This window comes from Rhinopithecus roxellana, chromosome 15 (genome assembly GCF_007565055.1).
Source record: "Rhinopithecus roxellana isolate Shanxi Qingling chromosome 15, ASM756505v1, whole genome shotgun sequence".
NCBI classification, from domain to species: domain Eukaryota; kingdom Metazoa; phylum Chordata; class Mammalia; order Primates; family Cercopithecidae; genus Rhinopithecus; species Rhinopithecus roxellana.
The window spans coordinates 12,704,078-12,978,555 of record NC_044563.1 but is presented as its reverse complement, the minus strand read 5'-3'; the positions used below and the strand labels follow the sequence as shown (position 1 = coordinate 12,978,555).

The window sequence follows — 274,478 nt, the reverse complement described above, 5'->3', positions numbered from 1 at the left end:
GCAGACAGTATCCCTGAGTTCATCATTTTCTTTCTTTTTTTTTTTAAACGGAGTCTCACTCTGTTGCCCAGGCTGGAGTGCAGTGGCGCAATCTTGGCTCACAGCAAACTCTGCCTTCTAGGTTCACGCCATTCTCCTGCCTCAGCCTCCCAAGTAGCTGGGACTACAGGCGCCTGCCATCACTCCTGGACAATTTTTTGTATTTTTAGTAGAGATGGGGTTTCACTGTGTTAGTCAGGATGGTCTTGATCTCCTGGCCTTGTGATCCACCCGCCTTAGCCTCCCAAAGTGCTGGGATTACAGATGTGAGTCAATGCGCCCTACCCATCCTTTTATTTAATCACTTTGTCCAGTGAACTTAGGAGCAACCAACCAGCATCATTATGTTCCTTGGTTCTCCACATATGGTCAAAGGTATTATGTATAGAGTCACTAAACTCCTTGCTTCTCATGAGCAGTGAATCTGGAGTCAAATGCATTTATTTTGCATAACTCTCTAAACAGTTCGCTCCAAGGACTAACAGTGTTCTCCATACTATTAGAAGTAGAATCTCAGCTGAGCACGGTGGCTCATACCTGTAATCCTAGCACTTTGGGAGGTCAAGGTGGGTGCATTACCTGAGATCAGGAGTTTGAGACCAGCCTGGCCAACATGGCAAAACTCCGTCTCTCTAAAAATGCAAAAATTAGCTGGGCGTGGTGGCAGACGCCTGTAATACCAACTACTTGGGAGGCTGAGGCAGGAAAATCTCTTGAACCTGGGAGGTGGAGGTTGCAGTGAGCCAAGATCCACTCCAGCCTGGGTGACAAAGCAAGACTCTGTGTCAAAAAAAAAAAAAAAAAAAAAAGTAGTGTCTCTCCATTTTTGGGTCTAATCATATTAAGCAGCCAACTCCAGAAACCCCAAAACCAACAAAATAACTACATCCTTAATATTCTGTTCCTCTAGAACCACTCCTGGTACCAAAATCTGTGTTAGGGTTCTCTAGGGGGACAGAACTAATAGGAGATTATATTATGAAGTATTAACTTACACAATCACAAGGTCCCACAATAGGCTGTCTGCAAGTTGAGGAGGGAGAGCCAGTCCGAGTCCCAAAACTGAAGAACTTGGAGTCCGATCCTCGAGGGCAGGAAGCGTCCAGCACGGGAGAAAGATGCAGGCTGAGAGGCTAGTTCAGTCTCTCCTTTTCATGTTTTTCTGCCTGCTTTATATTCATTGGCAGCTGATTAAATTGTTCCTACCAGATTAAGGGTGGATCTGCCTTTCCCAGCCCACTGACTCAAATGTTAATCTCTTTTGGCAACACCCTCACAGACACACCCAGGATCAGTAGTTTGTATCCTTCAATCCAATCAAGTTGACACTCAGTATTAACCATCACAATGGGGTAGAGTATATATTTGCATTTTAGAAAGATCACCCTATGGCAGCATGCTGGGGTTGGAGGAGATTGGACCACAACAGGAGACAATCAGCAGATGTTAAAATCAGCCATTCACTGATAACAGTTAATAAATATTTATCCAGGACCTGCTAAATATTGCAATAAGCACAGTTTTGGCTCCACCCCCTTGTGAAAGTCACAGTGGCATCCCACATTGCAAATCAATTGTCCACTTTCCAATCCTTAGTGGCAAATTGGTGGCATTTGACATGGTTGGCCACACCTTCCTTGAAACACTCTTTTCTTTGCTTCCCAGGACAGCAGACCCTCCTGGTTTCCTTCCCACTTCCCCGGCTGCTCCCTGTCTCCTTTGCGCGTTCCTTTCCCTGTTTCTGACCTCTAAACATTCACAAGACCCAGATTCAGTCCTGGACTTCATCTTTGTGTTCACACTCACTTCCTTAATGATCCCCTTGAAGATCTTGGCTTTAAATACCATTCATGTGCTGAGGTTTCTCAGATTTGTGTCTTCAACCCAGATTTCTTCCCTCAACAAAACTTCCACTGTCCACTCAGCACCACCATTTGGATGTCTAAAGCGCACATCCAAAACTAGACTCCTGATCTGCCTTCCCAACCTGCTTCTTCCACCATCTTTCTTGTTCCTGTCAATGAGCATTTCATCCTTCCAGTGTCTCAAACCAAAAATCTTTTTTTTTTAAATGAATAGGGAGAGGGCCTCACTATGTTGCACAGGCTGATCTCAAACTCCTGGCCTCAAGAGATCCTCCTGCCTTGGCCTCCAGCAGTGCTGGGATTACAGGCGTGAGCCACTGCACACAACAACAGACCAAATATCTTAAAGTCATCCCTGACTTCTGTACTTTTTTCACATTCAATCTGTCAACAAATGCTCTTGGCTCTGCCACTTCTGTCTGACTTTGCCATTGCTGCTCTGGTGCAAGCTACCACCATCTTTTCACAAAACTCTTGCAGTAGCCTATATGTAGGAACAGGAGATATCCTTTAAAAATACAAATCAAGGCCAGGCATGGTCACTCATTCCAGTAATCCCAGCACTTTGGGAGGCCAGGAGTTTGAGATCAGCCTGGGCAACACAGAAAAACCCGTCTCTACAAAAAAAACAAAAAAACAAACAAACTACACAGCCGCACAAACACAAACTCACACAAATCCAGCCTCCCTTCCTCCCACCGTGTCCACCGTTACTGCTCTGCCTCATCCCCTCCTGCTGTCCCCTCCCCCAATTCCCCCCCACCCCCTCCACCCCCCCCACCTCCTCCACCCCCCCCACCTCCTCGCATTCCAACCACATCCACCTCCCTGTTGTTTTAGCACAAAGCAGGCAGGTTCATCCGTAGACTCCTTACTGTTTCCTGCTTGCAACATTTTCTCTCCATTTATCCCCTGGGCTTAATCATACCCTTATCTCATTCAAGTCTTTGCTCAAATGTCACCTTCCTTGGGAGGTCTTTTCTGACCTCCCAGTTGAATCTGCCCACCCCCACCCGCTTCCTGCCCTCCTCGTCTCCCTCCTCCACCTCATTTTTCTACATAGCACTTATCCCCGACCATCAAGTCACGTATCTTCCCTATTCACTTATTTCCTGTCCTTCACTCACTAGAATGTAAGATCCATTAAGGCAGCATTTACATTATTGTGTCTACTGCTATTTTCCCAGCTGCTGGCATAGTGCCTAACTTACAGTAGCCATTCAGAGAAAGGCATCAAATAGATGAGGCACATGGCCTCATCAGAGGGTCAGAGATGTACGCTGACAGCTACTGCGGGGAGTCTAATGTGATGGGAAGGAAGCCCAGGTTGGGGCCCAGGAAGGGGTCTCAGAGCATAGAGGATGAGGTGAAGAAAGGGACTAGGGACATTCCAGGCAGTGAGGCCAAAGAGATAAAGAAAAAAGGAGGAAAAAAGAGACAGCCAGGTTAACAGGGCGTCGGCCATTGAACAACATTGAGCATCAACTGTGTGCAACACCTTGAAGGGGCAACGTGCGCAAAAACAGATGAGGCCCCTGCTTTAGGGGCAGCCATGAGCAATTAAACACAACAAAGCAAAAAACAATCTCTTTGGATAGTGGCAGGGGCTGTAACAATTATGGAACAGTGTGATCCTGCCAGGAGTGAGGGGCTGGTCAGGATGACCCCACCCTGGGGCCATCACAGCAATTCACGCAGCACCCGCTCAAACTGGCTTAACTGGGGAGGCCTTGACCCAGGCATGCAGGGCTTCAGAGATGGCTTTGTCTGAGGACTCAACCATGTCACCACCAACACAGTTTCTGTCTTTCCATTCCAGCCTCCTCGGGGTTGACTGCTCTTATGCTAGACAGACAGACGGCGGCCCACAGCTGCAAGGGCTCATGTATCCTCCTTCCACAGAGGAAACTCTCCTCCCAGCTGTGGAAGGAAAGTACTGGACTTCCCTTGGATCCTTTGGATTGAATCTTTTTTTTTCAAGACAGAGTTTCGCTGTTGTTGCCCAGGCTGGAGTGCAATGGTGCGATCTTGGTGCTCACTGTAATTTCCATCTGCCGGGTTCAAGTGGTTCTCCTGTCTCTGCCTCCTAAGTAGCTGGGATTACAGGTGCCCTCCACCACACCCAGCTAATTTCTGTATTTTTAGTAGAGATGGGGTTTCTCCATGTTGGCCAGGCTGGTCTCTTAACTCCTGACCTCAGGTGATCCGCCTGCCCTGGCCTCCCAAAGTGGTGGGATTACAAGCGTGAGCCGCCATGCCCTGGGCGGATTGAATCATTTTAGGGATGTGCTTCTGCCTCAGCCAGTCCCTGTGGCCAGGAGGATGGAAGGCCACTTCTTTAGGCAAACCGGGGCCCACCCCTGCAGCTGGGGCAGGCCAGTCGTATCCAAACAGTGTGGATATGACAGCTGGAGGAGGGTGGGACAACTGCCGGGAGGTAGTCGGGGTATCCACTGCAAAAGATGATAAGTGACCTGAGGCAGGATCTTCACGGGGACGGGGGAGGATGGAGGTAAGAGGAAGAGAGAAACAGAGAGTCCCATGGAGGCTGGAGACTGGCACAGGCAGATGCTACCCATGCCCTTGTGCAGGACTCATTCCCTTCCCCTCATGCCACTCTCTGGCCTCTCACTACCCTTCCTGCCTGGGCACTCTCCCCTGGCTGACACCTTCTTCCTCCAGGAAGCCTCCGGACCTCACAGCCCCAGCTGCTTGTGGGTTGTAAAGTGAATATCCAGCAACACGTCTGTTTCCCCTGTTCATGGGGCTGTGTCATCATCCAATTGCACCAGCACCGTCCAGTGCCTGCGCAGAGGAGACTCTTAGTGAACATCTGCTGGACGAATGGATCTGACCTCATGTCACCCTGCGAATGGCATAGGTGCTCTGCCAATTTGACAGGTGAACCATGAAGGCACAGCTCTCTGGTGACTTAACCAAACAATGGAGCTGAGACACCGTTCCAACACAGACACTACTTTCCTTCCAGCCCAGTGTTCAACCCACTGCCAGGCCTGCTCCAGGTGAGTGACCAGAGCCAGCAGAGACCCGGAAGGACAGACCTCACCTCAGCAAAGAAGCTGGGGGAGCTGTCTGAGTGGCCGCAACAGTGACTGGCAGGCAGGAAACAGTAGGTGCTGTGGGGTGTTTTGTTTTGTTTTGTTTTGTTTTGGAGACAAAGTCTCACTCTATTGCCCAAGCTGGAATGCAGTGGCGCAATCTCGGCTCACTCAAACCTCCACCTCCCGGATTCAAGCGATTCTCATGCCTCAGCCTCCTGAGTAGCTGGGACTACAGACCTTTTCCGCCACACCTGGCTAATTTTTTTGTATTTTTAATAGAGACGGAGTTTCACCATGTTGACCAGGCTGGTCTTGAACTCCTGGCCTCAAGTGATCCACCCGTCTTGGCCTCCCAAAGTGCTGGGATTACAGGCGTGAGCCACCGTGCCAGGCCATGTAAGTGCTGTGTTTCATCCTAAACATGAATGTGGGGTTTATCATTCTAGTTTACAAGAGCAGACTTTTGTTGTTGTGATCAAGTCCTCTTAACCACAAATAGAGTGCTTAAGTATTTTCAAATATCCTTCTTATGTCCATTGTTGCAAAAATGCAACATGTCTGATTGAGCATTATTGGTTCTTGCTCTGTCTGTCCTAATGAGCACACTTTCACACGTCAAGTGGTCTTCTGAGGCGTAAGGAAAATTTGACTTGTGCTCTGCCGAGGACCATCCTGAAGATAGAGGGCTCATGTAGACTTTTCAGAATTTTAATTTCACCCAAAATATACTTCATTGTTTAAAAATATTTTTTTCTCTGACTGTATACAACCATTATAAAGCCCTGTCCACCCTCAGCAATGTCACCATCCCTGCCGGGCCACATGCAAAGTGGATAGCAAAGAGGAAGACAGGACTCACCCTTATATGTTAGCTCAGAGTTTTGGCTGGAAGGGTGTTCCAAAAGTGTTCATGTGAGAAAACTAGCCCCTCCTCAGACTGAGTCATCTCCTTCAAGATAGCACTTGCTTTCCATTCTAAATGTCACCAGCACAGAGGACCCCAACTCCATTTTGCCACTTTCAGAAGAATTTATGTGCAGAATTAACGGAGACACACTGGTTGCTTTATCATGGGGACAATCATGGTAATACCTAGAGATGATGCACATGGGGGTCGGGCATGGTATTCAGCACTTGATGGGCATCCAAACATCAATAGGTCTTTTTTTTTTTTTTTTTTTTTGAGACGGAGTCTCTGTCGCCCAGGCTGGAGTGCAGTGGCATGATCTCGGCTCACTGCAACCTCCGCCCCTCCAGGTTTAAGCAATTCTCCACCTCAGTTTCTGGAGTAGCTGGGATTACAGGCACGTGCCACCACGCCTGGCTAGTTTTTTTGTATTTTTCAGTAGAGACAGGGTTTCACTGTGTTGGCCAGGCTGGCCTTGAACTCCTGACCTCGTGATCCACCCACCTTGGCCTCCCAAAGTGCTGGGATTACGGGCGTGAGCCACTGTACCCGGCCAATAGGTCTTCTTAACGAAAAATAGTGTGTTTAAAGATTTTCAAATATCCTTCTTATGCCCATTGTTGCAAAAACGCAACATGTCTGATAGTGTTCTGTCCCCCAACCCCTGCATCCTTGATCAAGGTGTCTCACACATATACCTGCAACTCTGGGGCTTCCCCGGCCACAGGAGTGTGTCCAGCCTGTGCATCCGGAAGGCCAGAAGTGTGAGGGGTTAACACTTCCTGAAGCAACTCTCAGCCAGTGCCTGATGGGAGTTGGAGGGTAAACTCCCTTGTCCATGGGGTGAGACCACTCTGAGGGAGGGCAGACTTTTAAATTTAAAATGTTTAGGCTGGGCGCAGTGGCTCACAGGCTGATCCCAGCACTTTGGGAGGCTGAGGTGGGCGGATCACCTGAGGTTGGAAGTTCGAGATCAGCCTGACCAACATGGAGAAACCCCATCTCTACTAAAACAAAAAATTAGCCGGGTGTGGTGGCGTATGCCTGTAATTCTAGCTACTCAGGAGGCTGAGGCAGGAGAATCACTTGAACCTGGGAAGCAGAGGTTGCAGCGAGCTGAGATCATGCCATTGCACTCCAGCCTGGGCAACAAAAGCAAAACTCTGTCGCAATAAATAAACAAATAAATAAATATAAATAAATAAATAAATTTAAAATGTTTTTAGATACATCTCATATATATTTTTCCATAAATGCGTATATAGTCTGTGATGGTTAATTTTAAGTATCAACTGGGTTATGGGGTGCCCAGATAATTGATTAAACATTATTCCTGGGTGTGTCTGTGGGGTGTTTTTAGATTCTATTAGCATTTGAATGGATAGATTGTGGAAAGCAGAGGACCCTCCCTAGTGCAGGTGAGCATCATAGTCAGAGCCTGAATAGCACAAAAAGGTGAAGGAAGAGAGCATTTGCTCTCTCTGTCTGACTGCTGGAGCTAGGACACCAGTCTCCTAACCTCAGACTGGAACTTACACCTGCAGTTTTCCTGGGTCTCCAGCTACAGACAACAGATTGTGGGATTTCCCAGCCTCAGCCGCCATGATTGTATGGGCCAGTTTCATATATGTCTCTGTGTCTCTCTCTCTCTCTCTCTCTCTCTCTCTCTCTCTCTCTCTCTCTCTCTCTCTCTCTCTCCATATATATCTATATAAAATCTCCCATTGGTTCTGTTTCTCTGAACTCTGATGAATATATGGTCATAATACATGTTTGTTTTTGAGACAGGGTCTCATTCTGTTGCCCAGGCTGGAGTGCAGTGATGCCATCTTGGCTCAGGGAAGCGTCCACCTCCCAGGCTCAAGTGATCCTCTCGCCTCAGCCTCTGGAGTAGCTGGGACTACTCCAGGCATGCACCACCATGCCTGGCTCATTTTTGTATTTTCTGTAGAGATGGGTTTCACCATGTTGGCCAGGCTGGTCTTGAACTCCTAGACTCAAGTGATTTGCCCACCTCAGCCTCCCAAAGTGCTGGGATTACAGGCATGAGCCACTGCGCCCAGATCATAATACATGTTTTTTAATGCAGTCTATTTTTATTTTGTCTTTCTTGCTTGACTTCTCCCTCTCTCCACCCATATTTCCCACTCTACCCCTACGTAACCCAGGTTAACACCGTGATATGTATCTTCTGTATTTTACCCATACTCTTATAAATAAGAATAAACGTATATCTAATTGGAGTCTCTGTAAATGTATATACATGGGATGTGTCTAGTGTTTTGTTTTTAATCACAATTGCTTTTACCAAATGCACTTTTCTTGTTCAACAGTAGCTTGTGGAACACTCTCTACTCTTTTTAATGGCTTTAATACTCCATAGTGTGGAATGTGGCTCTCTGTGGGCCTTTGCTTTATTCCCAGTTTTATGCCAACATGAACAATAAATTCCTCATAGGGTCTAAGGGATGGAGTCCCATGAATGAGATTGCTGGGCTGAAAATGTAAGAATGTTCTATTTTACTAGATATTAGCTAAGTTTTTAAAAATTAACATCTCTGGCCGGGCGCGATAGCTCATGCCTGTAATCCCAGCACTTTGGGAGGCTGAGGCAGGTGGATCACGAGGTCAAGGGATCGAGACCATCCTGGCTAACATGGTGAAACCCCGTCTCTACTAAAAAAATACAAAAAAAAATTAGGCGTGGTGGCGGGCGCCTGTAGTCCCAAGTACTCAGGAGGCTGAGGCAGGAGAATGGCGTGAACCCAGGAGGCAGAGCTTGCAGTGAGCCAAGATCACGCCACTGCACTCCAGCCTGGGAGACAGAACAAGACTCCATCTCAAAAAAAGAAAAAAAATTAACATCTCTTATCCACAAAAAAGCATGAAAATTTCCATCTCTTCATATCCCCATCATTAATAGATGTTAAAGCTTACATATATATGTATATTATATATAAAACTTACATATAATATATATATAGTATTAGTCAGTTTCCATACTGCTATAAAGAACTGCCTGAGACTGCGTAATTAAAGGAAAGAGGTTTAATTGACTCACAGTTCAGGATGGCTGAGGAGGCCTCAGGAAACTTACAATCAAGGCAGAAGGTGAAGGGGAAGCAGGCACCTTCCCAAGGCAGAAGGAAGGAGAAGTGCTGAGCAAAGGGGGAAGAGCCCCTTATAAAACCATCAGATCTCATGAGAACTCACTATCATGAGAACAGCATGGGGGAAGCTGCCCCGATGATTCAATTACCTCCACCTGGCAATTACAATTCAAGATAAGATTTGTGTGGGAATACAAAGCCTAACCATATTTTATATATATGATATGTAGGTAGATAGATACAGTATATATATCATATATAACCATATCTCATATATATATATGTAATTTTTTTTGTCCTGAGATGTGGTCTCTAGAGGTCCTAAGAATATGTGTACCCCAACTCCCGGCTTGAGCAACGCTCCTGCTTCGGCCTCCCAAAGTGCTGATATTGCAGGCATGAGCCACCATGCCTAGCCCCGAAGCCTTTTTAATTATTGCCAAACTGATGGGTGTAGTAGTATAACTTTACTTTGCATTTCCTGACCGTTTAGCCTGATTAAGCAGCACCTTTTCTTTTGTTTGTTGGCCACTGGAATTTTTCTTCTGTGAATTGCTCCTCTGTATGTTTAGCCCGCTTTTCTGTTGTGTTGTCCACTTCTTGATTTGCAAAAACCCCTTTTATGGGATGGTATTAAGCTGCTATTGTCTTCAGCTGTGCAAACATTTTTTCTGAGTTTCTCCTTTGTCCCTGTACTTTGTCTCCAGCCTCTTTTGGCATGCGTACATTTAAACAGTCACATTTCCTAACTTCTGGGTTTCCAGTCTTGATTGAGAAGGTCTTCTCATATTTAACATTTTCTTACAAGATTCATATTATGGCTTTTTTTTTTTTTTTTTTCATTTAATAAATCTCTTCTGGAATTTGTTTTGTGGCCTAGTGTAAGAGACAGGCCCAGGTGCATTTTCTTCCGGATGGGGAGTGAGCTGACTGCAGCGCCTCTCATTACATAATTCTACCCTTTCCTGCTGAATTAAAATGCCACATGTGGCTGGGCATGGTGGCTCACACCTATAATCCCAGCACTTTGGGAGGCTGAGGCAGGCGGATTACTTGAGGTCAGGAGTTCAAGACCAGCCTGGGCAACATGGTGAAACCCCATCTCTACTAAAAATACAAAAATAACTGAGCGTGATGGTGCACGCCTGTAGTCCCAGCTACTCAGGAGGCTGAGGCAGGACGATCACTTGAACCTGGGAGGCGGAGGTTGCAGTGAGCCAAGATCATGCCACTGTACTCCAGCTTGGGTGACAGAGTGAGACCCTGCCTCAAAAAAAAAAAAAAAAAAAAGAAAAGAAACAAAGGGACACCATGGGACAAGCTGGCATGCAGGGAGCATGGGAGGAAGAGTGGCACTTGTCTGTGACATTTAAGAGCACCCAGCCTCCAGCCAGTAGTCACAACAAAGAAGAGAACCTTTACTTTCTTTATCTTATTTCTTTATTTTCTCCATAACTCAACTTAATCTCTGATTTGATATCCGTCATGCCTAGGAGGGTAGGGAACATAATCTCAGGAACTTTTGAGATGTAGACTCCCATCCAAGGTAGAGCTGGAGGGCAAGGATGGGATGACCTGGAGATACATCAGTCATTTGACTTGGGTGAGTGCCATATGAGAAACAAGGAATACTACTGAGAATTAAAAGAGATATTTTATCATTATAAAGGAGTTATTTCATTAAGAAAACATCAAAGTCATAACAGTATGCATTCAATAATTCAAAATGCATGAAGCAAAAACTGACAGAAGTGAAAGGAGAAATTCCTTTCAGACAGGCAAGAGCCACTGCACCTGGCCTGTCTGACTGATTTTAAGTGTGCAATTCACCGCCATTCAGTACATCTACAAAGTCATGCAACTATTACCATTTTCCATCTCTGGAATTGTTTCATTTTCCCCAACATAAATTCTGTGTCCATTATGCAAAACTTCCCATTTCCCTCACCTCAGCCCCTGGTAATCTCTATTCTACTTTTTTTTTTTTTTTTTATGAATTTGCCTATTCTAGGTACTTCATATAAGTAAAATCACACAATATGTGTCCTTCTGTGTCTGGCTTATGTCACTTGGCATAATGTGACACAGGTTGATCCATGCTGTAGCATATGCCAAAATTCCATTCCTTCAGATTGCCACAGAATATTCCATCGTATGTGTATATTGCATCTTGTTTCTCCATTCATCTGTGGATAGACATTTGAATTGTTTCTATATTTTGACTATTGTAAATAATGTTGCTCTCAACGTTGGTGTACAAATATCTGTTGAAGTCCTTGACTTCAGATTTTGCTTTTTTGTTTTGTTTTTTGTTTGTTTGTTTGTTTTTTGAGATAGAGTCTTGCTCTGTGGCCCAGGCTGGAGTGTAATGGCAGAATCTCGGCTCACTGCAACCTCTGTCTCCCAGGTTCAAGCGATTCTCCTGCCTCAGCCTCCTGAGGAGCTGGGATTACAGGCGTGCGCCACCATGCTGGGCTAATTTTTGTATTTTTGTATTTTTTTTTTTTTTTTTTTTTTTTTTTTGAGACGGAGTCTTGCTCTGTCGCCCGGGCTGGAGTGCAGTGGCCGGATCTCAGCTCACTGCAAACTCCGCCTCCCGGGTTTATGCCATTCTCCTGCCTCAGCCTCCGGAGTAGCTGGGACTACAGGCGCCCGCCACCTCGCCCGGCTAGGTTTTTGTATTTTTAGTAGAGACGAGGTTTCACCGTGTTAGCCAGGATGGTCTCGATCTCCTGACCTCGTGATCCGCCCATCTCGGCCTCCCAAAGTGCTGGGATTACAGGCTTGAGCCACCGCGCCCGGCCATTTTTGTATTTTTTTTTTTTAATTGAGATAGAGTCTTGCTCTGTTGCCCGGGCTGGAGTGCAGTGGCCGGATCTCAGCTCACTGCAAGCTCCGCCTCCCGGGTTTACGCCATTCTCCTGCCTCAGCCTCCCGTGTAGCTGGGACTACAGGCGCCTGCCACCTCGCCCAGCTAGTTTTTTGTATTTTTTAGTAGAGACTGGGTTTCACCATGTTTGCCAGGATGGTCTTGATCTCCTGACCTCGTGACCCACCCGTCTCGGCCTCCCAAAGTGCTGGGATTACAGGCTTGAGCCACCGCGCCTGGCATTAATTTTTGTATTTTTACTAGAGATGGGGTTTCACCATGTTGGTCAGGCTGGTCTTGAACTCCTGACCTCGTGATCCACAACCTTGGCCTCCCAAAGTGCTGGGATTACAGGCGTGAGCAGCCGCTCACGGCCCAGTTCTTTTGGATATATACCTAGAATTGGAATTGCTTGATCACAGGATAGTTTTGTGTTTAAATTTTTGAAGAATTGCCAGGCTGTTTTCCACAGTGGCTGTACCTTTTTGCATGCCCACCAACAAGGCACTAGGGCTCCAATTTCTTCACATTTGCACCAAAGCTTATCTTTCATTTTTTGGAATTAAGGGTTTAATTTTAACAGTTGTTCAGATTTTATGACATTGCTCCATGGCAACAATTAACAATGACATATTCTAGACATTTGATTAAAATATGTACTGCTGGCCGGCTGCGGTGGCTCACGCCTATAATCCCAGCACTTTGGGAGGCCGAGGAAGGCGGATCACGAGGTCAGGAGATTGAGACCATCTTGGCTAACATGGTGAAACCCTGTCTCTACTAAAAAGACAAAAAATTAGCTGGGTGTGGTGGCGGGCGCCTGTAATCCCAGCCACTCGGGAGGCTGAGCAGGAGAATGATGTGAACCCAGGAGGCGGAGCTTGCAGTGAACCGAGATCGTACCACTGCCCTCCAGCCTGGGCGACAGAGCGAGACTCCATCTTAAAAAAAAAAAAAAAAAAAATGCACTGCTTCCAAGAAGCCTTTCTCATTTTGAGAATGAGATTCAATTTTATAGATTCAAACAAGAATACCAATCGAAATCTCAGCAGACTGGATTGATAGAAATTGACAAGCTGATTCTAAATGGTATACAGAAATTCCATGGCCCATACCTGTAATTCCAGCACTTTGGGAGGCTGAGACAGGAGGATAACTTGAGGCAGGAATTTGAGAATGGCCTGGACAATGTAGCAAGACCCCCATCTCTATGAAAATAAAATAAAATATTAGCCGTGTGTGGTGCCATATGCCTGTAGTTCTAGCTATTCAAGAGGCTGATGCAAGAGGATCACTTGAGCCCAGGAGACACAGACAAAAACCGTATGATTATCTCAATTGAAACAATTACTAAATTGCATTTAATAAAATTCCATATCCTTTCATGATAAAGCCTCCAAATAAACTAGGAATAGAAGGAACTTACTTCATAACAATTTATTGATATGACAAACCCTCAGCTGACATCACACTAAATGGGGAAAAGCTGAAAGTCTTTTCTCTAAGATCTGGAATAAGACAAGAATGCCCACTCTCATCACCCCTATTCAATACAGTGATGAAAATCCTAGCCAGAGCAATCAGGCAAGAAAAAGAAATGAGAGGCATCCAGATTGAAAAAGAAAAAGTCAAACTTCCTCCTTGCTGATGATATGATCATATATTTAGGAAAACCTACAAACTCCACCAAAAAACTCCTAGAATTAATAATGAATTCGGTAAAGTTGCAGGATACAAAATCAACATACAAAAATCATTAGCATTTCTACACACGAAAAATGAGCTAGCTCAGAAAGAAATGAAGAAGCCCATTTATCTTGCTGCAAAATAAATAAATAAATAAATCTAGGAATAAATCTAACCAAGAAGGTAAACTATCTCTACAATGAAAACTACAAAACACTGATGAAAGAGATTGAAGAGGACACAAACAAATGGAAAGACATCCCATACACAGGAAATCAGAGAATTAATAGTGTTAAAATCGAGAGAGGAGACCAGTAGGACTTGTTTGGAAAGAACCAGCAGATGGTGACAAAAGCAATCCCTAGCTGCCCTCATCGCTCCTTCGCATAAACACTCCCACCAGCGTCATGACAGTTTACAAATGCCATGGCAATGACCCAGAAGTTACCACACCTTTCCACACCAATGACCCAGAAGTCACCACACTTTCCTAAAAAGTTCTAAATAACCCCTCCATTAATTTGCATTAACTCACCCTTCTATTTGCATATAATTAAAAATGAGTATAAGCAAATATAAATACAGTTGCCAAGAGCCCATAGGTTGCCTGCTGTAGGTGCACTGCCGATGAGTTATCCCTGCTCCACAAAGAGCAGTGCCATTCAATTAAAAACTGCTCTCTAATACCACTATCTCGCTCTTGAATTCCTTCCTGTGTGAACCCTAGAACCCTCCCAGGCTAAGCCCCAATTTGGGGGCTCACCTGTTCTGCATCACCTGGTGACCATGAAGACCACAAAGACAGCAGAGATGGCAGTGATTGGCAATTAGCAGACAGGCAGCAAGACAGCAGAGAGGAGAAAATTGGCAATTGGTGGTCAGCAATTGGCGGGTTGGTGAGACAGGACAGAAAGACAGCAATAGATAGCAATTAGAGAGAAGTGGTGAGAGCAATTGGCAAGACAGACAACGGAGAGATGGCAGGAGGTAGCAGTTGGAGAGGTGGCAAGAGATGTCAAGATGGTGATCAGCAAGAGACAGCAGGTGATCAGTGCTACAAGCAATCGAAGCCTCAGAGCTTCTAATACTGCAGAGATGTAGCACTAGCCCAAAGGTTCATTTTAAGAGCCACTGTCTTGGCCAGGCGCAGTGGCTCACTCCTGTAATCCTAGCACTTTGGGAGGTCGAGGCCAGTGGATCACCTGAGGTCAGGAGTTTGACACCAACCTGGCCAACATAGTGAAACCCCATCTTTACTAAAAGCACAAAAATTATCCTGACATGGTGGTGCACACCTATAATCCCAGCTACTCAGGAGGTTGAGGCAGGAGAATCGCTTGAACCCAGGAGGTGGAGGTTGCAGCGAGCCGAGATTGCGCCACTGCACTCTAGCCTGGGCAACAGAATGAGACTCCATCTCAAAATAAATAAATAAGAGCCACTGTCTTTCCTGGCAGCCAGTGGAGCCAAGCAGATGGGCGAGCAGCCATAGCAGAACTGCCTTGTGTGGGACTCACTACTCCAGTATGCTGCTGGTACACCTGTTGATCCCCCTTTGGCAGCCAAGCTTGCCCAAGCTGGGGAAATCTGGGGAGAAGATTTTCATTGGGCCCCAGTTAGAGACTGGCCAGCACCATTTTGGCTCCTGTGGACAGGTGACTGTCCCCTTTGCCTCCTCCCTTCCATATCAGGTGAGCCAGGAAATAAGACTGTCGGCTAAATAGTCAATTCAAAGTCCCTCGAAGCATGCCTGACCAATTGCATCCTTGTTGCCCCTTCTCTTGGTCCCTTCTCCTCTCATGCCATTTAATTTTTCTATTGGCCATTTTATTTCATTTTATTTTCCACTCTGAAATATATATTTCTTTTGTAGTTTTTGCTTTAAATCCCTGCTAACTATATTTGGGCAATTGTCTAAGGCAGGACACTTGCTTGTGAGACGTCCCTGTCGTATTGACCCTGGAAAAAGTTGTTCTATGCCCCCGACTTGGTCTTTGGGGTTCACTGTTGGCCACCTCCGAGATGGTCCAGGGTTTTTGACATTTGGTGTGAGTACTCTCATTGGCCAGTTCTCAGATACGCTGGGGTTTTAGGCATTTGGTATTATTGGCCACCCTCCAGGTACTCGGAATGTCGGCATTAGCATTCTTTCTAGGACTGTGGCTTGGGTGCCCACCCCAGGGGAGTCTTGGCCTTGCATTTTCTTGTTTTCTGCCCTAAAGTTATCATTTCTATAACAACATCTTTTTTTGTGTGTGTGAGATGGAGTCTCGCTCTGTTGCCCAGGCTAGAGGGCAATGGTGCAATCTCAGCTCACTGCAACCTTCACCTCCCCAGTTCAAGTGATTCTCCTGCCTCAGTCTCCTGAGTAGCTAGGACTACAGGCTCACATCACCACACCCAGCTAATCTTTGTATTTTTAGTAAAGATGGATTTTCCATGTTGGCCAGGCTGGTCTCGAACTCCTGACTCGTGATTCGCCCACTTCGGCCTCCCACAGTTCTGGGATTACAGGCATGAGCCACCGCGCCTGGCCTGTAACAACATTTTCTTTTGGTTTATTTACACTTTTCCTTCTACATTTCGTTTAATAAAAATATGTCTTTAGTCATATTTCATTCACTGGTAAACGCTTATAATCCACTTTCACAATGCCTTGCTACCTATACTTACGTCTTCTCTGCAAGAGGTAAAAATCTAAAAGCGAAAAATAGCAAGAGCCCAGTTTTCGCTAGACTTAGAAAAACTTCTGCGTCCAGTGTCAATCCTTCTAGTCATGGGGACAATAACAAGTATTTCAGAGGACTCACCACTAGGGTGTCTTTGGGCTATCAGTGCAAATTCAAATTCTGCTTAAAGGAAAACAAAACAAAAACCCCTCACTTTCTATTGCAGCACCATTTGGGTCCAATACAAATTTTTAAAAAGAATAAGTTTGGCTTAAATATGATTCACTATAATGCTATTTTACAATTAGAGTTATTCTGTAAAAAAAAAATAAGAAAAATTGAAGAAGGCCCTTTATATACAGGGTTTATAGCCCTTTACTGGCTCATGTCACTTCCAGGCACCAGAAGCTGTGCTTAAGGGATCCCCTCCTAGCTGCTCCCCTTAGAGGGCCTACACCCTCCCTGGAGCCTTCTCAGCCCCCCAGTTATAAGGGGGATCCAGGTAGTTCTCTAATGCAGGATCCCACCCCAGGGTCATTAGACACCATTCCCTCTTATCCAACTAGCCCTACCCTCTACCTCCTGCTGTCTGAGAAGTTAAGCCCAACCAGTACCACCAGCAATGGGGCCCCATGCAACCCTAAAGTTAAACCTGTGTCCATTCCAGGAGCTACCTGACAGAAATGGGAGAAGACTAAAGAGTACATGTGCCATGGCCGGGCGCGGTGGCTCACGCCTGTAATCCCAGCACTTTGGGAGGCGGAGGTGTGTGGATTACGTGAGGTCAGGAGTTCGACACCAGCCTGACCAACATGGTGAAACCCCGTCTCTACTAAAAATACAAAAAATTAGCCAGGCGTGGTGGCGTGCACCTGTAATCCCAGCTATTTGGGAGTCTGAGGTAGGAGAATTGCTTGAACCTGGGAGGCGAATGTTTCGGTGAGCTGAGATTGTACTCCAGCCTGGGCAACAAGAGTGAAACTCGGCCGGGCGCGGTGGCTCAAGCCTGTAATCCCAGCACTTTGGGAGGCCGAGACGGGCGGATCACAAGGTCAGGAGATCAAGACCATCCTGGCTAACACGGTGAAACCCCGTCTCTACTAAAAAATACAAAAAAAAAAAAAAAAAAAAAAAAAAAAACTAGCCGGGCGAGGTGGCGGGCGCCTGTAGTCCCAGCTACTCAGGAGGCTGAGGCAGGAGAATGGCGTAAACCCGGGAGGCGGAGCTTGCAGTGAGCGGAGAACCGGCCACTGCACTCCAGCCTGGGCGACAGAGTGAGACTCCGTCTCAAAAAAAAAAAAAAAAAAAAGAGTGAAACTCAAAAAAAAAAAAAAAAAAAGATTACATGTTCCATTTTCTTTTCTTTTTTTTTTTTTTTTTTTTTTTTTCTTTTTTTGAGACAGAGTCTCGCTCTATCGCCCAGGCTGGAGTGCAGTGGTGCAATCTCGGCTCACTGCAAGCTCCGCCTCCCGGGTTCACGCCATTCTCCTGCCTCGGCCTCCCAAGTAGCTGGGACTACAGGCACCCACCACCATGCCCGGCTAGTTTTTTTGTATTTTCAGAAGAGACGGGGTTTCACTGTGTTAGCCAGGATGGTCTCGATCTCCTGACCTCGTGATCCACCCGCCTCGGCCTCCCAAAGTGCTGGGATTACAGACGTGAGCCACCGCGCCCGGCCACATGTTCCATTTTCTAAGTCAGATTTGGCTTTCTGCAAGAAAAGCATTGGCCAGTTTTTGAAGGATCCAAGAAAGTTTCTAGAAAATTGTATTAAATTGACCATATTCTTTAACTTGGCATGACTTGCAAATATTGTTATCCACTTACTGTGCTGTGAAAAAAAAAAAAAGCAGAAAAAACTATACCATTAAGCCTGTCAAGATTTTTTAAATAACTAAAAAAAAAAAAAGTCCCACTCTGTTTCAGGGTCATTTGGTTAAGACCCTACAAAAACCAAACAAACAAAAACTTAGCCGAGCATGGTGGCGGGCAGTGTAATCCCACTTGGGAGGCTGAGGTGGGAGGATCGCTTGAACCAAGTAGGCGAAGGTTGCAGTGAGCCGAGATCACACCACTGCACTCCAGGCTTAAAAAAAAGGGAAGAAAGAAGAAGAAAAACATTTACAAAATAAATAAAAATCTACTTACAGAAAGACATCATTAGTATAATGAAAAGGCAAGCCACAGACTGGAAGAAACTATTTGCAATACACATATTGCAAAGTCAAAGTCAAAAGACTTTTATCTAGAGTTATTACATAAAGAGCTCTAAAAACTCAATCACAAAACAAACCAAAAGAATTTTTGAACACAAACTTCTCAATAGATGATATACAAAGTCAGACACAAAATAATACATATTGTGTGATTTATTTATTTATTTGTTTATTTATTTATTTATTTATTTTTTTTTTTTTTTTTGAGACGGAGTCTGGCTCTGTCGTCCAGGCTGGAGTGCAGTGGCCGGATCTCAGCTCACTGCAAGCTCCACCTCCCGGGTTCCCGCCATTCTCCTGCCTCAGCCTCCGGAGTAGCTGGGACTACAGGCGCCCGCCACCTCGCCCGGCTAGTTTTTAGTATTTTTTAGTAGAGACGGGGTTTCACCATATTAGCCAGGATGGTCTCGATCTCCTGACCTCGTGATCCGCCCGTCTCGGCCTCCCAAAGTGCTGGGATTATAGGCTTGAGCCACCGCGCCCGGCCTGTGTGATTTATTTTTATGAAATTCTAGGAAAAACAAATTCATAGTATCAGAAAGCAGATCATAGGTCAATGTAGAGGCTGGTGAAGAGCAAAAAAGAAAGAAAGAAGGAAGGAGAGAGAGAGTGAAAGGAAGAAAGGAAGGGCCGGGCGCGGTGGCTCAAGCCTGTAATCCCAGCACTTTGGGAGGCCGAGACGGGCGGATCACGAGGTCAGGAGATCGAGACCATCCTGGCTAACACGGTGAAACCCCGTCTCTACTAAAAATACAAAAACTAGCCGGGCGAAGTGGCGGGCGCCTGTAGTCCCAGCTACTCGGGAGGCTGAGGCAGGAGAATGGCGTAAACTCGGGAGGCGGAGCTTGCAGTGAGCTGAGATCTGGCCACTGCACTCCAGTCCGGGCGACAGAGCGAGACTCCGCCTCAAAAAAAAAAAAAAAAAAAAAAAAAAGAAAAAAAAAAAAAAAAAAAAAAGAAAGGAAGGACAAGGAGGAAGGAGGGAGGGAAGGAGGAAGGAAGGAAGGAAAGGAGGGAGGGGAGAGAGAAAGAAGAAAGAAAGAAAGAGAGAAGGAGAGAAAGAAGAAAAGAAAGAAAAGAAAGAAAGGCAGGAAGACAGGAAGGAAAGAAGGAAGGAAAAATAAATCAGTGGTTGTCTGGATTATAGGGTGGGCATGGGGCTTGATTGGGAAGGAGCACAAGGGGTAGTTTTAGATGTGATTTAAATGTTCTAAATATTTTTCTTCTTCTTCTTTCTTCTTCTTTTTTGTTGGAGACAGGGTCTTCACTCCAAAGCCCAGGCTGAAGTGCAATGGCACTACCACAGCTCACTGCAGCCTCGACCTCCTAGGCTCAGGTGATCCTCCCACCTCGGCCTCCTGAGTAGCTGAGACTACAGGCATGTGCCACCACGCCCGACTAATATTTGTATTTTTAGTAGAGACAAGGTCTCACTGTGTTGACCAGGCTAGTCTCAAACTCCTGGGTTCAAGCAATCCTTCAGTCTCGGCCTCCCGAAGTGTTGGGATTACAGGCGTGAGCCACTATGCCCGACCAAAAATGTTCTGTATCTTTTTTCTTTTTCTTTTTCTTTCTTTTTTTTTTTGAGACGAAGTCTTGCTCTGTCACCCAGGCTGGAGTGCAGTGGCGCGATCTCGGCTCACTGAAAGCTCCGCCTCCTGGGTTCACATCATTCTCCTGCCTCAGCCTCCTGAGTAGCTGGGACTACAGGCGCCCGCCACCACGCCTGGCTAATTTTTTTGTATTTTTAGTAGAGACGGGGTTTCACCGTGTTAGCCAGGGTGGTCTTGATCTCCTGACCTCGTGATCCACCCGCCTTGGTCTCCCAAAGTGCTGGGATTACAGTTGTGAGCCACCGCACCCGGCCTCTGGGGGTCTCTTTTCATTTTCACTCCTCAGCCAAGGTGGGGAGTGGTGGGGGGTGGTGGCGGCTGGGACATGGGCTCTTCCTGGGGACATCCCAACTCCTCTGCTCCTTTCTACAACCTCTGCTGTTCCTCTCTTCCCCTTTCCTCATCCTTTCATAATTGCCTTGGTGGGCAGTGGTAAGGTGACCGGCTCAATATCAGAGCATTTATTCTTCCAAATCTTTTTGGGTTTGGGGGAGTTTTTGTTTTGTTCTGTTTTTTAGACAGCATCTCACTCTGTCTCCCAGGCTGGAGTGCAGTGGTGTGATCATGGCTCACTGTAGCCTCAACCTTCAGGGCTCAGGTGATCCTCCCCAGTTAGCCTCCCAAGTAGCTGGGACCACAGGTACAAGTCACCACACCTGGCTAATCTTTGTATTTTTTCTTTTTTTTTTTTTTTTTTTTTTTGAGATGGAGTCTTGCTCTGTCACCTAGGCTGGAGTGTAGTGGCACCATCTCGGCTCACTGCAAGCTCCGCCTCCCAGGTTCACACCATTCTCCTCCCTCAGCCTCCTGAGTAGCTGGGACTACAGGCGCCCGCCACAACACCCGGCTAATTTTTTCGTATTTTTAGTAGAGACAGGGTTTCACCGTGTTAGCCAGGATGGTCTCGATCTCCTGACCTTGTGATCCGCCCGCCTCGGCCTCCCAAAATGCTGGGATTACAGGTGAGAGCCACCGCACCCGGCCAATCTTTGTATTTTTTGTAGAGACAGAGTTTGACCACGCTACCTAGGTTGGTCTAGAACTCCTGGCCTCAAGCCATCCACCCGCCTCGGCCTCCCAAAGTGCGGAGATTACAGGCATGAGCCACTGTGCCGGCCCATATCTATCGTTTATGACACTGAAACTGGCATCGTGAGTTCTTTTGTTGTATGGTGTCCTGAGTCAGGGACTGGAGTGGGAGGGTCACAGGACAAGAGGAAATGTGTGTGTGTGTCTGTGTGTGTGTGTGTGTGTCTGTGTGTGTCTGTGACCTGTGATATGATCTCACACTGTGTTCTCCTGTTCAGGTGTTTGTTAGAATCGGGTTGAGGGGAGTGAGGGAGGGTGGAAGTCTGCGGGGAGCAGCGCTGATGCTTGATTCTGGACCCTGGCAGGGCTGGAGAGAGATCTTGGAGATAAAAGAGACCCGAGATAGGGGGAGAGTCTGAGAGTGGGGAGGAAGATGCCTTGAGAATAGGTAAGCCAAATTTCAGGCTGGAGAAGGCAGAATGTGAGTTTGGTCAGAAATGTCCATGGGCGCTGGCTGGAGGAGGCAGCAGACAGTTAGGGAGGGAGCTCTGGAGTTTCGGAGGGGGTGGGGAGGCCAGTGGATTGGGCCTGTCTTGCTGCCTGCTTATTGAGTGTTGGGTGATGGGGAAGCAGGATTTTATTTTTTCCTTTTTACCAGAATTTGGCCAGATTAAGCTCTAGGACTGCCCTGGACATATGGCCTCTCCAAACCCTGGGACCAGCCAAGGCTTCTTATGTGGGGTCACCCCAGCCAGCCCCATGGCCCTGTTCTTCATGCGGCTACCTTATCTGGGACCACATTTCCAAAGGGCCTCCGATCTAGAAAGCTGGAATTATCCACAGAGGCTCTGGATCAAGGGAGTAGGGCATGTCTCTGCCAACATGGGACTTACTTTCTGCCTCTTTAAGATGTCAGCTCCACCAGGCCTCACGACTTCTTCTTGTCCACTCCTCTATCCTGGACACATTGTGGACACACAGTAAATGTCTGCTGAGTGAACGAGCCAAGATCTGAGGGGATTCCCTGGGGTGGGAAGAGCCACACATCTTCTCCACAGCCCCAAGGGCAGAAGGCTGACCATCCCACGGAAGCTAAAGGGGGATGGATTTGACCCTACATCAGAAAGGGCCTTGACCAGCCAGAGCTCCTGAGAGCATCCTGTCACCTGAGCTGACCATGCTGGGGCCAGAGGTGGACCCAGAATGACCCTGTGGAAAAATGATTTGCTTCAAGGCAGAACTGAAGGGCCCCTGAGGGTCCTTGCAGCCACTGTGTCCAGAACCAGGCTTCTGGGTCCCATTGTGGTAGATAATGGCAGTAGAGATGGCAGCTCTCAGCCAAGAGCAGTGGCTCACACCTGTAATCCCAACACTTTGGGTGGCCAAGGCGGGAGGATCACTTGAGCCCAGAAGTTCAGGACCAGCCTGGGCAACATGGTAAAAAGCCCCATCTCTACAAAAATACAAAATTAGCCAGGGGTGGTGGTGCAGGCCTGTAGTCCCAGCTGGGAGGCTGAGGTGGGAGGATCGCTTGAGCCCAGGAGTTCAGGATCAGCCTGGGCAACATAGCCATCCCCCGTCTCCATTTTTTTTTTAATGTAAAAAAGAGAGAGAGAGTGAGATGGCAGTCAGACAAATCTAGGTTTAAATCCTGGGTCCTCCGTTAATCTGCGTGATTTGGGCATGTTACTCAATGTCTCTAAACCTGTTACCTCATTTACAATGTGAAGATACTAATGGTATCACCTCAAAGGCTGGTTGTAAGCATTAGATTCAAACAATACCCTTTTTTTTTTCCCTTGAGTCCGGGTCTTGCTCTGTAACCCAAGCTGGAGTGCAGTGGCTCACTGCAACCTCGACCTCCTGGGCTCAAGCAATCCTCCCGCCACAGTCTCCTGAGTAGCTGGGAGCACAGATGTGCACCACCACGCCCTGCTCATTTCTGGTTTTGTTTGTTTGTTTGTTTTTGTATAAACAGGGTCTCAGTTTGTTGCCCCAGCTGGTCTCAAACTCCTGAGCTGAAGCAATCCTACTGCTGCGACCTCCAAAGTGCTGCGATTATAGGCATCACCCACTGCACTCAGCCTCAAACAATAGCCTATTACATATTTAGCTCAACATCTGGCACACGGCCTAGACTCAATAAACATTGGCTATTGTTACTGTGCTGGAGATGGGCCAGAGGGGGCTGGTTCCCAGGGCCCAGTGAACCAGGACAGACCATATGTAAAGTAAACAAACTGGTTGGCAGACAGAAAGGTGCATGCAATGCTTCCTTTAGATACCCAAAGTGCACTTTTCTAGTATGATACAATTTTTTTTTTAAGAGACAGGGTCTTGCTATGTTGCCCAGGCTGGAGTACTGTGACTGTTCACAGGCACGATCCCACTACTGACGAGCCCAGAAGTTTGGATCCACTCCTTTCCGACTTGGACAGGCTCACCCCTCTCAGGCAAGGTGGTGGTCCTGCTCCCAGAAGGTCACCATACTGAAGCTGAACTTAGTGCAGACACCCGACGGGCATAGTGCACTGTGGCCTAGAACTCCAGGGCTGAAGCAATCCTCCCGCCTCAGGCTTCGCAGTAGCTAGAACTACAATTTCATATAATTTGGATTCATATAGTTCCAAATAATCATGGGTAGTGGGGAGCAATATCTAGAGATGCAAAAGGTGGTGTTTTTAAAAGAGCTACAGAAACAGATGTTAAATCCATAACTGGTACCGACGTTTCTCATTTGTGTTAAACACAAAATGACAGATATCTTGATTCTAAGTCGCTTATGCACACAGAAAGACTTCAGACCTAGTTTCTTCTCTCTTAGAACAAACAACTACAAGAAAAAAAGCTATCTAGGGCTGGGCGCAGTGGCTCACGCCTGTAGTCCCAGCACTTTGGGAGGCTGAGGCAGGCAGATCACTTGAGGTTAGGAGGTCCAGACCAGCCTGGCCAACATGTGAAACCCCATCTCTACTAAAAATACAAAAATTAGCCAGGCATGGTGGCGCACGCCTGTAATCCCAGCTACTAGGGTGGCTGAGGCAAGAGAATCGCTTGAACCCAGGAGGCGGAGGTTGCAGTGAGCCAAGATCATACCACGGCACTCCAGCCTGGGCAACAGAGCAGGACTCTGTCTCGAAAACAAACAAACAAAAAAGCTGTCTAGATTGTGCTACTGACAATATTTATATTGTTTTATTAACCTAAACTCTGTGTTAAACTGGATCATTTGTGGAAACAGTAAGCATATCAATAACGACAATAAACTTTCAGGGTTTTTTGTTATTTTATTTTTTGAGATAGGGTCTCACTCTGTCACCCAGGCTGGGGTGTAGTGGCACAATCACAGCTCATTGGAGCCCCAACTTCCCAAGCTCAAGTGATTCTCCCACCTCAGCCTCCTGAGTAGCTGGGATTACAGCTGCATGCCACCAAGCCTAGTTAATTTTTTTTTAGAGACAGGGTTTCACTATGTTACCCAGGCTGGTGTCAAACTCCTGGACTCAAACTATCTTCCTGCCTCAGTCTCCCAAAAAAGTGCTGTGATTTTAACCAAGTATTCTCATTTTCCTTAGAAAAAGAGACTAAGTTACTATTATTTTTTTTCTTCTTTTCTCTTATTTTCTTTTCTCCATTTCTCCTATTCCTCACTTCCTAATTAACCAATGCAATTATAACCTTTCAGCTCCCTTTCGCCAGACACTCCCTACTGGGAAAGTTCATCTAACCATGTGCCTAGAGGCTCCAGGGCAGAACTCTCTCCCACCAAGCGACTGTCTCAGAGATATCAGTCAATTTGCAACCCAATGTATGCCCACTACGAAACTCTCTTCCCACCAGGAAGTTGCCTCAAGAGACAACAGTCCATCTACGACCTCAGGTATGCCCACTACAAGACTCTCTCCCACCTGGAAAGTTTTTGGCCACTTTTGCAACCCATAAAGGTGCCAGCAGTCACCAACCTGACTGCCCAGTAGATAAGGCACCAAAGGGAGTAAGCAGATCCCCCACCTGCTTGCTTCCTCTCCCATGTGCCATGCATGCCAGTATGCCAGCCTCCCCCACATTAAAAGCACCCACTTTCTGCTCCAAAGCCAAAGCGGTACCCTTAAGGCAGGAAGCCTTTACTTCTTCCCCTAAGTTAGCTTTGGAATAAAAAGTCTCTTTCTTTATACCAGACATTACTCTCATTAACTGGACTCTGCAAGCGGCAAGCAACCGAACCTGCATTTCAGTTACAATTTTGGTGACCCATATGGGGACGTGCTGTCCGCTCTAAGTGAGTCTGAGCTGGACAGCCCAGTTATGCTCCTGGGTGAGGCATGGGGTCACCTGTGAGTGCCAGCTGCTCCTAGCTAGTGGATCCCCTGACAGGAACATTATGGAACTTTCCAGCAGCCATCAAAAGTGCTTTTGTTTTTGGAGGAGCCTTCCTTTCACCTCCCGGCATGACATCTGCCACCTTCAGTGTTTCACTGGTACAAAGCAAGTGACCTCCGAAGAAGACAGCAAACTTTGGAACTGGGTGAGTTATTTGGAGTGCACCTGACCGCTGACCACCCTCTACTTTTTTTTTTTTTTTTTTTTTTTTTTTCTGAAACAGGGTCTCACTCTGTCGCCCAGGCTGGAGTGCAGTGGCGCGATCTCGGCTCACTGCAAGCTCCGCCTCCCGGGTTCACGCCATTCTCCTGCCTCAGCCTCCTGAGTAGCTGGGACTGCAGACGCCCACCACCACGCCCGGCTAATTTTTTATATTTTTAGTAGAGACGGGGTTTCACCGTGTTAGCCAGGATGGTCTCGATCTTCTGACCTCGTGATCTGCCTGCCTCAGCTTCCCAAAGTGCTGGGATTACAGGCGTGAGCCACCGTGCCCGGCCCACCCTCTACCTCTTTTGGGGTGTCACTGGGGGCCCTGCTCTACTTAAGATTTGGCTGCTATTGACACCATTTGAGCATTTTATGCATTTATATTTGTTTGTACATGTGGAACCATAAGAGCTTTGCTCAGCTCAAACTGCCTATGGAGGCATTTGGATCTGAGGAGGGGGATTCAGGACCTCAATTGGAGACTCATTGGGAAGCACACTGTTTGCACATGTGAATGTATGACTGTGTGTGGGCCCTGGCCCTTTTCTTGACTCTCCACCTTCAATTTCACCCTCCTGACTATCCAGGAGAGCTGCCCACATGGGCTTCTGAGACTTTCCCTGATGGAAGACAAACAAGAATGGTTTTTGTTTTGTTTTGTTCTCCAAGAGGACTCATCTTTTTTTTTTTTTTTTGCTCACTGCAACCTCCACCTCCCAGATTCAAGCGATTCTCCCATCTCAGCCTCCTGAGTAGCTGGGATTACAGGCATGCACCACCATACCTGGCTAATTTTTGTATTTTTAGTAGAGACAGGGACTCACCATGTTGGCCAGCCTGGTCTTGAACTCCTGACCTCAGGTGATCCGCTCTCCTCGGCCTCCCAAAGCGCTGGAATTAGAGGTGTGAGCCACCTTGCCCGGCCTCATCTATTTATCAGTATTACTATTTAGCCACTTCCCAGCAGTGTGACTGCTGTAACAAAAATAGGACTTACTGGCCGGGCGCGGTGGCTCAAGCCTGTAATCCCAGCACTTTGGGAGGCCGAGACGGGTGGATCACGAGGTCACGAGATCGAGACCATCCTGGCTAACACGGTAAAACCCCATCTCTACTAAAAAAAATACAAAAAACTAGCCGGGCGAGGTGGCGGGCGCCTGTAGTCCCAGCTACTCCGGAGGCTGAGGCAGGAGAATGGTGTAAACCCGGGAGGCGGAGCTTGCAGTGAGCTGAGATCCGGCCACTGCACTCCAGCCCGGGCGACAGAGCAAGACTCCGTCTCAAAAAAAAAAAAAAAAAAAAAAAAAAAAAAAAAAAAAAAAAAAAAAAAAAATACAAAAAACTAGCCGGGCGACGAGGCGGGCGCCTGTAGTCCCAGCTACTCGGGAGGCTGAGACAGGAGAATGGCGTGAACCCGGGAAGCGGAGCTTGCAGTGAGCTGAGAGCCGGCCACTGCACTCCAGCCTGGGCAGCAGAGCAAGACTCCGTCTCAAAAAAAAAAAAAAAAAATAGGACTTACTTTCTAAAGGTAATAAAATAACAAGGCCATCATACTACGGAACACTGGGAACACTCCTTATAGGCAACTGGCTTTTCTTTTCCAGCCAGGTGCCAGGTAGCGTTCCTGAACACACGCCTCCTGGTCCCAAACAGAGGAACATCTTCGCTCATCTCAGCCCCAGGGTTGCCTGCTGTGCTTCCTGTCCAGGGAGTGTGAAGTGAGGTGCTCATGAAAGGCTGAGCCAAAGTCTAGTAACTGTGACTGGAAGGCTCGTGAATTTCCTTTTGGTCACTTTACCTTTTATTCTTCCTCCCCTTTCTTTCTCGCCCCCCACTTGTGAATCCCAGCTCCTATGCAGAGGCCTGCCAGCTTGGCCTTCTCTCTCTTCTTTTCTGCCTTCTTCACGTCTACTGTTACTAAGCTGCCTGTGCTGAGATAAGACTCATTGTTGGCAGACTAGCTAGAATGTGAACACTGGAAACGAATTTGAAACTGAAGGAAAAATGGGCAAAAGAGGTGTTTTTAAAAACCAAACCGCCATAGACACTGCTTTACCAAAAATTTTTCTTGATTATTATTATTTTTTTGAGACAGAGTCTCACTGTGTCACCAGGCTGGAGTGCAGTGGTGCGATCTCACTCACTGCAATCTCCACCTTCCAGGTTCAAGCGATTCTCCTGCCTCAGCCTCCCGAGTAGCTGGGACTACAGGTGCCCGCCACCACACCTGGCTAATTTTTTGTACTTTTAGTACAGATGGGGTTTCACCGTGTTGGTCAGGATGGTCTTGATCTCCTGACCTCGTGATCTGCCCGCCTTGGCCTCCCAATGTGCTGGGATTACAGGTGTGAGCCACCGCGCCCAGCCTGAGTCAAGTTCTTTAGGGCTGACTCGTGGTAGGCAAAGCTGCCCCGGGGTGCCACTAGTCTTATTGCCGCCTGATTCCTACCGGAATTCATCCTATTGCTCATTTATTTCCGGTGTTCCTAGGTCTCATGGGCCTATAGACTGTGACCCCTGGAGGGGCAGGGGTCACCAACATACATTCATCTCTCCTCCAAGTTTTTGATATGCAAGGGAAAGCTACTCCTAAAAGAACAGATGACTCCCTGGGAATCAGGAGTGGTTACAGGATTGACTTCTTCCCAGTCATTGACACACAAAATGAAACCAGTTGGGTCACAAACAGAAGCCCTATGGGGTGTGATGTTAATCCTTTGCTGCCCAGTGGGTCTATAGGGATATTCTTCTGCTGCGATAGGAGTGGCCAAAAAATTTCTGTTTTCCGGAAAGGGCAGTACTCCCTTCTTTCTTTTTTTCTTTCTTTTCTTTTCTTTTCTTTCTTTTCTTTTCTTTTTTCTTTTCTTTCTTTCTTTCTCTCTCTCTCTCTCTCTCTCTCTCTCTCTCTCTCTCTCTCTCTCTCCCTCCCTCCCTCCCTCCCTCCCTCTCTCTCTCTTTCTTTCTTTCTTTCTTTTTGAGACAGTCTTGCTCTGTTGCCAAGCTGGAGTGTAGTGGCACGATCTCGGCTCACTGCAACCTCCGCCTCCCAGGTTCAAGCGATTCCCCTGCCTCAGCCTCCTGAGTAGCTGGGATTACAGGCACACACTAGCATGCCTGGCTAATTTTTTTGTATTTTAGTAGAGATGGGGTTTCACCTGTTAGCCAGGATGGTCTCGAATTCCTGACCTCGTGATCCGCCCACCTCAGCCTCCCAAAGTGCTGGGATTACAGGCGTGAGCCACCGTGCCCGGCCAGTACTCCCCCTTCCTAGACTAGGCAGTTGCTTTTGCCCTGTGTGGTCTCATCTGGGAGAAGGCACCATATATGGTTTCCTCACTTACAAGTGGAATCCCATTTATCTCGCTGAGGCCTTGGGAACTTGGGAACTTGGCAACTACAGTTGGATCAGAGCATTGCAGGGAAACTTCTGCTTTTATGTCATTAACACAACAGTGAGTGCAAAAGGCAGAATCATGAGTGCACTGGAGATACAGACACCCAGCTTCCCAGGTCCAGGCAACAGTGGTAGGGGATTCAGGTGAAATCTGTCAAGTGGGGGAGAGGTCCACCTAACAAGTTGGGGTTCTGGGTACCTTCAGATTGCTGTGGTTAGTTAGGAAGCCCAGGAAGATGACAGTGAGATTTTCTGGATGGTACAGAAGGTACAACTCTCTCTCCTGGGGATGTTGATGACAAATCCATCAACTGTGAAGATGATTCCCTGATGCTGTAACTTTTGAAATATTTACTATGGAGTTTTGTTCCTAGCCACAGTCAATCAGGGTAACTAGGAGAGCAAAGCCTTAGAGTAGTGTCTAACACCCAATGAAGACAAAATAGGTGTTTCCTAGGAGGAGGCAGTTGGCAAAAGCAGTAGAAAAGAAGTATTACAGTCAGGAAGAAGAGAAAAATGAATGCTCCTATTCCCACCCACAGCATCACATTACCATTTCTGGCTGAGTGTTGATTCTTTTTTTTTCTTTTTTTTCCTTTTTTTGGGGGGAGGGGGATGGAGTCTCGCTCTGTCACCCAGGCTGGAGTGCAGTGGCATGATCTCGGCTCACTGCAACATCTGCGTCCCAGGTTCAAGCAATTCTCCTGCCAAAGCTTCCTGAGTAGCTGGGATTACAGGCACCTGCCACCACACCCAGCTAATTTTTGTATTTTTAGTAGAGATGGAGTTTCACCATGTTGGCCAGGCTGGTCTTGAACCCTTTACCTCAGATGATCTGCCCACCTCAGCCTCTCAAAGTGCTGGGATTATTTTAGTAGAGATGGGGTTTCTCCGTGTTGGTTAGGCTGGTCTTGAACACCCGACCTCAAGTGATCCACCCGCCTCAGCCTCCCAAAGTGCTGGGATTACAAGCGTGAGCCACCGCACCTGGCCTGTATGTCTGCTTTTATGCTAGTATCACACTGTTTTGATTACTGTAGCTTTGTAGTAAGTTTTGGAATCAGAAAGTATGAGTCCTCCACCTTTGTTTCTCTTTTTTAAGATTGTTTTGGTTATTTGGGTCCCTTGAGACTCCATATGGGCTTAAGAGTGGACTTTTCTATTTCCTCAAAAGAGAATCAAGATTTTTGACATGGGAGAAATATGTAAAGTGACTAAGGTTAAGTTAAAACTCTGGTAATTCTAGCCAGGCGCGGTGGCTCAAACCCATAATCCCAGCACTTTGGGAGGCCAAGGCAGGTGGATCACAAGGTCAGGAGTGCAAGACCAGCCTGGCAAGATGGTGAAACCCTGTCTCTACTAAAAATACAAAAATTAGCCAGGCATGGTGGCGGGCGCCTGTAACCCCAGCTACTCAGGAGGCTGAGGCAGAGAATTGCTTCAACCCAGGAGGCAGAGGTTACAGTGAGCCTGGGCAACAGAGACTCCATCTCGAAAATAATAATAATCATCATAATAATGAGTAAATAAATAAAAATTTTAAAACCCTGTAATTCTAAATTTGAATATGAAACATTAGTATGAACTCCTGATGCTTTTCGTTTTTTTTTTTTTTTTTTTTTTTGAGACGGAATCTCGCTCTGTCGCCCAGGCTGGAGTGTAGTGGCGCGATCTCGGCTCACTGCAAGCTCTGCCTCCCGGGTTTACGCCATTCTCCTGCCTCAGCCTCCCAAGTAGCTGGGACTACAGGCGCCCGCCATCTCGCCCGGCTAGTTTTTTGTATTTTTTAGTAGAGACGGGATTTCACCGTGTAGACCAGGATGGTCTCGATCTCCTGACCTCGTGATCCACCCGTCTCGGCCTCCCAAAGTGCTGGGATTGCAGGCTTGAGCCACCGTGCCCGGCCGCGTTTCGTATTTTTAAAAATTACAGTCAGGCGCGGTGGCTCACGCCTGTAATCCCAGCAATTTGGGAGGCCAAGGCAGGGAGATGACAAGGTCAGGAGATCAAGACCATCCTGGCCAACATGGTGAAACCCTATATCTACTAAAATACAAAAAATTAGCCAGGCATGGTGGCACGCGCCTGTAGTCCCAGCTACTCGGGAGGCTGAGGCAGGGGAGTCACTTGAACCTGGGAGGCAGAGGTTGCAGTGAGCCGAGATCACACCACTGCACTCCAGCCTGGTGAATGAGCAAGACTCCATCTCAAAAAAAAAAAAAAAAAAATTACTAACTATTCACCGAAAACATCTACAATGACTGACTCAGTAGCAATAAATATCTGAAGTACTCAAGCTGTAGTCTCTAAATAACATTTCCTACTAAGAAAAATCAGGACTCCTTGGAAAGCTGTCGGATTTCAGATCTGGGGTGGAAAATTTACTAGATGAGTCTAGAAACATCTTTTCAGGCTGGGCGCTGTGGCTCATGCCTGTAATCCCAGCACTGTGGGAGGCCAAGGCAGGTGGATCATCTGAGGTCAGGAGTTCGAGACACCAACCTGACCGACATGGAAACCCCATCTCTACTAAAAATACAAAAATTAGCTGGGCGTGGTGGCATACCCCTGTAATCCCAGCTACTTGGGAGGCTGAGGCAGGAGAATTGCTTGAACCCGGGAGGTGGAGGTTGCGGTGAGCCGAGATTGCACCATTGCACTCCAGTGTGAGCAACAACAGCAAAACTCCGTCTCAAAAAAAAAAAAAGAAAAAAGAAAAGAAACATCTTTTTATATCAGATAGCAAGGAAGCTATCACAGGCTACTGCAATTGCTTTTTATTATTATTTTTAATAGACATAGGGATCGTGCCATGTTGAACAGGCTGGTCTTAAACTCCTGGCCTCAATAAATCTTCCCCATTCAGCCTTCCAAAGTGCTAGGATTACACGTATGAGCCACCAAGACTCATATATTGGAATTGTGTCAAAAGGACTGAAGAACTAACTTGAAGAGGTTCTCCCTAACCAAAGATGAATAATTTGAATTTCAATAAGAATAACTGTAATTGATTAAAACACAGCTAATATATTTAAATCCATGCATTCATTAAGATTTTTAAAAATTCAGCCAGGTTTGGTAGTTCACGCCTGTAATCCTAACACTTTGGGAGGCTGGGACAGGAGGATCGCCTGAGTTCAGAAGTTCAAGACCAGCCTTGGCAACACAGCAAGACCTTGTGTCTACTAAAAATTTTTTAAAAAGAGGCCGGGCGCGGTGGCTCAAGCCTGTAATCCCAGCACTTTGGGAGGCCGAGACGGGCGGATCACGAGGTCAGGAGATCGAGACCATCCTGGCTAACATGGTGAAACCCCGTCTCTACTAAAAAATACAAAAAACTAGCCGGGCGAGGTGGCGGGCACCTGTAGTCCCAGCTACTCGGGAGGCTGAGGCAGGAGAATGGCATAAACCCAGGAGGCAGAGCTTGCAGTGAGCTGAGATCCGGCCACTGCACTCCAGCCTGGGTGACACAGCGAGACTCCATCTCAAAAAAATAAATAAATAAATAAATAAATAAATAAAAAATAAAATAAAATAAATAAAAAAAGAAATTAGCTGAGTGTGGTGGTGCACGCTGTTAGTCCTACCTACTTGGGAGGCTAAGGTGGGAGGACTGCTTGAGCCCAGGAGTTTGAGGCTGCAGTGTCATGCCACAGCATTCCAGCATGGCAACAGAGTGAGACTCTGCCTCAAAAAATTGTTTTCTTTTTAATTAGCTGGGTGTGGTGGTGAGTGCTTATAGTCCCAGCTATTTGGGAGGCCGAGGTAAGAGGATCCCAACTGATAGGGGGGGTCGATGGGAGAAAAAGTAGGTTTACTGGTTTATTCTGAAAGCCAGCAAGACCGAGAGGATGGTGTACTAGCGTTCTAAAGTACCATTTTAAGTCAGTACAATCTTAGGCTCTTTCTATGTTAAAGGCAGGGAAGAGGAGGAGGGTGTGACCAAGGGGTACCCCACGGCAGACATCTGGGCAGCAGTGAGGGGCCGAGGAGGTTGGGAACTTCTTTGTCCTTGGTCCAGTCACAATGCTCCTATAAATCTTTAAGAAAACATAGTTGTTGGCTGGGCTCGGTGGCTCAAGCCTGTAATCCCAGCACTTTGGGAGGCCGAGATGGGCGGATCACAAGGTCAGGAGATCGAGACCATCCTGGCTAACATGGTGAAACCCCGTCTCTACTAAAAAATACAAAAAACTAGCTGGGCGAGGTGGCGGGCGCCAGTAGTCCCAGCTACTTGGGAGGCTGAGGCAGGAGAATGGCGTGAACCTGAAAGGCGGAGCTTGCAGTGAGCTGAGATCCGGCCATTGCACTCCAGCCCCTGCGACAGAGCAAGACTCTGTCTCAAAAAAAAAAAAAAAAAAAAAGGCCGGGCGCGGTGGCTCAAGCCTGTAATCCCAGCACTTTGGGAGGCCGAGACGGGCGGATCACGAGGTCAGGAGATTGAGACCATCCTGGCTAACACGGTGAAACCCCGTCTCTACTAAACCCGGGAGGCAGAGCTTGCAGTGAGCTGAGATCCGGCCACTGCACTACAGCCTGGGCGACAGAGCGAGACTCTGTCTCAAAAAAAAAAAAAAACAAAAAAAAAACAATAAACCGAAAACATAGTTGTTTACATACTTCTTTAACCCCAGACTAAGTTTTAAAAACTACATGATTGCTGTTTTTGCATATTAGCTCAGTGCTCTAAAGCTTATGGTAGCAAAAAATTAGAAGTCCAAATGCCCATGGCCGGGCGCGGTGCTCACGCCTGTAATAGCACTTTGGGAGGCCGAGACAGGCAGATCATCTGAGGTCAGGAGTTTCAGACCACCCTGGCCAACATGGTGAAACCCTGTCTCTACTAAAAATACAAAATTAGCCAGGCGCAGTGGCTCATGCCTGTAATCCCAACATTTTCAGAGGCTGAGGCAGGTGGATCACCTAAGGTCAGGAGTTTGAGACCAGCCTGGCCAACATGGTAAAACCCCGTCTCTACTAAAAATACAAAAAATCAGCCAGGCGTGGTGGCAGGTATCTGTAATCCCAGTTACTCAGGAGGCTGAGGTAGGATAATCACTTGAACTTGGGAGGCAGAGGTTGCAGTGAGCCGAGATTGTGTCATTGCACTCCTGCCGGGGCAACAAGAGCAAAACTCTGTCTCAAAAAAATGAAAATAAAAATGTCTGTCTTCAGGATGACTAGATAAACAAACAGTGGTATATTTACACAACAAAATAGTATATAGCAGTGAAAAGTGAATTAACTGTGAAACAGATGAATCATAGTAATATGTTGAGTGAAAAAAGCAAGTAACAAAGGACAACAAATCATATGATGCCCTCTACAAAAAAGTTCAAAACTGGCCAGGCGCAGTGGCTCATGCTTGTAATCCCAGCACTTTGGGAGGCCGAGGCTGAGGTCAGGAGTTCGAGACCAGCCTGGCCAACATGGTAAAACCCCATCTCTACTAAAAAAATACAAAAAGTAGCCAGGAGTGGTGTTTGGCACCTTTAATCCCAGCTACTCGGGAGGCTGAGGGAGGATAATCGCTTGAAACCTGGAGGCGGAGGTTGCAGTGAGCCGAATGCCACTGCACTCTAGCCTGGGTGACAGAGCGAGACTTCGTCTCAAAAGAAAAAAAATAGTTCAAAACTAAGGAAAACCAAAAAATATATTGTGTAGGCATGCAGATATGAGTAATTTTTTTTCTTTAAAATACAGAATTCTGGCCCAGGCGTGGTGGCTCATGCCTGTAATTCCACTTTGGGAGGCTGAGGTGAGAGTATCGCTTGAGCCCAGGAGTTTGAGACCAGCCTGGGCAACATAGCAAGACCCATCTCTAGTTATAATTAATTAATTAATTTAAGAAAATACAGAATTCTGGCCCAGCGTGGTGGCTCATTCCTGTAATCCCAGCACTTTGTGAGGCCAAGGTGGAAGGAAAGTTGAGCTCAGGAGTTCAAGGACAGCCTAGACAAGGTTAAACCACTTCTCTACAAAAAAATACAAAAACTTAGCCTGGCATGGTGGTGTGCTCCCGTAGTCCCAGCTATGCAGGAGGCTGAAGTGGGAAGATTGCTTGATCCTAGGTGGTAGAGGCTGCAGTGAGCTGAGACTGTGCCACTACACTCCAGCCTGGGCGACAGAGCGCGAGCCTGTCTCAAAAAATAAATACAATACAACACAATACAATGCAGAATTCTGGACGGTGGTGGTCCCTTAAGTTTTGCAATGGGTACACGGGTGTTTATGGTATTAATTTAGAAGTTATAAATATACATGAATTTTAAGAAGAGGATCCATGCAAGGTTTAATGATAATTGTACGTCATCCATTCGGTCAACTGAAGTCGGCCTTCCCCGCCCCCTGCCAAAAGTAAACACTTTTCTAATCAGGGCCAGCCACTGGAGAAACTGAAATGAGTGGGCGGGGTGCTAACTCTATTTTCACTTTTCTCTTCCTGTTTCTTCAGAGCCTGGGAAACAAGTCAGAATTTCCAATCTTTTCCAATTCCCACATGATTTCCTAATTTAAGACGAATTCAGAGAAAATAAGTCTTTCTCCATCTGGAGAAGACTCCGCCCCCTGGAGCATCCTCCTTCGGGGATGAGGCCTGGGGTGGGGTTGCGCCAGCCCCAGCCCCCACAAGGACGCGCCTTGGGCTTGGTCTTGGGGGAGCTACCCGCACTGTGGGGTCACATGACAGAATTAGTGGTCAGCCCTAGCTGGAGGTCCAGGGCAAACACAGGCGGGGGCAGGGGGGTTGTGGCCCTGCTGATTCGAGTGTCCCCTGTGGGTCCCGGACCTTCTGAGACACAAGCGCCAGGCTTCAGAGACGAAGCTCCGGGGTTTACCCCTGGTGACCCCCTGCTCCCATAGGCGCTGAGGGCCGGCAGTTTGGCTGCATCGTAAGCTGGCGCTTTAGCTGCAGAGGGACGAGCTCTCGGCCAGCTCGCCAGCAGGAAGGCCTCAAGTCGTCCCATCCGGGCTGCAGGCTCCGCAAAGCTCCCTGATGCACTGTCAGGCGGGGAGGTCCGGCCGCTCCCCTTCCCCCACAGCCGCATCTAGATTGGGGTAGGTTGGACATTTTAACGTGCTTCTGAGACAGTCACCACCGAAAGGCACCTTTAGCGATTAGGAAACCCGCGTGGAGTTCAACCCCCCGGCCTCTGCGGAGCAGAAGGCCCGGCCGGGCCTTTCCCTACGCGGGGCAGGCGGCCGCAGCCCAGTAGCCCGGGCTTTGCTCCAGACCCGGCCCAGAGTGACATCACCAAACTCCGCCGATCGGTGGGAGGGGGCCCTGAAATCCCCTAAAAACAAAGTGAGTAATCGGTGGACCCGCCCTCCAGGCGGGGCCGGGACCCGGGAGCTAGCCGAGCCACCGGGCACACCAGCCTCTTCGTCCCCGGCGACGCGCGCACTTGGCCCCGGCCCCCGGCAGCGGCTGTGCGCGCGGCCTCTTCGTCCTCCGCGCGGCGCGCACTTGCTCCCGGCCCCTTCGCCGGGCGGCGGCGGGGCAGCGCGCAGGCGCAGCCGGATTCCGGGCAGTGACGCGACGGCGGGCGCGCGCGGCGCATTTCCGCCTCTGGCGAATGGCTCGGCTGTAGTGCACGCCGCGGGCCCAGCTGCGACCCCGGCCCCGCCCCCGGGACCCCGGCCATGGACGGTGAGGTCGCCCTCTGACCCCGCGGAGTGGCCGCGCCGGGGCCGCCGCGGCTGTGGCGGGAGCCCCCGCGCCGCTTTCCGCCCCTTCCTGCGCCGACGGGCGCTGCGCAGGGAGCGGTCGGCCTGCCAGATGGTGGCGCGGGGCGGGGCAGGCGGGGAGGGGTCTGACTCAGTTTCCCCTCTGGGTGGAGGGGGGCCCTTGACTCAGCATCCTCCCTGGGTAGGGGAGCAGAGGGAGCCTTGACTCAGTTTCCCTCCACACCGTCCATGGGGGCAGCTCTGGCTTCGTTTCCCTATTAGGGGAGAACGCATCTGATTCAGTTTCCTCTCTGGATGGAGGTGGGGCGTGCCCTCCCTCAGTTTTCCTTATGAAAGTACAACAGGCCCTGATTCGGCTTCCCTCGGGAGAAGAAGGATTCCTTACCTCGTTTTCCCTCAAGAAGCAGGTGTTTCTGGTTCCTTTCCTCCACGCCTTAGTTTCACCACAGGTTCTAGGAAACAGGGCCTTACTCAGTTCCCCTGGGAGGGAGCCTGGCTTCTCTTCTCTGTGGAGAGCAGATACCCCCTTGTGAGGATGGGCAGTGGGTGTGTGCTGACCCTGATCTCCCTCCCCTTTCAGAACTGTTCCCTCTCATCTTCCCGGCAGGTAAGTGGCCCCCGCAGCGGTCGGGGAGGTGCTCCCTGGGGTAGGGAAGCGGGGGCAGCTGTCTAATGGGGCTGCGGTGTCCCCTGGCAGAGCCAGCCCAGGCCTCTGGCCCCTATGTGGAGATCATTGAGCAGCCCAAGCAGCGGGGCATGCGCTTCCGCTACAAGTGCGAGGGGCGCTCCGCTGGCAGCATCCCAGGCGAGAGGAGCACGGATACCACCAAGACCCACCCCACCATCAAGGTCAGCACTGCACCAGGGTGTGCGGGGAAGGGGCTGTGGAACCCCAGCCCTCTGTGTTTGGGAGTCAGGTTTGGATGTCTGGGCCTCTGTACTTTGGACAGATCAATGGCTACACAGGACCAGGGACAGTACGCATCTCCCTAGTCACCAAGGACCCTCCTCACCGGCCTCACCCCCATGAGCTTGTAGGAAAGGACTGCCGGGATGGCTTCTATGAGGCTGAGCTCTGCCCGGACCGCTGCATCCACAGGTGAGCTCCCTGCAGGCTAGGAGGCCCAGCATGAGGGGACAGGAGGTGGGCTATGAAGTAGCCGCTACAGTGTTACTCCTTTCTGGACACAGGGCAGAGTTGCTTACTCCTTGCTCTGACTCAGCTCTGCAAGTAAACTCCCTTTGTCTTGAAATTATCTATTTGTACATCTACTCTAGCACAGATAAGAGCTCCAGGGAATATGGATGGGTCCCTAATCACTTCTGAATCCCTGACCCCTGTAGCTGGAAGGACAAGTCCCTCAGAGTCACGTCTCTTGGTTGAGAAAGAAAACCACTGAACCAACACTCTCCTGGAGTTGACATTGCAGTTGACAGAGACAGGCCTTAAAAAAATATGCAAGCCAGGCATAGTGGCTCATGCTTATAATCCTAGCACTTCCGGAGGCCAAGGCAGGAAGATCTCTTGAGCCTAGGAGTTCAAGACTAACCAAGGCAACATAGTGAGACCCCATCTCTACAAAAAATAAGAAATTAGCTGGGTATGGTGACTTGTGCCTATAGTCCCAGCTACTTGGGAGGCTGAGGTAGGAGGATCACCTGAGCCCAGGAGGTCACCGCCACGGCAAGCTATGATTGCACCACGACACTTGGGTAGCAGAGCAACACCTTGTCTTTTTTTTTTTTTTGAGACGGAGTCTTGCTCTGTCCCCAGGCTGGAGTGCAGTGGCGCGATCTCAGCTCACTGCAAGCTCCATCTGCTGGGTTTAGGCCATTCTCCTGCCTCAGCTTCCCTAGTAACTGGGACTACAGGTGCCCGCCACCACGCCCAGCTAATTTTTTTGCGTTTTTTTTAGTAGAGACGGGCTTTCACCATGTTAGCCAGGATGTTCTCAATCTCCTGACCTCATGATCTGCCTGTCTCAGCCTCCCAAAGTGCTGGAATTACAGGTGTGAGCCACCGCACCCGGCCCAACACCCTGTCTCTTAAAAATAAATAAATACACAGATAAATAAGGTGCTGTCAGAGTAACAATTTCAGTCCTGAAAATAAAACAAGGTCATAGGATAGAAGGATAACCTGGGGTGGGGGAGTTAGGGGAGCTGGTATGATGATTTTAGATTGGGAGGTCAGGGAAGGCCTCCCTCAGCTAAGACTTGAATGGTGAGAAGGAGGAGAGAAGTAGGAAGAGAACATTCCAAGCCGACCAAACAAGTGCAAAGGCCTTGAGGTGGGAATGAGTGTCCTGTGTTTAGAAAATGGAAAAGAAGCCCCTGTGGTTGTAAGCAGGGAGCCCACAGGGAGGCTGGCAGGGGTGGGCCACGGAGGTGCTTGTCAGCTGAGGGAAGGGACAGGGTCCATTGCGGCACAGTAGGAAGCCACTGGAGGGGGTTAAGCATGAAGCCACGGTCTGGGGGTCGGTAGGGGAGGAAGGAGCAGGCTGGGCAAGGCAGGAAGGTCCGGGCTGTGTGAGAGACAGTGGGACAGACAGCTGGGGGTGCTCAGTTTCCAGAACCTGGGAATCCAGTGTGTGAAGAAGCGGGACCTGGAGCAGGCTATCACTCAGCGCATCCAGACGAACAACAATCCCTTCCAAGGTGAGGGCTACCCTGCCTGCCGCCCCCACACCCTCTGCCACCCTCCCTGGCCCGCCTTTCCTGCATCTCCCTCATTGGCCAGTACACAGTAAAGATGGACTCTTGGTGCCCATTCAGTACTCTCCCACTTTGCCTTTGGGAAACTGAGGCCCAGGAGGGGACATGACATTCAGGTCACAGTGGAGTCACTGCTGGGTTCTGCCTCCTCTAGGACTTGTGGTTTTTTTTTTTTTTTTTTTTTTTTTTGAGACAGAGTCTCGCTCTGTCGCCCAGGCTGGAGTGCAGTGGCCGGATCTCAGCTCACTGCAAGCTCCGCCTCCTGGGTTTACGCCATTCTCCTGCCTCAGCCTCCCGAGTAGCTGGGACTACAGGTGCCCGCCACCTCGCCCGGCTAGTTTTTTGTATTTTTTTAGTAGAGACGGGATTTCACCATGTTTTTTTTTTTTTTTGAGACGGAGTCTCGCTCTGTCGCCCAGGCTGGAGTGCAGTGGCCGGATCTCAGCTCACTGCAAGCTCCGCCTCCCGGGTTCACGCCATTCTCCTGCCTCAGCCTCCCGAGTAGCTGGGACTACAGGCGCCCGCCAGGTCGCCCGGCTAGTTTTTTGTATTTTTAGTAGAGACGGGGTTTCACCTTGTTAGCCAGGATGGTCTTGATCTCCTGACCTCGTGATCCGCCCGTCTCGGCCTCCCAAAGTGCTGGGATTACAGGCTTGAGCCACCGCGCCCGGCTAGGACTTGTGTTTTACACACTCGCCAGCGGCCCTCCCAGAGCAGAGCTCCCTGCCCCGACTGGTCGCACCCATATCCCCACTTCCCCTGCTCTCCTGATCACCTGTTTTCTTGCCAGTTCCTATCGAAGAACAGCGTGGGGACTACGACCTGAATGCTGTGCGGCTCTGCTTCCAGGTGACAGTGCGGGATCCATCAGGCAGGCCCCTCTGCCTGCCACCTGTCCTTTCTCATCCCATCTTTGACAACCGTGAGTAGCGAGGGAGACACAGGAAGGGGAGAGGGTGGGCCTGGATAGGAGGAAGGGGGTTGGGGTGAGTGTGGCCTGCAAGAGGTGCTCTGGCTTCATCAATCCTCTTGTGTATTCGTCTTCACTTCTGTGCCCAGCTCTTTGTTGGCTGGGGAGAGAAGGCAAAGAAGACCCAGAGCTGTCCTTGAGGTGTGGCTCCGGCGGCAGGGAGTCTAGCAGGGAGTCTGATGGGAAATGGGCATTTTCAGTATCGTGTGATGAGAAGGTGTTGTGCCCACAACTGCGATAATGACTCTAGGAAATGAACTCCCAGGAACAAGATAGTGTTCGAGAATGATGCTTCAGTGATGGAAGCCCGCAGATGAATTGGGCTGACTGATCAGCTGCAGTCTTTAATTAAGTAACCAGCAGGATGAATGGAAATAAAACGACTCTGGAACCCCAAAGATGGGAAACCAGGATAAACTGGGGGTCAGGAGGGAAGGGCTCATTGCCACGGTGGGTACAGACTGACCTTAAAGATTGCTTTGGTCAGGTGGAGAAACAGTGTGATCATCAGATTGGCGCTCACTGGACTATAAGCTCCGTGAGAGCAGAGAGGTTTAGGTTTTGTATGTGGTTGTATTCTCCTTGCTTAGATCAGTGTTGAGCGCCCAGTAGGCAAATACTTGCTGAATCGGTTGGGGTGAGGAGCTAATAAGAAGGTCTGACTTTGGCTGCAAAGGTGTAGGTGGCAAGCTCTGGGCAACCTTGACTCGGGGCTGGGCAGGGAAGTTGCATCTCCTGCAGGCCACCCCAGGGACCTCTGGTGGCTCAGGTCCTCCTTCCTTGTTCTCACTGCTTCAGGTGCCCCCAACACTGCCGAACTCAAGATCTGCCGAGTGAACCGAAACTCTGGCAGCTGCCTCGGTGGGGATGAGATCTTCCTACTGTGTGACAAGGTGCAGAAAGGTATACATCAGGAGGCAGGGGTGGGCTCTTGGGAGCAAGGGGTGAAGCTGAGCAGAGACGGGGCGTGTCAGGTAACTGGCTTTGGATAATTCCTCCTATGCCTCAGGGGCCTCAGGTGGGCCGCAGGGTGATATTAGAAGACACGCATCAGAAGTTGAGGGGGAGACCGTGGAGGGTTAGACACACTGACCCACACTGCCACCCCATCTTCTGCAGAGGACATTGAGGTGTATTTCACGGGACCAGGCTGGGAGGCCCGAGGCTCCTTTTCGCAAGCTGATGTGCACCGACAAGTGGCCATTGTGTTCCGGACCCCTCCCTACGCAGACCCCAGCCTGCAGGCTCCTGTGCGTGTCTCCATGCAGCTGCGGCGGCCTTCCGACCGGGAGCTTAGTGAGCCCATGGAATTCCAGTACCTGCCAGATACAGGTACACAGCTGGGGCGGCGGCATCGGGGCAGCTGGGCTCTGCCGTGAGAGAGAGGCCGAGACTGCGTGTCGGGGGCTGTAGTTGAGGGCCAGAAGCTGGAGTCAGAGCTTGGGATTTATATGGTGATTGGAATCCATTTCTTGCCTCATTTAATAATAAGGATACCTCAGACGTTGAGCTAGTACTACACATCTGCCCCATTCCAAGCATTTCACTGGATTACCTGATTTTAATCTCTTGACGCTTTTGAAGCAGGAGATAGTGTCTGACTTGCCTGGGTTCACGTGGCTAGTAAGTAGCAGAGTCAGCATTGGAACCCAGGCCATCTGGCTTCAAGGTCCTTTTGCCACACTGGTTGTCTTGTCACTACCATAGAGCTCAGTCACATTTTGCTCAAGGTTTGAATGTCTACTTGGTACCAGGGCCTGTGCCAGGTATTGTGAATACAAAAAATGAGTAAGACATGCTCCCGGCCCTCAGAATCTCAGTCACTTGAGGAAGACAAATGTGCAAAACAGATCCTTAAGTCACAGAATGACATGTGAAACAGAGGTGTGTGTGGTGCAGCACGGGGGCACCGTGGCCTCCGAGGAGCTGGAGACAGCTGCATGGAGACGGTGGCATTGAAGCTGGAGAAAGACACGGAAGTGTGTTCTCTAGGCAGGTGGCCCAGCACCTGGAAGGGACGGGGTGTTGGCAACTGCACGGCCTGTTTGGGGGCATCTTCGTGGTTTGAGCTGATGTTGGGCAGTGAACAGGCTCAGAGAGAGGAGGGCCTGGTTAAGCTGAACGCCTCTAAGCAGAGAAGTGACAGGAGCAGATTTGGAAGTTGACTCAGGAGGCCACGTGTAGAAGATCAGAGACGGACAGACTCAAAGTGGGGAGGCCATTCTGGAAGATGTTGCTGTGGTCCAGGAAGAGAAGATGCGGCACAAACCTTGCAGAAAGAACAGCAAAGCAAGACCACGCCCCCGCCACCGTCCTCAGTTACCCTTCAGGCTGCAGCCGTTTTGCGTCTTACAGACCAAGCTCAGTCTCACCTCAGGACCTGTGTCTAGCTGTTGCCTCTGCTTGGAATGCCTCGCCCAAGGTTTTAATGCAGGTGGCTTAGGCCAGTCCTTCTCTGACCTCTAAATTAGTCCTTCCCTCTAAATTTAGACTGCCCTGACCTCACTTCCGGTATTGTTCCATCACCGTATCTTCCCTGGACCACTGTCACTTGAGATTTTCTGGTTTGTATATATGGTTGTGTCTGTCTCACTTTTTCACTAGGATGCCAACTTTTTGGGAGCAGACACCTTGTGTGCTTATGGCCACATCCCCAGTGTCTAGAAGGGAGGCTGGCACATAGTAGGTGCTTGATACATATGTGTCAAGTTAGTGGTGGGGAGTGAGAGAAAAGAAGGTAATCATTTTAAGGTTTCTAGCTTTGGTGACAGGGCAGATGGCAGATGGATGATCAGGAAATACAGGAGAAAGAATCCAGTTTTTGAGGGATGATGAGGTTGTCTTTGAATTAATGGAATTGAGGTGCTTTGGAGCTACTAAAGTACCATTGTAATTAGAAAGACAGTTCTGAAAGCTCCGACTAAAATATGAAACCATTACAGATGAGAATAAGAGTCTCTGCTGAAGTCTTAAGGCAGTTGTGCCCCAGCTGTCCCAGAGTGGCAAGAAATTCTCACTGCCCTGGGTGGATCCTGACAGTGAGCCAGGACGTGAGCAGTGCAGGAAGGCGTGAGCTGGAGGCTGGGGCCTCCCAGGGCTCCTCTTTCCCCAGAGCATGGCCCCTGTACTCGGCCTCACCATGTGGCCGTAGAGGGGCAGATTCAGCCAACAGAGGCCTCCAAAAGCTGTGGGATTCTCAGAACTGCTGGGTGTCACACATCCCTTCTCACTGGCAGCGGAGGTTGGGAGAACGGGTCTTGGGAAAGCCTGGCTCCTCGCTTTCCTCCTGAGGGTCCTTTGAGAGCATTGGGGGCCCACCTGAGGAGAGCAAGTCCCACTTCTCCCCTTACTTTCCCAGACGATCGTCACCGGATTGAGGAGAAACGCAAAAGGACATATGAGACCTTCAAGAGCATCATGAAGAAGAGTCCTTTCAGCGGTGAGATGGGGACCGGGAAGGACAGAGAGAAAGGCAGCAGGTAGGGAGGGGACACCCTGGGGCTGAGAACTGACCCAGCCCTTGCCCTACAGGACCCACTGACCCCCGGCCTCCACCTCGGCGCATTGCTGTGCCTTCCCGCAGCTCAGCTTCTGTTCCCAAGCCAGGTAAGGATTTCCTTTTGTCCTACTGGAACGACAGGTTCAGCTCTGTTCAGCTGAGGAGCAGTGGAGATGCAGACTCTTGGGCCCCATTACACACCTACTGAATCAGAGCCTTTGAAAGGATGGCACAGGAACCAGCAACTTCTAGGATGCTAATGCACGCTGAAGCCTGGGAACCACTGTGCCAGTTAAATCCTGTATTGGGTATCTTGGGATTCAGAAGTTAAAAATGCAGAATCGGCCGGGCACGGTGGCTTATGCCTGTAATCCCAGCAATTTGGGAGGCCGAGACGGGCAGATCACGAGGTCAGGAGATCGAGACCATCCTGGCTAACACGGTGAAACCCCGTCTCTACTAAAAATACAAAAAATTCGCTGGGCGTGGTGGCGGGCGCCAGTAGTCCCAGCTACTCGGGATGCTGAGGCAGGAGAATGGCGTGAACCTGGGAGGCGGAGCTTGCAGTGAGCCAAGATCGCACCACTGCACTCCAGCCTGGGCGACAGAGCGAGACTCCGTCTTAAAAAAAAAAAAAAAAAATGCAGAATCTCTGCTTTCATCTCTCGCTTGAATTAGGGGGAACAAAAATCACTTCTGAATTAGCAAGATGTATGTGCCGGTGCGAGGCCCAAAAACTGACAAGCTGTCCACTTGAGGCCGCTACTCACTTGGTGCTCCATGGGCTCATTGCCTCTCAGGACTTAGTTTTTCAGCTGTAAACCAAAGAGTCCAGCTTGTCTCTCAAAGTGTCCCTTCCTCTAAAAGGCTGGGAGAGTTTTGTGGGCTTGAGTAGTTAGGGAGGACTCCAACATGGAGTCCACCTGGAACTGGACTCTACAGGCTGGGTCAGATGGGGTAAGAGGAAGGAGATAGGGTGTTGGCAGTGACTTCCTAGAGAGGGACTGAGCCCAGGCGCCATCAAGAGGGGCTGGGGTAAGAGGACGGGGTGGATCTCTAGGGCTTTCTCTGACCCCTGCCTGTCTGTCTCTCTCCTCCAGCACCCCAGCCCTATCCCTTTACGTCACCCCTGAGCACCATCAACTATGATGAGTTTCCCACCATGGTGTTTCCTTCTGGGCAGATAAGGCAGGCCTCAGCCTTGGCCTCGGCCCCTCCCCAAGTACTGCCCCAGGCTCCAGCCCCTGCCCCTGCTCCAGCCATGGTATCAGCTCTGGCCCAGGCCCCAGCCCCTGTCCCAGTCCTAGCCCCAGGCCCTCCTCAGGCTATGGTCCCACCTGCCCCCAAGCCCACCCAGGCTGGGGAAGGAACGCTGTCAGAGGCCCTGCTGCAGCTGCAGTTTGATGATGAAGACCTGGGGGCCTTGCTTGGCAACAGCACAGACCCAACCGTGTTCACAGACCTGGCATCAGTCGACAACTCCGAGTTTCAGCAGCTGCTGAACCAGGGCATACCTGTAGCCCCCCACACAACTGAGCCCATGTTGATGGAGTACCCTGAGGCTATAACTCGCCTAGTGACAGGGGCCCAGAGGCCCCCTGACCCAGCTCCTGCTCCACTGGGAGCCCCGGGGCTCCCCAACGGCCTCCTTTCAGGAGATGAAGACTTCTCCTCCATTGTGGACATGGACTTCTCAGCCCTGCTGAGTCAGATCAGCTCCTAAGGGGTGATGCCTGCCCTCCCCAGAGCACAGGGTTGCAGGGGATTGAAACCCTCCCAAAGCACTTACGGATTCTGGTGGGGTGTGTTCCAGCTGCCCCCAACTTTGGTGATGTCTTCCTTGGAGGGGGAAGGCATATTTTATTCTTTTATTGGCAATATCTGTATCTCTCTCTCTCTCTTTGGAGGTGCTTAAGCAGAAGCATTAACTTCTCTGGAAAGGGGGAAGCTGGGGAAACTCAAACTCTTCCCCTATCCTGATGGTCAGCTCCCTTCTCTGTAGGGAACTCTGGGGTCCCCCCTCCCCATCCTGCAGCTTCTAGTACTCTCCTAGAGAGAGGAGCAGGCTAGAGGTAAGGCCTTTGAGTCCACACAGCCTTATTATCAAGTGTCTTCCATCATGGATTCATTACACCTTAACGCCCCAGGTACCAGCCCCTCTATGGCACTGGCATGGTCCCTGTGCCTAACACCAGCGTTTGAGGGGCTGGCCTTCGTGCCCTACAGAGGTCTCTGCCAGCTCTTTCCTTGCTCAACTGTGGCCGAAGGAAACCAGTGGAACAGCGCCGGCGCTCTCAAGGATCCTGAGGGGGTTTGGTCTGGGACTTCCCTGCTCTCCCTCTTCTCAAGTGCCTTAATTGAGGGCAAGTTGTTAAGAGTCGGGGAGAGCAGGCTGGCAGCTCTCCAGTCAGGAGGCATAGTTTTCACCGAAGAATCAAAGCACTTGGACTCTCGCTCTTTCTACTCTGAATTAATAAATCTGTTGCCAAGCTGGCTAGAGATTCGCTTTTTTCAGCAGACACTGAGCACACACTTTGCTAGTCACATCAGGCCGGACATTGGTGGTAGAGAGCTGGGTGAATGCGTGCACTGTCCTCTGAGAACCTGCAGTCTGAGAATGCCCTTGGAAACCCCGAGTTACTGTCCAGTGGATGAAAACGGGCAACTAAGGCAGGAGTCCTAACACACCAAGAGCCTAGTAGGGCCCACTGACTGGGGATTGAGCAGTTTCAGGAGTCTTCCAAGAGGCCCTATTTGCTCCAGGTCTTAGATCAGCTGAGAGTGGATCTCGCAGAGGGACTAGCCAGCGTCAGAGGTAAGAGAAACGGTGTTCGAAAGATTTGATGGGGCCAGGAAATTTGGACTTAATTCCTTGGGTGGCCCAGGGAGTGTGTGCTTTTCTTGGGGAATGTGCAGGGCCAGGTAAAGATCTACCCTGCCCCACCGATGCTTTGATACAATGTTCTGGGAGGAACGGTGAAATCTTCAATCCACAGCCTCAGGAAGCCAAAACAAAGGCCCAGCCACAGCCCACAGGGCTACAGCTGGACGTACTTCCGCTTTGCCCCAGCGCAAGCTGAGCAAATAGCGCTGGCCGGCTTGGTCCCCGTTCTCGAGTGCGCAGGCGCACAAGGAGCCCTCAGCGACCGGAGGCCGAGTCCTGCATCTGGGGGAAATCCCCGCCGAAACCGATGGCGTTTCCTCTGGGCTTCGCACTGTTGCGGGAGTACAATAGCAGGGGAAAAGGAGTTATCGTCAGCGGGACGCGTCCCAAAAGTCAGCGAGTCTCCTAGGAACACAAAAGGTCCTGGGTGCAGGCTCCGATGGCCAGCGTCTGCGAAACTGCTGGCCGAATGCATGGAGGAAGTGGAGCTTGCCCCGGGGCTCTGGCTCGCTGGGGACGGCCAGGGGCGGGGCCTGGAGCGAGGGCGGGCCTCGGCGGAACGCCTACGCGAGGGGCGGAGCCCGGGCTCACGGTGGCCCGGTCAGGACCCGGGCGAAGCTGCGGGGTAGTCTCTGGGAGGCGGGGCCGGGAAGGAAACGGGCGGGGTGAGAAGGCTCCTAAGCTGAGGAAGCCGACTGCTGAGCTGCGCAGGGACCCCGACCGGAGGTCCCCGAGCCGAGGCCCAGAGGGAAACCAGGGAGCCCAGGCCATGCAGCCCAGGCTGCGCCTCCCTCGCCTTGGCTTTCTCGGTCCCGCTTCCTCCCGTTACCCACGGAAGACCTCTCCTGGTCCTTCTCTCATTCCTGAATGATCCCATCATGCTCATGGCTCACCAGCTCCAAGTCCTCGTGTCCAGCCCAGACCTCTCTCCTCTGCGCGCCAGCCCCTGGACATCTCCACTCTGACGTCCTCGGGCCTCTCAAACACCCTGTTCCAAATGACCTCAGCCATCCCCAGTCTGCCTCTCCTTTTCCCTGTGTCAGCCCTGGCCCTGCCACCTTCCAGGGGCTCCAGCCGGAAACCTGGCCACTACTGTAGATGCCACAACTCTTCCCTTAGTAACTTGCATCCAGTCTTTCCACGAGGTCCTGGAAAATCTGCCCACTTCTCCCCACTGTCACTGCTATCACTGAGTTTAAGTCACCACTATACCTCCCACTGGACTGTGGCTACAGCTGCCTCCTTGCAGCCAAAGAGCTCTGACATCCAGATCTCACCCCATCAATCTCCCTTCGAACATCAACCACATGACCAGATCCTAGTTTTCTGCAGACACACCCTCAGTGACCAGAGCCTTCCACACTAGTCCACAACCAGGAAAAACTGGCAGTCTTGGGAACTGCTAATCCACGATCCCTAGTGCACCTTCACAACCCTTTCTGATACGGCTTCTTTGACCGTGGATTCCTGTGTGTGCCTTGGCTCTAGTCCAACAGGCCCCAGCCAGACTGGTCCTACCAGGATACCTCTGACGTCTCTGCCTGGTGAACTCCTACCCAACCTTCAAAACTCAGCCCTCATTACCTCCTCCATGAAGCCTTCCTGATCCTCAGATGCTGTGTTTCTCAGAGCCTAGCTCATCCTGCCAGCACCTAAGTTAACAGACCCAGGGCCTAGGTCTCACCATGGAGCTTCAGCCAGCCTAGGAAGGGACTGGAATAGGCATCAGATGCTGGGCAAGTCTGCCCTGTCTAGGTCTCAGGTCCAGAAAACAAAGGATTTAGACAAAGTACAAGTCTGGACTTGATGATGCCACTTAGAGGACCATAGGCTGGTGAGGAGAGAAGCGGGTCAAGGGCCCATTTCCTCCAGGACATGGAAACAGTCCCAGTCAACTGAGGCGGAGATGCCACCGCCTCTGGAATTGGGCCCTGCAAGAAGTGGCCAGGTGGGTGGAGAGAGGACGAGGCCTGGGGGCTCAGTGGCTTCAGAGAGAAGAATGAGGCCTGCACCGAGGTGCAGGGCCTTGTGATGCATGGCCAGGGTAGGTGTGGGCTGTGACCACCTGCTTCCCCGCAGAACCAAATAAACGTTATGGGAGAGAAGCCAAGCAGTGGCCTGACCTCAGGGACCCCTCAGTGAGTGCCAGCCCATCTCTGAGCCAGTGTTCCCAGGGCCTGTCCTGACTGCCCCAAGGAGTTTGGCTGGGGCCTCTGGAGGCAAAACCCCTTGCCCTGCCCTATCTTGGACACATATTCAGACGCAGACAGCAGTGGCTTCTTTACTCCCTGAAGTCCTCTTTTCTCCACAGAATATTTACAAACAGGGAAGGGGTGGAGGCCACCCAATAAGGGGCTGCGGAGGGGGCAGTGCTAAGACGCGCCTCTGCGCAGGGAGAGTTCCTGAGAAGGGCCCAGTGTGACCACGGTGCTCTCAGGGGCCCAGGTGGTCCCAGGTGGCTCAGGCCAGGTCAGCGGTGGGAGAGCCCAGCTGCTTGGAGGCCAGGAGCAGGCGTGTGGCTGCGCTCTCAGACTCTGCCTGCAGCCGTCGGTTGTTATGTCTCAGGCTCCGCACCTCCTCCTCCAGGGCTGCCCTGTCCGCCTTCTCCTGGGGTGGCGGGGGAAGACAAGAGTCAGAGCCGCCAGCCCCTTTCCTGGGGCAACCCTGTGACTCCCCCCAAGCCCAGCCCACCCCTCACCTTCTGCAGGTCCTCCTGCAGCTTCCTGAGCATGGACTCCAAGTGAGAGACCTTCTCTGAGAGGTTCCCAGGCTCTGGCCTGAGGACATGGGGGTCAAGACTCAGCAGGACCAAGGCAGGGCGCAGCGCACCAGCTGACTCTCAGCCCCACCTAAAGAGAGGGGCCCCGCCGGTCTTCTAGGCATATGTGGCAGCAGAGCCGGGACAGAGCTCCACCCCAGCGGACAGGCATGAAGTGGGGGGTCACGTGGGCAGGTAAAGTGGCTGTGGGGAGTTGGGGAGCTTACTCAGCATCAGACTTTGGAGTTCCCTTAGGGTCTCCGCTCTCTGGGATAGGCTGTCCTGTGGGGACAGAGGGATCAGGTGGGCACGTCAGAAAGGGGGCAAGAGCACTGCCCAGGCTTACTGCAGCACCCTGGTGGCCTCACCCTCTCGGGACAGCGACTCCAGAATGGTGTTGCAAGTGGAGGCGATCTCCGAGATGGCCTGCCACTCATCCTCCAGGGTCCCACTGCCTGCCTCCGACATGACTGTGGGCACAAGGAGCAGGCTGAGCTGGGGAAGCCCAGAAGCACCCCCCGACCCCTCCCCTGCTCTCCTGGGTCCAGACTCACTCCTGCTGATGGAGTTCCGCAGAGACAAGGTACGTGGCAGAAAGGAGGCCCTCAGCTCTGGAGCCGAGTTGCCCTTGTCCTCAGAGCCACTGGGACTGCCTGTCCCGTCCTGTGCGACAGAAGTGGATACAGATTCAGTGATGCCCACTGTCACCACTGTGCCACTGGGCTCCAGAGCCTGGTTTCTGCTCACCTGGGTCAGGGGTGCCTCACTGTCAGCACTGGGTACTGATGGCTTGGCCGTGGTGGCCAGGAGGAGGTCCGGGGTGGTGTTGGGCAGGACTGGGGCCTCATCTGACAGGGAACTGGGGAGAGCAGGGATGGCTCAGAAAGGGAAGCCGCTTTCCCAGAGGCCTGGAGGAGAGGGAAGGCCAAGAATGTGCACCTGCGTGGTGACAACGAGTTCTGGCTGTGCAGGAACTCGGTCCTCTCCTCAGCCAGATCCCCGGGCGCTGGAGGACTGCCACCATCTTGCAGGCACAGGTGCAGCAGCTGTTTTGTGGTGGGCAACAGGGTCACCCCCTGGACCTCATCCTGCACAGGCTCTGGGGCCCCCCGCCGGCTGGGCTCCTGCAGGGACAGCATGTACAGCTCCGAAAAACTCCTGTGGAGGGAGACAGGGTCAGGCAGGACTTCCCCAGTCCCCAGCGTCCTGCATCACCAGCCCCACCCCCAGCCTGGCTCACTACCAGGAGCAGGAGAGCTCCCCAGCTTCCAGACAACAGTGAAAAATGACTGCCTGGTTACTGGCCATTTTTCCAGACTATGGTTCAAATTCCAGTGCTGCCCCTGTATATCCCAAGCAAATCACTCTGAACATCAATTTCTCCATCTGTGAAATGGGGATAACAGTACCAACCTCCCTAGTGTGCTGTGAGGGTTTAAATAAGATGTTTAAATTGCTTAAATCCCAAAAGTACTGTCTGTAGCCAAATCCAACCTGTGCCTTTTCCTTTTCTTTTCTAAAGCAGATGTGCCAGCTGCTGTACTGCAAGCTAAGCATGGATAGCATGGATTTTACCTTTTTTTTTTTTTTTTGAGACGGAGTTTTGCTTTTGTTGCCCAGGCTGGAGTGCAGTGGCGTGATCACAGCTCACTGCAACCTCCTCCGCCTCCTGGGTTCAAGTGATTCTCCTGCCTCAGCCTCCCAAGTAGCTGGGATTACAGGCGTCTGCCATCATGCCTGGCTAATTTTTGTATTTTTAGTAGAGACGGGTTTCACCATGTTGGCCAGGCTGGTCTCAAACTCCTGACCTCAGGTGATCCACTTGCCTCAGCCTCCCAAAGTGCTGGGATTACAGGTGTGAGCCACCACGCCCAGTCCAGATTTTACATTTTTAACTAGTGGAAAAATCAAAATAATATTTCATGATAAGTGAAAATCATATAAAATCCGAATTTCAGTGTCTGTAAAGTTTTAGCGAGATACAGGCACATTTATTTATTCATTTACCTACAACGACAGAGTAGCTGCGGCAGAGACCAGATGGTCCAGAAAGCCTAAAATATTTATTATTTGGCCATTTACAGAAAATGTTTGCCTACCCCGGCTTAGCACAGGAAGTTATCAATAGTGTGTAATGTGTGTGGTGGTGGCAGGCGGGCAGGTGTCAACACTTTAAAAAAAAAAAGAAAAAAAAACAGATAGTTGGGGCTATTTGATCTTTTAAGCAGTGGGAGCAACGCGCTTAACGGGTCCCATTCCACATATGAAGAAAGAGGTTCAGGGCGCGGTGGCTCACGCCTTTAATCCCAGAACTTTGGGAGGGCGAGGCGGGTGGAGCACCTGACTGAGGTCAGGAGTTCGAGACCAGCCTGGCCAACATGGTGAAACCCCGTCTCTACTACAAGTACAAAAAATTAGCCGGCCGTGGTGGTGCGTGCCTGTAATCCCAGCTACAAGACAGGCTGAGGCAGGGGAACTGCTTGAATCCGGGAGGCGGAGATTGCAATAAGCCAAGATCACGCCATTGCACTCCAGCTTGGGCAACAAGAGTGAAACTTCGTCTCAAAAAAAAAAAGAAAATTAAGAGAGAGGAGCGAGACAGAGGAGAGAGAAGAGAGGGGAGAGAGAGAGAGAGAAGAAGGAAGGAGAGAGAGAGAGAGAGAAAGGTTCAGACGGGCTAAGAGACCGGAGACTCTTTCTAAAAGGAAAGGTATCCACACGGGGTTCCTGAAACTGCTGATGGCGACCCGGGAGGCACAGACTGCGCGGTGGCCAAGTGCCGGCCCTCCCACCTCCCCGCGTCCCCGGCACCCTGACCTGCGGGGCCGGCCGCTCTCGTCGGGGGGCAGGACGGTGACGCAGACCTTGGGCGCCGAGCGCAGCAGCTGGGCAGCGGCCTCGGGCCGGAGACTCGGCAGCGTCTGGCCGCACACGCGCAGCAGGCGCGCCCCGGGCCGCAGCCCCGCCGTCTCGGCGAACGTGAAGCGCTCCACGTGCGTGACGAAGCCCTCGGCGTCCACCTCGAAGCCCAGGCGGCCTTGACCGTCGCGGGGCAGCGCCAGCTCGCGGGTCTCGCAGCCGCGGCTCACCAGCTGAGGGCGGGGCAGGGCGAGTGGGCGGGGCTGCCGGGAGGTGGGGCCTCCCCAGCGCCCGTCCCCTGGACTTCGTCCCAGGCCACACGGAACGTTCCACAGCCCCCGAGGGTCGCGTGTGCCACCGCCCGAGGGATGAGGACCAGAAGTCGCTTACTCGAGGGCACCAGTTCCGGCCTTGCCAAGCCCCAGGGCTGGCTCTGCCCTCCCCAACTTTCCCTTCCGCAGGAGTGGGGGACAAAGGCGGAGGGAGGGATCCAAAGCAGGCTCCGCCCCGCCGAGCGCAGGTGCCCCAGTTTTCCGCTCAGGCTCACCTGCAGGCGCGCCACCACCTCGCCCACGGCTTGGCCGGGGGACCCGTCGAAGCGCAGCGTGATCGCCTCCCCGCGGCCGTGGTACAAGTCCAGTTGCTGCTCGGAGAAGGTCCAGGCCAGCACGTCGCGACAGGCGCAATTGAACACTACGCGGCCGTCGCGCGGCGCCACCAGCACCAGAGCCTCGGCCGAGATGCCCAGCAGGCAGGGCACCTCGGCGCCTTCGGGGCCGCTCGCCTGAGCCCCGGCGGCGACCCGCGCCCCGGACGCAGCTCGCACACCCCACACCAGTGAGCCTGCTGCCTGCAGCTCGGCGCCCGGGCCCCGAGGGGCTGCCCGGCGCCTCCCACCTAGGGAAGGCAGGCCGAAGCGTGAAGCCGAGTCCAGCGACGTAGTGGTCACTTCGTTGGTGGCCAGGTCTTGCAGGTACTGCTGGCGGGTGCGTGTGGCCATGGCGTGGAACTGGCGTGCGTGGCCGGCCGCCTGCTCGCCATTCAGCGCCTTGGCCAGCAGGAAGGCGCGGAAGTCGGCGTTGGCGGCGAAGGGGCCTCCGCCAGCAGGCAGAGCTGGCCCGAAGGCTGGGGTGTCCTGGGTGCGACTCACGGCCACCCTGCGGGGAGAGAGGTGGAAGTGAGGGGTAGCAGGACGCCATGCCCACGGGAGACCTGGGACCACACTGGTGCCCACCTGTAGGAGGTGTGCGGTGTGCAGGGTGCATGTGCCCGCACCACTAGGAACACGTGTTGGAAGTGTGAGCGGATGGTGGCGGGGCAGAAGGGCTTGCTGCCAGGCTCCTGGAACACGATGGTCACAATGTCGTTGCCAATGTGACGCTTCCGCAGGAGCTGGGGGTTGGATAGTTGGGGCTCGTGATGAGGCCTTCCGTGCCCCAAACCCCTCCTTATTCAAGCAGGAGAAAGCCAAGACACCAATGGTTCCCCCACTGCCTCTGGTGAAGACCTAGGGTGTTTGTCTTTGTGAAGGGGCCACCAGAGGAGCGGGTTGTTGGGGCCAACAGAGCTCCAGCCAAAGCTCAAATGTCCTGGACCATGCAGGGCCCTCCATGGTTCCCGGAAGCCCCACCCCCACGCTGGTCCCCCTCACACCTGCTGCTGGTTGTTGGGGGTGTAAGGCAGCATCGTGGACACATGGAACATGATCTCGTGGTCCTGGTACGTGGTGTAGAGGGAGTGTGTGCCTGTGGAATCCGCTGTGGCCAGGGAGTTAGGGATACAGAAGGAGAAAACAAGGGGAATCTGAGTGACTTGAACTTGCCATTCCTGTCTGCACACAGGAGCCTCTGTGCCCCAAACAGCAAGTGGACAACCAGTCATGCCACCAGCCAATGCCCAGCCAGTGAGATCCAAGGGCCTCATCCCTGGGTGCCCCTCCTCCCGTCCCTCGACAGGCTCCAGCCCCATGCCAGAGTGAAGGGGGGTCAGGATGGGAGCGTTGAAATAGAATGAAGACAGAAATGAGAAGGGGTCTCAGAGAGAGGCCAGGGTCAGGTGTCCTAGGAGAACAGGTGTCACTCCAGGCCCAAGCATGTGTGGCATGCTGGGAAAGTGAAAGGCAGGCACGGGGTGCTCAGTACAACACCTCCCAGGGGTCCTGGGGCCCCTTCCACCAGGGAGGCAGGGGCACCTCTCTTCCATGAGGCTGAGCTGCTGGAATGTGTTTGGTGGAGGGGTAGTGCCTCCAAACCACTTTAGCCCTAGCTCAGGCAGTAGGGTACTTGGGCCTTGAGGGACAGTCCCAGCCCCTCCTCTCAGCCCATAGCTTGACCCTTATAGCCCTGACTCAGATCCTCAGCTCACACAAAGAACTCTCCAGCCCCCAGCCCCAGGATTGTATGGACAAAGGAGTGACAAGGCAATTCGTGCTCACCCCCTCAGCACAGATCTGCTCCCACCCCTCCTGCCCCTGGGCCTCACTTTTGGTGTCTAGTTGGGCCCGGTAACTCTCAAAGCCTTTGAGCCGCACGACATTGCCCAGCAAGGTGAGAAACTGCATGAAGGCTGGTCCCGCCTCCTGGTTGTTGTACATCTCCTCCTCCGAGCCCTGGCCCGCCCGGCAGTATAGGATGCCCACCTTGCGCTGGAAACTCAGCTGTGGGTAGGAGACAGAAGGCATAGGCTTCAGTCCCCCACAGCCCCACCCCACCAGCTCTTAGGGAATGGATGTGACGCTGGCCTGGGGGCTGAGCACCAGCCCTCTCTGAGCCACTTGTGTCCTTGCCTGTCAGGTGAGTACAGTCTGTTGTGCTCCTCGTGCTTGGGAGGGCACAGGTAGGAAGGGATGGGAGGAGGCTGGTTCCCATGTGGCAGTAGAGAAGGTGACTCACAGAAAGAACCCTTCCAATAAACATACACATTATCATCCTCCTTATCTCAAGGCTGGACTGTCCTCTCCACCCCTGAATCCAAAGCACCCCCACCCCAGCCCCTTCAGGCCTTGAGCCAGGCACCACCTCTGCCCCCCATGCTCTCGTTTCTGTGCCCTCTGTTCCTGGCTCTTCCCTCTGCGGATAACTGGATAACTGTGCCCAGCTCAAGGTGCTCTGAGCTCCTCCAAACAGCACAGGCTCCCCTCCAGCAGTCACCTCCCTTTTCTACAACTAAACTTGTCTGCACTCACAGTCCCCACTTCCATTTCATTCCTCCAACCCCCTGCACCTCCCACTCCCCATATGGACCGCAGATGTGGCCTCATCCTGGCACCCTCCCGGCCACAGTTGGCACTGAGGATAGCTGGAAACTCACCTTGCCTAGGGCCCCAGGGACCCCGTCCTCTTCTGCCTGGGCCTCTTCTCCACCCATGCTCCTCCCACTCCCTGGCTGCAGCAGGCATGACACCCCCATCTCTGCCTCCCACTCAGACCAGCCTACCAAACCCCAGGCCCTTTTCTCCAGCTGCCTAATGTCTTACCTTGCTGTGACTCCTCCACCCTGCTCCTCCTCCTTAAAGCACCACTCCTGGGGGCCAAGAAGCTGGGGAATCCTAGCACTTCACCTCTTCCAGTCAGCCACATGACTACCCAGTCCCTCTTGGGTCGCCTCCTCTTCACCTCCATTATCGATGCCACTGTGTCCAGCCTGGGCAACTGCAACAGCCTTCAGCCTGGCCTCCCCGCCCCATACAGTCTAGTCCCCATGCTGCAGCCAGAGAGTTGCCCCTCTCAGATCTGCACTGGATCCCTCCATGGCTCCCCAGTGCCCATGGTAACAAATGCAAGCTTCTCCCCAGCCCCTCCCCACAATCCCGACCCCAGCCACGCGGAACTGACTGCCTACTGTGCCATGCTCTCATTCTCCAAGCCTTTGCACAAGTTACTCCTTCGGACTGGAAAACACCTGCTTATCCAGGCTGGAGCAAAGTTCTCCCTCCTGGAAAACCCTGGCCAAAGAAGGGCTCTCAGCACTACCCTTGTGGCCCATGGAGCCCTCAACATTCCCCTTTCGGTGTTATCCTGCTCCTGTATTTCAGCAGTTCTCTCTGGGTCTCCTTCTCCCACCCAGCTGTGAGCTACTCAAGCAAAGCACCTGGTCTAGACCTGTCCCCAGCATCCAGTCTGAGGCCTGGCACCAAGAAGGTCTAAGAAATGTTTGTTGAATGACTGATGGGTTGAATGACACAGAGGAGACTCAGCCAATAGGCAGCTTTCAGCATGGAGTGGGGGATGGAAGGAGCCGCTCCAGGAAGCTGGAGCACCACATGTGAGAGGAAACCCAGCAGGAGCTGTGGGGGAAATTGGCCAGGAATGATGCGGGAACTGCAGGACCGGTGGGGTGAGTCAGACCAGGGCATCTAGGGCTGTAAAGATCTTTTTAAAATGCAGACTCTGGGCTGAGTGCAGTGGCTCACGCCTGTAATCCCAGCACTTTGGGAGGCGGAGGGGGGCAGATCACAAGGTCAGGAGTTCGAAACCAGTGTGGCCAACATGGTAAAACCCTGTCTCTACTGCAAATACAAAACTTAGCTGGGCATGGTGGTGCGCACCTGTAATCCCAGCTACTCGGGAGGCTGAGGCAGGAGAATCGCTTGAACCCGGGAGGTGGAGGTTGCAGTGAGCTGAGATTGCGCCATTGCACTCCAGCCTGGGTGACAGAGCGAGACTCCATCTCTAAATAAATACATACATAAATAAAGAGCAGACTCTGATTCAGATGGTCTGGGCTGGGGCCCCAGAATCTGCATTTCTAGATGATGTGGATACTGCTGGTCTACAGAGCTCACTTTGAGAAGCAAGGTTCCAGATGGCCTCTGATACTTTCTCTCTGAAAAGCTAGCTCTCCTGGGGTCACCACCCAGCCCAGGATCAGGGTCAAGGCTAGGGGTTTGGGAGCTGGGCAGGCTGGGTTCAGACTGGGGCCAGTTAAACGGCTGTGGGCTCCGCGGCCGGTCACTCACCACTTGCTCATCCAGTGTGAGCAGCGTCCGTGGTACCTTGGGTGAAGCTGAGCCCAGGCGCAGGCAGCTGGGGCTCAGCTGCGGCGCCACATGCTCCAGAAGTTTCCTTGGGGACAGACCCCGTGGGGGCCCCGGCGGCAACGCGTCCTCCGAGATGGTGCCACGGAGGGTCCGGAGCTGAGGAAGGGGTGTAGGGGAACTCAGGATGCATACAGGGTGTCGGGGAGGCAACCCACGTCCTGATCCCGCGATCCCGGCCCACCTGCGTGGTCCGCACGATGACGCGGTAGCTGTGCAGGGTGCCCCCTCCGCTGCCCTCCTTCTCCTCCCGCCGCAGGCTCACTGCCACCGGGCCCAGCGACTCGTCCATCCCGAAGAAGTTCTGATGTTCTGGGGGACCGCGCCGAAGAAAATGATTGGTTCCGCCCGCTGGCAGCCCCGCCCCCGCTCGACCACGCGCATCACTAAGCTCCGCCCTACGCTTCATCTCACCACCAAATGCTGACCCTAGACTAAGTCCCGCCCCTCTGTAGCCCCGAGCTCAACATCTTGATCTCAATCCTGATCCAGAGGTGGACCCAGACCCAGACCCAGACCTAGATCCACGCGGCCAGCTCCCAGGCCTAAATCCTGCCTTGGCCCCGCCCACCACGCCCCCATTCTGTCTTCTGTGTCCTGGAGCCCTCTCTGCAGTGCAGGTGAGAACAAGGTTCACGGATGCAGGGCTTTGGGGCCTGAGTTTTCACCCCACAGAAATGCCCATAGGGAATCTCTCCCCAGGCTGAACCAGATGGAGGCAGAAGGACCAGCCCTGGCTGGGGGTGAGGGGCCAGGGATTAGCCTTAAGAAGGTCGTTGAAAGTGGGTCCAGAAGGACCCCAGCTCAGCTCTTGAGCCCTCCCAGGGCCAGGGACTTTACAGAAAATGGACAGTTCATGAGCCCTACTGTGTGCACTGCAGGTGACAGGGACCTCTTCTTCAGCACCCCTTCTCCCCTCCCTGGAACTGCCTTTCCTCACCTTTGCCATAGAAGTACTTGCGGTAGTAGCCAGCACCCAGGTCTGCGTGCTCCAGGCTGTAGGCCGAGGTTCGGTTCTGTGGCTCCTCCAGGATGGACACGGCCGCGTTGGGCAGTGCAGGGGGCACAGGTGGGGATGCTGGTCCACCCAGGCCTAGCTCACCCTCACCCCCGAGCTCACACACAAAGCCAGGTGCCCCATGCAGCAGGTCCGAGCTGGCAGCCTGGTCCTCCGCTGAAGCCAGGGTCCCAGAGCTGGCCTCTGAGTGGCTCCCCGTCCCCTGAGACCTTGGAGCCCAATCAAAGAGCAGGCTTTGCACGTCATAGTGGGCAAACCATCGAGGCTCAAGCACTGGCGGGAAGGCAGGCTCTGGTTCCTCGGCTGGCAGCCCCAGCAGTGCCAGCGGGTCAGTGAAGAGCCGGGTGGAAGTGGCTGCAGGGCGGCTGGCCTCTTCGTGGCTGTGGGCACGGGCACGGGGGCTGGCTGGCGTGGGGGGTCTGGCCTCACCTGCATCACTGCCGCTGCGCAGGAGCGGGCCCCGGACTGGCCTCGGATCGAAGGTGTGCGGTGTCAGCGGGGGCCGTGCTGGCTGGCGCAGCTTGCGGGCAAAGAGGTCATCTGTGGACGCAGGGGCCATGCCCCGCCGAGGGCTCCCCACACCGCCAGCCCACATGGGCATGTTCTGTGGGCCTGACTCTCCGGGGGCTGGGCCGCATTGGCGGGCACGGGTGTTTGGTGCCCAGCCGGAGGTTGCGGCAGCAGTTCCTGCCCTGAAGGAGGAGGGGGCTGTTCAGAGGGGCCTGGGCAAAAAACAGGAACCCAGGCCCCCAGCCTGGTCCTCCACCACCCGCGTTGGCTTCCGGCCCCCTCCGAGACCATCAAAGCTGCTTCCGCTTTCCAGGCCACTTCCTTGTCTGCCTAGGGCTGAGGTTTTCAGCCCCCTCCCCGGCTTAGCTGGGCATGGCTAGAGGCTGGGCTGTTGGGTCTTGGCCCTGAGGGTCCTGGAGCCTGGGCAGTCCTGGGGCTTCCAGGGTCCCCCAATTGCCACCCACACACCTTAGCTTTGGCCTGGGCCCAGAGTAAGGGTCCCACCAGGACCTAGCCCAACTGGACAGATGACTTGTATTGGCTGGGACGGGAAACCCAGGGGCCACTGGTGTCTGGGTCCTGCCCACTTAACAAAGGGAGGACGTCCTGTCCCCAGAGACCTTCCTCCCTGCCCCTCCCACTTCCTTCAGGGTCCCTGGAGAGCTGATCACCCAGAGAGGTCTGATCTCAGTGCCCTGGACCTCAAGGCCTCAATACCACAAGGACACATGGGTTCCCAGGGGGGCAACGGCAGGGCAGCAGGAATGGCAAGAGGACTTCCTTCAGCACAGGAAGTAGCCCCAGCTGTGGGCCTAGCCCTCTGCCAGGCCCCCACATCCTGAGGAAGGTGCTGGGGTCACAGCAGCTGTCATGGGACCCCAGTCACCCTGGCCTGAAGGACAGGCCAGCTCACCTTCTTGCAGGCTACTGTGCCCAGGCTTGGGCGCAAGAGGAGTCACAATGACAGGGACCCATAGGGACCTCTGCCTACCTGGTCTCACTGATGCAGACAGGGAGGTCTGAACCCCATGTGACAGATGGTCAAATGAGGTCCAGAGGAGATGCTCTTGCCTGAAGCAATTCCATGTCAGAGCTAGGATTTGAACCTGGGTCTGTTCATCTTCAGGGCCTAAGCAGGGCTGCACCTGCCCACTGCTGTCTGTGTGCGTAGGTGTTGGGAGGTGGGTGTTGGGCTGAGGTTCAAGGTCTCACAGGATGCAAGATTGAGACACCCAAAGCCCCAGGGACCTGCTAAGTGCGGAAATGTGACGCCAGAGGCAGGTGCAAATGTTGGTGGGAGAACTTGAGGGAAGCCACGTCCAGGCAAGACCTGGATGGAGTAGGCAGTGAGGACAGGGAGCTGGGGACCTTCCACTGGGGGTACAGGCATCTAATGGTGGGTCTTCATGCAGCATCCAGCGACATCATGCAGGGCTGGGCCAGTGGAGGAGGGGCTCCACACACCCCTTGCCTGGGGCCTCCAGAACCAAGCAAGGGTCGGCTCCCCAGCCCAGGTGCCTTCTACCTTAATTCTCCTGAATAAACTCCCATGCTGACTTTGAGCTTCTGTTTTCTCATCTCTAAAATGGGGTTAACTGGCTGGGCGCAGTGGCTCAGGCCTGTAAGCCCAGCACTTTTGGAGGCCAAGGTGGGGGGGATCACCGGAGGTCAGGAGTTCGAGACCAGCCTGGCCAACACAGTGAAACCCTGTCTCTACTAAAAATACAATTAGCTGGCTGTGGTGGTGCGTGCCTGTAGTCCCAGCTACTCGGGAGGCTGAGGCAGGAGAATCGCTTAAACCTGGGAGGCGCAGGTTGCAGTGAGTCGAGACCACACCACTGAACTCCAGCCTGGGCGACAGAGCGATACTCTGTCTCAAAAACAAAACAAAACAAAACAAAACAAAACAAAACAAAACAAAAACCTGGGGTTAACTATTTCTGTCCCCTCCCAAGGCTGTTGAGAGACTGAGAAGAGTGAGGTGAGTGTCGCTAGCTATCTGTGTGTGTGACGGGTGCAGCCCCTGGCTCCATGAGCCAAGCTCTGGGCACATCCAGCGCTCCGGCCTGGGCTATAGTGTGTGAAGGAGTAGGAGGGCATGAGGGTGGGGGTCTGTGCAAGCCCTGCTCTGTGCGGGCTGAGCTCTGCACGCTTGGAAGTGAGCTCTGTGCATGTGTGTACCCAGCCTGTGGGCTGCCTCTTGCTGTGGCTCAATGCCAGGCTCTGGCGCTGCCTTGAGGGGTGTTCTTGGGCTCTGCCCCCAACCCTGAAGCTTCACACAGGGTCCATTGAGGCCAGGACATTCCTCCGGGTCTGTGTCACTAGGGGTGGGGGGAAAGGGCCGGCCCCGCCCCCACAGATCCGGAAGGCCTGGCTGCCCCAGGAGGAGGAGCTGGCCACTTCCCAGCACATCTGGAGGTCATGACCCCATTTCGGCTGCCGGGGGTGCGACAGATGTTTCCTCCCAGGCCAGGCCAGAGACTGGGGTGGAGGCCGCCTAAGGAGAAAAGGAGCCTCAGAATAAGGGGGAGCCCCGCACACACTTGCAGTGTTGAGGGGGAGGGGGGTCACAGCGCCGCCATCAGGAGTCAGGAGCCGCCGCCTCCACTCACCGGTTTGCTGGCCAGGCTAAGCCGTCACACAGAGGAAGTAGGAACGGCTGGTCAGAGACAGGGGGCTGGACATATTGACTCGGGACTGAACTGGAGCCCGGAGGGAAGTTGGGAGGGTGCTGGTGGCGAATGTGGCGAGGACCCCACTCCCATACACATCACCCGGGCCCACGGCTAGGCCCTCTCCCCTGACGGGCCCGACAGCAGTGCCTCCCGTCCCTCGCTCCCGCCAGTACCTCTGGGGCTCCCGCCCAGCCGCCGCCGCCCGCGCTGGGGTCCCGCTGACGCTCTCCCGCTACAGCTCCCGGCGCCGGCTCCGCCTGGGGGCGGGGCCATGCCGGGGGCGGGGCCATGCCGGGGGCGGGGCCGTCCAGGAGCTATCTGCGGCGGGAAGCGCAGCAGCGGGGATTTCAGGCCTGGCGGCGGTCAGCCCCGAGCAGTGCTGATTCTAAGGCTATTTCCTCGGCTAAGAAACCTGTGCCTGCCTTCCAGACCAACCGGGAGGGCTAGCGTCCACTTCTCTGCCAGTATACAGCAGATGCTCAAGAGTCTGCCACTACTTTATGGAGCACTTGCTAAGCCCTAGGCCCTGGGCAACTGTTCCACTAGGGCGCTCTCATTTATTCATAAAACACCTTAGACAGGTGTCATCTCTATACGCCTTGGAGCAACTGAGGTCCAGAGAAACGCTTTTGCCAAGGACAAGCCTGATAAATGTAGGAGCCACCAGACCTGGAAGTCTCTGGCCATATGGTGGGAAATGGCAGACAATACCCTTCAGATAAAGGCTTGAAAAGGGAGCAGTCCTGCGGGGAAGAGGACCTGGTTCTACCGGAACCCCACCTTGGTCTGCCCTTGATATCTACCAGACTTCAGCCCCACATCCTTCACCCCTCTGTGTGCTTGTCCATCCCAACTTGGCCACCCATACTATCATGTACCCATTCCCAGGTAGAAAAAGAAACTGCCAACCAAAATCAAAAATAGTGTTATTAATTCTGATGTCTCCGAAGCACAAAAAAAAAAAAAAAAAAGAACCAAAAAAAAAAAAAAAAGGAAATAAAGAAACCACCCTTCCCACACTTCAGACCCCAGGTCCAGGCCAAGGGGGCCACCCCTGCAGTCAGTGCAGGCCCAGGGGCTGAGGTGGTCCTGACCACGGGCTCCAAGAGGGACCAGCCCATGGTTTGGCTCTTAGGGTCTGGCTGGGAGGCTGACTGCCTCCATCTGGGTAGCCCAGGCCCTGGACTGGGGATGAGAGAGATCGGGGTCAAGGTCAGAGGTCTGGGTCATTCAGTTTTGGTACTCTGGCCAAGGCAGCCAGAGGTCAGGGTTCAGACATGGAGGCCAAAGCCACTCAGTTCTGTGGTCCAGCAGAGAGGCAGCAGAGCAGGTCCGTTACTGAGTCCTAGGAGGAAGTCCAGTGGGCGCCACGTAGCTCAGTACTGGTGTTCCAGCAGGGGCTGGGCAGCCGGGCTCTCACGCTCCTCGACAGGGGCAGGCCAGTCGCCCGGCACACCCATAGGTGTGCCACTCTCAGGGGCACTGCTGTCCAAGCAAGGAATGTCCTGGGCAGCTCTGGGGGGTGAGGCCTCAGTGCTGACATCCGGGCTGAGGCTGAGGCTGAGGCTGAGGTCTAGAGGCGCCTGGGGGAGGGGAGAGAGGTTGGCAGATGAGCAGGCCTTAGCCTTCTGCGACCCAACCCTCCCACAAGTGCCTTACCTGAGATTTGGGGGTACCTCCTTTGGGGCTACCTGAGGCTGGCTCCCCATCAGATCCTCCCAGCCCCTTCCGGCCCCCCAGGCTCCACTTCCCACTGGGGCCCTCAGAACTGAGGAGACCAGGGCCAGGGGGCCGTGAGGTCCGGGGACCCTCTGTGGGGGTAGGCGATGCAGGGGGTGGTCCAGGGAGCCGAGGGGGAGGCCACTGCAGCAGAGGTGGGGGCCGCCCATCACCAGAGCCACTCAGGGAGGGCCGCGGCCCCCAGCCAGGGCCTGGTGGGAGGGGTTGGTCACCATTGCCTGTAGGAGACAGATAAGACAGCAGAGACCTCAGCTGGGCTGCACTTCTCACCCACAGGTTCAGCCCAGCCTCGCCTGCTCACCTGCCGTGTTCTCAGGCGTGGGGTGTGCCATGGGGGGGTTATTGCTGAGGGAGGTCAGGCCACCGCCCCCGCTACAGTCTGAATCATCCACGTTCCCGCCACTATTGCAGCCGGCACCACAGCCCTTGTGAAGCCTGGGGGTGGGGAGGTAGAAAAGGGATCAGGAGAGACATGGCTGAGGCCAGAGTCCTCACAAGCATGAATCCTCAGCCCTAGGACAAGTCACCTAATACCTCTGAGCCCCAGGATCCTCCCCTCTAAGAAGCTGCCACCTACTTTGCAGAGTCTTTTGAGGGTGCGTTGTCAACAGTGCTTGACGGCTAAAGGCCACTGTTAGCTCTGGGGGGAAGGTGACATCTAGGAGGGGCAGGTCAGCTCTGGGAGGGGGTCATCTCTTGGGATTCAAGCCCTGGCTCCAGCACGTCCTCCCTCTGAGACCCAGGAGGGAGGCACTGCACCTCAGCTTCCTCCCGTGCCACACGTCACCCCTTCCCGAGGCCTCACCTCTCCCAGCTGCGCAGGAGCCAGCGGGCAATGGCACCCAGGCTGATGGGGCCACCCCACAGCGCCCGTAGCTGGGGGTGGCTGCCAGCCAGCGAGGTGGTGAGAGGCGACACGTAGATGGGGTAGCCCAGCGGCTGGTCACAGGAGGAGTTGATCATGTTGCGAAGCGCCTGCTTGGCATTCTGGATGCTGCCGCGCTCAGGATTGCGGTTGCGCAGGAACACCAGCTCCTGCTGCTGGCCGGCCCACAGGCCACGCACGCACTCCCGGTTCACCTGAGAGCCACATGCCAGGGTCAGGGAACTGGCCCAAGGGGTTTTGGGGGCAGGGCTTAGGGCAGGTGGGGCCGGCCCAACCTTGATGACTCGGAAGCTGAGGTGGCGCCGGTTGAGCATGATGATCTTGTACTCATCAGAGGCGTCATCCAGGACGTGGCGCAGCGCCAGCAGGGAGGGCGTGTTGCTGAGGATGGCGCTGCGCCATGCCGGGTCACCCTCATGTGAGATGACCAGCCGCTCCTCGTTGGCCGCAATGGCATCGTAGAGGGCTGCTGGCTCCTCATATTCATCTGGGGACGTGAAGTGGTCCTGGTAGGGAGGGCAGGGGGACTGGGGTCAGTGGCCCCTGCCCTGGAGAGAGGCTTCATTCCCCACCTGGCCATGCTGCTGGGTACACCCCTCCCCCACCTGGTGAAGCTTGAGGGCCATGCGAACCCCAGGCGCCACAACGCGGTGAAGCAGGTCCATGTCGGCAAAGACCCACTCGTCGCGTGGGGAGGTGATGCGAAAATCCCCCTTGAACAGGGCGTGCAGGCCGTAGAGGAAGGGCTCCAGGCTAAGTGGGAGGAAGAACAGGGAGGGGAAAGAGAGGGGTGTCGAAGACCCAGGGGTAAGGCTTCAGAGTGATCCAAGCAGAGGCCTTTCCTCACGCTGGGCCTCAGTTTCCCCATCTTGACAAAGAGGCCAATCTCTGCCCATGTCTCTCACAGAGCGCTGAAGAGCAGGCAAGGTCATGACCCGGAAGCGCCCTGCCCATGGGAGAAGAGGTACCCCAATAGGAAGGGCCACTGCAGTTTCTGTGGCCACTGCGGCCAGAGACCACAGGGCTCTTCGTGGAGGAGGTGGGGTGGGGACGGCAGTAGGCCCAGTAGGACACCCAAGCACTCACCTTGCAGACATGCTGTGAGAGGCTGTCCCCAGGGCCCGGCGGCCCAGCACACACAGGCCAAAACACAGCGTGACCAGCGGGGAGTTCCAATCCTGGTCCACGGGCTGTGGCATAAGGACCCCCATCCCAGAGCCCAGCTCAGACCTGGGACAGGGAACTTGGAGTGGGGGCTGGGGCCCAGGCCAAGGGAGGCTCAGAGTGAGAGGAAACCAAATAGGGAGAAGGGAGGCAGGGAAGCCCAGGTCCCACAGCCCCAGGTAGCAGCCTCAGGTAGTGGAGCCTGACCTGGCTGCGCCGGGAGGCACAGTACTGGATCCACTCGAGGTGCACTGCGCAGAAGGAGGGCAGCGAGAGGCCAGACAGGCGGAGGTCATAGTCCTCATCCACACTCAGAGAGAAGGTGGGATCCGAGTCAGCATAGCCGGGCGCCCGCACAGGCCTCAGGGCTGCCGCGATGCCCTCGTGGCTGAGCCACGCCTCCAGCTTTGGTGAGCGGCTCACGTAGTAGATGATGCTCTGGGAGAGGAGGGGCAGGTGTCAGGCCAGGGCCCCAGCCCTGGCCACTGGAGGAGAAAGCATGGAGGTTCAGAGGCTCCTCCCCAAGACTGAGCTGAAGTCTGCTTTCTGGGATGCCTCGCTCCTAAAGCCGTCTCAGCTCTCAAGAGCAACTAGGCAAGTTGGCTCCTTCCCCTAAGCCAGGGAGGAGGAGCAACAAAGTCACCAGGAAGCACCCACTTACAGAGTGGTAAGTCCTGTGCTGGAGCCAGCACTCACAGGAAGCATCTGCCTGCCTCTGACCCAGAATATGCCGTTTATATGAGAAATATGAGGCTCAGACAGATGGCAGCCCCTGAGAACAAGATCATCATGCTCAACCTTTACCACCTCAGCTTCCAAGTCATCAAGGTGGGAATGGCCCCAGCTGCCCTGAACCCTGTCCCCCACCCGCCTCAGGCCGGCCTCGACCCTGGGGTGAGGCCCTCAGGTGAACCTTCAGTGCCTGTGCAGCCTGTGGGCGGGGCAACAGCAGGGGCTGGTGTCGCTGCACAAACAGAACCCCGTGCAAGGGAACATCCAAATGTCACATGAGCGGGGGCCGGGGAGCGAGGCGGGCAGGACAGACTGAACTGCAATCTGAACACCAGACCTTCCCCATCATGACATTGTGGGATCCAGATCTGGGGCCGGAAGGGCAGGCTGTAGTAGCGGGCCTGCCTCAGAGTGCCTGGGTCACAGGTCCCTTTAGGCAGCTGAAGCATGACACACATTCAGGCCACGCCTCAGAAAGAAGCCACGAGCACACCTGGTACCCAAAGCTGGGGGCTCCTGGATCTCTTGTTAAAAGGCCCTGTTGGTTATAAGCAGGGGTTGGGGCAAATGTATAGGAGCAAATGTACAGGGCAGATGTACCAGAGCTGCTAAAAAGACCCAGAAAAGAAAAGCTTTGGCCAGGCAGGGTGGCTCACACTTGTAATCCCAGCACTTCGGGAGGCAGAGGTGGGAGGATCGCTTGAACCCAGGCGTTCAAGACCAGCCTGGACAACATAGTGAAACCCCATCTCTACAAAAAATACAAACATTAGCCAGACGTGGTGGTGCACGTCTACCTGGGAGGTTGAGGTGGGAGGATTGCTTGAACCTGTGAGGTGGACATTGCAGTGAGCCCAGATGGCGCCACTGCACTCCAGCCTGGACAACAGAATGAGACCTTGTTTCAAACAAAAAAAAAGAAAGAAAGAAAGAAGAAAAGTTTCAGGGACGGGGGAGGAGCTGGCCTGGCACATATCAGGTGCTCAGGTGCTTGGTTAACCTTCACCAGCGCCATCCTTTTCTCCGACACAACGCTCACAGACATCTCGGGAGGAAACTGAAGACGGGGGCAATACCAGCAGCGGCTCCACCTGTGAGCGCTCACTGCAAGCTGGGCTCTGCCCAAGGTGCTTCCCGGGAAGCACTGCCCGGACTCCGTGCAGCCTCAAGCCATGGTGCCTTTTCCTACTCTTGTGGTCTTTCCCAGCTGCAGGAGCAGGTCTGAGAGCCCAGTGACTCCCACGAGAAGGGCAAAGCTACAGGAGGGGCTCTGCCCTGACTGGCCAACCTCGAAGGCTGGAAAGGACCTATTCTTGCAGCTGAGACACTTCCCCAAATGCACTAAGCTCTCCAGCACACCCGCCTCCCCCCGCCCCACCCCAGCAGCCCTGACTTGTCCTTCCAAGTTTCACCCTCAGTCCACATCCTCAGCGGAGCCACCCCAGGTCCTCCAAGCATTTCCTCCAGACTCAAATTCTGCCCAGCCTTTGAGGCAGCCTTAGATGTGGCAAGTCAGCTTCTCCATGGGACAAGAGACCTGGCCGGGCACATCTCAATCTGCTGGCCCTGGCCTGGCAGGCACAGCGGGGCAACCTGGGCAAGGGCACCTCTCTCAAGATGGGACCAGAAGGTAGACTGGGCCATCACCTCTGGGTGACCTGGGACTGGGAATGTCCCTCTCTAGACACAGCCTCCTTCTTTTTTTTTTTTTTTTTTTTTTTTTTTTTTTTTGTTGAGACGGAGTCTTGCTCTGCCGCCCAGGCTGGAGTGCAGTGGCCAGCTCTCAGCTCACTGCAAGCTCCGCCTCCCGGGTTCACGCCATTCTCCTGCCTCAGCCTCCCGAGTAGCTGGGACTACAGGCGCCCGCCACCACGCCCGGCTAGTTTTTTGTATTTTTTTAGTAGAGACGGGGGTTTCACCGTATTAGCCAGGATGGTCTCGATCTCCTGACCTCGTGATCCGCCCGTCTCGGCCTCCCAAAGTGCTGGGATTACAGGCTTGAGCCACCGCGCCCGGCCTAGACACAGCCTCCTTCTTGATGAAAGGGGGGTGGTCTCACAAATCCTTGCCTAGGAGTGGCTGGGAGGGCAGAAGGAATGACAAAGAAATGACAGCTCCTCTAATACGTGGTGTGGACAGGATGTCCTTTAGAGAAGGACAGCCATCGGCGCGTGAAACTGCTGAAGAGAGAACCTAGGTGGCAGGTGGCAGGCTCACCTGGGCCCCAATAGGCCACCCCCCGAGCCCAACATAGGGAGTGCCAAGGCAGATCCTAAGAAGGCATGTGGGAGCCTGGACTGTGACCAGCAGGCCACCCCACTCCCAGTACCCTTACTCTGGGCACCACAAGCCTCAAATTTTTTTTTTCTTTCCTTTTGTTTTTTGAGACAGTCTTGCTCTGTTGCCCAGGCTGGAGTACAGTAGCACGATCTTGGCTCACTGCAACCTCTGCCTCCCAGGTTCAAGCGATTCTTCTGTCTCAGCCTCCTGAGTAGCTGGGATTACAGGCACCCACCATCACACCCACCTAATTTTTTTGTATTTTTAGTAGAGATGGGGTTTCGCCACACTGAACAGGCTAGTCTCAAACTCTTGACCTCAAGAGATCTACCTGCCTTGGCCTCCCAAAGTGCTGGGATTACAGGCATGAGCCACCACGCCTGGCCAAGTCTCAACATTTCTGCCATCTCAGAGAACTGCAATAACCCCCACTTCTCAAGGGGTAAGCTGAGGCACACAGGGAAGAAACATTCCAGGCTGATCAGAACCCCCATTCCAGGACTCCTTATGCACCCCACATTGCCTCAGCAACCCCCACCATCCCCAAGAGGTCTCAAGATCCTCAGGCCTGGCTCAGAGCCCCCAGGCTGAGGCAGGAAAGCTCCGTGGCTCAGAGGGCTGGCCCGGGTTCAAAGCCTGGCTTGGCCACTTTCTTCAGATTCTGGAACCTCTGCAAGCCAACTTCCACATCTGTGAGACAGCAGGGCCCCTCTCAAAGAGTAGGGGGACTCTACCCAGCTCAGGAGAGATGTCCAGCATAGCGCCCACCCAAGGCAAATGCTACTGCTCAGGCAGCCGCTCCCATGACGATCATTAACGCAACAACTGCTAGCTCTACCACTGCTCTGTGCTGGGTGAGCTGGGGGCAGGGGGCAGATGGTTTCAAAGGCCAGCCTCTGCAACTGCCCACCTGCCCCATACTCACTGCCCAAAGCAAGCCTTCCTTGCCTGGGAACCTATCAGAGCCATATGGGCACAGAGACCCTTGTAATCTGAGGTCTGGCAGTGGCACCTCGGGGGACACTTAAACTCTGAGGCCTTGGCTTCCCTTGGACAAAACAGGTTCCCAACAACCCAGAAAGGGGTCCTGGGGTCTCTGGCCAGCGAGCGCTCACCAGCAGGGGCCCTGCTGCCTGGCCAGTACCTTGACGTAGTAGGTGATGAGGATCTTGCGGAGGTCGAAGACCTGCAGCATGGAGGCAGCGTTATTGTCACTGATGCTATAGCCCTCCAGCACGTACTTGCTGGCTGTCACCTCCCAGGCCAGCCAGCGCTGCCCGAAGGCGGCATTGAAGGACAGGACCCGTGGCAGGTGGCCGGGTTCGCAGCAGCAACAGCCCTCGTCCTCCTCCACACCCTCGGTGATGGCCTCCACCTCGCGCTGCTGGCAGTAAGTGCCTGTGGGGGAGGAGTGTGCAGTCAGGGGCCGCAAGAACAATCCCTACCTGCCCCGTCCTGGGAGAGTGACCAACATGGCATCAGAGGCCTGTTGCCATTCACCCCCCTGGACGCCAGGGGAGTCAACCTTATTGGATGCGAACATTCACAAAGGAGCGCCTGCCTGTCCCCTTCCAACTCCCAGCATCCAAGGGCAGGGCAGGAGGGAGCAGGGACACAGGGTCTGCCCCTCTGCACTCTTCAGGCATTCAACACATGTCTTCCTGAGAGGAAGGAGCTGGCTCGCTCATGGCGCCCAATCCGTGGGCCAAGCCTGAGACCACAGAGCAGGCTGGGAATGAGAACTCAGGCCTCCAGGCCCAGGCCCTTACTGCAATGACCTGTAGAGTCACTGGGACCTAAAGCTGGGGCAGGCACAGGGCTTGGCCAAGAGACCCTGCCACCTCATTGCTCAGACTGGGAAATGCGGCCCAGGGAGGAGTGCCTTGCCCAAGGCCACCTGCCAGCCTGGGCAGAGCTAGACTGGACCTCACTCGCATGTGCTATTGAACGCAGCTCCCACGTCAGGCCCGAGCCGTGTCTGCCCACCCGAGCCTGGTCCTGCGGCTCACCCCGGAACTCAAGGCCACGCAGCTGGAAGGTGACGAGGCCATTGCCAACCTCGATGAGGTGCACCAGAGCGTTGAGGTAGTCGGAGGCCAGGACGAAGCAGTCGCCAGGGCCGTAGTTGCCCCAGCGGCCCAGCGCCAGGTCCCCACACAGGGTATGCTGCAGCGAACGCGCCAGGTGCTCATAGAAGATGGAGTTGAGGTTGTTGTCATCAGCGCCTAGGACCCAGAACAGACAGGCAAACGGACAAAGTGACAAGTTAGCGAGGCTCCCTCCCCAGGGAGGCCCTGCCCTAAAGCCCCTTGGATGGCTGGGTACACACCAGGGTTCCGGTCCAGCTGTGTGACCAGGCGGGTGTTGGAATGATCCACACGTTTAGTGCTGTTCAGACAGAGAGCAACAAGGCGGTTGGCCGAGAAGGTGAAGAGAGCGTGCACCCTGCTCATTGCTCTCCCTGTGCCACAAGGCCAACGCCATCCAGGACAGCCCCGTTATGCAGGCAGATGAGGAGACTGAGGCTCAGGGACATGAAGGGACTCACACAGGACACACAGCCAGGAAGCAGGGAGGCTGGGCTCATCCCCAGACCCCACCATCCCCAAGCTGTGAGCCCGAGGCCTTGGCCTGGTGCAGGCTCTGCCCGCATCAGATCCACCACCTCAAGTGTCCCCACTGTGCCCAAGCCCTCCCATACCTGCTGTGGGCCCCTCTGTGGGTGGCCTCCAGCCTGGGCTCCACACCCCTCCCTTCCTGTCCTGCTGGGCGTGCTCCCGCCTCCTGTGAGACTCACTTGTAGTCACGCTCCCAGAACTTGAGGGGCCGAGCATAGGACATGATGAAGACCGCGCTGCCCAGCAGCGGGTTGAGAGGTGTGGAGAAGAGCCCCGAGAGCAGGGCCTGGACGAACAGCATGGCCGAGTCTGAGCCACAGTCAAGGAGGCAGTGGGTAACAGGACCTCCCAGCCCCCCACTACCCCCCTCTGCCCCAGGCCACAGCCCTCCCTGCACAACCCCACCCAAACACAGGCCGGATACGTGGCACGGCAAAGGGCTGGGCAAAGGCGTGGAAAGCCGAGCCCCAGGTGATCTGCCAGGGCGCGATGTAGGTCAGCACGAAACGCAGCTTGTACAGCAGGTCCCACAGCTGGCAGGGCCAACAGGGAGAAGAAAAAAGACATGCAGGGTCACTCATGGAAGCCCCTAGATGCCAGGCCCCATTCAGAGGCTTGGGTCATCCCACTGGGGCCAAGCTCAAGATCACTGCCAGCCCTTGTGCTCTGGACATGGCTCCAGGCACCTGACACCATTAGCAACCCCTGCCTGAGCTCTAAGGGGCAGTGGCCATTTAGTTCACACAAGTACCCTGTGAGCTTCTTATTCCTATTGCTGGCCCCATTTCACAGATGGAAAAGTTGAAGTTCAGAGAAGACACATAATGTAAATGACCTCCTCAGGTCATGCCACTAAGTCACTGGTGAGGCTGAAGCTGGACTATAGTACTGAAAGTCGAGGAGAGCCATAGCCCTGCCCTTAGAGAGTACGCAGTGTGGATGCCCACCATCCTGGGCCAGGTCAGAAAACAAGAAGAGAATGTTCACATGAGGGAGAAAAAGGCTCAGGCCTGCCTGGGTTCCAGGTACCACTGCTGGCCTCCAGTAGGGTGCAGGAGAATGGTCCTTAGTTCAAAGAGCCCCCCAAGCCCTGGGAATGTCACAGCCAGCAGAGCACCTATACACGCCAAGGCACTAGGAGCTTCCAAAACTCAGCTCTGACTGCTCTGGATCCAGGGTGGCAAAGGGGTGCAGAACTCAGAGGTTTGCATTCAGAGGGTAAGGCCAGGTCCTGATTACCCTAACCATTTCTGAGGAGGTGGTCGTGGAGTCAGACAGGCCTGGGTTCAAATCCTGGCTGACCACCAATTCTCTGAAAACCTGAGGCAAGTCCCTCAACCTCCTTCAGCCTCAGCTTCCTCTCTGTAGAGGGCAGAAGTAACCCCTTCCTTGAGAAGCTGCTGCAAAGGCCCATGGGGCTGATACAGAGCGGTGGCTACAGGCCCTCAGGAAATTCTCTTCCCACTCAGACAGAAGTTGGCTCTGCTCCCACTGGGCAGCCTGGCATCTGGGCCACAGCCACCAGCTCACCTTGCTGCAAAGCAGGGACATGAGGAAGTAGTCAAGCAGAAAGCCCTGGGAGAGGCGCGGGTAGTCGAAGTGGAAGAGCAGGACAGTGAAGGCCAACGTCAGGTACTGCTGCGGAGGGCAGCAGAAGGCTGAGCGCAGCAGCTTCAGCCCAGCCACGGTCATCAGCAGCGCCCGGCAGCTGTGGGCAAGGGGCAGGCATCAGGTGCTTGGTAGGGGACCAGGGGCAGTGGGTATAGGTGTCCCATCCCTTGCCTACTCTGGCCGGAGAGCAACCCCTGGCCTCTGCTCTGCCGGGTTGACCCCTGCTCTTTTGGGCCCGACCCGTGACTCTTAGTCCCTGCTCTTCCAAAGGCAGTGGTGGGAACACATTTGCTTTTGAAGAGGCAACACTTCTCCTGCTTTAGCTTGCTGAGCAACCTTAGACGTGACTCATTCCCTCTCTAGGCCTCAGTTTCCCCATGGATCAAAAGGGAAAGTAGGTGATGGGATCGTTGAGGGTGGGGTGGTCCTCACTAGAGGCAGTACTTGTCCGGGTGGCTGACGACTGTGTGGGCATCCACCGTGAGGGCGTTGAGCACCACGGCTGGGTAGATGAGGTACTTCTCTACGCACTGCAGGCCAGCATACAGCTTCTCAAACCACATCACCTGGGCAGCACCTGTGTGCAGAGGCCAGGACTCAGTACCTGGCTTCCACACACCCACCTTCCCTGTGGAAGTCCTTCCCTAGGAGGGCAGGCTGTGCTGTCCTGAGTCCCCAGAGACTCTCGGGGGAGGGCTGATGTGTGGCAGCTCAAATGAGAGCAACGAGCCCTGCGGGAAAGGGCTCCACATGCCACTTAGCACATCGAGGCTTGCCTTATGGTGGGTGCTCTGCCCTGCTTTGCTGTCTGCAAAAACAAGGCCAATGATGAAATCGCAAACACCCACGTACAGCAGGCTGGCTAGGGCCTGACTGCAGAGTGAGCCCGTGAGCTGGGCCCTTCTAAAGGGCAGATCCCTCGGTTCAGGCTGGTTGTAGCCACACAGGGATGCTAGTCCGGGAGGCAGAATCTTCTGTCGTTTAAGAAAAACTCAAGAAACATGGATTTTCATATCTCAGATCAAGATGCCAAAATACAGGCTCCATGATTTTTTAAAAACTGTTACGCAGCCCAGTAAAAATGTGCTCCAGGCAGCTCTGGTCCATTGATGACCAGTGTTTAATTCTGGACAAGAGATCCCTTCAGGGCCCTGGGGTTCTCATTCTTCCATCTCCTCACAGACAGCAAGGAGGGCAGGACCAGGGCAACGTAGGCAAGGGAAGGGCACAGCAGGGCACGGGGAGAAGAGTAGGTGGAGAGCGCAGCAGGGCAACACGGACACAGAGGGCAGGGAGGGTGCAGAAAGGATAGTGTGGGCAGTGAGTGCCCCCTGCTGGCACTCCTGAGCTGAGAGGACCACAGCTCTCACCAGTCAGGCTGCAGCCTGAACCACTGCCCAGGCCTGGCCATCAGGGGCGGGAACTCACCACGCACTTCATACTGGCTGTACTCCAGCGGCTTCAGCACAGGCTGTGACAGGCAGAACCAGGGCAGCTGTTTGCGGAGTTGTGGCAGCAAGTAATGTGTGAAGAAGCCCACGGCCCCAGCCAGTGCGTACAACACGAAACCCAGCACCGACTGCAGGAAGGAGAGGCCAGAGGCTCAGCCGACGGGAGCAGACCAAGGGGCCACAGAGGGCCACCTGGCACAGGCCGGGGAGGGGCTGCCCAGGGTGCTCAGATCGAGCAGGCTCCCACCAAGACAGTGAGAGGCAGCGGCGGCCCATGCCACACAAACCTTCAGGGCAATAAAGACGGTGCTGGCACTGATGGCGAAGGTGAGCACGACGATAACCACACACATCACCAGGTCGGAGTGCAAGACCTCACGCTGCAGGGCCAGGAGAGACATTCAGCTGCCCGGCCAGGAGAGACACTCAGCTGCCCAGCAGCCCAGGTTGGACATGCCCCTCCCAGTACCCCCAGAACCTGTCACCACCTCCCCACACAATCCCACCCCCCGCCCCCTCACCACTGACTGGCGCATCTTGTCCGGCAAGGGGTCCGGGGGCTCGGCCCGGGCTGTCTCCAAGCTGCGCTCCTCCAGCTCAGGGAAGAGCTTGCTCCGGATCAGAGACCTGGGGGTGAGGAAGAGTCAGGAGGAGGACGCCTCTTCTTCCCCCCGGCCCCAGTCACTGGCACATGCACAGACACAAACCCCTACTGTGCAGACACAAACACACGACCCAGAGTACACACACCAGCTCAGCGCGAGCACAGGCGCGTGCGGGGACCCACCAGAGCACGGTGGGGTCGCTGCTCTGCCGGCTCAGGTGGTAGGACAGCGCCACCAGGAGGCCACAGAAGACTGAGAAGAGGACAGGGACGTGCTGCTCTGGCCACGGAGTCTGGGGAGAGAATCCATGCTGGTCAGGGGAGGTGAGGTAAACATGGGGTCCGGGCTGCCCCCATGTGAGAAGCCACTGCTGAGCCCAGTTCACAGCCCCGCCCCAACCACCCCTCCGCACTGCAGCATGCCCCTACCTCGAAAGCCACCCCTACCTTGATGGCCCCAAGGCAGAAGCCGTAGAGCAGGGCAGCGGCCAGCAGGCTGCGGGAGAGGCTGAAGACTGCCGTGAGCGGGCTGGTGGCGGCTGTGTGGAAGGGAGAAGTACAGCCCAGCTCTCACCTGCAGATACCCACCTCAACCCTAGCCCCACTTCCCCTCAACTCCCAGAGGCTGGCCTCCCTGGAATGGCACCCCCAGTCCATTGCTCTCTGTTGCTCCAAGCCCCAAGGGGCCTTCAGAGCTTCCAAGATTCTCAGATTTAAACCACTTGCCTGGGGAGGGAAGGAGAGAGGAGAGGGCGGAAACCTTGAGTCTGCAGTACAGATGTGGGAGAAGGTTCCGCAAGGGTGGAGCCAAGGACCCAATCCGAGGGCCCTCCTGGGCCTCCGCACGGACCCCTCCCCTGAACCACCTGTGGGCATCATACCTGTGCCCCCGAAGCCATGCATATCTATTTGCTCCAGCAGGTACATGAGGCAGGTGTTGACCTGGGGCAGGAGGCCCAGGAGGAAGACGAAGGGGAAGCACAGGGTGAACACTGGCAGGGAAGGGACACGAAGGCCCAGTCAGCCTGCTGGCTTCCCGTGGCCCACCCTTGGGGACTCACTCTCCTGGGCCACCTCATCCCTGCCCCAGCCTCACCAGTGGCCACGTCTCGGGCACAGAAGAAGAAGGAGGCGGAGAAAAGCGTGAGGCCATAGAGGGAGACAGGTGGGAAGGGCTGAGCTGAGCCCAGGGCGTCCAGCAGCCAGATGAGCAGACAGCAGATGCAGAAGTAGACAGGCCGGCTGTACGCGATCACCCAGTTGTGGCCCTGAGGGGTCAGCGCATGAGGAGCTGGGTCTCCCCCACTGGCCACGCCTCTGGCACATGCACACACTCAAGGGCCCCAGGCCTGGCCCTGGGTCCAAGCTGGAGAGCCTGGCCAGGTGGGGGCGATGGAGGTGAGGGATGAGGGAGCCCCAGCCCTCCATGCCCTACCCTCCTCCCCACCTGGTCTCAGCCCCTCCTGGGGCCTCCTGGCCAGAGGCGCTGCTCCATGGGTACTCACGTGCATGGGGGACGCCGCATCAGGCTGGACGCTCTGGAAGAGACAGGGCTACGTTGGCAACTAGAGCCGATGCCCACGGGATGGTCAGAGGCCCCGGACCTGTTCAGCTCCACCACTAGGCAGTTATGAGTGACCAGGTCAGGCCCCCGAACTGTCCTGAGCCTCAGTTTTCTTGCTTGTAAAAGAGCTGGGCGGCTCTAGGGAATCTTAGGCAAATTATCTACCTTTTAGCTTATACTCCTTAAAACTGAAATGGTGGGAAGGGCAATCTGGGGGAAAAGCTGGGTGCGGAAGGAAACACAGGGAGCCCAGCCTGACCTTCAGTAGGGAGTACTGGCAGGAGGCGATGACCAGGCAGAACTGGAAGACCCAGATGTCGGTGAAGAAGCCCTTGAGCAGCAGCAGGTAGCCCAGGAAGGCCACAAGGCTGCTCAGGCCCACGCCGAAGATGTTCTCCAGCACTCCTCGCGTCCTGCAGGGACAGCCGAGTCAGGGCATGCCCGTCTGGTCTCACCTTCCAGTGGGGCAGTGGGGGAGATGGACCTTACCCTAAAGGCCCAGCTCTGGGACCCTGCCCATGCCAGACCCTTGTATTCTGACGATGCAAACACCTATAATTTTGAGGATGCGGCCCGGCAGCACCTGTTCCAAAGACCATTGTATTGCTCTCTCCTTCCCAATCGTTGCCCACTCTGGACATTGAGGGCTGAGAGTTCAGGGTGCCATCACTCCCGGGATTCACCCATCCCCAGCTGAGGCTGAGTTAACTGCACGTGGCTACATCGTGCATGCTATCTCGGGCGTGCAACGCTATGCACATGGGACCAGCACCCAGTCGTTGTATCTAGAGAAACCCAAATGGATGGGAAGCCACATGGGCTCTAGGCCCAAGTTCTCTACAACGGGCAAGTCATCTGACTTCTCTACCAGATTTTCTGGGACTCGGTGTCCCCTCTGAGAAATGGGAAAGGTGAGATAACTGGTCTGTAAGCTTTTCTAGGTTACAGCACTCAATTTTCAAATCAACAGAAGCTAATACAAAAAAGTGAATAGGACGGCTGGGAGTAGGGTCTCATGCCTGTAATCCCAGCACTTTGGGAGGCCAAGGCAGGTGGATCACAAGGTCAGGAGATTGAGACCATCCTGGCTAACACTGTGAAACCCCATCTCTACTTTAAAAAAAAAAAAAAATTTAGCCAGGCGTGGTGGCGGGCGCCTGTAGTCCCAGCTACTTGGGAGGCTGAGGCAGGAGAATGGCGTGAACTCGGGAGGCGGAGCTTGCAGTGAGCCGAGGTCACGCCACTGCACTCCAGCCTGGGCGACAGAGAGAGACTCTGTCTCAAAAAAAGAGTTTTTTTCAGCAGGACTTTGGAATAGAAAGATTTAATACAGCACCACCCACTTGGCTATCCCTTTACACCACAAATGAACCATAGGAACCACCACTACAGACTCCAGTCAACAACACGCCCTCAGCTTCCCCCGAGTCAGGCTCTCTGCTGCCTGCCTGCCTCCACAGGTAGAGAGTCTGGGGAGCCAAGGTCCAGGGGTTTTCCAAGAATTGGGGGCCAAGGCTGCAGGACACTCACCGGTCCAGCAGAGCCAGCAAGGCAAGCCGCTCGTAGCGCACAGAGGTCCAGCGGCCAGGGAGAAGCCAGTACTTATAGCTATGCTGGGCCCGGGGTGGCGCTTCCTCCATCAGCGTCTGCTCCTGGGATTCGTGCAGGGAGTCCTGGTCCAGCAGGTCAAACTGCAGTCCCCACAGCCGCGGCCGTCAGCCCCGCCACCCCACACACGGTCTACTGTTACCCCCCTTCAGCACACCAGCCTGGCTGACCATTTCCATCAGCATATAAAGGCCCCCGTCTAGCGGCCCCAGACTCCACCCAAACCCTTCATCCCAAAGGGCTCCTCCTCTCTCTAGGTTTCCAGGATGTGGCCCGATGGCTGCAGAGGCTGCCTAGAGTCAACAGTTCCCACACCTGTCTTCCCCAGTCAGGCAGGCTCTCCCACCTCTTCTGAAGCTCAGGGAAATCCACTTGTCCTTTGGGACCTGGCACAAATGCTACCCTCCTCCCAGACAGGGTCTGTCACTGTCACTCTGACTACCCCATCTGAGAGTACATACAGAGCTCAGCCTTGAGGACAGGACTAGGTGCCAACGCCAGCCCTGAGGCCCTGGGCACATGACTGGACCTCTCTCATTTGTTGTATCCTTCACTCAACAAGCACTTGTGGGGCCCCAGCTATGGGCCCGGCCCTGCACTGGGCTCCAAGGATAAAACAGAGAGCCAGAGGCGCACAGCCCTTCCCTCTGGAGGCGGCCGTTGGCCACGATTCCACTCGACATGGTTACGAGGAAGAAAGGAACCAGAAGGGAGCAGATGGGAGCTTCTGGGGGCTGCTCAACCTATCTGTGGCCTTGAGGGTCAGGTGCCGGGTACGCTTTCATGATCATTTTTTAAACTCTGAGATGGTGTTTTATGCATTCTCAGCACTTCTGCTGTTAATAGATTAAGCACATAAATTTACTGTCCAAATTGTGATGTTCTTAAGAGCAACAGAGAACACTGTTTATGACTATACTGAGACAGGAAATGTTAACAGAGAGCACTCCAGCATCCACATGTGCACAGTGCACGCAGGGCAGCACAGTCACCACAGGGTCCCTGCTTGCAACAGAACACCGCCACTTCCACAGGTATCATCATTAACACCCACAGCCCCTGTTTACCGTGGGCTCCTCCAGAATTAGAAATATACTCCAGAGGCATTCATAGAATAAACAAATAATTGACTTCTCCAGCCATTCAGACTCAGAGTCTCTGCCAACATGAAAGGTCAAGACATTCAGAGTAGGGCCCCTGGAGCCCTCACTCAGCACAGCCCATCCCTCCTGGGGCGCCTGGGCAAGCTCTCTATACAGGCCAGACTCAGTGATCTGCCCACCCCATCATGCCCCACTGGCACGGCCCTTCCCCGGCCGCTCCTCACCTCCGGGATCTCCAGGGGCACCCGGCGCACCTGCATGCCCTGCAGAACCACAGGCCTCGGCTGCAGCAAGTTCAGGCCACCTGTGGCCTCAGGGACATCAGCTGAGTGGAAGCTGGAGGAATGTGAGTGTCGGTCCCTGTGAGAACAGCAGCCATCAGGATCCCACGATAGGCAAGCCCTGGGGCTGGGTGGGGTCAAAGTCAAGGCCAGGCAGGTGGGGCAGTCTATGCCGAGACCAACCAGGACCCAAGGGACAAAAGTGCTGGGGTCAGGTGGCAGAAGTGCCTCCCTCCCAGGCCCTGGCCCGAGTGTTGAGGCTGTGCCCTGAGCTTCCTAGAAACTTCCTGCCTGGAGTGTCATGGAGCCAGGGACCCGAAGAGGTCTGTCCTTTGCTGCTCCCCATCCTCCCCCTGCAGGTCTGAGCTGCCTCTGCCAACTCAGCAGGAAGAGAGCTAACTCCAGGCTCAGGGAACTGCCCAGAGATGCAGGCCACCAAGACAATGGCCTGGGAGGCCAGGCTTGGGAACTCACCAGACTCCATTAGTTGCCTGCTCCCCTTGCTGCCCTACAGGGTTCTCGTAGCCGCCTCCAGCCAGACCAAAGGTGTAGGAGCGCCGCACACCTGGGGCAGGGTATGGGAGATGATGCAGCGTGGCAGAGACAGGGGCACCAAGGCCCGGCTCATGTGGGCACCAGACCCATCAAATGAGGCAGAACCCTGTGCTGTGTCCTCTGAGAGGGCAGCCCAGCCTCTGGACAGGAAAGGGCCTACAGGTCAAGAGCCTGGGCGCAGCAATCACCTGCCCTGGCTTTAGATCTCCCCTGTACTGCAGGCTGAGCCTCCATTTCCTCATCAGCAGAGAAAAAGATGACACAGACACCGTGCCTCAGAGAGGCTGCAAGGCTGATGTCTGGCAGAATTAGCAGAGTACCTGCCACAGGGCTGAGCAAGCACCATTGCTGGGAGGACTCAGGCTGTTGGGGGAGGGCGGGGAGGCACCGGGCCAACGGGCTTGGGGAAGGCTCACCGCTCTCATCGTAGAAATAGTGCACAGCACCCTCAGAGGTGTCATCAAAGGTGCAGGCCTCATGCACATTGGCACCGGCCCGGGTGAGCAACAGTGAAGAGGCGAAATGCAGCGCAGAGGGCAGAGTCAGCGCCCGGGAGTGAGAGGCAGCCCGGCCCCGCTGAGCCTCCTGCAGGCTGCTGGAGAGGGTCAGCCCCAGGTCAGCGCCAGTTAGAGCTCGTGGGCCCTCCCCGGCCCCTTGTGCCCCTCGGCCCAGCCGGCAGGGTGCTCACCTGGGAGGCGAGCCCATGACAGAGGCTGGAGGGGTGGGGTTGCTGCCTGCATTGTGGCGTCTCCGAATGGCCTGGGTCCGCCTCACACTGCTTGAGCGGTCCCGCCTGCCAGTCTCCTCAGCTGCTGCCCAGAGAGAGGTCCCCAAGCGTAAGTGACAGATGCTCAGACAGGGCTGGGGAAGTAAGGCTGGAGATGGTGCTCCGCCAGGAAGCTAAAAGCCTGGTACAACCATGCCCCGGCTCGGGCCCAGCCAGGTCACACAGCCACATGCTCAGTTTCCTTACTTGCAAACAAGGATGACACTGATCTGCCCTGCCCCACCCCACTGGTGGTGGAAAGATGAGTGTGGATGATGAGAGTCCTCAGGGGACAGAGATTCAGGTGCTAACCAAAGATGTGAAGGCAAGTGGCTGAGCCCATGTCTAAGAGATTTCGCAGACAATGTCAATCATCACCAAGCCCACGTCCGTCTGCTGCCTATGACAGAGGCTGAGCTGACACTGACCACGTCCACTTTTACCTGCCCTTTGCCCAAACCCAAGCCCGTAGCTCACGTCCCCCAGCCCCTGCCTCTAGAGCCAGTACTCACCTCCCCCCACGGCACCTTCCTCCTGCAGCTCCCCCCGCCAGCCGGGCTGGTTGGCAGCAGGTCCCCTTCGGGCCTCAGCAGGCAGCACAGCAGGCTCACCAGCAGCCTGCTCCACCCCAACCTGGGCCTCCAGCTCAGCCTTGGAGCCAGCCAGTGGGGGCCTCAGAACATCACCCCCAGCCCCATCCATGCTCAGCACTCGGGCATGTGTTTTAGCGCTGGCGGTACTAGGTGTCCGCTGGGTCCCATATGGCCGCTTGGGGGGCACAGCAGTTCCCTCCTCAGCCCCATGGGGGGCCCTCCGCTTCCGGGGTCCCCCTGCTGCACCCCGGGAGCTCTCAGGGGAGTAGCAGGAAGTAGAAGAGGAGCTGTCAGTACTGTAGCGGCGCTGCGATCGGAGACTGGAGGCTGGACTCAGTTCACTGCCCTCGCTGGTGTCTTCATCCTCAAAGAAGGCCCCACCTTCAAGCAGGGGCCGTCGAGGGGCCCGGCCAGGTGGAGAGTGTCTTCGCAGGGGTGGCTGCTGTTTGCTAGGCCGTAGCAGGGCCAAGTCCTTGGGCCGCACAACCAGGAGCGGCTCAGCCAGGCCCGGTGGTGTCCCTGCTCCAATGACCGTGTCAAAGGAACGCAGCGTGTCATCTGAGGGGACCCCTGCGTCTGGCGAGGCGGGCAGCTCAGCCTCAGAGGGTGGGTCTGTGTCGCTGCCCTCAGGGGCTGGCCCCCCTGGGGGGCTGTCCAGATGGGTGGAGTTGGTCTTCTCACTCTTGAAGCTGCTCAATGTCTCCCTATCAGTACCGCTGAAGCAAGAGTCTGAGGAGCCCGCTTTCTGGGGCGTGGGCTCCCCTGAGCCCCGCCGGTCAAGGGGCTGATAGCCACCTGCCCCCCTGCGTTGCTCCCGTCGACTGCTGGTCCTCACCAGGGCCCGGTCAGGCCGGGTCAGGGTCAGGAAGCTCTTGCTCAGCTCCTGGCTGAGGCTCCCCTTCAGGAGGGGGCTCATGGGAGTGTCAGCCATGCTGCTCCCGCTCCAGGGCGCTCCATCTCCAGCCAGGGGAGAAGGCTCTGAAGAGTCTGTACTGGGAAGAGAGGGGTCTGGGACAGCCCCTGGAGGCGTCTGGGGAAGGTCTCCAACTGCCAGAAGAATGGGAGACAGAAAATGAGAAAAACGGTTTTCTGCAAAAGAAACGGTAAGGGGGGGTCTTATGCCCTGTACTTTTCCTGAGAGCCCAGCCACAGCAGCACACTGGGGAGGTCCCACAGAGGAATACAGAGGAGACCCAGGATGGAGCCAAAGTTGAGGGGATTCAATGACAAAACAGCTGGTCTAGCCCACAAGCCTCGGCCCGTAAGGCCCACGCACTCAGTTTCTCCTGCGAGCTGAGCTTCAGCATCTCCCGGTCGGCAGAGGTCACGATCACATTGTTGCTGCCCTGCTCCCGCACCAGCTCCTTGATGTCTGCAACCACGGCCCCAGAGGTGTCAGCAGGACCCCCTGGCACAGCATGCCAGCCCCTGTTCCACAGCACTATGCTCCAACCCTGAAGAGCAGCCACCTACCTCTGAGGGGCCCAGAGTCCTCCATTCGGGGCAGCAGCTCCTGAGTAGACAGAGAGAGGCGTGAAGGAGCAAACAAGGCAAGAAGTAGGCTCAGGACGCACCCACAGTACGGACTGGCTCGTGGAGGTACAGGAGGACAAGCTGAAGTCCAGGCCCACTCACCGAGACCTGGTTGAAGCCAAACACAGAGTGCTGGGAGCTGCAGCGCACTGGGGGTGTGGAACTGACTTTCCGGAACACTGTCATCTCCACTCCGGGGTCCCTGGCAGTGAAAAACAACAGCAGCTTTGAGTTAACCTCTCCTCTGTGTATGCTACTTCTAGCTTTGTCACTGCTTCTTCTTCAGAAACCATTTTACAATTCCAGGGCTAACACAAGACAAGTGTTCATATTCACTCAGAAAGCCAATGTTCCCTAAGTCCCTACTCCACCCTGCAAGGTTCAGGCCCAGGCACCAAAACCCCTCAATCCCCAGCACAGTCCCTACCCCACCCACCTGGGTGGATTGCTGTCCCCCTGGGCAGGCTCTTCCTCCAGCTCCCCCATGGTAGAGCTGCGCTTCTCCACGATCTCGCCCTGGTCAAACATGGCATGCAGCCGATAGTTGACGGTCTTGATAGCAGCAAAGATGACAGCCACCACAAGGCAGTACACGCCGGCCACCATCAAGCTGGGAGGCAAGACCTGAAGATGAAAGTAAACCAGGTCCCTTTTCACAAAACCTTGCCACTACAGGATGTAGCTGCCATCGTCGTCATACCTGGGATTCACAGACTCACTAGAAACATCACCTCTGCACACAACCACTACACAGCCCTCGGCAAGGAGCTCTGTCTTCTGTTTAGCTGGATGAGATTAAGTGTGGGGCTCAAGGTCACTCGATCCAAGAAAGGTAGACTTTGGCCTCTTCCACACAGACCCAAACTCTGCAGTGATTCTTCTCTCTCCACGTCCCAGAGCCCAGGGCACGGCCCCGAATCCCTGCCAGGCTGCCCTCCCTCTCCCGGCTGGAGTTACAGGTGGCCGTGGCGTCTCACCATGTACAGCAAGAAGGGAAAGATGAGCAGGAAGATCCAAACATAGAGGTGAAAGCAGTTGGAGAAGGTGCTCTGGTGCGGGTCGAAGAACCAACCGCCGGTGAGCGAGGCCCACACCCCCTGGCGCAGGATCTGCAACACCTGCGACCCCATGGCCCCGCCGCTGCTGCGCGCGCCCCACTCCCGGGACCCTCATGGGGGCGGCCCCCGGCCCATGCCCCGTCTGGCGCCTGAGGGCCCCGGGGCCCGGCCTCACGCTCACGCCATGGCCTCCCCAGCGGGGGAGGGGGGCTCGGCCGCGCGAGGGTGCGGGCAGGGGGCGGGGCCGACCGGGACAGTCAGCGGTGCAAGGCCCAGACGCGGGGGTGGGGCTGCATCAGGGGCGGGGTCCGCGTCCCCACTCGTGGCCCAGAATTGCTCCGAGGGGCCGAGCTGGCAGGCAGGCGCGGGGCACGGGCCGGGCACCCGTCGGCGGCATCCAGAGGTGGGCGTGGGGTGGATGCTCCCGGGGTGCAGGCGACAGCTCTCTAGTCTCCGGACCAGGGAGAACCCCAGGATCTGGGGTCCACTTCCGGGGTCGCAGGTCACTCGCTTGGGGCTCCGCGCTCGCCGGGCTTCTGCCGGTGCCGGCCTAAGGAGGAGGCCGGAAGAAGGAGCCGCGAGCCGCCAGCCTGCAGTGGCGCATGCGCCCAACGGTTCCAATTGGGACCCGGAAAAGGAAAACTTGACGGCATGAATGCGCAAGCGCAGAGAGGTGGTGGCGCGATAGGACGCAAGGGGTGCCATTTGGACGTGCGCAGAGTCCAGAACTAAAGTAAGTTCATGCGTAAAAGCGTTTGGGCGCATGCGTAGACCCAGGCGTTGCCAACCCAGGGTAGACGACTGGGCGGAACCAAAGAGACAGTTGAGTAGCCATTGAGTAACGGCAAAGTAATTGGCGCACAGCCCTTCCAATGAGTTACAGGAGACGGGGAAAAGGTGGAGGCGTGGACTCCCCTAGTTGCAGCGAGTGTTCTGCACTACCGAAGCACGCCCCTCTCGGTCCGCCCCCTTTAATGCTGGACCTCCTACGTTCCGATCGTTTCTCGTCTCCCAGCGGCGTCTACTTCCGGGTCAGAGCTCAGACCTAGGGTGTAGAGAACAACCTTTCGGAACAGGCAGGAATAGTCGAAAAAAGATAGCGTCGTCTTTCTTAAAGTGACAGGCTCAAAGCAATTGGGGCAGCCCTATCCAGAGGTTGTGAGGGCGACTCAGCTATTCTGAATCCAATCGTGGGCAAAGTTCTGGACAAGTCTCAAGATTCTGCCAATGGGGGAAGGGATATGAAGAAGCGAATTGTTTCCCAGGTGAGGAGAAGAGCAGAACCTTAGACAATCCACTCCAAGAGCTTGAGGTGCAGCCAGTTCCGTCTGTCCTCCAGTCTTCCCCACCCCATCCCACTAGCTCTGCGAGGCAGAGCTTTCTTGTTTTCATATCATATATGAAAAGAATGGCCGGGCGCGGTGGCTCACGCCTGTAATCCCAGTACTTTGGGAGGCCGAGGCGGGCGGATCACGAGGTCAGGGGTTTGAGACCAGCATGGCCAACATGGTGAAACCCGTCTCTACCAAAAATACAAAAATTAGCCGGCCCTGGTGCCACGCGCCGGTAGTCCCAGCTACTCGGGAGGCTGAGGCAGGAGAATCGCTTGAACCCGGGAGGCAGAGGTTTCAGTGAGCTTCGACTGCGCCATTTTATACCAGCCTGGGCGACAGAGAAAGACTCCGTCTCAAAAAAAGAAAAAAGAAAGAAAGAAATTGATGAGGCTCAGAATCGATGGATCGCACAGTCCCACAACTACACAGCCAAGACCAGAACTCGGGTTCACACCCCCAAGTGTGGTTCTGTAACCCCGTTTTGCTGACGCCAGTGAGGATGCAGAGGGCAGAGATGGCCTATCCTTAGCAGAGACCAACCTGCACCCTAGCCAGCAGAGCACGCAGTTGGAGGCTTTTCTTTCTATATCTCAAAGCCTGCTGTGATGGGGGATCTGGTTCTGCCCTTTCCCTCCTCTGCCTCTCCTGGCCCGCCTACCCGGGAACTCCCCTGCTGGAGCCTCTGGGAGGGGAGCGGTGCAGTCCGCCCGCGTCATCTGATGCTGTTTCCTGCAGGAGGGAGAAGAGCGGAAAAAAGTGAAACTCCACCCTCCACCTCTGCCTCCCGCCCCCGAGGCCAAAGTACAAAGGGAGGAGGAAGAAGGGAGCGGGGTCGGAGCCGTCGGGGCCAAAGGAGCCGGGGCCAGGAACAGGCAGTCTGAGCCCAACTGTGGACGCTCCCTCCACCCCCGCGCAAAAAGACCCAACCGGAGTTGAGGCGCTGCCCCTGGAGGCCCCACCTTACGCTTGGCGGGGGCCGGAGCCAGGCTCCCAGGACTGCTCCAGGACCGAGGGAAGCTCGGGCCCCTCCAAGCTAGCCATGGTGAGGCGTCGGAGGCCCCGGGGCCCCACCCCCCCGGCCTGACCACACTGCCCTGGGTGCCCTCCTCCAGAAGCCCGAGATGCGGGGGGCTGGGAGGCGACACTCCTGGCTCCCCAGAGAGGCGTGGGTCTGGGGCTGAGGGCCAGGGCCCGGATGCCCAGGTTCCGAGACTAGGGCCTCGGCAGCCAGCGGGGGTGGGGACCACCGGCACCCAGAGAAGGTCCTCCACACATCCCAACGCCGGCTCCCGGCCATGGAGCCCTTGAAGAGCCTCTTCCTCAAGAGCCCTCTAGGGTCATGGAATGGCAGTGGCAGCGGGGGTGGTGGGGGCAGTGGAGGAGGCCGGCCTGAGGGATCTCCAAAGGCAGCAGGTTATGCCAACCCGGTGTGGACGGCCCTGTTCGACTACGAGCCCAGTGGGCAGGACGAGCTGGCCCTGAGGAAGGGTGACCGTGTGGAGGTGCTGTCCCGGGACGCAGCCATCTCAGGAGACGAGGGCTGGTGGGCAGGCCAGGTGGGTGGCCAGGTGGGCATCTTCCCGTCCAACTATGTGTCTCGGGGTGGCGGCCCGCCCCCCTGCGAGGTGGCCAGCTTCCAGGAGCTGCGGCTGGAGGAGGTGATCGGCATTGGAGGCTTCGGCAAGGTGTACCGGGGCAGCTGGCGAGGTGAGCTGGTGGCTGTGAAGGCAGCTCGCCAGGACCCCGATGAGGACATCAGTGTGACAGCTGAGAGCGTTCGCCAGGAGGCCCGGCTCTTCGCCATGCTAGCACACCCCAACATCATTGCCCTCAAGGCTGTGTGCTTGGAGGAGCCCAACCTGTGCCTGGTGATGGAGTATGCAGCTGGTGGACCCCTCAGCCGAGCTCTGGCAGGGCGGCGCGTGCCTCCCCATGTGCTGGTTAACTGGGCTGTGCAGATTGCCCGTGGGATGCACTACCTGCACTGCGAGGCCCTGGTGCCCGTCATCCACCGCGACCTCAAGTCCAACAACAGTGAGTTTCTGGCGGCATGGTTACGGGTGGCATGGCTCTGGCACACACCTGCTCCCAACCTTCCACTGAGCCTAGCTTGGGGTCTACTGCAGGTAGGAGCACTCACCCTAGAGGGTCCCAGCTGACCAGGTGCCCATGGGCTCAAGCTAGCCCCCAAACAGAGCTCCAGGCACCCAGAAGAGTCTTCCTGTCCCAGCTTCAGAAGTCCTTGACCCCAGCCTGCAGCTGCGGTTTGGACAAGTTAAGAAATTGAGATTTCTCAGGTGGGCCATAAGCATCCTGCCCAGCTCTGGCTCCCACCTCAAGGAAGTCCTCTGGAAGCTCGCGCTCCCCATCTTCTCCTCCCCTAAATTCATATTCGTGGAGTTGGTGCTCTGTCCTCTTCTGTCATCATGGGCAGCTCCTCCAGAACAGGTATCTCAGAGGGGGAAGCCCTCCTTGGCAGTCAAGGCCAAGGCCAGGGCTGGAATTCTAGCCTAGCCCTCCCTGGCTGCATGACCTCTAGCTCGTTACTCCAACTCGGAGCCTCAATTTCAGACTCTGTAAAAAGGGAGCGTGAAACAGCTCAACAGCCTGGGCAAGCCTGACCTGCGATCCCCAACCCGCAGCGGGTCCTCAGCCATGATGGACATTTGAGGGCTGGATCACCAAGAGGGCCTAGCCTGGAATCAGTGCTTGGGGTGGGAGTGCTGGGCTAAGGGAGACTCCATCTCCCACCATTTTAAGCCCCCAACACGCTTTCCATCATGGCCCAAGAGAAGCAAGTAGTAGCTTCAGAGGGCTTCCTGGTGCACGCAGCATTTAGAGAGCGAAGGCATGGAAGCAGGACCTAGCACACAGCAGGGACCAGGAGCAGGGGCCTCCTAGAGCCCAGGGTGCAGGCTGGAGAGCAGCAGTAGGAAATGCAGGAGGGGCCAGGCTCAGTGGGGTCACTGGAAAAGCATGAGACATTCTTAGAGGAGGGTCCATGTGGATATTTTGAGCCTCCTGGCCTGGGCTGACCATAGACAAGGGGCTTGCAGGAAACAGAGTGCTGAGCCCCAGGTATCCAAGTTCTTGCCAGGGCTGGAGGAGCCGGGGAGGCCTGCCAACCACCCCACCCACTCTTCTCATCCCTGGTAAGGTGCAGTTCCCACCTCTCAGCCTCAACCCTGGGCTCTATCTAGGGACCCCCACTACCTGCCCCAAGCTGAGGGGGATTCCCCGAAGGCGCAGGGGGAGGGGACTCCCATCTTCTGTTTTTCCTCCGTTTTCTTTCCAGAAAAAATGGAACAATAGCCCAGGCCCCTGCTCCCCACCCTCCCCTCTGCTTCCTGCGTTTCCTGCTGCCCCGAGCCGGCTTCCTGTCCCTGCTCCAGCCCCTGCTCCCTCCCTAGCCCAGCTGCCTGCAGGGGAGGAAAGAGCTGGGGGTGGAGGGCTTGCGGGAGGAAGGAGCCTGGAACTGCTGCCCCACTCCCCCTAGTTCCCCTGCTTCCCTCTCAGAGTCTGGGAGTTGGTGGTAAAGGGGAGGCAAGGTGCCCTCAGCCTCCCTGAGCCTGGCATTTAACCTCGGAGACCCCAGTCTTAGGCCCAAGTTGCTGTCTGCGGGATTGGGGTGGGGGGAGTCCCTGGGCTTGGGGGGGCACAAGCAGGAAACAATGGCATGATTTTCCTGGACAATGGGGGCCTTGTGAGGAAGCCTGGCGGGGAGAGGAGGGGGAATTCTCCAGGCCCACGAGTCACAGGACTGACCAGCCAGCTCGGCCTGGGCCTGACCTCCCCCAGTTCTCCCCAAAAGGACTCCCCCTCCCAAGTGGGAGACCTGGCCCATGCCTCCCAGAAAGGAGAAGTGGGGACCACGGAAGGGAAGAGGAAGAGGCGTGAGCTGCCCAGGCCACTCCCGAGCCCCACAGAGGCCAGCCTAGGGAGGGAGCTGGTGGCCAGGTCCCTGTCAGAGGCCAGGGAGCCCTAAAGGGGCACTGAGAGCTTCCCCTAGCTTCGGGGTCTCTGGCCCATTCTCTGGGTGACCCCTGACCTCCCATGCCTGGGGTCTACATCAGGGGTCTGGGGTCTACCGGAACAGCAGCTTGAGTTGGGACAATTGAAAGCACAGAGAGGCAGCTTGGAGAGAAAGCAGAGGATGGGGCTTAGCAGCTGGCAGAGCCGGGAGCGGGGAGGCAGCAGAAAGGCCACAAGCACAAAGAAGTCCTGAAACTTTGGGTGAGTTGCTGCCCCTCTCTGGGCCTCAGATTCCCCACCTGAAAAAGGTGGAGAGTGGCTACCCGGCCTGAGATACTGGAACAGCACTTTGCCAGTCTCGGATGCCACAAGTGGCTGGAGACCGGGCCAAGCAGCAGCAAGTGTTGGTCTTCAAAGGGGGAGTTGGGCCCTGGCACCGGGGGAAGTGCCCATTTCCACTCCACCCACTGCCCCAGCCTGTGCGTTTCCCCTTTGGAATGAGCTTGTCGTGGGGGGCTTGCTAAATGGTCAGGTCCCCAGCCTCCAGCAGGCAGACCGGAGGCTATTGTGAAGCTGGCAGTAAGGAGGGACAGAGGAGGGAGAGGAGGGTGGAGATACAATATGAACTTTAGGACAACTGGCCTTTAGGATGCTTCTGCCAGGTGGCAGCCCCTATGCAAAAGCTTTAAAAGTGTGGTCTTGACCGGGCGCGGTGGCTCAAGCCTGTAATCCCAGCACTTTGGGAGGCCGAGGCGGGCGGATCACAAGGTCAGGAGATCAAGACCATCCTGGCGAACACGGTGAAACCCTGTCTCTACTAAAAAAAAAAAAAAAAAAAAAAAAAAAAAAATGTGGTCTTGTTTCGTGCTCGTGACAGCCGTCTGAGGAGGGTTTTGTTGTCATCCTCGGCTTGATGAAGTGTTCAGGATTTGGCTCCAGGGTCTGGCTCAGAGGAGTAGGTGGATTTTGAGACCATTCTCTGGATTAGGAAAAGTTGCAGGAAAATCTACTGGGCATGCCGGGATAGTAAAGGTGGTCATGGAGGGCACCTGGACATTAGGTAGAGCTGCTGAGGGGTAGCTGAACCAATTTGTCTGGCCTGGAGTTGCAAATGTGGAAGATGCCAGTAGGGAGAGGGAGCTGGTACCTGGAAGAGGCTGAGTCAGCCAGGGGCTGTGGGCAGAGGTTGAGGAGAGGCCATGCTCTGAGAAGCACCAGCGCTGAAATGGCTGAAGGTGGAGGACGCAGAAACAGCCAAGCAGCCAGGGGCTGTGGGGGCTGAGGACGGTGGGGCAGCGGGGACGGCTGGCAGCAGTGTGAGATGCCTCCTCAAGGCCCAGGTGGCCTGGCCAGCAGCAGGATCAGGGCATGTGGCTTTAAGCCCTGAAAAATGAGCACCCTGGTTCTGCCACCTCCTCTGGGAAGTCTTCCCTGACTCACCATGCTGTATTAGGTGCCCTTCCCATCTGCTCCACCCTGTGCCCTATGCTGCCCCCATGACAGTCGTGTCACATGGGGCAGGAGAGCTGGGAGGTGTGCCCTGACATGGGTCCAGAAACATGGTTGACTTGATATTGCTTGTCTTCCACAGTGCAGTTGGCTGTAACCAGAAAAGTAGAGGGGCCCTTCAGACCCTTCATGACTCTATGACTTTGTCCTCTTTCTATTCCTCGAAAACTTCTCTCACTTGAGTCATTCCTGTCCTGGTGAGAGATTTGCAAGTTGCTGCTTCTCCTCTTTGTACCAAGTACGGTGGCCCCACTTGGGTTAAAGCCACGAGCCCCTGCCAAGTCTGACCATCCACGCCTACATTTACCCCAAGCTCCTCCTTTGTGGCCAAGAACCATCACTTTCTTGGACCCCACCCTTTCTCTTCCCTTCCAGCTGCATCGGTAGGTATCTTTTGGAATCTTTGCCTTGGAAGTGGCTGCACTTGCCACAGTGTGATGTGGGCACTAGGGGCCTGTGGTACCTGCTGGGCTTCTTTTCTCACCAAGAGCTTCCCTCTTGCTCCCCACTCCAAGGGGCGTTCTGATTCACGCTCCTGCCTCAACAAAGTGACAGGACACTCACAGATCTCTCTTGAAATCAAAGCCATAAATGCCCAGGCCAGGCGCGGTGGCTCACATCTGTAATCCTAGCACTTTGGGAGGCCAAGGCGGGTGGATCACAAGGTTAGGAAATCAAGACCGTCCTGGCTAACACGGTGAAACCCCATCTCTGCTAAAAATACAAAAAATTAGCTGGGCGCGGTGGGTGGCAGGCGCCTATAGTCCCAGCTACTTGCAAGGCGAGGCAGGAAAATGTCATGAACCCGGGAGGCGGAGCTTGCAGTGAGCGGAGATCACACCACTACACTCCAGCCTGGGTGATAGAGCGAGACTCCGTTTCAAAAAAAAAGCCCAGAGCTGCCACCTTGCCAATTTTGTTTCAGTGTAGTCTTAGGGAAAAGCTAGAACACTGGTTTCAGAGCCACACAGACCAGGTTGTAATCTCTGCTGTATTTGTTTTATGACCTCTGCCAAGTCATTTCCCTGCTTGGTTTCCTCATCTGTGAAACGTGAAAAATATTATCTAGCTCATAAATGGTTTTGAGTGCTAGGGCTGAGTGTGAAATGTCTGTCGTCGACCAGGTGCGGTGGCTCACGCCTGTAATCCTAGCACTTTGGGAGGCGAGGCGGGCAGATCACCTGAGGTTGGGAGTTCGAGACCAGCCTGATCAACATGGAGAAATCCTGTCTCTACTAAAAATACAAAATTAGCTGGGCATGGTGGCGCATGCCTGTAATCCCACTACTTGGGAGGCTGAGGCGGGAGAATCGCTTGAACTCGGGAGGTGGAGGTTGCAGTGAGCCAAGATCATGCCACTGCACTCAGCCTGGGCAACAAGAGCGAAACTCCATCTCAAAAAAAAAAAAAAAAAAGAAAAGAAATGTGTGACTTCAAGTAGGTCCTCAAGATCTAGACCAAGTCACCTCTGTGCCCCCAGGACCCAGCCAGGATGTCCGTCAGATGAGTTTGCTCCCAGCTTTTACCCTGTCCCCACCACCTGATCCTGGAGCATCCACAATCTAGCCCCTCTTCTCTAGTTTTGCTGCTGCAGCCCATTGAGGGTGACGACATGGAGCACAAGACCCTGAAGATCACCGACTTTGGCCTGGCCCGAGAGTGGCACAAAACCACACAAATGAGTGCCGCGGGCACCTACGCCTGGATGGCTCCTGAGGTTATCAAGGCCTCCACCTTCTCTAAGGGCAGTGACGTCTGGAGGTGCGGCCCTCGGTGGGGCTGGACAGGGGCTGCAGAGGGCAGAGGTGGCTGCCTAAGTCTAGGGCTGGGCCAAGTCCAGGGACAGGGATCCAAACCACTTAGCTCCTAGTTGCTTTTGGGTGAAGTGGCAGTAAGGGGGTGTGGGTTGGGAGAAAAAAGGGAACACAGACCTGTTGTCTCGCCCACAGTTTTGGGGTGCTGCTGTGGGAACTGTTGACCGGGGAGGTGCCGTACCGTGGCATTGACTGCCTTGCTGTGGCCTATGGCGTAGCTGTTAACAAGCTCACACTGCCCATCCCATCCACCTGCCCCGAGCCCTTCGCACAGCTTATGGCAGGTAAGAGGACGGGGCGGGGGGAGCAGGTGAGGGGCAGAGCTCCCTGGCCCAGGACATATCCACCCACAGACCCCTTCTTATTCTGTCCCCGCTGCACGCCGTGCCCCTAGACTGCTGGGCGCAGGACCCTCACCGCAGGCCCGACTTCGCCTCCATCCTGCAGCAGTTGGAGGCGCTGGAGGCACAGGTCCTACGGGAAATGCCGCGGGACTCCTTCCATTCCATGCAGGAAGGCTGGAAGCGCGAGATCCAAGGTCTCTTCGACGAGCTGCGAGCCAAGGAAAAGGTGTGAGGAATCAGGGGACCCAACGTTGGCAGGAGTGTCTCCCTGATCTTCCTGGGGCAGAGTTGGGGCGGGCGCCGCCGGGATCGGTGCCAGGTGCCAGGGTGACCTCTTCTCCTTCGCTGTCTCGGGCGCAGGAACTACTGAGCCGCGAGGAGGAGCTGACGCGAGCAGCGCGCGAGCAGAGGTCACAGGCGGAGCAGTTGCGGCGGCGCGAGCACCTGCTGGCCCAGTGGGAGCTAGAGGTGTTCGAGCGCGAGCTGACGCTGCTGCTGCAGCAGGTGGACCGCGAGCGACCGCACGTGCGCCGCCGCCGCGGCACATTCAAGCGCAGCAAGCTCCGGGCGCGCGACGGCGGCGAGCGCATCAGCATGCCACTCGGTGAGGGGCGGGCCCCGGGGCGCCCCCCGCCATTGGCTGCGAGGGCGGGGGGGTGGAGCCAGGCCTGTGTGCTGACCGCGCTGGGATTGGTTTAGGGTGTTGTGGGTGGGCCCGAGAGTTGAAGGCTGGGAGGGGTGGGGCCAGGAGTGTTTTTTTCTGTCTGTGGGCGGGTTCTGGCGGAAGTATTTGCATGTCGGTCTGGGAGTAGCTGCGACCGGGAAGGGGTGGGGTTCACGAAAGTTCTGGGAAGGTCTAGGGGGCGGGCGGGCCGGCGCCCGGGCATCTCCGACGCAGACTAGTAGCTTTTCTTATCCAGAACCAGCGGCTCAAGAAAGCAGTGAGGCTGGCAACAGTCTCATAGCCACCGTGCCGCTCCCTGTGCGGCCTGGGAGCCGGCCTTGGGCCCCTGCAGGTTGGGGTCCTGGCTCTCCTTCATCACAAACCTGAACCCTGCTCCCCCCAACCTAAACCGCAGACTTCAAGCACCGCATCACCGTGCAGGCCTCACCCGGCCTTGACCGGAGGAGAAACGTCTTCGAGGTTGGGCCTGGGGATTCGCCCACCTTCCCCCGGTTCCGGGCCATCCAGTGTAAGAAACCTCGCCTCTCATGCCTCTCTCCGCCCCCCAGCCCCCTTATTCTCTTTCAGACCTTATCCTTGGAGGTGGATCGCACTCACTATCGCCTCTTTCCGTCTGCCCCCGGGCTCCCTGCACTAGGTCTAGACTGTTACCTCTGAACTCCCCAGGCAGCATTAATTGTACTTATTTTTTTAGTCAAATAATTGTATGACACTATGTACTACTAATTTTTTAAATGGTTTACTAATATTAATATCTTGCAATAATTCTATTAGGTTGCTATTTTTATTGTTAATCTAAGTTTTATGGATGAGAAAAGTGAAAAAAGTAACTTGCTACACAGTTAATAGGTGGAAGAGCCAGAATCAAATCCAGGCAGTTGGTGTCCTTGTCTGTACTAATTACTAAGTAGCAAATGTCAGCTGAACGGCTAGATGAGATGCCCCACCCCACTGTGGGGTGATAGACCCAAACCCATCTATCTTGCCCAAAGCTCACCCTGGGAATGGTACAGGGCCCACCCTGCTCCCCATACTCTAAAGTAGTTACCCTTGAAGCCTGACTCTGATGATGGAGGGAGGATAAAGATTATCTCCAATTCCATCGGTTTCCTCTGTAGTGGAGCCTGCAGAGCCAGGCCAGGCATGGGGCCGCCAGTCCCCCCGACGTCTGGAGGACTCAAGCAATGGAGAGCGGCGAGCATGCTGGGCTTGGGGTCCCAGTTCCCCCAAGCCTGGGGAAGCCCAGAATGGGAGGTGAGTACCTGAGTGCCCCCCAAACCCAGCATCATCTGCTTTCCCCAAGTCCTGGAATTCCTAAAGCACCCCTCCTTGTCCTCCCATCACCAGGAGAAGGTCCCGCATGGACGAAGCCACATGGTACCTGGATTCAGATGACTCATCCCCCTTAGGATCTCCTTCCACACCCCCAGCACTCAATGGTGAGTGGCCTTCCTCCCTCGGCAGAATCTGGCTGAGTTCCTTCCGTGGGCACCTTGGGGAGGCCATGAGAGGCGAGCAGGCAAAGCAGGAGTCCTGCCCTGGTTGCTCTCATTCTAGAGAGTAGGAAACCAAGGCTGAGACAGGACAGAACTGATCTTGGAACCCAGGTCTGACCTACAGGCCCACGGTCAAGCGGCATACAGCCCAGGCCTCGGCTTGGGGCCCAGAGTCTCATCCCCTTGTTCAGACCTGGCTTGTAAGAAGGCTCTTCCCTGTCTCTGTGGCAGCCCCTGTACCTTTAGCAGGCTCCAGGGAGAAAGGAAAGACAGGAAGCCCACCGAGCATTTGGTACCAAGGGAAGCTGGGCCCAGAGGGGAAGAAATCAGCCTGTGTTGGGTGGAGCCAGACTAGTGTTAGCCACACTGTGCTTCTCAGAGTCCCTTCTGGGAGCCTCTAGGTGAAGAAGAGAATGAGAAGGCTGAGCAGGCAGGATCCAGGACCCATTCTCACCACATCCAGGATAGTTCAGGGCCTTTCTGTTCTCCGTGATGGTAACTGCCCTACTGTGCCAGGCATTCCCTCCAAGCATTGATGAAGAGGGGCTACTATTACCCCATATTACAGATAAGGAAACTGAGGCTCTGAGAGGTGAAGTAACCTACCTTAAACCCCCAGCTGAGGATTTGAACCCAGAGAGACTTCAGCTCCCATGCTTGTAGTGAGCTCAGAAGCTTTCACTTGAAGAAAGGGCTTCTCACATACAGACTGCTTAGGAAGCCAGAGGGTCAGGCAGAGAGCAGGGCTCCAGCATTGCGGGGAGGAGGGCTCACTCAGCTCAACACTGCTCAGCTCTGACTGAGGCCAGAAAGTTACAGCCTCCCTTGCCTGTGAGTCCCTGTGTCAACCTAGGGACCACTCTCAGAGCCCCCACACCTGCTGCTCACAGCCAGAATGTAGGACCCGCTTAGCCGCTCTCAGAAGAGTCCAGTTCAGCAAGCTGTTTAAACTCCTGCCATCCCACCCAGCCCATCACCTCTACCATTCCCTGAGCTACACTGGATAGTCATAACAACAGCTAACCTTTGTTGGGTCTCTTCTATGTGCCAAGCAGTTTTGTGAGGGGAGTAGTAGTATTGGCCTCATTTTACAACAGAGGAAACTGAGGCACAGAGCGATTAAGTGGTTTGATGTAAGACACCCAGTAGAGCAGAGATTTGAACCGAAGTCTGTCTGTCTGACCACAGAGGCAGAGCCCCAGACCTCCATCCGCCCCACTATTTGCTGCTCCTGCAGCTGCAGTGCCCCCAGCATCTGTCCTGCAGGGACTGAACTGAGAACTGGAAGGCCAAGGAGGCTTCTTGAATTCACTTGCTCTAAAATGTACCAGGCCAGATGGGCCAAAGGAGAACTTGAGGGCCTGTCAACCCAGGTGTGTAGGTTGAAGCAGGTCCTGACTATTCCGCAGAACCCTCTGGCCCTGAGCTCCCAGAAGCAGGGGCACAAGGGGTCTGGACCCCATCGTTCTCAAGCTTACCCCATGTTTTTTTTATTCAAGGAATTTGTTAATTATTTATCAAGAGAAACTATTTATTAGCTCATATATTCATGAATAGTTCAGGTCAGTGACAAACTTCTAAGTAATTCAACCCAAAGAAATTCTTCATATTCCAAAATCACTTTGCATTCTGAGAGATACCAGCCGCCTTCATCTCCTCGAAATATTTCATGGCATCATACCTTCGTAGAAATCTGTGCCCGTAGAGATCTGAAATGCCTTCTTTCTTGGTTCAGCCACAGCAAACTGAGAGAGCCGCAGCCCCCAGGGATACAACGAATGCTCCCACAATATGAAATTGCAGATGTGTGGCCAGAAGGCCACCCGCCTGAGGTTTCGTGAAAGCACTGGAAACCATGGTAGTTAACTGTTCTTTTTTTTTTTTTTTTTTTTTTTTTTTTTTGAGACGGAGTCTCGCTCTGTTGCCCGGGCTGGAGTGCAGTGGCCGGTTCTCAGCTCACTGCAAGCTCCGCCTCCCGGGTTTATGCCATTCTCCTGCCTCAGCCTCCGAGTAGCTGGGACTACAGGCGCCCACCACCTCGCCCGGCTAGTTTTTTGTGTTTTTTTTTTAGTAGAGACGGGGTTTCACCGTGTTAGCCAGGATGGTCTCGATCGCCTGACCTCGTGATCCGCCCGTCTCGGCCTCCCAAAGTGCTGGGATTACAGGCTTGAGCCACCGCGCCCGGCCTAACTGTTCTTGATAAGAGTCTGTCAGCCTCAACACCAATGCCCTTCCTGGCTGATGAAGAAATGGATTGCCACTTGCCCCAAAAGGATGTCAGCTGCCGCAGCTCAGTGGCTGGCTGAGCACGTGGTTCCCCTAGCCCAATTCCACACTCCACGCACCATCTGGGTCCGTGAAAATACATGACATTGACCTCACAGCCACCCACAGAAACCCAGTTAAGAATCAAAGAATGGGGCCTCACAGAGATCCCAGACCCTGTGAGATGGTCCCAGGCATAAGCCACACCACTAGAGAGCCACACACCCCATCACCCTGTCCCCAGCAGCCTGTTCTGGCCCCTGGAGAGCTGGTTGCAAGGAGTGGCACATTGGCAGGGTACACTCAGCTACACTGATAGCAACTGCCCTGTGAAGCTTGTTGCCTTGGAGTCAATAACTACGTGGCTGTGTCCTCCCTATGAGGCCCCACGGAAGCGGTTTCACCTCTGTCTATCTTTGGGTCAAGAAGAGTCACGCAGTTTTCTCCTAAACAACAGAGTTGCTAACTCTTTCTGCCAGGAAGTTTAGAGGCAGATTCAAATCCTAGCTGGATTATGTTGACCAAGTCACTTACCCTTCAGAACCTCAGTTTCTCAGGCCATTGACTGCAGGAACTTCTGTTCATTCTCATTTTGTCTGCTGGACCCTATCTTCTCTTCCCTTTGTTTCATTTCTCTCTCTTATTAGTTAAGACAGAGTCTATTTCTATCACCCAGGCTGGAGTGCAGTGGCACAATCATGACTCTCTGCAAACTCTGCCTCCCGGGCTCAAGTGATCTCCCACCTCAGCTTCCTGAGTAGCTGGGACTACAGATGCATGCCATGTTTGGTTAATTTTTGTATTTTTTGTAGAGATGGCGTTTTGCCATGTTGCCCAGGCTGGGCTGGGCTTAAGCAGTTCACTCACCTCAGCCTCCCAAAATGCTGGCATTACAGGTGTGAGCCACCATACCCGGCTTTCTCTTGCTATTTTTGTTTTGTTTTGTTTTGTTTTTTGAGGAGTCTTGTTCTGTCGCCCAGGCTGGAGTGCAGTGCTGTGACCTCAGCTCACTTCAGCCTGCACCTCCCAGGTTCAAGCAATTCTCCTCCCTCAGCCTCCCCAGTAGCTGGGATTACAGGTATGTGCCACCATGCCCAGCTAATTTTTTTTGTTGTTGTTTTTGAGATGAAGTGACGTTCTGTTGCCCAGGTTGGAGTGCAGTGGCGCAATCTCAGCTCACTAGAACCTCCACCTCCCGGGTTCAAATGATTCCCCTGCCTCAGCCTCCCATGTAGCTGGGATTACAGGCATGTGCCAAAACACCCAGCTACTTATTGTATTTTTAGTAGAGACGAGGTTTCGCCATGTCGGCCAGGCTGGTCCCGAACTCCTGACCTCAAGTGAGCCGCCTGCTTTATCTTGCCAAAGTGCTGGGGTTACAAGCGTGAACCACCGGCCTAATTTTTGTATTTAGTAGAGACGGGGTTTCACCATGTTGGCCAGGCTAGTCTCGAACTCCTGACTTCAAGTGATCTGCCCTACTTGGCCTCCCAAAGTGCTGGGATTATAGGCATGCGCCACCGCTCCCAGCCTCTCTTGCTTTTTTTTTTTTTGGTTGAGATGGAGTCTTGCTCTGTCACCCAGGCTGGAGTGCAGTGGCGGGGTCACAGCTCACTGCAACCTCCGCCTCCTGGGTTCGAGTGATTCTGCTGCCTCAGCCTCCCAAGTAGCTGAGACTATAGGTGTGTGCCACCATGCCCTGCTAATTTTTGTATTTTTTAGTAGAGACAGGGTTTCACCATGTTGGCGAGGATGGTCTCGATTTCTTGACCTCCTGATCCGCCTGCCTTGGCCTCCCAAAGTGCTGGGATTACAGGTGTGAGCCACCGCATCCAGCCAGCTCTTGCTTTTTTTAAACATGATTTCCCCTCTTCTGTTTAAACTCACTGTAAATGATCAGTTCTTCACCAGCGAAGTGGGCGTGATAACGACAACCTCATGTGGTTGGTGCAAGGATTATAAAAATGGATTCTTCATCAAACAAGGATTTACTTTTTTTTTTTTTTTTTTGAGACGGAGTCTCGCTCTGTCACCCAGGCTGGAGTGCAGTGGCGCGATTTTGGCTCACTGCAAGCTCCGCCTCCTGGGTTCATGCCATTCTCCTGCCTCAGCCTCCCAAGTAGCTGGGACTACAGGCGCTGGCCATCACGCCCGGCTAATTTTTTTGTATTTTTAGTAGAGATGGGGTTTCACCATGTCAGCCAGGATGGGCTTGATCTCCTGACCTCGTGAAACGCCTGCCTAGGCCTCCCTAAGTGCTGGGATTACAGGCGTGAGCCACCGCGCCAGGCCCAGGGATTTGCATTTTAAGAGCCAGGCATCAACATATGAAACACTGCCCTGACCTCATCTGATGAAGGAGGCAGACTCACAAACAAGTCCAGTAGCACCTGTATGAGGCATAACATGAGCAATAACTGTGCAGGTTCAGGGAGATTTTGGGAAGGCTTCACAGAGGAAGTGACATCCCAGTGGGTCTTGGATGGTACATAAGAGGTCACTTACTGAAAGCTGAGGTGGGAAAGGTCAGCCAGCCAGAGCAAACTGTGTGCACAGGCATGCAGCTCACCAGACCCAAGGAAAAGGCAACCTGGCTGAACTCTGAGAAGAGTTGAGAGCCAAGGAGTCTCAGGACTGGGGCTGCGGACAGGGATCAAGGCACATGGGTCAGTAGATGTTGATTGAATGAATGAGTGAATGAAGCTGGAAGTGATGGGTAGTTTTTAAGCAGAGACCTGTCTTTAACAGGTTTGCATTTTAGAAGGATTCCCTTGTTCCTTCAGTGGCAGTGGCCAGGGTGGGAGTTGGGTGAGGTAAGAGGCAGAGAGTCTGAGTAAGAGTTGTGGCTGACAGAAGGGACTGTCAGCTCAGTCCTGGTTCATAGTAGAAGCTCACTTTTCCCAGCCTTGTATTTCTTCCTCCCGACATCCAACCAGCTTTTGCATTCCAGGCAGGAGGGGAAACACAGAGGGAGGAGGCCAGACTTTCTTCTAGTAGCAGTGGAGAGCCATAGCAGATTCTAGAGCCAAGGAGGGATCTGACAAAATCAGTGCTTGTGAAAGCCCATCCTAGAGGCCCTTCTCCTTAATGAGCGGTTTCCCCATCCCTGCCCAAGTGATCTAGAATGGAGTCAGGCCAACCCTAGACTGGAAAGTGGGACACTAGTGTCTTGAAATCTAGGGCAGAGTCTGATTGGGAAATGGTGGAGAGCAAAGGCTCTACTGCCCTGGCCTGGGGTGAAGCCAGCTCCACCTTTCACTGGCTGTACAGCTCCGCGCAAGCCGTCAACCTCTAAGCCTGGAACCCTCGGGCATGAGGATCAGACAACATAATGCCCCTATGTTATTCAGCTCAGGCCTGGCATAAATACCTACTCTGTAAATTAGCTGTGACCTTGGGCAAGGTATTGACCCCTCTGAACCTCAATGTCCTCCTTTCTAGAATAGGGACAGGGATTTGTGCTCCTCAAGGCTGCCATGTACGTTAGAGTTGACTGTGTGCATCTTACAAGCTACAGCTGGAGTGGGGGTGGGTGGGCAGAAGGGGCAGGGCTGCCAAGCCAGGAAGCGGGTGGGCACAGAGCATAGGGTGCCGGTCCCAGTCAGTGGGACCTGCCATGGCCCTGGACCTGGAGGTTGCCCCTGGCAGGCCACGGAGGCCCACCGTGACCTGGCCTCAGCCCTGCCTCCACTGGGACTGCCCATCCATCTTTGGGGTCTGGGTCACTGGCTGCCGTCAGGCTTTGCTGTCGCTTCCTCCGCCTGCATTGCCCTCCCCTCCCAGCAGCCATCTTGTGAAAGGCCGGAGTGTGGGTGCGTGGTAGGGAGGCCGTGGGACCTGTGGGACCAGGGAAGATGCTGGTAGAGGGCAGAACTCAATCCTTGTTCCAAGACCATGGAGAGGTCCTGGGCCCTCATCCGGAAGATGCATCAGCCACGCCCTCACCTGTGCCACCTCCGCCCCGCAGGTAACCCCCTACGGCCTAGCCTGGAGCCTGAGGAGCCCAAGAGGCCTCTCCCCGCAGAGCGCGGTAGCAGCTCTGGGACGCCCAAGCTGATCCAGCGCGCGCTACTGCGTGGCACTGCCCTGCTTGCCTCCCTGGGCCTCGGCCGCGACCTGCAGCCACCGGGAGGCCAAGGACGTGAGCGCGGGGATCCCCCCACAACACCCCCAACGCCAATGCCCGCGCCCTGCCCGACCGAGCCGCCCCCTTCCCCACTCATCCGCTTCTCGCCCAAGACGCCTGACTCCCCACCCACTCCTGCACCCCTGTTGCTGGACCTGGGTATCCCTGCAGGCCAGCGGTCAGCCAAGAGCCCCCGACGTGAGGAGCCGCCCCGCGGTGAGTGGCCTGAGGCCGGCCTGCTTCGCGGATGGGAGATGGGGGTCCCCAGGGAGGGAGGAGTGGCTGGGGACATGCAAGGAGGCAAGGCCAAGACCACAGTCATCTACTGGACCCTGAACCAGGCGCTTGGGATACTGAAGACCATGTAGGGAGCAGAGTTCTAAATTCAGCTATCAGGTGGTCCAGGCAGGTGGGGCGATGCCTGCTGTGAAATACCAGAAGTAATCAAGGCCAGGCAGTGGTGCAGGCCTGTGATCCCAGCACTTTGGGAGGATCACGTGAGCCTTGAAAGGTTGAGGCTGCAGTGAGCCGTGATCATGACACTGCACTCCAGCCTGGGCAACAGAGCATGTATGTAGTCATAATAGTAGCAAACTCCTGGTTCTTTACTTGTGTCAAGTACTCTTTACAAGGCTTTCCCGAGATGGTCTCATTCAGTCATAACAACCACAGAACTAAGTGCTCTTAGATGCCCGTTTTTAGATGAGGAAATTTAAGGCACAGAGATGAAGGGACCCAGAGCTCCCACAGCTGGTAAGTGGCAGGGCCGGGATCCACATCCAGGCCGGCCTGCTCCAGAGGCCTCACTCCTAACCATTATGAAAAAACAGAGGCACTGCAGAGCAGGAAGGGCCGTAGAAGTTGAGTCAAGTAGCTCACTGTGCAGATGGGGAAACTGAGGCCCAGAGCAGGGCAGTGTATCTTGGGGACCTCAGGAGTTGGTGGTTGCCTGACCTTGTGCCCCTCCTATATCTCACAGGAGGCACTGTCTCACCCCCACTGGGGACATCACGCTCTGCTCCTGGCACCCCAGGCACCCCACGTTCACCACCCCTGGGCCTCATCAGCCGACCTCGGCCCTCACCCCTTCGCAGCCGCATTGATCCCTGGAGCTTTGTGTCGGCTGGGCCACGGCCTTCTCCCCTGCCTTCACCACAGCCTGCACCCCGCCGGGCACCCTGGACCTTGTTCCCAGACTCAGACCCCTTCTGGGACTCCCCACCTGCCAACCCCTTCCGGGGAGGCCCCCAGGACTGCAGGGCACAGACCAAAGACATGGGTGCCCAGGCCCCTTGGGTGCCGGAGACGGGGCCTTGAGTGGGCCAGGCCACTCCCCCGAGCTCCAGCTGCCTTAGAGGAGTCACAGTATACACTGGAACAGGAGCTGGGCCAGCCTCTGCAGCTGCCTCAGTTTCCCCAGGGACCCCACCCCCGCTTTGGGGGTCAGGAACACTACACTGCACAGGAAGCCTTCACACTGGATGGGGGGCCTGCGCCCCCATACCTGAAACCTCCCAGCTCACCTGCCCTACTGGGGCCCGACACTGTACCCAGCTGGTTGGGAGGACCAGAGCCTGTCTCAGGGAATTGCCCGCAGGGGTGATGCAGGGAGGAGGGGAGGTGCAGGGAAGAGGGGCCGGCCTCAGCTGTCACCAGCACTTTTGACCAAGTCCTGCTACTGCGGCCCCTGCCCTAGGGCTTAGAGCATGGACCTCCTGCCCTGGGGGTCATCTGGGGCCAGGGCTCTCTGGGTGCCTTCCTGCTGCCCCAGCCAGGGTTGGAGTATTAGCCTTGGGATCCAATGAAGCCAGAAGCCAAATAAACTCAAAAGCTGTCTCCCCACATGTAGCCTGTCACCTTTCTTGGAGGTAACCAGGTGACCCAACCTATCATGCAACGCTGGTGTCCTGATGCCCCAACAATAGGCAGTTCCTTGCCTTGCACTGCATCCCTCTCCTGGGACCAAATCCACCAGCCTTGGTGAGTCATTCAAGGCTTTTCTCTGCCAGGTGCGGTGGCTCACTCCTGTAATCACAGCACTTTGGGAGGCCAAGGCCAGTGGGTCACATGAGGTCAGGAGTTCAAGACCAACCTGGCAACATAGTGAAACCCCATCTCTACTAAAAATACAAAAATTAGCCAGGTATGGGGGTGCATGCCTGTAGTCCCAGCTACTCTGGAGGCTGAAGCAGGAGAATTGCTTGAACCTGGAAGGTAGAGGTTGCAGTGGGCCAGTATCGCGCCACTGCACTCCAGCCTGGGCAACAGAGCAAGACTCTGTTTCAAAAAAAAAAAAAGTGTAGGCCGGGCGCGGTGGGTCATGCCTGTAATCCCAGCACTTTTGGAGGCTGAGGCGGACGGATCACAAGGTCAGGATTTCGAGACCAGCCTGGCCAATATGGTGAAACCCCGTCTACACTTAAAAAAAAAAAAAAAAAATGCTGGGCGTAGTGGTGGGTGCCTGTAGTCCCAGCTACTTGGGAGGCTGAGGCAGGAGAATAGCTTGAACCCAGGAGGCGAAGGTTGAGTGAACCAAGATTGTGCCACTGCACTCCAGCCTGGGCGACAGAGCAAGACTGTCTCAAAAAAGATAAAAAGTAGTAACTTCCGGCCGGGCGCGGTGGCTCAAGCCTGTAATCCCAGCACTTTGGGAGGCCGAGACGGGCGGATCATGAGGTCAGCAGATGGAGACCATCCTAGCTAACATGGTGAAACCCTGTCTCTACTAAAAAATACAAAAAACTAGCCGGGCGAGGTGGCGGGCGCCTGTAGTCCCAGCTACTTGGGAGGCTGAGGCAGGAGAATGGCTTAAACCCGGGAGGCAGAACTTGCAGTGAGCTGAGATCCGGCCACTGCACTCTAGCCTGGGCGACAGAGCGAGACTCCGTCTCAAAAAAAAAAAAAAAAAAAAAGTAGTAACTTCCACCCACCTCCCAGCATCGTGATTTGCCATGGCATCTGGCACCCCTGACAGTTCCCTTCACACTGCCATGGGGGCTCTGGCACTCCCACACCATATCCAAGGGCAGGGTCCCTTCCTCGGCCTCTGCCCTCAGCCCCTCTGAGGTTAGAGGAGTTGGAACCCAGGCTCCCACTTGCCCTCTGCCAGGTGCCCCATGGCGGCCAGACTCTGTCTCTACAGTTCAGGGGCAGGGAGTCAGGAGGGCAGGCACAAAGGGTTCTCAGGAAGAACTGGCAATCAGGCTCAAGGGTATCATCTGCCTGGGTACTCTGAGCACCCTGGAGTCCTCTCCCTACCTCCTACCCCTGCCCTCACCTGATCCTTCCCAGCTGTCACCATTCCTCTCCCTCCATAATACCCAGGCCAAAATCACTCCATCCAGGACGCCTACAGTAGCCCAGCGTAGGTCTCCCTGGACCACGTTTGTCCTCAAGGGCCTGTGTCCTTATCCCCCCTTCACCCCCAACTCTCCCCCGCCACAGCCAGCCCTCTGTTCCTCTCACACCCCAAGCTCATTCCTACCTTCACCAGCCTCTTACTCCCCAGCTGAAATGTCACCTCCTTAGCGGAGCTTTCCCAGTGAGATAACCCCTCTCCCCACAGGCTCTCCCATCACCCAGGGCATCTCCTTCATGGAACTCATGACAATGTGAGGTTGCCAGTTTTTTTGCTAAGAGGTTTCTTATGTAAACACCAGGAAGGAAAGGACCTGTGCCTGTCCTCTTCCCTAAGCACTTGCTGAATGAATGAATGAATGAATGCAGTATGGGTGCCTGAGTGAGCAGGACCTTGAATAAGTGTGAGGTCCTGTCTAGGCCTCAGCTTCCTCTGCCTCCTCCCCTCACCGCAGCCACCTTCCTCCACCCATCCCCACCGTCCCAGCTGCTGTGAAATGGGCAAATGTCTTGCCTCCAGAACCTGGGAGGGGTGAGGCAGCTCACCTCCCTCTGTTCACACCCCAGCCACCCCAGCCGGGTCCCAGCCACCCACAGAGCATCTCCTCCTGGCCCGGCCCTGCCCAGCCCTTCCCAGGTGCCTGAGGTGGAGCCGCCAGCTCCCACAGCACCCCAGCAGCCTGCCATGGGGTGTCTAAGGCCCTGAGCCTGATATGGGCTCCTGGTTGTGGCCCACTTACTGACCCTGGGGCTTGGGGCTGTGTTGTTCCAGGCCCTGGAGGGGCCTCCTGCATGCAGGCTTCAGGCTGAGCTCAGGGCAGAGCTGGCAGCCTTCCAGGCAGAGCATAGGGCCTGCCTGCCACCTGGAGCACTGGAAGAGCTGCTGGGCACTGCCCTGGCCACCCAGGCCCATGGGGTCTCCAGCCTGGGCAACAGCTCAAAGGCCAGGAACTGGGACCTTCCCTCAGCCCTGCTCTTCACTGCCAGCATCCTCACCACCACAGGTAAGAGAGCCTGGCAGCCAAGTCGGGGGGCACACAGCTCTTGAGGCCATCGCTCCTGGGGTCCCTGGGATTCATGCAGCCCTTCCTTCAGCCCCAAAGAGCCAGATGGAGCCCAGGCCCTGTGAGGCCCGACATCACAGCTGGGGCTCCCCACCAACACACCCCAACTGGTGCCTCCACTTCAGCTGCCAGGAAGGGTGTGGCCTCCCCAGTCCCACCCCAGGCACCCTTTGAGACCCAGGAGAGCTGCGCAGATGCCACAGCCTGTGGCCAGGGAGGGGATACAAGACGGTGGGATGGGTTCTTAGATGGAAGCAAATAGAAGGAACCTGGGGTGGACAGAGCAGGACCATGGCCTCAGGCAGAGGAGTGAGGGAAGATAGGGGAGGAATCTGGCATGAGATGCTCACAGAGCAGGAGGGCACAGACAGGGATGAGGGAGTTCTGCAGAGAAATCATGTGGGAACAGGCCCAGGGAAAAGCAGCAACAGGACCCACAGCCCTGGGTTTTCATATTTTTTGCCCCACAAAGTGCCTCAGTATTTTTTGAATTGGAACTTGTATTTCCAACTTTTTTTTTTTTTTGAAACAGAGCCTGGCCCTGTCACCCAGGCTGGAGTGCAGTGGTGCGATCTCAGCTCACTGCAACCTCTACCTCCTGGGTTCTAGCAATTCTCCTGCCTCAGCCTCCTGAGGAGCTGGGATTACAGGCGTGCACCATCATGCCCAGCTAATTTTTGTATTTTTAGTGGAGACGGGGTTTTGCCATGTTGGCCAGGCTGGTCTCAAACTCCTGACCTCAAGCCATCCACCCACCTCAGCCTCCCAAAGTGCTGGGATTACAGGTGTGAGCTACTGTGCCCAGCCTGTATTTCCAACTTCTTTTGGAAAATCAGGAAACCTACTCACACTGAGCCAGAATCCCTGCAAGGCAACATCCTGACAGGAGCAGAATGGGGCCTGCCCTTTGGAAATAGCTCACACTCTCCAGTGCACCCGTCCCCACCACTCCTGTTTGGCTCCCATCTGGCTCCAATAGGCATGTGCGTTTGCAGCTCTGTATTAGCTGATGCTGTTCTCCCAGCACACCCCACGCTCCCACCCCTCCCCACCTGGCACATGCCCTCTCTCCGCCATGCTGCCTGTTTGCAGCCCTTCGTGATTTTCCTGCCCGACTCCCCCACCAGAGCTGTCAGGGCCTGGGCTGACTCAGATACCAGCACAAAGCCTGGCACACAGGACATGACACATTTGGGGAAAGAGTGGATGATATTCCACCAGCTATGGAATCAGAAGTATCTTTTAAGGGCAGTGCAGTTCTCAGAATTGTCCCAGCTACAAAAGGCTTGAGGAACTGTCTTCTTTCATCCTTTCATTTCCCAAAAAAGAAAAATGACCCAGAGAGGGTAAGGGATCCCCTGACCAAGGAGGAACAGAGTCAGCTAGAACCTGGACCTGGCCAGTTCAAGGCCACCAGAGGGCAGCCTTCTACAGAAGGCGGTATTGGGGTAGGCAGGGACCCCAGCAGACATGGCACTCAGAGCTCTCACTGTCCACTGACTCTCTCTTCTCCAGGTTATGGCCACATGGCCCCACTATCACCAGGCAGAAAGGCCTTCTGCATGGTCTATGCAGCCCTGGGGCTGCCAGCCTCCCTGGCTCTCGTGGCCACCCTGCGCCACTGCCTGCTGCCTGCGCTCAGCCGCCCAGGTGCCTGGGTAGCGGTCCACTGGCAGCTGTCGCCGGCCAGGGCTGCGCTGCTGCAGGCAGTTGCACTGGGCCTGCTGGTGGCCAGCAGCTTTGTGCTGCTGCCAGCACTGGTGCTGTGGGGCCTTCAGGGTGACTGCAGCCTGCTGGGGGGCCGTCTACTTCTGCTTCAGCTCACTCAGCACCATTGGCCTGGGGGACCTGTTGCCCGGCCACGGCCGTGGCCTGCACCCTGTGATTTACCACCTGGGCCAGCTCGCACTTCTTGGTAAGTCCAGCCACCTAAGAGCGTGTGGGGGAAGGGGGAAGAGGAGCCTGGACTAGGACTCCCATATATCACTGGGGGGACTGGGCCTTGCAGGTGGAGGAGACCCCACTTCTGGGCACAGTGTGGGAGGGGTAGTTGAAGAGCTCTGGGGGATGGTGAGTGGCGCCAGCTGCCAGGGCAGGTCACCGCGTTGGGAGGTGGGCAGGGAGCATTACCAGCACCCAGGCGCTGCCCTAGCACCTTCTCCTCCCCAGGTTACTTGCTTCTAGGACTCTTGGCCATGCTGCTGGCCGTGGAGACCTTCTCTGAGCTGCCACAAGTCCGTGCCATGGGGAAGTTCTTCAGGCCCAGTGGTCCTGTGACTGCTGAGAACCAAGGTGGCATCCTAGGGCAGGATGAACTGGCTCTGAGCACCCTGCCCCCCGCGGCCCCAGCTTCCGGACAAGCCCCTGCTTGCTGAAGCATCAGGTGACCGAGTTCAGCTCCCATAAGGTGGCGGCACCTAAGAAGGAAGCAGCCAAGAGTGGCTGGGGAAGAATCAGGAGATGGGGCCGCGGTGGGGGTGGGCGGGAGGCCTCGGGGAATACTGTGTTAATCATAAAATGAGCAACCGCTTCGGCTGTTTTCAAGTATTTCTAATGGGACTTCCCTGAGCCCCCGGCCACCATCCGGGAAAGGCCGAGGTCCAGCCTCCGCTGGCCCTGGGAACCTCGAAGCCGCACCAACCGGCTTAGGATGGCAGAGCCGCCCTCCTCAGCCTCGGCCCACTCTCCTCCGCCTATTGAGAGCCCAGGTGGAGGGGAGAAAAGGCCGGCGCTGGGGTAGCCTCGTCCAACTTTATTGCTCTGGAGAACAGGAGGGCAAGCCGGCGCGCGGCGGCAGTGCCCAGGCATCCATCTCCCCGAGGCTGCCGGCCCGGCCGTGCCGTCGGGGAGGACCCCGCACCGCCGCGAGCTCGCACACACACTCCGTGACAAATAAATACGGCGGCCGCCCCGCCCGTGGGGTCGAGGATCCGCCCTGCCCCGTCCCGGGAAAGGCGCCAGCGGCCACTAGCGGACACGCGCGCGGTATCCGGGACAGCCGGGTCCTCCGCAGCGCAGGCCCGGGGCAGCGGCGGATGCCGGGGGCCGCGAGAAGTTATGGACCACCCAGGCCAGTGGCCTCAGCTCAGCACGCAGCGTTCCCGCCGGCTCAACTGCCGGCTCAGCTTGCGGCGCCGCTGTTCCAGGCCGCGTTCCAGGCGCTCGTCCTCCTCCAGGGCGCTGCGGGGAATGGGTTCGAGTCAGCGCGCTGTTGGGCGGAGTCCACACCAGCCCTCTGCGGGAGCACGTCCTGGACCCTCCCAACTCTCAGCGCCGCCCAGCGCCACTCACATCCGCTCCTTGTGGTCCAGGTCCCGGACCAGCTCGTCACGCTGGTTCACCAGCGACACCAGCTCCTCCAGCAGGAGCTGCTCTCGGTGCTGCTGCGCGGACGTTTTCTTCCAGTCTGAGGGTCGAAGCGACTAAGCGTCAGGAGGCGCGGGCCCGGCGCTGTGCCGCCTCTACCCTGGCTCTGTCCTGCCTCCCGCCCCCTGAGCCCATGTCCCACCTTCGATGGCCAGCATGGCCCGCAGCTCGCGGCTCAGCAGCTCGAACCTTCGCTCCAAGTCCTGCTCCTCGATGCTGGAAGGTGCAGGGGGTGGCAGGTCAGGAAAAGGGGCATAGGGAGAGAGTGCCCAGGGCTCTGGCCACTCCCTGACCCCATCCCACATCCCCAGCAGTTCCCAAGGAGGGCAGGGCTGACCACAGAGCTATCCTGCAGTCTCCAGACCACATTATCTCTTTTCTTCTGTTTTCTCCAATTGCTGGGTGTTTATGTTGCCCCCCTACCCCGAAGGACCCCTGAAGGATTATTTGGATGAACACTCACAAACAGGAAGTATTGGCTACAGTTATTCTGAAAAATGATCCCAAACGCAAAAGGGAGGCAAAGCTGTCCCCACCCAGCAGGATGACAAAGGCAATGGCCGCAGAGTGGCTTTGGACCCCACATGGGAACCAGATCATATCTCTCTGGGCTTCTGTTTTCCTTACTGTAAAGGAACAGGGTCACACTGGGGAATTCAGCCCTCAGCTTCCTGGGCCTCGGTTTTCTTTTTCTTTTCTTTCTTTTTGAGACGGAGTCTCCCTCTGTTGCCCATGCTGGAGTGCAGTGGCACGATCTCAGCTCACTACAATCTCTGAACCCCGGGAGAGTTCAAGCTATTCTCCTGCCTCAGCCTTCCCATTAGCTGGAACTACAGGCACCCGCCACCACACGGGGCTAATGTTTTGTATTTTTAGTAAAGACGGCGTTTCGGCCGGGCGCGGTGGCTCAAGCCTGTAATCCCAGCACTTTGGGAGGCCAAGACGGGCGGATCACGAGGTCAGGAGATGGAGACCATCCTGGCTAACATGGTGAAACCCCGTCTCTACTAAAAAAAAAAAAAAAAAAAAAAAAAAAAACTAGCCGGGCGAGGTGGCGGGCGCCTGTAGTCCCAGCTACTCTGGAGGCTGAGGCAGGAGAATGGTGTGAACCCGGGAGGCAGAGCTTGCAGTGAGCTGAGAACCGGCCACTGCACTCCAGCCTGGGCGACAGAGTGAGACTCCGTCTCGGAAAAAAAAAAAAAAAAAAAGACGGGGTTTCACTGTGTTAGCCAGATGGTCTCCATCTCCTGACCTTGTGATCTGCCCGCCTCAGCGTCCCAAAGTGATGGGATTACAGGCGTGAGCCACCGCACCCAGCTGGTTTTCTTATTAGTAAAAATTTAAGAGTTTTATTCTTAATTTTTTTTTTTTTTTTTGAGACGGAGTCTCGCTCTGTCGCCCAGGCTGGAGTGTAGTGGCCAGATCTCAGCTCACTGCAAGCTCCGCCTCCCGGGTTTACGCCATTCTCCTGCCTCAGCCTCCCGAGTAGCTGGGACTACAGGCGCCCGCCACCTCGCCTGGCTAGTTTTTTGTATTTTTTAGTAGAGACGGGGGTTTCACAGTGTTAGCCAGGATGGTCTCGATCTCCTGACCTCGTGATCCGCCTATCTCGGCCTCCCAAACTGCTGGGATTACAGGCTTGAGCCACCGTGCCCGGCTTAATTTTTTTTTAATTTTTATTTTTTGAGGCAGAGTCTCGCTCTGTTGCCCAGACTGGAGTGCAATGGTCTGATCTCGGCTCACTGCAACCTCCACCTCCCGGGTTCAAGCGATTCTCCTGCCTCAGCCTTCCAAGTTACTGGGATTACAGGCGCGTGCCACCACACTTGGCTAATTTTTGTATTTTTAGTAGAGATGGGGTTTCACCATGTTGGCTGGTCTTGAACTCCTGACCTCAGGTGATCTGCCTGCCTCAGCCTCCCCAAGTGCTGGGATTACAGGCGGGAGCCACCGCACCCGGCCAGTGTTACACTTTAAGCAGCAAATTGGTTAGGGCAAAAACAGTCAGATGGAGGAGGAATCATTTGTCAAAAATATCTCTGTAGGAAGAACAAAGTAGTGAAGAACCCTAACCAAAGTAGCTCAGAGTCCCTCTGCTCTCCTGGCCCGGGGCCAGCACTCACAGCAGCTGCAGCTGGTCCTGCCTCCGGATAAGAGCGTTCTTCTTGTTGACCAGGGTGAACCACTCCTGGATCAGCACCTCCTCCTGCAGCTTGTTGGCACCTGCATTGGACAGGGACAGTCACCAGGCCTGCCCCCTGCCCCCGGTATCAGGGTAGGGCAGCTGGGGGTTGGGGGAGGGGGTTTGCTCCCTTGGGACATCCCAGAAGCCAGAACTGTGTGCCTCAAGGAAGCCACTTCAGGGCCTCAGCATGCCTGGCTGTAAAATGGGAACGCTGACGCCAGCCGTGCCTCTTCCCAGCTCCTCCCAAGGTCAGGAACAGCTGCAGGGCCGGGCAGACCTAGTGACATGTGTTGGGGAAGGGACCCCCAGATGCATGCCCCACCTGACTCCATAAGGCTCCTCAGCTGCGTCTCCACCTCAGACGCCCGCCCATCTATCTGCCTCTGCTCCTGTTCCAGGGCCTGCAGCTCTGCACACACATACTGACTTGTGTCCTGGAACCGTTGCTGGGGTGGAAAAGGCAGAGAACAGGGTGGACTCAGCCCAGGCCCTGAATAGGAGGTGCTCAACCATCAGCTCCTCCCACTTAGCCCTCCTTACCAGCCCAGCCTCCTCCCCTGGGCTTGGGGGTGGCTCCTCCGAGAGGGGACTCCCACCTGCAGACAGAGATGATCATAAGGCACCCCCTAACCACCACCCATCCCCAGGAAGTCCCTAGTCCAGGCTTTGTGAACAGCCTGAACTGAGATGGTCACCACTCCTGCTACTCACCAGGGGGCTGTTGAGAGGCTGCAGCTGTGGGTGGGCCTGGGACAGGGCTAGGGTCAGGGGCCTGGCCTTCCTGTGGAAGAAGGGGCCAGTGAGGGCTGGGAGGGGTTTCCCGCCAGCCCGGGCCTGGGGCCAGCCAGAGCCACTCACACAGAGGGGAGGAGGGGTCCTTGACCCCAGCCCTTGCCCGCCCCTGCCCCTCCTCTACTCCGGCATGCACAGAACCCCTAGGCCCACTTCCTTCCAGGGAAAATGCCTCCTCAAGCAAAGGCCACGGCCTTCATCCTTCCTGGCCCTGTGGCCCTGGGCCCATCCACGCCCAGGCTCCGAGCCTCCCAACTCCCCTCCTGGTGCTGGGCTGAGCTCCGGCCTCACAGGGTGAGAGCCTTTGAAGGGCCCAGCCCAGGCCTCTCCTCCCCACTCTTTTTTTTTTTTTTTTGAGACGGAGTCTCGCTCTGTAACCCTTGTTGGAGTGCAGTGGCAGGATCATGGCTCACTGCAACCTCCACCTCCCGGTTCAGGTGATTCTCCTGCCTCAGCTTCCCAAGTAGCCACCTGCCATCATGCCCCGCTGATTTTTGTATTTTCAGTAGAGACAGAGCTTCACCATGTTGGCCAGGCTGGGCTCGAACTCCTGACCTCAGGTGATCCGCCCGCTTCAGCCTCCCAAAGTGCTGGGATTACACGTGTGAGCCACCACGCCCAGCCTCGACTCCTCCTCCATGGAATCCCCTCAGGCCACTTCTGACTTCTGTCAGCTAGTGCTGGCTTCCCATCATGGCCAGGGCCCCATGCAGTGACCATTACACTCACCTGATATGGCCCCATCCGTGTGATCCAGCCCAGCCCTGCCTCCTGCAGAGGCCCCATCCAGGCTCCCTCCCCTTCTGTCCGCAGGGCTTCCCAGACCCGGACCCTCCTGAGCCAGCACCTCCACCTCCTGGCCAAAAGGGTGTGCCCTGCTGCATTTTCAGTTCCCACACCCAGGAGCAGCTGCTGCACGCTCACACACACAGGACAAGCCAGGCTGGCTGGATCTCTGAATTTTAGCCTGGAAGGGCAGGGCTGACCCCATGTGCCTGCCTGCCCCTAGTGACTTGCTGGGACTGTCAGTGCTGGGGGTCCCCAACTTGCGGCTCAGCTGACAGCCTGGCCCCTCAACTGCTCCTGACCTGGCCGCCCAAGTCTGGGTCATCTGACCTGTGTCGGGGTCATGGGGCAGGGACAGTGGTTGAGCCGCCCATGTCCACTCCCACCTGTACCTCTCCGAGAGGCAGCCCTGGGCATCTCTGGCTCAGGGGCCATCCTCTCTGGCCTGGGGCAGTGGTGGCTTCCCCACCAGCCACCATCATGGCCTGCCTGCTGACTCAAGCTGAAACCGAGAGGCCTCTCTGACACCTCCCCCCCACCTTTTAGGTGTAACTGTTTCACACCTCTCCTCAGTCCCCCAGCCTCATGCCAAAGCCTCAGGCAGCTCTAGCCTCAATGTTCCTACCACCCAGAGCCACGCCTAGACACCGCCCCCTGGCCACAGTGACCGACTTTCAGTTCCCAAAATAGCTTTCTCAGCCTGGAGTCAGCCTCCATCTTGGGCTGCCTGGTACCAACGTGACCTCCATGACCCAGCCCAGCCCTACTTCCTCCAGAGACCCCCCTGCCGGGGCCCCTACACTCTTCCCACCGCCGTCCCTGACTTCCATGTCTCCAGAAGCCTCCTCTGATCCCCAGGCTGGGCAGATGCTGCTCCCATGGCCTCTCCCATTACAGCTCCAACCCCTACTCACCCCGTCACAGCTGCTGGTTTCCCACGTCTCCCCCTTATACAGAGCTGGGCCCAGAAAATACACTCGGGGTACACTGACTAATAACAACAGCTCATATCTACCAAGTGTTTCTGTGCTGGGCATTTAAAGCACTTTATGTGCATTGACTCACCGGATCCTCCCAACAGCCCCGGAAGGCAGGGACCACGACCCTCCCCACTTTACAGATGAGGAAACTGAGGGTCAGAGATGAGGCTCCTAAAGGGTCTGGTCTAGGACCCAGGGTTATCTAACCCAAAACTTTGTTCCCGAGCTTGGCCACCAACTTGCTGTGTGCCTCGGGGGCAATCACACCCATGGGGCCATTGTTTGTGTCCTTGTATGTAAAATGGGAGAAAACCCAGCTCTGTGTGACCTGGGAGCTGCAGGGCTTCTAGAAAGGAATCTAAGGAAACACACAGCTCCCCTTTTTTTGACAGCAATCTGCAGAGCCTCAATGCCACCTTGCAAAAGGCTTTCATACACACTGTAAGAACCCATGGGCAGGCCAGGAACATAGAGAGTGCTGAGCTGATGGGACAGGCAAAGGCAGGAGAGTGGAGAAATCCAGCCTCAGCAGCAGCGGAGCTTCCTCATGCCAGGCCTCATGGGAATTCCAGTGTTTCCTCATGTCTAACTCAAATTCCTCTTTTTTTTTTTTCTTTTTCTGCGTTTTTTTTTTGAGACAGAGTCTTGCTCTGTCGCCAGGCTGGAGTGCAGTGGCACGATCTCGGCTCACTGAGACCTCTGCCTCCGGGGTTCAAATGATTCCCCTGCCTCAGCGTTCTGAGTAGCTGGGACTACAGGCCTGTACCACCATGCCCGGCTAATTTTTTGTATTTTAGTAGAGACAGGGTTTCACCATGTTGGTCAGGATGGTCTCGATCTCCTGACGTCGTAATCTGCCCACCTTTGCCTCCCAAAGCGCTGGGATTACAGGCATGAGCACGGTACCTGGCCTCAAATTCCTCTTTCAATACCCTCATGTCTGGCCCCTCCTCCAGGAAGACCAGGACTTTGGGAGCTCCCAAGGGCCAGGCCAGGCCAGGTCAGACCACCTCCCACTGCACACAATGGGCATGAGGGATGGGGGTGGCCAATGAGGAGTCCCCTCCAGCCCCATGGGTCAGACATCTCCTGTGAGACAAGAGCTGAGGGAAGGCCTGACTTGGAAAGACCAGATGCTGGAACTGGGACCCAGAGGGGTATAGGTTGGCACCTCCCCTTTAAGATTTAAAGAGCCACTGACACACATTAATGGGGCTGTGGCCAGAGGCCAACAGATGGGCCAAAGCTGGCCTCGTCCTTGACTCCTGCGTATCATATCTCCTACAGGTGGGCATCACCCGTGCCCGCTGTCTCTCACTCACAGGCTCAGTGCTGTGCCTCTGACCCTACACTCAGGACTCCCGCTCTCAGCCTAGCCTCATTGCCACTTATGGACCTTCTGGGAGATGGCTGGCAGTTCCCTAAACGAGACCTGAACTTTCCTGCTGACACGTTTTTGCTAATGCAGGTCCCACCATTTGAGAACCCCACTCATTTTTCACCTGGGAAAAACCTGGCCATCTTACCAACCTAGCACCTAGCTCAAATGGTGGCTTCTTCCAGAAAGGCTTTCCCAATGAATTCACTCCTTTTCTTCAAACACAGGGGTCATTCCTGGACAGCTGAAGGTTTGCAGCAGCCTGGCAGAGCTGCCCTTTGGTTCACAGGCAGGATGGGGCAGTGCTGGGACCCCAGCTGGAAAACCCGTGTCCTGGACTCCAGCAGCTGTGGGTCACTGAGCAAGTCCCTGCTCTTTCTGGGACCATGCCCCCTTCAGCACAGTGACATGACACTCTAGGAGATGACCTGCAACCCATAGGGGATGACAGCAGGGACATGGGCCCTCAGGATCTCCCATCTCCAACTTTCCACTGTAAGAAAAGAGGAGACTGGTCTCCAGCATCTGAGGTTAAAGATGCATGCCAGAGTCCTGGGGCTGGGAAGCCCTGGAGAATCCCCTTTGAGTACAGATAGTCTGCACCCAGCTTACGGGGCAGGGTGGCTGCTGGTTGACGATGAGCCACCTGCAGGGAAAGAAATGCCCAAACCCACCTTCCAGCCTCCCAAGCGCTGGGCTGAAGGCCAGGAATGTGGATCCTGCGGGAACTTCCTACTGCAGCCTGTGATTCCCCACACCAAGTGCCAAGCACTAAAAACCCTCAGCACTTATCCCAGGCTGGCGGCAAAGCCCGGGACCCTGCCTGGCGAGCTTGAATGCGTCCCCTAACAGGGAGCTCACTACCACACCAGAGGACTCTTCCACAGCACCAGGGTCCCTCTGATCAGAAAGCCCCTCCAGGGTCCAGCGGAGCCCCGTCACTCTGAAACCGTCACCCTCGCGCCAGCTCTGTCCTTGGGGCCCCTGGGGACTCTCCTGTTCTCTGCCCAGCTTCCCGGGGAGAAAAGAAGGAGCCCTGACACTCACTGCAGCCGCAGCTCCCGCGGCTCCGGCGTCCGGATCGTCCACTGAGAAGGAGCTGCTGTTCCGCAGCCTTGAGCGCCTCTTCTTGAGCAGGTCGGCGTCGCGCACGTGGGAGAAGGAGCCGTGCGCGCGGGGCGGGGGCACCGGCCCGGGCTCCCCATTGACCGAGGGCCGTCGCAGCCTCACGCCGCCACCGCCCGGCGCCCCCGCCCCGTTCACCAGCCCCTCGACCAGGACCTCCGCGGGTCGCACCTCTCGGGGGACCTCGGCCCCGCCGTCCTTGAAGGCGTGGCCCGTGTCCGCGTTCCTGGAGGCCACCCCCGGGGTCGCCCCGTCCGCGCGGTCTTCGGCTTCCTTGGGCTCCTGGGGCGCCTCGGCCCCGTGACCGCGCAGCCGCTGCGCCAGGCCTCCGGCGTCCAGGTCGTCGGGCGGGCTGGACTGGGCGCTGCCCACGCGGTACGTGCCGGCGCCGCCGCCGCCCTCCAGCTGTACCAGCTGCAGCTCCTGCCCGGTGCAGAAGGCGCGGATCTGGCACAGGTACGTCATGACGATGAGCTTGTCGGGCACCGACAGCAGCACCATGTCCGCTGGCTCCAGCAGCCGCGACACGCCCAGAGCCGCGAAGCCATCGAAGGCCTGGGGGAAGGGTGCACTCGGGGTCAGCGGCGGCGGTGGCCCGCGCCACCCGGCAACGCTACGGTGCCGACCCGCGGAGGGGGTCCCCGGGATTGGCACCCCAGGCTTTGCCTAGCAACACCGCCCCCTCCTAACAAGGGAAATCCAGCAACAGGGCCAGCCCTCGCGTTGCTTAGCAACGGCACACGGTCCACCCCGTTACCAAAGGGTGGTTTTGGAAAAACCATCTAAGGGAGGAAAAACGCTTTAAAACAAACAAACAAAAATAAGGAAAACAAACAATTTAATGACGAAAGGGGTAAAAAGTGGCAGAACTTCCAGAAGCCATTGCTGGGCCCAGCAGCCTATCTTATCCAAATGTGAGACTGAAAGCCTGGCTCTCTAGACCCTCCTTCCCTCCAGGCAGTCCCCCATCCCATCTCACCTGCTTGTTGTTCTGCTTGATGTTGAGTGGGTCTAGGGAAGCATAATCACTGCAGAGAGAGTGCTGGTCAGAGACTGGGTCCACATTGCCCTCCCTGATGACTCCCCCATCCATTCCTACCCCTCTGGCAGCTCACATCTTATCTGGGTAGAATCGGTGCAGGATGGCACAGAAGGCCAAGCCATTGCGCCAGGATGTGGTGAAGTTGGTGATGCGGACGCCACGGTAGCCAGCGGTGACTGCCTGGCACCACTCCAGCAGGGACTGGCTGGAGCTGACCATGGCAGGTGTTGCCTGGGGACACAGGGGTGGGCTTAGGGAATGTATAAATGGGATCTGTGCCCTCTGCCTCTTGGGGAAGCTCATGCCTGGCACAAAACAGCCCCATCTCTGAGCTTACAGGGGTCACCACAGACCACTGGCCAGAGCCTTGGGGCGAGGTAAAAGGGTTTCCAGATGCAGGGTTATCTGCCAAGGTCACCTAAAAGGTCAGTGGCCCCCAGACAAGATCAGAGGTCACCAGCAGCCAGACCTCAAGGTCAGCCCAGAAAATCAGCTGAGAGGTGTCCAGCTCCATGCGGCCCAGGGAAGATGGGGTAGGAGAACTAGGGCCTCCTGAGAGAGGAAGGGATGAGGGGGCTCCTTCAAGCCGAGCCCCGCACCCCACCCGATCCCATTCCACCAGGTGGGTCCATGCAGAGCCGCCGTTCGCTCAGCCCCAGGTTAGTGGGAAGCAGCAGACTGGGCCCTCGGCGGCCCCCATCCCTACCTGGCTGCCCAGCAGCCTCCTGTCCTCTTCAGCCTTCTCTGGGGAAGAGGCCCTGGGCGCCCCAGCCCCTGCCCCACTGGCCACCTGTGCTTCAGGCGGGCTGGCCTCTGCGAGGCTTCCCTCAGCTTCTTTCCCCTTCTTATTTCCCAAGACCCCAGCCTCCGCTTCCTGGGCCTTACAAGTACCAGATTCGTTCTCTGGAGACTCTAAAACCTTCATCCCTGCTTCCTGGGCCCCCCAAGCCCCAGATTTTCCCTCTGACATCCTCCAAACCCCAGCCTCTTCCTCCTGGACTCTCAGAACTCGACTCTCTGACCCTTGTACTCCTGAAATCTCTGCTTTTGCTTCCTGGGATCCTAAAACTCTTGGCTGAGTGACTGGGGCCCTTAAAGCCTCATATTTGAGAGCACTCCCAACTCCAGTCTCTGCTTCCTGGACCCCCCAAGTCTGAGCCTCTTCCTTCTCAGCCTCTGGAACTATTATTTCTGTCTTTTGGGTCATCAGTACTTGGGCCTCTGCCATTCCAGCCTCTGGCTCTGAGATCCCTGAACCCCCCACCTCTGTCTCCTGGGCCCCAGCTACCTCAGATTCTAGCCCTGGGACCCCCGAACTCCTAGATGCTATCTCTCGGGTCCCCAATATCTCAGTTTCTACTGTCCCAGTCTCTGTCTCTTGAACCTCTGAACCCCCAACCTCTTTTCCCTGAATCCCTGTTATATCAGCTTCTATCCCTGGGACCCCTGAATCCCTAGATGCTATCTCCTGGGTCCCCAATATCGCATCTTCTGCTGCCCCAGGCTCTATTCCCAGAACCCCCAAAAGCCCCACCTCTATCTCCTGGCCTACCAATATATCAGACTCTGCTATCTCAGCTTCTATCTCTGGGACCCCTGAATCCCTACCTGTTATCTCCTGGGGCCCTAACATTTTAGCCTCTGTCCCATTAGCCTGTGTCTCTGGTACCCTAGAAGCTCCCACCTCTGTCTCCTGGGTCCCCAGCATCTCAGATTCTGCTATCGTATCTTCTATCTTCAGTGGCCCCAAATCCCTAGCTATCTCCTGGGTCCCTAGTACCTCAGTCTCTGCTATCTTAGTTCTTGTCCGCAAAACTCCTGAACCCCCAGCCTCTGTTTTCTGGGTCCCCAGTACCTCAGATTCTGCCGCCCCAGTCTCTGTCCCTGGGGTCTCTATGACCCCCACCTCTGTTTCCTGGGTCTCCAGTCCCTCACACTGTCCTGTCCCATCAACCTCCGACTCCAGGACCCTTGATCTTGCTGCTTCTGTCTCCAAGGCCCCCAGTATCTCAATTTCTAGTGTCCTAGTCTCTGGGAACCCTGACCCCTCAACTTCTTTCTCCCGGGTTGCCGGCACCTCCAACCCTACCACCTCAGTCTCTGTTTCCAGGACCCCTGAACCCCCAGCTTCTGCCTCCCAGCCTCCCAGACCCCTGGATATTGCCCCCTGGGCAGGTGATAATAGGGCCCCCTGCCAGCTGCTCACCTGGGGCCTGGTGCTTACTTCTCCAAGAGAGTGGCCCTGCTTCAGGCCTGTCCCCTCAATACCAGGGGCTCCGCCCCTCACTTCTACACCCTCTCTCTCCTGGCCTGCAGCAGCCCTGGCCCCCTTCAGGTCACCAAGTTGCCCAGAGTGCCCTACAGTCTGATCCCTGGTCCTGACTCCCACCCTCCCCTGAGAGCCCCTTGGAGGAGCCTCAGGGGTCCCCCTGCATCTTGCCTCAGGCATCAACCCTGTTGCCTCTGGTCCCTTAGTGTTCACATGTCTCACCTTTGACCTGTGCTCAGCATCCACTTGACAAACTGCTGAACTCTCTTCAGCCTCCCCAGCTCTGACTCCTGACCTCTTAGTGTTTGCCTCTCTGCCTCCTGACCCGGGCTCAGTGTCCACCCCACTGGCCTCTGGCCTGTTCCCAGTGCCCATCTCTTCAGCCTTGAGTCTCTGCCCTCCAAAAGGGTCTCCAGAGCCTTTATCCTCAATGCTCAGGCCCAGCCTAGCTCCATGGGCTTCTGTCCCTTCCTGAGGGCATGCCTGGGCCTGGGTCTCCCTAGCAGAGCCCAATCCTGCTGGAGGAGCCCCTGAGGCTTTGGGGACCTCATCTTCCCCTTGGAGGACTGGGGGCCGGAGGGCATCAGAGCCTTTCCGGAGCCGAGGGGCTGGGGTTGGGGCCGTGTTCTGGCCTGGCTGCCTTGAAGACCTGAGAAGAGAGCAGGAGGGGGAGTTGGGGGGCTGCTGTGGCCCCAAATCTCAGCACCATCCCCCACCCCTCAAACTGTTGGGGCCCTGGAGAGGCAGGTTGGTGGGGTGAGGACTGCAGCTCCTATCAGGGGGCAATGGGGGTGGGGCTGGTTCCAAAGCTCACCTCATCTCTGGTGAGGTTTCCGGGGGCCTTGGGGCCTCAGGGCCCACCTGGCCCCCGGCTTCAGTAGCTCGTTCTGGCCCCTGGCCTCGGGAGGCTCTGGCCGGGGGTGCAGGAACACTCACAGGGGCTGGGCTGGTATCCTCAGCATTAGAAGGGCTGGCAACTGAGAAGAAAGTAGGGGATGCTGTGGCCTGGGCCCAATGACCTGGGGTCCGGTCTCTACCCCCAACCCCAGCCTGGGTCTCACCTGTCTGCCGGGGTCGTCCTTGACCTTCCTCCTCCTCCTCACAAAGTGTCTTCAGCTCTCGAGAGGGATCTGGGGGTGGTAGGAGAGAGCAGAAGGGCAGAGTCAGCCCAGGGCAGGGCCCTGCAGGCCTGACCCCCTCCCCCAACTACGGTGCAGGGCCTACCTGGGAAACGCCCCGGCCTCAGGGCACCGCCCTGGCCTGCGAGAAGAGACAGGCCCACAGATGTGGAGAGAAAGAGAGAGAGAACCACAATAGTGGACAGAGAAAAAGCCTGGACAAGCAGCAGGAAGGGATGAGGAAGCCCCAGTTGGCCCAGGAGGGCTGGTGGTGAGGGATTAGGAGCCAGTCTTCTGACCCAGCTGTCCTGGGTCAGGTACAGGCCTGGCAAGCATCGCAGAGGGATGAGGAGAGGACCCAGGAGCCCAGGGAGACACTGGGAACCCATCCTCCAGGACTCAGTTGAAGACCAAGGCCATCACGGAACCAGCAGCCAGGTTGGGACGATTGAGGCTGCCGGGTTGGTTGGGACTGCCTGGGCAGTCATGAGTTCCCATCACAGGGCGGGCACAGCAAGTGGCTGGTGGCCCGGGAAACGCTCCCTCCCCAGGTCTTGGCAGTCTGGATCCACAGCAGGCTGTGAGCCCACCTGGCTGGGTGACTTGAGCACGGGCCTCGGGGGCTCCTGGGCCATGAGCCTCATCTTCATCACTCTCAGCAAAATCATCCAAGTTGCCCACATCACTAGGCTTCACACTCATGAGGCTTGCAAGACTCTGCATGTCATCGTCCCTGGGGGGCAGAGGTTAAAGGTGAGGGTGGGGGTCAGAGGTCACAGGCCAGGGTCAAAGAGGGCAGGTAGGCACTCACGTTGCACGGCCCTCCCGCAGCAACACCCCAGAAAGAGTGAGGCTCAGCTCAGCCTGCACCACCTTCACCGACTTCGGCTTCAGCCGCAGCCTCAGCGGGACTTGGGCAGGCACAGGCCCTGCATGGCGGGCCAGGTCCACCTCAGCCGTGGCCAGCACCTTCCGCTGCCCCTTAGACTCCTGTGGGCCAGAGGAGAGACCAGGGGAAGGAGCATCAGTGCTGTCCTGGGATCCCCAAGATTCCAGACCCAAGCCCACTCCACTCACATTTTCAATAATAAATGTCCACTCTTTGGCCTCATACTGGTCCACGTGGGGGTCCTGGGAAGGAGTGCTGATGAGTACATGGCTGCTGGGGCGGCAGCAAAGGGAGCAGAGCCTGTGCCGGCTCAGGAGGTGCTTGGTGGTGGTGGCTTTTTTTTTTTTTTTTTGAGACGGAGTCTTGCTCTGTCGTCCAGGCTGGGGTGCGATCTTGGCTCTCTGCAACCTCTGCCTCCCAGGTTCAAGCAATTCTCGTGCCTCACCCTCCCAAGTAGCTGGGATTACAAGTGTGTGCGGTGGTGGCTTTTACACATGCTGCTACCTCCTCCTGGGATGCACCCCAGGTTCTGGTCCCAGCTGCCTCTCATGCTGCATGTGTTGGGTAAATGCTGCCTCCTCCAAAGAGACCTCCTGGGCCAGTCATGCTGAGCAGGCCCCCCTAATTCTTGGCCTCAACCCCCGCATCCTCTTCTATCTGGATGAACAACCTACCAGGAGACCCGCGTGACTGCCCGTGTTGCAACTGCCTGCCCTGTTGCCATTCATGCTGGAGGGCTGGAGACTCACCCTGTAGAGGGTCACGGAGATGTCCACATTCTCAGGTACCATCCACACCACGGTACCCCGGTATGGGTTCTGGATGCCTGGCTGCCAGCTGTGGACCTACAAGGGGCAATCTGAGTCCTCCCCCGATCTTAACTCTTCCCTCCCACACCCACCCCCTATCACCAACCTTGACACCATCTTCCTCGCTCCTCTGTGGATTCTGATCTGAACTTGAACCTGACTCCACTCCCCCATCAGCCCCCATCAGCTTCCCACTGGCCCCCATCCCTAACCTGGATCCCCAGTTGCCATCCTTCCCCACCTTGGAGCAGATGCGTCGGTTCCGCCGGGTCCATACCACCACCAGCTTATCTGGCTGCCTGGGGGAGGGGGAGGGGGAGGGGGAGGGGGAAAGAGAGTGGGCTGCCTGGTCAGGCTCACCGGCCTCCCCATCTCCTCTTTCTCCTCCTCCCCCAGCTCCCTCAGGGTCTTCCTTCTGCCCACCTCTCCCTCCTCCAGGAGAGGGCCTGGGCAGCCCTTTATCTTGGGCCACAGGGTGCAGGGTGGAGCTGCTTAGGCAGGGTGGGGCCACAGCAGAAGGGCAAAGGCCCAGACAGTGTGGGCAGGCAGGGACTATGAGGAAAGACAGCAAGAGACAGGGACAGGCACATACAGAGACCAACACACACAGAAACACAAGGACCCGGTAAGCGATGCCAGACACAGATGCGCACTTGAGCATTGTATACATACGCAGACTCTGACACAGGGAGACACAAAGACGAGCGATAAAAGAAGTCCCTTCGCGCAAAGATGTTTGTGGAGCGCCCACCATAAACCCAGCCCAGTTTTGGGGACAGAGGCGGGCAAAAAGGGGCAAGACCTTTCCGATGAGGACAATGGAGGTGGGGGCAGACTACCAGTCAAGAAAGAAAATAAATTAACAAGCGAACTTCAGGGTGATGTGAGGAAACCCCTTGGGGGTCTCCTTGAGGTTGGGTGTCTGAGCAGAGACATGAGTGGCAGGGGAATGGGCTGTGTGAGGATCTGGAGAAAGAGGGAATGGCAAGTCCAAGGGTCTGCAGCTAGAGGGTGATGTCAGAGAGAGGGGCAGAGAGTTGGGGGTGAGGCCAGAGAGGCAGTAGAGGGTCAGTTTGTCATTAACCAACACTGCCATCCCTTGCCCGCCATGTCCAGCCCTTTGCTAGGCCCAGGGTCCCAAGGAGGATCAGTTTTCAGCGAGATGATGACAGTGGAGCCTGGGGGCAATCAGGGAAGACTTCCAGCGGGTGACATCTAAACTGAACAGCATATATGCCAGGTCAGAGAAGAGGCAGAGGCAAAGCAAGAAGACAGAGATGGCTGCGCAGGGCCCATTCCCAGGCACTGAGTGGACTCATGGCTGGGCCTGGGGGCAGAGGGCCCCTTTGGGTTAGATATTCAACTGCTGCCCAGGAGGGGTGATGCTTGAGGGGACAATCCGGCCGAGGGCAGCACACAATCTTGCCTTGCCTGTACCCAACCCCATGCCAGACGCTTGGGTTTGCCCAGCTCACTGTTCCTCTAGGGGCCAAGCCAGGATAACTGGCTCTCTGTTAACCCTGAGGATGCTGAGGCCCAGACAGGTTTGGAGCCAAACAAGGTTACACGGTTGAGCCTAGAGCCCTCCAGCCCAGAGCCAAGTTCCCTTCCCCAAGCCCAAATTGCTGGCGATGGCAGAGCAAGGGTAACTAAGGGGACTTCCCAGAAAGGGGAAGCAGACAGGGGGTGCCTAGGGAGGGCGGGGCTTGGCTGGGCAGCCTGACTCAGGCTGCGCACGCCCTCCTGGGAAGCTGCAACCTGGGCAGGGGCAGCTTCCCGGCCTGGGCTCCAGGCTAAGCAGCCCAGGAGGCCCTACCCACAGCCGCCTGTGACTCAGCTGCGTTGACACTGCCGGCACCCTCAGCCTGCTGTGCCCAGCGTTTCCCTGGCCTCCCGCAGGATGCTGGAGCAGGAGCCAGAGGCCAGAGTTCAACTGCCAGCCCCCAAGTTCTCCCGGGCTTTGCTGAAAGATGTGAACAGCCCTCTAGCAGGCCCAGTGTGGGCAAGGCCAGGGATATGGCAGCTGCCCAAGGGACCCCAGCCTCCTTCTCACTCCCTCCCCCGGACCCTACGGTCCCTTCCTGCCCCAGCCCTTCCCCTGGGGAGCCTAAATTTAGCCCCGTCTGGGGGGTGAGGCCCCCACAGCTGTGCCCTAATCCAGCCAAGGGAAGCTGACACCAGCGAGCACGTATATTTAGGGTGTGACGCAGGGGCCTGGGCAGCTATGGGTGGCGGCATGTGAACGAGATGCCCCCGAGTCTGTTGGTAGTCCGGGCTGGGGCCTGCACCCTCTCGTGAATCACCCCTCACCCTTCCACCTTGCCCTCCACAACCCTCTCATCCCGGACACACAACCTCCTAGGTCCTCAGGCCCCTTTAAGCTGCTCCCCGCCTCCCTCCTCATTCCTCCCAGCACTCAGTTTCCCCTTTTAAGGACATTGTGGAGATGTTTCCAGCCTCCCAGCACTCTAGCTGAAGAGGCGGGAGTTGGAGGGGTTCTTCTGGCTCAACAAGATGACAGGGGAGGAGGGGGCAACATCTCTGTTCTTAGCTGGACTAAGTAAGGTCAGGGAGGTTCCTGCCGCAGCCCCAGCCACCTACAGACCTCAAAACTTCATCCCTTTTCCAATGCCACCCTGAATCACCTTTCTGGCACAAGACACGCGGCCTCCCTCCCCCAACCCTGACCGCAGCTGAGGAAGGAGTGGACACAGGCAGAACCTCAGGCCTGAAAGTCCTGACCCCCACACGGGGAAGGCTGCCCACACCCCCAACTCCAGGAGTCCCACAAATTGCAAGGGCACTTCTAAATCTCCAAGCCTGGAGAAACAGGGCCCAAGCTGGGGTGGGGCCCATTTGGTCATTGGGCTGGGGGGCAGAATCCTTTCAGGCTCAAAGGTCTGGATGAGGTCCCAGTTCGGAGGAGACCCCTGGCCTCCCTCCCACTCACCATTTCTTGGTGCACTCCAACACCAGCTCGTGGTAACAGGCCACGAACTGGAACTTGGCCGCCCGCTTGCCCACGCGCTGCAGGCGCTTCCACACCGAGGTCATGGCCCCCGCCGCCCCGCCGCCCACTTCTCAGGCCCGGGGCTCCCGCTGGCCCGCCACTGCTGGCCCGGCCCGGGTCCCCATGGCCTGTCCGCGCCGCCCGCCCCGTCCGTGCGGAGGTGTCCCAGACTCCGACCCGGGACCGCGCTCTCCGCTGCCGCCGCTGGGGCCTGCCGGGTGGTCTGGCTGAATCGGCGGGGTCGTCTGGGGCGCGTCGGGTGGCCGAGCGCGGAGCTCGGAGCGCGCCGTTTCCTGGAGCCGCACCCCCGTCGGAAGGCGGGCGGGGCTCCGGCGCGGGGCGGGGGCCGGGGCAGGAGCGCGGGGGGCGGGGCGACCCGGCTTCCGGGGCCTCGCGCAGCGACCGGGGAGAGGGAGCAGGAGCGGGGGCGGGGGGGGCATGGAGAGGGTGTCGCCCGACTGCAGTGCCCGCTCGGGGCGCGCAGAGGCTGCGTGGACCCCGAGAGAGGGCAACCAGCAACTTGGTGCCACCCTAGAGAGCGCTACCCGGGCCGCCTCCCTTCCTGCCCGCAGCCCTGGGAGGTATGTACTGCTGGCCCCCTTTCACGGGCTGGGAAAACTGAGACCCAGAAAGGGGAAGGGACTTGCTCAGAGTCATACTGTGAATCTGGGCGAGGACCAGCTCTCCTCTACTCCATGGTGCAGCCACCCACGTCTTAACCAGAGCAGGAAGGCGTCGAGTCAGGACTAACCTCGGGGGCCCAACCTCAGACCCTGACTGCTGTCGAGTGGGAACATAATCCCAAGTAGCTGCAGATTCACAACTGACTTCCAACCAAGTGTGACCTTGGGCAAAGCGCTAACACTCTGAGCCTCAGTTTCAATGTCTATTAAATGGGGATAATTATAGTTCCGCCTTTTACGGAATCACTGAGAGCACGAACCTCAGAAAGCATTTAGCAGAAAGCCTGGCTGATTTTGCCATGCCTTACTAAATGGGATGCGCTATCATGGATGGGGAAAACGTGCCATTTCTGTATGTTTACTCTCCCTCCCCAGGAAAGCCTGCCTGGGGCGTTAGCGGCTCTGTGAACCCCTAGATTAGACCCTTTATCGCTTACCCACCCGCCCTGCATGGTAATGAGCCTCTGCAGGTGTCAGCTGCCCTGGGGCAACAGGTCAGTTTGCTCCTTCCCGCTGCTCTGCAAAGTGTGTGAATGAACAGGAGCCCGGTGCGTGACGGCTACTTGGTTTAACGGGATGTCTGAGTGCCGGGACTGCCAGCTGGGCTGCATCTCCAGGAGGCAAGTGGCTGCAGCAGGGCGCGGGGATGTGCTGCTCGTCCACACACCTCGGTGTGCGGCTTCGCCTCTTTTCAGGAGGTTGTGGGGTGTAGTGTGCGCGTGTGCGGGGCTGAGTACCCACTGTCTCTGAACGTACTGACTTCTTCCGGTGGGCTTGACACCTGGGTTTGGTTCCCAGTCCCAGCGGTGTGGGTCCCCGGTTTCCTAAGAAGAAACCTTTAACAGATAACTGTAAAGACCGCTAGTGCTGTGGGGAGAGCCGGCGGTCTTCATAGATAAGCGGGGAATACGGGTCTCTGGGACCCCATCAACCTTCATCGCCGCAGATTCTCACGCCTGGCCTCCGGGAAGGCCCGAGGTGCCGCGACTTCACACCGCTCTGCCTCTGCCGCTCCTCCCTCCCACCCGCGGGGCATGAGCTCCCAAACCGTTCCAGGAGGCGCCTCCCCCGCCCCCGCCGGGGCCCCTTGCTCAGCCGACTCCGGCCACCCATTTCCTGCGCCGCCCCAACCCCGCCCCGTGCGGGGTGGAAAGTTTCCCTCCTCAAGGTGGGCGGCTCCTTCTCCTTCCTTCCCGGCCGGCAGGGAAAGCCCGAAGCGAACTGGGAGGAGGCGGAGGAGGACTCGGAGGTCGCGGGCGAGAGAGGGGAAGTGACTCGACCGCAGTCGCCCGGCGGCTGAGCCAGGCTCGGCCAGCCGGGAGCGCCCCAGCCCCGCCCGGGCGAGACGGCAGGACCTTCACTCGGGGGTCTCGGGCGCCACCCGCCGGCAGAGCGTGGGGCCGCACCTGCCAGAACGCCGCGGTCTTCCCGCCCCAGAGCCAGCCAGGCAGAGCACAACCACGCTGAGAGTATTTATTTATCTACGCGCCCTGGAGGCCGGCCCCTAAATTTAAATATCCAGCACGGGGCCTTGGCCCTCCTGGCCGTGGGTGGGTATTGGGACGGGTCCTGGAGCCCTTCCAGGGCAGAGGAACCCAGAGCCCGGAGGTGGGAATGCCCCTGAGCCAGCAGCTGCCGATAGCAACAAAAGGTGAGGAGGAGATGGGAGCGAGGCACTCATCCCAATCCCAGAGATGCCAAGGGGAGGGGAAAATGCTTCGGGCCCCACCGCAAGGCTGAGGGTTGGCCAAGCTGGGGGTGCACACATGTGGAAGAAGTGGAGGCCCAGTACCATGGGCAGAGGCTGTACCCTAGGTACCCGCCCCAGTGCCAGTCAACCCAAGACAGGAGAAAGGATTTGGCAGTTTCGCCTCTGAGGAATACATGCCTGGCCCTCCTGTGAGGTGAGATGAGGTGGTATGGGGGAAGGCGCAGGCTCCGCAGTCTGAGGGCTTGCCGGAGGGGGAGTTTCTGAGCCTTTTGCATGGGTGCGCGCCCCCTGCCCCCCAGCTCTTCAGAGGCTGATGTGGAAGGCATCCTGCAGCCACTGGTCACGGGCATTGTGCGTCTGGGGCACAGTGAGGGGTGGCGGGTCAGGAGGCAGGCTGGCATCGGGAGGCTCCTCATCGTCAGACAGGCCCGCATCCGGTGGGTAGGAGCTGTCCGAATGGAGGGAGGATGACAGGTCCTGACAGAAGCTCAGGTCTTGACACAGGTGTTTGTAGTCCTGGATTGACTCATACAGGCCCCACAGCTGGCACAACAGGGACATGTCCAACTGCCGCAGCCCCACCTGCAGACAACTGAGGGTGGGCTGGAGTTGGGGTCCAGGCCACCCCAGCCCTGCCCTCTGGAACAGTGGGCCCCAGCCCATCTTCCCCGCACCTTCCTAAACAAAGTTTTTGTAGACATCAGGCACCACCTGCAAGCTGTGCAACTTCAGTCACGACTCTCACCCAAAAAATGGGGTTGTTATCCATTTAGCAGGATGAAATGAAGTAACATCAGATCATTTGAAAATATATGGTAACCACTGCCATAATTTTTAACTATCGCTAATTATTGTTACCATAACCCTTGGAACCCAACTGGTGCCTACAAGTCCTCTGAGACCCAGGCCGCCTGTCCCAGTCCCCTGCGTTACGCGTCAGCCCCCCGCCCAGCTGGCCCGGCGCCCACCCACTTACCATCTCCTTGCGCAGCGCGGCCAGCGCCGAGTCGAGGTTGACAGGACGACGCGGGCCGGCTGCGGGTCCCGCGTTGGTGGCGCCGGCGGCGTGGCGGGGCCCGTCCGGGGCGCGGGCGGCGCGGCTCAGCTCGTCGTGGATGCGGCTGCGCTGGCTGTAGACGCGCTCCAGCTCCCGCCACGAGCCCCCGCTCGCATTAAGGAGGCCGCTGAGGCCGCGCGGCAGCGGTGGGAGCCCGGCCAAGGCGCAGCTTGCCCCGCCCGGCGCCTCTGCCGAGGGCAGCCCGTTCATCGCCACGGACGGCGATGCCACCTCCTTCTCCCCAACACGCCGCCCGGGACGCTGCCCGCAGGCCCCGCACCCCGCGGCCCCGCCGGAGCCCAGCCGCCGCCCGCAGGCCGCGCTTTGTTCCTTCCCCAGCTCCTCAGACTCCGCCTCTGCCCCACCCCCTCCGCATGGGCCGGGCCTCTCTTAAAAAGGCAACGGCTGTGGGACCACGTCGCGTAAAGCTGAGAAAAAGACAGCGGGGCACCCACTCACTCAAGGGGAGATGGAAAAACGGCGGAGTGGGGAAAAGGCCGAAGGGGGCAGGAGTGGTTTCTTCGCGTTTCTTTTCGCCACCCCGTCTGCCCGCCGCGCCCTGCCCCCACACACACTGTGTTCTGCCCATTACCCTCCCAAGGAAAATGATCCAACAGTGGAGTCAGGAGACTGGCAAGTCCACAGTTGGTGCCTAACGTGCCACCTGACGCTGAGGTCACCACAAACTCCTGTCGCTGAGGACCTGGGGTGGCCATGAGATGGGATAGGCTGATAGGGTCAGGATGCTCAGGGGAAGGAGGAAAATCTATCAAGGGGATTGGAACCCAATATCTCACTTCCAGGTGGGGAATGGGCACCGGATGGCGGAAGAGGCTGCAGATGTGCTGCCAGAGACAAGGCTAGGGTCCACCCCTCAGGCTGCTACCTTTGAAAAGGCTATCACCTCTTCCTTAGAAAAGGTGCATCACATAGTCCTCTACCTACTCCTGCATCCTGACTGGGGAAACTGAGCAGAAACAAGTTCAACTCATCTCAGGGCGTCAAGGAGAGCAGAGAGTGGAGAGGTGAGAGGCCAAAAGTAGGAAAAACGTGAGTGGAGCTGGGGCTGGCATGCACACTCGGAACCAGGAGAAGAACAAACCACACAGAGGAACAGCTGTTTTTCTAGAGGGTTTTTCTCAGGGGCTTCTCTTAGTGCTGCAGCTGCTGCAGGCTGCGCAGGGCCTCCGCACATGCGCGGATAAGGCCACACAGCTGGATGCTAGTCTCCAGGGAGGTGCTAGAGCCCAGTTCAGCAGAGGCCCAGGTCAGCTTCTGCAAGAGGGCTGTCTGTGTGCAGGCCATGACATCTGTATTTGGAGGCACAGCAGGAGTGGGTGGCCCCTGGGCTGCCTTGAGTCCTGCTGCAGCTCCCTCACAGTGCTCCGGACGAGGTACTGGGGGCTGGGGCACAGGTCGAGAGCCCAAGGGCAGCTCTGAGGCAGAGGCCAGCTGGTGCTCCCGAGCTTGGGAGAGGGCAGCCTGGGCATTCAGAGCTAAAAAGAGGAGAAAGTGGATGGAATGGTCAGGATGCCTGGCCCACCTCAGCCGTGAGCCATCTCCTTTCCTGCTCTGCTCTTTCTGTGCTTGAGATGTTTTCCCTGTCCCTCTATAAGGCAACTCATCCACTTTCTACTTTGTATCACATTTATGCCTTAGCTTCAACTCTCCATCAGTACTGGGCCTGATTGAGCTCAGACTCTCGCGCAGTGGCTGGCGCGCAGTGGCTGGCACACAGGAGGTGCTTGGTTCTCTTATTGAGTTAATGGTCCTCTTTAGAGTCTAAAGGAGAAATCATTTTACCTCTGCCCCACCCAGAGACTCCACTGTTGCCCCCCAGGTCTACTGTTCTCGGGCCTCTATCACCACTTACCACGCTTCCCCCCTAAGCACATCCGGCCCCCTCCAGGATTATTTTTTACCCTCACCGGGATTATCTTTGTCCACGTCTGAGTCGAGTTCCTGACAAGCCACGCAGTAGATTTTCCGCTGTTTGTCTTGGAGGAGAATCGTCTACGGACCAAAAAGCACATGGGGTCGGAATGAGACGCGGGCGATGAGGTCCAGAGGGAAGGACTGAGGAAAGGCTGAGTGGCCTGACCCGCAGACCCATCCCTGCTCACTCGCCCGAGTCTCGCCTCACCCCGCAGTCCGCGCACGTCTCGCCCAGCATGCGGTAACCGCGCAGCAGATAGTCGCCCATGAGCCGGGAGATGCGATCTTGCCGCTCCCGTCGCGCCTGCAGCACCTTCGTCTCCGCCTCAGTCGGGGGCTCCCAGGAGAAGTCGTCGACTTCTAGGGAAGAGAGCCATAGGGACTGGGGGTCTTGTCGGAGCGGGCTGCCTCCCGTACCTCACAGCCACAAGCCTCTGCCGCCCAAGTCCTCACCAGCTCCGTTCAGGGCCATGTTGCCGTTGTCGCTGCCGGGCTCACCGGAAGTGACGTCCAAGCGGCGCGCCCTCCGCTGCGGCTCCGCCCCTTCCATAGCGGCCGCGAATCAGGGCGGAAATGACGCCTTAGCGTGGTCCTCAGATCTCGCTGTGCCCGGAGTGGGGCGTGTCGGCTGCTACCGAGAACCTGCCCTGGGGACGCGTCAGTCAGCCGGAATCCGGGGGACAGAACCTTCCGACGCGTGAGGCCTCGGGAGGAGCGTCTCCGTGGCAACTCTGCTCCGGTCGCAAGACCTGGAAGTGGCCTCGGGAGGTCGCCCTTCCTGTCCGTCGTGGATGAAGGGGACCACCTGGCTTGAGAAATCCCCGCTGGCCTCCGCCTCCCCTGGGGTTTCCCTTTCGGCGCAGGCGGGGCAGCGGCATCATCACGACCATCGCCACCCGAGTAATCACAGCGAGCGGCCCTTTGCGCACGCGTGGAGCTTCCTCAGGCCTCAGTGCTTCTCTCTTCGCCCAGCAAGTCTGGCCAGGTGGGGAGCTTTCTCGCTTTCCGTCTATTTCGAGACTCCTCCCCTTCTGCATGCTCCGTGTCCCAGTCTGTCTCCCCGCTGCCTCCCGAGGCCTGGGACTGAAGCAAAGTCCGCCCCGAAGCCGACCGTTCTTTGAAACTGAAATCCTCAAAAAGCCTGCGGACTGAATAGCGCTGTACTCGGCACGCGCATTGCGCTTCCAGCCGCCCTTGGGTGCTGCGTACTGGGCAGGGTCGGGTTGGGGCCTTCCTGCATACTCTTGCGACCGTTAGGCTCCTCTTAGGTGAGTTGCAAGTTAAAATTACCAGGGCTCTCTGAACTTGGACCTTGGTGCTTTTTTTTCCTCTCTATCTCTGTTCCGTGTTCTTTTTCCATATGCATCCTCTCCCTTATTAGATTCAGAGAAGCCAGACAGGGCAGGCAGGGGTCCTCCGATGTGCAGTCTGCAGGGCCTGAGGTTGTACACTAGGGCAATGTAAAAGCAGCTAGGACTTGGACTTTCATAATTACATCGACAGTCTCCTCCTCCGGATGGCACATGCCCCCTCAGTCTGACCTGAAGTCCCCTCCTCCTGGCCTCCTCTTCCTTCCACGTAGAACCCCTGGAACTGTCATTCTTGCTGCCTCCTGCTTACCTAGAGAGCCCTGTGCCCCTTTCGCATCTCCATCTACCAGTCAGGCTCTTGGGCAGCAGCGTACCTGACTTAGGGCCTGTACCCCAAGTCGTTTCTATCAGGCTGACTAGAGCCACCGTTTTGTGTGTGTTTGTTTTGTTTGTATTTTTTGTAGCGATTGGGTTTCGCTGGTCTCCAACTCCTGGATTCAACTGATCCTCCCACCTCAGCCTCCCAAAGTGCTGGGAGCAAAGGACAGCCATGCTTACTGGCTTTGAGTTTCCTAAGCTTAGGGTCCTCTCCCACAGTGCAGTTTACTCTGTGTGTCCACACTACTCTGAGCCCATCAGCATCACCCCCATGGGACTTAGGGTTAAAAGGAACTGACGGAAATATGCTGGTGCTCATGCTGTATGTTGCACAGTGATAAAGTCCTTTGTCTCTGACCCAGGACTCTCTTGTATTTTGCCAGCATCCTTGAACCTGACAGGCTACCTTGGCAGCTTGCAAATTGGATAAGATCTCAGGTGCTTCATAGTCCTTGACATAGAAGGTGCTTACAGGTGTTAGTGGTAAAACTATTCGCAGCAGTCACAGTGGACAGGCCAGTGTCTGTGGAGCAGTGGGCTTGGACTCTTTCACACCCTTCCCTTGCCAACAGAATGTACCACACCTTCGGCCAGGCATGGTGGCTCACAACTGTAATCCCAGCACTTTGGGAGGTCAAGATGGGCAGATCACTTGAGGTCAGGAGTTCGAGACCAGCCTGGCCAACATGGTGAAACCCCGTCTCTACTAAAAATACAAAAACTAGCTGAGCATGGTGGTGCAAGCCTGTAGTTCCAGCTACTTGTGAGGCTGAGAGGAGAATCGCTTGAACCAGGAGGCAGAGGTTGCAGTTAGTGGAGATCCTGCCACTGCACTCCAGCCTAGGCAACAGAGCATGCAGTCAGGGAAGGGAAAGGAGGAGCGGGAGGGGACGGGAAGGGGGAAGGGAATCACACCTTCACGTGAGCCAGTCCAAATTGGTCCCTCCTTGTGGCACTGATGACACGGCTGTAGTTAGGCTCTTTTCTGGGTGATAGTGCACACCACAGCAGCTCAGTCACACACAGCTCAATTACAGCTCTCCCTGGGCTGGCTGATTTCGTGGGGATGGTTCACATGGCAACAAGTGGCCTGTGCCACATTACTGTGCCTCTGAAAAACATAACTCACATCATTTGTATATTCACACAGGCACTGAAAAGGGGTCAGCTATTCTTTTTTTTTTTTTTTTTTTGGTTTTCACTGCAATGTGAATCACCTTGACATGTCTGTGATACAGGAAGTGGCTGGATGATACAGCAATAAAAATAATCACACTCAACTTGGTGTGTGTATTTTCTTTGGGCCAGGCACTGTGTTAAGAGCTGTTTATGAAGTATTTCACTTATTCCTTAGGACAACACTGGCAGCTGGGTCTTATCATCATTCCCAATTTGCAAATGAGGAGGCTGAGGCCTGGAGTAGTAAGAGATGTATTCACAGTCACCCAGTTGGGAGTGGCAGGTGGCAGCCAGTGTACCTCTTGAGCCTGAGCTCTTACCAGTAGATTTCTCCTGTGCTCAAAAAGCAGGGAAGAGTGGCAGGGCAGAAGAACCCCCTGATTTATCAAGTGTGAAGATAGTTTCATTTCATTTCCAATCCCAACTCTCAGTGTCCATCGTTTTACTACTCACAGTAAGTGGCACATTAGAGGGGTTTAATAACAGCCACTTTCAGTAAAGTGTCTTTGGAGAGAGATGCTTTAGGGCAACATTGCCCCCTCCAGGACTTCATCACTTCCATCCCTCATCTTCAAAACTGATGAGCAAGGCCGGGCGCAGTGGTTCATGTCTATAATCCCACACTTTGGGAGGCCAAGGCAGGCGGATCACCTGAGGCCAGGAGTTCGAGATCAGCCTGACCAACATGCTGAAACCCCGTATCTACTAAAAATACAAAAAATTAGCTGGGAGTGGTGGTGGTGGCTGCCTATAATCCTAGCTACTCAGGAGGCCGAGGCACAAGAATCGCTTGAACCCAGGAAGTAGAGGTTGCAGTGAGCTGAGATTGTGCCACTGCACTCCAGCCTGGCAACAGAGTGAGACTCTGTCTCAAAAAAAAATAAACAAAACTGATGAGTGTGGCCCCTTTCCCTTCTACCCACCCACCCCCTCCCCAAGAGCCATTTCTTTCTTCCCAAAGACATTCAGAACTCAGAGGGACAACACATAGAGGCGGCACAGCACCTGATACACCCTCATGGCACAGTGGCTCTCATGGCACAGTGGCTCTCCTCCTCCCCACCAGCAGCCCATCTCTCGTCACCCTGCCCATCTTGGCTTGCAGATGCAGACAATGATGACAAGGTCTCACATATCCTGAGTGCTTACTATGTGGCAGGCATCTGCTAAGGGCCTCATAAATATCAGCCCACTGATTCCCTGCTTATTTTTATTTTTATTTTTGAGAGAGAGTCTCGTTCTGTTGCCCAGGCTGGAGTGCAGTGGCACAATCTTGGCTCACTGCAACCTCTGCCTCCTCAGTAGCTGGGAGTACAGGCATGTACCACCACGTCCAGCTAATTTTTGTATTTTTGGCAGATGGAGTTTCACCATGTTGGCCAGGCTGGTCTCGAACTCCTGACCTCAAGTGATCCACTCGCCTTGGCCTCCCAAAGTGCTGGGATTACAGGTGTGAGCCACCACGCCCCGACTTCCCTGTTAATCTGTTAATTTTTTTTTTTTTTTTGGAGAAGGCATCTTGCTCTGTCACCAGGCTGGAGTGCAGTGGCACAATCTTGGCTCACTGCAACCTCTGCCTCCCAGGTTCAAGAGATTCTCCTGCCTCAGTCTCCTGAGGACTAAGGGGCGCACCACCACGTACGGCTAATTTTTGCATTTTTAATGTTGGCCAGGATGGTCTCAATCTCCTGACCTCGTGATCCATCCGCCTCGGCCTCCCAAAGTGCTAGGATTACAGGCGTGAGCCTCTGTGCCTGGCCAATTTTTTTATTTTTTTACTTTTATTTTTTGAGACAGAGCCCCACTCTGTCACCCAGGCTGGAGTGCAGTGGCGCCATCTCGGCTCACTGCAGCCTCTGCCTCCTGGGTTCAAGCAATTCTCATGCCTCAGCCTCCCAAGTAGCTGGAATACAGGCATGTGCCACCACACCTGGCTAATTTTTTGTATTTTTAGCAGAGACAGGGTTTCACCATGTTGGCCAGGCCGGTCTGGAACTCCGGCCTCAAGCAATCTGCTCGCCTCGGTCTCCCAAGTGCTGGGATTACAGGCATGAGCCACTGAGACTGGCCTCATTCCCTGTTTTAAAATGAGGAAAGCCAGGTGCAGGGTCGTGTGCCTGTAATCTCAGCTACTCAAAAGGCTGAATGGGGAGGATCACTTGAGGCCAAGAGTTTGACTCTATATTGACTGGGCAATATAGAGAGACTGTCTCTAAAAAAAAAAAAAAAGGACGGGTAGGGGGTCGAGGACTGAGGCATAGAGAAGTTGAAGAATTTTCCCAGTTCACTTAGCTGATGCATGACACAGCCAGTATGATCTAATGCTAGAAAACAACCACTGCGATGCTGCCTCCTGAGACAGAACTTTTGTCATGCAGCTGCTGTCACCCTGTCCAGCCAATCCCTTAGCACGGCATCAGGAGCCCTGAGTTCAGGTTCTGGCTCTGCTAATGGCTGGTTGTGTAACCTCAGTCAAGTCCCATATCTTCTCTGGGCTTCAAAAACCCAAGAACCTCAAGAACATTTGAGCAGCCTGAACATTCCCTGGGTCTGGGTCCCATGCCTCCTCCTCGTCCCATTCCAGCAAAGCCCCTCGTTGCCCTCAGGGTCCTACCCACCTATCTTCAGGACATTGTGAACAAATGTCAGGTCTCCTGATGCCTTCGGGACACCTTCCATTCCTCTCCTCAGGATCATTGTATATATAGGTTCTGGATCAGGCAGGCTTCGGTTCAATCACCAGGTGACCTGAGTCTAGTTGCTTTTTGTTTGCTTGCTTGTTTTTGTTTTTTGACACAGAGTCTCGCTCTGTCACCCAGGCTGGAGTGCAGTGGCGCTACCTCAGCTCACTGTAAGCCCCGCCTGCTGGGTTCATGCCATTCTCTTGCCTTAGCCTCCGGAGTAGCTGGGACTACAGGTGCCCACCACCATGCCCAGCTACTTTTTTTTTTGCGGGGGGGTTTTTTTTTAGTAGTAGAGACGGAGTTTCACCATATTAGCCAGGATGGTCTCGATCTCCTGATCTTGTGATCCGCCTGCCTCAGCCTCCCAAAGTGCTAGGATTACAGGCGGGAGCCACCGCACCTGGCTGAGTCTAGTTGTTTCATCTTTCAGAGCCTTGGTTTCCCCTTTGCAGGGTCGCTGGGAGGATGATGTGCCCCCACAGTGTAGAGTGCATGGTAGATGGCAGGCACTCTCGTGGCCTCTCTGTGTAGTCAATCAACAAACTTCAGCACCCTCTCTGTGCCAAGCCTTGTTCTGAGATCTGGAGACAAGGTTGTCCATCCCTCAGAGGGTGGTAAGATGAACAATAAGCAAGTCAACAAATCCACAAAGAAGAATGCTTCAGATTTTGTGGAGTACCAGGGAAAAACACAGGTGATGTGACCCAGAGGGCTAGGGATGGCTGTTTCATTTTGTAAAATTTTTTAATGTTTATTTTACTTATTTTTGAGGCACAGCCTTGCTCTGTTACTGAGGCAGGAGTGCAATGGTGTGATCTCAGCTCATTGCAGCCTCTGCCTCCCGGGTTCAAGTGATTCTCCTGCCTCAGCCTCCCGAGTAGCTGGGACTACAGGCGCCCGCCACCAAGCCGGCTAATTTTTGTATTTTTAGTAGAGATGGGTTTTCACATGTTTGCCAGGCTGGTCTCTAACTCCTGACCTCAATTGATCTGCCCACCTAGGCCTCCCAAAGTGCTGGGATTACAGGCGTGAGCCACCACGCCTGGCCAAGGGATGGCTATTTTAGAGAAAAGCATCTGCAGGAACCCTGACATGAGGACCACGAAGTTGGCAGAAGAGCATTCCCAGACAGAGGAATGAGCTCAGCCGCTCTGAGGCACAGTGGACCTGGCAGGCTTGGGTGAGCAACGGAAATCACTGGAGGTATTTTAAGGAGGAGAGTCATGGTGGAATTAGGTTTTGAAAGGTGACTCTGGCACCAGGAGGAGGAGGGACCAGATGATGCAGAGTAGCAGTGGGAAGACCTGTTATTGCCAGGAATGATCTGAAATAATCAGGAAGATCATGGTCTCCTTGGACTAACAGGAGAATGTACATCATGGAGGAATAAAAGTGTGCTGCAGCTGGGCGTGGTGGCTCACGCCTGTAATCCCAGCATTTTAGGAGGCCAAGGCAGGTGGCTCACTTGAGGTCAGGAGTTTGAGTCCAGTCTGGCCAACATAGTGAAACCCCGTCTCTACTAAAAATACAAAAAAAAATTAGCCAGGTATGGTGGCATGACCCTGTAGTCCCAGCTAATTGGGGATGCTGAGGCATGAGAATTGCTTGAACCCAGGAGATGGAGGCTGCAGAGTGAAGCCAAGATCGTACCACTGCACTCCAGCAGAGCAAGAGCTTGTCTCCAAAAAAAATAAAAAAACAAAAACAAAAACAAAAAACAAACCCTAACATTAGTGAAGCTTGGTTGTACATCTACAGTTCCACCTGTTGAGGTGGGGGTGGGAGGGGGTGGGTATAGGTGGGAGGATCCCTTGAGTCTGGGATGTTGAGGCTGCAGTGAGCCAAGATCATGCCACTGCACTCCAGCCCTGGCATGGAGTGAGACCCTGTCTCAAAAAAAAAAAAAAAAAGGGTGTGCTGGCAGATTCTAGGCAAATCAGGTGCCACATGTGGTGATGAGGTTAGAAAAGATGTTCAGGCCAAAGAGACCATGTGTGTTGGGCTTTGTCAGCTTGCCCTGCAGACCCCGTCTGCATTCCTGACCTCCCTGCTACACCAGGAAGCTAAGCTGCACCTGCTGCACCCCCAGGCCCCTCAGTCCATAGACTTTCTTCTGGGTTCAGCCCACAGGAGGCCCAGCTGGAGACCCGTGACCAGGAGGAGATTAGGATGATATTTTTTTTCCCCAGCATCCTCCCTGCAGGCTGCAGGAGGCCAGGGGCTGCTGCTTTGCTTCAGGCCATACCTCTCAGGCAGCCCTCCCTGGTTATGCCAATGGAGCAATGTGCACTGGAGTGATGTCCCTCTGTTGCTAGCCTCAGTGGTTTCAGCTATTTCCTGCGGAGGCCCTGAGAGCTGAAGGAATTTGGTTGGGTATCATTTGAGTTAGGCATCATTACTGGGCTGGACAGTTTCATTGCTCCCTCTCACTGAGTCCCCTCATCAGCTGCTGAAGAAAGGCTGTCATCCCCCCATCCTACTGGCAGCAGCTTTAGACACAAGGGCCACACCTTCCTCCTGGCTCTTCCCCACCACACTCCTGGTTTTCCTCTCTGCTCCCTCCAGCTGCTCCTTCTGGTCTTTTGCCTGACTCCGCCTCCTCTCCCTGACCTGGGAACGGTGACCTCCCTGGGGCACCCTGGGCCCTCTTCTCTTCATAGTAAGCCCACCCTTTCCCACTGTCGTAGATGCCCCTGTATAACCCCAGGCCCCTGTCTCCAGGTCAGATGTCCCGTGTGAGCTGCAGACTCCCAGTTTTGGGCGCCTCCACTTGGATGACTCACAAGTATCTCAAATTCAGCAGGGCCAGAACAGAGCTGTGGACCCTGCCCCGTGTTTCCAGCTCCTCTGTCTCCCCTCTTCTCTGCCCATCCAGGGATCAGACCAGGATTCTGGGGACCATTCATGCCACCTGCCTCTCCAGCAGCCCCACTTCACCCAGTCTTTACATCTCCCCTCCCAAATACCTCTCTCCTGGGGCCAAGTGAGATCTCTCTCCTGGGATGAAGGCAGGGTGCTCATTCTTGCCCTGACACAGTCCCACTGCAGTGAAAATAAAAGCAAATTCCTCACCACGGCTGGCCCCTCCCACCACCACTACCACCTTCAGCTCTCCCTCTCCACCACCTCCTGTTGTTCACTGGCCTTTTCTCAGTTCTCTGGATAGGCTCCCCCTGCAGCCTTCCCTGAGGTCAGATGCCCACAGGTGTGACTCACTCCTACTCATCTTCCAGCTTCCAGTGGAAGAGTCCCTTTGTCTTCCAGGTCCCAGCCCTCTCCTGTCCTGCTTCTCTGCTCTTCTCTGTCACGGTACCAGCCTCTGCACGGTACCAGCCTCTGTTGTAGCCACAGTTCTGTGTGAATTGATTTGGCACATATCCAGTTCCCCTAATACAGCAGCTCCAGGAGGGCAGGACTGGTTCTAGGGTAGGACTGGCTCTATTTGTGGCCAAGAGCTTAGGACGTGGTGGAGTCTCAGTTTGTTGAGTGAATTTTTTACATTTATTTTTTAATTTTGTATTACCAGTAGTTGAACATAGATGTTGAGTGAACAGATCCCCATCTCACAAGCAATGAAACTGAGGCTTAGAGACAGTAAGAATCCAACCCTGGACTGTTTGACTGTGCTGTGCTCCACGGTGAGCCACAGCCAGCTCTAGGCAGGGTCCGGACAGATTCAGATGAGTGTTAGGAAAAAATGAGTATTCAATGCTCAGCCCTGTGCCTGGCAGGTGGTCAGCACCTAGCATTATTCCCCGCCTCAGTGTGGACCAGGGCCCCAAGAAGCAGGGGCTTGCCCCTCACACTCCCTCCTGGATTCCGGCAGCAGGGATCCCTGGGAACCTGTGATTGCCTGTCCCAGCCCTGCACCACCAGACTGGACTTACTAAGGGTCCTCCTGAAGCTACCCACATCAACTTATGCTCACAGTAAAAACTGAGAGTTCCTTGGACAGGTGTGCCTGAAAGTGAGTCCCTGAACCTCCTCCCCCCAATTAGACTGCTGCCCGGGTGCTGTCCGGGAGAGGGTCCGGTGCCGCCCTGACTTGGCAGCGCTCTTCCTGGATGTGCCCTAGCCGTCCCCGCCTCCTGCTGAGTTCTGTGAGTCAGAGACTAAACCCTGGGGTCTCCTGGCAGGCCCTACAGTAAGGCCTGAGGCCCCGGACGTTGCAGCCTTTCCTTCCAGACCAGTGGACAAGCCTGGTCTGGAACTATGCTCCTCTCCAGCCATGGCCAAACTCAAGACCCCCACCCCCAGCCACTGCCAGCCTCTGCCCTGGGGCTCTGCTGTGCGCCTCTCTAGCCCCTGGGCCCTTGAACAGCGCCCCCCTCCTCGCGGCTGTTAGCCTGGGAAGGGGGCCAGGCCCTGAGCTCAGACCTTGGCGATTCCAGAGTGTCTGAGGCCCAGAGCCAGCCCCGCCAGCACAGCCAGACGAAGGGAAAGGGGGGAGGTGGCAGGGTGGGCACCAGGAAGCCATTCAGAGGGGGCTGGCAGGGAAGCTGGGTTCTAGCTTTGTTCTTTCTGCTCCTCTTCTGGACCCCACAGACTTCTTCCTGGGACCTCCATGAGCCCTGGCCAAAGGCTGTCCCCACCCTTGAGCCCTTTCCTCAGAGGGGATTGGATCAGCACTAATAAGAAGTGACTTTGGGGCCCTGAGACCCCCACGTTTGCAAGGGAGGCTGGGAAAGAGCTGGAAGGCCTGGGCCCCGGCCCCACCCGGCCTCCATCGTCAGTGTGACCCGGCAGGGCCACCTCTCTCCCTCAGCCACGGTATCTCGCCCTACACAGGCCTCCCTGCCCCGCCCGGAGGAATCCACTGCCGGCCCGACAGTCCCAGGTGAGGGCCCTCTGGAAAGGGCCCAGCGCTGCCGCGGGTTCCGGCGGGGGCGGGCATCTGGGTTGGGGACGGTCCCCGCCCCGCCCCCCCAGCCTCCGCCCGCCTGCACACCCTCGCTTCTCCAGGAGGCAGCGACGACGCTTTAAACAACAAAAAAAAACTGTGTCCCTGGCCCGGGGCCAGCGTCCCAGCCCCCCCTTGCCGCCGCGCAGCTCTCCAGCCAGGGAAAACAACTGCTCACTTCTCCCTGCGCCCTCCCCGCGCGCTCCCTGCCTCCCGGCGGCCGCGGGAGAGGAGCCCGGCCAGGGGGAGGCGCGGAGCGGGCCGGCCGCCCGGCCTTCCTCTCCCTCGCTCCTCCTCTCCGCCTCAACTTGCTCCGGCCTCCTCGCTCCTGCCTGAGTTCGGGGCCTGGGCTAGGCTTCGTCCTGGGGCTAGGAAGTTTCTGCGCTCCCCGCGGTCCAGTCTCCATCTCCGAGCCTCCCGCCGGGCCCCCGCGGTCCCCTCCTGCCCGCTTCCTCCGCTGCCCTCCCTCGCTGTCCCCTACCCTCTCCTGGGGCTCCCGGCCCTCTAACTCCTTCGGGCGCGGGCCCCTCGCCCCGCCCGGGTGCGCCCCCCCTCCCCCGGGTCCTGCGGCCCCGGATGCCCGGGCCCCGAGGGGCTGCTGGCGGCCTGGCCCCTGAGATGCGCGGGGTGGGGGCGGCGGGGCTGCTGGCGCTGCTGCTGCTGCTGCTGGGCCTGGGCGGCAGGGTCGAGGGGGGGCCGGCCGGCGAGCGGGGCGCAGGCGGGGGCGGGGCGCTGGCCCGCGAGCGCTTCAAGGTGGTCTTTGCGCCGGTGATCTGCAAGCGGACCTGTCTCAAGGGCCAGTGTCGGGACAGTTGTCAGCAGGGCTCCAACATGACGCTCATCGGAGAGAACGGCCACAGCACAGACACGCTCACGGGCTCCGGCTTCCGCGTGGGTGAGGGCCGGGGGCACGACTGGGGGCAGGGGAAGAACAGGCACCAGGCTCGATGGGAGAGCTAGTGGGGTCTTGGCCTTAAGAGACTGGGGGCTGAGGGTATAAAGGGCAGAGATCCGGGGACCTGGGGGCCCAGGGGCCTCAGAGAACTTGGGAGGCTGGAACTCTGGGGCCCAGAGTTGGAGGGCTGCATGGAGGCCTGGACTTTGAAGCTTTGCATTAGGTTTGGGGCCTAAGGGGTGGGGAAATGCAGAGGTCCTGGATGACACTGGCTTCCCAGAAGGTGCTGAGTTCTGAACAGGAGCACACAGGGTTTTTGAGGAATGTGAGCCGGGGACAGGAAGCCTCAGAGAAGGGATAAATATTCCCTCAAGAAGCAGACTTGCTGGAAGAAACAAGAAAAGTCTTTACAAAATGTCTAAAGTAGGGCCTGCCAGAGTAGACACCTGCATTCCTTGGGAGGAGGAGCTAAGGTCAGGGCTGGGGATGGGAGCTGGTTACTGGCAAGGTCTGAGAAGGTAGAGTATTGAGGCCTAAAAGTAGGGTGCAGGCCTGAAGGTAGGGACTAGTTTGGGGTTCTCAGCCTTTCCTTTTCCAATGCCTCCCCATAAGCTCCTGACATCCTGCCTTGGAGGCCCTCAGGGTCCCCCTCATCCTCCCCCAAGCCCCTACAACCTTCCCAGTTCAGTTTGGAGCCCACCCCTTCCCTGGCATCTCTCTTCAACGGGTCAGGCCTGGGGCTCAGTCATCCTCCTGCTAGGCCCTGTGGGCCAGGCTCAGGGAGGTGTCCCAGCAGTAATTACCCTCCTGGCAGGGTAATTAGGCCAGGCCCATGATGGCACCAGCAAAACAGCCCCTCTTACACATTCCTATATTCACTCACCCACTCACAGAGCTAAAGAACCCCACTCATGTGGCTCACATTTGTCATGACATGGGGTGTGCGTGCGTGTGTCTGTGCATATTGCCCGTGTCTGGGGTCATGCCATGGGCATGGCGTGGCACACTGTGAAGTACCCGTCTTTGTGTTGTCTTGGGTTGTTTCTCTAGTCGCTGTTAGTGTGTGGGAATGTTTTTGTTTTTGTGTTTTTAAGATGGAGTTTTGCTCTTGTTGCCCAGGCTAGAGTGCAATGGTGCAATCTTGGCTCACTGCAACCTCCACCTCCCGGGTTCAAGTGATTCTCCTGCCTCAGCCTCCCAAGTAGCTGGGATTACAGGCATGCGCCACCACGCCTGGCCAATTTTTTGTATTTAGTAGAGATGGAGTTTCACCATGTTGGTCAACCTGGCCTCAAACTCCTGATCCCAAGTGATCTACCTGTCTCGGCCTCCCAAAGTGCTGGGATTACAGGCGTGAGCCACTGCGCCCGGCCAAGTGTATGGGGATGTTTATGTGAACCTGTGTTGGTGTCAGGATGAGTCTCTGTGTATGTGATGAGGACTGTGGGTGTGAGTGTATGTGTGTCCATCTCCCAGGCTCCCTGGCCATCCTGCCCAGGCTGCTGTCTCCATCTGTGCTGCCCACATCCCCCAGGCTCGGTGCCCAGGCCACAGTGGGCGGGTGTCATTGGGAGGTCACTCTCACCGCTATGAGTGACTCACTGGGAGACAGGAAAAAGAGAGTCCTACCTCCCCCAGCCCAGGACACACCCCTCTGCTCTGTGAGGTCTGGCCCCAGGAGGCCAGGCAGGATGGGCTGGGCTGGGATGTGCTTAGCCTGACCCTGAGGGCCATGGATGTGGGCTGTCCCTGTGAGGCCCTTCTGGCATCCAGGAGAGCAGTACCCCCGCCCTCCTGCCCTCCTGCCCTGGGAAGTGAGGGCAGCCATGGGGTGGGCAGGAGAGGGGCTGGGGTTTTGGGATGAGTCAGAGTCCCAAGGCTGGTAGTAGCATGGGTCGAAGGTGAGTATGGGACAGAAACAGACAAAGGTCCCATCCTCTCCCTCCCTCAGTCACTCCTTCATTCATTCCCCCAAATCCCCTGTGGGACCCAGGGCTGAGGCCAGCCTGGCCCTGCCTTCCAGAGTACCCTCTATAAGGAGGCAGACAGACAAGCAGGTGCCAGGCAGTGCTGGCCAGTGGGTGGTAAGGCAGGAGAGGGAGCTCAGGTGGGCGGGATAGGAGGAAAGGCTCCCTCCTGGTGGAGACACTGAGCTGGAAAGGATGAAATCTGCATATGTAGAGTGGGGGACGTGGGGCCTTGTTGTGGAGGGAAGGGCATGAATGAGGCCAGGAGGCAGGAGGCAGGCACATTTGCAAGAGGGAGATGGGTCCTGGGGTGTGCGGTGCACAGGGAAGGAGCAGAGGGGGATGGGCTGAAAAAGTTCTGGGCCATGGAGTGAGCTTCTGCCTGAGGCAAGTTTCTCTGGGACACTGAGACTGTGGACCAGCAGGAGAGGCTGGAAGCCAAGGAGGGGTCTGGGTGGCCAGGCCTGAGCCAGGGCAGGAGCAGTGACCCTAGGGAAGAGGGGAGGCAGGTTCATGGGACATTAGAGGCTGTAACTGGGCAGGGGAGAGCAGGAGGGATGGAGCCATGGGGGCTCAGCTGTGGATGCCTGGTGGCCAGGTGAAGAGGAGGTGGGGAGGCAGGATACTGACTTCTGACAGTATGTCCTGGACAGCGGTGCTCAAGAGAGCCCTGGAAAGGTTGGGGGCTGTTTCTGTGTCTTGAGATGTGGACATCTTTGGCAGTGATGAGGTGGGGGCCCCAGGATGGTGAAGAGGGAGAGGGTGGAGAGCAGGCAGAGAGGGCTGAGGCCTGAAGGAGGGAAGGGTTTAGGGGAGAAGGGGAGGAGGTGCCAGGGACAGAGCCAATACCTTTGGAAGGCCCAAGGGGAAAGCCAGATCACCATAATTACTTGCCACCACTTATTAAGTACCCTTTGTGTATCAGGCCCTAGGGTAAGCATTTGTACAGCCCTTACCTCATCTAACCCACACATCTCTACAGATGAGGACGCTGGGGCACAGGGAGGAGACGTGAGTTGCTCAGGATGGCACAGCTGGCACATGGCTTAGCGAGGATTCAAGTCCTTGACTTGAGACTCCAGAACCCAACATGGGTGTAAGGATGTTGGGGAACCTAGAGAGGGCAGTTTCCCTGTGTAGGATGTATCTCAAAACCTGACTTCCCAAGAGGACAGAGCCAGTGGGTGGCAAGGAAGTAGGGAGGAGGGGAAAGAGACAGGATGTGGGTGAGGGCCTGACCCCCCTCTTCTCCCCAGTGGTGTGCCCTCTCCCCTGCATGAACGGCGGCCAGTGCTCCTCGCGAAACCAGTGCCTGTGTCCCCCAGACTTCACTGGGCGCTTCTGCCAGGTGCCCGCAGGAGGAGCCAGCGGGGGTACCGGTGGCTCAGGTCCCGGCCTGAGCAGGGCGGGGGCCCTGTCCACAGGGGCGCTGCCGCCCCTGGCTCCGGAGGGCGACTCTGTGGCCAGCAAGCACGCCATCTACGCCGTCCAGGTGATCGCCGACCCTCCTGGGCCCGGGGAGGGGCCCCCTGCCCAGCACGCAGCCTTCCTGGTGCCCCTAGGCCCGGGACAGATCTCAGCAGAAGGTACCAGGCGACTAGCAAACCCGGGAAGGTCGCCAGTGGGTGGGCACTAAGGGTGGCTGGGGCAGGGCAAGGTCAGCCCTGGAGAGTTCAGCGCGGTGACCCGCGGCGCGGTGCGGACAGCCCTGAGGACACCGCGCCCGCCTCCAGTGCAGGCCCCGCCCCCCGTGGTGAATGTGCGCGTCCATCACCCGCCCGAGGCCTCGGTCCAGGTGCACCGCATTGAGAGCCCGAACGCCGAGGGCGCGGCCCCCTCCCAGCACCTGCTGCCGCACCCCAAGCCCTCGCATCCCCGGCCGCCCACCCAGAAGCCCCTGGGCCGCTGCTTCCAGGACACTCTGCCCAAGCAGCCCGTGAGTGAATTCACAGTCGCGATGGGCCTTTCCTTCTCTCAGGGTTGCTCTGCCCCAACTCACCCGGATAGCAGAAAACTGAGGGGCAGGGGAAGAGGAAAAGAAAGACCCAACCCCAACAGGCGGCGCGGGGGTGGGGTGCTCTGTGACACCACCTCCCCTCCCCCTCCTTCCCCTAGTGTGGCAGCAACCCCCTCCCCGGCCTCACCAAGCAGGAAGACTGCTGCGGTAGCATCGGCACCGCCTGGGGCCAGAGCAAGTGCCACAAGTGCCCCCAGCTGCAGTGTGAGTGCTTGGGCTCAGAGGGGCGTTCCCCATCTGGTGGCCCCTCCCCACCCACCCCACCCATCCCTGCAGTGGGAGTCCCCACATCACCAGATTCCTCTCTACATCTGCTGTGCCCCTCCCCAGTTCCCTTCTCAGCCTCCCATGCCAAGCTATCGTCTCTCTGCAGACACAGGAGTGCAGAAGCCAGGGCCTGTACGTGGGGAAGTGGGCGCTGACTGCCCCCAGGGCTACAAGAGGCTCAATAGCACCCACTGCCAGGGTATGGCCAGCTAGGAGATTCTGTGGGCTGGAGGGGTAGACCAACCATTACTGGGGGTGGGGAGGGTCCCAAGGTGGGTGAGAGAGGAGGCGGGGCTGGGGCAAGACCCTGAGTTTCTCGGAGCAGCCTGCTGTCACCCCATGGCCCCAGACCAGAGGGGCCAAACTTCCACTTACCACAGACATCAACGAGTGTGCAATGCCGGGTGTGTGTCGCCATGGTGACTGCCTCAACAACCCTGGCTCTTATCGCTGTGTCTGCCCACCTGGCCATAGTTTAGGCCCCTCCCGTACACAGTGCATTGGTGAGACTGGGGCTCAGATTCCTGGGAGGTCACAAGGCATGGGTGGGAGCAAGGATCAGAGATCACAAGAGATCAGAGTGGGGTTAAGGGTTGACTGCAGGAGGAACAAGGCTCAGAGCCAATAGGATCAGGGGTCAGCGGGGTCTGGGGTCACATGAGATCTGCCATTAGCAGTCACATGGGGTCAGGGATTACACAGAGCCAGGGTCATGCAGATCATAGGCTTGGTGAGTAGGAGTGGTGAAGTCCAGGATAGCTAGAATCGGGAGTCAGTGGGATCAGTGGTCACATAAGTTTCAGGGGTCACATGAGTTCAGGATCATATGGGGTCAGAGACCACATGGGGATCGATCAAGGGTTGTCTGGGCCGGAGAGGCAAGGTCTGCAGCAGCTGGGCAGAGGGACGTGGGCAATGTGCAGGCTCAGAAGCCCATGCCCCCCACTGCCCCCTGCAGCAGACAAACCGGAGGAGAAGAGCCTGTGTTTCCGCCTGGTGAGCCCCGAGCACCAGTGCCAGCATCCACTGACCACCCGCCTCACCCGCCAGCTCTGCTGCTGCAGTGTCGGCAAGGCCTGGGGCGCACGGTGTCAGCGCTGCCCGGCAGATGGCACCGGTGAGTCAGGATTACGCAGGGCTAGGGGTTCATAGGTCCATGCACCTGTCCAGGAAATGCTCACTTTTGTGTCTGCTGTCTTGACTGCAGCTGCGTTCAAGGAGATCTGCCCAGCTGGGAAGGGATACCACATTCTCACCTCCCACCAGACGCTCACCATTCAGGGCGAAAGCGACTTTTCCCTTTTCCTGCACCCTGACGGGCCACCCAAGCCCCAGCAGCTTCCGGAGAGCCCTAGCCAGGCTCCACCACCTGAGGACACAGAGGAGGAGAGAGGTCTAGCCTGACACCTTCTGATCCCTGACCCATGCCGAGTCCCTAGGCTTGACCCCTTGACCCTTGATCCACAGATCTGACCTCACAGTCTAACCCCCAATTCCTTATCCCTCACCCATCCACTGACCTCCCACATGACCCTCTGACCCCGACCCAGAGATTTGACCCTGAGCTATAACCTCCTAAGCCTTCTACAGCCTGACCTGTAACCCAAGGCCCATCAACCTGATTATGTGACTACTATGCAAACACACCCTAACCACAGAATCTAACCCCTGACCCTTGACCTGGAGACATGATTGTTGAATTCCCAGAGAACCTAACTACAAATACTCAGCTGCTGATCTCAGATCTGACTCCCTTCTCCCACCCCAACACTTCATGGCCCCATCTTCTTCCCTTTTAGGGGTGACCATGGACTCAGTGAGTACGAGAACCCAGATGGGAGGGGCGGGCAGGCGAGGGACAGGAGGGCTCATGCTGCTGTCACCCGCAGCCAGTGAGTGAGGAGCGGTCAGTGCAGCAGAGCCACCCAACTGCCACCACGTCTCCTGCCCGGCCCTACCCCGGTGAGCTGGGCTCTGTAGGGATGAGTCCTCAAGGGCTAAATCACTGGGTGGGCGGGGAGTTCACAGTTTAAGTACTCAGGGACAATCAAGCTGGGGTGGGGCGCCAGGCCAAGACTGAAGTGGAAAGGGAGGCTTCAGTCACTGTCGTCTCTGACCAGAGTGCACTGCCGCCCGCAGAGCTGATCTCCCGTCCCTCACCCCCGACCATGCGCTGGTTCCTGCCGGACTTGCCTCCTTCCCGCAGCGCCGTCGAGATCGCTCCCACTCAGGTCACAGGTAAGGCCCGCCCAGCAAAGCCACGCCCTGCATAGGCCACGCCCCCAGTTTGGTTTTCTCTCCTCCCCTCCCGCCCCCAGGCATTCCCTAGCGCTAACAGGCTAGCGTTTATCCAGGGCTGAGCACTGGGGAAGCCTGAGCACCAGAAATCTCACTGCCCTAACCGATCCAGGTAGCATGGTGGTGAGCCCATTCTGACGGAGTTCATTCCTTCAACAAATACTTACTAGTGTTGCAGGTCTTTTAGAATTTGTCTAGCAGGTTTCCCTGTTTTTTTTTTTTGTTATTGTTCTTTGTTTGTTATTTTATTTATTTTTTTTTTGAGACGAAGCCTCGCTCTGTCGCCAGGTGGGACTGCAGTGGCGCAATTTCGGCTCACTGCAACCTCTGCCTCCCGGGTTCAAGCGATTCTCCTGCTTCAGCCTCCCGAGTAGCTGGGATTACAGGCATGCGCCACCACGCCCAGCTAATTTTTTTTGTATTTTTAGTAAAGACGGGGTTTCACCATGTTGGCCAGGATGGTCTCGATCTCTTGACCTGTGATCCGCCCGCCTTGGCCTCCCAAAATACTGGGATTACAGGCGTGAACCACCGTGCCCAGCCCATAACCATCTTTCAAACTCTGCTCAGAAAGCCTTCTCATTGCCACCCTACTTATTATCACAACCCTCAGAATTCCTTCCTTCTACTCTGATTTATTTTCTCTTTTTCTTTTTTTGAGATGGAGTCTCACTCTGTCGCCCAGGGTGGAGTGCAGTGGCGCGATCTTGGCTCACTGCAAGCTCCGCCTCCCGGGTTCACACCATTCTCCTGCCTCAGCCTCCTGAGTAGCCAGGACTACAGGCGCCCGCCACCTCGCCCGGCTAATTTTTTTTTTTTTTTTTTTTTGTATTTTTAGTAGAGACAGGGTATCACCATGTTAGCCAGGATGGTCTCAATCTCCTGACCTCGTGATCCACCTGCCTCGGCCTCCCAAAGTGCTGGGATTGCAGGCGTAAGCCACTGCGCCCGGCCCTGATTTATTTTTTAATAGCATTTATAAGACATAAGAGATTCTATTTATTGATTGACTTGTTGCCTGTCTGCTCTACAAAGACAGGAAATTTTTGTCTGTTTTTGTTCATGCAGTATCCCCAGCACATCAACAGTGCCTGGCACATAGTAGGTGCTCAAGAACTATTTGGGTTCTTTCTTTTTGTTTGTTTGGTTTGTTTTTTGAGACAGGGTCTCACCTTGTCACCTAGGCTGGAGTCCAGTGGCACGATCATGGCTCACTGCAGCCTTGACCTCCTGGGCTCAAGTGATCCTCCAGCCTTGGTCTCCCAAAGTGCCAGGATTACAGATGTACACCACCATGGCTGGCTCTTTTTTTTTTTTGCCTGGGAAGTTTTCCCGTGAAAACTGGGAAACCGTGGCAGGGTGCAGTGGGTCATGGCTGTAATCCCAGCACTTTGGGAGGCTGAGGTGGGTGGATCACAAGGTCAAGAGATCAAGACCATCCTGACCAATGTGGTGCAACGTCATCTCTACTAAAAATACAAAAAAAAAAAAAAAAAAAAAAAAAATTAGCTGGGCATGGTGGTGCACACCTGTAGTCCCAGCTACTCAGGAGAATCACTTGAACCCGGGAGATGGAGGTTGCAGTGAGCCAAGATCGTGCCACTGCACTCCGGCCTGGTGATAGAGTGAGACTCCATCTCAAAAAAAAAAGAAAGAAAGAAAGAAAGAGGCCAGGCACAGTGGCTAACACCTGTAATCCCAGCACTTTGGGAGGCCGAGGTGGGCAGATCACGAGGTCAGAAGATCGAGACCATCCTGGCTAACACAGTGAAACCCAGTCTCTACTAAAACCACAAAAAATTAGCCGGGCGTGGTGGCCGGCGCCTGTAGTCCCAGCTATTCGGGAGACTGAGACAGGAGAATGGGGTGAACTCTGGAGGCAGAGCTGGCAGTGAGCAGAGATGGCGCTACTGCACTCCAGCCTGGGCGACAGAGCGAGACTCCGTCTCAAACAGAGAGAGAGAACGAGAGAGAGAGAGGGAGAGAAGGAAGGAAGGAAAAGGAAGGAAGGAAGGGAGGGAGGGAGGGAGGGAGGGAGGGAGGGAGGAAGGAAGGAAGGAAGGAAAAGAAAGAAAGGTTAGAAGTGCCAGAGAAGTGAGGAAGGGAGGGGCATTCAGCTTGGGAAAAGGATATCACAAGGGAAATTAAGTTCAGGCAAAGGTATGGAAGCATGAAACACTGGTGGAGGAGGGAGAACCCACACACAGGCCAGTGTCTCTGAACCAGGGGAAGTCCAGTGCATGGAGCCTTGTCAGGAGGCTTGAGTTTGATGCCAGAGGCTGTGGGTGGTGTCTGCAGGATTTTGAGCATCATAATTGCTAGCTCAGACTGAGCAGTCCCTTTGTGCCAGGTACTGTCTGAAGAGTTTTACGTTCTACATACCATTTAACTTTCTCATACTCTGCGAAGTGAGCATTATTAGCCTCATTTTCCAGATGAGAAAACTGAGCCTCAGAGAGGTTCAGTAACCTACCCCAGGTCACACAACTGAGCTGCATTCAAGCCCATGCCTGTGTGGGCTTCAAAACCACAAGGGAACTGCCAATCCAACTGAAACCCTGATCCTCCATGAGCTCCTGGGGTGAGAGCTCAAGTGGGAGATGGCTGTTCTTGGGGGAACTGGGAATGTGGACAAGGCCTCTCAAAGGAGGGGCTGTTAAGGAAGCCTAAGGAGAGGTACTCCAGGCAAAGAGAACCGCCTGCAAAGCCCACTGGCCAGGTGGGTTTGGGGCACAGCAGAGTTCACTGTCATGGCCCAGGCTGCATGGCAGGGGTGAGGGGGAAGGGGTGTGGGGAATGAAACTGGTGAGCAGTGAGGATCCAAAGGAGGGAGATGTTGGAGGCAGGGAGTCCTGGGCTTGGTGACAAAGAGAGTGAGGGAGGGTTCCTGGATCTGAGCGCCTGTGCGCAACTCTGGCACTAGTTAGGGTTCCCAAGAAACCAGCTACTGCTAGTCCTGGGAGGGGGGTAATCAACCCTTCTGGAATAGGGGGGTCGGGTCCCTGGGGCAAGGGCTTTTGGAGTCACTGGGCTAGAGGATATTGGTGTGACTGAGGCTATAGAGGTTAAGGTGTTGAGGTGACTGGGGAGAAAGGGGTTTTAGTCCCTTGGGTGGGAGTACTGGGACTGCTGAGGGGCCCTGAGGGGATGTGGTTTGGTTTGAGGTGACCGGGGTCAGGGTCTTGGAGTGAACTAGGAATGGAAGTATTGTGGCCTGGGTGTGGGGTGATAAGAAGTCAGGGGCCTGGAGTCCTGGTTTGGAGCTTTCTGGGGTCTTGATACTGGGGTTATCTAACATAGAGAAATAGGACATCCTGGAGTTGGAGTATGGGCTTACAGGAACCTGAGGGCATGTGTGACTAGGGTGTTAAGGTCCGCCCTGGGGATTTGACATAAGGTGAGCGCTCCCTGCTCCGTCCCCTGACCTGGCCATGCCCGCAGAGACTGATGAGTGCCGACTGAACCAGAACATCTGTGGCCACGGAGAGTGCGTCCCGGGCCCCCCAGACTACTCCTGCCACTGCAACCCCGGCTACCGGTCACATCCGCAGCATCGCTACTGCGTGGGTGAGGGCGGGGCAGGCAGCGGGCGTGCAGGTGGGTAGCGGAGGGCGGGCGACCCTAGATAGTGACGCTTCCTTTGACTTTTCTCGGCCTACCGGTTCTTCTCAGATGTGAACGAGTGCGAGGCAGAGCCCTGTGGCCCGGGCAGGGGCATCTGCATGAACACCGGCGGTTCCTACAATTGCCACTGCAACCGCGGCTACCGCCTGCATGTGGGCGCCGGGGGGCGCTCGTGCGTGGGTGAGCACCGCCAGGGCGGGGGCGGCCCTGGGTGGGACAGGCTCTCCTCCAGACTGCCGTGTAATCCCCACCCCACGCCCGCCGCCTCCAACACCCGCTTCGTGGCCCCTTCCTCCCGCACAGACCTGAACGAATGCGCCAAGCCCCACCTGTGTGGCGACGGCGGCTTCTGCATCAACTTTCCCGGTCACTACAAGTGCAACTGCTATCCCGGCTACCGGCTCAAAGCCTCCCGGCCTCCTGTGTGCGAAGGTGAGGGGACCCCATTCAGATCAAAGAAGGGGCTCCTTAGCTGTCTCCCCACCTGGGGTGGGCCTGGGGAGCCTGCATTCTTTTTTTTTTTTTTTTGAGACGGAGTCTATCTCTGTCGCCCAGGCTGGAGTGCAGTGGTAAGATCTTGGCTTACTGCAACCTACGCCTCCCGGGTTCAAGCGATTCTCCTGCCTCAGTCTCCCGAGTATCTGGGATTACAGGCATCTGCCACCACGCCTAGCTAATTTTTGTATTTTTAGTAGAGACGGGGTTTCACCATGTTGGCAAGGCTGGTCTCGGAACTCCTGACCTCAGGTGATCCACCCGCCGCGGCCTCCCAAAGTGCTGGGATTTACAGGCGTGAGCCACCGCACCCGGCCTGTATGCTCAGCTCTGGGCCTCTCAGAGGTTGCGGTTCCGGGAGCCTCGTAGATTTGTGTGGGAGGAAGGCCCTGCTGTGGACGCTGGGAGCCGGGCCACCCACGTTGTCCCCAGATGGGTCCTCTTCCTTCTCCCTCCCCTGCAGATATCGACGAGTGCCGGGACCCGAGCTCCTGCCCGGATGGCAAATGCGAGAACAAGCCCGGGAGCTTCAAGTGCATCGCCTGTCAACCCGGCTACCGCAGTCAGGGGGGCGGGGCCTGTCGCGGTGAGGGCGGGGCCTGGATGCTAGTGGGTGGGGCTGTCGGGTGCCTCCCCCAGTCTGGCTCCGCTGGGGGCGGGGCGGGGCTAGCGGTGGTGATTGGCGTCTGGGGGCGGGGCCTTCCGAGAGTAGAGGCTGCCCGCTCAACCCCGCGTTCCCGGGAGGAAGAGACCCACATCCCCGAAGGGTGCGCGGTCCGCCTTCCGGTGGGGCAGAGTCCGAGGCTAGGTCTTTCCGCCGCAGATGTGAACGAGTGCGCCGAGGGCAGCCCCTGCTCGCCTGGCTGGTGCGAGAACCTCCCGGGCTCCTTCCGCTGCACCTGCGCCCAGGGCTACGCGCCCGCGCCCGACGGCCGCAGTTGCGTGGGTGAGCGCCAGCACCCCAGCCCCGGGCCCCCGCAGCGCTCCACGCGCTGAAGCCAGGGAGCGGGTCACGCTGTCTGTAAACAGTGGGTGGAAGGTAGCTCATTCATCCCCAGGTGACTCTGCTCATTCATTTTCTCAACGAACCTTGCCAAGAAAGGCACCACTAGGGCCGGGCGCGGTGGCTCAAGCCTGTAATCCCAGCACTTTGGGAGGCCGAGACGGGCGGATCACGAGGTCAGGAGATCGAGACCATCCTGGCTAACCTGGTGAAACCCCGTCTCTACTAAAAATACAAAAAACTAGCCGGGCGAGGTGGTGGGCGCCTGTAGTCCCAGCTACTCGGGAGGCTGAGGCAGGAGAATGGCGTGAACCCGGGAGGCGGAGCTTGCAGTGAGCTGAGATCCGGCCACAGCACTCCAGCCCGGGTGACAGAGCGAGACTCCGTCTCAAAAAAAAAGAAAAAAGAAAAAAAAAGAATCACTAGGAATTAGGCAAGAAAGGAGTAGGAGAGAAACAGCATGCCAGGTACAGGGGCTGGCACTGGCAGATCAGAGGTGAGACAGAGGGTGGGGTGTTGGGGAACTGTAAGTAATGACCCGGGTATGGGGGCTGAGGCCGGCTGGGGAGGGGCAGATCCCCATCCCTTGGAGGGCCCCCTAATTCCTGCCTGGGAGGTTGTGCTTCACTCAGAAGGTGTTCACCTGAAGCATTTTAAGTGCAAGAGTGACAAGATTTGTCATTTGTTTTAGAACGTTCCTGGCTGCTGATTGTGAGGGTAGCTGGAGGTCTGTTGGAGAGACTTAGGGCAGAGACAGTGGTGGACAGGATGAGTGGTGGCCTCAGGATGGCCATGAGACGATGGTATTGGAGAAATGTTAGACCTCCTGGGTTTTTTAACTAGATGTCAAGTGAAAGCGAGGGTGGTAACGACCCCTCCCCGTTTCTGGTTTGGGTGAGTGAGGGGGTGGTGCTGCTCACTGGGAATGGGTCCTCAGAAGTGAGCATATTTGGGAGGGAAAATGCTGAGCTCCACAATCGACAAATTGAGTGGCTCATGCCTCTCAGCAGGAGATGCCAGCATACCCACCTGGAATGATGGACCATGGACCAGGGCAGCTATGGAGTCTTGGGTGGGCCTGCTTAGCCAACCCAAGGTGGGTTGGGTAAGCAGATCATCTAGCAGAGCCTTGTGGACACTGACAGTTCAGAGGCAGGCTGGGGAAGGAGTTGGAGGAGATGGTGGGGGAGGGATAGTAGGGGCACCTGAGGGGCACCATCTGGGAAGCTGGGGAGGACATATTTCCAGCGAAGGAGGAGGATGAGCTAAGTGCAGTAGAGAGGTTCTTGTAAAATAAGAACTGGTGAGACAACAAGTCTTAGAACAAGACTTAGGGGTCTGCCCCCTAATCCTACATGGAAATTCTAGTGATGCCTTCCTTGGCAAGAAGGTCCTTGGTGGCCTTGGCAGGGTAGCTTTTGGGATATGATGGGGACAGAGGCCAGGATATGTGGGCAGCAAGTGAGGAAGAACAAGACCTGGGGACTCTTGCTCTTCCTAAGTGGGACTTTGGTATAGGCTGAGGAGGTGATGCCAGGAAAGTGGACCAGGAGACAAGGGCATCAGGGTCAGGAGAGGAGGGAGGAGAGCCAGTGGGCAGCTGGCTGTGGACAGGGGAAGGACATCTCTTGCTGTAACAGGAGCAGGAGGGGAATGGATGTAGATAACGATGTTCCATGGGTTAAGGGTGATTACCCTTAATTCTCTCAATACACAGTGAAGGGCCTGGGTTGAGTAGGGGACTCAGGAGAACAGTGGCTATTTGGAAATGCCCCAGGGCACGGGGCTGCCTAGGGGCTTTGTGGAAGTCAAAGCTGGAGAGGAGTCAGAGAGGGAGGTGCCACCCACACGAGGCTCTGCTGGACTGAGGCTGAAGTGTGTGGCTCTGGCCCAGTATGCTCAGCTTGGTGGCTGCTCCAATCCCACCCTACACCCAGGATCCACAGGCCACAGCTCTGACCACAGACTGGGCATTGCCAGACCAGTGAGGAGGAAGGAGAGGTGTTTATGGATCAGGGACGGGAGTCCTAGGCATGATGAGCCCTGGGCTCCGGCTGGGAACTGTCAGAGTCTGAGGGTGTTAGGCAAGCTCAGAGGACTGAGAGGGAGGCCACCAGGCCCTGTGAGAGGGAAGGTGGAAGTGAGGACTTGAGAACCGTGGAAAGCAGGCAGCCTCTGAGGGCCCCAGGGTGGAGCAGATCTGAGTGACGAAATCCCCTTGGGATCCTGAGAGTGAGGGGAAGGTCATGGAAGCCGAGAGATCCAGGAATGTGAGGTCAGAGGCTGAACTGGTTGTCCACGCGGATGTTTGAAACTCCCAGGATGGAGAGGAAAACAGAGCAGGAGGAGCGAGGAAGGTGGATGCTGACAGCCACAGGAGGGCTGAGGCTGCAGGAGGCCAGCGGCACCTCAGAGGCAGAGCCGTGGCTTGGAGGGGTCTGGGGTGTGGGCAACAACCGGCTCCACCAAAGAGGCCTCAGGAAAGTGTGTCCTAGGGGAGGGTCAAGTTCCTTTACCTCATGAGCAGGAGAAAGTGGAAAGGACAGGGATAGGGAGTTTATCCACCTGGGAAAAAGGGAGCCATGGCAGGTGAGGGAAGGATGGGAGCAGCAGTGAAAGCGGCTAGGGCAGGGAGAAAGGCTGGGGGAGGCTGGGGAGGCTCTTTAGCATCAGACCTGGCCTAGGGACCCTGGCAGCACCGGCCTGGTCACCAGGGTACCATGTGCCACCCAGAAGCAGGGTGAGACCTGTGCTTCGGAGTGCTGCTGGCCTCAGCTCTGGTGCTCCAGGCCATGTGTAGAAGTGAGAAAAGAGTAGTAGAAACCCAAGACCTCCCAGCTTGGTCCTCTGATACCCCCTGTGCCCTGCAGATGTGGACGAGTGTGAGGCTGGGGACGTGTGTGACAATGGCATCTGCACCAACACGCCAGGATCTTTCCAGTGTCAGTGCCTCTCTGGCTACCATCTGTCCAGGGACCGGAGCCACTGCGAGGGTGAGGGATCTTAGAGCTTGGGTGCTGACCTGTGCCTCCCTACCCCAGGACCCCCACCCCCCAGGGTCCAGTCCTAATCCAGATCTCAGCTGGGGCATGGAGGCGTGGGACTGACCCAGGGCTCTGGGGGAAATCTCTGGCTGCCTCAGGTCAGGGGTGGTGATCAGTCCCTGAGAGTCTCCACCCCTTCCATCCCCTACAGACATTGATGAGTGTGACTTCCCTGCAGCCTGCATTGGGGGTGACTGCATCAATACCAATGGCTCCTACAGATGTCTTTGCCCCCAGGGGCATCGGCTGGTGGGTGGCAGGAAATGCCAAGGTATGGGGGACTGAGAGTTCCTGAGGGATGTGACAGGGAGCAGTAATTCCCTAAATACACTGTGGCCTGTCTCTATTCCTTCCTCCCTCCCCTCCCTCCCCTCCCTCCCTCCCCTCCCCTCCCTCCCTCCCTCCCTCCCTCCCTCCCTCCTTCCTTCCTTCCTTCCTTCCTTCCTTCCTTCCTTCCTTCCTTCCTTTTCTTCCTTCCTTCCTTCCATCCATCCATCTTTCCATCCATCCTTCCACTCACCCACCCATCCATCTGCTCAGCCTTCCAGTCTTTCACCTAGAATAACAATGATCACAGTAAACATGACAGTTAGTGCTGTTGTTGTGCTTACTATGTGCCAGGCACTCTGTTAAGCTCTTTACAGATATTAATGTATTGGTCTTCCCCATCAACTCACCCATACATGCATTCATCCAACAAAAGTTTAGGCTGAGTGCAGTGGCTCAGGCTGGGGGTAGTGGCTCACGCCTGTAATCCCAGCACTTTGGGAGGCTGAGGCGGGCGGATCATGAGGTTAGGAGTTCGAGACCAGCCTGGCCAATATGGTGAAACCCTGTCTCTACTAAAAATACAGAAATTAGCCAGGCGTGATGGCGCGCACCTGTAGTCCCAGCTACTCGGGAGGCTGAGGCAGAAGAATCGCTTGAACACAGGAGGTGGAGGTTGCAGTGAGCCGAGATTGTGCCACTGCACTCCAGCCTGAGCAACAGAGTGAGATTCCATCTCAAAAAAAAAAAAAAAAAAAAAAGTTTATTGAGCACCTACTATTTTCCAGGTTCTGTGCTTTGTACTAGGTAATCAGCAATCACCCAGGGCTCCCAGCTAGGGGAGGCCGACATGTAAACTGATTCTGACAGTTCAGGGTCCTGGGTGTCAAGAAAGGTATGGACTAATGATTAATTGCAATGGGGAGGTGAATGCTGGACTGGACTGAACTGGACCAAAACGTAAGTAGGAGTTCCCTAGGCACGGGAAAGGCAAGGCATGGGAAAGGCAAGGCATGAGAAGTCATTCCAGGACCAAAGAGCAGTAATTGCAAAGCACAGAGATCTGGAAGGAGCTAGTTACGTTTACAGAGGAGGGGAGGGTGCCCTGAGCACAGAGTTGGGGAGTGGAGGGTGGTCTAGAGTAAGGCGTGATGAGACCTAAAGGTATCCGGAGCTCAATTCGAAAGGCCTCAAATGCCAAACTGAGTTTAGTGGCATTTGAGGCCTTTCCATTTGGGCTTCCGATACCTTTAGGTCTTGTAAGGTTAGTGGGAGCCACTGAAGGTGTTATGAAGGACAGCGGTGAATGTCCACATGCACATTCAGACACATGCACAGGCTCAGCAGACTTCCTGCTGTACATACTTTGAAACCAAAGTGGAAATTCAGGTTTTGAACTTGCATGAGGCCCTTGAGGTGCAGCCCCAGGGAAAGAGGGGCTGGGTTTCCATCTGCGCTACTCTTGCCCCCTAGACATAGATGAGTGCACCCAGGACCCAGGCCTGTGCCTTCCCCACGGGGCCTGCAAGAACCTTCAGGGCTCCTATGTGTGTGTCTGCGATGAGGGCTTCACTCCCACCCAGGACCAGCACGGTTGTGAGGGTGAGTATCCTCCTAGCGCCTCCCTTGGACTGGACAACTCCCCTGAGCTGCAGCTGGGGTTCAGAGATGTGTCCTGGCCTCATCCTCCTGAATTTGGGGAACCAGAAGAAATCCCTTTTGGCTGAGGGAGTCTGGTGGGGCCAGACCATGAAGGGCCCAGAACACCACGTTGAGAACAGAGCCAGCTCTCAGGAGGAGACTGAGGGGAGCCAGGGAAGGTGGGGGGAAAGAGCTGTGGTGGGTGGGCAGGGTGGACAGGGCCAAGGGGATCTGTGCACGACCCTGAGCTGCCCTCCACCCCTCAGAGGTGGAGCAGCCCCACCACAAGAAGGAGTGCTACCTGAACTTCGATGACACAGTGTTCTGCGACAGTGTATTGGCCACCAACGTCACCCAGCAGGAGTGCTGCTGCTCGCTGGGGGCCGGCTGGGGCGACCACTGCGAAATCTACCCCTGCCCGGTCTACAGCTCAGGTCAGGAGCGGGGCAGGCCCCTTCCCAGATCTTCAGTTTCTTCGTCTGGAAGCCAAATGTGGGAAATGGCGCCCCCTGGCAGTTGGGAAATAGGCGGCGGGCTGCAGCCCTAAACCCACGCGCGCGCTCAGTCCTGCCCCTTCCCTCCCCACGGCCGCTCTGCCCCCGCAGCTGAGTTCCACAGCCTCTGCCCAGACGGAAAGGGCTACACCCAGGACAACAACATCGTCAACTACGGCATCCCAGCCCACCGTGGTAAGCGCCCCGCCGCTCCGCCCGCCCCGCGCCCGCTCACCCCGGGCTGGGATTGCCGGGATCCCGCCGGGGCTCGCTGGGTCAGCTGCCCGCGCCGGGTAAGCCCCACCTTCCTCACCGGCCCCGCCCCTCTGGTAGGCCCCACTCCCACCCCCGCGGGGTGAGCCCAGCCTACGCCTCCCGGCCGCGGCTGCGGGACCGGAGCGGCCACTGTTTGTCACCCCTCAGACATCGACGAGTGCATGTTGTTCGGGGCGGAGATTTGCAAGGAGGGCAAGTGCGTGAACACACAGCCTGGCTACGAGTGCTACTGCAAGCAGGGCTTCTACTACGACGGGAACCTGCTGGAATGCGTGGGTGAGCTCAGCCCCCTGGCGGCCGTGGGGAAGCGGCAGGGAGACACGCGCCAACCCGCCCATCCCGGGCCTGCCCCTACCATCCACGCTTTTCCTCCCTGCAGACGTGGACGAGTGCCTGGACGAGTCCAACTGCCGGAACGGAGTGTGTGAGAACACGCGCGGCGGCTACCGCTGTGCCTGCACGCCTCCGGCCGAGTACAGTCCCGCGCAGCGCCAGTGCCTGAGCCCGGAAGAGATGGGTGAGGCCCGGGCTGGGGAGTGGGGTACATGGGAGGGGCGGGGCCCGGGCCGAGCTGTGACGGCTCCCACCCACCCCCTCGCTGTTCGTAGACGTGGACGAGTGTCAGGACCCGGCAGCCTGCCGCCCTGGCCGCTGCGTCAACCTGCCGGGCTCCTACCGCTGCGAGTGTCGCCCGCCCTGGGTGCCCGGGCCCTCCGGCCGCGATTGCCAGCTCCCCGAGAGCCCGGCCGGTGAGGGCGAGGGTCGGCCAGGGCCCTGTCCGTCATGTGGCTCCCGCGCTGGTGGGGTGGGGCGGAGGCGGGCGGTCCCTGCCTTGGGCCCCTCCCTGATGCCAGGTGCTGTCCACAGAGCGCGCCCCGGAGCGGCGCGACGTGTGCTGGAGTCAGCGCGGAGAGGATGGCATGTGCGCGGGCCCCCAGGCCGGGCCTGCCCTTACCTTCGACGACTGCTGCTGCCGCCAGGGCCGCGGCTGGGGCGCCCAGTGCCGCCCGTGCCCGCCGCGCGGAGCGGGTAAGGCAGTCAGGGAGGAGTTGGCCAGGAGTGAGGATGGGGGCCAGGGCCTGGGGACCCAGCGTCACTGACCAGCTCTGCTCCTCCCAGGGTCCCAGTGCCCGACATCGCAGAGCGAGAGCAATTCCTTCTGGGACACGAGCCCCCTGCTGCTGGGGAAGCCCCCGAGAGGTGAGTGCTGCCGGGACGGGCTGTGGCGGGGTTGGTAGCCTTTGGCGGGGGGGTCAGTGTTGAAGGCCGTATTGTCCTGGGCCACGCAGATGAGGACAGTTCAGAGGAGGATTCGGACGAGTGTCGCTGCGTGAGTGGCCGCTGTGTGCCGCGGCCAGGCGGCGCTGTGTGCGAGTGTCCCGGCGGCTTCCAGCTCGACGCCTCCCGCGCCCGCTGCGTGGGTGAGCAGGGCTTTGGGTTGGGGCAAGGGAGGGGCCGGTGGTGAGGAGCCGCCTGGAGGCTCAGCGAAGCCGCACCTGTCGCCCCACCTGCAGACATCGACGAGTGCCGAGAGCTGAACCAGCGTGGTCTGCTGTGCAAGAGCGAGCGCTGCGTGAACACCAGCGGCTCCTTCCGCTGCGTCTGCAAAGCCGGCTTCGCGCGCAGCCGCCCGCACGGGGCCTGCGTTCCCCAGCGCCGCCGCTGACACCGCCCTCGGCCCAGTCCTCGGTGATCACTGAGGGGTTTCTGCGAGCTCGGCCTCACTTCTGCCCTGACTTGGGGCTCAGAACCAGGGACCTTGGGGCCCGCAGACCCTCCCTGCGCCTTGAGACCCGTGGCGCCCCTACCGGCCCCACCCGGTTGGCGGGCGATTGTAAGGTCCCCGGCGGATGCTGTTTGCCTTACTCCCAGAGGGTGTTTCCTAGAAACTGATAAATCAGATCGTGCCTCTTTACCCTTGGCTTTCGAAGCAAATTGATGTTCACATCTGACGTGGGCGTGGGCTGCACAGCGCGGCGCCAGACCCCAGCCACCTCCCAGGGGCTAGACTGGGCCCGGCACAGGGGGTGTGAAATAGAATTTATTGTGGCTCTGATTATGTACACGTGAGATGGCCTGGCCGGGCCGGCCGGGTTCACATGGTTTGTACAATAAATACATGTGTGGGGCGGGCTCTCCGCGGCTGGGAAGCGCCACCGCCACGGTTCAGTCCAGCTTCCGGGCTCCCAGCTTCATGGGGCCCTTGGCCGCCTTCCTCTCAGCGCGTTTGGCTTCCATCTCCCGCCGCCGCTCCTCGCGCTTCTTCCGGGCCAGCTCAGCCTTGGCCTGTCCTGGGGTTAGGAAGGGGAGCCCCGGTCTCAGCTCTCCAGCCAGTGCCTGCCTGGGGCCCGTAGGGACGAGCTGGTCAGGGAGCCCTAGTCTTCAGCCCGCCCAGGGGAAGCACTTACGACTCTCTGTCTCCAGGCCTTCCCAGTTGTCCTCACCCCAGGAGTCCCTCCTAGGCTGTAAAGAAAAGTGTGGGCTGCAGTGGGGCCCACTTCGGGCTGAGGCCCACCATCTCTACCCTCTCACCAGACCCATGCTGGGTACCTGAGTGCTGGGACGTGCAGACAGGGTAGCGAAGGGGTCACCCTTGTCGCTGGACTCTGGGCCACCCCAGTTATACTCGCTGGCCAGCCGCGTACCCTCGAGAGGTGGCTCCTGGGAGCTTGGCTCCTGCCAGCCCTGTTCCCAGGAGCCCTCAGCTTCCCAGCTGCTCCAGTCGGACTCTGGGGATTTGGAGGATTTGTGGTCGGAGTTGCTGACCTGTAGAATAGCGGGAAGGGGAAGTAGCCCTGGGCCCAGGGAGGAAAGGGCCCCATACACACACACCCGCCTGACCCAGCTCACCTGACTAGCACGGCTCACTTGGCCCCCAGTGCTCCAGTCGTCCTGCTGGGCCAGCACGGACTCGGCCTCCTGCTGCAGTGTGGAAAGGGACCACTGACTCCCACCCCATGCTACAGGGCAAGTGAGCCGGCCCCAGCACCGTCCGAGCCACGGGCCCCGCCACTATCTTTTGCCTTCCTCCTCATTTGCTCCTCAGGCTCTGTTTCCCATATATTAAATGGACGCTGACCCTGGCCTGCCTTCAACCCTCTTTGAGGCTGGGGAATGAGATCTAGATGCCTCTTCCAACAGCCTTGGGGGCCAGAAAATGCTGCTCTCAGTCAGATGGGGAAATTGGGCCCCCAGCTCTGCCCCATTCTGAGGGCAGCCCCAGTCCTCCCTCAGCCCATCCTGAACCCATCCCCCAAGCAGAACTGGTCTGGTTCTAGACCTAGGAGTGGCCTCTCCTTGCTGACCCCCAGGGCTGGGTGGGCACTGGAGGAGGGGGAAGAGGGATGGTGTGGGTGAGAGTAAGGAAGTCCAGGGAATGCCCCAGGCACCATCTGCCCAGCCTGCTCCCTGGGGCCACGGGTTGAGTGGGTCCTGCTGCTGGCTCTGGTCTACAATGGCCACTCCACGAAGCCTATGCGCCAGGGATGCTATGCAGATGAGGACAGGCCAACTCCAGCCAGGCCCCACAGAAGCTCCCTGAATGGCAGCCTGTGAATTTGAGCTGGGGTCCCCTGGGGAGGCTCCCTCAGCCCCACACACCTCCAGGCTGCCCCAGTCTTCGTCGTCCCATCTGTCAGCAGCGCTGCTGTCCTCTGCTGTGTCCTTGTCCTCTTCCTGCGTCTCCCAGTGGCCTGAGGTTGTAGGGGTGGCAGGAACAGGGGTGGGAGCCGGGGCAGGAACTCCTGGGGAGCAGAGGCTCACTGAGCTTTCAGGGGAGTCTTGGGACAGGGCAGAGGCTGCTAGGGGAAGGGGGCTACTGGGGAGAATGGGTGCTAAGGAAGCCCACAGGGTGACTAGAGCCTACCCCAGCCCCTATAGTCCCCTCACCATCCCCGGGGGAGTCAGACAGTAACAGTTCCTGGGTGCCTGCAGCTCCCAGCCCTCTCAGCCACTGATGCAGCCAGGCCAGGACGCTCACCTTCAGGTGTGGGTCTTTGGGGAATGTTGGTCTCTGTGGGGGCAGTGGTGGGGTGCACACGCATCAGCTTGGAGGTGAGCGAGGAGACCCCGGTCACGGCCCAGCCTGCCCAGCTGGCTGCGGCTCCTCCCATGCCAGGGCTGGAGGCTGCATGGACATCCTTCTCTGGGCAGTGGCATGAGAGAGAGGTGGGTATGGGCACGTCAGGCACCCATGGGTGACAGGACAGCAGGAATTGACAGTGCCCTGTAGCCGCCCCTCCCTTCTCCAGGCCTGAGTTCTCCCATCTGTGAAGGGGGAGCTGAGTCAAGTCTGCTCACAAGGGCCTTTCAGAAACTCCAGTGCGGGTGGGACACAAACAGGTCACAGTCAAGGACATGGCAGGGAAAGAAGGAACACGAGTGTAGGCCACTCACCCACTTCCTCCAGCTGGGTCGGGTCCTCCGACACAGACTCCAGTTTGGACAGGAAGCTCCGAATGGCCTTGAAGGCCTGTGGGGTAACAAGGGGCAGAGCTGGGGCCTCTGGGGTTCCCAAAAACCTACCAGGCCAGCTAGGGCCTGACATCCCCTACAGCCCCAGCCCAAGGCCAGGCCCAGCTGTGCCTCACCTGGTCCCGCACAGATTTCTCAGGATCTACAGTGAGACCGCAGAGCACAGGCAGGATCTTGTGGGCACAGTCGTTCATTGAGTAGAGATTGTGGGTGGCAGCAAAGCCCAGGACACCCGCAACCCGGGACGGTGCAAACGGGTCCTTAGTGGCTCGGCTGAAGGCGGAGGTAAGGACCCTGTGTCTGGTCTATGATGGGGCAGGAAAGAGGGCTCCTGAGTAAAGGGTCAGTGTTGGGGCCCAGAACCACCAGCCCTTACTTCCCAGAACGGGGCCACACGTAGGCCCCCAGAATCTGAAAAATGTAAATGAATCACTTAAATGGGGAGAGTTTACCTAAAACTCTGGACCTGGGCTTCTCTTCCTAAATCACTGGGCTCCACACTGCCTCAGGGCATGGGACCACAACAGCAGCTGTCCCCAGGGCTCGGACACAGGCTCCCTTCCTCCCTGCCCAGCTGACTGTTCATTCCTGTTAACTGTCTGGGCACAGCAAGCATCTGAACTTACAAAGCCTGGCTGAGAGGATGCACACAGGCCGTGAGGCCAAGCAGGCCTGGATTCAGATCCCAGATCCACCCCTCCTGGCTGTGTGACCTCGGCCAATTCACTCCACCTCTTGGGAACCCAGATATGGGACCAACAGCGTTCAGGGCCTGGGTCTCTGGGAGAATGAAGGCCCACACACACAGGACTCCTGGCCCTGGAGGAGGCCATGGTCCTGTGACAGGGACCAGGCTCCAGCAGTTGTGCAGGACACTTACGCTGGCACTGAGGTAGGAGCCGATTTTGCCCAGGCAGACTGTGGTGTTGCAGCGGATGGGACCCTGTTCATCCTTGGCCTGTAGCCGTGCAAAGTGCTTCATCAGCTCCACATTGAGGTTGGCCTTGTTCAGCTTCGGGGCCAGAAGTAGCATGGACTGTGGGGCAGAAATGAGCATGGGAACTGTGGGCTGTGGCAGGCAAAGGGCCTTGTGCAGGAACAGCCTCCTGGCAGCCCTCATCCCAGAGCACATCCATCAAAGCCTGCAAGGCCACCTCCCAGCCTGGGCCTGGCCCTGGCCCTGGCCAGCATGTTGAGGAAAGGGACCCCATTTCTGTCCCCCTTTACAGCAAAACCTCCAAAGTCTGTCTGCACTCCTGTCTCCTATTTCCTCTGCTCTGCTCTCCTGATGGCACTCCACCTAGACTCATACAAACAGCCCTGCACTCTGCCAGACTGGCTCAGGGTGGGGGTCACTGACGCTCTCCATGGTACTAATTTCCTTTTTTTTTTTTTTTTTTTGAGACGGATTCTCGCTCTGTCGCCCGGGCTAGAGTGCAGTGGCCAGATCTCAGCTCACTCCAAGCTCCGCCTCCCGGGTTTACGCCATTCTCCTGCCTCAGCCTCAGCCTGCCGAGTAGCTGGGACTACAGGCGCCCGCCACCTCGCCCGGCTAGTTTTTTTTTTGTATTTTTTAGTAGAGATGGGGTTTCACCGTGTTAGCCAGGATGGTCTCGATCTCCTGACCTCGTGATCCGCCTGCCTCGGCCTCCCAAAGTGCTGGGATTACAGGCTTGAGCCACCGCTCCCGGCCATGGTACTAATTTCAATGGCCAGTTCTCCATCCTCACCAAACTTGACCCTCAGCAGTTCTGACGCCCCTGAGTTTTCCCTCCCTGAAACTCTGGTCTCTGGTCTTCCAGGACACCAGCCCCTCCTGGTTCTCCTGACCTGGCTGGCTGCTCCTTTGGCTGAGATTCTAACGTTCACACGCTCAGAGCCAATCTTGAGGTCTTTTTTATATTTAACGCTCTTGCCCTAGGTGATCTCAGCCATTTCATGGCTTTAAATGCCTTCTTGTGAGCTGACAACCCCCAGGCACATACGCCTCGCCCAGACTTCCCTAAATTGCACACATGCATAACTAGTGGCCAACTTGACATCTCCATCCAGCTGCCTAACAGAAACAGCCAAGATGGGGCCCAACCTGCTTGCGTCATCTTCTCAGTAAATAGCAACTCCTAACCTTCCAGTTGTCCAGGCCACAAGCCTCAGAGCCACCCTCATCTCCATATCTTTTTTGTTTTTGAGATGGAGTCTCACTCTGTCACCCAGGCTGGAGTGCAGTGGTGTGATCTATTCACTGCAACCTCCGCCTCCTGGGTTCCAGCAATTCTCCTGCCTCAGTCCTCTGAGTGGCTGGGATTACAGGCGCCCACCACCAATGCCCAGCTAATTTTTTGTATTTTTATTTTATTTTATATTTTTGAGACAGAGTCTTGCTCTGTGGCCCAGGCTAGAGTGTGGTGGCGCGATCTCGGCTCACTGCAAGCTTCGTCTCCCGGGTTCACACCATTCTCCTGCCTCAGCCTCCTGAGTAGCTGGGACTACAGGCGTGCATCAACAAATGCGGCTTTTGTATTTTTTTTAGAGATGGGGTTTGGCCATGATGACCGGGCTGGTCTCAAACTCCTGGGCTCAAGCGATCCTCCCACCCCAGCCTCCCAAAGTGCTGGGATCACAGGCATGAGCCACTGCGCCCAGCCCCTGACCATTGTTTTTAAAACTACAAACTTTTCTCCCCACGCTTTCCAACAATACATATTTTCTTTTCTTTTTTTTGAAACGGAGTTTCGCTCTTGTTGCCCAGGCTGGAGTGCAATGGCATGATCTCGGCTCACTGCAACCTCTGCCTCCCAGGTTCAATTAAGTCTCCTGCCTCAGCTTCCCGAGTAGCTGGGATCACAGGCATGTGCCACCATGCCCAGTTGGTTTTGTATTTTTTAGTAGAGACAGGGTTTCGCCATGTTGGTCAGGCTGGTCTTGAACTCCTGACCTCCGGTGATCCGCTCGCCTCAGCCTCCCAAAGTGCAGGGATTACAGGTATAAGCCACCGCGCCCGGCCAACAATACACGTTTTCTAATTCTGCTATATTGTCTGGCAAGCCCACTCTCTGTGCCCTGGAAAGGAAGCTCCATGAGTGCAGGGGGCTGGGCACCTCATGCACGCTGCCTCCCAGCATGGGGCTTGGGCCAGGAACAGGCAGGTGCTCATTGTCTGCTGAATGGAGGACCCGCCCCGCCACCAGCTGCTGAGCTGCACCCACAGCATGAACCCACACAGCAAGGACAGTGCCTGCTTGGACCCATGGGCCAAAGCCAAGGCCTCTGTGTCTAGGGTGAGCCCCTCCAAGCCTTGGAAAACCAGGGGTAGCCACTCTGGGCCTGGTCACACCCACCTTGACCGTCTGCTCCCGGATGGCAGGGTTGGTGTCCAGAAAGCCATGTACGACGTGGGGGAAGATCTGGGTGTTGACCGTTGGCTCATCAAGGTACTGGATGAACTGCTCCATCTGTGGCCCAAGTTGGGATGTGTCAACATGGTCAGCCCCTCCCACTCTATCCCCACAGCCATGGAACCACTCCTGGCTTAGCTTTTCCACCCAGCAGGCACTGGCCAGCCAGGTCAACCGCCTGAGCCCCTACCCAGGTGTTTGGCTTCAGGCCCAGGTGGAGTGAGGAGAGGCCAGGAGGGCGCTAGGAAAGCCTGGCTCATAGTCCGGCTCATCTGGTCACCCTCTCAGAGCCTCTTCTATTTTTTTTTTTCTAAGATGGAGTCTCGCTCTGTCACCAAGGCTGGAGTGCAGTGGCACGATCTCGGCTCACTGCAACCTCTGCCTCCCAGGTTCAGGCGATTCTACTGCCTCAGCCTCCCGAGCAGCTGGGATTACAGGCACCCACCACCATCCCTGGCTCATTTTTGTATTTTTAGTAGAGACAGGGTTTCACCATGTTGGCTAGGCTGGTCTTGAACTCCTGACCTCAGGTGATCTGCCCACCTTGGCCTCCCAAAGTGCTGGGATTACAGGCATGAGCTACCATGCCCAGCCTGAGCTTCTTCTATAAACGAGGGTCTCATCCCTGCCCTGTTCCTCCCCGCCTGCCCACAGTGCCATGAGGAGGACTGGTGGGTTTGGTGGTTGCAGAGGGAATGGCACTGGGAACCACTGGTACTTCCTAGACCCCATCCATCCTGTCTGATGCTCCCAGCTGCCCTGGGGTTGGCAGGAGACAGACTGTATCCCCACTCTAGAGGGCTAGAGTGATTGAGCCAGGAGAGGAGGGGGCATGAGAGTGCTGCAGCCTGGGCAGTTGGCCATTCCCAAAGCTGCCAAGGAGCCCTGTATGTGGTCAACTTCCTGAGAGCCTGGCCTCAGGGGTTCCCTCACTTCTGCATATGTTCAGGGGTGGGATTTCTGGGGTCCCTGTGCAGCCAGGGCAGGTGACTCCCCAGCAGCCAGGGGAGGGTCTGGGTGGGGTGGACCACCGCGGACTCTGCTAGAGGCTTCACCTGCTGCAGGAGGCGGATGCGCATGGCCCGGTCAGTGGACGAGAACATCTTGACCACCACAGGGATGATCTTCTGCTGATACTCCTCTGCGCTCAGGAACTTGCCCACCTGAAAGGGCAGAAAGAAGGATTCAGCCACTCACAGGAATGGGCTGACTTTGCTGGGCTCATCTACATTCCTGGGGCTGATATCACAGGATGGGAATGAAGTGATGGCAGAACCCCCACAAGAACCACAGCCCCCCTTGGAGCCTCCACAGGAGCCACAGCCCCCCTTGGAACCTCCACAGGAGCCACAGCCCCCCTTGGAGCCTCCACAGGAGCCACAGCCCCCCTTGGAACCCCCACAGGAACCACAGCCCCCCTTGGAGCCTCCACAGGAGCCACAGCCCCCCTTGGAGCCTCCACAGGAGCCACAGCTGGAGCAGGAACAGGCTGGCACACAGCAGCACACAGGCTTGCAGCAGCAGATGGGCACACAGCAGCTGGAGCCACAGCCCCCACAGCCGGAGCCACAGCCCCCACAGCCGGAGCCACAGCCTCCAGAGCAGCCACAGCCTCCAGAGCAGCCACAGCAGCCCATGGTTCTGGTGGATTGAGGGTGGAGCAGGTAGAGGAGCAGGTGAGAGGGAGGTGTGCAGGTGTGGAGCTCCCTGAGCCCGGGTTCTTTATACTCCTGCCCAGGGTCAGGTGAGAGGCTGGGAACACGGTCACTTCTTGGTTCCTGCTTGTGCCACTGGTCCCAGTATTCTCTTGTGCTTTGCATTTTTATAAATAACTCCTGTTTTCCTCGCACTGTTCTCGAATGTGCTGTCAGGTCTGCGAGGGAAGCTGCCCCTTAGTAAACACTAGCAAGTGTCCCGCGGTGAGTTCCCCTTTCCATGTGACAAGAAGGAAGCAATGAGCAGGCAGTGACTCGCTCAGAGACCTTGGTCTTGCTGAGGGTGATTTTGAGCCCAGGGCTCCTGGGAAGATTCCTCTGCTGGAGCCACGTGTCTTGCTTGGGACACGCCTGGGCTTTACACCTTCACGGTCCACAGCAGCTCCTGGCCTGCGGGCTGTTTCCAAAGGTCCCAGGACATGGGGCTTCAGCCCTCAGCTCAGCAGGGTCCTTTTCGGTGTAAGACTTTGTTGGAAGGTTTGGAGTGTTGACTGGGACGGGGATTTTAAGTGCTTATTCTGGAGCTTGCTGCGTGCTCCCCATGGAAAAAGTGCTCCTGTGATAACCGGGGTTTCTTCCAGGCCTTTCGGACCACCGGGGTGGCAGGGTTGACAGATAAAGTACAGGCTGCCTGCTGGAACTTGAACTTCAAATAATCGAAGGCTGCCTTTTGAAGAAGGACATCCAAGCATTCCAAGTGGCAGACACTTCTCTGCGCTGGGTCAGGACCCAGATGTCATCGCCTCCTGCAGCTGTTCCTCCTGCCGCCGCACGGTGTCGCTGTGGAGCAGGTTCCGCCCCAGCGTGGCCGGCCCAGGGACTCCTGTACAGCGGCACCTGCGGACGGCAGAGGCCCTTCCAGGGACGGTGCGCGGAGGAGGATGCCCCGCCCGGGTGCCGGGCTCAGCCTGGGAAGCAGCAACTACCTTCGGGTGCAGGCCCATTGGATGCTAAAGAAAGCCCGTGGAGAGCAGGGAACCGGATGGCCATTTGCTCCCGTGACCCCAATACCTGTGAGTGCCCCGACCCCAGTCAACGGGCCCCAGGCCACGGTGTAGACACCGGCTGGCACTCGGTGACTCTTCCCGCGTGTGCTGGAGCCCCACTCTGTTCTGGAATAGGGGACTGCATCTCAGCGAGGAACAGAAAACCCATCAGGAGAGAGCCGCCTTGTGTTGGCTGTTCCTGCCAGAGGCGGCATCTTCCAGGTCTGGAACAGAGGAAACAGATACATTTGCTTCCTGATACATTTACGTCCAGCGCCCGATACATTTGTGTCCAGCGCCAGATACGTTTGCGTCCAGCGCCGGATACGTTTGTTCCAGTGCTTGATACGTTTGCTTCCAGTACCTAATATATTCGCCTCCAGTCCCTGAAGTAACCTATCAACACCTGCGCTGACTCCTAGTGACACCCTTGGGTCAGCTCCTTCCCTTGGGTACAAGAGGACTTTTTCTTTTTTTTTACTTTGGGGACATCTTCCCTTTCATGGGCCTTTGTTCTTCGTGGTCCATTGATGACCTTCAGGTTCGCTGAGTTGGGCCAAGAGGATCCTCAGAGGACCTCCTACAAGGCTCTGATGGAACAATCAACATAGAAGTGGTCTCCACCCTGTCTGGTGGGAAACCCCAAGAATATGTAGCTTTTGAGAAAATGCCCCTGAAATGTGTGTATTATATAAGGTGCATATGCTCCTCCTGTCTAGTCATTTGCTATTTTAATTTTAGTTAATTTTATTTTTTTCACCTTTTCAGCTTAAAACAGACATGAATATGAGTAGTCTTTTCTCCCATGTTCCACATTTGGAATTATCTGCAGACCCCTTCTTAACTACTGGGGGTTCATAGACTCTTCTGTGGATTTTTACAGAGCCTCTCCTTAAGCAAGTCTACAAACATGCACAAAAACACAGAATTTTACATAAAACTGCAGTATCTAGACAGGACCTGATGTCCACCTGTATCTGTAGGTTTCAGATCAAGAACCCAACAGAAGAGGGGGCACCAAGTAAGAGAGAGCTGGAAGGATTTCTCCTTCTAAAATGGGCTAGGCTGACCCCACAGATTTTTACTCCTCCACCACCTGAAACCACACTCAGATGAGAGGAAGGCTCAGGGGCGGTTTTTCCTGAGATGGAAAAGTGCTGGCTGATGCCGTGCAGCAGGGAAGGCTCCAGCAGAAGGACTTGCAGAAGCGACAAGGAGAAGGCCAGCAGCAAAGTGCGTTTCTCGTGACAAAGATGGCAGACAGCACGATGGCGCAGGGCTTGGAGGCTACGACATGAAGGGTAGTACAACACCTCTTTCTCTCTCTCTCTCTCTGTCTCTCTCTCTCTCTCTCTCAGTACTACTCCTTCTGGGTGAAGTCAGATGCTGTGCCAATAGCAGCCCCATGGAGAGTCCTGCAGGTGAGAAGTGGAGGCCTCCCACCCACAAGCCAAGGCATGTACCATCCTGGAAGTGGGTCAACACCAGCCAAGCCTTCAGGGGATGCAGCCCCAGACCGCCAGCCAGAACCAGCCAGAACCACCTAACAACTTTTGGAGCTTGACAGAGAAGAATGAAAAGATCTTGTGAAGGTGCTCACATCTGCAGTCCCAGCATTTTGGGAGGCTGAGGTGGGAGGATCACTTGAGCCCAGAAGTTTGAGACCAGTCTGAGTAACGTAGAGATACCTCATCTCTACAAAAACGTACAAAAATTAGCTGGGTGTGTGAGTGCACACATGTAGTTCCAGCTACTCGGGAGGCTGAGGTGGGAGGATTTCTTGAGCCCAGGAGGTCGAGGCTGCAGGAGCTATGACTGCACCACTGCACTGCAGCCTGGGTGACAGAGCGAGACTCTGTCTCACAAAAAAAAAAAGAAAGAAAGAAAGAAAGAAAAGAAAAGAAAAGAAACAGGTAAGGCCAGTAAAACAAAAGAAATTTTAAACTTCATTTCATTATTAACAAATGCACACAATTTCTGAATCAAATAGAAGACTCCAATATGATTATTTAAAAATAGCAAGTCATAAGTAGGGTTTGTTCCAAGAGTGCTAAGATGGCTCACCGTCAGGAAAGGCACCGTTTTGTGCTCATTACAAAAGTGCCTTGAGGGAGAGAAGGACTCACACGTTCACCTCAGCAGGTGTAACGAGTAGCTACGGCGTGCCTGACCATGAGCTGAGGGACAGAAGTGTCTTCTTCAACTTCATAAATTCTGGATGGAAGTATGAGGTTCTCGTGAAGGTAAACGTTCTGTATCTAAAGAAGAAATGACGGGTAGGATGCTCACGACTGGCTGGGGGTACAGGAAGAAGGCGGATCAGAAACACTGGACCGCACTCAAGTCGGCGCAGGAGACGCTAGTCTGAGGGGATCACCCACCTCTGTGCGGGGCCAGTGGAAGATGGTGGCTGATCTCAGACTGTGTTAAACATTCATGTTAAAATTTTCACAGTCACCACTGGGGAAAAGTAGAAATAAAAACATCAGTGCAAAGCAGTAGAAAAAGAGGGAAAAGGAAGAAAGAACCTTCTTCAAGTCCATAGAAGCAAGAAAAGAGAATTTTAAAAGCCTATGAAAAGGAAAAAGTAAAAATAAGAAAAGCACGGAAACAGTAGCACCCGTGAGATGGTAGAGATGGTGCTGACCCACGGGTGTGGCGAGGGACCACGATCGATGCCCACCAGGTAGGCCAGCAGCCCAGCAACGCCAATGCAGGGCCGTTTACAAGTGCACCCGAGGGCAGCAACCCCCACTCTCTTTTGGCACCAGGGACCGGTTTTGTAGAAGGCAATTTTTCCACGGACCCAGGGGGATGGTTGGGGGCTGGATTCAGGATGAAACTCTTCCATCTCAGATCGTTAGGGATTAGATTCTTATAAGGAGCACGCACCCTAGATCCCTCGTGCACACAGTTCACTGTAGGATTCTCGCTCCTATGATAATCTAATGTGGCGGCTGAAGGGATGGGAGGTCATGCTCGCTCTCCCTCCACTCACCTCCTTCTGTGCGGCCTGCTTCCTAACAGACCATGGTCTGCGGCCTGGGGGTTGGGGACCCCTGCCCTAGGACACCAGGTCCATCCTTGGCTGTAGCCCTCACCCACCTGGAGGCTGTGGAAAGGGCCCGAGTAGGTGGAGAGCAGAGACATCATCAGGCTCATTTCTCTCTCTGGGAATGCAGGTGGGCTCTGCCGCAACTAACCATCACCCGTGTAGTTAATGGCTCAGTGCTGGTCTTCATTCTATTGTCCTCAGCGCTTCTTGCCTTGCCTGTCCCTGCCTCACTTCTTTAATTGGAATAAATCCCAGTTGTGTAGGGTCCGTATGACTTTTCCCAGAGTCCCAGGTGCTGTCATCTTAGATTTCTGCCATTTGGAAGGCTGCCTTCCTGTTTTCTTCTACTTGAAGGACGTTTTGTCGCCATATTCTTGGGTCATGTTTGGTTTTGTCTGCTTTTTGGAGAAATTGATCCCCTATCTTTGGGTTTACGATCTCTCTGAGGAGCATCTAGGACCAGCTAGCTATGAGCACCTTCAGCCCAGACAGCCACAGCGGACTGGCCAGTGATTTGCAGAAGCGACAACGTTGATTCAGCCTTTGGAGTTCCGTCACCAAACCACCAGGGGCTCAGTCTTCAGCGTTCTGCGTTCATTCTTTCCTGGCACATACTATATGCTCTTTGGGGCTAAACTTTCAGATCTTCCTGCGGGTCATGGCGCATTTCTTTGACTTTTGAATCTGTTTTCTGCTCCATTTGTTAAAGGCTCTGCTACTTACACCGATGCTGTGGCTTTCCTGTCCTCCTCGTCTGCTAGCCTCTCTCTGGTGATTCCACGGCTTTGTGCTTTAGCCACACTGTGAGTATCTCGCATCTTTCTTGGATGTCATCGATCCAAGTCCCAGCCACCTCCGTTCCGCTCCTCACTCTTCCTAACCACCAACTCGAACCGTAATGACCTCCCTCTGGTGCTCATTTATTTCCCAAGGCCTCCACTCTTCCTTTTAAAACTTACTCTATAGGCCGGACGCGGAAGCTCACGCCTGTAATCCCAACACTTTGGGAGGTCAAGGCAGGCAGATCCCTTGAGGTCAGGAGTTTGAGGCCAGTCTGGCCAACATGGTGAAATCCCGTCTCTACTAAAAATGCAAAAATTAGTGGTGTGTGGTGGCGGATGCCTGTAATCCCAGCTACTTGGGAGGCTGAAGCAGGAGAATTGGTTGAACCTGGGAGGTGGAGTTTGCAGTGAGCCGAGATCACATCGTTGCACTCCAGCCTGGGTGACAGAGCAAAACTCCATCTCAAAAAATAAACAAATAAACAAAATAAAACTTACTCTCTATTTTTACCCTCTCAACTGAGAGTCCTATTAAAGTTACTATGCCATATTTGTAATTTGCTGCCATATTTGTTATTATTTGCGGTATAACTCAACAATTTGAAGGAAATCTACTTTTGTCTCCTGAAGGACGAGTTCACTTAGAAAGGTTTGTTTCCTTCCTTTCCTCCTCCTTTCGTTTTTTAAGGTTTGTTTTCATAGCCATTACAGAATCTCACGTGACCTCTCTTGGGTTTGGCCAGTCCTGTCTAGATCTTCTATCTATGTTGAACCAAAAAGGATGCTCCTGGTTCTCTTCACCCAGCACCTGAGGGCAGAGCTGCCAAGCTCTGGCGAGCGCCTGGGGTGCGTGATGGTCTGCTCACGTCCAGTGCAGCCTCGGGCAGGGTTGGTGGGGGACAGATTTGTTAGGATGCCTGGGCTCTGTGCTCACGATTCAGGTCTTATGAAATGTCCCCACCCCAGCCTCACCGCGTCCCGTCGGGAGGAGTGAACTGTTGCCACACAGGGCTGCCTCCTCTCACTCAGTGTGTTCCCTTGGAAGAGGGTGTTTTCAGCACAGTGAGCACTTCCCTCTCTGTGGGTTTCTCTCAGTCCCCTGCCCCCCTGGCCCCCATTAGCAATGGGGAGCCTATAACTACGTAGCAATAACTACAGAGCCTATAACCCTCTCTCTCACCTCTTCCAGACAAGACAAGACCTTTTACCCAAAGCTTGAAAGATATTCATTTTTACCATCTAATAATGTTGGCGAGGCAGAAAATAAAATGACAAGACAAAGTGAGAATAGTGTTTAAAAACGTCGGAAATTAAACTCAAGTACACACCTGTGGAAAAACAAAGTGCACTGTTTGGACACGAGGGATTCGTTCTCTCAATATCCAAATAACTTTTGAAGCAGTAATAGAAGTCAAAAAAGTATATAATTTATATTGGAGTAAAAGAATCGCCCTCACTAAAAGTTAATTGAAGAGATTCACAACAGGATGATAAATGAGATCTCCCATCCACCCATGACATTCCTGAAGATTTTTAACATAAACAATACTCATATGTGAGGCTGTGTATGCAGCAGCCAGGAGTCCTGAGCACCCAAGACCTGAGGCCGGTGGAGGAAAGGTTGAATGCCGTGCACCCACGTGTTAAGACAGAACCAGGATACAACATTTGTTCCTCAATTTGCCTCTTTAATTATATGGATGAAAGCTTAGTTTTTAAAAAATTCTCTTTACACAGAGATCACAGTTTCAAAGAAAAACCTGGTGCCATTGGTGGGAAGAAAGCAAGCAAAATGATCTTTGTAGAAAACCTGTCCTCTGCTGGTCACATGAGGAAAACAGAAGGCAGGTGATCAGGTTCAGTACAAGGTCCAGTTCCAAGGAGGAAGTGGCTACATTTAGAAAGGTAAGCAGGTGGGTGTTGGATCAGGCCAATGAGAACCCGAAGTTCAGCAAACAGATAATCACATACCCAGGAAGTGCTGGCAATGATGGAGTGACTGAGGTCTCAGAGCGACCCTACCCAGGGATATAAGGGGCCCAGGCTCAGGGAGCTACACACCTGCACCTCCCTCTCACCTGTTCCTCTACCTGCTCCACCCTTAACCCACCAGAACCATGGGCTCCTGTGGCTGCTCCGGAGGCTGTGGCTCCGGCTGTGGGTGCTGCGGCTCCAGCTGCTGTGTGCCCGTCTGCTGCTGCAAGCCTGTGTGCTGCTGTGTGCCAGCCTGTTCCTGCTCCAGCTGTGGCTCCTGTGGGGGCTCCAAGGGGGGATGTGGTTCTTGTGGCTGCTCCCAGTCCAGCTGCTGCAAACCCTGCTGCTGCTCCTCAGGCTGTGGGTCATCCTGCTGCCAGTCCAGCTGCTGTAAGCCCTGTTGCTGCCAGTCCAGCTGCTGTGTCCCCGTGTGCTGCCAGTGTAAGATCTGAGGCTCTGGCTGCAGACTGTAGGTGGCCTGACTGGCGAAGTGTCCAGCTGCCCAGCTTCCTCGCTCTGGGTTCTCTGGTGCTCCACTGTCTCCACTGTGTCCTCACTGGCTTCATCCACACCAGTGCTCCCGAAACTGACTGGGGATCCCTTCTGGCTCACTGCCCACTACTTCTGAACTTCCTCTCCCTGCTCCACACTCATTTAAGATCCAAAGCAGCCCACTGAGGCCCCAGAGGCAGCTCAGACCCCTCAGACCCTGACAGCTGCCCCTTCTTTCAGGAGTGTGATCCACCCTTAATCTCTCTGGCTATCTGTATATCAAGACAGAATCCTGACCCTCTAAATAAACAGAGTCTCTAGGCACACAGCTCACTCTCTTGTGGCTCTCTCCTTCCCGCCTCTCTCTAATTCCCAGAAGCACCATCTTCCTGCCCCCACCCTTGGGACTGTTCCCATTTCTCTTCCCTCAGCATCTTTCATGCCATGGTCCATGTCTTCATGCACAGAACTAACGTCTGTAGCTTTCTGCTCTGGGCCCCTTGTTGTGTTGGGCTCTGGAGATGACAGAGCAGAGTAAACCCAAGCTCACAATCTGGTATGTGGGGAGAGGCAGGGAGAGGGACAGGTGGTGAGGGCAATGGTGTCAGCTGCAGAGGCACTGCCGTCCTGTGGGAGGGAGGGAAGTTCAGGGCCAGGCCACTTCAGCAGAAGGATGAGGAAGGGTCTGTATGCTGAGCTGTGTGGCACGTCAGGCCCTAAGAAGCCCCTAGTGCATGCAGGAGCCAGACCTGGAGATGTGGAGGAACTTGGGCTTATCTGCAATGTCACGGGGCCTTGAAAAATCAGACATGGGAAGGTAATGACTGCACATGACGCTCAGCTGCTGGACACAAGCTCGAAGGAAGCCGGGAGTTGAATAGATCCCCCCGCCAAAAAAATTCCAGTGCTGGGGGAGCCCAAATGCTCAGTGCCTTCTAAGGCAACCTTGTCTGGAGACAAGCTTTCTTTCAGCTTTTATTTGGGGTTCAGGGCTGCATGTGCAGGCTTGCTATATAGATGAATTGCACGTCATGGGGTTTGGTGTGTAGATTATTTCATCAACCAGGTAAGAAGCATAGTATCCAATAGGTAGCTTTTCGATCCTCTCCCTCCTCCTGCCCCCACCCCACCCCACCCCTGCTGCCAAGTGCACCACAGTGCTGTTCTTCCCTTGTGTTCCTATGTACTCGGTGTTCAGGTCTGACTTATAAGTGGGAACATGCGACATTTGGCTTTCTGTTCCTGCATTAGTTTGCTAAGGATAATGACCTCCAGCTCCATCCATGTCCCTGCAAAGGACATGACCTCATTCTTTTCGATGGCTGCATAGTATTCCATGGTGTATATGTACCACATTTTCTTTATCCAGTCTGTCATTGATGGACATTAGGACGTTACGTGAAGATGAAAGCAGAGGTTGGGGTGATGCTTCTATAAGTCACAGAGGACCAAGGGTTGCCAGCAAGACCCAGAAGCTAGAAGAGACCAGAGCAGAGGCTCCGTCACAGCCCCAGAAGGAACCAGTCCTGGCCACCCCTGCATCTCGGACTTCTGGCCCCCAGGATTGGGAGAGGGACGTTCTTGTCATTTGTGGTCCTTTGTTAGGGCTGCCCCAGGAAGCAAGTACAAGCAGTGGTTCAGTCAGAGCAGGAAAAGCAGACATTCGGGGTATTTTCAGTCAGGCGGATCCAGAGTGGAAATAAAAATCTTATGTTCTTGAGGGCAGCTCTGGAGGCTGGACCTCCTGGAAGGACTCCAGCCATCCACAGCACTGGCCCCGGGAGACCTCAGGCTTCCAAACTGTCCTGGAACCCTGAGCTCCAGCGCACCTGCCATGTGGTCCGGGGACAGGGAGTCACCTCAGGGCATCCACAGGCTGGTGACAGCACTGGGGTGTGCATCTACCCAGGCCTTTTGCCGGGGAAGCAGGTGACCAGCTGCAGGTGCCGAGCCCGTCCTCGTGCACAGCAACATGTGAGCCCTGGCGCGGGCCTCTGCCTGCCTTCCCTTCCAGACCTGGGGAAAGGCATTCGATTGGCAGGACCTCATTCTTACCCTGGACTTGGAATGGTCATTTTTATCTTCTAGCTCCTGCAGTGTAGACAGAACCGGAGGAGGGGGTGGACACTCTGTGGGTGGGGCTTGCCTACTTCCTGCCTTTTTCCCCCTTCAGTCATCCCCCTACCAAGGCTTCTGGAGCCCTGTTTCGGAAGCCCTGTTACTGTACCCAGAAAGGGTGTCCAGGATCTTGGCGTCTCGAACAAAGAATTGGACAAAACGCACAAAGTGAGGAAAGATTGGGAGGCCGAGACGGGCGGATCACGAGGTCAGGAGATCGAGATCATCCTGGCGAACACGGTGAAACACCGTCTCTACTAAAAAAAATACAAAAAACTAGCCGGGCGAGGTGGCGGGCGCCTGTAGTCCCAGCTACTGGGGAGGCTGAGGCAGGAGAATGGCGTAAACCCGGGAGGCGGAGCTTGCAGTGAGCCGAGATCGCGCCACTGCACTCCAGCCTGGGCGACAGAGCAAGACTCCGTCTCAAAAAACAAACAAACAAACAAACAAACAAAAAAAAAAAAACAAAGTGAGGAAAGCAAAAGTAGGGATTTATTGAGAATGAAGGTGCACTCCACAGCGCGGGAGCGGCTGAGCATAGGGGCTCAAGGATCCCGTTATAGAGTTTTTGTGAGTTCAAATACCCTCTACTGGGGGCGCCCTATGTAAACAAAGAGAATGAAGTTATAAAGTCATTTGCTGGGTTTGTGCCAGTGGAGAGGACATGTCCTGTCATAGCTGAAGTGTGAATCCGCCTTATGTTCCCTGCCTCCAGACCATATTTTCCTGCCTCAGCCCCAGGGCCTGCTTCACGGGCACACAGCTCCTGCAGACACACAGGGCTCCACACTTGGAAGGCTTCATGCCTTGCTGTCACTGTCTTGAAATCCTCGGCCGGGCGCGGGGTCTCACGCCTGTAATCCCAGCACTTTGGGAGGCCAAGATGGGCGAATTGATTGAGCTCTGGAGTTTGAAACCAGCCTGGGCAACATGGTGAAACCCCGTCACTACTAAAATACAAAAAAAAATTAGCCGGGCGAGGTGGCGTGTGCCTGTAGTCCCAGCTACTCAGGAGGCTGAGACAGGAGAACTGCTTGAATCCGGGAGGCAGAGGTTGCAGTGAGCAGAGGTGGTGCCATTGCACTCCAGCCTGGGTGACAGAGTGAGACTCCGACTCCAAAAAAAAAAAAAAAAAGAAAAGAAAAGAAAAGAAAAGAAATTCTCAATAACTTTATTTTCAGCTTGGGTTTTGTGGGCAAATCTGGTGGGACAGGAGAGTGTGCACATGACAGGGGTTGCACCAGGGGCAGTGTGCATGCAGGGCCCTGGGCACGGTGGGCAGCACAGACCTGGCCGTGTGGTGTCTATGTGAGGGCAGTCCAGGGCACCAAGGGGTGGCTGGGCTGGAACAAGGGCCCAGGAAGGAGGTGGCAGCGGTAGAAGTACAGTCATGGCAGCTGCAGCTCAGAGGAAGGAGGGACGCTGCACAGGTCAGCGCCAGCCCAGGGTGGGAGGCTGGCTGGTCTGTCTGTCCCCAGAGCTGGTTCTGCAGCACCTGCTGAATACGTGCTTCCCAGTCCAGGGCTAGGACAGGAGCTGCCAAGCTCAGGCCATACCCAGTAAACTGTTACAGAATGAAACTGTGTATATAGACATTAGCACAGAGCAGACCAGGGAGTTATTAGAATTCCTCAAACACTTTTGAAACTTTAGATTTGGAAAACAGCTGCAACATTGCAAAGCAAATACCCACAAGACAAACTTAGAAATACAAATTAAATGTAAAGGAAATGGCCGGGCACAGTGGCTCTTGCCTGTAACCCCAGCACCTTGGGAGGCTGAGGCAGGAGGATCACTTGAGCTCAGGAGTTGAAGACCAGCCTGGGCAACATAGTGAGACCTGGTCTCCATGAAAAATAAAAATAGCTCTTTCCAGCCAGCGCCAAGCAATGGGCATTTCTCGGGACAACTGGCACAAGTGCCACAAAACCGGGGGCAAGAGAAAGCCCTACCACAAGAAGCGGAAGTATGAGTTGGGGCGCCCGGCTGCCAACACCAAGATTGGCCCCCGCCGCATCCACACAGTCCGTGTGCGGGGAGGTAACAAGAAATACCGTGCCCTGAGGCTAGACGTAGGGAATTTCTCCTGGGGCTCAGAGTGTTGTACTCGTAAAACAAGGATCATCGATGTTGTCTACAATTGCATCTAATAATGAGCTGGTCCGTACCAAGACTCTGGTGAAGAATTGCATCGTGCTCATCAACAGCACACCGTACCGACAGTGGTACGAGTCCCACTACGCGCTGCCCCTGGGCCGCAAGAAGGGAGCCAAGCTGACTCCTGAGGAAGAAGAGATTTTAAACAAAAAACGATCTAAAAAAATTCAGAAGAAATATGATGAAAGGAAAAAGAATGCCAAAATCAGCAGTCTCCTGGAGGAGCAGTTGCAGCAGGGCCAGCTTCTTGCGTGCATTGCTTCCAGGCCGGGACAGTGTGGCCGAGCAGATGGCTATGTGCTAGAGGGCAAAGAGCTGGAGTTCTATCTTCGGAAAATCAAGGCCCGGAAAGGCAAATAAATCCTCGTTTTGTCTTCACCCCTATAATAAAGGTGTTTATTGTTCTGTAAAAAAAAAAAAAAAAAAAAAAAAGAAAAGAAAAAGAAAAAGAAATTAGCTGGGCCCGGTGGTGTGCACCTGTAGTCCCAGCTACTGGGGAGGCTGAGGAGGGAAGATTGCTTGAGCCCAGGAAGCCGAGGCTGCAGTGAGCCATGACTGTGCCCCTGCACTCTAGCCTGGGCAACCAAGTGAGACCTTGTCTCAAAAATCAAAAAGTAAAGAACATTATATTTGATGGAAAGGAGTACTGTCTTCATATAAAGCTTCAGGTGAACTGATGGTTAAAGGGTAAGACAGGGCAGGTGCAGTGGCTCAAGCCTGTAATCCCAGCACTTTGGGAGGCCAAGACAGGCAGATCATCAGAGGTCAGGAGTTTGAGATCAGCCTGGCCAACATGGCGAAACTCCATCTCTACTAATAATACAAAAATTAGCTAAGTGTGGTGGCGCACACCTGTAGTCCTAGCTACTCAGGAGGCTGAGGCAGGAGAATTGCTTAAACTGGGGAGGCTGAGGTTGCAGTGGTGCCCAAGGTGATGGATTAGAGGTGGAGACCTCATTAGGAACTCATGCTCAGCTTAGTACAGACACAGATGGTCACACACAGAAACACCTGCAGATGTGCACAGACATGGTTACGATGTACACGTATGTCCTGTTGCTCTGTCAGCAGAGATTGTTGACAGCTGTTGTGAGACCTCGGTTCTTGTCTTCTTAGTTTAAAGTAATTTAAACGAGACACACAGGAGATGCAGCACAGAGGAATTCATTGCAAAGGAGAAAGAATGTTGTGAAAGTGAGGTACAGAACAGACAGGATGCCCTGGGAGGATGAGAGGTGCCGAACAGACAGGATGCCCTGGGAGGATGAGAGGTGCGGAGCAGACAGGATGCCCTGGGAGGATGAGAGGTGCGGAGCAGACAGGATGCCCTGGGAGGATGAGAGGTGCGGAGCAGACAGGATGCCCTGGGAGGATGAGAGGTGCGGAGCAGACAGGATGCCCTGGGAGGATGAGAGGTGCGGAGCAGACAGGATGCCCTGGGAGGATGAGAGGTGCGGAGCAGACAGGATGCCCTGGGAGGATGAGAGGTGCGGAGCAGACAGGATGCCCTGGGAGGATGAGAGGTGCGGAGCAGACAGGATGCCCTGGGAGGATGAGAGGTGCGGAGCAGACAGGATGCCCTGGGAGGATGAGAGGTGCGGAGCAGACAGGATGCCCTGGGAGGATGAGAGGTGCGGAACAGACAGGATGCCCTGGGAGACAGAGGGGGAAGGGCAGGCTGCTTGTGAGGAGGAGACGGCAGAGACCGGTGCAAGGGAGGCTCCTTTTATGGGACTCTTCCATGATTATTCCTAAGGAGCTGCGAAGGGGTGTTGCTAGGAAGCGTCTTCTGGGTGGTCCTCTGGGTGCACGTGCGCAGCAGCTGTACACACTTGTTCATACCATGCATGTCTCACTAGCATCTTAAATCTCCACCCAGGGGTGTGCTTTATACTATTATAAGGAGCAAAGCGTCGGTCTGAGGACAGGTAAAACCAAAATGCGCATGCTCTGTACGGGGGAAATTCCCTCCTGAGATATCTTTGCTGGAATGAGCTCAATGACTGTGAATACGGAGGCTTGTTGCCTTGGCCCTGTGGTCACGGTTGCTGCGAGGAGATGGCCACTTCCTTGGCAACCTCTCCTGCCTCAAGAGGGCCCCAGAGCTATGGCACCCCACAGCAGGAGGAGGTTCAATACCGGGCTCCAACCCGAGGACCAGGGACCCTTGGAGACATGGCAACTTCTAGGACTGAGGCAGAAAAGATAAAGGTGAGCCTGGAGCATCTTGTAGCTCCAGAAAAAAAAAAATCTGAAAGAAAACAACGCAAAGCCGCCACACGTGCGGTGACGGGAAATATCAGGTGCAGGTTGCAGGGACGCGGGAGCCAACGGAAAGCGCTCCTGGGGGTCACAAATAGAACAATCCGATCCGCACAATAAATAGAGAGAGTAGCGCTGACTCCAGCCCGAACTGTGTAATAGATATCCAAGAGCACAACGGATAGAAATAAGTGATCTAGTAAACAAATAAAGGAGAATCGCTTGAACTTGGGAGGCAGAGGTCACAGTGAGCCGAGATCACACCACTGCACTCCAGCCTGGGCAACAGAGCGAGACTCCGTCTCCAAAATAAATACATAAATTAAAGTAAATAAATTAATTGGAGTGGATAGGCCAGTCTCCCATGCAGAAGGATTCCCACTAATTCCGTGTAGCCCTCACCCCTTACGTGCAGGCAGCCCCGGGACTGCCTTCTGAGAGCGCAGCTCGGGATGAGGGAATTCGGGAGCATCTTTCCTTGGGGAACCTGACGGACAGGAGCTCAGCCAGGAGACGGGGCAGCACAGTCCACGAGGCACGATGAGCCATGCCAGCAGGACAGGCCCTCAGCACGGGGTGACGAGAAGGGCATCTCTCTCTGTGCTCCTCTTTCCCACATCCACAGCCCAGTCTAATCGTGAAAACACCAGATAGATCCCAATAAGGGGCACCCTACAAACATCTGACCAGTCCTCTGAACCGTCCAGGTCACCACCAACAAGGAGAGCCTGGGAAACGGTCACCGACCAGAGGAGCCCAGGGAGACGGACGAGGGAATGTTGCATGGAGCCCTGGGACAGAAACGGACGAGCCAGTAAATGCTAATAAGAGAAGACAAAAATGTGGACTTGGCCGGGCGCGGTGGCTCAAGCCTGTAATCCCAGCACTTTGGGAGGCCGAGACGGGCGGATCATGACGTCAGGAGATCGAGACCATCCTGGCTAATACGGTGAAACCCCGTCTCTACTAAAAAATACAAAAAACTAGCCGGGCGACGAGGCGGGCGCCTGTAGTCCCAGCTACTCGGGAGGCTGAGACAGGAGAATGGCGTGAACCCGGGAGGCGGAGCTTGCAGTGAGCTGAGATCTGGCCACTGCACTCCAGCCTGGGCGGCAGAGCAAGACTCCGTCTCAAAAAAAAAAAAAAAAAAAATGTGGACTTTGGTTAATAATAATGCATCAATACTGGTTCTCCATTTTATTTTATTATTTTTATTTTTTTTGTGATGGAGTCTCGCTCTGTCGCCCATGCTGGAGTACAGTGGTGTGATCTTGGCTCACTGCAACTTCTGTCTTTCAGGTTCAAGCAATTCTCTTCCTTTAGCCTCCCACATACCTGGGATTACAGGTGCCAGCCACCACGCCCAGCTAATTTTTATATTTTTAGTGGAGACGGGGTTTTGCCATGTTGGCCAGGCTGGTCTTGAGTTCCTGGCCTCAAGTGATCCATCTGCTTCAGTCTCCCAAAGTGCTGGGATTACAGGCATGAGCCACCGTGCTGGGTCATTATTTAGTTTTTAGTTTAGTTTAGTTTTTTCTTGAGACAGAGTCTTGTTCTGTGGCCCAGGTTGGAGTGCAGTGGTATGATCTCAGCTCACTACAACCTCTACCTCTTGGGTTCAAGCGATTCTCCTGCCTTAGCCTCCTGAGCAGCTGGGATTACAGACACCTGCCACCACGTCCAGCTAATTTTTGTATTTTAGTAGAGACGGGGTTTCGCCATGTTGGCCAGGCTGGTCTCCAACTCCTGACCTCAAGTGATCCTTCCACCTCAGGCTCCCAAAGTGCTGGGATTACAGGTGTGAGCCACCGCGACCGGCCCAATATTGGTTCTTTAATTGTGAGAAATGTACCATACTGAAGTAAGATACTAATAATGGGGGAAGCTGGGTGTAAGGTGTATGGAAACTTTCTTTGCATTTTTTTCTGTAAATATAAAACAATTCCAAAAAATAAAGCTTACTAAAAAATAATTTAGAGTCACATGAAACTGATTTATTTGAAGAATTAAATTTTAAAAAAATTTATCCACAAGAATCACCAGGTCTAGATGTGCTGACATTTGTAATTTAAAACAATTTATCAGGCCGGGCGCGGTGGCTCAAGCCTGTAATCCCAGCACTTTGGGAGGCCGAGACGGGCGGATCACGAGGTCAGGAGATCGAGACCATCCTGGCTAACACAGTGAAACCCCGTCTCTACTAAAAATACAAAAAAACTAGCCAGGCGAGGTGGCGGGCGCCTGTAGTCCCAGCTACTCCGGAGGCTGAGGCAGGAGAATGGCGTGAACCCGGGAGGCGGAGCTTGCAGTGAGCTGAGAGATCCAGCCACTGCACTCCAGCCCCGGCGACAGAGCAAGACTCCGTCTCAAAAAAATAAAAAATAAAAATAAAAATAAAAAATAAAATAAAACAATTTATCACAAACTTATCCTAATGTTGTCACAGCCCAAAAAATACCTTTACTACTCCAATAACAGCTGTATTAGCACAAAGATTCTTCTCAAAGGTCATCAAAAATTATTTGAGATCTTGCATTTGCCAAAAAAGACTGAAATAGCTTTCAGTATGTCAAAACCAAAAATGAAATTTCTAAATTATCTATTTTGATGATCTAATAAATGAATTTGCAGAAAAAATTAGAAAAAATCATAAATATCCCATTAATAAAATATTATTTATTATATTATGTAAAATTATGAATCCAAAAATTATTATTTTGTAGTTTGTTAATTGATGTTGTTACTTGGCATCTATCACCCCTATTTATTGTATAAGTGATAAAATCATTCCTAAAGGCGAAGGCTTTCACTGTGGCTTTTTGCTGCTTTTTTTTTTTTTTTTTTTTCCCAAGACAGAGTCTTGCTCTGTCCCCCAGGCTGGAGTGCACTGACGCAATCTTGGCTCACTGCAACTTCCACCTCCTGGGTTTAAGCAATTCTCCTGCCTCAGCCTCCAGAGTAGCTGGGATTACAGACACGCACCACCACCCCTGGTTAATTTTTGTATTTTTGATAGAGACAGGGTTTCACCATGTTGGCCACACTGGCCTCGAACTCCTGACCTCTTGATCTGCCCACCTCAGCCTCGTAAAGTGCTGGGGTTACAGGCCTGAGCCACTGTGCCCAGCCTTTTGCTGCCTTTTGAACCAGGAGTCCCACCATTTCTGTGTCCGGCCCATCTCTCTCCCTCCCCAGGGTCCAGCTCCTTGGACCCCTCCCGTGTCCTCACCTGAGCTCGCCACACTCTCACCCCTGACTCTGGGCTTGGCAAATCAGACCCAGCATTGGATTTGCACAACGATGCATCGTGGCAATGAAGGGTTGACATCAAGAATGCAAATGTGCCTGATGTTGTAAAAATACCAGACATAAATGAGGCTGCATGTGGTGGCTCATACTTGTAATCCCAGCACTTTGGGAGGCTGAGGCAGGTGGATCACCTGAAGTCAGGAGTTCAAGACCAGCCTGGCCAACATGGCAAAACCCCGTCTCTACTAAAAATGCATGGTGGCGGGCACCTGTAATCCCAGCTATTTGGCAGGCTGAGGCAGGAGAATCGCTTGAACCCGGGAGGCAGAGGTTGCAATGAGCTCAGATCAGGCCACTGCATTCTAGCTTGGGCATCTCAAGAAAAACAATGACGACAACGAAAAAACCAAACCAACAAATAAAAGACTCACTGTAGTAATGACAGATATGGGGAAAACATCATCTGTTTTCTCCATGTTGCTGAAAAGGTATTAATAAACCATCAGTGCCTGATACAGTAACAATAGAACAGCAACAGACGGAGAAGTCCTTCATACAGTATAAACACAGGCACACCCATAGTTAGGTTTTCCTGCAAACGTGCACGTTCATATCTAAAGCAAAATCGTATCTCTATTCAGCACCACGCCAGGAGTGGAAGGCACCTGCTCTGTAAGACAATGGTTTTATAGTAATGATTTCAGCCTCCACCCGGAGAGCTTCAGGGGCCTGAGCTAGGGGCTGTGCTGAGGAGGGGGCTCCGGTCACCTGCGGCGTCTCCCCCACTTCTCCAAACCCTCCAGTCTCCTCCAGCTAGGCCTCCCCCTCGGACCCCAGGCCTTGCTTGAACCAAAAGGTTCGACCTCTGCCCCTTCCTAAGGCTCATTCCTGAGCTGGGAAGAGAGAGATCAGGAAATTCCTTGCAGAAAAGGAAAAATCAGTCATTACCTTGTGTGTTGTGTGTATGAGGCTCTCCCAGCCCGTGGAGGCAGGACCTTTTGTTCCCTCGATTTGAAAGGTACTAAACACAGATCCTCTTGGTTTCCAAACTTTTTTACACGTGGAAGAATGCGTAAGAGCGTAAAGTGTAGCTTGCACCCCAATACACTTTTGCCTTCTTGGGTTTGGGCCATCTCGATCAGAGCTTGCACACTGTTCCTCATTTCCTTCTTTCTCCTAAGCTGGGGGGCACCAGGCTTCAACCGTGGTTATTGTCCCAGTGTGAACCCCACACGCCTGCACAGCTGCAACCATTTTCTTTGTCCTTAAACACAAACCTTTATGTTCACCAGTGCCCGTGTAAACTAGCAGCTCCCTCTTTCTGTCTCCTTGCTTGCGTTCCTCCGCTGGACCTGTCACCTCACAGATGCCCTTCACTGTACCCATCCCTCCCCAGAAGGTTGGAGCCCTGAGAACAGGTGTCCCCGGTTGTGGTCATTGTTCTACCCTCTGGTTCAATAACAGTGCTGGGCACATAGTGCATACACAGTAAATATTTGCCAAATGCGTGCAGGGCTCCAAGCGAGCCTGAGCAGCTCTGGGCAGAGGGGTGAGAGCCTCACGTTTCCCTCCCAGGTTTCAGGGACAAGCCAGGTCTGGGAAGGCAGGAAGCCGGCTTGACTCAGCAGGGCCGCCAGGGGACACTGTGGCAAGACGGCGGGAGAGCCACAGGCCCGGGGTGGCAGCTTCTGGAGCCCAAAGTTGGCCCAAGGCTCCTGCTGCCTGGCAAAGTGCAACCGCGGATGCAGGCGGCAGCCCTGGCATCCCAGTCTCCAAAGATTGAGTGGCTGTCACTGGCTTTAGGATAAAAATCAAGCGTGACCCTTAAAAACGCCCAAACGTGGTGGAAATATGTGAACTGGACGTGATGCACGTTGCGTTTTACATTTTGCTTTATAACCTGCAGCAGAGCAAGTGCAAAGGGCTCGAGGCTCAAGCAGGCTCTGGCTTGGTGTGTTTGGAACTTGGGGAGCAAGGAGGGCTGCAGGGGGAAGAGGGCACGGGGAGAAACATCTTAAAGGGAGGGTCTTCCCGTGCTGTGTACAGCCCTTAGTCCTGTGCCTGGGGCGGGCGGCTTTCATCTCTCCTGGAGCCCCCCCGCCGACCCTGGCTCCCCATGCAGTGCCCAGTGCCGCCCTGGCATCCCGCTGGGCTCTCCCACCGGCCCGGGCCACTTCCATCTTCCCACAGGAGTGGGAGTCTCGCGGAAGGGGTTTCTCGGATCTTCGCCCCCTGTTGTCCCTCTGGCTGGACCTGCAGCTTGGGCCCCACATGTCTTCTCACCCAGAGCTATTTCTTAGTTCCTCATCCCTCTGCTTGTGGTAAATGTTTCTCTTTCCTGAAACTTTTCTTTAATGAATTTGATTGAGACCTGTAGCCATTTCATTTTCCTGGGGAGTTGGTCACATGTGGCAGAGCCCCAGACACGTGGAAAGTGGCTGTAGTAACTCCTGTCGGTACCCGGGGAAGCAGGAAAGACCCTCCATGCTCAGGGCCATCCCTGGCCACTCCCGAGCACCCTCAGGCTTCACCTGCCCCTTGACCTTGGCCTCTCTGTCCAGCCAGAGCCCCAGGAGCTGCCTGTGGGTGAAAGGTTGGGCTACAACTCAGAGCATGGCCACACACACCATGGGCACCCTGGGGTCACAGAAGGAGCATCGGGAAGACCCACTGTAGGACTGGGCTGTGGCTGGGTGGTTGGGGGTCTCCCCAGGTTGGAGGCTGCCGGAAAGCTGGAGCCCCCATGACCAGCTGACGAAAGTCTGACCCCAGGCAAGGCCCAGCTCCTGTTAGCAGAGAAAAGGGGAAGTTTGGCATTTCATGGCGGGCACTAGGATCCTGATTTGTCGGTGTTTAGACAAAATTATGAAAGGGCCATTCTGTCTCATCTCATCCTGGCCTTATAGTGACTTGTCTGAACTTGTTTTCAGCTGGGATGCAGGCAAACAGACTACCCTCAGACCACCTCCACGCGACACCACCTCCAACCCTAGACCACTCCAGCCCATACAACATCCAACCCCAGACCATCACACCCCAAACCACCTCCACCTTGGCTCATGTCCACCCACAGACCTCTGCCACCCACAAACCTCCTCCACCCACAGACTTCCTCCATTTGAGACCACCCCACTCCATACCTCCTCCACCCACAGACCTCCTCCACTTAAGACCACCCCACCCCATACCACCTCCAACTCCAGACCACCTCCACCCCCAGAACACCCCCACCCCCAGAACACCTTCACCCCCAGAACACCTCCACCTTGGACCACCTCCACCCAACTCCAGACCTCCTCCACCCCCAGACCAATTCTACCCCGAGACCACCTCCACTCCCAGACCATCCTACCCCAGACAACCTCCATCCCACCCCAGACCACTCTTCCCCAAACCACCTCCACCTGAGACCACCTCTGCCACAGACCACCTCCACCCCAGACCACCTCCACCTGAGACCACCCTTACCTGATGGAGGTTTTGGGGCTCTGGAAAGCTCCCTTCAAAGTTCTCTCCAGTGTGGGCTCCATGGTCTGCCCCTCTCCCCTGGTGTTTACCCACCAAGACCGAGGACCTGGCCTCCCCTCCACAGCTGGGGAGGGGTCTTCCTTAGGGCGATGGCAGGAGGCCCGGGGGCTGTCCTGGCTCTTCCCTGGTTGTTCCTGATGGATCAGAGAATTCTCTCCTGCTTCTTCCCCGACATGAAGCAACAGGTTCACATCCAGCAGCTCAGAGGCACGGTGGGGGTGGGAGGGTGGACCGCGACCCTGGGCCCAGGCCTCAGAGACAGAGGCAGAATCTGTCACTGTGGCTGTGCCCCCGTCCACCTTGACCCTGGGCATGAACTGGCAGCAACTCGCTCTCGGGAGGGTGGGGACCGCAGGGGTGTCCTGCTCCCTCCCTCCCTCCCTCCCAGGGAAGCCAAGGCAGCACCCTGGACCTCCAAGCCGGGAGTCCGCAGTGCCATGACCCCATCTGTCCCACTTACCACTGGCTGCCAGATGGGGCCCCTCCTGGGGTCCTCCGCATGTGTTTCTAGGGGCACCACATCACTGGAGGCCAGGACGGGCTGGGGAGGCACCAGTAGCCCCAGCACCCTTGCTCCAGGCAGGGCAAGTGCTGAGACTCCAGGGGCTGCACCACCTCCCTGTGGCCAGGCCCCTCCCTTCTTTCTCCAGGTCCCTCCAAAAGTGCTGGGGATGGGCAAGGGGGAAGCGACACGATCCCTGGCTCTCCCTTCAGTGGCTGAGGACCCCCAGTGCCCACAGGCTCAGAGAGGGAGGTCTGGTGGGCACTGCGGGGTAGCCCCATACTGGCACCCGGGGGAGGAGCCCCTTCCACATTGCGACCCTCCCACCCACGACACAGAGAGAGACCTGCCCCAGCGCTGGCCATTGGGGTGGTCAGTGTGTCTGGCCACAGGCCCAGCGCACCGCACTGGTGGCTGCTCCTCTATCCTGTTTTCCTGCCCATGTGACCTGGAGCCGCTGTGCCAGGCCTCCCACCACCAGGTTGGGGAAACAGCAGCAGGAAGAACCCCCTGGACTTCTGACCAGCAGAGGGGGCTCCTGAGGGTCAGAGAACTGCCAGGGCTGCGGGCTCTCCCAGTTGGGGGGTACCCTAGCCCACCGTTCAGCTCCTGTCTCCCGGCACCCACAACCACCTCCACATTGTCACCGGCAGGGGCCCGATGCCCAGGTGGGAGGTTCACCGCAGAGGCTGCAGTCTCTGGCAAGACGGGGTGGGGTGCATGTGGGCGGCAAGCCATCCACCCAGGTGCCGAGGCAAGAGACCGAGGGCACGAGCTGTTCCCGTATAATAAAGAAAATATGTAAAATAAGAATATACTAGATATAGATCATAGATATGATTATATATGAACATTATTAATCATTAGCTTGTAGCAGTTACTCTTTATTCCAATATTATAATAATCCTCGCTCTATAATCATAACCTAGGAAAAACCAGGCCATACAGAGAGAGGAGACATGGTGAGAAGTGACCAGAAGACAAGATTGTGAGCCCCCCGTCATGCCCGGGCAGGGCCACTAGAGGGCTCCTTCACCTAGCAGTAATGCCAGCGCCTGGGAAGACGCCCCTTGCCTAGTGGACCTTGGTCTAGCGGCAGCCTCAGTGCCTAGAAAAGGCGCCCATTACTCAGCAGACCGGGAAGTGGGGGGGGGTCTCCCTTTCCCCGGGGGAGTTTAGAGAAGACCCTGCTCCACCACCTCTTATGGAGGGCCTGACATCAGTCAGGTGCGCCCGCAGTTATCCGTTATCCGGAGGCCCGACTGTCTCCCTGCAATGCTCTGCTTCCGTGGTCACACTCCTGGTCCGCTTTCATGTTCCGCCCTGTACACCTGGCTCCACCTTTTAGATAACAGTAGCAAACTTAGTGAAAGTACTAAAAATTTCTGATATGCAGAAATAATGGCGTAAGGTGTCTCCCCTCTCTCTCTCTCTCCCCCCGCCTCCGCTGCCAAACAGGGAAAGGTCCCCTGTCCAGTGGACATGTGACCCACGTGACCTTACCTATCATTGGAGATGGCTCACGCTCCTTACCCTGCCCCTCTGTCTTGTATCCAATAAATATCAGCACAGCCTGGCATTCGGGGCCACTGCCGGTCTCCGCCTCTTGGTGGTAGTGGTCCCCGGGTCCAGCTGTCTTTTCTTCTATCTCTTTGTCTTGTGTCTTTATTTTTATGATCTCTCATCTCCGCACATGGGGAGAAAAACCCACAGACCCTGTAGGGCTGGTCCCCTTCCCCAGGGTCACAGGGAATCCCAGGGCACTGCTTCGCTGCACGAGCCTTGTCCAGAGGGATGGCGGGGGAAAGGGGTGAGACGTGACGGAGCCTGGCCCCACTCGGGGACAGGGTGGTGAGGTCCAGGGTGCCAAGGTTCTAGGGCACCCACCCTGAAGTCGAGGCTCTGGGACCTGTTCCCCATGATGTGAGTGGCCTTCAGGGGAGCCGTGTGTGGGGTGGACCTGGGCGGAGTGGGGTGGCCGCTCCAGGGACCCCCACAGAACACCTGGCCACCTGTGTCTCCCCACGTGTCAGCTTCAGTGCCTGGGAGGGGACAACCCTGGCTGCCACAGGGAATCCACTAGGAGGCTGTGGTGCAGAGAACATGAGGCTCCTGTCCGCTCCACCTTTCTGGCCAGCGCTTCTGCAGAGCAGCAGAGGGGCTGGAGTCTCTGGGCACGGCCTCGCAGAGTGGGCTCCACCAACACCTCTGGCTTCTGCTGGAGGCTCCCTCCCCTTGGCCCACCACTCACCCCCTTCCCGAGTGACACAGCAGGACAGGGGTGGTGGGCCAGTAGGGAAGGCTGCAGGCAGGACCTCCCCACGGAGCAGTCCCCAGGCTCTGAGTTACCTCCACCACCCACCCTGGCCTAGGTCCTGAGGACTGCTGGGCTTCCTCCTGCCTGGGGGTTTCTGGTGGTCAAGTCCACTCTCCCCAGCCGTTCAGAAAACAGGAGCCACCTGCCCGTGTAACACGGTGGGGCTTTTAATCTGCAGAAGCCTCCACACCTGTGCTCTTGGGACTTCCTCTTTTAACGGGAACACGTGGAACCTTGGTCCCTTCAGGAGGGGCAGTCCCCACCCGCCAGTCGCCCAGGACATCACCCTCTGAGCCCCTCTTAGTCCCCAAGTCTGCGGTTCCTGTCTCAGGCAGTTCAGCTCCGCTGACTTCTCTGGAAAGAGCTCCCCTGACCGTGGGCTTCCATAACCAGCCGAGGTCTGCAAAGTCAGTGCGGGGACCTGGTCCAAACCCGTTATTCTAAATCTGACAAAAGAACAGGGCCACTAGCCTGCTTTTCATTGGTGAGGTGTGTTTCCTGGACCCATTATTGATGCTGGGGTCTAATGACATTTTCTAAACTCTTATAGCTTATATTAAAATATCGAAACCTGAGTCCCTTGATACTGCGGAAAGTGGTCAGTTAGTCAAGCCATAGTGTTGGACAGTAGATGCTGGACCATCATCACCAAGATTGTTCATTGATTTTGAGGCAATACTTCAGGACTGACAAATGATAGCAGCCTGAAATACTGTGTGTGTGTGTGTGTGATGAACATTTGATGAGCGTGTCAATGGTAACATCTCCTCCCTACAAAAGATAATAGTCTCTCAGGTGAGGTGGCTCACACCTGTAACCCCAGCACTTTGGGAGGCTGAGGCAGGCAGATCCCCTGAGGTCAGGAGTTCGAGACCAGCCTGACCAACATGGTGAAACCCCATTTCTATCAAAAATACAAAAATTAGCTGGGCACGGTGGCAGGTGTCTGTAATCCCAGCTACTCGGGAGGCTGAGGCCGGATAATACCTTGAACCTGGAAGGTGGAGGTTGCAGTGAGCCAAGATCATGGCACTGTACCTCCAGGCTAGAAGACAAGAGCAAGACTAGGTCTAAAAAAAAAAAAGAAAGAAAAAGAAAGATCTTAATTTCATACCACTTTCTAAAAGGTGGGCGATGGATTTCAAGATGAGCTGTTCTCAGCACTCCTTCTCCTTCTGGAAATCCTGCGGTCGGCCCACCTTGGCCTCTGAGCTGCGTAGCTATGGAAGGAGGCTGAGACACGTCACCAGCGGATGCATTTCACACCATTTGCACTGAGTCGTAAAGGCTAAAACACTTTTCACTAAAGTGACTTTTGGAAATTTATATGACATTATATTTAAACTTTGTATCTTACAGGTATTGGTCTTAAGTAGAAATATTTACAATCTGGCTCATCCTGAGAACCAGCCTTTCCACAGCAACTCTTTTTAGATTCAACCACCTTTCCAGAGAGGGGCTCATCTGCAAGTTGTGGAAAGTTCTTTGTTTGTTTGTTTGTTTGTTTTGAGACAGAGTCTTGCTCTGTCACCCAGGCTGGAGTGCAGTGGTGCAATCTCAGCTCACTGCAAGCTCCACCTCCCGGGTTCAAGTGATTCTCCTGCCTCAGCCTCCCGAGTGGCTGGGACTACAGGCGCCCACCACCACGCCTGGCTAATTTTTGTATTTTCAGTAGAGACTGGGTTTCACCATGTTGGCCAGGATGGTCTCGATCTCCTGACCTCATGATCCTCCCACCTTGGCCTCCCAAAGTGCTGGGATTACAGACATGAGCGACTGCACCTGGCCAGTTCTTTGCAGTTTCTAAGATGTGGAGTGGACTTGTGCTGAGACCTGCCAGGGATGGAAGCCCTCTTGGTGTATGAAGAAAATTGACGGTCGTGGTAGAAGGTGCTGTTTCTTGCCAGGAGGGAGTAACATAGAGCCATAGGATTATAACAGTCTTTCTGATTATCTTCTACCAAGTCTCACTCCTAATGAGAACTATTTCTCATGCCTAAAAGCAAGTTTTACTGCGTCTATGGTGAAAATAGGCTATTTTAATATTGTTTTCTCTTGGGACAATGATGCTTTGTACATGGAAATAACACAGATTCTGTATTTTTCCCCATCTTGTTTTTCTTTCTTTTCTTTTTCTTTTTTTTCTTTTTTTGTTTTTGAGGCAGTGAGGCAGACTTGATTCATGGGGACTACAGCAATGAGGTTTTGCAGCAGGGGAAAGAGGTTGCAGCTTCTGGGTTTGCTTCATGCCTTTGACACACAGTAACTTTGAATTCTTGCACTTACAATTTTTTGAATTATGAAACTAATACATGTTAGTAGCTAAACAAGAAAGGAAAGCACGCAGGAAAATAGCAAAGGATCCCGGTGTTGCACACACACAAAGCAGCGGCATCCGCCCAAGGTCTTCTGTGTTTCGCAAAGGTGGCTACGGACCCTCGCATGGAAATGCCGCCTGGAGGGTGTCACTGACCTCGGCTGTCTGCAGGGCCTCTCCGCAGACCTGGATGGATTTCAGTGGGAGAATAGAGCGTCACTTCAGATGTTTGAATGTAAAAGCATCCCGAATGATCATCTTTTAGCTTGAGATTTTGGCTACCTTTCAAAAAGACATAGTTTGACCTTTCCAGTCCTAAGTAATGCAGGAATGGCAAACGCTCCTGAAGGCGGGGAGGCGGCCCGGCCTGCACTTAGCGTCTCACCCGCCAGAGGGCGCAGCCACCCGTTAATATATAAATTAGTATGAGTAACATATAAATACACATTAATACAAATATACAAAATAATACATATAGTATATAATATATGCAAAATATAGGACATACAAATAATATAAAGAGATTATGAATATGCATTAAATATTAAACAGTATTAATATAAATATACTTAATATTTATTATATATACCTGTATGTACCTATATAGATACAGATAGATATCTATCTCTATAGCTAGATATTTCTATCTCTATACACACTCATCTATATCCACATGCATGTATATGTAAAAAGAGAGAGACAGAGACAGAGACATAGAGAGGTTTCTTTCAAAGGATTACCTTGTGCTGTTGTAGAGGCTGGCAACTCCAAAATTCACAGGCCAGGCAGGCCATTCCCACAGGAACTGCTGTTGTGGTCTTGAGCCTGAAGGGAGAATTCCTTCCTTCTTGTGGGAGCTCAGTTTTTTAAGACCTTCATCTGACTGGATGAGGCCCACCTGCCTTCATCTGACTGGATGAGGCCCACCTGCCTTCATCTGACTGGATGAGGCCCACCTGCCTTCATCTGACTGGATGAGGCCCACCTGCCTTCATCTGACTGGATGAGGCCCACCTGCCTTCATCTGACTGGATGAGGCCCACCTGCCTTCATCTGACTGGCTGAGGCCCAGCCACATTGTCGGAGGGATATCTGTTTCACTCAAAGCCTACTAATCTAAAATGACTTTGATTAAATGGCCTTCACAGCAACATTCAGACTGGCGTTTGGCCAAACAGCCTGGCACTGTGGCCCAACCTAGGTGACATGAAGCTAATGACCTCCGTGTGCCTGCAGGGCACTGTTGCGCTCCATCCCTCTTCTGTGTCAGAGAGCTGTCTGAACTGCTCCAGCAACTCTGACGCATGGGGACGTCCTGTCCTGAAGGGGTACGGGCTTTCTAGGACTGGTTTGGCAATCTCTCCATGAACGGTCCTGCTGTCTCGAGCGTGAGAGGTTGGAGCGTAAAGAGCAGATGTCTGCGGTGTCCCTGGTGCTTCCTGAGAGGAGCACCACACTCAAGCTCACCCCCCGCCATGGCAGATGTGCTGGACCGGGCTCCTGGGGTGCTCAGGGCCTGAGGGTGCCAGAATTAGAACCTCCACACCCAGAGGCTCCCGCCTGGGGCCGGCATCACCAGCGGCGTCTCCTGCCTGCCCTGGATTCCTCCTCTTTCTTCCCTTTGCTGTTTTTTCTGGCTCCTTTAGCCGCAGGTCCCCAGCTGGCTTTCTCCAGCCCTCCTGCATACTGGCTGAGAAGGGCATCTATGTCATTGTTATAGGCTGTTTGTGCTTCTGTAAGGTAATCCTGTGACTGGGAGATGTAGACAGGACAACAGTGATTTCTCATAGTCGTGGAGGTTGGGAAGTCCAAGATCGAGGCAGGTAGGTTCACGTCCGGCAAGGGCCCCGGTCTGCTTCACAGATGGTGCCCTTGGCTGTGACCAGAGGAGGTGAACACTGTGTCCTCAAGTGGGGGGCAGCAGAAGGGCACCATCCAGCAGTGAGGCTGTTGCTATAACAAATACTTACAACTGTGGAAGCAGCTTTGGAACTGGGTAACTTAGAGGCTGGAGGATTTGGGAGGTGCATGCTAGAAGCAGCCTAGATTCTCGTGGCCACAGAGTTAAGGGTGATTTTGGCAGGTCCTTGAAAGAGGGGGCTGCGGGAAAGCCCCGCTCTCCTCAGACAGTGCTTAAATGGTTGTGAAAGGAAGTGAGTAGAAATAGGGAGAGTGAAGACTATTCTGATGAGGTCTTAGACAGAAGTGAGGATTTTTTTTTCTTTGAGACAGGGTTTTGCTCTGTCACCCAGGTGGGAGTGCAGTGGCGAGATCTCAGCTCACCCCAACCTCAGCCTCCTGGGCTCAAATGATCCTTCCACCTCAGCCTCCTGAATAGCTGGGACTGCAGGCATCCCCATCATGCCCTGCCACCTCACCTGGCAGCTGTTCCTTATTCATAACCCCCACTCGCTGTCTCTGTTTCTCTTCTCTCTCTTCTCTCTGTCTTTTGGAGTTTCATCATGTTGCCCACGCTGGTCTCAAATCCTGGGCTCAAGAGATCCTCCCATCTAGGCCTCCCAAAGTCCTGGGATTACAGGGGTGAGCCACCCCCAGAGGCATCAGACACTGCTTGTCTCTGCTGTCTTTGAAAGGTGTGCGTGGAGTCGCAGGCCTGAACTGCATGAGATCCAGATGGAAACCTCACTAGGCACGAACTAACGGATGCCCAGGCCGGCATGACCCTCCTCCTCCTCACCCTGGCAGCAGAGATCCACGTTGGCCATCGAGAAGGAACCAACCCCCAGCGAGAAGCGACAGGGAACATTCAGAATCTCCTGTCTGCCCCTATCTGGACCGTAAGATGAGGAATGATTTTGTCGTTTTTGTCACTGTAACCGAACCTTGGAGAATCACCTCCCAAAGCGTGCATTCTGTGAGCCGTTTAAAAAATTATATGCACACAGACTCTAAAGGAAAAACCAGGGACAAACCGCTCATATTCCATGAACCTTCCTTCCGCATAAGCCGCCACGTGTCGCTTGGCAAAGCCCTGGGCCTGGCAGTGGGGTTAGCCTTTCCCACTCAGGAACCGCGCTGGCCACTTTTCTGCCAGCGTCGGCGCCCCTGAGCTGCTTTCCATAGCGCGGCGTCAGGAACGTCACTCTTCACTGTTGAATTCAACGTGGGCATCTTTAATGGCTCAGTGATTTCTTTAAAAAAAAATCAAAATTCCACGCAGGGGCCTTGGTTCCAGAGCTCCCTTTCCAGGCTGCAGTTGCGCCGCGCTGGCCACCAGGTGACACTGTTGCATAGCGAAAGGAAAGCGGCTCCGCGCCAGAGACCCAGGCCGGGCTGCGCGGAAACTGGAGGGTCAGCCGGATGGAGGGAGCTGCAGGAGGGGCGGCGTGCTTTCTGGGGGTGCAACTTGGTTTTCCCTGGAGGGATAAAGCTCTCCTTTGGCAGGTGCCTGGGGGTGCCCTTTAAAGCAGGGAGCCCGGGAAAGACCCAGCTCTCTTCCCGTGAGCTCATCCCTGGTATTCAGTGTAAAGGACCGGCAGCCTGGTCTCTCAAATGGCCCTCCAAGGCTTCCTTGTCCCCTGAAGCACACGGGCAGACCACAGGGGTCTGAGTACACCGTGGCTGTCCCTTCCTTCCAATGCTGGGTGACCCGGGTGGGTGGCCACCGCCTGACCTGGACCTCCTGGCCACCAGCCTGTACGCCCTGGGTGCAGAGGCAGGCGAGCCTGGCCTGGTCTGAACAGTCTTATGAGGATTCTATGGGCCCGTGTGCTCCCACCTGCCCCTGAAGGGCGCAATGGAAGCATCTGGACACGCACTGGGCGCTCTTGTGGCCTGGGACAGCCTTTCCCTGCCGGGCTCCTTGCTTTGTGTTAACTCTGAAACCCAGGAGCCTGAGCTGGGGAAACGAGGGACTCCAGACAACATCCAGCTTGGATGCCGGAATCCTCTTCTGCTCAGACAATCCAGTCAACTCAAGGCTTTGGGCTTTCCCATGACCAAAGAAAAGAAGTCAGTGAATGAAAAATGATTTTCTGCCACCACCAGGGAGCAGACTTCCTGTCCATACCCCTGTCCCTGGCTGGCACCATAGCGCCCATGCGTTTCTGTGTGTCCAGAGGCCTATGGAGCCCAGATGGGCCTGGGGATGATTTCAGCCTCCATGGAAGCTGCCCATCGCTTCCAGGAGCCCCTGCTTCTCTCCCAGTGTGGGCCAGGCTCACCTGAATGCTGAGGGCATGGGCGAGTGGTCGTTACCTAAAAGAGCCAGAGACGCCCTCTGGGGACTGGCCCCTGGGTCACTTATTTCTTTTTTTTTTTTTTTTTTTTTTTTTTTTTTGAGACGGAGTCTTGCTCTGTCACCCGGGCTGGAGTGCAGTGGCCAGATCTCAGCTCACTGCAAGCTCCGCCTCCCAGGTTCACGCCATTCTCCTGCCTCAGCCTCCCGAGTAGCTGGGACTACAGGCGCCCGCCACCTCGCCCGGCTAGTTTTTTGTATTTTTAGTAGAGACGGGGTTTCACTGTGTTAGCCAGGATGGTCTCGATCTCCTGACCTTGTGATCCGCCCGTCTCGGCCTCCCAAAGTGCTGGGATTACAGGCTTGAGCCACCGCGCCCGGCCTGGTCACTTATTTCTTTCCTGCAGGCTGAGCTCATTAGTTCAAGAGCCCACTGGCACCAAACTCAGATTTTCATACGTTCAATTGTTTTTAAAAATAGCCCCAAATGAGCAGACTTTCAGCCATTTAGAGTCTGCCTGCTGCACGGATTCTGCAAAACCTCACCTGGAAACTGTTTGCTCTTCATCATCCCCGCTGTCTGTCTGTCTGTGTCTCCATCTCTGCCTCTGTTTTTGTCTCTGTCTCTGTCTGTCTCCACTTCTGTTCCCCCTCTCTCTTGCTCTCTCTCCCAGGGGCTAGACTGGGCCCGGCACAGGGGGTGTGAAATAGAATTTATTGTGGCTCTGATTATGTACACGTGAGATGGCCTGGCCGGGCCGGCCGGGTTCACATGGTTTGTACAATAAATACATGTGTGGGGCGGGCTCTCCGTGGCCGGGAAGCGCCACCGCCACGGTTCAGTCCAGCTTCCGGGCTCCCAGCTTCATGGGGCCCTTGGCCGCCTTCCTCTCAGCGCGTTTGGCTTCCATCTCCCGCCGCCGCTCCTCGCGCTTCTTCCGGGCCAGCTCAGCCTTGGCCTGTCCTGGGGTTAGGAAGGGGAGCCCCGGTCTCAGCTCTCCAGCCAGTGCCTGCCTGGGGCCCGTAGGGGCGGGCTGGTCAGGGAGCCCTAGTCTTCAGCCCGCCCAGGGGAAGCACTTACGACTCTCTGTCTCCAGGCCCTCCCAGTTGTCCTCACCCCAGGAGTCCCTCCTCGGCTGTAAAGAAAAGTGTGGGCTGCAGTGGGGCCCACTTCGGGCTGAGGCCCACCATCTCTACCCTCTCACCAGACCCATGCTGGGTACCTGAGTGCTGGGACGTGCAGACAGGGTAGCGAAGGGGTCACCCTTGTCGCTGGACTCTGGGCCACCCCAGTTATACTCGCTGGCCAGCCGCGTACCCTCGAGAGGTGGCTCCTGGGAGCTTGGCTCCTGCCAGCCCTGTTCCCAGGAGCCCTCAGCTTCCCAGCTGCTCCAGTCGGACTCTGGGGATTTGGAGGATTTGTGGTCGGAGTTGCTGACCTGTAGAATAGCGGGAAGGGGAAGTAGCCCTGGGCCCAGGGAGGAAAGGGCCCCATACACACACACCCGCCTGACCCAGCTCACCTGACTAGCACGGCTCACTTGGCCCCCAGTGCTCCAGTCGTCCTGCTGGGCCAGCACGGACTCGGCCTCCTGCTGCAGTGTGGAAAGGGACCACTGACTCCCACCCCATGCTACAGGGCAAGTGAGCCGGCCCCAGCACCGTCCGAGCCACGGGCCCCGCCACTATCTTTTGCCTTCCTCCTCATTTGCTCCTCAGGCTCTGTTTCCCATATATTAAATGGACGCTGACCCTGGCCTGCCTTCAACCCTCTTTGAGGCTGGGGAATGAGATCTAGATGCCTCTTCCAACAGCCTTGGGGGCCAGAAAATGCTGCTCTCAGTCAGATGGGGAAATTGGGCCCCCAGCTCTGCCCCATTCTGAGGGCAGCCCCAGTCCTCCCTCAGCCCATCCTGAACCCATCCCCCAAGCAGAACTGGTCTGGTTCTAGACCTAGGAGTGGCCTCTCCTTGCTGACCCCCAGGGCTGGGTGGGCACTGGAGGAGGGGGAAGAGGGATGGTGTGGGTGAGAGTAAGGAAGTCCAGGGAATGCCCCAGGCACCATCTGCCCAGCCTGCTCCCTGGGGCCACGGGTTGAGTGGGTCCTGCTGCTGGCTCTGGTCTACAATGGCCACTCCACGAAGCCTATGCGCCAGGGATGCTATGCAGATGAGGACAGGCCAACTCCAGCCAGGCCCCACAGAAGCTCCCTGAATGGCAGCCTGTGAATTTGAGCTGGGGTCCCCTGGGGAGGCTCCCTCAGCCCCACACACCTCCAGGCTGCCCCAGTCTTCGTCGTCCCATCTGTCAGCAGCGCTGCTGTCCTCTGCTGTGTCCTTGTCCTCTTCCTGCGTCTCCCAGTGGCCTGAGGTTGTAGGGGTGGCAGGAACAGGGGTGGGAGCCGGGGCAGGAACTCCTGGGGAGCAGAGGCTCACTGAGCTTTCAGGGGAGTCTTGGGACAGGGCAGAGGCTGCTAGGGGAAGGGGGCTACTGGGGAGAATGGGTGCTAAGGAAGCCCACAGGGTGACTAGAGCCTACCCCAGCCCCTATAGTCCCCTCACCATCCCCGGGGGAGTCAGACAGTAACAGTTCCTGGGTGCCTGCAGCTCCCAGCCCTCTCAGCCACTGATGCAGCCAGGCCAGGACGCTCACCTTCAGGTGTGGGTCTTTGGGGAATGTTGGTCTCTGTGGGGGCAGTGGTGGGGTGCACACGCATCAGCTTGGAGGTGAGCGAGGAGACCCCGGTCACGGCCCAGCCTGCCCAGCTGGCTGCGGCTCCTCCCATGCCAGGGCTGGAGGCTGCATGGACATCCTTCTCTGGGCAGTGGCATGAGAGAGAGGTGGGTATGGGCACGTCAGGCACCCATGGGTGACAGGACAGCAGGAATTGACAGTGCCCTGTAGCCGCCCCTCCCTTCTCCAGGCCTGAGTTCTCCCATCTGTGAAGGGGGAGCTGAGTCAAGTCTGCTCACAAGGGCCTTTCAGAAACTCCAGTGCGGGTGGGACACAAACAGGTCACAGTCAAGGACATGGCAGGGAAAGAAGGAACACGAGTGTAGGCCACTCACCCACTTCCTCCAGCTGGGTCGGGTCCTCCGACACAGACTCCAGTTTGGACAGGAAGCTCCGAATGGCCTTGAAGGCCTGTGGGGTAACAAGGGGCAGAGCTGGGGCCTCTGGGGTTCCCAAAAACCTACCAGGCCAGCTAGGGCCTGACATCCCCTACAGCCCCAGCCCAAGGCCAGGCCTAGCTGTGCCTCACCTGGTCCCGCACAGATTTCTCAGGATCTACAGTGAGACCGCAGAGCACAGGCAGGATCTTGTGGGCACAGTCGTTCATTGAGTAGAGATTGTGGGTGGCAGCAAAGCCCAGGACACCCGCAACCCGGGACGGTGCAAACGGGTCCTTAGTGGCTCGGCTGAAGGCGGAGGTAAGGACCCTGTGTCTGGTCTATGATGGGGCAGGAAAGAGGGCTCCTGAGTAAAGGGTCAGTGTTGGGGCCCAGAACCACCAGCCCTTACTTCCCAGAACGGGGCCACACGTAGGCCCCCAGAATCTGAAAAATGTAAATGAATCACTTAAATGGGGAGAGTTTACCTAAAACTCTGGACCTGGGCTTCTCTTCCTAAATCACTGGGCTCCACACTGCCTCAGGGCATGGGACCACAATAGCAGCTGTCCCCAGGGCTCGGACACAGGCTCCCTTCCTCCCTGCCCAGCTGACTGTTCATTCCTGTTAACTGTCTGGGCACAGCAAGCATCTGAACTTACAAAGCCTGGCTGAGAGGATGCACACAGGCCGTGAGGCCAAGCAGGCCTGGATTCAGATCCCAGATCCACCCCTCCTGGCTGTGTGACCTCGGCCAATTCACTCCACCTCTGGGAACTCAGATATGGGACCAACAGCGTTCAGGGCCTGGGTCTCTGGGAGAATGAAGGCCCACACACACAGGACTCCTGGCCCTGGAGGAGGCCATGGTCCTGTGACAGGGACCAGGCTCCAGCAGTTGTGCAGGACACTCACGCTGGCACTGAGGTAGGAGCCGATTTTGCCCAGGCAGACTGTGGTGTTGCAGCGGATGGGACCCTGTTCATCCTTGGCCTGTAGCCGTGCAAAGTGCTTCATCAGCTCCACATTGAGGTTGGCCTCGTTCAGCTTCGGGGCCAGAAGTAGCATGGACTGTGGGGCAGAAATGAGCATGGGAACTGTGGGCTGTGGCAGGCAAAGGGCCTTGTGCAGGAACAGCCTCCTGGCAGCCCTCATCCCAGAGCACATCCATCAAAGCCTGCAAGGCCACCTCCCAGCCTGGGCCTGGCCCTGGCCCTGGCCAGCATGTTGAGGAAAGGGACCCCATTTCTGTCCCCCTTTACGGCAAAACCTCCAAAGTCTGTCTGCACTCCTGTCTCCTATTTCCTCTGCTCTGCTCTCCTGATGGCACTCCACCTAGACTCATACAAACAGCCCTGCACTCTGCCAGACTGGCTCAGGGTGGGGTCACTGACGCTCTCCATGGTACTAATTTCCTTTTTTTTTTTTTTTTGAGACGGATTCTCGCTCTGTCGCCCGGGCTAGAGTGCAGTGGCCAGATCTCAGCTCACTCCAAGCTCCGCCTCCCGGGTTTACGCCACTCTCCTGCCTCAGCCTGCCGAGTAGCTGGGACTACAGGCGCCCGCCACCTCGCCCGGCTAGTTTTTTTTTGTATTTTTTAGTAGAGATGGGGTTTCACCGTGTTAGCCAGGATGGTCTCGATCTCCTGACCTCGTGATCCGCCTGCCTCGGCCTCCCAAAGTGCTGGGATTACAGGCTTGAGCCACCGCGCCCGGCCATGGTACTAATTTCAATGGCCAGTTCTCCATCCTCACCAAACTTGACCCTCAGCAGTTCTGACGCCCCTGAGTTTTCCCTCCCTGAAACTCTGGTCTCTGGTCTTCCAGGACACCAGCCCCTCCTGGTTCTCCTGACCTGGCTGGCTGCTCCTTTGGCTGAGATTCTAACGTTCACACGCTCAGAGCCAATCTTGAGGTCTTTTTTATATTTAACGCTCTTGCCCTAGGTGATCTCAGCCATTTCATGGCTTTAAATGCCTTCTTGTGAGCTGACAACCCCCAGGCACATACGCCTCGCCCAGACTTCCCTAAATTGCACACATGCATAACTAGTGGCCAACTTGACATCTCCATCCAGCTGCCTAACAGAAACAGCCAAGATGGGGCCCAACCTGCTTGCGTCATCTTCTCAGTAAATAGCAACTCCTAACCTTCCAGTTGTCCAGGCCACAAGCCTCAGAGCCACCCCCATCTCCATGTCTTTTTTGTTTTTGAGATGGAGTCTCACTCTGTCACCCAGGCTGGAGTGCAGTGGTGTGATCTATTCACTGCAACCTCCGCCTCCTGGGTTCCAGCAATTCTCCTGCCTCAGTCCTCTGAGTGGCTGGGATTACAGGCGCCCACCACCAATGCCCAGCTAATTTTTTGTATTTTTATTTTATTTTATTTTTTTGAGACAGAGTCTTGCTCTGTGGCCCAGGCTAGAGTGCGGTGGCGCGATCTCGGCTCACTGCAAGCTTCGTCTCCCGGGTTCACACCATTCTCCTGCCTCAGCCTCCTGAGTAGCTGGGACTACAGGCGTGCATCAACAAATGCGGCTAACTTTTGTATTTTTTTTAGAGATGGGGTTTGGCCATGATGACCAGGCTGTTTTCAAACTCCTGGGCTCAAGCGATCCTCCCACCCCGGCCTCCCAAAGTGCTGGGATCACAGGCATGAGCCACTGCGCCCAGCCCCTGACCATTGTTTTTAAAACTACAAACTTTTCTCCCCATGCTTTCCAACAATACATATTTTCTTTTCTTTTTTTTGAAACGGAGTTTCGCTCTTGTTGCCCAGGCTGGAGTGCAATGGCATGATCTTGGCTCACTGCAACCTCTGCCTCCCAGGTTCAATTAAGTCTCCTGCCTCAGCTTCCCGAGTAGCTGGGATCACAGGCATGTGCCACCATGCCCAGTTGGTTTTGTATTTTTTAGTAGAGACAGGGTTTCGCCATGTTGGTCAGGCTGGTCTTGAACTCCTGACCTCCGGTGATCCGCTCGCCTCAGCCTCCCAAAGTGCAGGGATTACAGGTATAAGCCACCGCGCCCGGCCAACAATACACGTTTTCTAATTCTGCTATATTGTCTGGCAAGCCCACTCTCTGTGCCCTGGAAAGGAAGCTCCATGAGTGCAGGGGACTGGGCACCTCATGCACGCTGCCTCCCAGCATGGGGCTTGGGCCAGGAACAGGCAGGTGCTCATTGTCTGCTGAATGGAGGACCCGCCCCGCCACCAGCTGCTGAGCTGCACCCACAGCATGAACCCACACAGCAAGGACAGTGCCTGCTTGGACCCATGGGCCAAAGCCAAGGCCTCTGTGTCTAGGGTGAGCCCCTCCAAGCCTTGGAAAACCAGGGGTAGCCACTCTGGGCCTGGTCACACCCACCTTGACCGTCTGCTCCCGGATGGCAGGGTTGGTGTCCAGAAAGCCATGTACGACGTGGGGGAAGATCTGGGTGTTGACCGTTGGCTCATCAAGGTACTGGATGAACTGCTCCATCTGTGGCCCAAGTTGGGATGTGTCAACATGGTCAGCCCCTCCCACTCTATCCCCACAGCCATGGAACCACTCCTGGCTTAGCTTTTCCACCCAGCAGGCACTGGCCAGCCAGGTCAACCGCCTGAGCCCCTACCCAGGTGTTTGGCTTCAGGCCCAGGTGGAGTGAGGAGAGGCCAGGAGGGCGCTAGGAAAGCCTGGCTCATAGTCCGGCTCATCTGGTCACCCTCTCAGAGCCTGTTCTATTTTTTTTTTTCTCTTTTTTTTTTTTTTTTTTTTGAGACGGAGTCTCGCTCTGCCGCCCAGGCTGGAGTACAGTGGCCGGATCTCAGCTCACTGCAAGCTCCGCCTCCTGGGTTCACGCCATTCTCCTGCCTCAGCCTCCCACGTAGCTGGGACTACAGGTGCCCGCCACATCGCCCAGCTAGTTTTTTGTATTTTTTAGTAGAGACGGGGTTTCACCGTGTTAGCCAGGATGGTCTCGATCTCCTGACCTCGTGATCCGCCCGTCTCGGCCTCCCAAAGTGCTGGGATTACAGGCTTGAGCCACCGCGCCCGGCCCCTATTTTTTTTTTTCTAAGATGGAGTCTCGCTCTGTCACCAAGGCTGGAGTGTAGTGGCACGATCTCGGCTCACTGCAACCTCTGCCTCCCAGGTTCAGGCGATTCTACTGCCTCAGCCTCCCGAGCAGCTGGGATTACAGGCACCCACCACCATCCCTGGCTCATTTTTGTATTTTTAGTAGAGACAGGGTTTCACCATGTTGGCTAGGCTGGTCTTGAACTCCTGACCTCAGGTGATCTGCCCACCTTGGCCTCCCAAAGTGCTGGGATTACAGGCATGAGCTACCATGCCCAGCCTGAGCTTCTTCTATAAACGAGGGTCTCACCCCTGCCCTGTTCCTCCCCGCCTGCCCACAGTGCCATGAGGAGGACTGGTGGGTTTGGTGGTTGCAGAGGGAATGGCACTGGGAACCACTGGTACTTCCTAGACCCCATCCATCCTGTCTGATGCTCCCAGCTGCCCTGGGGTTGGCAGGAGACAGACTGTATCCCCACTCTAGAGGGCTAGAGTGATTGAGCCAGGAGAGGAGGGGGCATGAGAGTGCTGCAGCCTGGGCAGTTGGCCATTCCCAAAGCTGCCAAGGAGCCCTGTATGTGGTCAACTTCCTGAGAGCCTGGCCTCAGGGGTTCCCTCACTTCTGCATATGTTCAGGGGTGGGATTTCTGGGGTCCCTGTGCAGCCAGGGCAGGTGACTCCCCAGCAGCCAGGGGAGGGTCTGGGTGGGGTGGACCACCGCGGACTCTGCTAGAGGCTTCACCTGCTGCAGGAGGCGGATGCGCATGGCCCGGTCAGTGGACGAGAACATCTTGACCACCACAGGGATGATCTTCTGCTGATACTCCTCTGCGCTCAGGAACTTGCCCACCTGAAAGGGCAGAAAGAAGGATTCAGCCACTCACAGGAATGGGCTGACTTTGCTGGGCTCATCTACATTCCTGGGGCTGATATCCCAGGATGGGAATGAAGTGATGGCAGAGTAGAGGCAGGCATTTCCTCAGTAGCTCCTCTGCCCATATTCCATCTCGGCCCTGCCCTTAACCTTTCTGGGCCAAGGCCTCTTTCAGGAGGCTGACGAAAGCTCTGGGCCACTCCCTACAAGGAGGTACCTTTATGCCATATGCAGACATTCTGCCTGCAGTCTCTGGGGGTTCTCAGCTATACAGGACTGCTTGTTGTCTTCTCCCCTCCTGGCAATACTTTCAGGTGAAAGGGTTCTCCCCAAGGTGAGGAGGGCAGGGACTGGCCGGTGCCCATAAAAAGGTGGGCTGGGGTCTGAGGAAGGGGTGGAAGATCCAGCCCCCAGAAGTCAGGTGAGCTGAGTGCTAAGCAGTCAGGAGGGAGATGGCAAAGTGGGGTGGTGAGTAGGTCATCCCCTGGGTGCTGGGAACCAGGGTGCACAGGTCAGACCCAGGGAAATGGAGGAAGGGCTGAGGGTTGTGAAACCAGAAGTTTGTGGGAAAAGGATTTTAGGGGCAGAGTCTCTCCTCCCCAGGGGACAGCTGGTCAGGTGCCTGTTTATAGACGCTGGCAGGAAGCTCCTGCACATATGGGCTTGGGTCTGCCCTAACCAGGCTGCCCTACCCCAGGGCCTTCTCTGTGGCAGTTCCTGTGCACCTAGCCAGCCTTCTCGGTCCCACAGCTCCACTCACCTTGAAGAGGGGTGTGAGGACAACGGCCCCAGCATTGCCGAACTCGAAGGCAGTCAGCAGCTGGGGCAGCACCTTGTGCCGACAGAAATCCTCAGGGAACGCATCCAGGCTCTTGCTCAGCTCCTGGAAGAACTTTTGCTTCTCGGCGGGCTCTTTGATCTGGGGGAGTGAGGATGGGACCCGGGGAAGAGATCAGCCTGGCTGTAGCCCAAACCCAGGCATGGGTGAGGACAAGGAGAACTGATGCTTATGGGCTCCGGAGCCCAGCTGCCTGGGTTCAAAGCCCAACTGTACCACTTACCTGCCGTGTAAAATGGGATAACAGCTCTACTATCTACGGGATTGTTCTGAGGATTCAACTAGAAAATGCACATAAAAGCTGCAGCATAGGCCTGGCACACAGCAGACGCTCAGTCTGTTAGGGACTGTTGCTGTCATTGCGGCCACCTGACCTGTTGCTGGGAGAGCAGCCACTAGCGGCATCAGGCCCTTTATCAATGTTGCCTCTACTGCTCCCTACCTAGGATGTGAGCACAGAGGGGAAACTGAAGATCAAAGAGGTGAAGGGGTTTCCTTGGTTCCCCTGCCCTGGCTGGGTTGGGCATGAAGTTCCTGGTAGGCCATGGGAAGGCAGGGATTAGGTACACTTTACCCCCAGACCTCATCCTCCCACTGAGCCAAAATGGACCAGGCTGTCAGCTCAATGGTCTACCTTTAGTCCTTCTAACCCCCCTTTGAGGCCATGATACCCCCAACTGATATTTCCTGAGCACAGATTATGTGCTAAAACCTTTACTCAGATTACCTCAGTCCTCTTCACAACTTTACGAGGTAGGTGCTAATGTAATCCACATTTTACCAACAAGGAAGCTGAGGCACAGAGAGGGCAAGGAGCTTGTCCAAAGTCACACAGCTAAGAAGCAGTCAGAGAAGGGTCTGACTCAGTGGTTTGTGCCGTACACTTCAAAAGATGCTGTCACTCCCCCCATTCACAAAGGGGGAGATAGAGGGTCAAGGTCAGCAGCCAAGAGTGGCCAGTATTGTGTTCCAAAGTCCCTGTGCTGTACCGCCATCCCCACAGTCACGGCTTAGCCTGGGAGAGGCGACCTCTGACTTGGGACAAGGAGGACCTAGATGGCCCTCAAGTAGCTCAGACCAGCGTGGGAGGCAGGCTTGGTGCTCTGATCACATGACTCAGCGGGGCCAAGGCCCAGAGAGGCTAAATCACATCCAAGGTCATACATCGAGAGTCACAGCTGGGTTCTCTCCACCACGCCACCCAGCAATGGGAAGAAGAGCCCCTGGGCACTCCCCTTTCATGTTCTCTGGGAGGCTCCCGAAACCCCATTTCCTATGAGGCGCATTTCAAGGAGAAGGGCAGCTTGGCAGAGCCAGCCGTATGAGGAGAACTCCACATAACAAAGTTCCTGCTGCCCCGACACTACCCAGGAGGCAACAGGGCCTCAGCGTTTCCAGCAGCTTCTCCTTCCAGGTTCCCACCCTCCAAAGGCCCTCCCCGCCCCACAGCATCTGAGTCAAGATTCCATGGCATCTGCTGGGTCAGGGTCTGTGGAGTGCCTGCCACTCTCCTGCCTTGCTCCTGATTCTGATTCTCAGCTCCCGCCGTTTTCCTCACACACGGCTGGGTCCACGCATTGCATACAGCAGAGCCTCCCTCCCTCCTCCCTACAGCAACCCTGCGGGCCAGTGCACCTGGATGCTCCTCACTATATACATGCGGAAACCAAGGTTCAGAGGCAAAGCAGAGGGCTCCCTCCTCAGCATCTCTCCGTGTGCTGTCGCCTCTGCCTGGAACTCCTCCTCCAGGTACCATCCCTCTGGCTCCCACCATTGTGTCCTTCAGGCCCCAGCTCAAACGTCACTTCAGAGAGCCCATCCCTGAACACCCACTCCAGTACTTTCTTTCCTGCACTGGTTTTTTCTCTTTTTTTTTGCAATGGCACAATCTCAGCTCACGTGCAACCTCCTGCCTCACAGGTTCAAGTGATTCTCCCGCCTCAGCCTCCCGAGTAGCTGGGATTACAGGTATGCGCCACCACACCCGGCTAATTTTTTGTATTTTTAGTAGAAACGGGGGTTTCTCCATGTTGGTCAGGCTGGTCTCGAACCCCTGACCTCAAATAATCCGCCTGCCCCAACCTCCCAAAGTGCTGGGATTACAGGTGTGAGCCACCACACTGGTTGGTTTTCTTATTTATGGTGGTTTTTTTTTTTTTTTTGAGACAGAGATTCGCTCTTGTTGCCCAGGCTAGAATACAATGGCGTGATCTTGGCTCACTGCAACCTCCACCTCCCAGGTTCAAGCGATTTTCCTGCCCCAGCCTTCCTGAGTAGCTGGGATTACAGGCATGTGCCATCATGCCCAGCTAATTTTTGTACTTTTAGTAGAGATGGGGTTTTTCCATGTTGGTCAGCTGGTATCAAACTCCTGACCTCAGGTAATCCACCCACCTCAACCTCCCAAAGTGCTGAGATTACAGGCGTGAGCCACCGCGCCCAGCTCTTATTTATGGTTTTTATGTTTTCTGTCTCTCCCCCAGCAAGAGTTCCCAAGGGTGGGGATCTGGTCTGTTTACTTTTTGCTAGATCCTTGAGGGCAGGGATCTGGGGCTGCCTCACCTTCCTCCACACTGAGCTGGAGCTGCCCACCCCCCTGCAGCCAGCACAGGGTGTTACATCCCTGGGGACCAGAGCCAGAATGTGCATGTGGAGTGACTGGAGTAACCAGAGCTGGCCCTAAATGCCTGCTGGGCGCAGAACAGTACACCATGCACTTTCAATTCTGACTCCTCACTGGGCCCCTCTGGAGTAGGTACAGGTTGAGTCTCCCTTGTCCAAAATATTTGGGACCAGAAGTGTTTTAGATTTCAGATGTTTTTGGATTTTGGAATATGTGCATTATACCAATTCTATATATATATATACATACACTTTTTTTTTTTGAGATGGAGTCTCACACTGTCGCCCGGGTTGGAGTGCAGTGGCGCGATCTCGGCTCAGTACAACCTTCGTCTCCTGGGTTCAAGTGATTCTCCTACCTCAGCCTCCTGAGTAGCTGGGATTACAGGTGCCCGCCCAGCTGATTTTTTGTATTTTTAGTAGACATGGGGTTTCTCCATGTTGGTCAGGCTGGTCTTGAATTTCCGACCTCAGGTGATCCACCCGCCTCAGCCTCCCAAAGAGCAGGGATTACAGGCATGAGCCACTGCGCCCAAGCCCAAATTCAACACTTGTAATCCAAAAAATGCAAAATGCTCCAATGGGCATTTCCTTGGATTGTAATGTTGGTGGTCAACAAGTTTCCAGTTTTGGAGTACTTAGATCATGCATTTTCGGATTAGGGATGCTCAACCTGTACTATTATTGGGACTGAACTTCAGCCAAGCAAAGTCACAGAGTGAGTATGAGCTGGAGCCTGGGTTTGAACCCGGATTGGCCTAACTCCACAGTCCATGCTTGTCTCCTGAGGGTCAATTGTGAGATACCCTGAAAAACAGGGTGGAGGCAGAATGGAAAAGGTAGGGTCGAAGCCCAAGGTGAGTTGGGGGCTCACCTGAATCTCCTCCAGGAAGAGGTTGGTCTCTACAAAGCGGTTGCTCATGAAGCCACCAGGTGCCCGGCAGTTCTGCAGGAAGCGGGCCGGGTTGGGACGCACCTTGGGGTTCGCTCCCACCAGCTCACAGTAATGGGGTACTAGTGATTTGGGGATCTGTAGGGGAGGGGTCAGTGTCAGGGCAGGGGTAGCCAGCTGGCAGAGGGGCCAAGGCAGGGCAAACAGCCAGGGGCAAGAAACTTACCTTCCCAGGGTTCCGTAGGGCTGCTGCCCGAGGTAGGGGCCCATTGAAGACTTCCCAGATGAGGCAGCCCAAGCGCCACATGTCTGCTGACCTGTGACAGTGACCCAGAGCTCTTAGGGCCCCACCAACCACCTGCACAGGCCTCCAGCCTGCCTTGGGCACGATGCACCCACGCCATGCCAGGGCCTGGCAATGTCCCTCAGCTGAGCCATCAGTGCCAAGAGGCAGGTTTCATTAGCCTCACTTAACAGATTAAAAAAACCGAGGCTCAGAAAAGTAAGCACATCTGCCCAGGTCACAGAGTTTTCAAGTTTAGAATCACCCAACCCCGAAGGCTGCGTCCATCCTGCCCTACCACCCTGAGGACCCTGGGGGCAGAGGAGTGTCCCTCACTCCTGGGACACTGATTCCCTCCCCAGCCAAGCAGCAGGGAACAGGGGAGTACCAACTAGTCTAAGAGTCCTGAGGCTGCAGGGGCCTCCAGGACAGGGCAGCTTGGGGCGCACTGCCCCTAGTCACCCACCACTTTTCTCTGACCACTCTGCCACTGCTGTCAGCCAACTCCGGGGGGTCATACTGCTCAAGCTCAGGGATCCCCTTGCGGGGAGGTCCCCCACCGTCGCCCTGGGCTGAATACATGTAGTCCAGGCCCCCAAGCTTCCACTCGCCAGCTCGGTCCACGAACACGGCGGCCATGCAGACATTGTTGTGGATGAGGCTGCAGTCGTTGACCAGGAAGCTGAGGGCTTTCTGGGGGCAGAAGGAGCCATCACGCCCCAGTACCTGCAACCCCCCATCCCTGCTGTCATCACCACTGCCCCCCACCTCACCACGATCTGGTGTAGCCCCCAGGAGATCTCCAGCTCCTTCAGGCCACCAGCCTCCACTCTCGCCTTGAGGTATATTCCCAATGGAGTCACAGCCTCTGTCACGACGTGGAGACATTTTTCTGTCTGGGGAAGGGGACACAGGATTATCAAGGGCGGAGAGGCAGAGAGGAAGGAGAGATAAGCGACTTGAAGTGGGGAGAGATGGGGAAGAGGAAACCAAATCTGGGGGTGCTGGGGCACACAGGGTGGAAACCGGGGAGGAAGGGAGACAGGAGTGGGTAACCAGGAGATAGTGAGAGGCAGAGACGGGCAGGCAAGGCAGCGGGTACCTCCAGTCCATCGATGTAAGCCAGGATGTTGGGATGCCGTAGAGTTTTGAGGCGCTTGAAGGCAGCTTTGGCCACCTGGGTCTGCTCTTCCGCGCCAGGCTTCACATCATAGACGAAGATGGACACGGGGCAACCTGTGGCCTGGGGGAGGGCAGCGGGGCCAGAGATGGTCCCAGAGCTGTTGTGTTGCCGGAAGACTAGGGCCGGCAGCCAGGTCTCTCCCCAAGTCAGCCTTAGGGACACTTCGCCGGGCCCTCGTAACCCCGACCCTGTCCGCCTGTCGGTCCCTCGGTCCCTCCGCCCGCCACGTAGGCACTGCCCGCCCCCTCCCCGGCCCGCTACCCCGAAGCTCCACCGCCACGTCAGGCCGGGTGCGACGCGGCGGGGCCGGCGGCGTGGACTAGGCAAGGCCCAGGTCGGCCGCGGCCTACGGAGCTCGGTCGCACTCACCTTCTTGCGCCCGCGGTGCAGGGCCCAGGGCCCTGGCGGGCCGCCCTCTAGGGGCTCCGGGATGAGCTCGAACGGAAAGTCCCGGACCGGGTCCCGAGCAAAGAACCACATCGTACCCACCGCCGCCGCGGGCTCGGGCGCCTTAGCTCCGGATCCTCCGGCCGCCCGAGCCGGGGCTGGGCGGAGAGGGGGCGGGGCCTGCGTCGGACGGGGGCGGGGCGCGGGGGCCAGGGCGGGGCCTACGTCGGGGCGGAGCAGAACCTGAATTGGGGCGGGGTAGGGCAGAACCTGAGTTGGGGCGGGAAGGGGCGGGGCCAAATGAGGGGCGGGAGAGGGGAGGTGACTGGACCTAGGGAAGGGTGGGGAGAGGCCGGGGCCAGTCCAGGGGGGCGGGCGATACTAAGATCAGTAGTCCGCCGCAGGATAACTCTCTTAAAACCCTCCAAGCCAGTGAACCCTTATATCTAAAGGGGCGGGATAATAGAGCCTGCCTTCTAGCGTATTGTAAGGATGAGAGCTTTAGAAGGGACAGACGGATGGGGAAAACGAGGCAAAAAGGTGGAGAGGTAGGGAGACTGACATGCATGAGAGGGCGCAGTGAGGAGTGAGTCAGAGACCCAGAGAGGGAGACTGGCCCCACGCCAGACACTCTTTCCCACCAGCAAGTGGGTGCCTCCAAGCTGCGGGGAGGAGTCGGTACTGATGAAGTGACCAGGAGAGAAGCACGAGGAGACGCCCCAGAGAAAGAGCGTGGGTGAGAGGCAGAGAGTGAATCCAAGGTTCCAAGGAGGTCCAGAACCCCGGGGCAGGGGCGGGCACCCAGGAAATGGAGGAAGGAGAGACTGAGGAGGGAAGAAGAAGTGACCCCAGGGAAGGAGGGGTGGAGAAGGAGCAGCTGGGCAAGTCCGGAAGAGGTCAAAGGCCTGGGAGGGGCCCCTGCTCTCCTGGGCTCAGCTGCCCGGCTCTCAGGCCAACAGGTTGCGTCTCTCGGTGCCTGTGCAGACAGCCATGGAGTGGTGTTAGCTCAATCAGCTCATCACACTGGTGGGGATCCAGCCCCTGAGCTGTGTAGGAGGGGCTGGACAGGCGGTGGTTCCGCTGCAGGTAGGGTCTCAGGACCCAGGTGTGGGCGGCAAGCCACCCAGGTGCCAAGGCAAGAGATCGAGGGCACGAGCTGTTCCAGTATAATAAAATATACAAAATAATAGTTATACTTGATATAGATAATAGATATGATTATATATGAATATCATTAATCATTAGTCTATAGCAATTACTCTTTACTCCAATATTATTATTATTATTTTTTTTTTTTTTTTTGAGACGGAGTCTCGCTCTGTCACCCAGACTGGAGTGCAGTGGCCAGATCTCAGCTCACTGCAAGCTCCGCCTCCCGGGTTCACGCCATTCTCCTGCCTCAGCCTCCCGAGTAGCTGGGACTACAGGCGCCGCCACCTCGCCCGGCTAGTTTTTTGTCTTTTTAGTAGAGACGGTGTTTCACCGTGTTAGCCAGGATGGTCTCGATCTCCTGACCTCGTGATCCGCCCGTCTCGGCCTCCCAAAGTGCTGGGATTACAGGCTTGAGCCACCGCGCCCGGCCTACTCCAATATTATAATAATCCTTGCTCTACAATCATAACCTAGGAAAAACCAGGCCATACAGAGATAGGAGCTGAGGGGACATAGTGAGAAGTGACCAGAAGACAGGAGTGCGAGCCTTCTGTTATGCCCGGGCAGGGCCACCAGAGGGCTCCTTGGTCTAGTGGTAACGCCAGCGTCTGGCGTTACCAAGCGGACCGCGTTACCAAGTGGACTGTGTTCTAGCAGTAGCGTCAGTGTCGAGGAAAAGCACCCGCTACTTAGCGGACCAGGAAAGGGAGACTCTCTTTCCCTGGAGGAGTTCAGAGAACACTCTACTCCTCCACCTCTTGTGTCAGGCCCGCCCACAGTTATCCAGAGGCCTAACCATCTCCATGTGATGCTGTGTTTCAGTGGTCACGCTCCTAGTCTGCCTTCATGTTCCATCCTGTACACCTGGCTCTGCCTTTTAGATAACAGTAACAAATTAGTGAAAGTACTAAAAGTCTCTGATATGCAGAAATAATGGCATAAGCTGTCTCTCTCTCTCTCCTCTCTCTCTCTCTCTGCCTCAGCTGCCAAACAGGGAAGGGCCTGCTGTCCAGTGGACACGTGACTCATGTGACCTTACCTATCATTGAGATGGCTCTCACTCCTTACCCTGACCCTTTGTCTTGTATCCAATAAATATCAGCGCAGCCAGGCATTCAGGGCCACTACCGGTCTCCACGTCTTGGTGGTAGTGGTCCCCCAGGCCCAGCTGTCTTTTCTTTTATCTCTTTGTCTTGTGTCTTTATTTCTACAATCTCTCATCTCCACACACAGGGAGAACACCCACTAAGCCCCGTAAGGCTGGACCCTACATCTGGCGCTCCAACGTGGGTTTCTCCCTCGCTGTGTGAAGTTGCGCTTTGAGCCGGGGACTCAGCAGAGGACTTTCGACCACAGATTCCTGAGGATTGCAGTCAGTGAGCTTGGTGGTAAGCTTGGGCACTCAAGAGTATCCCGGGGACACCATGGGACAAGCCAGTACTAAGTACTCGGCTTATTTAAACTTTTTAAAAATCCTCCTGTCTTATCTCAATACAGGGCTGTCCCTGTTCAGCCCTGCTGTGGAGCTCTCAGCCTTCCGTCTCTTCGGCCCCAATCCCTCTGGGGCCTAGTTTTTCACTTTTCACGCCTGCTTCTCTTTCGGAAACTCAGGCTCTCTTGAAGCCTGGTTCTGTTTAGACAAATCAGGCTCCCTTGAAGCCTGGGTCTCTCTCAGAAAATCAGCCTCCCTTGAAGCCTGGGTCTCTCTCCATAAATCAGGCTCTTTTGAAGCCTGGGTCTCTTTCGACAAATCGGGCTCCCTTGAAGAAACCTCAGGCCCCCTTGAAGCCTGGTCTGCAGTTACTGTGGCAGCCTGGACTTCAGGCCCATGAAAGATCTGCTCAGCAGGTCATCTCGTCTCATCCTGGTTTACAGGTTCTCAACTCTTTCTCCATTCAAAATTCCAACCTTTTTTCTGCTTCTGATCCGATGGCTACTATGATTGCCACCACTACCCTTGCCGCTCACAAGCAACAAGTTACATACGTTCCTCAAAATGACACTCCTCTTATGAGGGCTATAGCACAGGCAAGAGAATATGGGGATCCTGAAGCCTGGCAATTTCCTGTAATTTTATAACCTCCAATACCTGCCATCCCTGCGACACAAAATCAGCCACAGCCCGCTGATCTTGCTCAGCAGACCGCTGATCTCGCGGCACCTTCACGCTCCGTGTTAATATCTTGTTTTTCTGCAGTACAACAAGCAGTTGCAACAGCCGGTTTGGTTATAGCTCCAGAAAAATATCCAGACTTCTTCTCCTTATCACTATTTAGGAATGCAGCTAGAAGACAGGTTATTAAGCCCCCCAAAATCATTGTTCCCCTCACCCGATTACAAGTCCAACAGGTTTTTGCAACCTACATTCCTTGGCAAGTACATTTGACAGGTTTCCCAGGTATAATAGATAATCATTATCCCAATGTAAAACTATTACAGTTCCTTAAATTCACTTCTTGGATCTTACCTAACATTACTAGAAACACTCCATTAGCTGAAGCTGTCACTGTTTTTATTGATGCTTCCTGTAATGGCCAAGTAGCATATACAGGACCTGTGTTCTCAACACAGGAGCTATTTTAGCACAACAGCTGAGCTGATTGCTGTCATGGCTGTTCTTGAAGATTTCCCTGAACCAGTTAACATTGTTTCTGATTCTGCCTATATAGTCAGTGTTGCTCACAACATTGAAACTGCCTTAATCAAATTTCTGCCTGATGATAACCTACTTTTGCTTTTCCAAGGGTCTCAGTCTGTACTCAGAGCAAAGTCTTCTCCTTTCTACATTACTCGCATTCAGGCTCACACACCCCTCCCCGGATCCCTCTTGGCAGCAAATGCCTGAGCTGATACGTTAGTTGCTCCCGTTTTTACAGATGCAGAAAATTTTAATGTTTTAACTCATATCAATGCTGCGGGGACTCAGGAAAAAGTTCCCCCTTACATAGAAACAAGCTAAAACCATTGTATGTCACTGTCCTACTTGTCAAGTGTTAATTTTACAGCCGCTTCCATCGGGAGTTAATCCTCGAGGCCTTTCCCCCAACGCACGCTGACAAATAGACGTAACCCACTTTCCAGCTTTTGGGAGACTTTCTTTTGTACATGTAACAGTGGACACCTTTTCCCACTTCATCTGGGCTACGTGCCAAACAGGAGAAAGTACTGCTCATGTTAAACGACACATGCTTTCCTGTTTCTCAGTTATGGACTGCCCCGTTAAGCTTAAAACTGATAATGGTCCTGGCTATACTATCATTGTCTTTGAAAAGTTCACTCAAACATGGGGCATTAATCACACTACTGGAATTCCCTATAATTCTCAAGGACAAGCACTGGTGGAACAAGCTAATAAATCTCTCAAAGACCAGTTTTGCAAACAAGATAACAAAAAGAAAGGGGATGCTTAGCTCTGTTCAGATTAAATTTTTTAAATCTGGCTAAAAACCAACTTTTCACAGCAGCAGAACAACACTTTACTGGTAATAAATTTGACCCACAAAAAGGCAAGAGAATATGGCAGAAGGACATAACAACTAATAAATGGTAATTAGGCACTGTAATAACATGGGGTGGGGGTTTTGCTTGTGTCTCCCTAGGAAAGGACCAACAGGCTGTTTGGCTTCCCTCCAGTCAGTTGAAATTGTACCATGACTCCAGCCTTGAAGAACCGTCAGAAACAAAAGGCGAACAACCGCCAGAAATTGAAGCGCGAGGCTCGTCGCCTACTAGTAAAATTGGTAATCTTAACTTCGCATCACAACCTCACCCCACAACTCCTGATACAAAAAATTCCACCCTACTGACATGGGGTCAGATAAAAGTAATTTCCAGGCCGGGCGCTCAAGCCTGTAATCCCAGCACTTTGGGAGGCCGAGACGGGCGGATCACGAGGTCAGGAGATCGAGACCATCCTGGCTAACATGGTGAAACCCCGTCTCTACTAAAAAAATACAAAAAACTAGCCGGGCGAGGTGGCGGGCGCCTGTAGTCCCAGCTATTTGGGAGGCTGAGGCAGGAGAATGGCGTAAACCCGGGAGGCGGAGCTTGCAGTGAGCTGAGATCTGGCCACTGCACTCCAGCCTGGGCGACAGAACGAGACTCTGTCTCAAAAAAAAAAAAAAAAAAAAAAAAGTAATTTCCAAAGAGGTTGAGAGACACCTACAGGACAAAGTGATTCCAAAAACTACAGACAATATTATCTTGGCTGCCTTTATGGTAGTCCCTGCAGTAGTAAGTATACCTGGGGCTACAGCAACTCAAAATCACACTTACTGGGCATATGTCCCATTTCCCCTCTTATTCAATCTGTTTCATGGATGGATTCCTCAGTGGAGGTTTATACTATTGACAGTGCATTCGTGCCGGTCCCTAATGATGACAGATTTCCAGCTCAACCAGATGAAGAAGGAATGCCTTTTAATGTGTCCATTGGATATAGATCTCCACCATTGTGCATAGGAATTGCACCTGGCTGTTTGGCATGCTCTAATCAAAATTGGATGTGGACTGCAGGCCTCTAGTAATGATTCTTATCAGGTGCATAATGTTTTGAGCAGTAATTCTTTTCAGGTCCTGACCGTTAAAATAAATTCATTTGAGGAACAGAGAATTCTTTTTTTTTTTTTTTTTTTTGAGACAGAGTCTTGCTCTGTCACCCAGGCTGGAGTGCCGTGGCCCTATCTCAGCTCACTACAAGCTCCGCCTCCCGAGTTTACGCCATTCTCCTGCCTCAGCCTCCCGAGTAGCTGGGACTACAGGCGCCCGCCACCTCGCCAGGCTAGTTTTTTTGTATTTTTAGTAGAGACGGGGTTTCACCGTGTTAGCCAGGATGTTCTTTTTTTTTTTTTTTTTTTTTTTTTGAGACGGAGTCTTGCTCTGCCACCCAGGCTGGAGTGCAGTGGCCGGATCTCAGCTCACTGCAAGCTCCGCCTCCTGGGTTTGCGCCATTCTCCTGCCTCAGCCTCCGGAGTAGCCGGGACTACAGGCGCCCGCCACCTCGCCCAGCTAGTTTTTTTGTATTTTTAGTAGAGACGGGGTTTCACCGTGTTCGCCAGGATGGTCTCGATCTCCTGACCTCGTGATCCGCCCGTCTTGGCCTCCCAAAGTGCTGGGATTACAGGCTTGAGCCACCGCGCCCGGCCACCAGGATGTTCTTGATCTCCTGACCTCGTGATCTGCCTGTCTCGGCCTCCCAAAGTGCTGGATTACAGGCTTGAGCCACCGCGCCCTGCCCCTTCTTTTTTTTTTTTTTTTTTTTCTGAAACGGAGTCTCGCTCTGTCGCTCAGGCTGGAGTGCAGTGGCACGATCTTGGCTCACTGCAAGCTCCGCCTCCCAAGTTCACACCATTCTCCTGCCTCAGCCTCCTGAGTAGCTGGGACTACAGGTGCCCGCCACCATGCCCAGCTAATTTTTTTGTATTTTTAGTAGAGACGGGGTTTCACCATGTTAGCCAGGATGGTCTCGATCTCCTGACCTTGTGATCCTCCTGCCTCGGCCTCCCAAAGTGCTGGGATTACAGGCGTGAGCCACTGCGCCTGGCCAATCGCAGCACTTTCAATTTGGGAGACTGAGGTCGGTGGATAGCTTGAGCCCAGGAGCCTGAGACCAGCCTGAGCAACATAGCAAGACCCGTCTCTACAAAGAAATAGAAAAACTTGCCGGGATGAGACCAGAAACCAGCAGGCAGGACTCCAGGAGGCTCAGAGAACATTCCAGAGGTGGACAAGGCTTAGGCAGCCCAGCCAGGTGGAGGGTGGTCAGGGAGGGGGCTCCTGAACTGGGTCTTGCAGGAGGAGTGGGCTTTATGTTGGGGAGGAAGGAGGGAAAATGTTCCCAGAAGGGGGAAAGGCATAAGAGAAGGCCCAAGATGGGACAGTGAGGGAATGAGTGGGGAGCAGGTGGTTCCCTTAGGGGAAGAAAGGGACACCAGTGAAGCAAGGGTGTCAGAGGCAGGATGCTGGCAGGCGAGGGGGCCCCAGGTAGAAACTGAACTGGAACCCTGGGTGCCGGGGAGGTAATGAAGGTGGATGGCAGGGGAAGGTCTTGATAAGCTCAGCGGGTCTGGAGGACACTGTGGTGGCAGCAGCCCCAGGGAGAGGACGTGGAGAGCAGCCTAGTGTCGGGGCCACAGCAGGCAGGGCAGGGGACCCATGGCTGAGGTGAGTGGGGCCTGCAGGACTTCCTGGCTGGAGATGCCACCAGGAGAATGAGCCATTGGGGCCATCCCCTTGGAGAGGTTCCCGCCCAGAGTTGAAATGGGGGTTTGAGACTCTCCAGGGAGGAGACGTCACACATTAGAGCTCCTGATGGGGCAGGGAAAAAGGCAGATGAAGTTCCAGAGGCCCCTTCTCTGAGAGGCCTTCCCTGGCCACACCCCTCCTAACACCCCATCCGTATCCCTGCCTCCTCTCCTCCCAGCTCTGGGACCTGTGATACAAGGACAGAAACTCGCTTTGTTTTCTCCTCATCCCTCCAGATGCTGGCTCCATGAGGGCACAGACCCTTACAGGCTGTTTTACGCGCTGTGCCCAGCACAGTATTTGCTGAACAAACGAACGAAGGAATGAAGGAGTGAATGCATAAATGGAACTGCACTGGAGGGGCAAGAGAAAGAACAGAGCCCAAAGCAGACCAGACTACACGGAGAAGCCAGAAAGGCCCTCCCAGCCCCTCCTGCACAGGGGCCCCAGGCATCTAATACACTCTGATGTCACCTTCGGGATGGTCACTCATAGCTGGCCGGTAGAGCCAAGGCCTCTCCTGAGCTATAGCCTGAGCTGTAAGTTGTCCATTCCAAGTGCCCGCCGACATCTTCACTTAGCCTCAGGCCTGTCACACTCAACTCAGCATCCAAAACTCACCTGGTTGCCTTCCCCTGTCCGCTTCACCTCCCTACCTCTCTCTGTCTGAGGGGATGCAGCTCCATTCCCTAGAGCCCTGAAGGGAGAATCAGGAGGCCTTCCTTAAAACCATTCCCTCTGTCAGTATCTGGCTGGGTATCTGCACCTGTTAAAGAGACCTGCTCCCTCCATGCGCTGGTCTCCAGACCTCTAGGCCTGCCTTGCCCCCACATTGCAGCCAGAATCATCAGTCTTACCATCTGTTCCCCAGGGGCAAGCCCCTAATTCATCTGCTGTTCCAGGGCCTAACTACCCTCCAACCTACCCCAGCTTCTCTCTCTCTCTCTCTCTCCCCTACCTCTCTCTGTCTCTCTGTCTCTCTCTCTCTCCTCTGTCTCTCTCCTTTCTGTCTCTCCCCTCTGTCTCTCTCTCTCTCTGTCTCTCTCTCTACTCTCTCTCCTCTCTCTCTGTCCCTCCTCTCTCTCTCTCTGTCTCTCTCCTCTCTCTGTCTCTCTCTCTCTCCTCTCTCTCTGTCTCTCTCTCCTTTATCTCTCTCTCTCCTCTCACTCCCTGTCTCTCTCTCCTCTGTCTCTCTCTCTACTCTCACTCCTTTGTTTCTGTCTCTCTCTCCTCTCTCTCTTCTCTCTGTCTCCCTCTCTCCTCTCTCTCTCTCTGTCTCTCTCCTCTCTGTCTCTCTCTCTCCTCTCTGTCTCTCTCCTTTGTCTCTCTCCTCTCTGTCTCTCTCTCTCCTCTCTCTCTCCTTTATCTCTCTCCTCTGTCTCTCTCCTCTGTCTCTCTCCTTTCTCTCTCTCTCTCTCCTCTCTCTGTCTCACTCTCCTCTGTCTCTCTCTCTCCTCTCTCTCTGTCTCTCTTCTCTGTCTCTGTCTCTCTCTCTCTCCTCTTTCTCCTCTCTCTCTCTCCTCTCTCTGTTTCTCTCTCTCTCCTTTCTCTCTCTCTTCTCTCTCCTCTCTCTCTGTCTCTCTCTCTGTCTCTCTCTCTCTCCCCTTCTCCTCCTCCTCTCTCAGCCTCCCTTCCAGCCACACTGGATTGCAATGCTCCACACTTCTCACTTCACTTTCAAGTTGTTCTCCCTGGAGGAAGGCTGTCCTGGTCTTCTCTATCCAGCAAATTCCTATTCATTCTTTGAATCTCATTCCAAATGTTCCCTGCTCTGTCTAGCCTTCCCTGAATTATTCAGGTAGAAAGCATTGCTTCTAGCCTGGCAAGATGGCTCACACCTGTAATCCTGGCACTTTGGAAGGCTGAAGTGGGAGGATCGCTTGAGCTCAGGAGTTCAAGACCAGCCTGGGCCATATAGTATGACTCTCATCTCAACAAAATATCAAAAAATTAGCCAGGCATGGTGGGGTGCACCTGTAGTCCCAGTTACTTTGGAGGCCGAGGAAGAAGGATTGCTTGAGCCCAGGAGGTTGAGGCTACAGTAAACCGTGATTCAACCACCGCACTCCAGCCTAAGCAACAGGGTGAGATCTTGTCTCAAAATAAGTAAATAAAAATAAATAAATTAATTAAATTAACTTGTTAAAAAGCATTGCTTTTGTGCTTCTCCAGTGCACTTCACAAGAAATGCTCTCAGAGGCCAGGCACGGTGGCTCATGCCTGTAATCCTAGCACTTTGGGAGGCTGAGGAAGGAGGATAGCTTGAGCCCAGGAGTTTGAGACCAGCCTGGGCAACATAGCAAGACCCTGTCTCTATTTTTTTAAAAAAATGCTCTAGCCGGGCGCGGTGGCTCAAGCCTGTAATCCCAGCACTTTGGGAGGCCAAGACGGGCGGATCACGAGGTCAGGAGATCGAGACCATCCTGGCTAACACGGTGAAACCCCGTCTCTACTAAAAATACAAAAAAAAAACTAGCCGGGCGAGGTGGCGGGCGCCTGTAGTCCCAGCTACTCCGGAGGCTGAGGCAGGAGAATGGCGTAAACCCGGGAGGCGGAGCTTGCAGTGAGCTGAGATCTGGCCACTGCACTCCAGCCTGGGCGACAGAGCAAGACTCCGTCTCAACAAAAAAAAAAAAAAAAAAAAAAAAAAAAAATGCTCTTGGCCATCTGCAGTGGCTCACACCTGTAATCCCAGCACTTTGGGAGGCCAGAGCAGATGGATCACTTGAGGTCAGGAGTTTGTGACCAGCCTGACCAACAGGGTGAAACCCCATCTCTACTAAAAACACAAAGAATTTTCTATAAATTGAATCATGCAGTATGTATTAATGGCGAAAACTGCAATTACTTTTGTTTTGAGACAGAGTCTCACTCTGTCACCCAAGCTTGAGTGCAGTGGTGCAATCACGGCTCACTGCAACCTCTGTCTCCCGGGTTCAAGAGATTCTCATGTCTCAGCATCCCCGGTAGCTGGGATTACAGGTGTGCCCCACCACACTAGGTTAATTTTTGTATTTTTAGTAGGGATGGGATTTCACCATGTTGGCCAGGCTGGCCTTGAACTCCTGATCTCAGGTAATCCACCTGCCTTGGCCAGCCTGCAATTACTTTTGCACTAAACTAATACTTTTTAAAAATTGGTTTCTGTCATCTCATTATCTTTTGAAATTCTTCCATATTACTGGTGTATCAGTAGTTCATTCAAGATTTAAAACCTTGAGACACCATGAGCAAAGCTCACCACTCCCCAGCATAAAAAGTTATAGATAACTGCTGGGCACAGTGGCTCCCGCATGTAATCCCAGCACTTTGGGAGGCCGAGGCGGGTGGATCACAAGGTCAAGAGATCGAGACCATCCTGGCCAACATGGTGAAACCCCATCTCTACTAAAAATACAAAAATTAGCTGGGTGTGGTGGCGCATGCCTGTAATCCCAGCTACTCCGGAGGCTGAGGCGGGAGAATCACTTGAACCAGGGAGTCGGAGGTTGCTGTGAGCCAAGATCGAGCCACTGCACTCCAGCCTGGTGACAGTGTGAGACTCTGTCTCAAAAAAATTAAAAACAAAAAAAATGATGGTAGATGTATTCAAGGAATATTTCGGGGATTTGATCCCTTTATGAATCTTGTGATAGATGAAAGTGTGAAGATGGCAGCTAGTGGACAGCAGAGCAACCTGGAATGGTGGTAAGATGAGGGAGAAGTATCCTCATGTTAGAAACCTTGGAACAACTATAAACAATGACTGCGCTGCAGAGAAATCCAAGTCCCCTCTCCAAAGGACTTGTTTTACTATTAAGGAGGGAGACCACTACTCCTGCTGCCCTCCTCCCCCCACCTTGCCTACTTCACAAGACAGGAGGAAAGAGAGAAAGAAACAAAAGTAAGATAAATAGCCAGACAACCTTGGCACCACCACCCGGCCCTAGGAGTTAAACAAAGTAATAATAATAACATCAACCCCTGGCCTAAACTACTTGTGTTATCTGTAAATTCCAGACACTGTATGAAAAAAGCATTGTAAAACTTTTTGTTCTGTTAGCTGATGCATGTAGCCCCCAGTCACATTTCCCACGCTTGCTTGATTTATCATGACCCTTTTACATGGATCCCTAAAAGTTGTAAGCCTTTATAAAGGCCAAGTATTTCTTCTTCAGGGAGCTCGGCTCTTAAGACGCGAGTCTGCCAACGCTCCCGGCCGAATAAAAAACCTCTTCCTTCTTTAATCCGGTGTCTGAGGAGTTCTGTCTGCGGCTCTTCCTGCTACACTATGATGTAAAAATTGGGCCAAGTACTTTTTTTTGAGACGGAGTTTCCCTTTGTCGCCCAGGCTGTAGTGCAGTGGCATGACCTCTGCTCACTGCAAGCTCCACCTCCCGGGTTCACTCCATTCTCCTGCCTCAGCCTCCCGAGTAGCTGGGACTATAGGCGCCCGCCACTACACCCAGCTAATTTTTTGTGTTTTTAGTAGAGCCGGGGTTTCACCGTGTTAGCCAGGATGGTCTCGATCTCCTGACCTCGTGATCCGTCCACTTCGGCCTCCCAAAGTGCTGGGATTACAGGCATGAGCCACCGTGCCCAGCCTGGGCCATGTACATTTTTATATTAAGCTTTCTGTTAAGTAAACATTTGTAATAGTAAAAATAAAAAAATAAGAGAGAGAGATTTAAAACTTCTACTCCTCAAAGACTTTGTTACAAAAAAATGAAAAAGCAAGATACATATTGGGATAAAACTTTTGCAAAACATATATTTAAACATAAAACAGGCCACTAGCGACAGCTCATGCCTGTAATCCTAACACTTTGGGAGACCAAGGCAGGCGGATCACTTGAGGTCAGGAGTTTGAGACCAGCCTGGCCAACATGGCGAAACCCTGTCTCTACCAAAAATACAAAAATTAGCCGGGCGTGGTGGCACATGCCTGTAATCCCAGCTACTCGGGAGGCTGAGGCAGGAGAGTTGCTTGAACCCAAGAAGTGGAAGTTGCAGTCAGCTGAGATTGCGCCACTGCACTCCAGTCTGGGCGACAGAGCAAGACTCTGTCTCAAAAAATAAAAAATAAATAATAAACATACAACAGAAATAAAAAAAGAAAAAAAAATCTGACAATGGACTTTTATCTAGAATATGTAAAAGCCCTTACAACTCAACAAAAGATAAAAATGCCAACAACAATGGCAAGAAATAAAACACAAAATGGCTGGGCACGGTGGCTCACGCCTATAATCCCAGCACTTTGGGAGGCCGAGGTGGGTGAATCATTTGAGGTCAGGAGTTCGAGACCAACCTGACCAATGTGGTGAAACCTGGTCTCTACTAAAAATACAAAAATTAGCTGGGCGTAGTGGGGCGCTCCTTCAATCCCAGGTACTTGGGAGGCTGAGGCAAGAGAATTGCTTGAACCTGGGAGGCGCAGGTTACAGTGAGCCAAGATCGCAACACTGTACTCTGGTCTGGGCGACAGACAGAGACTCCGTCTTAAAAAGAAAAGAAAAGAAGAAAACACAACACAAACGAACAGACACTTCACCAAAGAAGATACACAACTGCAGCCAGGCGGGGTGACTCGCACCTGTAATATCAGCACTTTGGAAGGCTGAGGTGAGAGGATGACTTCAGCTCAGGAGTTCCAGACCATCGTGGGCAACATGGAGAGACCCCGTCTCTACTAAAAATAAAAAAATTAAGGCCGGGTGTGGCAGATCACACCTGTAATCGGATCACACCTGTAATCCCAGCACTTTGGTAGGCCGAGGTGGGCAGACCACATGAGATCGGGAATTTGAGACCAGCCTGACCAAAATGGAGAAACCCCATCTCTACTAAAAATATAAAATTAGCCTAGCATGGTGGTGCACGCCTGTAATCCTAGCTATCAGGAGGCTGAGGGAAGAGAATTGCTTGAACCCGGGAGGCGGAGGTTGCAGTGAGCCAAGATCGTGCCATTGCACTCCAGCCTGAGCAACAAGAGTGAAACTCCATCTAAAAAAAAAATTATCTGGGCATGGTGGCATGCATCTATGGTTCCAGCTACTTGGGAGGCCCAGGTGAGAGGATTGCTTGAGCCCAGGAGACAGAGGCTGCAGTAAGCTGAGGTCCTGCCACTGCATTCCAGCCCCAGCAACAGCGACAAAGTGAGACCCTGTCCCAAAACACAACAAAACAAAACACACCAGTGCTGGGTGCAGGGGGTCACACCTGTAATCCCACTTTGGGAGGCTGAGGTGGGAGGATCCCTTGAGTCCAGGAGTTCGAGACCAGCCTGGACAACAAAGCAAGACACAATCTATTTTTTGTTGTTGTTTTTTGAGACAGAGTCTCTCTGTTGTCCAGGCTGGAGTGCAGTGGTACCATCTCGGCCTAATGCAGCCTCCGCCTTCTAGGTTCGAGCAATGCCTCAGCCTCCCTAATAGCTGGGATTACAGGCGCCAGCTACCATGCCCAGCTAATTTTTGTGTGTTTTTGGTCTTGCTGTGTTGGCCATGTTGGTCTCAAATTCTTGGCCTCAAAAGATCCACTCTCTGCGGCCTTCCAAAGTGCTTGGATTACAGGCGTGAGCCACCATACCCAGCCACTCTTAATTTTTATTTTAATTTTTTTGAGAAAGAGTCTCACTCTGGTACCCAGGCTGGAGTGCAGGGACGTGATCTCTACCTCCTAGGTTCAAGTGATTCTCATGTCTCAGCCTCCTGAATAGCTGGGATTACAGAAATGTGTCACCGCGCCCAGCTAATTTTTTTTGTATTTTTAGTAGAGACAAGGTTTTACCATGTTGGCCAGGCTGGTCTCAAACCCCTGACTTCAAGTGTTCTGCCCACCTCAGCCTCTCAAAGTGCTGGGATTACAGGCGTATCCCAGCCTATATATATATAATTTTCTTTGGAGTGGGGGACGGAGTCGCGCTCTGTCACCAAGGCTGGAGTGCAATGGCGCTATCTCGATTCACTGCAAACTCCACCTCCCAGGTTCACATCATTCTCCTGCCTCAGCCTCCCCAGTAGCTGGGACTACAGGCATCTGCCATCATGCCCGGCTAATTTTTTTTTTTTTTTTTTTTTTTTTGAGACGGAGTCTTGCTCTGCCGCCCAGGCTGGAGTGCAGTGGCCGGCTCTCAGCTCACTGCAAGCTCCGCCTCCCGGGTTCACGCCATTCTCCTGTCTCAGCCTCCCGAGTAGCTGGGACTACAGGCGCCCGCCTCGTCGCCCGGCTAGTTTTTTGTATTTTTTAGTAGAGACGGGGTTTCACTGTATTAGCCAGGATGGTCTCGATCTCCTGACCTCGTGATCCGCCCGTCTCGGCCTCCCAAAGTGCTGGGATTACAGGCTTGAGCCACCGCGCCCGGCACGCCCGGCTAATTTTTTATGTTTCTAGTAGAGATGGGATTTCGCCGCGTTAGCCAGGATGGTCTCGATCTCCTGACCTCGTGATCAGCCTGCCTCGGCCTCCCAAAGTGCTGGGATTACAGGCGTGAGCCACCGCGCTCGGCCCCCAGCCAATATTTATAAAAATAATTTCATGGTATATCCACACAAGGGAGCGGATATACTCAGCAATAAAATTATTTACTCAGCAATAAAATTGCTTGAGACGGGTGCGGTGGCTCACGCCTGTAATCCCAGCACTTTGGTAGGCTGAGGCGGGTGGATCACCCGAGGTCAGGAGTTCGAGATCAGCCTGGCCAACATGGCGAAACCCCATCTCTACTAAAAACACAAAAATTAGCCGAGCATGGTGGTGGGCGCTTGTAATCCCAGCTACTTGGGAGGCTGAGGCAGGACAATTGCTTGAACCCAGGAGGCGGAGGTTGCAGTGAGTGAAGATGGCGCCACTGTACTCCAGCCTGGGTGACTGAGTGAGACTCTGCCTCAAACAAACAAACAAACAAACAAACAAACAAACAAACAAACAAGCTTGTTGAACAACTGTATTACAATGTATTCCAAAGATAACCCATGCAATGCCTGATTTGTTCACTAGATGGCAGCAAGAGCCAAGTCATTTCTATTTGCTTCCAGGTGGGTTTACTGTGGCTACTCTTGCTTGTCACAGTAAGCAGACAGCACTGTCCCCAGTTAAAGATAGGAAAACAGAGGCGTAAAGAACACTGCTTTGTCAGAGCCAGGATTCTGGTCTTCCAAATCAACAACCCACGAGAACCCTCCCAGATCTCTTCCCCACACTGTCTCCTTCCCCTAAGTCCTCTGGTAATTTCATCCATTTCCTGAAGTCAGCAAGTACTCTGCCTGGGCCAGGTGCAGTGGCTCAAGTCTGTAATCCCAGCACTTTGGAAAGCCGAGGCGGGCGGATCACCTGTACTCAGGAGTTTGAAACCAGCCTGGCCAATATGGTGGAAACTCCCGCATCTCTACTAAAAATACAAAAATTAGCTGGGCACTGTCGTAGGTGCCTGTAATCCCAGCTACTCAAGAGGCTGAGGCAGGAGAATCGCTTGAATCCGGGAGGTAGAGGTTGCAGTGAGCTGAGATCTCGCCATTACACTCTAGCCTGGGCAACAGAGCGAGACTCCGTCTCAAAAATAAATAAATAAATAAATAAATAAATAAATAAATAAATAAATAAATAAAGGCCGGGCACGGTGGCTCAAGCTTGTAATCCCAGCACTTTGGTCTTGCTCTGTCGCCCAGGCTGGAGTGCAGTGGCCGGATCTCAGCTCACTGCAAGCTCCGCCTCCCGGGTTTACGCCATTCTCCTGCCTCAGCCTCCCAAGTAGCTGGGACTACAGGCGCCCGCCTCATCGCCCGGCTAGTTTTTTGTATTCTTTAGTAGAGACGGGGTTTCACCGTATTAGCCAGGGTGGTCTCGATCTCCTGACCTTGTGATCCGCCCGTCTCGGCCTCCCAAAGTGCTGGGATTACAGGCTTGAGCCACCGCGCCCGGCCAGGAGACCCTGTTTCAAAAAACAAAAAGAGCAGTCCCCTTGACTTGGACAGGGCCTTTTGGGGAATTTACGCTCTCCATTCTGTGCTCAGAGGGTGGAAATGACTTCCGGCCTACTTTTCTGCCTCCTCCTGTTGCTGTGATCAGTGTCTGATCTTTACATTTTCAATCCTGACGAACTTCCTCAACACCAGGAACCACGTAGCCCCTGGCTAATGCCCAGCTCCTACTCTTTTCTTTTTCTTTTTTTTTTTTGAGAGGGAGTCTTGTCTGTTGCCCAGGGTGGAGTGCAGTGGCCCGATCTCACCTCACTGCAAGCTCCGCCTCCCGGGTTCACGCCACTCTCCTGCCTCAGCCTCCCGAGTAGCTGGGACTACAGGCGCCCGCCACCTCGCCCGGCTAATTTTTTTTTTTTTTTTTTAGTAGAAACGGGGTTTCACCGTGTTAGCCAGGATGGTTTCAGTCTCCTGACCTCGTGATCCGCCCGCCTCGGCCTCCCAAAGTGCTGGGATTACAGGCTTGAGCCACTGCGCCTGGCTTTTTTTTTTTTTTTTTTTTTGAGACAAGAGTTTCGTTCTTGTTGGCTGGAGTTACCCAGGCTGGAGTGCAATGGTGCAATCTCGGCTCACTGCCATCTCTGCCTCCCGGGTCCAAGCGATTCTCCTGCCTCAGCCTCTCGAGGACTACTCAAGAGCCGCTGGGACTACAGGCGCGTGCCACCACGCCTAGCTAATTTTGTATTTTTAGTAGAGGCGGGGTTTCTCCATGTTGGTCAGCCTGGTCTCGAACTCCTGACCTCAGGTGATCTGCCCACCTCGGCCTCCCAAAGTCCTGGGATTACAGGCGTAAGCCACTGCGCCTGGGCCCCAGCTCCTACTCTTACTCCTTTGCTCTCCAGTGAAGTATTTGTGCCTCCACAGAACCTTCTGCTTTGGAAAAACCTTTCCCCATTCAATACTGACTGGGCGTCAATTCAGAAGACACTTAAGCAACTTAGGAGAGCACCTAGCTCAGCTTTTTTCATAACCAGCGAGACAGATATCCCGTCCCCCATTAGATCACTTCAAGGGAAGAGAATGCTCATGTGGCCAAGGCCTACACAGGCTGGGTAGGTTGGGGATTGGTCTGCTGCTGACCTACCATTGCTTCATCTATCAGAACATTGTACACACTGAAGAAACAGCAACATAGGGGTTGAAGTGTTGACTGACTAGGATTCAAACCCCAGCTCTGCTATGTTGGCAAAAGGACCCAGAGTCTACCATCCCATTTGCAAAATATAATACCATTAAAAAAAAAAAAAAAAGGTAGTTCTGCTTCTGAGGCCCCCTCCATTAGGCTAAGGGTGCGGCCAGTCACAGGTTCTTCAGATGTGGGTCCCTCTGGTAGGTCCGGGTTTACTGGAATGCATCTCACACTCCAGGTACCAACGTCTTACTTTTCAGGGAGATCTTAAGGGTAAGGAAGGCCAGGCAGGGTATTTCACCTGAGATCCTCGCCAGTCCTTCTTCCAGCACCCAGATGCTACTAATCTAGCAAATTCAAAGGGACAAAAGGGGACCAGTGACAACTGATAAAAATACTATCCTGAGTGACCCGGGACCTTGGGACTCTGAAGGGGAACCAGAGAGCTTAATTGGCTTAAAAACTTAAAAGGATCGGCTGGGCTTGGTGGCTCACACCTGTAATCCCAGCACTTTCAGAGGTCCAGGAGGATCACGAGGTCAGTAGCTCGAGACCAGCCTGGCCAACGTGGTAAAATCACGTCTCTAACTGAAAATACAAAAATTAGCCAGGCATGGTGGTGTGCACCTATAGTCCCAGCTACAGGGAGGGTGAAGCAGGAGAATCACTTGGACCCCAAAAGTGGAGGCTGCAGTTTGCTGAGATCATGCCACTACACTCCAGCCTGGGCGACAGTGACTCTCAAAAAAACGAGAGATCTTTCCAATGACACACACACACACCCCCAGCCCGGCTCACAGCCAATTACTAGTGGAAAAGAGGCTAAGGGAAGTTCCCCATTTTCTGTGCGGGTTACTGGGCTTTAGTAGGCCACTCACCCACTACCCTCACACCAATCCCCCAAGTCCCTACCCTACTTGAAGATGATGCTTTAATTAAGGGAGCTGTGTATTTGTAGACCAGATTTAACAGGAACAAGCCCACAGAACACCGATCTTTTTTCCCAATCTACTCAGATTTGTTTATACACCAAAGAACCACAGTAATTTAGAGCTTCTCCATTTTTATTACATAAAATTAAGTTTTCAGCAGTAGGGTTTCTCAAAACGCCAGCTGCATGGTATTACCTGAAAAAGACAAGGCAGTTACATTAAGTTCTCGTGTAAATATGAATATACAATCAAGTCAAACTTCTGACAAATTATACATCAAGGACGTATATAGTTCATGGATACTGTGCTGTACCTCCCACCTCCCCAAAACTCCAAGAACTAGCACCTGCAGAGAAAAGAAGAAATACGGAGTCCTGAAGACAGATTAGTAGTCAAAGCAAAGATGCCGCAGGGATTTGAACCCCGTCCTGGAAACCAGGAGTGCCAACCACCAGCATCTTTTGCTTTTTTTTTTTTAAAGCTAGAAAAAGGCCAAAAAGCAAAACCTGAGAAAACAAAACGTGTTGTTTTCTCAGGAAAAGAAAAACCTTCATGACCCTACTGAAGAGCATTGGAGATCAGCTTCCGCTAAGATGCTAGCTTGGCCAACTCTGTTATGTTCACCTGAAAGAGTCTTAGCAGAGAATTTTTGCATTCCCACCCAACAGCCCTCTCAGCCACTCAAATACCTATCTTCTCCAGTCTACAAGTTACATGTTCCCACCCAGCATTACAGTTCTTGATGTTATTTCTCCACTTACAGGTTTAAGTTGGTTTTAGTCACTGGATAGGTGTTACATAGAACTACTTAGCTGTGGTTTTAATATCCTTCTGTTAACAATTTGCAGGCAAATTAATGGCCTTTTCTAATACAGTGCAACCCACCAAAGACCTCGGCACCATTGTTACCTTGAAACCGATTATGGATCATGCCCACAAGGATCCAAGCTACCGGCTGCATCGAGGTGAGGGGTGAAGGGTCTGTGCTAGATCAAAAGGCACAGGTGGCGATGTGGCAGAGAAGTTGCTTGTGGGGAGACCTTGCTTTTAACAGGCTTCTGGAAAAGCTAGGGAAAACTGGTTGCCCGCTTTCCCCCTTTCCCTCCCCTTCAAGCACCGCTTGAGATTTGGGCTTTATTAAGAGCTGCTATAAAAACAGCTTGCTTAAATGTTAAGAGAAGCCCAGGGATACTTCAAGCATTCCTTTGGATGCTTCACTCCAGAAAGAGTTGAGGCAAGTCCTCATTACTAATAAAAATCAGGTGAGGCTGACACCACTTTTCTTGACCTTAGGATAATAGCGCTTTGTTGTCTCTCTTGCCACAGGAAGGCTCCATGGTTGTCCTACTTTAAGCCTTCGGTGCCTTTAGTGAGGGGTACCTGAAAAATCTTAAAAAAAAGGCTTAGCGCCCACCTCACCCCTCCACCCCCACGACAACACAGCTTGCTCACATGCCAATTACTCCAGCATAAAGCTGAATTCTATTCAATACTATTGTCCCAAAACTGATCTGACTTTGCATGTAAATACAGAAAAAGCTTGTTCACCTGTTGTCCTCATTTTGTCCACTGGTGAATTCAACTGGAAGCTCCTTCTATAGTCTGAAGAATACCATCTGAAAGAACTAGTGGTTCCCAATCCCCACATTTACAATGGAATGTTTGGTTTATTTAAAGTAAATAGGCTATTTTTTCTTACTGGGTCTGGCTTCTCTGGCCCTTCGCATAGGTTATGTTTGCTGTTCTGAGTGTTCCTGCATGTAAGAATTAAGACCAAGGGAGGGGAGAGAGAAACCCACACAAAAACAATGCACTAAAGATCACTGAACTGTTAAACATTTCCACTTGCCAGTTAAATTTCTTGAAGACTGTTGCTTGTTTGGAATTTGTTTCTTGTCACTGATTTTAAGGTTGCATCTGGAAAAGACTAAAGGCTTCAGTTCCCCCCACCACCACCAGAAATGAACAAAAAGCATTTTACCTAAAAATGCATGGCAAAATGTACTTAGCTTCAATCACAAACACGACTGCTTAAAACTGCAGAAATTTCCTCAACACTCAGCCTTTATCACTCAGCTGGATTTTTTCCTTCAACAATCACTACTCCAAGCATTGGGGAACACAACTTTTAATCATACTCCAGTCGTTTCACAATGCATTCTAATAGCAGCGGGATCAGAACAGTACTGCATTATTACTTGCCAACAGAACAGACAGACCTGAAGTCAAGACAACTGCATTCTCTGTGAAGTCTGTAAAAAAAAAAGCTAAAAGAAGTAAGCCCCACCCCCTCCTCCCATCCCTCCAAATTCCAGGAAAAAAATTTTGAGTATGCTGATAAACTCACTGCAAGGTCTCATACACTCACTAGGAGAACAGAAGGAAGAGCCAAGCACTCATATGCAATTCAAAATCCTGAACAGCTTCATGAAGGATGAAATGCCTCTGCAAAGGAAAATTCTTTAAAAACCCACAGGCCCCCACCCCCAATGCCTATATAAGGTCAATAGTGTAAAACATTGCCTACCACTCTAAGATTGTAAGCATTTAAAGTTAACATGCAAACTTTAGAAATGTGAAAAAGTACTTTATTACTCTAGTCACTGTCAATTTATAGACCCTTGACTTTCTGGAAATAAAATGTGTAATTACCTTTTACTCTGATCATTATCTCCCACCTGTCTAAGAGGTTATTTATTCCTTATTTAGAGGGCCTCTATTGCCATGTGCCTGGAATTATTATATGCTCATCACTTTATGAAGATTAAAATTTGTCTTTCCTGCCTTAAGAAAGTTACATTCGTTCTTCCGCTCAAATCCTGATCTTGTCCATTAAAGAGTGTTCGCAGACAAAGTTTCTGAAAGATTAGAGAAGAATCCCCCCCAAGATTGCCCCAACACTAAACTACAAACAGTATTTTATTTAAATAAGGAGACAGCTTTCTAAAAGTATACATTCTCTAATAATAATAGTATTTTATTTAAATAAGGAGACAGCTTTCTAAAAGTATACATTCTCTAATAATAGTTTATTATTTTGAATGATTTAATGGTTTTCTACACAACTTACATCACAACACATGTAAATTTTAGCAAGAATAACATCTGATTCCAACAGCACATCATGCTATTCCTTTTCATAGTCTTCAGAGATTCAATGCTAAACAAATTTCTGTAATTTTGCATAAGGCACTAATCACCTTAGAGGCTTTTAAGAAATTAAAGATGCAAATGCCTCTGAGTGAAGTGTACTATCCCATCACGGAAGCCCACAGGAACAAGTCCTATAATTTTAAAGAGGCTTGATGGGAACATTTCTCAATCCTGAAATCCCCTAGGGAAGGGGTCAGGAAAAAGTGCCATGGTTGATATTTAAGAACTCCACAGCTCTTAAAAATAAGCACTTATCCCTAACATGCAATACTGCAGATGCAAGTTAAACTTATCTGTTAACAGCTGCCTGCTGTTTTCTGCTCCCAGATGAAATGAAGCAACTCTTCTGATAACGAAGAGATACCTGTCTGAGGCAAACGAAAGATTGGCACACAGCACAGCCTCCTCAATCCACTTGATCCCAACTCATCTCTCATATATTTCGGCTTCTTTCATTCCAGGATTAATGTAGTGTAAGATTTTCATTTCATTTCGCTTTTATTCTGCTTTTGTAAAAGCAGTATTTTGAGATGGACATTGGCTCTTCATTGTATTTCTCATCAATTCATTATTTTTGTGGTTATAGCTTGACAAGCAATTAGCTTTAAAATGGTAGATTTCCATAACTTTAAATTGGTAGCTTTCATTTGCTTAAATTTTTTTTTGGCATACGCAGATAATGTTCTCATCAGTAGTAAGAATCTGAGGGTTATGCTTATTCCCCAGTGGAGGTATGACATATAATCTTTTCTGCCTTTACTTATCATTCACCAAGGAGCTGTTCTCTCTGCATCTAGGCCATCATACTGCCAGGCTGGTTATGACTCAGAAGATGTTATCTGAAAAAAGTCTATAGAAAAAAAAAGTTTCCCCTCCCTCATCAACAAAAGCCCACCCTCTAAGAGACATTCAAGCTGAACTATCACAATTCTTAATTACGATTTACAAACAGATAAATTTAAATACACAATTTACAGAATTTTTGAAGCATACCTTAACATCTTGTTTTGCAGCTGAACATGGAAAAATATTTCTCCTACGCTAAAAAAAACTTGCTTACACACAACTGAAAATAGAATCTTACTTGATAATACAAAAGCTACCATCAGAAGAAATCCCTTCAGGATCATTAAGCCACTTCCTTTGCTCTGAAGTTTCTATAGTAGTTTTAAGTTATTATTAAACCACCTGAAAAAAATTCCAAAAGAGAACCACACACTACCATATCCAAACAACTTTAGCATTTCCCCTAATTGTAGCTAATGTCAGCCCAGTGCTTCATACCAACCCCCATTCCAACACTTTCCTTCCCCAAGCTCTATACTTTGAGGGAAAACAGATACAGTATCAAATTGTGACACTTTCCTTGCCCAAATTAACGCACGGTACACCCAGTGGCTCCTATTTAATTTCCCCCAGCTTCCCAATTCAAAAATTGGGGGAAACAAACTAAAGGATTGGGAGTTACTTGCCAACTTGGAAGTTGAGATTTCTTTACCTTTTCCATTCTAAGACTTTAAGTTCTCTGGCATGAGTTTATCTGCAATCGTAAACTAAACAATTACCTAAACCCACCCCCCCAATCCCAACCATAACAGGCCACTGCCAACTAATTGCCAATATTTGCCCCTCCCCTTTAATAAAACTTTTAAGAAGTCACATTATTTGAAAACTTAACTTCAACATTTGGCCTACTCAAGCTCTTCTGAAGTTCTCCTGAGATGACTGAATATGAACCAAAGCTGCTACTGTGCTGTATTTTTCAGCTTCAACTGGGAATACTCTTCCAAGGATAAAAGCAGCTCCAGTCCCTGAAGGTGTTCGTGCCAACAGCACAGCGGTACACTCCTTCTCTAACCCAGTTTGTCAATAGTACTATAGCATCTGCGGAAAATCTTAGAAAAAAACATTTTCTCCCCCACCCTCTCTCTTCCCTGTTAAGACCATCCCAAAATACTTCAAGTAAAAAATAACAAGTTTAAGGGGTTAAGCACTTTTAAAGCCTTATTAAGGAGGGAGAGGGGAAAAAAGAGTAACTACCAGCCATTTCTCCAATGGACATCTCCTCCACAGACCTTAACGTGAGAACTGCTCTAGTTTCTACAAACGGTAAACCTGTGTGGTGTTCTGATTATCCTGATATTGGATTTTCTTGTTTTCTGTAACACCTTGAGTCATTTGCCTTTAGGATTCTAGACAGACCTATGGGGAAAAGAACTCAAAACATATTTTGCCCCCACCCCACAAAAAAAATACTTAAAATTCCCCCCCTCAGTTACACATCCAAACTCCACATTTTGAAAACTAATTCAGGATGAGGAAGTAAAAACAGGTCATCTATTCACAAAACTGAAATACTTCATTAACCCAACTAAACATACAAACTGCTTACAGATTTGCTGAAATTTTGTCTCAATTTTGGCTCTATCAAATTCATTTGGTTTTCAAATTGGTTAAAAAAAAAAAAAAAAAAAAAACACAAACTTGCCATCTACTATTCCTCCAGGACTTGGCAGTCTGCCCTCAAAAGCTTCAGACAAGAGTCATGAGTATAAGCCTGAAAAAGAGAAACCTACAACACCCGGAAATCGGCCTACATCCCCATATAAATCCCTTTACAACTTAGTACGAAACTCCCCCAATACATTAGAAAAGTAAATAAAAGGTTACCATACTCAAGTTCCAGAAAAACAACATATTGCCGACCTCACGGATTTTTACCAACCACTCGCTTTCCCTGTGGCCTTGGCACACTGGCATGCTGGTCTAGGATCCGCTATCTACGCACAACGCCCGCTCGCCTCCTCCGTGTGGTTGCCAAGCCAAGCCGCCTGCTAGCTTCATCACCAAATCGCACTCGCTCCTTCCTGGAATCCTTTTTCCTAGCTTCACCACCAAATCGTTAGCGCTCCTTCCTTCTTCCTAGCTTCCTTCACCAAATCGCACTGGCTCCTGGACTCTTTTCCTATCTTCACCACGAACCGCTGCTTGCTCCTCAGTCCTAGTTTCACCAAACACTGGTTCCTGGAATCCTGTCTGCTGCTGTCTTCCTAGATTCACTGAATCCACTTCTGTGTAGCACCTGGGTCAGCTGCCAATTAATGCTAGTCCTCAGGATTTAAAATATCATCTTAGCTCAAAGTCCAATGCAAAAACCTTAAGTTGGAAATTACTCTTGATCTTGATTTCCGTTACGAAAGTCCTTCAAATTTTTCAAACTACGCTACTGTATTTAAGGCCTTCCAAATTCTTCTAACTCTTCCAAACGCCTTCTGCCTTAGTTTTTTTTAATTACTCCAGTCCTTTTAGCAGCTTTTTGATGTGATTTTTAACCAACTTCCCCCTTCTAGCTTCAAATATTCTTCTAAATTGGTTCTGGTCTACATAACGTAAAGACCCTCATCTTCTCAAGCTTTACCTTCTAACTTCTGCACCACCAGAATTTAAATTGATAGGCTTTTAAAATAAATTGATTACCAATAATTTCCTCATTTTTTTCAGTGCTATTTTATCCAATTTTTGGCTTTGTATTTTTCTATCTTCTATATTTCTCCAATACTTGTCTTAGCTTTTCATTTTCTATCTGAAACTCTTGACAATATTTTCATTTTCTATCTTGTTTCTATCTTCCGATTTTCTTCTAAGTTTGTACACTTTGCCCTTAGTTGCTTTTGTTTCCTAGCTTGTCTAATTTTTTTCTTCTGCTTCCTACTTTTCAGGCTTAAATTTATCTTTTGTCTTCTAAAGGTATATTTTTATCTTCTAATTTCCCTATGTTCTCTATTCTTTTCTTCGCCTTCCTGTACTTCTGTCTTCGTTTTCCACTTCAAACTTCTAATCTTCTCCAGATTCTTTCATCCTACCACTCCCAATTAATCTTTCCTATTTTCGCCTGCGTTTAGCAAATGCGTTAAGATTAGGCTTTAAATGACGCAACTCTACCTGCGTCATGGAGTTCAAGGTCTTTTAATCACCTTCGATTTAATCTCATCTTAAACGATCGCCTTCAAATTATTTTAATCACCTACAACTTTTTAAACAACGTTTAAGCTCTGTTTAAATCACCTTCATTTTAATCTAAAAGCATTGCCCTCCTACTGGTATTAATTCAGGACTCTGAAGTCCCTTCTCTCAATTTTCTTTTAAATACACTTTTTATTTCTTGAAGAAACTTCATCTCAACCTCCGTCATGTTTTAGAAACCTTCTGTTTTTCCTTCCTCACGCTACTCTTTAAGTCTTCATATTTTCTCTTAAAATCTTAAGTTATTCAAATTACGTTAAGAACTTAATGCTAAGCAAAATTTTAGTAAGCTACTGACTACATTTCTTAAGCAGTTGTATTAATTTCTGTCTTTCAAAGAGAAAAAACTTATCTGCGGGTTCCTCAAGCTGCGCCTGCCACCTCAGCAGAAACCCCTGCGCTGGCTGCCTCAATGCCTGCCGCAAAGCCCGGGCGAGGCCTATTTATTGACGGAGGACAGCTCGCATCACCGGAATTCGATCACCTTCCGCCGCCTTTGTGGGGGAGGCAAAAATAGTTCCTCGGTTAAAAATAGGTTTTAGTTTTACAAGACTTTTCTAGATTTTTTCTTAACAGCTTATGGAACTTGAGTGCAAACTGCACATTCAGAAATATTTAAATTACTAGCATGTGGAAAGATTTGAGCTGAAAACTTTAGACAAAAGAAACGTGGAAATCACATTTTAAACGGGTCATCAAACACCTCACAAAATCCCCGGAACTTTTAAAATACCTCTTAAAGCGCTTTTTGTGTTCTCTTGAGGGACAGTAGGAATAGTTTACTACCCTTTGAAGGAAAGTTAAGGTGTGATAGCTCAGGGCTTTACTTTCCATTACGCAACTGAGCCCCAGCCTTGGAGGGAAGGTTGAAAGGTGGCAAAATGGCGGACATTCTCCCCCAACTGCCTGCAGTCCTGCGACTTGCTCCAGCCAGCCACACGTTTTGCTTGCCTTTTTATTCGAAAAATCCAAGCAGCACGGGCTATCTTCTTGGGAAGTCTTAAAAACGTGAAAACCCACTTTTGGAAAACGCCTCAATCCCACACCACAGAGCTGCTCCCCGCCTGAGCCCCGGGATCCGTTGGCTGCCAGTGGCCCACTCTGATCTGCGGCCCCGAGGTGCCGCCAGCCCCCACGGCCCGCACGGAAATTTTTCTACCGTTTTCCAGCTTCCAGGCTCTCCTGAAAGTGCTCACAAGGCAAATCGCCATGGAAAGCAAGTTCAAGTGGCCTTTTAAAGTTGCTCAACTAAGTGAATGGCTTTGTCTCCGAAGACACAGGGACCTTGGGCAGCCAGTCAGGGACACACCCTGGAGTGTTTACACTGCTCTGGCTCTGCTTTTCCAGGGGTCTTTGTTTTGCAGATTGTGTTATGCCTGCTTAGGTCCGAGCTTCAGACTTCCTGAACCGGAGTGGGAAAAAAAACAAACCTTTCCTCCAAACCCCAAGACCAAACTGCACGGTTTGAGTGATTTTATCTAAATACCACCACCTGGAATTGCCAACCTAAAGGGACGACTGAGGAAACAGTACAGCTCGTCGCTGCGTCCCAAGGACGCAGGGAAACCTGGGCTTCGGGAGGCAGCAGAGAGGACCTGCCTACAGGCGGGCTGAGGGTTCCCGGCGCCCGGCTTCCGCGTTGCTAAAATGGCGCGGCGCCTAAGGGTGCAGGTGAGAGACCAATGCAGGCCGCGGAGGAGAAAGCGGGGGCGGGGAGCGAGCCGGCAGCCGGGTGCGGAAGGGACAAAGGCCGGGGGAGGGGCAAAGGCCGGGGGAGGGGCGGCTCGCGACCGCCGCGCAGGGATACGCGAGGGCCGTGAGCCGCCTTCCCTTTGTGAGGCGTTGGCTCGTGGGCTGGAGCCACCGGTTCTAACCGGCTCTAGCCGGTCCTGGCCGCCTTCCCGGAGCGGTGGTGGTTGGCGCAGCGCGTGACTGCGCACGCGTGCCCCGCCCTAACGCCTGCGCCTGTCCTACGGAATGGCATGGGGGCGGGGTGGCAGCTGGGCTGGGAACTTTTTGGTCGCTACTCTGCGCTGTCACCGGACTTGAGGGCTGGTCTTCCTTTCGGGGAGCTGCTGCCCCACTTCCCTTTTCAGTCTAGGTCTTCCTTTCCCACCCCTGTCCTGTCCTTTGTCATTTCCTCCATATAGTCTCGATGTCATCCATTAATTAAAAATCAGAACACGATTCTTGTATAGCTGTCATGGGCTATGGCGTTTTTGCAAAATATCTTCGTCGTTTGTATGTCACCAGGTCTTACTAGTCTAGAATTCTCGGGGCGGAAGTGGTCTCAGGCTGACCTAGCAGCAGCCTCATTTTTTAGAAAAGAAACTGAAGCAATGACCTAAAATGGAGAGCTCCAGGGCACACCAAAGCTTGGAGCTGGACGGGGTGGTGACACCCACGCTCTCTGCTCCCTCACCCCCGGGTCTTTAGAACCTGTATCATGGCTTGTTTTTAGGCAGTCAACTCCGAGGGAAGAGATTAGTGACACTGTATAGGTTAAGATGGCAACTACACAAAAGGATGGCAACTACACAATGATACAGCAACTCTATGAAGTTGATTTCTAAAACCCCTTTGGCTCCTGTAAATGATGCAGGTTGTGTAAGCTGTGGGGGAGCTGCCCTGGGGACTCCAGCAAATGAGGGTCCTGTTTTCTGGGCCAACTCCCTGTCCCCATCTGCCCACATAAAGCAGGGCCTGTTGAAGCAGCTCTTCTCAATTGACGCTGGTGAAACTGTTCTTGTTTTCTTTCTTATTTATTTATTTATTTTTTAACCTGTAAGAGTGGAATATTACTGAGATGCAGCCGGATTCCTTTAGGCACAGTCCTGATGCTTGCTCTGGGGTTGGAAATTTTTTAGTAGAATTTTATCGCTGGATGGAGGAAACTAAGGCAGGTCGCCTCGTTTCGCAAATGGGGATTTGGGGGCCTGGAGATTTTGTGATTTGCCTGAAATGACACACAGCTAATTAATAGCAGAAGCTGTTCTTGAATCCCAGATTTTCCACGTCCTGCTGCCTCCCTTCCTCTCCAGCTCTTCTGTAAGTCTCCCCAACTGCGGTTTTTCTATATCTGGGGGAGTACCTAGGACCTAGCACCTGCTCTGTGCTCTCTCCCTCACTCTAGAGTGAGTGAGATGAACGTTAAGAGCCCTAAAGTGCTTTAAATTATTGTCAGTGTCACTGCATTAATTTCCATTACCTTTACAGATTACAGAATTTTTTTGTTTGTTTGTTTTTTTGAGATGGCGTCTCTGTTACCGAGGCTGGAGTGCAGTGGCGCGATCTCGGCTCACCGGAACCTCCCTCTCCTTGGTTCAAGCAATTCTCCTGCCTCAGCCTCCCGAATAGCAGAGACTACAGGCGCCCGCCACCACGCCCGTCTAATTTTTTGTGGTTTTGTAGAGACAGGGTTTCATCGTGTTAGCCAGGATGGTCTCAATCTCCTGACCTTGCGATCCACCCGCGTCGGCCTCCCAAAGTGCTGGGATTACAGGCGTGAGCCACTGCGCCTGGCCACCAGAATGTTGTACAGTCATACTTGGTATCCATGGGACATTGGTTCTAGAACCTCTCCTCGGATACCAAACTCTGAAGATGCTCAATTTCCTTATGTAACCTACACATATCCTCCCATATCCTTTAAATCATCTCTAGGTTGCTTATAATACCTAATACAACATAAATAGTTTTTATATTGTATTGATGAGAGAGTAATAACAAGAAACGAAGTCTGTACATGTTCAATACAGACTCGAGTTTAAAAATTTTTTCTTTTTTCTTTTTTTTTGAGATGGAGTTTCACTCTTATAGCCCAGGCTGGAGTGCAATGGTATAATCTCACCTCACTGCAACCTCCACCTTCCGGGTTCGAGCAATTCTCCTGCCTCAGCCTCCCAGGTAGCTGGGATTACAGGCACGCACCATCACGCCTGGCTAATTTTTGTATTTTTAGTAGAGACGGGGTTTCACCATGTAGGTCAGGCTGGTCTCGAACTCCTGACCTCAGGTGATCTGCCTTGCTTGGCCTCCCAAAGTGCTGGGATTACAGGTGTGACCCACCGTGCCCGGCCTTTAAAAATACTTTTGATTCACAGTTGTTTGAATCCACAAATGTGAAAACCCATAAAGGAGCCAAGGCGGTTGGATCATGTGAGGTCAGGAGTTCCAGACCAGCCTGTCCAACTTGGTAAAACCCCGTCTCTACTAAAAATACAAAAATCAGCCAGGTATGGTGGCACGCGCCGGTAATCCCAGCTACTCAGGAGGCTAAGGCGCGAGAATCACTTGAACCCGGGAAGCAGAAGTTGTGGTGAGCCGAAAGTACATCACTGCACTCCAGCCTGGGCCACAGAGCGAGACAACGTCAAAAAAAAAAAAAAACTCTAAAAAATGAAATAATAAAAAAAGACAGCCTAAAATTGCTATGTACTTTAGTTAGAAGATTAATAATACATTTGATTATGTGGCCTTCTCACCACTCTTGGAACTAAGGATCTTTTTAACATAACACTGAATTTTTTCAAGGCACCTTTTCTCTGGACTACATCCGTGCTCCTTTTAACTTCGTAATGTCCCATGGCAGCTGCTCCCTCCACTAGTCCTTTAATATCACGTTTGTTCCCTTTCACTTTAGTCTCAAACCTAGGCTTCGTTTGGGCCTAAGGACACAAATATAAAAGGGCAAATTTGTTGAAGCCAGTCATCTCATGCTCCCCTCAAAAAAGCCCAGGCTAAAATTAGGAGGCCCTTGGTTCTGGTTTCTGGCAGTTACTCCACTGACAAACAGCCCTGTGACCTCAGGCACCAACCCAAATAACTTCCCAGTAGCAACTGAGATATGTAAAATGAGAGGATTCCATGCAAGAAGCCACGATGCTGATTCTATAAAATACAGTAAACAAAGGGGTGGGGAGAGGACATGAAAGATTTTAGGCTGGGGCCGGGCGGGCGTGGGCATGGTGGCTCACGCCTGTAATCCCAACACTGGGAGGCTGAGGTAGGCGGATCACCAGGTCAAGAGATCGAGACCACCCTGGCCAACATGGTGAAACCCGATCTCTACTAAAAATACAAAAATTAGCCGGGCGTGGTAGAGGGAACCTGTAGTCCCAGCTACTCGGGAGACTGAGGCAAGAGAATCGCTTGAACCCGGGAGGCAGAGGTTGCAGTGAGCTGAGATGGTGCCACTGCACTCCAGCCTGGCAACAGAGCAAGACTGTCTCAAAAAACAAAAAAAAAAAGGAAAGATTTTAGGCCTCCTGGCTGTACCTCTGAGAAGATGGGGTGCTGGAAAGGACTAAAAGGGCAAAAATTTAGCATCCAGCCTCCAAGCATACAGTCAGCAAGGCTCTACCTTAATCCTCCTGACTCATGCCAGGCCAGAAACCTCCAGAGAATGCCAGAATCCACTCCACCCCTTCCCTGATTGGCAAGTCCAGTCAGGCTTAGTCAAGAAACAAGCTTCTGAGAGGCCCTTCATCTACGGCCCTGGACCCCAGAGGCTGGGGTGGCTGAGTCTTCATGGCACCTGGATTCCTCCCAGGCCTCCTTTGATTTTTATCTAATCCTATAATTTTTTATTTAATTCTACATTTCCAGAGCTCTCTAGAAATGCATGTCAGAAATGAAGGGCAAAGACAATCCCAAGAAAACAACTTGTTTTTTTTTTTTTCTCAAGACAGTTTTTTGCTCTTGTCGCCCAGGCTAGAGTGCAGTGACAGGATCTCAGCTTATTGCAACCTCTGCCTTCCAGGTTCAAGCGATTCTCCTGCCTCAGCCTCCCGAGTAGCTGGGATTGCAAGCGCCTGCCACAATGCCTGGCTAGTTTTTGTATTTTTACTAGAGACGAGGTTTCACCATGTTGGCCAGGCTGGTCTAGAACTCCTAACCTCAAGTGATTCGCCTGCCTCTGCCTCCAAAAGTGCTGGGATTACAGGCATGAGCCACCATATCCAGCTCAAACTTTCTTGTTTTCTAAAGATTTTAGGAATTTGCAGTTCCCAATCCCCTCCCCTGGCTGCCCACCTTCCTAGAGCTGATTTCTGGAACAATGTGACCTTCCAGTGCTGCTGCACAAACTTAGGCTCCCTCACGTACTGTGACCACCCCCCTAGCAGGAAAAAACCTATAGAGATGATGACACAGCTCAGAGCTCTATTATACGAAGACAGAGCATTGTTTTCTAGGGGATTTGGGACAGCTAATAATTTACCCTGTAGAACATGTAAAATCATCCCTTGAAACCCACCGGACCGGCCCATCACTTCGCAGAGAGCTGAGGGCAATTCCAGCAAGAATGAGTTACAGAAACTAGAAGTGGCTGTGTCACTGACCTTCCCGAAATGATATGCGGAAGAGGCAGCCGGGGCCTCTTCCATCACAGCCCTGAATCACAAGGGCAGGAGGGCAAGGGAAACAGATTCTCTCTTCCTGAGACAAGAAAACATCTTCTAAATGTACCCACCTCTACTTCTAGGAAGGATTCCTTGTTAGAATCTTCTTTTGGGGAGGGGAATAAAGGAGAAAGTGTCTTTTTTGTTGTTGTTCTTTCTTAGGAGAAAGTGTCTTAAGAGAGCAATTCCCCACCCCCCAGCCTGAGAGTTCCAGGCTCCTCGTTCCTTCCTTGGTCTATTCGCTGCATAATGTACTTGGCCCTGGGCCCTGAAGCCTGTTGATGGATCCTTCCGGAAGGCCTGGCTATGGCAGCCCAGCTATAGCACTGTGGGCTGTAGGATGACAGATTGACATCGAGGGGAACAATGGGGCTGTCCAGAGGAGATATTTGGCCCCCTTTCTCCCCTGCTTAAAAACTCTGCAGGACCCCCCTTGACTTCATCCTAACCTCTAGTTTCTAGACTTCCTTCCCAGGCTGCCTGCCCTCTCATGGGCCCCTCCTTCTCAGCCCAGTTAGTCTTGGACAGAGACTTCCTAAGTGCCCTCCTCTCCCCCAGCAGAACATAGTCCCCATGCCTTCCTGGGGGCCTCCATCGTCCCTGCTGCGTCTGCAGAACCATCTATCCATCCCATGTGCGTCTTTATTTTCTGTAATGTGTATTGAGTGCTGTGCTCACAACAGCCCTGTGGGGGAGGCGGTGTTGCTCTCCCCTTGGACAGATGAGGAAACTGAGGCAAAGAGCTGTCTTTTTGCCCTATCACCAGAGCTTGGCACACAGTAGAAGCTCCATGTGTGTCTACTAAGTAATGACTCAATGAATACATTGGAATAGTATATTTTTTGGAATTTATAACACACAAACACACACACACACACAGAATACTGAAAAGCTCCCACAGGAACAGATCATTCCACAGGAACAGATCATTCCCCAGGAACAGAACGGATTTAGACTTGATGTAAATGTGACTGCCCATCATGATGGAGTGGAATGGCACTGAGCTAGCTGTACTGCGTGGGAAACTGGGAACTGCTTTCCTCTGGAGGTCTGTTCAGAACTTCTGAACTGACTTCCATCCACAGAGTCGGGAGAAAACCCGGAGGCCACCTATGGTTTCCATGCAGCTCTGATGGAGGATTCACACCTCTACCTCCTACCCACCCCCTGCCCAGTGCAGGGTAGTGAGCCGGGCTCAGCCCTTGCTGTCCTTGCCCCATGATGAGTCACCGCGGGAGACGCCTGCTGAGTGAACCTTCCCAAGTGGCCTGAAGGAACAATGGGGCTCCCAGGGAGTTGCAGCTGCGTTCTTGTTTCCCTGATCTGTTCAGTCACGCTTCAGGTCCCTGCAGATGTTTGTATTGGCCTGGCACACCCAGCATGAGGCTCACTGAGCATCCTCCATGAGCATGCTCTCTCACACACACAGATACACACGTATATTCATTCTTCCTCAATGCAAGTGTGCCCCACATCCCACAGACACGCATCTCCTGGGACAAGGGGCCAGCAGCCACAAGGTTTCAGGCACTTTGCTGGGGTGTGTTTCTCAACAATGCCAGATTAAAACAGAAGCCCGCAGAATGACAGGGCCTTCTCCTGAACGGTAATAGCTGGTCAGAGCCACCCAGTGTTTGAGTGGAATGCCCATGTAGGTAGCAAGTTCCCATTCCTGCAGGTATCCTGCGGAAGCTGGGTGACCTTCCTAGGGTTCTGCAGTATCCCTGCATTGCAGAGAAGCTGGTCAAGATTCAAAACTTGAGATTTTTCTTCCAATCCTGAAAATCCATAATTCTAAGTAGCCCCCTCATGTTACAACTGAAAAATCTAAGACTCAGAAAAGTTACATTCCCATAGCACTTTTTAGAGATGTGGGCAGATGGCCTCTGGGGCCCGGACATCTCCCTGAGTTGGCTGTAGGGACACTCACACCCTGGCTACCCACCCTCTGGGCTTTCTCCTGGAAGCTTATCCAAGGGGTCAGGCTGCATTTGGTCTAGCCATGAGGGGAACAGATTAGTACAGGAAATGTTACAACAGGAACAGAGCCCAGGAGAGACTGTTCTGGCTAGAAAATTCCAGAAGCCAGGCCGGGCGTGGTGGCTCATGCTTGTAACCCCAGCACTTTGGGAGGCTGAGTTGGGCAGGTCATTTGAGGTCAGGAGTTCGAGACCAGCCTGACCAACATGGTGAAACCCCATCTCTAGCGGCCGGGCGCGGTGGCTCAAGCCTGTAATCCCAGCACTTTGGGAGGCCAAGACGGGCGGATCACGAGGTCAGGAGATCGAGACCATCCTGGCGAACACGGTGAAACCCTGTCTCTACTAAGAAAATACAAAAAACTAGCCGGGCGAGGTGGTGGGCGCCTGTAGTCCCAGCTACTCGGGAGGCTGAGGCAGGAGAATGGCATAAACCCGGGAAGCGGAGCTTGCAGTGAGCCGAGATCGCGCCACTGCACTCCAGCCTGGGCGACAGAGCGAGACTCTGTCTCAAAAAAAAAAAAAAAAAAAAAAGAAACCCCGTCTCTACTAAAATACAAAAATTAGTCGGGCATGGTGGTAGGCGCCTGTAATCCCAGCTACTCGGGAGGCTGAGGCAGGCAGGAGAATCGCTTGAACCCAGGAGGCGGAGGTTGCCATGAGCCAAGATTGCGCCACTGCCCTCCAGCCTGGGTGACAGTGAGACTCCATCTCAAAAAAAAAAAAAAAAGATGTGTAGGATTTAATAGACTTTCATGAGGGACAGGGGGTGGGGAATATCCCAGACAGAATAGGTGGGTGAACAGAGGCCCTGCACCTCCACACCTCAAATTGTCAAGGCTTGTGAGAGGAGGAGGAAATGACTGGCCAGGTGGGTGCTGGGTGTGGGTGTTGGCAGGAAAGCAAGAGAAGACTGCTTTCTGGGCTGTCGTGGACACCTGGAGAGGGACATGGACATGGCTCTTTGGGCAGAAGGATGGCTTCTGAGCTGGGAGAAGCCCTGGCTTCTGGAAGCATTGTCTGGCTGCTCTGAGCAAGATGGCAGAGCTGGGAGAAGCAGCAGAGGGGAGGGCACTGAGGCCCAGTGCTGCAGCCTAGGCCAGAGGTCATGGGGCCTGGATTGGGGGTTAGGGAGGTGGCCATGGGACAAGAGAAAGGAAAGGCTGTGAAAGAGCAGCCTGAAGCTGCCTGTGCCCCAGTGCGGGCCTCCTCCCTCCTGTCTCTTGGTGCACTGGCCCTTCCAGACTCCTGGTCTTTGCTGTCTTCGGCCCATCTTCTGGGAATGCCCCTCTGCAGCTCTCCGGAAGGCAGACTTCTCGCCCCCCGACCTCAGGGCACTCCTTGCACAAGACCCCTCTGGCCAGTGTCTCAAAGTTGCCACTTATCACCATCCCATCAGTAGTCTCTGTCCCAAGGCAGCCTACGTTTTCCCGGATGACTATGTGTTTGTTAACATGGCTCCCTCACTCCTCTGAGATCAAAGGGGACAAAGGGGATTCCAGAGTTTCCAGTCTGGTTGGCAGGGAGGCCTTAGGCTCACTCCCAGTACAGACACGAGAGGCAGGCAGGTCTGTGCCAACTGAGGGAGGGTCCCTCTCACCCTGGACAAAGGGCAGGGACATCATAGGGATGCCATTTTGCATTCCCAGCTGCTGCTGCTGTACAGGAAGGGCCTAACAGGAGGTGGGGTGGAGCCTGGAGCCCTGAGTAGGGAAAGGAAGGCCGGGTAAGGGGAAAGAGCTGCCAAGGCCTTCCCGGCTCCTTTTTCTCCTTTAAGTCACCTTTTCCCCTTGGAAGCTTCCAGAGATAGACATATAAAATACTCCCCCTGAGAAAACAGTGGACCCAGATCATTTCTGGAGAGTAGAAGTGCTGAACCCACAATATTTAGGTGCCCCTGGGCTTGTTTCGCCCCTTCTGCCCTTACTCTCGGGGAGGCACGCCTGTGATGAGCTGATCTGATCTGACTTGAGTACTGCTGTGATGAGGAGGCTGTAACTCCTCCTCTTTGCCCTCTCAGGAGCAGGGACCCTGGGGCGTCTGGGACCTATCAGACACGGGAGATGGCTCTGGTATTTCATGGCAGCTCAATGCCCCACATGCCTGAAATTCTGATGCGTCCACACTCCACCGGTCTTCTGTGGCTGTCCCTGTGACCTGGAGGCTGTCCTCGTACTCTTCAAGCCTGCAGCCTCCACAAGTGGAACTCAGCCCAGCAGGGTCTAGAAGAATGTGGAGCTGGGGACTGAGTGCTGGGAAAGGAATCTGGGTGGAAATTTCCATGACTCTTCTGCTCAAGCAAAGACTGCTGCTGAGGCCCAAGATGCCAACAGAGACCAGGGCCCAGGTCACAAAAGGTCACTTTTCCTCTCTCTGGGGTCTTTATCACCTACTGCCCCACCCTGAGCCAGGGCCGTAAACCTCACGCAGTCCGTCCTTCTCTGTTCCTGCCCTTCCCACCCCCGCCCCCACTGTTTGTGGCAGCAAGACCCTTACTTTCCCTACTTGCACTGACCTCCCTCCACTGCTCCCCATGGTCATGGCCACTCTCCTGGCAGTTGGAGCCCCCCAACTTCAGGAGCCAGGTCAAGATCCCTTTCCTTCCCCACTGAACAGTCAGTCCATGCTGCAGACTCCTGCGGCCTTCCCTGCCAGTGACGTCACCAGCACGCCTGGGAGTGTGCCCTTGAGTTGGTGACTCAGCTGTTGTTTTTATTTTTTTCTTTTTGTTTATTTTCGTTTTTTTTTTTTTTTTTTTTTTTTTTTTTTTTTTTTTTTGAGACGGAGTCTCGCTCTGTCGCCCAGGCTGGAGTGCAGTGGCTGGATCTCAGCTCACTGCAAGCTCCGCCTCCCGGGTTTACGCCATTCTCCTGCCTCAGCCTCCCGAGTAGCTGGGACCATAGGCGCCCGCCACCTCGCCCGGCTAGTTTTTTGTATTTTTTAGTAGAGACGGGGTTTCACCGTGTTAGCCAGGATGGTCTCGATCTCCTGACCTCGTGATCCGCCTGTCTCGGCCTCCCAAAGTGCTGGGATTACAGGCTTGAGCCACCGCGCCCGGCCTGTTTATTTTCTTCTCATTGTCCAAATCCAACTCAGCTGTTGTTATCCTGAGCTATGGTGTGTGGCTTTTATTGCTGTTTGTCATTGTCACCTGTCTTGAAAACAGAGTTTGTGTCTTCTTATAGTTCTGCCTCAGCTCAGGACGGCTCTGCACATGACTTAGACAGTGTCTGCCCACACAGTCAGTCCCATGCGGCCTTGGGCTGGTGCTGGGGCCTCTGAGAGGCTCACCCCTGGCCCGGCTGGTGGTCCCTGTGGATTCCCCAGCCAGATCAGGCAGAAGTGTTTGTGGTTTGCCCTCTCTGCCCCCAGCTAGAATTCCAGCCTGGCCAGTTCTAAAGACTGAACCGTGTGGACTCAGCCCTGCCTGGCATAGCCTTCCCTGGAGCCTGGCTGGCTGCACCCACCAGCTGTCAGCTCTGGCCTAGAAATTTGGGGGTCCTGGAGACAGCAGGTCCTGCTGCCTCCCTGTCCTCCATTCAGCCTAAATGTCCACCTCCTCGGGGGCCTTCCTTCAGCTCCCCTGCAGACCATAGAAGTCTCCCCACTGCGCACCCATCCCCTGCTCTTTGGCACTCCCCACTCGGCCCCAGGGTGTCCTGCAACATCGGTAGCATGACAGAGGGCTTCGTGGAGAGAGGGTGCCCCTGCTACCAGGGTCCACAGGCTCAGTCTGAGCCTGTTTCCTGTTTGTGGCGCCCCTTTCTCAGGCCTGTGGGGATGTCAGGAACTTAGAACAGCGCCTGGCTCCAGAGATGTGGCTACCTTTCCTCCTGCTTTCGGTACTCAGCACAGGCAGGGTTCAGTGCAGCAAGTAACAGCTACGGGTTACTGGATCAGTTGCAACCACTGGCGACTGAGAGATCCTTGCAGCCCTCCCAGATCCCCCTATCTGACTGGAGCCAGGCCCACGTGGGGAAAGGGTTAAACGTTGGCAGTGACGTCATCCCTGCATTGGAGCAGGCGGAGGCAGAGTAGGTAAAAAAAATCAGGACAGAGGCTGGGTGGAATTTTCCAGGGCTCATAAACAGGACCAGTCAGGGTTGCTAAGGGAGGTCACCATGGAAACAGTCACGTGCACCTGCCTCCTGGTTATTCCACCCTGATCAGGAGGATGATGCAATGTCCAAGCCTCTTCATTGGCTGCCACCTTCCTCTTGCCACCGAAATCTGGTGGGAGATTGGCCGAGGACAGTTGCTGGGCTGGAGCTGGCCTTTCCCTTTCTCCCCCACCCCTCCCACAGAAACCTGCTGGAAGCTGTTGTTCTGAACCAGAGAAGGATGAAAATAGCTGCCAAAGATGTTGCCATAGCAACTGCTTTCCTTCCTGACCTTCTTGGAAGTTAGTAGTTGACTTTGTAGTTGAAGTACTTTTCTGAAGGCGGAAGAGGCTGTCAGCCATTTTACACTGACCTAACTTTCTTCTTTTGAAGGTGAACTCCCTCATTTTCCATAGTCAAGGAATTTCTGTGCCTCTACCCATGGCTTTGGTTACCAACCCACCCCTGGGGGCCTTGGTTTCTTTCTGTGAAATGGGATATTCATTTCAGCACTCACTACCTTCTAGGCTGGAAGAAGGCTCCAACTTTTTTTTTTTTTTTTTTTTTGAGACGGAGTCTCGCTCTGTTGCCCGGGCTGGAGTGCAGTGGCCAGATCTCAGCTCACTGCAAGCTCCGCCTCCCAGGTTTATGCCATTCTCCTGCCTCAGCCTCCCGAGTAGCTGGGACTACAGGCGCCTGCCACCTCGCCCGGCTAGTTTTTTATATTTTTTAGTAGAGACGGGGTTTCACCATGTTAGCCAGGATGGTCTCGATCTCCTGACCTCGTGATCCACCTGTCTCGGCCTCCCAAAGTGCTGGGATTACAGGCTTGAGCCACTGCGCCCGGCCGGCTCCAACTTTTTAAATGCTCTTAGTACATTGTAAAGCTCCGTGCACTTCCACGTGTCTTAACTTGACCAACACTGACACGCCCTTGGGCTAATGGCTCTATAAACTGGAGAATGGGGGCAGCTGACTTGTTCAACAAGCCCAGAGTCCCAGGACAGAGGACCCCTTTGGAGTCTGATTCCTGTTCTGTCACCAAAAGTCCCTGGGACCTTCAGCAGGTCACGCAGGCCCCCAGGGACTCATTTTCTCCTGTAAGAGGATGCCTTTCTAGTTACCTCAAGAGGCCTCTTCCAGCTCTGACATTCCATGACACTAAGTTAAAGGCCGACTTGCTTTCCATAATAAATCTGTGGAACTTATCATCCATATAGGAGGTGAAAATACAGGCAGCTAGCTATCCTGCACTGTGTCCTTTCTACATGGCAGGCACTACAGCACATGCATTCACTCAATTTTCACAGAAGATAACTGTTATGATTACAGCACCTACCCATTTTACAGATGAGGAAATGGAGGCCCAGAGAAGTTAAGTAAACTTGCCCAGGGTTGCACAGCCAGTAAGTAGCAAGGTCAAGACTTAAAGCCTGGTGGTCCAGCAGCTAGTACATACAGCTGTCTTTCTAGGTACTGACTAGAATGACGAAAACAACATGGATCAGTTCGTAGCAGGTAAAACGTTGAGTGGAACAAACCCTGGATGAGGCAACAGCAGCCCTGGGTTCTATCCTAGGCTGTGCCATTAAGTGGCACCCTGTTACCTCCAGCAAGTCACTCTTCCTCTGTCTCAGTTCTCCCATCTGTAAAAATAAGAAGTTAACCGGCTGGGCATGGTGTCTCACACCTGTAATCCCATCACTTTGGGAGGCTGAGGTGGGCAGATCACCTGAGGTCGGGAGTTCTAGACCAGCCTGGACAACATAGCGAAACTCTGTCTCTACTCAAAACACACAAATTAGCTGGGCATGGTGGCATACGCCTGTAATCCCAGCTACTTGGGAGGCTGAAGCAGGAGAATCACTTGAACCTGGGAAGCAGAGGTTGCAGTGAGCCAAGATCGCGTCATTGCACTCCAGCCTGGGCGACAGAGCGAGACTCCATCTCAAAAACACAAAACAAAACAAAAAATAAAAATAAATAAATAAGAGATTAACCCAGATCTCTGAGGGCCTTTCTACACTAAACACTCGCAGTCTTTGAGAGAAAGCAGCCCAGAGAGACAGGTGCCAGCTTGTCCCAGTCACGGAGTGAACAAGCACAGCCTCACTGGCTACCCACTAGCTTTGATCTCAACCTTTGAAACAAACAAGCTTTGGGAAGGGTTGTTTGAACCTAGGGCCCATGAACCAGAAACAGTCTGTGGGAGTGTTGGCTGTGACTCTTCTGGGAAAACTAACTATGTTCCATTTTAAGGGGGTCCTTTATTCAGAGATTAAGCCTCTGAAAGGAAAACAAATCTTGGAATCCCAAAATCACTAAGCCACAGGAAAAGTCAAGCTGGGAACTGTCAGGCAAACCTGGTTCTGATTTTATCCCTAAATAAGATAGCTACAAAGATTAAAAAAAAAAAAGCTATATGCCTCCCTCACAATTTGCCCACAAGGAAATTCTTTGTGGACAAAGGACAGACAGAACTCAAAGTCATTCCTCAGAGGCTCACGTGAGACTAATGCATATCTGATTGCTTTCCCTGCCCTCTGATTTTACTAAACCAGACTAAGGCATAAGTGACTACTCCTCTGCCCTGCTCTCAGATGTAAATTGCATGTAAGAAACTCAAAAGAAAAGAGTGCAACCCTTTGTCTCTTACCTACCTCCTGAGGCTGTGTCATGGGTGTGTCCTTAACCTTGGCAAAATACACTTTCTCTTTTTTTTTGTTTTTTGAGACAGAATCTTGCACTGTCGTCCGGCCTGGAGTGCAGTGGCGCAGTCTTGCCTCGCTGCAACCTCCACTTCCTGGGTTCAAGTGATTCTCCTGCCTCAGTCTCCCAAGTAGCTGGGATTACAGGTGCTTGCCACCATGCCCAGCTAATGTTTTGTATTTTTGGTAGAGACGGGGTTTCACTATGTTGGGCACGCTGGTCTCAAACTCCTGACCTCAAGATGCACCCGCCTCGGCCTCTCAAAGTGCTGGAATTACAGCAGTGAGCCACCGCGCCCGGCTGGCAAAATAAGCCTTATAAATTGGTTGAGACCTGTCTCAGATGTTTTGGGTTCACAAGCCCTTCTTGTATCTTTGATGTTATAAAGAATTTTTTCTTATGAAATGGTAGTGACAGTGCAGGGTAATTTTGTTATAATTTTTATATTTGGGAAAAGTTGGCTCACCATTTGTCAATATTTCCAATACTTAAAAGTTGCTCACCGTTTGTCAATATTTCCAATACTTAAAGATGTATTCTCTGTCTCTACTAAAAATACAAAAATCAGCCAGGCATAGTGGTACACCTGTAGTCCCAGCTATTCGGGAGGCTGAGGCAGGAAAATCGCTTGAACTTGGCAGTCGGAGGTTGCAGTGAGCCGAGATCGCGCCACTGCGCTCCAGCCCGGGTGCAGGAGCAAGACTCCATCTCAAAAAAATTCTCGGCCGGGCGCGGTGGCTCAAGCCTGTAATCCCAGCACTTTGGGAGGCCGAGACGGGCAGATCACGAGGTCAGGAGATCGAGACCATCCTGGCTAACACGGTGAAACCCCGTCTCTACTAAAAATACAAAAAATTAGCCGGGCGAGGTGGCGGGCGCCTGTGGTCCCAGCTACTCGGGAGGCTGAGGCAGGAGAATGGCGTGAACCCAGGAGGCGGAGCTTGCAGTGAGCTGAGATGGGGCCACTGCACTCCAGCCTGGGCGACAGAGCAAGACTCCGTCTCAAAAAAAAAAAAAAAAAAAAAAAAAATTCTCAAAAAATAAAACAAAAAGTAAAAAGAATAGTTTAGGGCCGGGCACGGTGGCTCACACCTGTAATCCCAGAACTTTGGGAGACGGAGGCAGGTGGATCATCTGAGGTCCAGAGTTCAAGACCAGCCTGACCAACACGGAGAAACCCCGTCTCTACTAAAAATACAAAACTATCCGGGCGTGGTGGCGCATGCCTGTAATCCCAGTTACTCAGGAGGCTGAGGCAGGAGAATCGCTTGAACCCGGGAGGCAGAGGTTGTGGTGAGCCTAGATCGTGCATTGCACTCCAGCCTGGGCAATAAGAGCGAAACTCTCAAAAAGAGAGAGAGAGAAAAAAAAATAATAGTTTCATGAATTCCCATGTTATTCATACCCAGCTCCAACAGTTACTAACTCCTGCCACTTTCCTTCCATCTAAACTCCCAGTCCCCTGAAGGGGATCAGAATTTCTCAGCCGCCCCCAATGCCACTTTGGTATAAGGATAATTTTGAACTGAGGCATTTGAGATTAGACAGATGCAGAGAAGAGCCTTTCTGGAGCTTTCCTTATCTGACTACAAGCAAAAACTCTTAGAAATGAGGACTGCCATAAATATCCTCTTCTGGGGAAGGTTTATGGCCATGAAGACAGAAAGTCTGGCCAGGCGCGGTGGCTCACGCCTGCAGTCCCAGCACTTTGGGAGGCCGAGGTGGGCGGATCAGGAGGCCACGAGATCAAGACCGTCTCAGCTAACACGGTGAAACCCCGTTTCTACTAAAAATACAGAAAAAAAAAAAATTAGCAGAGCGTGGTGGCGAGCCCCTGTAGTCCCAGCTACTCGGAGACTGAGGCAGGAGAATGGCGTGAACCCGGGAGGCGGAGCTTGCAGCGAGCAGAGGTGGCGCCACCGCACTCCAGCCTGGGCAACAGAGCGAGACTTGGTGTCGGGAAAAAAAAAAAAAAAGGCCGGGTGCGGTGGCTCACGCCTGTAATCCCAGCACTTTGGGAGACCGAGGCTGGCGGATCACGAGGTCAGGAGATGGAAACCATCCTGGCTAACACGGTGAAACCCCGACTCTACTAAAAATACAGAAAATCAGCCGGGCGTGGTGGAGGGCGCCTGTAGTCCCAGCTACTCCGGAGGCTGAGGGAGTAGAATGGCCTGAACCTGGGAGGCGGAGCTCACAGTGAGCCGAGATCGCGCCACTGCACTCCAGCCTGAGCGACAGAGCGAGACTCTGTCTCAAAAAAAAAAAAAGGACAGTCGGCACTGAGATGAAACTGCACAAACAAATCTTACCAAATTCAGAGTGATCTTCCACTAGTTTTCCCCATATATTTACCGTCCCACGGTTTTGTAGCCCCCAGATGCTTAAAACCCTTTTCCTTTTGCCTGGTCACATCTTCAGGATGTACTGCTGTCTTGAAAATGATATGTAAGCTCTCAGGCCAGGCAATAAGAGGGTGGAAGAAAGTGTTTCTTCTTTCTTTGTAACCCCCATTACCTGGATTATTTTGAAACAAACCATAACTATTTGTATTTATCTTTTTTTTCTTTTTTCTTTCTTTCTTTTTTTTTTTTTTTTTTTTTTTTTTTTTTTTTTTGAGAGGGAGTCGCGCTCTGTCACCTAGGCTGGAGTGCAGTGGTGTGATCTCAGCTCACTGCAAGCTCCACCTCCCAGGTTCACACCATTCTCCTGCCTCAGCCTCCTGAGTAGCTGGGACTACAGGTGCCTGCCACCACGCCCGGCTAATTTTTTTTTTTTTTTTTTTTTGTATTTTTAGTAGAGACAGGGATTCACCGTGTTAGCCAAGCTGGTCTCGATCCCCTGACCTCGTGATCCACCTGCCTTGGCTTCCCAAAGTGCTGGGATTACAGGCATGAGCCACTGCAGCTGGCCTATTTTTATTAGTTTTTCAATTTGTAAAACATTTTTTATAAAATTAAAGCCCTATGAGCATTTTCACACCTAAAAAAATTAACCAGGGAGCCTCTCTGAACATATTCTGGTTCAACGACTGCCTGAAACAGACAAACAAACCAACAAACTTTTTTTTTAGTATTAATCTTCAAATACACAGTTTGCTTCAATATTTTTTGAGAGTTGGTTTGTTCAATCAGGGCCTAAATGGAATCTGCACATTTCGTTGGATTTCTATGTCTCTTTTTTTTTTTTTTTTTTTTTTTTTTTTTGAGACGGAGTCTTGCTCTGTTGCCCGAACTGGAGTGCGCAGTGGCCGGATCTCAGCTCACTGCAAGCTCGGCCTCCCGGGTTCACGCCATTCTCCTGCCTCAGCCTCCGGAGTAGCTGGGACTACAGGCGCCCGCCACCTCGCCCGGCTAGTTTTTTGTATTTTTTTAGTATTGACGGGGTTTCACCGTGTTAGCCAGGAGGGTCTCGATCTCCTGACCTCGTGATCCGCCCATCTTGGCCTCCCAAAGTGCTGGGATTACAGGCTTGAGCCACCGCGCCCGGCCTTCTATGTCTCTTAAGACTCTAGCATACTCTATGGATTTCCTCTCCCCACCTTTTTTCCCCCTGAAATTTATTTGCTGAAGAATCTGGGTGGTTTGCCTTTGGAATTTTCCACATTCTGGATTTTGCCCATTACATTCCTGCAGTGTGGTGTGACATAGTCTTCTGTTCCCTCTGCATTTCCTATAAACAAGTGATTAAATCTAGAGGCTTGATCCAACCTGGGTTCCCCTTTCTTTTTTTTGAGACAGGGTCTTGGTCTATCACCCAGGCTGGAGTGTAGTAGTACAATCATGGCTCACTGCAGCCTCAGCCTTCCAGGGTCAAGCGATCCTCTCACTTACCACAGCCTCTCAAATAGTTGGGACTATAGGTGCATGCCACCACCAAGCCTGGCTTTTTTTTTTTTTTTTTTTTTTTGTATTTTGTGTAGAAATGGGGTTTTACAATGTTGCCAAGATGCTTTTTTTTTTTTTTTTTTTTGAGACAGAGTTTTGCTCTTGTTGCCCAGGCTGGAGTGTCATGGTGCGATCTCAGTTTACTGCAACCTCTGCCTCCTGCGTTCAGACGATTCTCCTGCCTCAGCCTCTTGAGTAGCTGGGATTACAAGCATGTGCCACCATGCCCAGCTAAGTTTTGTATTTTTAGTAGAGACAGGGTTTCTCCATGTTGGTCAGGCTGGTCTCCAACGCCCGACCTGAGGTGATCCACCTGCCTCGGCCTCCCAAAGTGCTGGGATTACAGGCTTAAAAAAAAAAAAAAAAAAAAAAAAAAAAAACGAGACTATTCTATAGATGTTGGTTGAAGTCGTTCGATTAAAAAAATACAATTACTAACCATATAAACCAGAAAGCTGGGAGCCACACTTCTCTGATGGGAATTCAGTACATCCATTCCTCTTTGGTTTTAGCCCTCACCTCTGCGTCTGGCCAGAGCCCCCACCAAGCTCTTCGGTGGCCTTGCAGAGCTGCCCTCGCTGAGTCATTCCTTGGCATCCCACTCTTTGCTGATGCTCAGTGAACAATGCCCTTAGGAAAGCTACAGTCTGTTCTCAGCAACCACCACATCCGTATATGGAGACCTAGATGAGAAATTCCTTAGATATTAACTGCCAACAAAAAGTTTCCTTTCTCTGAGGAACTGGGATGCTTTTTCCCTAGAGGCAAGAAGAATCATGCAACTGCCTTTGTTCTTCTTCCTTTCTCTTTGGCTCACAGAAGCTCAAAGCAATAACTGAGGCACAGTTCTGGCAGTCACACAGGACTCTGGCCTTTTTCCTTGGTCTTATCGTTTAGGTCTGCATGCATTTTTCTCTGTTGATTCTTATTTTATTTATTTATTTAATTTTTCTTTCTCTATTTATTATTTATTTATTATTGAGACGGAGTCTCACTCTGTTGCCCAGGCTGGAGTGCAGTGGCGCGATCTCGGCTCACTGCAAGCTCCGGCTCCCGGGTTCATGCCATTCTCCTGCCTCAGCCTCCACAGTAGCTGAGACTACAGGTGCCCACCACCACGCCCGGCTAATTTTTTGTATTTTTAGTAGAGACAGGTTTCACTGTGTTAGCCAGGATGGTCTCCATCTCCTGACCTCGTGATCCACCCGCCTCGGTCTCCCGAAGTGCTGGGATTACAGGCGTGAGCTACCAGGCCCGGCCTATTTTTATTTTTATTACTATTATTTTTTGAGACAGAGTCTCACACTGTCACCCAGGCTGGAGTGCAGTGACACAATCTCGGCTCACTGCAACCTCCGCCTCCTGGGTTTAAGTGATTCTGCTGCCTCAGCCTCCCGAGTAGCTGGAATTACATGTGCATGCCACCTCACCTGGCTAATTTTTGTATTTTTAGTAGAGATGGGGTTTCACCATGTTGACCAGGCTGTTCTTGAACTCCTGACCTCAGGTGATCTGCCCACTTTGGTCTCCCAAAGTGCTGGGATTATAGGTATGAGCCACCATGCCCGGCCATCTCTGCTTGATTTTTACCTCTCTATCTCAATCTCATTGTATGTTGACAAGCTGACTCCAATTATTTGTGTAAATGATTGATATAAAGAGTTAAAGGGCCGGGCGTGGTGGCTCACGCCTGTAATCCCAGCACTTTGGGAGGCCGAGACGGGAGGATCACAAGGTCAGGAGATCGAGGCCATCCTGGCTAACACGGTGAAACCCCGTCTCTACTAAAGATACAAAAAATTAGCTGGGTGCGGTGGCGGGCGCCTGTAGTCCCAGCTACACAGGAGGCTGAGGCAGGAGAATTGCTTGAACCCAGGAGGCAGAGGGTTCAGCAAGCCAAGATGGTGCCACTGTACTCCAGCCTGGGTGACAGAGTGAGATTCCACCTCAAAACAAAAAACAAACAAACAAAAAACAAAAACAAACACAAAAAAAGAAAAGAAAAATAGCAGAGCAGGACCTAGTTTCCCTGACTTCTAGCTTCAGTTCCTTACTTGATCTTGGACAGAACTTCATTCACTCAACAAACACCCTTTACGCAAGGTACGGCTAGTAAAAATAAGGCAGGAAAAAGGCAAGAGTTCCGCCTTGCTGAAGCTTACATTCTAGCAGAGGATACGGGAAACAATTCTAGTGAATGAGCACTGTACATGTTCTGAGAAAAGGTAGGTGATGGAATAAAGGGAACAGAGGAGGGGACCAATTTTGACAAGGGTTGACAAGGAAGGTGACATTTGAGTGGAGAGTTAAAGGATGAGAATACACCAGCTTTGAGAAGAGGGGAAGATTTCAGATGGAGGGAAGAACAAGGGCGGGCAGAGGCGCCAGAGTGACAGAGATGTCCCTCTGGGAGGTGGGCTCCCTCCCCCCACCTTCCACAGGGAGAGGGGTGTTCCTTCCCCTTGACCCATGTGGTAAATCTCCCAGTAATAGGTCCCCCGTCCTTTGCTTATGAGTTTGAAATATGCAGCCGTTCCCCCCGCCTCCAGACTTCAGCCACCACCAACTGCCTGGAAACAAACGCCCAGATCCTTTCCAGGGGGTGCAGGCCCCCAGCCTTCCCACCCTTGAGCTGAACTTCGGAGACGCCCAGTAAGGGATCTGGAGTCTGCAGGAGCCCTAGCTCCCTGCTCCAGGCCAAATAAGAGGCGCCACCTTCTCTAGCTCATGGAAGTGGACATTTAGTCAGTGCTGATGTGGGGCATCCCTGAGGGGCCACTAGAGCACAAAAGTCAGTCTTAAGCCAGGGTGGCATAGCTAGGAGGGCTTCCAGGGAGAAGTGATTCACAACGCAAAAAAGCCTGAGAACATCAACCAAGAGGCTTGGGACTTTGTTTTATGGCAGCTCATTATGTAAACCAGTGGCCAGTCTCCAACACACGGTGCTCAGTAAACATCTGTTGAATGCATGAGTGAGCCAGGCCTAAGGGGGTGTTAATTTAGTAGTAGTAGATAGTGAGCGCCCTATAAGTGGGAGAAGCCAGGAGCTGTTAAACGGCTCCTCCTCTGGACTCTTGTCTTAGGGAGTGGTGAGGGCCTAGGACAGCCTAAATCCCTTCCATGCCAGGGCAGTGTGGGGGTCATCCCCTCCGCGTCACCCCGGAGGGAGCTCAGCCCGCCCCCGCAGGCAGAGCCCTTGCTGCTGCTGAGAGAGGAGGAGGAAAGGAGGTGGCTCATTCTCCTTCCAGCTCTGGACCCCAGGGCAGCCCCTGAGGAGAGCAAAGGTCACCTAGTGGCCATCAAGCAGACCAGGCAGAGGCAAAACTCTTTATCTGAGGAATTCAGAAGTAATGAGACTTCCCTAAAGCACTTGGTTCCTAGCTCTGGTCCAACACAATTTCTAAGTAATTAGAATTTCTATACATCTCTGCAAATGCATGCCCGTCTAAACTCATTGTGTAACCCTTGCTGACGGACATTAGGCACCAAAATGTCTACAAATGTAATCATTTATCATGACCTATGTGGCTACTGTGGTCCAAGTTACCCTTAAGCTCCCTCTTTAAGGTCCATAGATGCCCCTAAGGAAAATCCACCAGCAAGCACTCAGTCCTCTAGCTGAGGCGCCCCTCTGCACTCTTCTGTAGTGTTTTTTCTTTTTCTTTTTCTTTTTTTCTTCTTTATTTATTTATTTATTTTTTTAAGAGAGAGTCTCACTCTGTCGCCCAGGCTGGAGTGCAGTGGCAAGATCTCAGCTCACTGCAAGCTCCGCCTCCTGGGTTCACGCTATTCTCCTGTCTCAGCCTCCAGAGTAGCTGGGACTACAGGCTTGAGCCACCACGCCCGGCCATGAAACTTTCCTTTTCAAACCTACACTGCCCTCCGTAAATTCTTCTTACTGCCTGGGAGTCCAGCATTTTCCCATGTTGACTGTGACCCCTTGCCCAGCAGCCCCCATCTAGGACCAGGCAGAACCCTGGAGCCCCACACTCTGCTTCCCTGGACCCCTGGCCCCAGGAAGGGTTTCTCCCTGCAGTCCTTTGACATCCAACTCCCATGGAAGCCAAGGGACCTGCCCAAAGACCCGCCGCTTCAGCCCCTCACTGTTTCTAGCCTTCAAGCCTGGAAGGAAGAGGCAGGGCTTCGGGCACAGTGGTCCCTTGCCTTGTGGAGGCCAGAAAGGAAGCAGGGCCGACCATGTAGCTGGGAAAAGGCGTTTCAGAAAGGACTGCACAGGAGCTGGGCCTAGGAGGCCCAGGCGTTCACCAGGGAGAAGAGGGTGTGCGGCCTGGGAGAGGGAACAGCCAGTGCAGAGGCGCACAGACGCCTCAGGCACCAGGTGGGAGCGGGCAGGGAAGGCACGTGTGCGAAAGGGGAGGAAAAGGGGACAGAGAGCGCACTGGCAAGGGGAACGGAGTCGGTGACAGAAAAGGCTGCTGGCCGTGTGGGGTGTGTGGTGTGTGTGTGTTTTGTGTATTTTTAGTAGAGACGGTCTCGCCAGGTTGCCCAGGCGGGTCTCAAACTCCCCTTCCCGTCCTGGAACCCCCTGGACTCCCCCATTCGTAAGGCCAGTGCAGCGATCCTGGGGTGGTAGAAGCAGGGCCAGCTACCACCTTCCTTCCGCTCCAGACGGTCCCGCAGATTGGGCAGGCCCGGCCGCCCAGCCAGATGCTTCCCGGTGACTCAGCGCCCGGCGTGTCACGTGACGGCGGGTGGGCGTTCCGCGCTGCCTCCCCTGCCCCCGCGCCGGGGCCGCCTCCTCCAGCCAGGTCCCCTCTCCCTGCCGTGTCCCCAGGCCGGGACCGCATTGGAGAGAGTCGGGGAGGAGGCCGCGCCCCCGGGGGCTGGAGACCCGGCGGCGGTGGCCACGGCGCGCTGTTCCAGCCTTGAGGGAGGGAACCGCGGGCCTGGGTCCGCCTTGGGATTTGGGAACCGATATCCTGCCAAGTTGACTTAACTTGATCCTTCAGTAGTTCCGGGGCAGGTGTTGTGGTCTCCGTTCCAAAGGCGGGAAAACGGTATTTGGGCTGGCGAAGGGCCTTGAGGGTGGTGGGAGGACCCTGTGGCTGCGCCGACCAGACCGCGGGGACCCACACTGAGTGAGGTGGGGAGGGCTGCCACCCCGGCTTTGTCAGCCCCGTGCTCCCTTCTCCCTTCATCCCCTGCTCCCTCACTTAGGCTCTAATTCCTCCTGATTTTGTTCTGCTTTTCCCTTCCGGCATCCAAGGCAGACACCTGCCCAGGCCTGGGCCTGTTCAAATACTCCCTAGCTCCTTCCTTGAACCTCTACATTGTCTGCATTCAGAAAGTTTTGTGGCTCTTTAGGATGTTTTTTTAAACACAGGGTCTGGCTCTGTTGCCCAGGCCGGAGTGCAGTAGTGTGATCGTAGCTCACTGTAACCTCGAACTCCTGGGCTCCAACCATAGGAAATCTTTGCTAAAACAACCTTTGCTCCGACCACACCCTGGCCTTGCTGAATAAAGCCAGGCCTCTCTTGGGTTACAGCAGGCCCTTCAGGACTTGGCGGCCCCTCTCTGCTCCAGCTTCTCCTGATGTTCCTGGCTCACCCCAGAACTCCTTTCCCAAAACTGAGGGAACTCCAGCTTGTCCTTAAGACCTCAGTTCTGGCCGGGCGCGGTGGCTCAAGCCTGTAATCCCAGCACTTTGGGAGGCCGAGATGGGCGGATCACGAGGTCAGGAGATCGAGACCATCCTGGCTAACACGGTGAAACCCCGTCTCTACTAAAAAATACAGAAAACTAGCCGGGCGAGGTGGCGGGCGCCTGTAGTCCCAGCTACTCGGGAGGCTGAGGCAGGAGAATGGCGTGAACCCGGGAGGCGGAGCTTGCAGTGAGCTGAGATCCGGCCACTGCACTCCAGCCTGGGCGACAGAGCGAGACTCCGTCTCAAAAAAAAAAAAAAAAAAAAAAAAAAAAAAAAAAAAAAAAAAAAAAAAAAAAAAAAAAAAAAGACCTCAGTTCTGCCCAGTGGTCTCCTTAGACTGGGTGTGAGGGTCCTGCTGTGGACTCCCTGAGCTTAGGGAGAGGACTGATTCATTCCTGCTCACTCAGGCCCAGTTTAGCCCTCAAGACAAGGGCCCAGGGTGTCTCCTCAGAGCTCAGAATGCTGCCACCAGGTGTGGTCAGTCCACTATTGGCCCAGCTCTGACCAGTAACATGGGCAAGGCTCAGGATTGCTGAGAAATATTGGGGGCAGCAGAGTAGCTTCTAAGAAAGGGTTAAATAATACTCCTCTTTTTCTTGTTGTTGTTTTTGTGTTTTTGAGACAGAGTCTTGCTCTGTCGCCCAGGCTGGAGTGCAGAGGCACGATCTCAGCTCACCGCAACCTCCGCCTCCTGTGTTCAAGCGATTCTCCTGCCTTAGCCTCCCCAGTAGCTGGGACTACAGGCACATGCCACCACACCCAGCTAATTTTTGTATTTTTAGTAGAGATGGGATTTCACCATGTTGGCCAGGATCTCAATCTCTTGACCTCGTGATCCGCCCACCTCAACCTCCCAAAGTGCTGGGATTACAGGCATGAGCCAATGTGCCCAGCCAATACTCCTCTATTAAGAAAAAAATATCAGCTGGGCACGGTGGTTTTCGTGACTGTAATCCCAGGACTTTGGGAGGCCGAGGCGGGCGGATCATGAGTTCAGGAGATCGAGACCATCCTGGCTAACACGGTGAAACCCTGTCTCTAATAAAAAATACAAAAAATTAGCCGGGCGTGGTGGCGGGCACCAGTAGCCCCAGCTACTTGGGAGGCTGAGGCAGGAGAATGGCGTGAACCTGGGAAGCGGAGCTTGCAGTGAGATGAGATTGTGCCACTGCACTCCAGCCTGCTGGGCGACAGAGCGAGACTCCATCTTAAAAAAAAAAAATTGAAAAGGCAAAATGATGACCGGTCCTTACAGGTGGCCATAGGATGATGTTTGGGATTCTGTAGGCATGGCACCTCTCTGACTTATTCACTACTGATGAGGCTGGGCTCTGTGACGAGTAGATTGGTAAGATGTAGGTAGCTTCTGTCAGGTAGAAAAGATGACCCAAGATAATGGGCTTATTACCCTGCAGGGCAGCAGGAACTTCTGTATGTAACTCAGCAATCTTATTCCAGCATTGTTTTTTTCAGTGCCTCTGAGTATTTCAGTCTCTCCAGTTCCCTTTGAACGAGTGTTTCCACCATTATAGTAGTTTCTTAACACCTAAAATAACCTTTGGTACATACTCACATTAAAGACAGTCATGTTTATAACTTTGGAAATTATATCCTGTGACACATTTAGAGACGGTCTCACCAAGATGTCTAATTGGTCTCAGCTGCCAGAGCCAATTACACTTTGTTGCACGTGACATTTGCCTCATAGGTTCACCTGCCTCAGGCTTCCTGGCTCCATCCTGTGACTTATTTTTTTTTTTAATAATACCCAAGTATAGCTGGGTGTGGTCACAGCTGCAGTCCTAGCACTTTGGGAGGCTGAGGTGGGTGGATCACCTGAGGTCAGGAGTTCGAGACCAGCCTGGCCAACATGGTGAAACCCTGTCTCCACTAAAAATACAAAAATTAGCCAGGTGTGGTGGTGGGCGCCTGAAATCCCAGCTACTTGGGAGGCTGAGGCAGGAGAATCACTTGAACCCAGGAGGCATAGGTTGCAGTGAGCCGAGATCATACCACTGCACTCTAGCCTGGGTGACAGAGCCAGACTCCGTCTCAAAAACAAACAAACAAATAATACCCAAGTACATGGGTACTTCCTTCTAAAATTCAAACAGTAAAGTTAGACTTGGTTAGACAATCACCTCCCATCCTAGGCCTGTTCTAAAGTTGACTGCTGGCTGGGCATGGTGGCTCACACCTGTAATCCCAGCATTTTGGGAGGCCAAGGCGGGCAATCGCTTGAGGTCAGGAGTTTGAGGCCAGCCTGGCTAACATGGTGAAACCCCATCTCTACTAAAAATACAGTAATTAGCCAGGTGTGGTGGCGAGCACCTGTGGTCTCAGCTACTTGGGAGGCTGAGGTGGGAGGATTGCTTGAGCTGGGGAGGCAGAAGTTGCATTGAGCAGAGATGCCCCACCGCACTCCACCCTAGGCAACAGAACCAGTCCCTGTCTCACAAAAACAAAAAATAAACAAACAAAAAAAGGTAGTATAACCTTATGGGACCACTGTCATATATGTGGTCCATCATTGATGGACATGTCATTATTCAGTATATGACTATGTATGTATATATACACATATGAACATTTATTTTTTTTATTTTTTATTTTTTATTTTTTTATTTTTTTTTTTGAGAAGGAGTCTCGCTGTGTCACCCAGGCTGGAGTGCAGTGGCCAGATCTCAGCTCACTGCAAACTCCGCCTCCCGTGTTTACGCCATTCTCCTGCCTCAGCCTCCTGAGTAGCTGGGACTACAGGCGCCCGCCACCTCGCCCGGCTAGTTTTTTGTATTTTTTTAGTAGAGACGCGGTTTCACCGTGTTAGCCAGGATGGTCTCGATCTCCTGACCTCGTGATCCGCCCGCCTCGGCCTCCCAAAGTGCTGGGATTACAGGCTTGAGCCACCGTGCCCGGCCACATATGAACATTTATAATGTGCTTGTGAATGTGTATATATATTCATACCATACACATGTAGATATATCCCAATATATGTATACATAGAATATAAATAATTGGAAAACATCATTTTAATGGTTCAAGAACAGACTGGGCAGCATAGGTAGACTCCATCTTGCCAAGACATTTAAAAAAAATTGGCCCGGCGCAATGGCTCATGCCTGTAATCCCAGCACTTTGGGAGACCGAGGCAGGCGGATTGCCTGAGGTCAGAAGTTCAAGACCAGCGTGGCCAACATGGTGAACCCCCATCTCTATTAAAAATACAAAAATTAGCCAGGCATGGTGGGAGGCGCCTGTACTCCCAGCTACTCAGGAAGCTGGGGCAGAAGAATCACTTGAACCTGGGAGACGGAGGTTGTGGTGAGCCGAGATACGCCATTGCACTCCAGCCTGGGCAACAGAGCGAGACTCCGTCTCAAAAAATAAAAATTAGCTGGGCATGGTGGCGAGGGCGTGTAGTCCCAGCTACTCAGGAGCATGAGGCAGGACATGAGCATGATCCCTTGAGCACAGGAGTTTCAGGTTACAGTGAGCTATGATTATGCCACTGCCCCCCCCAACCTGGGCAACAGAATGAAACTTTCTCTAAAAATTAAAAATTAAAAAACTAAAAAGGGAGAACTATTTTGGGACATGAATCCTCCCTACCTCACTCTTTTTGTTGTTTTGGTGTCTGTTTTCTTAAAAAAAGAAAAGAAAAGAAAAAACAGGGTGTCACTCTCTCTCCCAGGCTGGAATGCAGTGACACCATCATGGCTCACTGAAGCCTCAACCTCCTGAGCTCAAGCAATCCTTCTGCCTCAACCTCCCAAGTACCTGAGACCACAGGCATGAACCACCATGCCTGGCTAATTTTTTAAATATTTTGTGTAGAGATGGGGGTCTTGCTATGTTGCCCAGGGGGGACCTCACTCTTTTCTTTTTTTTTTTTTTTTGAGACAGAGTCTTGCTCTATCACCAGGCTGGAGTGCAATGATGCAATCTCGGCTCACTGCAACCTCTGCCTCCTGGGTTCAAGCAATTCCCCTGCCTCCCTCAGCCTCCCAAGTAGCTGAGACTACAGTTGCATGCCACCACGCCTGGCTAATTTTTTGTATTTTAGTAGAGATAGGATTTCACCATGTTGGCCAGGATGGTCTTGATCTGCTGAGCTCGTGATCCACCTGCCTCAGCCTCCCCAAGTGCTGGGATTACAGGTGTGAGCCACTGCGCCCAGCCACTCTTTTTAACTGCTAACATGGCAACACAAACTATAAAATATCTGTGAATAAATTTAAGGAATGTGCAATACTTTGTGTAGAAATTAATTTTTTTTTTTGAGACAGTTTCGCTCTTGTTGCCTAAACTGGAGTGCAATGGCATAATCTCAACTCACTGCAACCTCTGCCTCCTGGATTTAAGTGATTCTCCTGCCTCAGCCTCCCAAGTAGCTGGAATTACAGGCACCCACCACCACGCCCGGCTAATTTTTTGTATTTTTAGTAGAGATGGAATTTCACTATGTTGGCCAGGTTGGTCTCAAACTCCTGACCTCAGGTGATCCACCTGCCTCGGCCTCTCAAAGTGCTGGGATTACAGGCGTGAGTCACCGTGCCTGGCCAATTTGTTGTTTTTAAATAACCTTGTTTACAACTTTGTAATATTGATAAATTTTATAAACAATGAGATGTATGAGGCAAAAAGTGAAAGCGCACACACACACACACACACACACACACACACACACACACACACACACGGACTCTGCCTGAAGCAACAGCACTGTGTATTTTTCCAGAGCTTTTCTCTATCTTTATCTTTGTGAGCATATTTCTGGAACTTGTGTTTGGGGGTTGTGAAATGCTTCCTCGCAGGGAGTGAAGCACACCTATAAATAGCTGTGACACATCATGGACTGTGAAAAACACGGCAGCTGAGTCACCTGGTGCGTTGGGAACCTGCGTCAGGGAGAGTCATGAGCATGGGATGGCTTCAGAGATGGAGTGGGGCCTTAATTAGGCCCGGAAGGATGAGCTGGTGGATAAGTTAGACAGGACATTCCAGGCAGGCACTTGGTCTAGAGGTGGGCTGATCATTTCTAAGTGGCAGAACCCTGACAAAGGTGAGACTGAGAGTCCACAGAGGGGCATGTGGGGCTAAACTGAAAGGCCCCCAGGGCCAGCATCCTGGCCCACGCCTTATGGAAGGCCAGGCTAGAAGCCCTGGACCAGCCCCAGGAAATAGGAAGTTTCCAGGCTGTGGACCTCCTGCGCCCCTCAGGGTGGGGGCCATGGAAGAGCTCCTCTTTGTTGCAGGAAGGGGAAGTCTGTACCCCAAAAAGTTCTTCCCATCATCCTGGAGGTGGGAGTGTGCTTGATACACCAATGGCAAATAGTGTGCAGCAAACCTGCTCTGTGCCTGGGACTCTTACCACTGTCCAGAGAGGGGTCCCAGAGCTCGGGAGGCAGCCACCAGCAATCAGCAGGAGCTGGCAGGGGAGGCAGATGGGCCTCCTTCATCTCTCTCCCATTTCTTAAATTGGGAGATGAGTGATCTGCAGGGAATGATCTGTCCTGAGTGGCAAGTACCAGACCCTGGGAGTCCTTCCAGGGTGCACACTGCCCCCTAAGGAGTTGGTACATGAGGTGCAAGCTGGGACCCTGTGGGGAGGGCTCCAGAGTGAGGTAGGACCTTTATCCCTTCAGCCTCTCCAAATCTAGGCTGGCAGCACAGAGTTCCTGGCAGGGGGAGGCAGAGGCCCTGAGACAGCCAGCCCTGGCTCCAGGTCCGGCAGTGAGGAGGTGAAAGCAGGTCTGGAATTGAGAGTTCCTGCCCCTCAGGTCTGGTCTGCCATGGGGCTTTTTCTTTTCCCCTCAAGAACCCAAAGCCAGCCAGGTACAGTGGCTCACGCCTGTAATTCCAGTACTTCGGGAGGCTCAGGCGGGTGGATCACTTGGGGTCAGGAATTTGAGACCAGCGTGGCCAACATGGTGAAACCCTATCTCTACTAAAAACACAAAAATTAGCCACATATGGTGGCACACACTTGTAATCCCAACTTCTTGGGTGACTGAGGCAGAAGAATGGCTTGAACTCGGGGCAGAGGTTGCAGTGAGCTGAGATCATGCCACTGCACTCCAGCCTGGGCAACAGAGCGAGACTCCGTCTCAAAAAAAAACAAAAAACAAAACAAAAAAAACCCACACACAAAAGAACCAAGTGATTTGCAGGAACTGAAGAGGGAGGGAAGGGCAAGCAGATTCTCTGCCCAGCTCGGCCCTAACTCAAAGGTGAGGACAGGCATGACCTGGCCTCATTTCCCATGCTCTGTAACTGGAGGGCTTGTAGCCCACGGGCCGGTGTGTGGCTAACAAGGCCCTTCTTTTTTCCTGCAGTTTGCTGTCTCCTGTTGCATGTGTGCCTTGTATTTGCATGGTGTCTCTGCTTTTAGCTCTTTTCTGTTTTCCTGTTGAGCCCTGCCGAGCTCTTCCTGTGTTCCTGGATCCTTCTGGCCCTGTATATTATTGCGAGACAGTCACCCCCGGGCAGGAGTAGCCTGAGTTGGATATTTTCAATCAGAGGGACTCTCCGCATTAGCCTCTGGTGGGGCCCAGGAACGTGCTCTTCCACTGAGGCTGCTGCCTGGTCACAGGAGCTGGACCTCTGCAGCCTGTGGACATCTCTCCCCTGGGTGTCTGTGTTGTTGGCTCAGGAGGTGTCAAGCAAAATGTCAGCTTATTGGCCAGGCACGGTGGCTCACACCTTTAATCTCAGCACTTTGGGAAGCATAGGTGGGAGGATCCATCGTTTGAGTTCAGGAGTTGAAACCAGCCTAGGCAACATAGGGAGACCCCATCTCTAAAAAATATTTTTGAAAAGTTTAGTCGGCTGGGTGCAGTGACTCACGCCTGTAATCCCAACAGTTTGGGAGGCCGAGGGTTGGATCACCTGAGGTCAGGAGTTCGAGACCAGCCTGGCCAAAATGGCAAAACTCCGTCTCTACTAAAAATAACAAAAATTAGCTGGGTGTGGTGGCAGGTGCCTGTAATCCCAGCGTCTTGGGAGGCTGGGGCAGGAGAATCACTTGAACCCAGGAGGTGGAGGTTGCAGTTAGCCAAGATCACGCCATTGTGCTCCAGCCTTGGCAACGAGTGAAACTCCGTCTGAAAAAAAATTTTTTTTTAGTCAGGCATCCTCCACATGTCTGTGGTTCCAGCTACTCAGGAGACTGAGGCAGGAGGGATTGCTTGAGCCTGGAGGTAAAGGCTACAGTGAGCTGTGATAGCACCACTGCACTCCAGCCTGGGTGACACAGTGAGACCCCTCGCAAAACAAAACAAAACAAAATCAAACCAAACCAAAAACCAACCAAACAAAAAACCCCTCAAACTGTCAGCTCATAAAGGGATGGGGAGGAGATGAGGCCACAAGATGAGCCTATGAAATCAGGGCTTCCTCAAGCTGGCCTCCCTCTAGGGAGCGGGAGGCTTCCAGTGGGAGAACTGCAGAGGGCGCCATGGACCACAGGTGGTTGTGATCAGGACGCCCTGCCTGCAGGTCGACAGGCACTGCAGGAGAAACCGGTTCAGGTCAGCTGAGCTTGAGCTGTCATTCAATGTGAACATGGAATGGAATTATCACAGATTCACAGGAAGTTCTAAAAATAATACTGAGAGGTTGGTAACCTTTACCCAGTTTCCTCCGATGGGAACATCTTACATCACTATAGTATATTTTCAAAACCAGGAAATTTGCATTGGTACAATCCAGAAATCTTAATCTTTTTTTTTTTTTTTGAGACGGAGTCTTGCTCTGTCGCCCAGGCTGGAGTGCAGTGGCTGGATCTCCGCTCACTGCAAGCTCCGCCTCCCAGGTTTACGCCGTTCTCCTGCCTCAGCCTCCCGAGTAGCTGGGACTACAGGCACCCGCCACCTCGCCTGGCTAGTTTTTGTATTTTTTAGTAGAGACAGGGTTTCACCATGTTAGCCAGGATGGTCTCGATCTCCTGACCTCGTGATCCGCCCGTCTCGGCCTCCCAAAGTGCTGGGATTACAGGCTTGAGCCACCGTGCCCAGCCCAGAAATCTTAATCTTGTTTAGATTTTTTTTTTTTTTTTTTTTTTTGGACAACGAAGTCTTGCTCTGTTGCCCAGGCTGGAGTGCAATGGCAGGATCACGGCTCACTGCAACTTCTGCCTCTTGGGTTCAAGCAATTCTCCTGCCTCAGCCTCCTAAATAGCTGAGACTACAGGTGCCTGCCACCATGTCTGGCTAATTTTTGTATTTTTAGTAGGGACAGGGTTTCACCATGTTGGCCAGGCTGGTCTTGAGCTCCTGACCTCAAGGGATCTGCCCTCCTCAGCTTCCCAAAGTGCTGGAATTACAGGCATGAGCCACCATGCCTGGCCGAGGAAGCTTATTTAGATTTTAAATTTAACAAGTGCATGTGTGCATGTGTAATATTATGTAATTATGTCATGTAAATCTGTGTCATCACCACCAAAATCCCATCATACCATCTCCTCCTTAACCCCTAACAACTGCTAATCTGTTCTCTATTTCTACACTTTTATCATTTCATGGGGTATACAAATGGAATCACAGAGCAGGTCGCCTTTTGAGATGGGTGTTTTTCATGCAGCATAATTCTCCTGAGAGCTATTCAGGTCGTTTCATTCCGTCTTATTGCTGAATAGTATTCCGTGGTATGGCACCACAGTTAGTTTATCCATCCTCATTGAAGGACATTTGCATTGTTTCCAGATATTGACCATTATAAAATAAGCTGCTAAGAACATTCATGTACATGCTCTTGAGTGGGGATAAGTTTTTGTTGCTCTAGAATAAATGCCCAAGAGTGCAGTGGCTGGGTTGTATAATAACTATATGTTGGCTGGGCACAGTGGCTCACGCCTATAAATCCAGCACTTTGGGAGGCTGAGACAGGTGGATCACCTGAGGTCAGGAGTTTGAGACCAGCCTGGACAACATGGTGGAGCCCTGTCTGTACAAAAAATACCAAAAAATTTTTCTGGCATGGTGATGGGTGCCTGTAATCCCAGCTACTCAGGAGGCTGAGGCAGGAGAATTGCTTGAACCCAGGAGTCAGAGGCTGCAGTGAGCCGATGTCGCTCCATTGCACTCAAGTCTAGGCAACAGAGTGAGACTCCGTCTAAAAACAATAATAATAATTATATATCTAGGTTTTTAAGAAACTGCTGAACCATTTTCCAGAGTGGTGGAACTATTTTATGTTTCCACCAACAAAATATGAGAGATTTAGTTTCTCTGCATGCTTGCCAGCATTCGGTATTATCGTTGTTTTAATTTTAGTTGTTCAAATAGGTGGGCAATGATATCTCATTTGGTCATCCAAGTTTTTTGTTTTGTTTTGTTTCATTTTGTTTTTTGAGACAGAGTCTCACTCTGTTGCCCAGACTGCAGTGCAGTGGCACGATCTTGGCTCACTGCAACCTCCACCTCCTGGGTTCAAGCAATTCTCCTGCTTTAGGCTCCCGAGTAGCTGGGACTACAGACGTGCACCACCACGCCTGGCTAATTTTTGTATTTTTAGTAGAGATGGGGTTTCACCATTGTGGCCAGGCTGGTCTTGAATTCCTGACCTCAAGTGATCCGCCTTGCCTCGGCCTCCTAAAGTCCTGGGATTATAGGCGTGAGCCAAGGTGCCTGGCCAATTTCTGTAATTTTATATTAAGTCTTGGTTATATAAGTCAAGTCGCTTAACTTTTCCAGTTTTATTATTTTCAACATTGTCTTGACTATTCTAGGACCTTTGCATTACCACAAGAATTTTGGAAAGAGCTTGTCAATTTGTATTAAAAAGCCTACTGGGATTTTGACTGGTATTGCATTGGATAGTCTATTTTGGAAGAATCATCATATTAACAATATTGAGTTTGGTATATCTCAGCTCAATATTGAGATGGTAAATCTCTATTTATCTGGTAATCTCCAGTAATGTTTTGTAATTTTCAGAGAACCGGTCATGTCAATTGCTTTTTTTTTTTTTTTTTTTTTGAGACGGAGTCTTGCTGTGTCACCCAGGCTGGAGTGCAGTGGCTCAATCTCTGCTCACTGCAAGCTCCACGTCCCAGGTTCACGCCATTCTCCTGACTCAGCCTCCCGAGTAGCTGGGACTACAGGCGCCACCACCATACCCGGCTAATTTTCTTGTATTTTTAGTAGAGACGGGGTTTCACCATATTAGCCAGGATGGATTCGATCTCCTGACCTCGTAATCCGCCCGTCTCAGCCTCCCAAAGTGCTGGGATTACAGGCGTGAGCCACCACGCCCGGCGTCAATTGCTTTTCAAATTCATTACTAAGTATTTCATTTTTAAATGATATTGTAAGTGGTATTATCTTTTTTTTTTTTTTTTTTTGAGAGAGAGAAGGTCTCAGTCTTGTCGCCCAGGCTAGAGTGCAGTGGCATTATCATAGCTCACTGCAGCCTCAAACTCCTGGGCTCAAGTGATCCTCCTACCTCAGCCTCAGCTCAGGAGCTGGGACTACAGATGCCCGCCACCATACCTGTCTAAATTTATTTTAAAAATATGATTTTGCTGACAGCATTATATATTTTTTCTTTTTCTTTTCTTTATTATTTATTTATTTATTTATTTTTTTGGTAGAGACAAGGGTCTCACTATGTTTCCCAGGCTGGTCTTGAACTCCCAGCCTCAAGCAATCCTCTAGCACTAGCCTCTCAAAGTACAGGATTATAGCCATGAGCCACCATATTTGGCTGTATTATGTTTTAAAATTTTCAATTTCCAGTG

General features: G+C 54.0%; 11 protein-coding genes and 3 pseudogenes across 39 annotated transcripts; 7 read left to right on the top strand and 7 right to left on the bottom strand.

Annotated features, from left to right (window-relative positions):
- Positions 1 to 35,669: 35,669 nt before the first annotated feature.
- RELA (RELA proto-oncogene, NF-kB subunit) lies at positions 35,670 to 46,410 on the top strand. Its single transcript, XM_010366470.2, has 11 exons — positions 35,670 to 36,694; positions 37,313 to 37,339; positions 37,430 to 37,581; positions 37,683 to 37,831; positions 39,299 to 39,390; positions 40,238 to 40,369; positions 41,216 to 41,320; positions 41,537 to 41,749; positions 43,776 to 43,856; positions 43,949 to 44,023; positions 45,017 to 46,410. The coding sequence occupies exons 1-11, from the start codon at positions 36,688 to 36,690 to the stop codon at positions 45,637 to 45,639; spliced, it is 1,656 nt and encodes a 551-aa protein (XP_010364772.1). The 5' UTR covers positions 35,670 to 36,687; the 3' UTR covers positions 45,640 to 46,410.
- Positions 46,411 to 49,065: 2,655 nt separating this feature from the next.
- SIPA1 (signal-induced proliferation-associated 1) lies at positions 49,066 to 61,937 on the bottom strand. Of its 4 annotated transcripts, none has more exons than XM_010366472.2 (16): positions 61,829 to 61,937; positions 58,393 to 59,162; positions 57,637 to 57,764; positions 57,375 to 57,551; positions 54,899 to 55,073; positions 54,071 to 54,174; positions 53,652 to 53,809; positions 52,965 to 53,574; positions 52,376 to 52,650; positions 50,498 to 50,716; positions 50,306 to 50,417; positions 50,113 to 50,221; positions 49,927 to 50,028; positions 49,786 to 49,840; positions 49,499 to 49,577; positions 49,066 to 49,407 (listed from the first exon to the last, which is right to left on the bottom strand). In XM_010366472.2, the coding sequence occupies exons 2-16, from the start codon at positions 59,069 to 59,071 to the stop codon at positions 49,261 to 49,263; spliced, it is 3,129 nt and encodes a 1,042-aa protein (XP_010364774.2). In that variant the 5' UTR covers positions 59,072 to 59,162; positions 61,829 to 61,937; the 3' UTR covers positions 49,066 to 49,260. The 4 variants fall into 4 exon arrangements, with proteins under 4 accessions (XP_010364774.2, XP_030774843.1, XP_030774844.1 ...); XM_030918983.1 differs by lacking the exon at positions 61,829 to 61,937 and adding an exon at positions 61,593 to 61,820; XM_030918984.1 differs by lacking the exon at positions 61,829 to 61,937 and adding an exon at positions 59,972 to 60,646.
- A 627-nt stretch (positions 61,938 to 62,564) lies between these two features.
- PCNX3 (pecanex 3) lies at positions 62,565 to 83,908 on the bottom strand. 13 transcript variants are annotated; one of them, XM_010366473.2, is made up of 35 exons: positions 83,722 to 83,908; positions 83,181 to 83,368; positions 82,847 to 82,946; positions 82,685 to 82,724; positions 82,488 to 82,583; positions 81,131 to 82,258; positions 80,541 to 80,664; positions 80,269 to 80,447; positions 79,772 to 79,862; positions 79,241 to 79,376; positions 77,836 to 77,996; positions 76,565 to 76,718; positions 76,247 to 76,279; positions 75,838 to 76,009; positions 75,623 to 75,733; positions 75,189 to 75,280; positions 74,925 to 75,034; positions 74,659 to 74,764; positions 74,425 to 74,517; positions 74,115 to 74,265; positions 73,119 to 73,263; positions 72,606 to 72,783; positions 71,500 to 71,608; positions 71,255 to 71,384; positions 70,787 to 70,845; positions 70,467 to 70,682; positions 69,602 to 69,855; positions 65,653 to 65,883; positions 65,368 to 65,471; positions 64,887 to 65,034; positions 64,557 to 64,787; positions 64,201 to 64,475; positions 63,697 to 63,830; positions 63,315 to 63,613; positions 62,565 to 63,238 (listed from the first exon to the last, which is right to left on the bottom strand). In XM_010366473.2, exons 1-35 carry the CDS (start codon positions 83,872 to 83,874, stop codon positions 63,032 to 63,034), a joined length of 6,138 nt encoding a protein of 2,045 aa, XP_010364775.1. In that variant the 5' UTR covers positions 83,875 to 83,908; the 3' UTR covers positions 62,565 to 63,031. The 13 variants fall into 13 exon arrangements, with proteins under 13 accessions (XP_010364775.1, XP_030773129.1, XP_010364776.1 ...); XM_030917269.1 differs by having other exon boundaries at positions 77,836 to 77,978; XM_010366474.2 differs by having other exon boundaries at positions 77,836 to 77,957.
- A 2,038-nt stretch (positions 83,909 to 85,946) lies between these two features.
- Positions 85,947 to 103,189, top strand: MAP3K11 (mitogen-activated protein kinase kinase kinase 11). Its single transcript, XM_010366476.2, has 10 exons — positions 85,947 to 87,170; positions 92,198 to 92,378; positions 92,567 to 92,715; positions 92,826 to 93,001; positions 93,136 to 93,379; positions 93,855 to 93,968; positions 94,579 to 94,714; positions 94,808 to 94,899; positions 101,189 to 101,563; positions 102,327 to 103,189. The coding sequence occupies exons 1-10, from the start codon at positions 86,432 to 86,434 to the stop codon at positions 102,662 to 102,664; spliced, it is 2,544 nt and encodes an 847-aa protein (XP_010364778.2). The 5' UTR covers positions 85,947 to 86,431; the 3' UTR covers positions 102,665 to 103,189.
- A 979-nt stretch (positions 103,190 to 104,168) lies between these two features.
- Positions 104,169 to 108,361, top strand: KCNK7 (potassium two pore domain channel subfamily K member 7). Its single transcript, XM_010377664.2, is given in 4 exon segments — positions 104,169 to 105,708; positions 107,284 to 107,564; positions 107,566 to 107,683; positions 107,938 to 108,361. Coding segments are annotated over 4 exon segments (1,104 nt in total). The 5' UTR covers positions 104,169 to 105,209; the 3' UTR covers positions 108,144 to 108,361.
- A 139-nt stretch (positions 108,362 to 108,500) lies between these two features.
- On the bottom strand, positions 108,501 to 125,598 carry EHBP1L1 (EH domain binding protein 1 like 1). 3 transcript variants are annotated; one of them, XM_030918080.1, is made up of 19 exons: positions 125,458 to 125,598; positions 122,749 to 122,806; positions 122,448 to 122,543; positions 121,887 to 121,940; positions 121,621 to 121,799; positions 121,400 to 121,542; positions 120,753 to 120,821; positions 120,506 to 120,668; positions 118,129 to 120,340; positions 117,496 to 117,653; positions 117,360 to 117,408; positions 116,303 to 116,935; positions 112,031 to 112,100; positions 111,860 to 111,915; positions 111,642 to 111,765; positions 111,258 to 111,357; positions 109,277 to 109,350; positions 109,060 to 109,174; positions 108,501 to 108,948 (listed from the first exon to the last, which is right to left on the bottom strand). In XM_030918080.1, the coding sequence occupies exons 1-19, from the start codon at positions 125,559 to 125,561 to the stop codon at positions 108,849 to 108,851; spliced, it is 4,557 nt and encodes a 1,518-aa protein (XP_030773940.1). In that variant the 5' UTR covers positions 125,562 to 125,598; the 3' UTR covers positions 108,501 to 108,848. The 3 variants fall into 3 exon arrangements, with proteins under 3 accessions (XP_030773940.1, XP_030773941.1, XP_030773942.1); XM_030918081.1 differs by having other exon boundaries at positions 119,914 to 120,340; XM_030918082.1 differs by lacking the exon at positions 118,129 to 120,340 and having other exon boundaries at positions 120,628 to 120,668.
- Positions 125,599 to 127,659: 2,061 nt separating this feature from the next.
- FAM89B (family with sequence similarity 89 member B) lies at positions 127,660 to 129,772 on the bottom strand. Its single transcript, XM_010377662.2, has 2 exons — positions 128,888 to 129,772; positions 127,660 to 128,493 (listed from the first exon to the last, which is right to left on the bottom strand). Exons 1-2 carry the CDS (start codon positions 129,176 to 129,178, stop codon positions 128,215 to 128,217), a joined length of 570 nt encoding a protein of 189 aa, XP_010375964.1. The 5' UTR covers positions 129,179 to 129,772; the 3' UTR covers positions 127,660 to 128,214.
- A 314-nt stretch (positions 129,773 to 130,086) lies between these two features.
- Positions 130,087 to 132,646, bottom strand: ZNRD2 (zinc ribbon domain containing 2). Its single transcript, XM_010377663.2, has 4 exons — positions 131,357 to 132,646; positions 131,112 to 131,263; positions 130,897 to 130,981; positions 130,087 to 130,464 (listed from the first exon to the last, which is right to left on the bottom strand). Exons 1-4 carry the CDS (start codon positions 131,451 to 131,453, stop codon positions 130,121 to 130,123), a joined length of 678 nt encoding a protein of 225 aa, XP_010375965.2. The 5' UTR covers positions 131,454 to 132,646; the 3' UTR covers positions 130,087 to 130,120.
- Positions 132,647 to 141,562: 8,916 nt separating this feature from the next.
- Positions 141,563 to 161,816, top strand: LTBP3 (latent transforming growth factor beta binding protein 3). Of its 4 annotated transcripts, none has more exons than XM_030918083.1 (28): positions 141,569 to 142,249; positions 145,473 to 145,802; positions 145,950 to 146,152; positions 146,332 to 146,437; positions 146,607 to 146,699; positions 146,881 to 147,003; positions 147,459 to 147,617; positions 147,708 to 147,893; positions 148,300 to 148,316; positions 148,390 to 148,462; positions 148,640 to 148,738; positions 152,240 to 152,365; positions 152,471 to 152,602; positions 152,726 to 152,854; positions 153,381 to 153,503; positions 153,741 to 153,863; positions 156,791 to 156,913; positions 157,116 to 157,235; positions 158,705 to 158,833; positions 159,139 to 159,306; positions 159,478 to 159,561; positions 159,790 to 159,918; positions 160,022 to 160,159; positions 160,251 to 160,391; positions 160,510 to 160,671; positions 160,762 to 160,842; positions 160,932 to 161,063; positions 161,157 to 161,816. In XM_030918083.1, the coding sequence occupies exons 1-28, from the start codon at positions 141,931 to 141,933 to the stop codon at positions 161,306 to 161,308; spliced, it is 3,900 nt and encodes a 1,299-aa protein (XP_030773943.1). In that variant the 5' UTR covers positions 141,569 to 141,930; the 3' UTR covers positions 161,309 to 161,816. The 4 variants fall into 4 exon arrangements, with proteins under 4 accessions (XP_030773945.1, XP_030773944.1, XP_030773943.1 ...); XM_030918086.1 differs by having other exon boundaries at positions 142,100 to 142,249; positions 146,564 to 146,699; XM_030918085.1 differs by lacking the exon at positions 160,251 to 160,391 and having other exon boundaries at positions 141,563 to 142,249.
- On the top strand, positions 148,966 to 149,008 carry LOC115893739 (annotated as a pseudogene).
- LOC115893579 (N-terminal kinase-like protein) lies at positions 161,666 to 168,699 on the bottom strand. Of its 5 annotated transcripts, none has more exons than XM_030918087.1 (11): positions 168,566 to 168,699; positions 167,454 to 167,567; positions 164,996 to 165,151; positions 164,232 to 164,420; positions 164,038 to 164,113; positions 163,622 to 163,786; positions 163,243 to 163,385; positions 162,493 to 162,564; positions 162,193 to 162,408; positions 162,051 to 162,105; positions 161,666 to 161,933 (listed from the first exon to the last, which is right to left on the bottom strand). In XM_030918087.1, the coding sequence occupies exons 1-11, from the start codon at positions 168,611 to 168,613 to the stop codon at positions 161,809 to 161,811; spliced, it is 1,359 nt and encodes a 452-aa protein (XP_030773947.1). In that variant the 5' UTR covers positions 168,614 to 168,699; the 3' UTR covers positions 161,666 to 161,808. The 5 variants fall into 5 exon arrangements, with proteins under 5 accessions (XP_030773947.1, XP_030773949.1, XP_030773950.1 ...); XM_030918089.1 differs by having other exon boundaries at positions 162,493 to 162,561; XM_030918090.1 differs by lacking the exon at positions 162,051 to 162,105.
- A 77-nt stretch (positions 168,700 to 168,776) lies between these two features.
- LOC115893559 lies at positions 168,777 to 176,416 on the top strand (annotated as a pseudogene).
- Positions 176,417 to 180,521: 4,105 nt separating this feature from the next.
- On the top strand, positions 180,522 to 181,164 carry LOC104662851 (annotated as a pseudogene). Its single transcript, XR_748048.2, has one exon. The product of XR_748048.2 is annotated as a 40S ribosomal protein S8 pseudogene (transcript).
- An 18,692-nt stretch (positions 181,165 to 199,856) lies between these two features.
- On the bottom strand, positions 199,857 to 213,588 carry LOC104662852 (N-terminal kinase-like protein). 4 transcript variants are annotated; one of them, XM_030918426.1, is made up of 18 exons: positions 213,390 to 213,588; positions 212,940 to 213,080; positions 212,611 to 212,733; positions 212,304 to 212,530; positions 211,781 to 211,871; positions 211,537 to 211,692; positions 207,963 to 208,121; positions 207,071 to 207,178; positions 205,639 to 205,752; positions 203,188 to 203,343; positions 202,425 to 202,613; positions 202,231 to 202,306; positions 201,815 to 201,979; positions 201,436 to 201,578; positions 200,686 to 200,757; positions 200,386 to 200,601; positions 200,244 to 200,298; positions 199,859 to 200,126 (listed from the first exon to the last, which is right to left on the bottom strand). In XM_030918426.1, the coding sequence occupies exons 1-18, from the start codon at positions 213,498 to 213,500 to the stop codon at positions 200,002 to 200,004; spliced, it is 2,427 nt and encodes an 808-aa protein (XP_030774286.1). In that variant the 5' UTR covers positions 213,501 to 213,588; the 3' UTR covers positions 199,859 to 200,001. The 4 variants fall into 4 exon arrangements, with proteins under 4 accessions (XP_030774289.1, XP_030774286.1, XP_030774287.1 ...); XM_030918427.1 differs by having other exon boundaries at positions 200,686 to 200,754; XM_030918428.1 differs by having other exon boundaries at positions 211,537 to 211,608.
- Positions 213,589 to 274,478: the final 60,890 nt, after the last annotated feature.

What these genes read in the sequence shown, in the direction of transcription:
- RELA (XM_010366470.2), top strand. An exon ending in GAACAACAATCCCTTCCAAG is followed by an intron (nt 39,391 to 40,237) that starts GTGAGGGCTACC and finishes TTTTCTTGCCAG; the next exon opens with TTCCTATCGAAGAACAGCGT. An exon ending in TCATCCCATCTTTGACAACC is followed by an intron (nt 40,370 to 41,215) that starts GTGAGTAGCGAG and finishes TCACTGCTTCAG; the next exon opens with GTGCCCCCAACACTGCCGAA.
- SIPA1 (XM_010366472.2), bottom strand. Translation starts at nt 59,071, where the DNA reads ATGCCCATGTGGGCTGGCGGTGTGGGGAGCCCTCGGCGGGGCATGGCC. An exon ending in GGCCCAACTAGACACCAAAA is followed by an intron (nt 54,175 to 54,898) that starts GTGAGGCCCAGG and finishes CCCTGGCCACAG; the next exon opens with CGGATTCCACAGGCACACAC. An exon ending in GCGGAACTCCATCAGCAGGA is followed by an intron (nt 50,029 to 50,112) that starts GTGAGTCTGGAC and finishes TTGTGCCCACAG; the next exon opens with TCATGTCGGAGGCAGGCAGT.
- PCNX3 (XM_010366473.2), bottom strand. Translation starts at nt 83,874, where the DNA reads ATGGGGTCGCAGGTGTTGCAGATCCTGCGCCAGGGGGTGTGGGCCTCG. An exon ending in TGCCCCTGGAGATCCCGGAG is followed by an intron (nt 77,997 to 79,240) that starts GTGAGGAGCGGC and finishes TGGGGACTGCAG; the next exon opens with TTTGACCTGCTGGACCAGGA. An exon ending in CCGGACAAGTACTGCCTCTA is followed by an intron (nt 72,784 to 73,118) that starts GTGAGGACCACC and finishes CCTTGCCCACAG; the next exon opens with CTGCCGGGCGCTGCTGATGA.
- MAP3K11 (XM_010366476.2), top strand. Translation starts at nt 86,432, where the DNA reads ATGGAGCCCTTGAAGAGCCTCTTCCTCAAGAGCCCTCTAGGGTCATGG. An exon ending in AAGGGCAGTGACGTCTGGAG is followed by an intron (nt 92,379 to 92,566) that starts GTGCGGCCCTCG and finishes TCTCGCCCACAG; the next exon opens with TTTTGGGGTGCTGCTGTGGG. An exon ending in AGCTGCGAGCCAAGGAAAAG is followed by an intron (nt 93,002 to 93,135) that starts GTGTGAGGAATC and finishes TCTCGGGCGCAG; the next exon opens with GAACTACTGAGCCGCGAGGA.
- EHBP1L1 (XM_030918080.1), bottom strand. Translation starts at nt 125,561, where the DNA reads ATGACCTCGGTGTGGAAGCGCCTGCAGCGCGTGGGCAAGCGGGCGGCC. An exon ending in AGGACGACCCCGGCAGACAG is followed by an intron (nt 120,669 to 120,752) that starts GTGAGACCCAGG and finishes CTTTCTTCTCAG; the next exon opens with TTGCCAGCCCTTCTAATGCT. An exon ending in GGCCATGCTGGCCATCGAAG is followed by an intron (nt 109,175 to 109,276) that starts GTGGGACATGGG and finishes TTCGACCCTCAG; the next exon opens with ACTGGAAGAAAACGTCCGCG.
- FAM89B (XM_010377662.2), bottom strand. Translation starts at nt 129,178, where the DNA reads ATGAACGGGCTGCCCTCGGCAGAGGCGCCGGGCGGGGCAAGCTGCGCC. An exon ending in CCGCGCTGCGCAAGGAGATG is followed by an intron (nt 128,494 to 128,887) that starts GTAAGTGGGTGG and finishes AGTTGTCTGCAG; the next exon opens with GTGGGGCTGCGGCAGTTGGA.
- ZNRD2 (XM_010377663.2), bottom strand. Translation starts at nt 131,453, where the DNA reads ATGGAAGGGGCGGAGCCGCAGCGGAGGGCGCGCCGCTTGGACGTCACT. An exon ending in CATGGCCCTGAACGGAGCTG is followed by an intron (nt 131,264 to 131,356) that starts GTGAGGACTTGG and finishes TCTCTTCCCTAG; the next exon opens with AAGTCGACGACTTCTCCTGG. An exon ending in AGACGTGCGCGGACTGCGGG is followed by an intron (nt 130,982 to 131,111) that starts GTGAGGCGAGAC and finishes TTTGGTCCGTAG; the next exon opens with ACGATTCTCCTCCAAGACAA.
- LTBP3 (XM_030918083.1), top strand. Translation starts at nt 141,931, where the DNA reads ATGCCCGGGCCCCGAGGGGCTGCTGGCGGCCTGGCCCCTGAGATGCGC. An exon ending in GGGACAGATCTCAGCAGAAG is followed by an intron (nt 145,803 to 145,949) that starts GTACCAGGCGAC and finishes GCCCGCCTCCAG; the next exon opens with TGCAGGCCCCGCCCCCCGTG. An exon ending in GCTGGGGAAGCCCCCGAGAG is followed by an intron (nt 160,843 to 160,931) that starts GTGAGTGCTGCC and finishes TGGGCCACGCAG; the next exon opens with ATGAGGACAGTTCAGAGGAG.
- LOC115893579 (XM_030918087.1), bottom strand. Translation starts at nt 168,613, where the DNA reads ATGTTCTCGTCCACTGACCGGGCCATGCGCATCCGCCTCCTGCAGCAG. An exon ending in CCAAAGACCCACACCTGAAG is followed by an intron (nt 163,386 to 163,621) that starts GTGAGCGTCCTG and finishes TCTGCTCCCCAG; the next exon opens with GAGTTCCTGCCCCGGCTCCC. An exon ending in AAGTGAGCCGTGCTAGTCAG is followed by an intron (nt 162,409 to 162,492) that starts GTGAGCTGGGTC and finishes GCTATTCTACAG; the next exon opens with GTCAGCAACTCCGACCACAA.
- LOC104662852 (XM_030918426.1), bottom strand. Translation starts at nt 213,500, where the DNA reads ATGTGGTTCTTTGCTCGGGACCCGGTCCGGGACTTTCCGTTCGAGCTC. An exon ending in TGCACCGCGGGCGCAAGAAG is followed by an intron (nt 213,081 to 213,389) that starts GTGAGTGCGACC and finishes GCCCTCCCCCAG; the next exon opens with GCCACAGGTTGCCCCGTGTC. An exon ending in AGAGTGGTCAGAGAAAAGTG is followed by an intron (nt 211,872 to 212,303) that starts GTGGGTGACTAG and finishes TCACTGTCACAG; the next exon opens with GTCAGCAGACATGTGGCGCT.